Consider the following 288,358-nt stretch of genomic DNA (forward strand, 5'->3'; position numbering starts at 1 on the left):
TACTGCGGGAATCCAGGGTCCAGTTGGATAAACATAGCTACTATGTTAAGATTGAGTTTTAAAAATCTTCAATTCTTTAAGGAATAGAAAGTTCAAGTGAAGAGCATTGATTTGAAATATTAATATTTTACGACATTATAAATGTATTTACTGTCACTTTTGATCAATTAAATGCATCTTACTGAATTAAAGTTGTTTTTTTCCTTTAACAAAAAAAAAAAAAAAAAGAAAAAATCTACTGCCCACAAACTTTTGAACAGTAGTGAAGTATCAGACTTAACATAGGCATACATAATATTGAGAAAATGGCTTATCTGTTTTATAACAGTCAGGTTAAAACATTTAAATTACATGCAAACAGAATATCGTGCACATAAATGCAGTCAATGTCTTGCACACAAACTAATTTCTATGTCTTAAGTATTTAGCCATCCTGTTCCTCTGCTTCTTTCAGGTGGGATTTCACTGCATCAGAGGAAGCTATGATGGAAGTCATGAGTGATTTGAGCGGTGACCTTTGCATCCCTGAAAATTTCAGCCTGACTGTGCCAGCCTATGACCCCAGCCGCCCTAAACCAAATGCCCACCCGGCCTACTCCATCAACCCCCAAACCACAGAGTTGTGTGCCACCCTCAGCTTGACAGACATCTACATCCTGGCTGGGCAGAGTGGGCTGGCTTATGGAAAGGAGGGTGCCACAGGTGCGACTGAAGAAGAGGAGGATGAGGACAGCACAGGGAGTGTAGATGAACCCAGCGAGTACCCCACTGACACCTCCGGCCTCTCCAGCTCCTACAACCCTGATGAAATCACCATCGAGGATGAATGGGAGGAGGTAGAGGATGAGGATGAGGGAGTAGAATGTGCCGAGGGGAAAGAGACCGACGCAGTGGTTCCAGAAGGGCAGGTGGGGAGCCAGGACAGCGATAGAGACAGCAGTCCCCAGCGAGAACCGGCTAATAGACTGATCTTACCGCCCCCGTGTACCGCACCAGAATCAGATGCTCCACTACGCTCCTTGCGGCCTCTTTCTCTTCCCCCTCCTGCAGCATCCCTCTCCCAGGGCAGCTCAGAAGAGGAGGAGGGCTTCACATCAGCCAGGGTCCCCAAACGCACCAGTGGGGAGACGACACAGGGGTTAGCAAGTCACACGGGCGGCACACCTCAGATCAAAAGGAGAAACCAGAGTATCTACACAGCAGCAGAGGATGAGGAGAGTGAGGGCTAGATAAATGCAATTATGTTTTTTGATCAGCTAAGTACTACCAATTATGATCTGCAGGATAGTTTACAGTCTCTTTGCGAGTCTGAAGGGTTGAACGGGTTACTAGATCGATGTAATGTAAATCGTCATCTGCTTGGGAACTACTGTTTTAAAGAACAGGATTTTGTCCTTTATGAGTGTGAGGAGTTAAAAGAAAAACTATTTTCAGAAAAGTCAAGGTTTGGAAATTTCTTCTTTTTTTTTCTTTGTGTATAAAGTAACACCACAACTTTTTATCTTGTGTTTGTCATTTATTTTCCTTTTGTGATGAGTTTTAACGATCTGTTCCTTTCTATATTTTTAGTCAGATATATCACAATCAACAGGCTTGGCTGTTGTTTCATTAGCTTTGTGGCGATTGAATTGGCTTTACCATTTTATTGTAAATACATTAAAGTCTAAATAATTTATGATCTCTAATGGCTTTTTTGTTGTTGTTGTATATTCTATCTGTCTTTCATAAAAAGGGAATAACTTGCCTCATGCCTGCAGCAACTTTCCTTTTTGGCTAACGACCAGTTTCACTGAGCTGTTGGGATTGTCCTGGTTATATTTTTCTATTGCATTTTGAATAATTGCAGAAAATAAGCACTGTGACCAACAAAAGTTTGATCCACATTTATCATCTGTAGTCCCATAACCACTTTTAGTAGCACCCTCCCTTGTCAAAACATGAAGAAATCACAAGTAGGAGTATTAATTACACAACTTAATGACTTTTCAAGTTGGATGTTTGACCTGGAATGCCCTTCCAGTTAAATATATTAGTAGGTGGAGGGGAAATTCCAAAGTTCTGAGTGTGTAATGCAGCACTGTATACCTAGAGAGCTACATGTATCTATTAGCATCAAGCACTAGGAGTGTTAGCAAACATAATGACCAGACGGGTTTCCCTATGTCATTGGGTGCTGCTACTGGCAGGTAGTTTAGACACTTTAAGAGTAAATATTACAGTGACATGTCACATGGGAGCATGTGACATTGTTGAACGCTTGTTCCTCATAAATGAATGATAGCAGAAATTTAGTCAATTTAGTCAAAAAGCCATTGAAGCTAAAGCCACATTTCACTCATAGCAGAACAGCACAGCTTTATTTAACATTTCAGTTCACAAAGGTGTTAACAGGAGATCAGATCTATTCCACAAAAAAAGGTGGACCTGAAGACACATGACAAATGACTTCTAGCTGTGTGACACCATATTATGATACCTAATTCATTCCCTAAATGACCACATAAATGTATTGGTAACCCATTAAGTTACTGACTAAAATCAATTTTAAATAAAACTCATTTGTATACGCATCAACAAACACCATCTATAAAACAAAACTTCATAAATGACTGTTACTAACACGCTCCACTAATTATTCTTACAGGTTATTGCCTGTACACTTCGGGCCACCGTCTCGAAATGCTACTTTTCGGCGGTCTGACGACCTCAAAAAAAGCCCAAAACAAAGAACACGGAAAAAACGGAGTAGGCACTTCTGTTTTTTTTTCCACTTTTTCAGGGGCTCTGTGGACCAAAATGTCTCTTGCTGCTTTTTGCCGTCCTGGCATATCGCACAACAATGGTTGCTAAATCATTCATGTTGTTGATTTGTGGGTTCTTGAATATTCTTGTTGCTTTTTTTTTATATCACATACTGAGGCTGCATGAGTATTGCATGACTTCCTAGTCCAGAAGAATCAATGTGCGTTATTCTGCGATTACTCAAGAAGCGAAATGGTTTACGATCATCTACAGTCATCTGGTTTGTGCCAATATGTTGTCAATGATTTGTCGATTGTTTCTTAATAAACAGTAGTTTACACAAAGCGACGAGAACGTAGAGAAGGCATCGTAGAGCTTGCTGTTGGTTCGTGAACTTCAACACTGAACTTCAAGATCAATGTGGTCGGGAGTGGGAAATTGGAAAGGGAAGACAACATTGGTGTTCTTCAATACTTTTTGGGTCTAAATTGAATGACGAGCTACGTAAGGGAGACCAGCTCGAACAAAGGTAATAAATAAAGCTGGAGGCTGAAAAAAAAAAACAAGTTCAGGGTGAATGAATAACTTCTGCTTCAGTGTTCCTTTTGTAGTTAAAAAATTTAGTAGATGTGGCTCATGCTTGGAGAATTGCAAGGGGTAGCTTAGGTCAAGGTGCTGACTTCCTTCCAGTGTCAGAGTTGGGATCAGAATAGGAGAGCCCAGAGCATACGGATATTTGGTGTAGATTTAGCTTGAAGACTTACAGCTATTTTAAGGGGGCTTAATGGACCATCTCGGTTCATTCCACGACTGAAAATGGGATTTGTCGATTAAATAGTTATTCTATTCATCGTGATTCTTCTGTGTTCCTGTATCTCTTTGCCAATCTCTTTTCTCTTTGGGTGAAACCCTGGTGCTTGCATAATGAAAATCAACAGAGGCTGAAATTATTGTTGAAATAATGCAGAATCCGTATTTACTGCTATATATGACAGTGTCCATCGTCCGTTCGCTCTCTGCCCTGTCCATCAGAAGTATTCCTTGAAAAATCTCTTTAAGGCATCACTGAGGGATTTTCCCTCAATCTCTTTCTGTTATTCCTCTATCCTATCTATTTCTTTCTGTATCCGTCTTAGGAGGTGAAAGGGTAACGGGGTGGGATTTTGGGAAGGAGGTGGTGTCGGTGGTCTCCCGTGGTGGAGTGTTGACAAGCCTTTAGTTCCCACAGCAGCTTCGAGTGGACTGTGCATCTGGGTCCTGAAGGTTTACCCCCCTGTGTCGAGCAGCATGCGTAGGGTTTTGGGTGTCTGTTTTTGGCATCTTTTTTGCTATTGATAAATAAACAAAAGGAGTTGAATGAAAAATAAAGAGCCTGAATGCTGTTTATAATGTCAATATTCTGTTTAGAGGCTTAAATTATGTTATTGAATTTACTGCGGAAAGTTTCATCCATGCAGGTTTCTTTTTCTAACAATTTTCTAAAGGTTTACAACAACTAGGTGCAGAAGAGAATATACTAGTAAGAATACGGCTTTAATGCTCACCAATGGCCAGGAACAACTCGTTTACATTCATTGCAGTCTTGGCAGATGTTTCCATGAAAAGCAAGCCTGTGTCTTCTGCGTATGTCTGGGCTTCCTGTGCAGAAATGTTAAATTAATGTCTGGGTTATGGCTCACAAGACATTAGAGCAATAGTCAACAGTTTTAGTTGCAAAATTTGAATTTTTAAATATAAATTGTACCAACATTATGCTTTATATTCAGCAAAGATTCATTAAATTGATCGAACAGTAACAGTAAAGACATTTAAAGTGTTACAAAGGACTTGCATTTCACATAAATGCTCTCTGTTCTTCTGAACTGAACTTCCCTATTCATCAAAAATGCTAAAATCATGGTTTCCACAAAACAATGATAATAATAAGACATATTTCCTAACCACCAAATCAGCATACTAGAATGGTTTCGAAAGGATCATATGACACTGAAGACTGGAGTAACGGCTGCTGAAAACTCAGCTTTGACATCAACATTATAATATATATATATATATATATATATATATATATATATATATATATATATTAATTCTGTTCTGTCTTTTTTTTAAGTTTGAAATACAAACAGCACCACATTATACAAACAACAATCCCAGAGCTATTTATAAATCAAACCATGATGTGAGACTTTTTGTCATTTAATTGACAGAAGAAAAAAAAAAAAAACATATGAACTATGATTAAAGAAAGAAAGGTATGACCTCATACTCCACGAGTCTCTTTTCTGCTAGGTCAGCCTTGTTTCCTGCGAGAGCAATGACAATGTTGGGACTGGCCTGCCGCTGCAGCTCTTTCACCCAAGCCTTTGCTCGCTCGAATGTGTCCTACAAACACATGGCTAAAGACTAAGCAACAAACATACTATTTTACCAATTGAAAGTTTGTAGCCTTTATATAAAGTGTGTACTATTGTAAACTTACAGGCTTGGTGATGTCAAAAACTACAATAGCTGCCTGGGCTCCGCGGTAGTACATAGGGGCCAAGCTGTGGTAGCGCTCTTGTCCAGCCGTGTCCCAAATCTCAAACTTCACTGTAGTGTCATCCAGACAAACAGACTGTGCCAAGAACGCAGCTGATGGCGAGCAACAGATAAAAAAAAAGATGAGTAATCTAAGCTAGAGATTCAAAGATGAATAATACTGAGGATTGACATTTTTTGTGATTGGAATCAGAGTTATAAAAATGACAAAATCACATAAAATACTAAAACTTTCACTTTATTAGTTACTAAAAAAACTAACAAAAGTTAATTGGAAAAGTACTTATAATAGTATATAAATAATGCTAATAAAACAGTTTTGAATAGAATAAAATAGAATACTAAAACTTAGTTTTTAATGTACAATCAACATTATGGTCTAAACACAGCAGGAGTTAAGCAAGTGTAAACAACTTATATTAAAGCTAATAATCAATTTACTTAGCAGCAGAATAATTTATTACGATTACTATTATTAATGTTTTTTTATAATTTTAATTTATTTGAATTAATTATTCATTGAACATATGCATATTTTATCATACTGCTGTTACTGCAGTTCTATTAAAGCAAAAAGGCAACTCAAGATAGTGTTTTAATGTGACTTTATCTTCAGTTCATGCTTTTAAATACCCCTTAACCATGGTAAAATCACTGCAATCCATGCCCTCAAGTGCTTTATTTCTTTAGCAAGAACTCCAGTCTAATATCAGTGTTGCAATAAGTCCATTTATATGGTATATGTCTGATTCTAATTTATGGGAGCCAAAGTCTAAAACAATGTTTGCAAATACTAGTGTGACGATTAAACTCCGAGATAGTGAACCTGGTTTGTCATCATACACGTGACGGCATCTACTGCTATGACTAAGTACAAGATCAGCTCAGTTTAAAGTCAAGTTAACACAATGTTACAGATCAATATAAAGAATCTTTAAGTGTGTTGTCACTTCTCAGCACTGCGGACTATACTGCTCACACCCAATGAGGCTCTTGAAGTGTTTATTTGCAAAACGGGGTAATAGGCAAAAATCTGTGTGCAACTGTGTTTTTTTTTTTTTTTTTATTTTATAAAACTAGTGTTCTAGTAGCCCAACTGGTTGTATATGGTAAAAGGATCTACCAAATTATTTACAATACAACTCAAAATTTCAGGGTCAGCAATATTTGTAATGTTTTTGAAAGAACTGTCTTATACTTACTACTCGCTACTCACCAAGATTACATTTATTTGACAAAAAAAATAAAGAGTAAAAACAGTAGAATCGTGAAATATTAATATAATGTGTTCTATTTTAATATGTAATTAATTCATTACTCTGGTAGCAAAGCTGAATTTTAAGCAGCCACTACTCCAGTCATCAGTGTCACATGATCTTACAGAACCCATTTTAATATGCTGATTTGGTGCTTAAGAAATATTTATTATTAACAATGCAGGAGTGGAAATGGAGATACATCTTTTTAAGGATTCTTTGATGAATAGAAAGAAAAACAAAACAGCATTCAATGGAAGTTTTTTTTTTTTTGGAACAATGCAATAATCTTAACTGTCACTTTAAATCACTTTTAATGTGTCCTTGCTGAATAAAAGTATTCATTTATTTAAAAAACCACAAACTTACTGACCCCAAACTTTTGATCTGTACTGTATGTAGGAATATAAATGCAATAAACTATTCAAAACAACCAAAATCTACCTAAATATCAACACCCATATTTATGAACTCAATTTAAATTCATCACCTATGCCTCACCTCCAATGGTGGTCTCCTGAAACTCATCAAACTGGCCCTTAACAAAGCGCAGCACCAGGCTGGACTTGCCTACGGCCATGTCTCCCAGCAGCACCAATTTGAACTGGCAGATCTTGGTCTGCGGTAGGCTTCCATTGACCCTGCTGGTCCCGCGAGAGCTCATGATGTAGGAAGGGTGGCCGTCCTCCCCGACACCGTCTTTAAAAGCAGCAATTTAAAACAGTCCACAAGTTGTTGTTGGCTTTTTTTAAGTACTGGAGACTTCTTAAGTTGTGAGGACAGCTGTCAGACTACGATGCTAAAAAACAAACAACAATAAGAGTAGAATGTAAGTGAAACAGGCAGTGGAAGAGGAAGTAACTTACAACTAAAACAAAGGAGAGTTAACATACTGAAAACCTGTTTTTTTTTTTTTTTTTTTTTTTTTTCATTACACGCGATTAAAAACATACTGAGACTTTTTATATATATATATACATATATATTTTATTTTATGTTTCACATAAGACAGCTAGTCATACGTGTTTGCAAAAACACAAGGGTGAGTAAATGATGCCACTTCATTTCTGGGTAATCTATCCCTTCAACTTTGCTCTAGTAAAAACCACTATGGCTATTGCAAAACCAAACTAAAACTAATCAAATGACAGCCAAAAACAGTTCTCGTCTCCCTCTCTACACAGCGAAATTACAACTTTCAAGTCAGCAGTCATAACCACAGATGCTCTAATAAGTGAATCAGTTCTGATCAGAAATAGGGAAGATGATGAGTAAAGCAACAAATGAACATTTCTTAGGTAAGAGTTCATTGCTAAACATCCTCATGACAGTTTAAATATGTGTGTCAAACTTTCGCAAATAATATTTCTGATTCAACAGCTTAAAAATGTCTCAAAAAACAAGGTGGCAAGTATCTCAGCTCAAGTGAACTTTTGAGATTGATTTGATGGGCATAGCACGAGCATAGCACATAACACTTTACTCGGCATCTCAATGAAAATATCTGGATATTGAAAGTACAGCCTCCCTCACACATTCCAAATCCACAGTTCCTCCCCAGGAATTAATTTTATTGTTGAAAATTCCTCTTGTGATGGATGTCAACATAAACAATGATCAATATCCTAGTTATCGTGCACCAGGTTGTCCACCAGTTTTGCGAAACTGTCACCTCTTTGTGGTTTCTCGGTCGTGTGCTGTTCTGCTTTTTGAGTTTGCATCAATATCGTTTTGCAGTGCAAATATTTATAGCTTAACTGCTTAAGTACATAGGTCAAAATTGGCTGGCCAACTCATACAGCAACATGAAGGCATTAAATAAAGTGTTAGTAAAATAACAATATAATCAATGTGCACTTAATATGTAACACCTTTGTTGAGCTGATTGTAATTATACAGTTATATTGATATAATGTTGCTGTAATGAATTGTACTTACACATACTGCTTGACATTTCCATTGTAAAATTAAGACTTACCATGATTTGCACACATTTTCTCACATAGTGAAGCTATAGGTTGACCACTGCACAATACAGAATTTGAATGCTGTGTTTCACCCTGAATATTCATAACATTTAACTATCAATTACACCTTCCAGTTTTACATAAAATCTTTAATCCATATTTTTTACCCATATGTATGCATGCGAAATTATCACATAAATCCAATGAACAGATGCAAGTCTAATAATCGGGTGTATGACTATTGATCTGATTAATCAATCTAATAATCACGTGAAAGCCTATTGATGTGATTGATAACTCTAATAATCAGGCACATGTTTACTGAATCTGGTGTATGTATATTGATCTGATTAATAACCCTATTAATAAAGCATTTTTCTACTGATCCGATTAATTACTCTTATAATCAAGTGTATGTACATTGATCTGATTAATTACTCTAAATATAAGGTGTTTGTTTATTGATCTGATTCATCACTCTATCAATATGGCATATCTATTGATCTGAAAAAAAAAAAACCCTGCAATATTAAGGACATGTCTATTGATCAGAATAATAACTCTAAAAATCAGGTGTCATTTATCTGAATAATAATTCTAATAATCTGGTGTGTGTATACTGATGTGAATAATAACTCTATAAAAATCAGATGTATGTTTATTGGTCCTGATAAATAAATTCGATAATCAGGAGTATGTCGACTGATCTGATTAGTTACTTTAATAATCAAGGATATGTCTGCTGATCTAATGCATAACTGTAATAATCAGGTGTATGTGTACGTGATCTAGTCCATAACGCGGACAGTCAGGTGATTATGTCTTTTGGGATGCATTAGAGACGCAATACAGACTCTGACCATTAACGTGACTCGTCTCGATCCAGGCGAAGCGGGCCGAGCGGTACCATGAACATCAATTTCTAAAATAATAACACCTCTTTTACATACAAAGAGTCATATACAACTATCAGCATTATTGATATCTACCTGTTGTTGCCAGTCGCGGCTGTTTTGGTGGTGGCTGTTCGGCTGTAGATCTATCAGCTGGATATCGGTCTTGGGAGCACTTCCGCACATCCGCGCATGCGTACATTGCGCAGTGAGCAATACAAGTCAACGCATTTCGAAAGATTTCTTTGTTTTATTTACTAATTCGTGTATAAATAATAATTTATGGTCTTAAAATAAGGTTGATATCGTTTCCCTTTTGTAAGCACTAAGCTTAAAATTGTATACAATGCTGTCTTGTATAGTTTAATTTGAAATAATATTAAAATATTTAGAAAAATAACATAAAAATAGGCTATATTTATTAAAACTATTATAAAAATAATACAGTCAAATAGCTTTAAATCTCTTCTATTAGACTAAATTAACTAACTTTTATTTTGAAATGGAGAGAGGAGCTTTCTAAAAGAAGGATATCAGTTTATATTATCAACGAATACTTCGATATTTATAAATAACACCAAATATTTATTTTTATCATCGTCAATATATATATATATGTGTGTGTGTGTGTGTGTGTGTGTGTGTGTGTGTGTGTGTGTGTGTATGTATGTATTTATTTATTTTTGGATGACTTTTACGTTGAAGCCCTAAACTCTCAAGGATCAGGTAATGTAATAAAAACTAAGCCCATTAATTATCACTGTGTTATTGTAACGTTATTATTTCTAGAAAGTATGTTACTAAATTTGTCATAAAGTTGGCTGGCTGATCCAAATCTTCAATTGAATTGGCGTAAAGGAAGCCATTTATTTTCCATTCTATAAGTTACATACAAGAAGTTTCTGGATTGATGTCGAACATAAAAAAAGGTTATATATATATATATATATATATATATATATATATATATATATATATATATATATATATATATATATATATATATATATATATATATATATATATATATATATATATCTGAATGCACTGTAAGTCGCTTTGGACAAAAGCGTCTGCTAAATGCATAAATTCAATGCATTTAAGAAAACAAAGAATATAAGCCAGTGCCAAAGTAAAAATGTCTGGATTGATGTCGAACATAAAAAATGTTTTATATATATATATATATATATATATATATATATATATATATATATATATATATATATAACATTGAATTTATGCATTTAGCAGACGCTTTTGTCCAAAGCGACTTACAGTGCATTCAGATATATATATATATATATATATATATATATATATATATATATATATATATATATATATATATATATATATATATATATATATATATAACATTTTTTATGTTCGACATCAATCCAGACATTTTTACTTTGGCACTGGCTTATATTCTTTGTTTTCTTTTTTCACTTTTGAAAAATATTTCTAATTGTATTTCTTGTATATGTTATTAATTGAAAAATGCACCGATTAGCATCTAGATACTTTACTGCAGGGATAGGCAACTTTGGTCCTGGAGGGCCACTGTCCTGCAGAGTTTAGCTCCAACCCTAATTAAACACACCTGAACAAGGCAGTCAGTGTTTTCGGGATTACTAGACATCTACAGGCAGGTGAGTTTTTATGAGAGCTGAAGCTAAACTCTGCAGGATAGTGGCCCTCCAGGACCAAAGTTGCCTATCCCTGCTTTACTGGGATGATGTGGTTGTCATGGACACATTGAAAGTTTAATTTAACAAGGCTATCAAGTGGTTATTTGCTTGACTCATACATCTGGCTCAGATTGGTTTGATATGATTAATGTCTTACCTTGACTTTCCAGTTGTATTGTAAAATCTCTATCTAGCTTTTCTATTGTAACCATTACTTACCACTCATATTATTATTGTCTACAACATATTATGCATTTTGCCAGTGCATTATCACTTATGATCCTATACAGCCATCTTAATGGTGATTTTATACTATCTTCTAACTCCGCTCACTTGTTTGAAAAAAATCTTTTATCTTCAGTAGAAATGGACAAATACACAGCATGTGTATGGCCACGTCTGGAGCCCTTCCTGATCGGGGTGCTTCCCGCCACACCCCCAAGCAAATTCAGCATGCATTATCTGCGCAAGATGGCCTGTTATGTCCGGACCCGGGATGGTTGCTTCCCCAGGCTTGGCTGGCACATGTGGCGACACATCGCTTGTGGCAAACTGCAGCTGGCAGAGGAGCTTGCCTGGCTGTATTTTGAAACTTTTGATCTGTTGATGCCTCGTTCTGCAGAGCAGAGATTAGAGTGGGCAGAATCTCTATCTCAGTGCCACACTCCTAAGGAACTTGACAGGCAGCGCTGTAAGGTAAGAACAAAAATGGTGTAGTGCTTTTAGATAGTATTATTGCTGTTCTGCTGTGCTAATCTTTTTCCCTATGCCTTCTTTTAGCTGTCAGTGGACACTCTGCAGTTTCTACTCTTCTTGTATCTACAGCAACTAAACCGAATCTCTCTTCGCACTTCACTGATTGGGGAAGAGTGGCCAAGTCCCAGATCACGATCTCTCTCTTCTTCCTCTGAGAGAGACAACAAAATAAGCTCCCAAAATAAGGTGTGTGGGTGAATTTTATGAAAACATCAAACATGTTTCATTATTTGAAAAATGTAAAGACAATTTTATAACATACAATGATTTGTGGGGTAGGGTGGGGTTATACGCTACCATTCAAAAGTTTAAGGTCATTAAAGGAGTTATATGATGTTGCAAAAAAAAAAAAAACTGTGTTTTTGGTGTACTGAAATGTGTTTATGCAGTTTAAGGTTCAAAAAACACATTATTTTCCACATAATGTACATTATTGTTGCTCCTCAATGCCCCACCTTTCTGAAACGGGTTGATTTTTACAAAGCTCATCGGTCTGAAAATCAAGGTGTACACTGATTGGCCAGCTATTCAGTGCGTTGTGATTGGCCGAATACCTCAAGCGTGTGACAGAAATGTTATGGCCCTTAACATAGTGTGATGCCAAGTCACGGCACGATGAGAAAAAAACAATAAAACCCATTAAAAACGAGGTATTTTTTGCATCCAGTGGGGATATAATTTCTGATTATAATGAAACCATTGTAGGCTAATCTCAGCAAACAGTAAAATGCGTTGCACACATCTGAATAATTGGGTTGAACTGTTCTGGAGCAGTATTTGTAAATACAACTTAACCACTGATTTCTAGTTGTGTCCTCTTTTGGAAGGCCAAACAAAGTAGTTTTGCTTTCACAACAAAACACACAGCATCTCCACAACATGACAGCGGCGGCAACAGCAGCGAGAATCAAAGTTATACCTTCTTTCTTTGTGTGAACATTTGGGTGGCGTTATGCAAATCTTACCACACGGTGACATAGACATGAGGGGGCGTGTTTAAAGGAGGCATTTTGGGGGGCGTAGACGAGTCTTAACTTTTTTTTATAAAAAATATCTCTTTGGGTTTGAATGTCTCTTTACTGTCATAAATGTATTCAGTATATATTTGAAACATATTTCCAAAAGAAAACAAATGAGAGCTTTATCAAAAAGTTGTAACATAACATGTCTCTAGAACACAAGTTAAAATAATCATTAAGTAAAGATGCCAAACAACATGTCTAGACATATGGCAAATGCAGTCATGCGCTAGATATTCATTCCTTTTGCACCTTTCTATTTCTAACCTTTTCTGTTCACATCTTATACCATGGGCTCGAAAAAAATCTGCATCACAGACAGAGTGTGTGAACCTGGAGTTAGGCATATGCCGAGTCTGTTCTGTTCCTGCGCTCCACTTAGGCGCGCTGCATCCTGACTGGTTCAGATTGCATAATGCAGAAGGTCAGGCCATGGAAAACATTGCTATAAAGTGATTTAGAAAGCGCGTACACTCAAATCGGGATTTTATTACAATTTTGATTAATCGTCCAGCCCTAGTTTGAGGCTTTAGTCTTTGAAACTTTAGGGATCTTATCGATTTACTAACAGCTTGTTACACTTCAAAGAGAAAGGAAAACTTGAAATCGCATTATATGACCCCCTTTTTAAAATTTTTTATTAATTAATACCTTTACTCTGCAATGATGGATTACATTTTAAATATATGTTATTATTTTATTTTTATTTTATTTTTGCAATGTGTACGTACAAATAATTAACATTTATATTTAATAGAAATTTATGTTTTTTGTTTATTATATTTTAGACTTTATTTAATTAATGAAATGGAAAATTGGGGATGTGTTTCACTGTCATGAAAATAATAAAAAATAATTTAAATATTTAAAAAAAGTTAAATCTTTACAAATACTTTAAAATTTTCCTTATGCAAAATACAATCTCTTATTTTTTCTTATGGGGGTGAAATGTATCCTCAGACATCATCATATTCACTTTTGTATTTCCCCTGAATGTACTTCCATTTGTTACTCACACAGTCAGGTGTACATTACATTTGTGCCTGTATCCTGTTTATATCCTTTTTTTTGGTTTGTTTATAAAGACTGATGTATAAAGAGAATTTTTCATAATAATTTGTTTATTCCTTCTGTTTGACCAGAACTGGGACGACCAGGCTCATCTTACTTTCATCCAGACACACCTGGCTGAGCTTTTGGAGCTGCTAGTGGAGCCAGACCAGCTGAGCAATTCAGGGCAGCTTCTGCGTGACAGCCAGCTCACTTCAGAGGCTCTTGAAAGCCTCAGTTTGTTGCTGGAAGGATCTGTGAACCTTAGCCGTACCGTGTACCCAATCCACAAGCTCCTCAGCCACATGCCACTGCAGTCTCAGGCAGGATTCTCCAAACTCAGCCACTCCTGCTCTCTGCAGCAGTTCCAGGGGTTTCTGCATCAGGCCCTTTGCCTCAACCCCTTCGGCGTCTCTACCTGCTCACAATCTGGAAAGAAACTGGCATGGGCCCTGCAAGGTAAACCCTAATTTCTCGTCAAAGGAATGAAGTTGTGTGTTTAATGTTTTACAAGTCAAATGTCCTTTAGGAATATTTGAGGTATACTTTCATTTAAAGGGGTAATGAATTTAGAAATCAACTTTTACTTGAGCTTTTGATCATTGTACTAAAAGAATGTCCTGTGAGTTTTAATAACTGAAAACGTCCTTGTCTTAGTGAAATAAAAGCTTTAAGTGACACCAGGCCCAGCGAACACCAGATCCTGGAATGTGCCTACATATGAAATAATAGATAGGTTAAACACTGCCTCCACAGAAAAATATCAACACCCAATACTGTAGCCCCCTCACTGATTAGCACATGACATAGTATATACATGACACGGAAATAACACAAGTGGCGCTTAACCAGATTGAGCAACCAAGCATTAAACATGCCGTTAAAGATCGCAAAATATTGTGCAGTGCCTGGTTGTGAAAGAACACGTACGCTGCATAACCTTCCTTCAGATTCAAATGTTAGGAATAACCTTTATTTTTAATGAAGTTTCAGCCCACGCAAGTAAAACATAGAGGGTTTGTTCACTTCATTTCATGGTGGATTCCTTTGTAAACAAGACACAGGTCCACGCTTTTGATTTGATTTATATATATATATTGTATTATATTTTTAGAATAAAATCTGTTTTTATAAGTTTTTTTTGTTGTTGTTGATTTTAATGAATTCTAGGTCTGTCGTATTGCACAATCGCTTTTATTATTTTATGTATTATTTCATGTTTTTTTTTTTTTTTTTTGGTGCATTCCCTGACGAGATTAATTTGGTTTAATTTAACAAATAATACATTTATTATTAAGATTATTTTCAATTTTTTTTTAGAATGAAATAATTTTATTTTTTGTTGTTGGTTTGTATGTAAAATATGTATTCATTATATCAATATATATGTTTTGGGCTTTTGAATAACACATTCTCTGTTTTTCTTTCTTTTTTTTCCTTTTTTTTTAAACAGATTAAATCCAATTAAATCAATACATTTTTCTTTTAAGACATGATGCATTGTCGTTGTTGTTTTAAAGGGTTCAGAGACAGCAGTTTCAGGCCTTAGTGGAGCAGAAGTTTCATGAGTGGTTGCTTGAGACAGGACAAAGACAAGAGCTTGACAGTCTCCACCGTCCTGTCCTCACCTGCTCCACCTCTGTAGACCACTGGCCTGCCATCCACACCTCCAACTCTGGACCGAATGTACTCCAAGATCAACCACCAGAACCAGCAATGGGACGGGCACCAACTGTTTGCTAACAGAACAGCTAAACAACCAAAAGCTGCTTTTGCCCTCTTCCCACCCCAAAAAAAAACAAAACATTAGTGTTCCTCTGGTATGAAGACTGTCAGTGCTGTATCGGGTTTTGACAGGGAGTTTGTGTCCTGTCACATTATGGACATGTAGGGAAATCTATGCTGGATTAGTTTGTAGAGATGCAGGGTTATTGCTGCAGGTGTCTTGATAGTTTTAGCATTATGCTACTTTCTGTTATAAGACATCAGTGATTCCAGAGGTTGATGTGCAAGAGAATATCACCATTAGAGAGTCATTATTTAATTGCTGCCTTCACATGAATTTAGAGGAAACGAGGATGAGAAATGTGCAGGCGTGTACTGTAATTATTGACAAATATGTCTCAGGCTCAATTGGTACGTTGCATAACACATATGTTCACTAAAGAGTTTGCAGCTATTGCCTCCTTGCCTCTCATGGGCCAGTATAAATGTTTATATTTCTCCTTTGCTGTATGTTTGTTCACAATGCCTTGCACTGTATTTGCACTATTACTGTATCTGCACAATTCTGATTCCAACATCGCTGTCATTTAAAAAGTCTCTTAAATGTATTCATTCCTTAAGTGAACATTTAAAATATGTTTGAATCAGTATTTTATAGTTTAGTGTACATATTCTATAGGTAGCCCTGTTACTTGAATATTGACTAGTAATTTGGTTTCTTAAAAGTGAAATGGTTTGGGTGTTTAATAAACCATCACTATTTTCATATTCGGTGTATTCAATTTTAGCTATTCAGACTTTAGACTTCATTAAAAACTGAACACACCACTGAATCTTTCCCTTGAGCTTTAATGGCCATATTGAATAAATAGAACTTTGGCTTACTGAATGGAGTATATGTGTGTACTACATGTTAAATTAAACGTGACATTCAGTTGTCATTGCAAAAACTAAAATATTTATATTTTTTCCTCCAATTCTGGTAGTATAACTGAATTTGTTGAAGAGCTTCAATTGTTGATAAAGTACTGATAAACTAAAGTACCTGTTATTTTAGTATTTATATATATAGTTCAGTTGGTTTTTTTTTTTACAATTCTACATAGCTTTATTTTTTATTTCAGTTTTAGAAAATTAGTGGGTAATTTTAGTATTTAAACTTAATTGGAAAGATAAAAATTGTAATTTTCATTAAAGAGTTTGAGTTTAATTTCAATCACTGAAAAAAAAATACTTTTATATATATATTTTAGGTAAAAATAACAACACTTGTATGTAATAAATTAGTTTAAATGCACATTACTCCCACCTGTTCCATGGTCTATATGCAAACCACTCACATTTTCTCCAGATTTAGTTTAGTTAGCCAGTTCAATTGCCAGTGTCTATGCTGTTGAAAAGAGCTGAGCCAGGGTAATGGGTGCCATTCAGCATGTCATGACACAATCCAATGAGTCCGGGCTCTTTTTTTTTTTTTTGGCAGAGCTCTTGGCATCAGGTGCTGGCCGGTGTGCTGTTTGTTGTGGTTCAGATTGGTCCAGTTGTAGGGTGCAGTGGTGTTTCAGGATGAATGAATGCCCATGCCAGGCTAGTCATTATCCTTTAATCCCCATTTGCTTTTCTCGAAAAATAAACTGAATGGTGCTAGAATCACTGACTCGATTTTTGGATCTCATTTTCATGACAAAGTGAATATCTGGTCCTCCCCTCCTCGTCATTTTGACATTGGGAGCTGCATATTTAAACAGCCCCATAAACATTCACTCTAGACACTTAGACCTCCTCGCCAGTCAAGACCGAAAATAATATTCAAGATGGGCAGGGTGAGTAGGAAATCACTTTACAGAAAAAGAGAAAACTAAATTACAAAACAAAAAATATATATTTATAATAAAAGTTTCTTAACTTTAATGGCAGATTATTGTGTAGCATATTTGTGTGTAGTTCAGCAAATTAGTTTGCCAGTGCGCATGTATGGATGTGTTAGGGGGATTTGGGAAATGTGAAAAAGCTACCTAGCAAATAGTGCTGCTATATTTTTTGATACTTCATGATATTATCAAATATTCAAATGTGTAGATTTTTTTTTTGTATGCTTTCATGAAATGCCTAAATGAGGACACTGATTTTTAAAACTATTTTCTAAATGTCTTAGCCTGCATTCAGATCAGTACTGTAGGACTGAGTTGGATTAGACTATGTTTATGAAACTACGTTTTTTATCACAGATCAGACTGTTTCGGACCCAAGATGGTCATCTGTGAGTTTAGATGTGCAATATTGGTTGGTTGCTGGCATAACAAACTTGCTAATATCACTGGTAGATTGTTAAACTTATTAATGTTGCAGGTAGACCAGCTGATCAATATATCTTGAGAATTGTTCATAGCAAATCAGTGGATGCCAATTAATGTCAAACTCACATTGGTCAGACAAGATAAAATGTCCATTGCTTGCTGGCCAACCAGCCCAAATGAGCATGAACATGGCCAAAAATATTGTTTAAGGATTTTTAAAAGATGTTGTCATTCAAGTATACCAATGCTCTTCAACATTATCTTGATGTGTTTCAGATTGTGTTTTTTGAGGACAAAAACTTCCAGGGCCGCCGTTATGAATGTGACAGTGACTGCTCTGACTTCCATACCTACCTGAGCAGCTGCAATTCTATTCGTGTGGAAAGTGGTGCCTGGGTGGTTTACGAGCGGCCCAATTACACAGGTAACCGCTATCTGCTAACCAGGGGAGAGTATCCTGAATACCAGGGCTGGATGGGCCTCAATGACTGTCTCAGTTCCTGCAAGCTCATCCGCTTCGTAAGTTCAACATTGTGCATTAGTGAGCTTTTTTCTAAGACTTTAACAGGGTATACAGCAGAACAAATTTAATTTGCTATGTTTTTAGACCAGGCATAATGACCAAGCTGTTTCACAATGCTATGCCAAAACTGAATTCAATTTACTGGGTTAAAACTTAATAAAAGCCTAGGACAATATGAGTAGTGCAGACCTTTTCTAACCAGTTAACCTAAGTAGGCCACAAGGCCTTTGCCAATAAAACAGTGTCCATATGGTCTGCAGTATTTGATTCAGTCTTGTTTAAAGACCACACTTATGTGTAATGTAAGCAAACATTTAAAAATGTGTTAAATTCATAAAATATCAGACCATTTTCTGCCTTGAATACTATAATTTAAAGTATATATTTAAAATGGACCAAATATTTTAAGTTTAAAGTAGTCAAACAAGATAAAAATGTACATTAATTTACAAATTATCTTTATGAAGGTCTTCAAGTATTACAGCCTATTGTTAATTGACTTCCACCATAATAGTACCATCTTATTCCATGTCGTCTTTTTGTCATTTTGTCGCATTTATCCAAACTCCAACATTCATGCACAAATATTTCTTCCCCTTTTCCCTTCCCAAACCCAAATGGACCCAACCCATGCAGACAAGTGGAATGCAGTACAAGGTTCAGTTGTACGACAAGCCCGACTTCACAGGCCAGGCTATAGAGTCCATCGAAGACTGTCCATCTGTGCTGGAGAGGTTCCGTCTGAGAGAGGTCAATTCCTGCAAAGTTCTGGATGGCTACTGGATCTTCTACGAGCATCCCAACTACCGTGGCCACCAGTACTTCCTGGAGAAGGGCAACTACCGCAAACCAGTGGACTGGGGTGCGGTCTGTCCCACCGTGCAGTCTTTCAGGCGCTTCACTGAGTGATGTCCCTGTGTCACAATACTACTTGCCTGTGACTCACTGAAGTTCCGGCTGAAATAAAGTTCGGCTGGAGATCCACTCAACAGCACATTTGTTGCTTGTTTGTAGTTTGTACTTAGACTAATATCAATAGCAAAGCATAGGTCTTAGATCTACAGTTACAGGGTAGAGATTGAAGCGAGTTCCAATTTAGAAAAATAAATAGAGATAAATCAATTTAAAGTGTTACATTACTGGGCATTGCTGAAAATGTATTTGAAATTAATTAGTCAGCAGCAAAAATTACAACAATACACTATTTATTTAGGTAGATTATTGTTTTTATAAACTGTGGTCCCACATCTTTCAACCAGTGACTTTCCAGTCATTCAAGATTAACTTTATAAGAATTTTCAATATAATTTTTACATTCATAGCTGTTAGCGATTTCTTGCCAATAAAATATTTTCAAGCTGAGTGTTACTAAACAAATTAAATCAAAGATTAATTAACATTAATTCATTTTTATTATTTTCCCTGACTTTCCCAGTTCTGGAAATCACAAATGTAAAATTCCCCCTTATAATTTCAGGTTTTTCATGGCTAACAGCAATAATAAAAGAGACAGTTCTGTACTTCAAACAATTCATTCATCAAGTAAAAATGTGCATAAGTCTTTAGTTCTGTTCATACCAAGAATGATAACTATAACCATAATGTTTTAAAATAAATTCTCAAAGGGAATACACCCCAAATATAAAAAATAACAAAAAAGAGAGGACAACACTTCTGGGATCACTTTCAGAGCAGATTTTTTCCTGTCAATGAACGATAGAAATGGAGCCATCCAAATTTAGAATGATCCCTCTAAAATGTGATCCTGGACCACAAACCCAGTCTTAAGTCGCTGAGGTATATTTGTAGCAATAGCCCCAAAAAAAAAAAAAAAAAAGCATTGTATGGGTCAAAATTATTGATTTTTCTTTTATGCCAAAAAACTATAAGGATATTAAGTAAAGATCATGTTCCATGAAGATATTTTGTAAATGTATCAAAACTTAATTTTTGATTAGTAATTATGCATTGCTAAGGACTTCATTTGGACAACTTCAGATTCTAGGTTTTCAAATAGTTGTATTTCGGCCAAATATTGTCTTATCCTAACAAACCATACATCAATGGAACACTTATTTATTCACCTTTCAGATGATGGTTAAATCTCAATTTTGAAAAACTGAAAATTAAGACTGGTTTTGTGGTCCAGAATCGCATATAGTTAAATTAACTGTAGGCTGTTCATGGTCAACAAACAACATAACTTTCTGCATCATTACAAATGCATATTGTACAATGGCAGTGAACATCAGAATTTAGAGTCAGAAATATCTGTTTTATTATGCCTATCCAATGAGATTTTAGAGCCAACATTTTCCATTTTATGATAAACTATTAACTACTACTGGAGTCCATGAGCAGAGTAACTTAAGGCATCCAGCTGGATCTCCACACAGCTCCCAGTGTTCAGATTTATTACAGTAACTCCTGGTACTCCATCAGCCTGAAGCCAAACTCCACCGACCAACTAACTTCTCATTTATTGCATGGGCTGAGTGAGAATACCTGAAAATAGAAGCCAAGAATGTGATTTTGATAAATGAGAGGTGGCACATTTTCATAACACATTATTTTCACATACAAATAAGTGAGTGGATTTGAACCTGGGTACTGGGGGTGGATGTAAATTCTTTGTCTCCCAGCAGAAACCTGATGATGAGGGTCTCAAGTAGAAAGCATCACAGAGGTTTTGAACAATCGATGTTCAAGTTATATAGGTATATATAAACATATTCAGATTCATATCTGACCTGACTGGGTTACAGTGTCCGGTGTATTTTATGATAATAACTGGCTGTCTCTACATAATACTTATATACAGAATTCCACTGCAGTCCAGCTCTGCTCAGAGTTGCCTCCACCTCCTGCTCCTTCCTGACATCCACACCAATGAGATTATAATGACCACTTCTGATGAACACAGCATCTATAGATGGCCAAGAAACATATTGCAGATGTTCTGACATCACATTTTAGTGATGAAAGACAGGGCTGGACAAAGATTTGCTGGCAAGATTTGCATATATCTGTATGAATAATAAATTTTATATACAGTACTATACAAGGTTAAACACTGAAAGCAGTTTTTGACTTTTGAATGATTTTCTTAAAAAAAAAAATGTTATCCCTATCAAAGATAAAACATACGAATTAGTCGAAGTTGACATAACTGGGTTCTTACCTAAAAATTTACATTTATGAATAATAAAAAAGATATAATAAAAAGATTAACAATACATTGACTCCAAAGGTTAGAGTAATAATAAAAGAAAATAATATTAAAAGTGTTATTATTGTTCATAAAATGGTCTCTTCGATATCACAGAAAGTACCCTTTTTTCAATATTGTGCCTATACTTATTAAGTACACTATTACAAGGTAGCATCCATGTAATATTTTAAATGTGACTTATTTTATTTTGTTTGTTAATAAATATTTGTGTGGAAGAGACCAAGCGACACTCAATAATCATTGCACAATGCCACCCATTTAAGAGAAGATGCTGGAATAAATTTAATTTGTCCTCAACAATCAAAATCCCTTCTACTGAGATAGAATTGTTAGGCCTATAAACAGAAAAAAAAAAAAATTCCTATATAGCGTGATTTATCTGGGTTATTTACATAGACTGTATACAAAGGTTATTTCGTGAAGATTATGGTCCTAATCGATAGGTGGCGGTAATGCACCTAAAAGTATTCCATCCGTCATTAAACGCCACGAAGAAGATGAAGCCCTGCTTCTAATATGAAGATCAAAGAATATCCAGCAGGTGGCGGTAATGCACCTATTAACTGGTTTGCCAACCGTCAAAAACGTTTAAGGAGAAGAAGAACGTTAGCATGATGCTGAACGTGCTGAACTAGGAAACCTGTTCAGATCTAAACAGGAGGAGAATTAAAGGTTTGAGCCACTTTTTTTTCTATCATTCATGCTTTTGTGTTGTTTATTTTGATGAAGGTATTACTCTAACTGTATCTTTCAGTATACTTAATTTCGAGAGTAATATTAAACTCCCCAATGGGATTAATGAATCTTGATTGGGTAATCAGCTGTACTGTCACATTGTTTTGGTTCATGTTACGTTAACGTTAATCCATAAATTATGCGTTTGTAGCTGGAGTCAATGACAAATAAATGTTACTTAAATATATGAATAAATATGACTAATAAATAATACTAAGAAGTTTATCTTCTTTCTTCATTTACAGTGATTGATACTGGGTTAACACATGACTCCTAAAAAGACCCCCCTCACATTTGTTAAGCTGTCCGTTAATATGAATAACTGCTGGTGACGTTAAAATCACCTTATGATATTCTTTATGCTTTCTTATTGGTCATTTATGGTTCTTATCTTTCTTTATGGTTGGTCAGAGGATCATCATGGTCCAGTATGTTATGTTGGACCAGCAACAAACCTTCCAGACAGCCTTTCTGTAAAAAATTGAACGTTATTGTTGTGTTCATTTGAATTACTTTAAAGTAACATTATCTAGCTGGTTAACATAGATAAAACTCAATTACTGGAGCCCTGCAGAGCTTTGTATCCGCACACATACCTGGTAGTCTTCAAATAAGCCCGAAGGACTTTATTAGTTGAATCTAAACTCTGCACTGTGCTCCTGCCCTCCAGGAATTGAGTTTGACACCCCTGACATAGATCGATCATTTAATGCAGTTGTGAGAAGGACTTGATATAGTCTTGGGAATGTCATGTACAATGAGTTATTATTGAAAAATAAAAATAATAATGAATAAATCAGTAATATATTGCGCGCGCACACACAGACAAATTCAGCCTACAAAAATTTCTAGATGTCTTGAAGTTTTTATTTATTTAATTTTTTTTATTCTGTGTAAAAAAAAAAATTCTGACATATATTTAGCTACAAATAGCTATTTATTATGTTTATAGCAGGATAAGTTAAAATTTGTAAAGTGTTTTTTGCTACCATTTATTCAAAGAAAAAAAAAAATTAACTGGATGCACATATAGACAGTTATTGGATCATATGTGTAACCGATCTCTTTTTCTGTTCTTCCATGCTTCACAGACCTCTGTCCTACAGTCCCAAAGTCATCCTGATCATCCTCTTGAATACCAAGCGAGCTGATCCTTCTTACATTCCACTCCTGCTTATCCTAAAAACGTATCGTTCTTGCTTTTGAAAATACTTCCACCTCCTGCTTTTGCTCTCTTCCTCTGTTTAGTTCTACTCCTTCCCTCCCCTTCATCATGACTGAACCAGAGCTGCTCACAGAGGTCCCTGCCTCTCTGAAACGGCTGGCGAAGCAGGTTGTGCGAGGTTTCTATGGCATCGAGCATGCCCTCGCTCTAGATGTGCTGATCCGGAACCCCTGCGTACGTGAAGAGGACATGCTGGAGCTGCTCAAGTTCGACCGCAAGCAGCTACGTTCGGTTTTGAACACGCTCAAGGCTGACAAGTTTGTCAAATGCCGGATGCGTGTGGAGACTGCACCCGACGGCAAGACGACACGACACAATTACTATTTCATTAACTACCTGCTGCTGGTTAATGTGGTGAAGTACAAGCTGGACCACATGCGCAGACGCATTGAGACGGACGAACGGGACTCAACTAACAGAGCTTCCTTCCGCTGCCCCTGCTGCATGAACACGTTCACTGACCTTGAGGCCAACCAGCTGTTTGACCCCATGACTGGTGAGTATGAAATTGGGAGATGATTCTTTTAAACTGTTTGTCTGAATGTTATGAAAACATGATCAAGATGAAGTTCTCCTTCACAAATGTTATATTAAAATAAATCTAAGGGTTTCGTTATGATGGTAATTACATGCGGCATCAGCAATGAATCTGCTGTTAGAGTTTCTTCTGTACCGTATGAGTATTAGTGGGCAGAACTGTGTTATTTTGTGCATAATACAGCTACTAATGTTTAATGTTTGTTAGATTTCTTTCTTTATTTATTTTTTATAAATTAATGCTTTTATCCCACAAGGATGAATTAAATTAATCACAGATGCCAGTAAAGACATGTATCATGTTTAAAACAAATGCTGTTTAATGTTCTGTCTAAGTATACATTTTCAACCATTTTCAGCAAAGCTTTTGGTAGGTGTGTTGTAATCTCCCTAAGTGAGTGATTTATTTGGCAGAGCTGGATTCAGACACATGATGGCAGCAGATGACAAAAGTTGCAATGTTTTCAACACACTTGAATGAACCTCACTTGGAAACTGTTGCTGAATTGCGTCAGTTTGCAGACTGTAATCACAGAGAGTAGTGGAAAGGAATCTTTATTTGAAAAGGTTTAAAAATAAACAGGCTGTGATCTCGTAGAAGCGGCTGTAGGGATTAGCACACCACATTGACATCATCATCATCATCATCTTTGCTTCTGTGCCTACTGTGTTACACTTCTGACTTCAATAGCTGCTGATTTGTGTGCTTAAAGTACACAGACACACACACACACACACACACACACACAAGTGCAGTTCTTGACGTGACTTGTGTTATAATGGTTTCAGAGCTTTGCACACTACTGGACGTCCCTGTTTAAGCTTTTATTATGGACTGATCCCAGCTAAACCTAAAGTCTGCATAGTGTGTGTGTGTGTGTGTGTGTGTGTGTGTGTTTGAGCCCATTCCAGTACTCCTGAATCATGTATAATTGATCTAACCTGTGTCTGCGTTCAGAAGGAAAATATATGACAAGTCATATGAGAGTTTGAATGCTGAATAACACTAATGCATTGGGACTTGCCTTAATTCTCTTCAAACACATATTGAAGTGCATTCATAAGACCTTTTAAAAGCTATGAAAAGAGATTTGAACAGTGTTTGTAGGGAGCCGACGAAATATATAGGCCTGATGAAAGACATTAATGTAGTTTCATCAGTTAAAGGAATAATCTGGGTTATTTTCAAACCCCAGTTAAATGAACAGGAAATGATCGCAGTAATGGACTTACAATAAAAGCCTGGCAGATAAGAAAACAAAGGGCTTTAGCAGAAATGCACAGCTCATTTTTTTATTAAAGCAATTCTTCATTCATAAAATGTGTGTATTGAGTTGTAAAATGGTCAATTGTTTTTTAAAACCTCTAGTTATGCATTATCTCAGATTAGTCACTTCTTTCGAAAACTTAGCTTGCAACCGTTGTCTTCTTTATCATATAAATGTGTGTATTTGGAAAGTAACTAACTACTACATTCATTGTTGTCATATCCTCTCCCATGGCCTCATGGGATATTAAAATAATCCATTATCATTAGATGCACACTTCAGAATCTTGCCAGATGTAGTTGGTTACTTTTTACATGCTGTTTTATGAATATACGTTTAAGAGAGTGATGGACACATAAGAGGAACAGGAATAAGAGCGAGAGTGTTAGAGTTCTAAGAGCGGTGTCAGAGGTGTGTGATGAGTGTTTGAGGAAAATAAAGGCAGGTAAAGACCAGGTGGCACGTGTTCCCCCTCACCTCTGCTGAAAGCAAACTGGAAGACAGGGAGGTAAAGCTGTTGCTAGGATACACATCAGGAGGATTGGCAAGGATGGAGCAGAAGAACGGAACAGCCAACGATAAAGCACCTAACCCTGTGTAGACCCTGCCATTAAACACATACTTATTCCCCATGTTCTCTCCGGGACTATTATCCCAGAAAGGATTTTAGAAACATGAGTTTCCTTCGAGTGGGCTCAAATGTGGATGTTTTGCTATTGGCTGTTTTAACCCTGCGCTGCCTTTTGTGCTTAGGTGGCTTAGTTGTGTCTTAGAACAGGAGAGTGTATTGATCTGATTGGTCAAGCACATCCAGGTCCCCCTTCGTTGAGCAAAAGAAGGGAAAAAAAATAGATTTATGAAAATGTGTTTGATTGGTGAGGTGTTAGGGGAGATAAGGAGAACGGACCGTTCAGGCTTGCACAGTAATAAGTCACTTGCTGATCCTATCTTGGCATGCCTTCACGCTGCCTCATGTCACATCTGTTTCTAGTCTTCCTTCGTTCTGAGTCGCAAGTGTGCATATGTGACCCTGGCCTGGACCACAAAAGCAGTCGCTGAGGTATATTTGTAGAAATAGCCAAAAAAAACATTGAATGGGTCAAAATTATCATTTTTTCTTTTACGTCAAAAATCATTAGGATATTAAGTAACGATCATGTTCCATGAAGATATTTTGGAAATGTTCTACTGTAAATATCAAAACTTGTTTATTTTAAACTAATATGCATTGATGAGAACTTCATTTGGACCACTTTAAAGGCAGTTGTCTCAGTCTCCTTACAAGCCGTACATAAACAAAAAGCTTATTTATTGAGGTTGCAGATGATTTATAAATCTCAGTTTTGAAAAATTTAAGTCGCATATAGCAAAGTCTGTAACTAACCTATATATATATATATATATATATATATATATATATATATATATATATATATATATATATATATATATATATATATATATATATATTGCTAACAAACATGTTTGACATGTGAACCAGTTGTCTATGTTTTTGATTCAAGAGTGCAATATATAGGATTACTGGCTTGCTAATGTCACCAATTTTATTGTAGTTTTGATTGTACATCTGTTTTTGTACAAGAAATTGCTTCCTTCATGAAATTGATAAAGTGATATTTCTATTTCAAATAATTGCTTTTTTTAAGCTATCTATTCATCAAAAATCCTGAAAATGTATAATGAAATCCACAAGAATATTAAGCAACACAATTGCTTTCAACATTTGCTGCTCAAGAAATGTTTCTTGAACACCAAATCAGCATATTAAAATGATTTCTGAAGGATCAACAGACACTGAAGACTTGAGTAATGATGCTAAAAAATCTGCTTTGCCATCACAGAAACAAATTATGCTTTAAAATGTAATAATAATATAGAAAGCAGTTGTATTGTAATTATATTTAACAAATATTACAGTTTTTACTTTATTTATAATAAATTCCACCTCTGTGAGCATAAGTGACTTCTTTCAGAAAAAAAATCTTACTCAAGAAGTCTAAACTCTAAACTTTTGAACAGTAGTGCAATATAGACTGCACCATTCATACTAAACTTTTGTGATTGGTCAGTAATTTCCAGAGGCTTCCCATAAATTTACTAGATGTGGGTATTTACTACAGACTTTGCTAATCCAGTGCGAATTGTTCAATTTCAGATGTTCTGTCCTGGAAACCAATCCTTTTTGTATAGAGATTTAAATACTGTCTATAGCTTAACTTGTATTGAATCCAGAACAGTTATTTGAATTCATCTATATACAGTCGCTCAATGCAGAACAGTTAAACTTTTTAACTGCATTTGTATTGTAATTATTATTGCATTAGCTCTGCTCCAGTTGCAATCAGTGGTGCATTTGTCACAGTTGCTCAGACCCCCTCATGAAAAAACCTTCTCCTCTCTCAAATGCTGAAATGATGCTGGATTCATCTTTTAATGGCTGATCACAAAAGTCCTTTTGTTCTGTGGCGTAGACTACGGAACAAAGCACCATTCTGTTTTCAAAAGAGCTCTGAATCACTGTAGTGAGAGCTATGCAATTTAAACCTGGACCTATTCATATCTCATAGATAATACAAAAACTATAAACACAAAGGCCGTTCTTCTCCGACAGAAGCCTACACGCTAACAGCACCATGCCATGTTCCTTTAGATCATTGCAACAATGTGTACGCACCGACCCAATGCACATTTTGATTAAAAACACAATGACAACCAGAGTGTGTGCATGTGCCATATTGCTAATTGGTCAGGGCTTTGGAATTGATATATCTACAGAATTATTATTTGGTGTGTAAATAAATAATAATAATAAAATAAAATGGTAAAACATGTATTTGTTACCATAACGTCCTGTAGGTCAGTGCCTGCTTTTGTCTCCCTCAGTTTAGTGTAAGGTTACCTTTCTGTGCTAGTGAACTTTCTTTATTTTTTGTCACTTTAGAGTTGGTTCACATAGGTTTTTATTTTTTAATGTAAATATTTGATCACTGAGGTGCATCTTGTTACTTCTGTAACGCAAATGAGCATTTACTTTAGATCTGCATTTTTAGAGCTGTAGTTTGAGATGTGAGCAGAATGGTCAAATACATCAGTTTAGTGCATGTTTGCATTGAAAAACAATGAAAAGAGTGCAGTGTAATTTAACAGCTACTTAAAAGAATGTATCTGCTTTGAATCCCTTACTTCTACAATACATGATGTTTGCATGTGTTTGAAAATGTGTCTTTGGTTTTTCTTTGGTTTTCTTTCGTGTGTGTGTGTGAGCGAGAGAGAGAGAGAGGACAGGACAGGCAGGCAGACGGACGGACGGACTGACTGACTGACCAGGAGGGTTGCAGTAAAATTGCTCTCTGTGCTCCGGGCTTGTCGATATTTCCTCTGGAGCTGTGTCAAATGTGACGGAGAACTTTTTTTTTTTATCTTCCCTTTACCTGAATGTGTGTGTGTGTGTGTGTGTTTTTTTTTTTAAAGCCTCTCTCTCTGTATCTCTTTCTTTGTGCTTGTCAAATTGTTTTCTTTTATGCCCTCCACTCCTGTATTGGCAGAGAAGACATCTGTAGAAAAAGGGCCTAGCTGGAGGTGATTGTTTTTCAGGAGCGACTTCACATATTTTGTTGTCAACTTTCCAGCAAAGCTTTTAAAATGGAAATTGCGGTGAATCGTTTACTCGTTTGATTCCCCTCAAGGCCAGAAACTCGGAAGCTGTTTCACCATGCACTCAGCACAACTAGATGGGAGTATTTCCACATAAAAAAAAGATGGTGTGTGTTCATGATAACAAAATATGAACATGAATAGATTTATATTCTATATAAAAGACTCCTATTAAAGGAAGGCTAAAATATTAGCACCATCTGTTACTGACCATTAAATGCGAAGTACACACACCTATGCACAATATGTCAAGGCATGTATTTTTTTATTCAGCTAGTAGCTGGCGTGCATCACATACTCGTACAGAGGGCCCTGCTATGTGTGTTCTTGTCAGAAGGCTGTAAATAACTTCAGCAGCAGATGGCAAACCAGACCAGCTTTGCTTGAAATTGAACCGCCACTGAATTCTGGGTCTGAGTGTGTGTTTGTCCTTGTGTCTGTGACTGTTCTTCCTCTTTCCTGTTTCAATAACATTAAATGGTCAGCAGTGGTTTTGTCACTATCTTCTAGATCGGTGGTTCCCAGCACTGGCCCTGGAGGCACCTAACACTGCTCATTTTGCATCTCTCCTTTCTCTGACACCAATTTCAGGTCTTGGAGTCTCTACTAATGAGCTGATGACCTGAATCAGGTGCATTTGATGGAGACATGCAAAACGTGCAGTGTTGGGGTGCCTCCAGGACCAGGTTTGGGAACCATTTTATTTTAATAATAATAAAACCAAAACAAGTTTTTGATTTATAACAGCCTTAAGTGAAAATTTATTATTCTATTCAACTGGTCAAAAGTTACAGTAAAGACATTTATAATGTTACAATAAAAAATAAATAAATAATAATAATCAAGAATGTGCTTGTCTTTTGAACGTTCTGTTCATCAAAGAAACCCGAAAAAATATATCATGATTTCCACAAAAATATTAAGCAGCACAACATTTTATTGTGTTAGAAAAAGCAAAGGATGGCGTGCCAGATTGGGCACTGGCTCCAGCTCTGCAACGGACACCAAATCTGTGGGAAAAGGGAACATAAAATCCAAACATTTAGAGCCTCTGGCTAACATAGGACCAGAGATATTGAGCCCTCTGACAAAGTTTTTTAGGCTCTAACTTTCAAATCGAATGACTTCGAGGTGCCAGACAAGATGGATGGATGGGGTTGGTGGGTTGAAGTGGTTGAGAATGAGGGCTGATGAGCAGAATGTTACGGTTTCAACACTTGATATTTTGTGCTTAAGACCTTCTTTTCTCAAACGCAGGAACGTTCCGCTGTACCTTCTGTCAAACAGAAGTAGAGGAGGATGAATCGGCCGTGCCAAAGAAAGATGCCCGCACTCTGGTAGCTCGATTCAACGAGCAGATCGAGCCCATCTATGTATTGCTACGAGAGACAGAGGACATCAACTTGTCCCATGATCTCCTGGAGCCCGAACCCTCAGAAATCCCAGCCTTAAAACAGAGGTCCGCATCCCTCACCTGCTCAGTTAATGTTCAGTTCTGTTCAGTCAAAAACTAAAATTTAGGTAACACTTTAGAATGGGTAGCACTCGTTAACTATTAACTACGACATTTCTCTCAGTGAATTCTTAATTTGCTGCTTATTAATAGTCAGAAAGGTAGTTGTTAGGTTTTGGAATTGGATAAGATTAGGGATGTAGAATAAGGCATTAATATGTTCTTAATTAGCACTAATACATGGCTAATATTCTAGTAATATGCATGCTAATAAGCAACTAATAGATGTTACCTATTCTAAAGTGTTACCAACATTTATAATAAAATAGACAATTTAATTTGGAACCGATTAGCGAAACTTAACATTGTCATCTGTTTTAAATATTTTTCCCTCCCACTTTTAACAGCTAAAGGATGGCCAATTAAAGTCATGTATATGTTGTCAACAAATTAGTAATCTAACATTGCTGTTTCCCTCAGTCGGGAGCGGGCCGCCCAAGCCGCAGCAGGAGCTGGTGCAGGGGCACCTGGTCGGGAAGTATGGAAAAACAAAGGCTCATCGTATGACCTCTACTCGCAGGATGTGGTCATCAGCATGGAAGACCAGGAGCCTCAGCCTGGTCAGACTACTGAGGGAAAAGCCCCCAAAGAGAGGCCCGTGTGGCTGACGGAAAGCACAGTGCATGGGGCGTACAGTGAGACAGATGCTGTGAAGCCACGTGAGTCACATCGACTATTTTGAAAGTAGTTTTTGTGCTGATGGCTGCATATTAACGCTATGCTATTTTTTTTTTTTTTTTTGATATCATGATTTGCCTGCTGCTACTTATTCATGCACTTCATGGGTCTGAATGCACTAACTAGGTATAAGGGTGAAGGCACTGATTGGTAGAAAGACATATGTTACCCTATTGTCACTCCAATATTTAGTTTGAAACACAGAGATATTAAGCAGAATATCCAAGTTGCTATTGCTATTCATGCTTTTTTTTCTGCCTACAAAGACAAGAGTACAATAAAAGTAATATGAATAATTATTTTGCTATATTTCAGGTTTAGAGTCTTCAAAAGCCATAATATTGTTTTGCATGAGAAATAGACCAATTTACAGTCCTTATTCAATGAAAAACTTTGCTTTCACCTCTGATATATTAATTCTTTTGGGGGCATATTCAGCACTATTGAAGAAGGATAAGAAACCAAATGTACAGTTGATTTTTTAGTTTATGGATTTGAAAGTGTAGAAGTGTGGGTAAATTTAAGTACTTGAATGGACGGCAACTTAAATTATGCCCTTTGCCTATAAAGCGGTCATACGGCTTCAGAAAGGACTTGCATTTAGAAAGTGTAGCGCATTTATGGTTAAGAAATGTGCATCTAAATTCAGCGTTTTTTATTTTATTTCTTCTTCCAATTTTTACACACCAGCTGGCGAGGACGCTATAGTAACCCAGGAGGGGATGACTGGACAAGGAGCCGCACCGGATGAGAATGAGGAGGTGATGCTGGCTCTCCTCATTCATGAGAAGAGGAGTGGAGTTGGTCCAGGAGGTGCTGTCGTCTCCAGACCGACCGTTCCAGCAGCTAATGCCAGCGACTCTGACAGCGATACCAGTGAATCGGATGAGGAAATGCCACCCAAGGCTCCAGCCCACACTCTGCACAATGCTACAGCCCTGCGGCCAGGAAAACCACATGAGGAGGACGAAGATGATGATGATGACGAGTTTGAGGAGGTTGGGGATGACCCTGTGGTTATGGTAGGGGGAAGACCCTTCTCTTACAGGGAAGTGAGCCAGAGACCCGAGCTGGTGGAACAGATGAGCGCTCAGGAGAAAGAGGCGTACATTGAGATGGGCCAGAACCTCTTCGAGGACATGTACTTCTGAGTTCATCTTGTCTGCCTGCATCACATGCGGTTTGTCTTTCTCACTTTTGGCTGTCATTGTTTTTTTTTTTTTGTCTTTTGTCACAAAATAGTTTCAATCAGTCTTCTTTGCACACTCCTAAACAGTGTTGTGTGTCGTACCAGAGCTGAGAAATGTATTGTTACAGTATATCCATTAACCGTTCTCCTTTTTTCTCGCCCGTCTGCCATATTCACATATTTAACTACTCTGGTGCCAATGATATCAAAGTATCACAGTTGTAAACCGGAGTATCATACATTGGCAAACACGCATCGCTACTTTTCTGGTTTGTTTGCGGTCTTGCCACATTCAAAGACTTCCAAAAAAAATAACAGTGTTGCTGCAGTGACCTCTGGGATGGTTTTACTTGTAAGAAAACCCCTCAGACTTCAGTATTTAGCAGGACTTACAGTTTGAAAGGAAAGACAAACAAGTTTTATTTTGTTTAGTTTTTTCTCTCGGATGACTGCCTTGACATGATATTAAATGGAGTTTTGATGAGATGTTTGTTTCGAGTGAGGTTGCTTTCCTTTCACAGCAGAAATGAGCACTTTCTTCTCTGATCTCTGCCTCAATGGATTTTCTTTTTTTTTTTCAGTTTGTTAGATGTTTAACAGTAATAAAAAACTGAATGTAAAATCTTCAGCCTGAGTATTCATGAATCTGTGTGTACAGCAACCTCAATAAAATATGAATATGAATAGATGAGCTTCATAAACAAGAATCCTGCTGTTATTTCACATAATTGTGTTCACAGAATGGTCTTAGTGGCACTATAATTTTAGTTTTTTTTCTATAAAGTAAAATGGGTTGTATTTGCATTAGCTGTTGCCAATTTATTTTTATTTTTTTAACTGACCTCTTATGTGTGTTCATGTAATTGAATTGGGAACAGAGTCTCCGGGGATGTGCTTTGGGGCAGCTGCGATGTGGGAGATGAAATTTGTGGTGCCTTGATGCGCAGCTAGAGAGAAAACCGGCAGCGCTGCTGTCACGTCACATTACAGGTGAAGCACTGAGGAGTCAAGTATTGGTATCTGTGGCTCAGAGCAGAGGGTCTGTCTAAATGTAGGTGGTGTTTCTGAACCAGAAGTTAATGGGTTGTGTTATTTAATTTAATCCTTAAAATAGTTTTTGCATTTTAAAAAAGAAATACGTTTTTGTAAACAAAGGCAGGTTTTTTTTTTTTCATTTCTTTTCAAAGTCCCCCTTTTTTCCGGTGGGCAAATTGTGAAAAATACATTAAGAAATTGATTAAGCTTTGATCCATGTAACTTAAATTCTGTTAAATTCTGTGTAAAGAAAATATTTTCAATAAAATATTTCATCTGAATTCAGTTACCAAGTATTCAGTATTCAGATACTCAAACATCTCTACAAAGTCGCTGAGTTCCTGTGATGACTGTGGGCGATGGTTCCACTTGGGGTGTATGGGCAATCCATCCACAGAGGAATATTACAAGTGCTCTTCTTGTAATAAATCACACTATATTATATTATGAAGCTGTTGTTTCTGGAGTTTTCCCCCTTTAATTTTTACTGTGGGAAAATTATTACATTTTTTTTTATTTCTTTTTTAGAAAATCAAGCTTTGTCTTTCATAACATAAACATGTTTATTGTGTGCTTGCACACACAAAATGGTATTTTTAAGCTTCCAGTGTGCACATGTATAGTTGCTTCTCAGTTAATTAGAATGTTGTGGAAAATATAATTTATTTCAATAATTCAACTCAAATTGTGAAACTCGTGTATTAAATAAATTCAATGCACACAGACTGAAGTGGTATAAGTCTTTGGTACTTTAAATTGTGATGGTGCCAATAACATGCCAATCAGCTAACCAACTTAAAACACCTGCAAAGTTTTCCTGAGCCTTCAAAATGGTCTCTCAGGTTGTTTCTCTAGGCTAAACAATCATGGTGAAGACTGCTGATCTGACAATTGCCGACAAGACAATCATTGACACCCTTCACAAGGAGGGCAAGCCACAAACATTCATTGCTAAAGAAGCTGGCTGTTCACAGAATGCTGTATACAATCATGTTAACAGAAAGTTAATTGGAAGGAAAAAGTGTGGAAGAAACAGACACCACACACAGAAGTATCAAGGAATTTAACTACAGTTGTCTTATTCGTCTCATTAAGCCACTCCTGAACCACAGACAACGTCAGAGGAATCTTACCTGGGCTAAGGAGAAGAAGAACTGGAATGTTTCCCAGTGGTCCAAAGTCCTCTTTTCAGATGAGAGCAAGTTTTGTATTTCATTTGGAAACAAATGTCCTAGAGTTTGGATGAAGGGTGGAGAAGCTCATAGCCCAAGTTGCTTGAAGTCCAGTGTTAAGTGTCCACAGACTGTGATGATTTGGGTTGCAAGGTCATCTGCTGATATTGGTCAATTGTGTTTTTTGAAAACCAAAGTCACTGCACCCGTTTACCAAGAAATTTGGGAGCACTTCAGGCTTCCTGAAGATGCAGTTTTCATTTTCCAGCAGTATTTGGCACTTGCCCACATTGCCAAATGCACCAAAAGTTGGTTAGATGTCCATGGTGTTGGTGTGCTTGACTGACCAGCAAACTCACCTGAACCCCATAGAGAATCTATGAGCTATTGTCAAAATGAAAATGAGAAACAAGAGAGCAAAAAATGCAGGTGAGCTGAAGGCCACTGTCAAAGAATTTCACCTGAGGTTCCATACCACCTGAGCAGTGCCACAAACTGATCACCTCCATGCCACGCCGAATTAAGGCAGTAATTAAAGCAAAAGGAGATTCTACCAAGTATTGAGTACATGTACATGAGTTTTTTCATTTGGTCTTATGAATTATTGTATATTTGAGATTGAGTGAATTGGTAGGTTTTTGTTAAATGGGAGCCAAAATCATAAAAGTTAGTTTTTTTTTTTTTTTTAATCGCTAACAAGCGCTTAACCATACTTCAGATACTTTTTCTAAACTCTTAACACAGACTCACACCTACAAAACACAATTGGCCAAATGGATAATTTTCTTCTCAAAAACACATTTTGTTAAATATATACTAAATCTTCATTTCAAAATAAAACGCATCTTTCTCTGCACACAAAAACTTTACCAAAACACTGGAAATCTGACTCAAAATTAAATTATTCTGTCAAAGAATAACACTTGTTTTCACCTCACAAGTTACATGCAGTCAAAGTACACCAGGTTTCAAAATACTGGCTATTGTTGACATTACAAAAACTGCATAGACTTTTCAGTCTCAGTTTTACAGGTATTTGCATGCAAAACATGCAATTCACTGTTTTACACTAAACTTCTTGGTTAGGAACTGTATGTCAAAATGTACAGTAATGTTCACATTCAAAAGCATTCCAGTAAAAAGCTAATTTTTTCCTTTACGGTTTACTGCAGGAGATACAGAAGAAACACGGTATGATAGAACAGAAAAGGTTTGACAGTATTGCTTACAGTGAAGAAAATATCCAAGAAACACATGAGAGCATTCTGAAAAAAAAAAAAAAAAAAAAAAACACAACACACAACAACAACAACAGCAAAAAGCCCAAATAAAAAATAAATAAAAAAAAAAAAAAAACCCAGGCACAAAATTACTGTATCTAATCTCTGCGATCTTCAGGGTTAGGCCACATATTTTCATCAACATCACATCTGATATTATCCAAGGCGATGCACCTGGGATAAAACCGCTTGGTATGTCGGATCCACCCTTGGCAATCATGAATGGTGATGTCCCTGCAGCCAGCATCCATGGCTTCAAGGAGGGACATCTGGTCATGTGGCTGATGGTCATAAACCTTCCACCTCCATGCAGAAAATAACTCCTCTATGGGGTTGAGGAAAGGTGAATAGGGTGGAAGGAAGACACATATCAGTCTTGGGTGGACTTCAAACCATGTTGTTATTGCTTGCGAATGATGGAACGCCACATTGTCCCAGGTAATTACAAAGTTCCTCATGTTTTCACCCTCCTGATCCTGCTCTGAAACCAGGCGCTGGTGGAGATCATGGAGAAATGCAAGGAGGTGCTCTGAATTATAGGGTCCAACCTGACATCTGTGAAGGAGTAATCCTGCATTTGCAATTGCTGCACACATGGTAATGTTTACCCCTCTCTGTCCTGGCACATCAACTGTGGCCCTTTTCCCAATTACATTTCGTCCACGTCGACGCCTTTTGGCCAGACTGAATCCTGCCTCATCTATGTATATGAATTCATGAGGGGCCTGATTGGCCTCCAATTCCATAACTCTCTGAAACAAAGTTTATGTAAATCATGTCATTACGTAATATATACCATACTGTACTGTAACCTATTACTGTAAAGGTTACCTACTTGCAAAGTGCAAAGCTTATAGAACTGGACATCGAATTGAATATACACTATACCTGGACATATTGTTGTCATAGCTCCTTGACTCTCTCACTGTTCCTCTCAAAGGGAACAGTGTAAAGCTGCTTCATCCGCACTCGGTGTTTGGACAATGTCCGCGTAATCGTTGTGAGGCTGATGCTATCGATATTGTCAAATATCTCATGGTCCTCCACAATTCTAGTTTGAATTTCATGCAGTTTTATTGCATTATTTGCAACAACCATTTCTACAATGGCAAGCTCTTGATCATTATTTAGGAGCTTTCCTCTTCCCCCAGAGGGTGGAACATGTTGCATTCTTTAGAGAGAGAAAAAAAAAAGACATATGCATTACTGTATGACCTTATTGACAAGTCAAGTGAGAACAGAAACAATCCATGTAAAATGTAATACTTACCTGTTGGTTTGTTGAAAGATGCGTATAATGGAGGCAACCGTTGACCGCCTCAAATTGGGCTGCACTCTTTCACCAGCCTCTCTTAGTGAAAGACCATGGTTGATTACATGGTCAATGATAGTACCATGCATTCTTACACCTCTACCTTGCCCTCTCCTTGGCCCTGCTCCTCTCATTGCTCCTGCACCTCTCACTGCTCCTCTCACTGCTCCTGCTCCTCTCACTGCTCCTGCTCCTCTCACTGCATCTTTCACCGCTCCTGCTCCTCTCACTGCTCCTGCACCTCTCACTGCATCTCTCACTGCTCCTGCTCCTCTCACTGTTCCTGCTCCTCTCACTGCTCCTGCTCCTCTCACTGCTCCTGCTCCTCTCACTGCTCCTGCTCCTCTCACTGCTCCTGCTCCTCTCACTGCTCCTGCTCCTCTCACTGCTCCTGCTCCTCTCACTGCTCCTGCTCCTCTCACTGGGCCTGCGCTTCTCACTGCATCTCTCACTGCTCCTGCTCCTCTCACTGGGCCTCTCACTGCTCCTCTCACTGCTCCTGCTCCTCTCACTGCATCTCTCACTGCTCCTGCTCCTCTCACTGCTCCTGCTCCTCTCACTGCTCCACTCACTGCACCTCTCACTGCTCCTGCTCCTCTCACTGCATCTCTCACTGCTCCTGCTCCTCTCACTGGGCCTCTCACTGCTCCTCTCACTGCTCCTGCTCCTCTCACTGCTCCTGCTCCTCTCACTGCTCCTGCTCCTCTCACTGCTCCACTCACTGCACCTCTCACTGCTCCTGCTCCTCTCACTGCATCTCTCACTGCTCCTGCTCCTCTCACTGCTCCTGCTCCTCTCACTGCTCCTGCTCCTCTCACTGCTCCTGCTCCTCTCACTGCTCCTGCATCTCTCACTGCTCCTGCACCTCTCACTGCTCCTCTCACTGCTCCTCTCACTGCTCCTCTCACTGCTCCTCTCACTGCTCCTCTCACTGCTCCTCTCACTGCTCCTCTCACTGCTCCTGCTCCTCTCACTGCATCTCTCACTGCTCCTGCTCCTCTCACTGCTCCTGCTCCTCTCACTGGGCCTGCTCTTCTCACTGCATCTCTCACTGCTCCTGCTCCTCTCACTGGGCCTCTCACTGCTCCTCTCACTGCTCCTGCTCCTCTCACTGCATCTCTCACTGCTCCTGCTCCTCTCACTGCTCCTGCTCCTCTCACTGGGCCTGCTCCTCTCACTGCATCTCTCACTGCTCCTGCTCCTCTCACTGGGCCTCTCACTGCTCCTGCTCCTCTCACTGCTCCTGCTCCTCTCACTGCATCTCTCACTGCTCCTGCTCCTCTCACTGCTCTTGCTCCTCTCACTGCATCTCTCACTGCTCCTGCTCCTCTCACTGCTCCTGCATCTCTCACTGCTCCTCTCACTGCATCTCTCACTGCTCCTGCTCCTCTCACTGCATCTCTCACTGCTCCTGCTCCTCTCACTGCTCCTGCTCCTCTCACTGGGCCTGCACTTCTCACTGCATCTCTCACTGCTCCTGCTCCTCTCACTGGGCCTCTCACTGCTCCTCTCACTGCTCCTGCTCCTCTCACTGCATCTCTCACTGCTCCTGCTCCTCTCACTGGGCCTGCTCCTCTCACTGCATCTCTCACTGCTCCTGCTCCTCTCACTGGGCCTGCTCTTCTCCCTGGACCACTTGCTCTTACTCTTCCTCGTCCAGACATTACAGTGTCAAAGTGTCACTCCTCAAAGTCCTCCTTTTATTGTATAAGTGTCAATGTAGTAGAAAAAAACAGCCACTGAGTCTAAGCCAGACTGGAATCAGCTGTGGTTGGCCCAATTTACACAACATAAATCAGCTGTGTGTCAATTAATCATTTGTTTGTTTATTATCAGCTAAGATATATTGTTTTTGAACTGATATCATTGCAGAAGCAGAGGTTTTTATACTGTATCTAAGGTTTGGAATATTGTTTTTGCTATTGTGAGATGTTGTGTGTTAACATTTGTAAATATTACAAAAACGATCCATAATTTTGTTGGGAGGTATAGCTTGTCTGTTAAGAAAATGTAAGCATTGTGGTAATGTGTTCAATGACTCCATATTGTGTGAAAACGACATGAAATGTGTGAATGGTATGGCCACAATAGATAGATGCTGTGCTTATTGTGTTTAGAGTTTTGAAAATGTGACAACTGCTTGGACAAATGCTTGTTAGCGACTGAAAAAAACTGTAAAAGAACCAAAGACTTACTTCAGTCTGTGTGCACTGAATTCATTTAATACACATTAAGTTACATTAAGTTTCACAATTTGAGTTGAATTACTGATATAAATGAACTTTTCCATGACATTCTAATTCATTGACAAGCATCTGTAAATGCCCTTTATGCTTTGGGAAGCTGAACAAGGTTATCATTCTCTCACAACCAAAAACACACTTCTTTGGTGAAACACTGTTGATTTTGTGATCGTAAAACAAAATTACAAATTCTTGTTGAGCAAATCCTGTGCAGTGTGGAAGCACTTTAGCCTGCTCTTTTTCTCGCTCTGGTCAACAAAGTGCCCATACAGTACAAGGAATTCTGTTCTATGACTTCAAACAGGGCCATACTTGAAAAAAGCGTTCGAAACCATGAACCCCAATGGACTGTATTTGGGACAGAAATACTCCATCATATGTCCAGATAGTTTTGTGAAAGTTGCCAGTTTTAGCATGAGAATCCACCTCTTTAACAGTGTAAGTCAGAATGCATGAGAATGCATAAGACATCCCCTTTAAATTTTGCTGTCCCTTTAAAGGGGTGGTTAATTGCCATTTCACGTTTTAACGTTAGTGTGTAATGTTGCTGTTTGAGCATAAACAATATCTGCAAAGTTGCAGTTCTGAAAGTTAAATGCAAACAGAGATATCGTCTTTTAAAATTCTGGCAGTTTAATGCCAAAAAAAAAACAAAAAAACAAAAAACAGGTTCATCGATTGGCCCTTTGAGGCTGGCTGAAAACTGGAGACAATTCCGTAGACTCCATGTTAAAATGCCCAACTTTACAGCAGAAAAAACTTGTTTACAGCCTGGTGCAAAAAATTATTTTGGTCCATATAGCTAATTTTGCCCTTCATGACAACTGTGACGGTGAATTTTTTTTTTATAACTCATCCGTTTAAATTACATTAAGCCTTAAATTTTGCATAATTAAGGGCGTGGCCACTAGAGTGACAGGTGGATTGCCGCTGCTGTCACTGCCGTCGTGCTTTGCGGGCGTGGCTTCAGCAACCAGGTCCCGCCTTTTTGCCTTTTTTTGATTACCCCAGAGTGACCCTAAGATGGCGACAGCCCGCTCCAACCATAATAACAGGAAATAAATTTAGGCGTCTAGGGAAAAATCAGTGTGGAATAAAGGTAAATTATGTGATATATATATATATATATTTTTTTTTATGAAGCATGAACACATGTTAAACTGCACCCCATAAACACAATCAAGCCTAGAAAAAACCCAGTCAACCACCCCTTTAAGTAAGATTGCTCACTGTTGCTTTGTGTTCAGCAGAAATGGCACATTGAAAGTGGAAGTATATTTATATTTCTTTGTGAAAAAAATTTACACATTTGCATACTATATTTTGGTGTAGAGTCTTGGGGAATGCAGATCTAATAACCAACTTTTCATTATATCAATATTTATTACTGGTTGCTTCATACATTAATCCTATTCTTATTACTCTTTTGTCCTTTACATCTTTTTAATGAACAATGCATAAAGGAGAGATTAATTGATGAAGGTTATTTTTGGATCCAATGGCCTTCTCTATTAAATTAGGAAAACACACACACTGTCATCTGTCAGTCATTTAAAAGCCATTAGCTGTCTCCTACACTGCTTCTGCTGTGTCCAATCTGAACATGATGCTCTTTAACTCATGGCCACTCCATCATTAGTTATGGTGTATTGTTTACCTCTCTCTCTCTGTTTACTTCCAAACACACTAATTGATGTCTTTTTACATTGAAAGCTGTGGGTGAGCTGAAAATGGCGTTGTTAGTTCACCCAAAAATTTAAATGTGATGTTTATCTGCTTAACCCCAGGGCATCCAGGATGCATGTGACTTTGTTGCTTCAGTAGAACACAAACAAAGATTTTTAATACAAACCGTTGCAGTCTGTCAGTCTTGTAATGGAAGTGGACGGCTAAAATGACACTCTATCTACAATCTCAATTAGGAGTGTAAATGGTCCTTTTGAAAGATAGGTTGTGGCAATGCACTTTTACGTCTGCGATCTGTCATAAAGTAAGAAGAAGAAGACACTTTGCATCTTTTGTTGATCCTGGATCAACATTACTGTCTAGAAAAATAGACTTAACCCAGTACCTACCCCTAAACCTAACCCTACCCATAATTTATTCCTAAAATCAGAGGGAAATGATAAGTAAATAACAAGGGTGTAGAAGTATCTAACCCTGACTGTAAGCCTAAAATTGACATTTCTTGAAAACTTATCCCTTGATTCTGATTTGTTGATTGGTATGTTGTTCCAGGATCAACAAGGAATCCAGGAACATGTTGTACTTGGTGAAATCACATTCACCTTGCGTGAATCAAAAAAAAAAAAAAAAAAAAAAAAAAAAAAAAAAAATATATATATATATATATATATATATATATATATATATATATATATATATATATATATATATATATATATACATACTGTTACGGAAGTTCTAAGCGGCCATGCATTATAATATTTTAATATCTTCTTGTTTTCTCGTTATAACGACTTAATTTTCTCGTTATCTCGACATAACGAAGTTAATTTTCTCGTTATAACAAAGTTCATTTTCTCGTTATAACGACTTCATTTTCTCTTTTCTCGACATAACGAAGTTCGTTTTCTCACGCAAAACTGCGCCAGCAGGTGGCACTATAGACCTGAATATAACTGAAGGGGTGTTGTACACTATCCACTTTACTGTACGCGGACCTTCCTCGTGATCGCTATAATTTGTGCAGTCTTCATTACTGACATTTCATTAATTCATAAATGTTAAATGCTTGGATCAATATGAATATTTTGTGTATTAAGTTCCTGCTAGATGCATGAGTTTCACCAACGCGTTCTGTGTCATAATATAACTGCTTATCAAAACCAAGGTTGACATCACTGTATTCGCTTGTTAAGTCTGACGTCACGTAGCAGCGCTTCTGTGTCCAAACGCTCTATCAGTTACAATGAGAAAACAACAAAAGGTGCTAATATAAACTCACAATGTTATAGAATACTAGCGAAAAAAGTTATAATCGTAACTCCATACCGAAGTCCCAGAGAGCCAGACAATGAAAATATAAATATTAAAAAAATATATACAAATTATTTGTGTTTGGGATGCTGTGAGCACGGAGACTGTAGTGTATACCGTAAGTTTGAAAGCGTTTAGCTTAAATTATTAATATGAATAAATGCTCATAAACGGCTGCTGAGGTCGTATTCTCAAGTGAAGCGAGTTGATGCTTGAACCCGGAAACAGCGCTTCTTACGTCATCACTTAACAACCGAATTCTGTTTATCTACAGTAGGACGGGATTTAACAATGTAGGCTGATGTGCTTCTTTTCCTTATTACTAATCTTTATTGTTAACCATATTGATGAGAAATGTGATGTATATGTAAAATTCATAGGCTAATTTATTCAGTTTTGTTCTATAATGTTATAGTCGTTTTTTTCTACACACACACACACACACGCACACACACACACACACACACACACACACTACACATACTCTTTTCAAACAGAAGCTTGTAACACACATTCACTGTGAAACACACAGTGTCTATATGCAACGGTTTGTGTTAAAAATCATCGTTTGTGTTCTACTGAAGAAAAAAGTCACCTATATAACAAAATATTTATGTCCACTTATTTAAGTACAGTACAAACAAGGGCATAATTGTACAGATATGTATATATGTGTGTGTGTGTGTGTGTGTGTGTGTGTGTATATATATATATATATATATATATTTTAAGTTTAAATAATGTTAATTAAATTCATGCATAAATTGTAAAAACTCTCCATTGGTTTTTGCACTGCTTGCAATCACGTTCAATACATTAGGGGGCATTGCTATGTAATCTGCAGCATTTTGTTGCATTGATGATTTCTCTTATTAACTGAGTTTGGATTGTTTTCGAGCACAAAGCTTAACTTTTATGCTACATAAAACATTATTTTTATCTGTCAGCTCCTATTCATGCTGGTAGAGTCAAATATGTGTTATCATGACAATAAAACAAAGTGTGTGTATATTAGCCTGCTTGTAAATACTGAAACTCTGTTTGTTTCATTTAAAACTGTCATGCATCACCATTGAGGTGCAATTTAACCAACCTATGGTCCTGTTATGTCCAGGTATATGTTTTTTTCAGGCTTTTGTCATGTTCTTTGTGTAAATCATTAGCCGTTAGCATTAGCACACATGCTTTACATTTGCACGTGCCGAACTATGTGTTGCGTCATTTGATAGTTGCATTTCCCTGTTCTGTATTTCTTTTATACTAAAATATATAAAATTCTGGTCACTTGAGTTTACAGTTTCACTGCATTAAGTTGATTTAATGAGAATAAAGAAGAAAAGGTACAGTTTTATATTTTATTTATTTATCTCTGTTTTATTCAGATTAATGTCAAAAGTTCATGTTCATTCAGAGAAAATGTAATCAGCAGGAAATGATGCTAGGGGCTGCAGTCATTCTTTATAGTGCGTCCGCATCCCATGGGTTTGAGGGTCACTCAGATCAAGGACGAGGTGTGGCGTTGAGGACCTTGGAGAGAGGGGTTATATATATCTGATACGATTGATTTTTTGAAAGAAATCTCCTATTCTCATGCAGGCTGCATTTATTTGAAATATTATTTCACTTTAAAATAACTATTTCAAAATGTATTTCATTCCTCTGAAGTGAAAGCTGAATTTTCGGAACCCTTATCTTCAGTGTCACATGAACCTTCAGATATGCTGATTTGCTGCTCAAGAAACATTTATCAGTGTTGAAAATAGTTGTGCTGTCTAATATTTTTGTGAAAACCATAATACTTTTTTTCTTTGATGAGTTAAAAAGTTCAAAAGAACAGTATTTATTTGAAATAAAAACAATATAACATTATGATTTTTTTTTTTTAACTTTTGAATGGTACTTTGTTAGAGAACTTGCATGATATATGCAGGGTCTCCTTTAGAAATGTATGAAATTATTCAACCTCTTCAGTCAAACAGTATTTTAGATAATTTCATAAATACATTAGGTGTCTGTAAGGTTCTGACATTTGCACTTTTAGATTTGAAAACAAAGTTAAAGGCTTTCAGAAGCATTCAAAATGCAAATGTCATGACAATCATAATATTTGCATACTGAATTGAAACTGATCTTTCTTCTGACTTTTTTTCACAATTTTTTTACTTTTTCTTACATATCTTGAATATTATAATCCTTTTCTCACTTTGTCTCTCCATGTACATGTAGATTTATTTATTTTGCCTTGCAGGGACTGATCTTTTCTTTCATGAAATGCAAATCTAGTTTTAAATATGCAATCAACAATATTAAATATTCAATAATTACCTCCAGAAACTGGCTGCAAATAATGCCATTAAATCACATTCACACATGCACACACGCTTGAACTTATCGTTTGCAATCTCTCGATTTTTATGAAATGTTAAATACTGTATATTGTTCTTGTTGTGGTAGTATGTTGTAATAACTCTTTAGAATAAGGTATAGAAAAGACTGTAATGGAGTTTTTGAGACTCTATTTTATTTTTGTTTATTTAGGACAGGTGAATATGTTTAGGGCTGGCTGATTGCTCCGATTTTCCACTGTAGAATAAGATAAAATGCAAGAAGATGGGAGTTGAACTTCTTTTAACTTGAGCGCCGTTTTCTTAGAAAGCTGTTTCATGAATGAGACTCCAGTGCAACATGTCCATGTTACATAAAAAAAGTGGAAAAGCAGCGTAATCGAGTAAAAAACCTGTACAGAACTTCTACTGTATGTCTGAAATTTCATGTTTACATCATGGTGACATCAGGCTGAAAGCTGCTGTTAATTGTTTTTTACTGAACATTTATAGTAAATAATAGTCTACCTGTCATTTTGAATTTGAATTATCTTCATTATTGAGACTTTTTAAGGATTTTCCTTGTATTGGTTATGTATTCTTTTTTTTAAGACAAGTACAATATGTAGTTGTAGTTCATGCATCTTTTCTGCAAAGATATTTAGCAAGTGATTTGTTTAACATTTACATCATGTTGTTACATACATCAACTTAATTTGTGGTGCACTTGGAATAGAATTTTCATTAACTGGAGGGTTAATACAGAAAAAAGTTACTTGAATCATGATTTAGTTACATTTTCAAGTAAAAAAAAAAAAAAAAATCTCTCAAATGTTCTTTTTTCTTTTTGCCATATCACCCAGCCCTATTTAGAATTAAAGGCTCTCTAAACATAATATTTATTTGTGTCCCTTGACAGTCATTTAAACTGGGTTTGAGGCTGAGTGTGTGTTATTGCTTTCTCCCAGGAGTCTGTGTGCCTTTTAGAGTGTCACAACATGTCAGACTGTCCCTGGTAACACACCTGCCTGGCAGCAGCAGCGTGTGTGTGTGGTGTGTGATTTACACAGCCTGAGGGAAGAAGTTTCTGCAATATCCCATACATACACACAAAAAGACTCAGTTTCTCTCCTCTTTGAATCTGAACTCCCTCTTTAATGGATCAGGTCTGGTTTTGAGGCATGCAGTGGGCCCCAAAAATCCACACAGAAATGTCTGAATGTCACTGGATTAGATAACAAAATATCAACGCAAGTGACATTTGTTTTAAAGAAAGAGATAAAGTAAAATAATAATAGTAATAACGTTTTCTAAGTTTTAAATGATAACAAAATATTATATTTTATGGTTGTGAACATTAGAGATTAATTTTCCTAATGTGATGAACTACACTTGTGTGAGCTTGAAGAGATCGGATTTAAATACACTAAAAGTCACCAGCCTAAAAAGTAATTGCAAAATGAGGGACCCTAATTTGAATACTTATATGTAATTTTAGGACAAACTAAATCGCATGTGGCTATTTTGGAATTTGGCAGAACATCTAAAGCAACTTGCAAGGGACAGTCTTCCTGGAGGTTACAGGAAAGATATGTCATTGCTTGCATGTGAAAAATGCTTCCTCCTATCAATGCAAGAAACAGGTAACTTGGAACAAACTTCACTTGGAACAATCCTAAATTTGTGTGAGCTTTTTTGAATAGTGAAATTTTAAGGGTATGCTTGTAACCATGGCAAATTATGTCATTAACATAACCTGCTACAGGGCAGGTTTTACTTCAGGTTTCTGTGTTCACTGAGGACACATAAACTACACATCTAGGGTTGACTAAACTAAGTCCAAATTGGTTTTCTAGAACAATAACTCTGAGCGGTGAAGTCATTGTGTGGCCTCCTGGGAGCTGTATTCTGCTCTGGGGGAAGTGTTTTTCTATCATAAGTGTGCAGTTCCTGCTATTGGATCCTGATGAGGGAAGAAAACACCTTCTGCACAGGAAGCTGTATATCTAATAATGCTGGTTACCCATTCCTTCCATACAAAACACAACAACTGTTTGATCAATGAAGGCTTCAGAATGGAATACTGTGCGGTATAACACTGCATAGCTTCCTTCCTAGTAGTTTATATTACAATAAAATTTTACTAATGTATGGCATGTAGTAATGTGCTATAGTTGTCAAATATCCATATTATATTACATTCTGATTCAGAGAGGGTTTCCATCACATTTTCTATTTTCTAGTTCATTTTTCTAATTCTAACCTGTGGCAGACCAATCAAATAATCAAGAAAGAGTCAAGAAAAATATGTTATGGTTTGAAAATTGCAAATGATATTACAGGATTATAAGGCCATGTGGAGCACATCACATTTGTGACAAGTATACTCTGTTTAATTTTCATTGTATTTAGTTCCTGTTTTGTCTCCCTTAGCACCTAATCCAGGTATTCCATTCATACAAAAGATTTGCATAATGTCCATGTCCGCACTACAAATACGTAAGAAATAGTACAAAATAGTCAAAATTGCCTCTAATTTCCTAAAATGTAAATATTATGGCCACAAAACCCAGCCTGGGCTAGCTTCCAATTTCTACCAGTGTTATCAGTCCATGAAAGGTCATATTTCATATTTTCTCTGTTTGGATCTAATCTGGGTGCCCTCATTAAGGTCTAATTGATGTCAGTGTGCAATTATCTGTGGAACGGTGCTCATGTCAAGAGGAAGCAATAGACTCACGCTTTTGATGTCAAAGCCGATCTCGCCACCGAATCTCTCTTAAAGCAGCAGCTGAGCGATACAAATTGTACTGATACCTCCTGTCAGCTCGTACTTGCTGTGTCTCAAAGATAGAAAGAGTAAAAGAGAAGATGAAAAGGATATTTGGGATTTGTGTCCAATCTTTCACACGAGACTGTTAAAAATGCAATGGGTTTATGTATGTATGAGTTCTGCAGGTTGGATTGCAATATCTAAAAGGCCTACTTATATTTCATGTAAGCTGTTTTAAAATATTTTTTCTATAGGAGGTCACCAATGGGGAAAAAAAGAAAAGGAAAAGAATGAGAATGAATGAGATGAAATGGTTGAAAGTAATGAATTGTGTACACCCTTCCATCCTCCATGGGCTAGAAACTTAATAGCGAATAGTATAATTATTTTCAGTTATTTAGATATTTGAAAATAGAATAACTGATTGTCTTACACAAGATTTAATTTATAGACAAAGACTTTTAAAATCTGTACTTTGATTGAGGTATCATAAAATCATAAATTCAACTTGCTGTTCATATACATATATGGATGTTTGCATAATCTTTTCTGTCCAACACCCCTGCAAGGAAAATATATTTCCTTATATATTATCAATCAATATATTAAAATTATTTTGAAAATATCTGAATAATATATTGCATTAAAGGTGCCATATGCAGAAATTGAGGTAAAAATATCCATAACATGACCTACACGCATCAAAAGAATGAGAAGAAATAAGGGAGATGATGTCATTAAAAAAATGTCAAGTTATAGTGCTGCAGAGATATCAACCTTAATTAGCATTAGCATTACTAGCCCCGGCCCGACAGGTGTTGTAATACCAGTTTCGGCCGTGGGAGTCGGTATGCGGGCAACATATCCAACAGCCAACCTACAATACACGAATAACTCGCAGGGCTTGTGGGCGTGTACTTGAACCTGATGTCAATCGTGTGGTAAGTACAGCCCACTACTTTCAGTTCAGGGAAAAGAGCGGAAGGCACTGCTTTTAATCGCTGGAGAAAACTGATGGACCTGAAAGAAATGAGGTTCAACTCCGAACTTGCAAGTTAGATGCTGTTAGTATTTCGCTAGAAGTTTGTTTTATATGTTTGTGTATTTGTTTTCGGGAAGTTATAACATAGAAATGTATCGAAGGCTGTTCGATAAACGTGCTAATGTTAGCAATGGCTAACCGTAGCTGCGTTTGATAATTAGCTAGCTATAACCTAACGTTACCCATTTTATTATATAGGGCTGTGCATGTCTTTACTCAGACTAAGGCTCTGTGCAGTAACTGCCGCTCAACCTGAACCAGTGTTGCCAAGTCTGCGGTTGTTTTTCATGTCCGCGGTTTGAAGCAATCCCAATACCAATAACGTGATATTTAGCCCCTAAAATGCTAATTTTACCAGGGAAACCCTTCCCAAAAATTCATATTTTAACCCCGGGAAGCAATTTTTATCGGGGAACCTCCCGGAAACGCGATTGGGCTAGTTTTAAGAAGCAACTGGGCAGGATTTGTTGTGAAAATCTGGCAACCCTGATCTGAATGCTCGTGCTGGAGATATACTTCTAATTACAGGAGCGTCTTTACTGATGACAGGTGCATGAAAATCGCATTCGATTTTTTACACAGTCCTATATATCATAACTAACCTGCTCTTTCTAGTTTGTTGGTCTCCGTGTCCTCTTTGCTTAGTGGTTTTTCTGTGCGTGAAAAATTGATGTGTGGCATGAAAGCGTGTGAAAAGAGTCAATTGCGTGTGTCTCACGGTGAATGCTTGAGAGTTGGCACATTAGTTCTCAAGCAGAATAAAGGACAGGTTGATTATTGCTGTTTAGCGTTGTATTCATCTATGATGTGTCCCTGTTTGCCTACAGGGACATAAATAAATAAATTAAAAGTGATACGTGGACCAGTGTCTGAGATTGTTCATTTTAAGTAAAGGATCCTAATATTTCGTCCACAACAATATTTAATGAGGTTATAACGCTAGAGTTGGGGTACTCGAACTTGGACTCGGACTCGAGTCCGGACTCGAGTCCAATTTTGAATGAACTCGGACTTGTCACGCACTCGGGTGAATTTGTACTCGGACTTGACACGGACTTGAACATTTTGGACTCGGAAAATATTCAGAGTACAGTCGAGTCCGCGTCACGTGTAACAATAAAACCAGCATAAAATTGAAGTGATAAATTAATGAATGTCTCCCCTTCTGTCATTTTACTGCACCACACCGGCAGGCAGAAGTCTCATGCTTGCAGACGAAACACACGCACCACTCACTGGATATCAATGTGGATTAGTGATGGGAAGCTCGATTCTTTTCCGCGAACCGGTTCTTTCGGACGGTTTGATTCAATAAACCGGTTGAAAAAAAAAAACAGTTCACCTGATACATAATCCATTGCGATGTATTTGTTATTAAATGAACTAACGTTTCGTCAGATTGCCCTTCATTCAAGCCCTCGGTTTACCCGCACTCATTACATTAGCACAAAATCAGTTCAGAATCAATCACCAAAAGAATCAGTTCGGTTCAGACGCGCTGTGAGTCAGTCGGCTTCATGCTGAATCACGAATGCGCAGTATCATCAGCTCCTCGGTTCTCGAATCGGACGCGTCCGAAAGAAACGGTTTTCGGTTCAGTGTACTGATGATCTGAAAACTGATACAACCGGTTCTTGACTCGAGAACGAGAATCAATCAAAACCCGGGTAGGAAAATCTGACAGGGTAGGATAAAATGTCAGGACACCGGCACATGCTGCAGTTCAGTATCATCAGCTGCTCTACTCGTGTCCATGTTCTGTTTACTACAAACTCAGTTTGTGAATCTGTCATCATTAACTATAAATACAGTACAGATATTTCATAAACCATCCCTTATTCATATTAAACATGTCTTTAGAGTCTTAATTATTGTCTAACTTCCCTGAAAACCCCTTTGGCCCATACATAATCTACAATATACAGATTAGAAACATGTAGCCCCTATCTTAAAAAAAAAAAAAAAACGTATATATATATTTTTTTTTTTATTTTTTTTTTTTTTTTTTTTTTTTTATTATTATTATTTTTTTTATATATATAGTTTTATCACACTTTCCGATGTTTAACAAAATACTTGAAAACTTACACGCATGCGCAGTATCATCAGTTCATCGGTTCTCAAATCGGACGCCTCCGAAAGAAACGGTTTTCGGTTCAGTGTACTGGTGATCCGAAAACCGATGCAACCGACTACCAGAGACATCAGCAGCAACCAACAGATGCTGCAAAGCTCAGCATTGCAGGATTTGCAAGACCAGACCTGACCAAACAAGCAATGCAACTTTATGATGCAAGTTCTCCAAGACAACAAGAAATTCATAATGTCATCATTAAGGATCTCCTCATTGGCTGCACTTAATGTGGGGGAGAGGCATTAAATAACTGAAATGTCAACTTTAACTGGAGGACAATATAGTGTGATACAATAATAAAATAGGTTAATTTGTATTTTCATGCACTTGTAATACAATAAAACCTTTGAAAACTTTTTTGATAGGAAACTAGTTCTGTTGACATAAAATAAAAATGTTCAACGGCAATGACTAGATGTAACAGTGGTATTTTTTTTTTATTACATTTTTATATTGCCATTGGTTTAATGGGTTGAAAGGTTAAAATATTAATAGAATGTAAAAATGTACAATACCAATTTCTAATCTTTTTTAATTTAATTACTTTCTGGACTCGGGCGGACTCGACTCGGACTCGGCCTTTAAGAACTCGGACTTGAGTCCAACTCGGCCCCTTTTGGACTCGGACTCGGACTTGGACTCGATGTTTGTGGACTTGGTCTTGACTCGTACTCGACAAAGGTGGACTCGGACCCAACTCTATATAACGCCTTGTGGTTAGTCTGCACGAGATCAACAAGCTTGTTTGCTTTGCGGCCGCTTTAAATACAAAATAAGCATTCGATCTACGTTAGAGCGTCTGAGCGCTCACAAATCTTTCTGCAGAGTCGTGAGCAGAGCGGCAAGAACGATTTTTGACGCTCTAGACGCCTGCGGTGTGAACGCACAGTTAGGCTTCGGCTATGGCTGTAGTGTTGTTGTGAAAGTAGGGGCGGAACATTGAGACTATGCCGTTTCTCGTTTGAGGCTTTATTGAGGCATACTGCCCCCATCTGGTATGGAATGTGGAGTATGATTTGATTTTTTTTTGCCAAACATTACAGATGGCACCTTTAATATATTACAATATATCAATGTATTAGATGGTAGATCAGCACCAGACAGGACCTCTACAGCCCTGAATGTCAGCGGAGACCAGGACAACTAGATGAGCCCCAGAGACAGATCCACAGTCAAGACCTTGTCTCCTAGACAGGAAACAGATGATTCTTCTGCACAATCTGACTTTGCTTCAGCCTGGAATTGAACTGCTGGTTTCTTCTGTTCAGAGGAGAACTGGCCCCCCGACTGAGCCTGGTTTCTCCCAAGGTTTTTTCTCTATTCTGTCACCGATGGAGTTTTGGTTCCTTGCCGCTGACTTGATTGCAGATACTATTTAAACTGAACTGAGCGGGATGATGACACCATTGAATGCAATGTTGAACTGCCCTTTTGCTTTATTGACAAACTATTTTCCTATTTAATGCTGTTTAGTTGCTTTGTTACAATCTATATTGTCAAAAGTGCTATATAAATAAAGGTGACTTGACTTGACTACAAAATATTGAATAACATATAGGCTAAGGAATTGCAATGTTTTAAATATAAAAATGTATAACAACATATTTACTTATATTTTGTAATGTTTGTAATTTTAGATTCATTAAAACCTTTCATAATATATAGATGTAAAATGGCACTGTGTGCATAAGAACATATAGTACAAAGTTATAAATCTCATTTTCCACCCATCATGTTGCTATGACTTTAACAAGTCATCCAAAAGTAAAATCCAGTAAACTAATAAAGTCGATCAATTAATCAATTGATTCATTGTTCAAGCAATTGAATGTCCTGCCCATTGATCAATATAATAATCAGTCAGACCTTTGCACATCAGGGTAAAGAACCACTAAATAAGGAACTTCATTACGCATCAGTGGCAGACTGGCCATGTGGAGCAGCGGGAGTATTCCCGGTGGTCCGGTGTTCTGACGATTTGTGCTCCCCGCTCAGATTGTGTTACCTCCCATTAAAAAGATAGGTAGCACAAATCGATAGTGAAAAATGCAACCTATCGGATTGATGCAAATATATTTTTGGAAGCACAATGGGATAGGTACTGTAGTTTCATCAGTACACAGGTCCATTGAGTAAATATACATAAAGAATAAATTATAGTTAGCGCAAGTAGACTATATTCCTCCATCGGCCGAGACGAATGGCCCGATAGGCCCATTTATGTAAAAAAAAAAGAAATTATAATAATTACATGTAATGTATCACATTTTACATAAAAGTATGAAACATTGCTAAAAATCAGAAATATTTATTGAGCAGAAAATCAGCATATCAGAATGATTTCCAAAGGACCAATAGAAAGGCACCAGAAACAGTCTTTTAAGTAGAACAATGTATCACATGGACCGATATTTTGGTAGGTATTTAACCCTAGTGATATTAAACTGTCCCTCTAAAAGAGATGTATGAAAAATCTTCTAAATTATTTACTATTTGTCATATAAACCAGAAATGACTAATTATAATGTAAAAAAAATGCCAGTCATTCAATAATGTTAATTATAATAATTTCAATAATAATAATAACAAAATATTTAGCATTTTTATTTCTGAATGTGTTATATGTTAGCTGGTGGGTTTATGCTGTGGTGTGTTGTTACCCATCCACATCATCAATGAAATGAAAGAAGTTGATCTGTAGGGGAATGTGAAGACCCAAAGGCACATGTCCTTGTTTTACATTTTCATTTATGAACCTGCAGCATTGAATCACATATATAACATGTGCATGCAGACTTGCATGGCTGGTGGCACTTGCATACGTGACCCCCTGATTTATGGCTGGCCAGTTGAAGGTGGCACTGTGTTTAATGTGATTTATATGTTCCTCGAGCCATACCTCTTCTTGTTAGAGGTTAGCCGTGTGGAAAGGCTGTTCAGGATTATTGTCTGTTTAACCATGACCTCTAAAATGATGACGCAGGCACCAGGGTTACGGTGAAACCATGAGGAATGCAACGCTGCACATTTACTTGATCATTCATTCACATTTTTATTTTATTTATTTATTTTTAAATGATAAAATCTATAACTACACTATATATATATATATATATATATATATATATATATATATATATATATATATATATATATATATATTCTTCTTTGACTATAATCATTTCAATCTTTTTCAATTGAACTTAATTCCTTTTACGGTACTGGTCTGAATTTGAACCTTTTTGGTATGGGTCAAATTTGGGCCAACTTGGATAACAGGTTTTGTTTCTTAGGAAAAGAGTACAGTTAAAAGTGAAATTTGTCATTAAATTGATGGATTAGCTTTTAGATGATGTTAAACGATATACTTTTGGCTTCTCTTTTCACACTGAGCTGAAATATAGTTCAGTTTTGATTTAATTTGTGTCAGAGTAATGAGATTATCATGTTTTATATGTGAAAAAATCCAGTAAATGCACATCTACTCAGAGAGGGGAAATATATATATAAACTTCACATATGGGGAATGGATTTCAATGCATTCAACAGATACACCTAAAGAGATAAAAACTGACGAAGCAAAGCAAGTGTTACAGTTGCAGCATTAAATCACATATATAACATGTGCATGCAGACTTGCATGGCTGGTGGCACTATTTATATATGTACTCATACATATATAAATACATACATACATAAAGTGTCTACCTTTGCCAAAAGTATTGTTTAGTAGCATCAGGTTTAGTCTGTGTGATTCTGTGTCAGTACTACTGTCAACCTAATGTACACTGTGTAATGCACTTAATTCCTCTCTGTAGACTTGTAGACTTCCCTGTAGCAAGAAAAAAACTAAATTGAAAGAGGGAGGGCATGGGGGGTTCTGGTGTCACTCCGTTCCACTGTCATGTTGATTCCTCTTCAGTAATTCAATTCAGAAACCAAATGTACCAAAGGATATAATAATAACAGATGTCCTTATTTTCCTTCATATCCATATAATCTTCTCATAACATCTATCTCACTGCGACAGAAGCCATTTATAATTATCATGATTATGTTAATGATGATAATGTTAATAATGACATGGATGAAGATAATAATGTTGTGTTGGATGATGATATGAGCATTACGATCTGTACGCTGCCTATCATTTTCATATCATGTGAGTACAGACCTTGGAAAGGATAGTACCTTGCAAAGCTATGCTACTGGGATGATTTGCTATCGGTGTGTTTGAATGAATAAGCTGTGCATGCTTGTCTCCTCTCATTGCCTTCAGTGTGTCTAAGGAGATTTCACTCGTGAAGCTGGTGCACTCACTGAGGTGTTCAGACAGTTCATATGCTAATTATAGAGCAGGGATAGGCAACTCCGGTCCTGGAGGGCCACTATCCTGCAGAGTTTAGCTCCAACCCTAATTAAACACACCTGAACAAGGCAATCAGTGTTTTCGGGATTACTAGATAGATACAGGCAGGTGAGTTTTTATGAAGGCTGAAGTTAAACTCTGCAGGATAGTGGCCCTCCAGAACCAGAGTTGCCTATCCCTTTTATAGAGCATCTTCACTGATTCACCTATGCTGATTTGTGAGGGGAAGAATGAGGCATAGACAAAGTACACAGGGTATGTGGGACAGGCACGTGCACAGGTAGGGCTCAACCTGTGCAGAGCACATGCCCCTTTTGCCCTTACACTCCGAAGTGCCCTTTTTTTTTTCATCAATGCTATTGGTCACCCTTTACGTCTGTCTGTCTGTTTTACAAATATTTAGCAAATGAAAGTTCTTAAAACGAGCTTGTGTAAATCTTATTCGATCCTCAAGCTGTCAGTAAGCTGATAACTCCGCCCCCTCTATATTCATTGAATCAACTGAAGTTCCACAGCAGCCGCACAGTAGACAACAGCTGAGCTGAACAAAGTTTTGCGAAGGGTAAATAAATATCTTGTTGTTTGAATAAGTACTACTAAACACTATGTCTATAAAGGCTCATATTTTATTTATTTGATGTCCGACTGACTCACTGACTGAGACATGTGGGACGTCGCCTGAGAGAGAGGGCTAGCATTTGCCATCTAGTCATAGCCAATATATAGCCAACACAGCCTGTGCATACAGTTGCATTTCATCATTTATAAAATGCTATTTTGGCCTAATGCATTTTACCAGAGGAAAAACTGAGCGCTCCGTCTATATAGCTAAAAAAAACTAGTTTGTAACCTAGATGATAATGTAATGTGATCCCGGCAGCGGCAGGCGCCGTCGCCGTTTTAATGACGGACAGAAAAAAAAATCACATTTGCACACATTCGCTGGTCAAAAACGATAAATTGATAAGTAATACAACAACATATAATTTGTTTTTACCATCGGGAACAGGTGCGCCCCCGCGCTGTTTCGTACTGGAACTTACACAAAGCGACGAGTGATCCTCGTCACCTAGATAACATGTATTTCTAAGAAATTTCTTCTTTGATTTATGATCGCTGATACACTTAATTTATTAACATTTAGGCTAATCATGTTATGGTATACTCTCCGCTCGTCCTCGCATGTATAAAATGTAGTAAAACATGGTTTTACTACAGAATGAGCTTTATTCTTTATTCAGTAATGTAGTAGTAACAAAAAAAAATTTACAGAAGATCACTGAAATCTTTATATTTTATTATGCAGAAATGTAATTCATGATTCATTCCAAGGCTTCATTTATTTGATCCAAAATACAGCAATCAGTAATAATGAATCATATTAAAATGTTAACAGTGTATATCGAACACATTAGCTTTTAGCTAACTGACTTATAGTTACTGACTGTATAATTGATGTAGTTACTGGCTGGCTGTTTATATGACAGCATGTATTTGGATACAAATTATGGGTTTTTTTTGTTTTGTTTTTTCTGTGTTACCAAATTTTTCTCTTTCTTTGTTTAATATTGATGAATATTGTTTAAAATAGCCAAGGCCGATTACTGGATTACATTTATGCCACTTCTAAAAGTACAAAATACGAGACTTACTTTAAACATACCTTCCGCAATAATTGTTTTGAAATGATTTACTCAAGAGTCAGAATCAGAATTTTGATTTTATTTTTTTATTTTTTGCTCCACGATCACCATTCTATCACCAAAAAAGATATATATATATATATATATATATATATTGGTATTGTATAATATACAGCCTACTGTGTAGTATTTAGTGCACAATTGTCTATTCCAAACATAGTCAAGGAGAATTATCCTAGACATACATTAATTCAGAACAGTTAGGTTTGTATGCCATTTTACTGAAGGACAGTTAAAGCAAGGTGCTGGACATGAATGTAAGTAATCATGTGAGAGAGTTAGGGAGCATTCTAGTCACTTCCTACAAAAAATTGTCCTCAGTTAGCTATGATTATCTCAGCTCCGCTCACCGTGTCTGTTTGGTTGCGGTCGCACAGACTGACACTAACTTAAAAAGCCACTTTATTTTTATTTAGATGAGCTAATTCAGTTGCAGCAAACGTAGGTCTGTAGACTGAATAAATAAAATGCACTCACACACTGACCAAACAGACTGCCACGGGCCATCACATTCTGCATAAAGCAGAAGTAAATTTCATATACTAAGAGCTATGTAATGACTTCATAAGGCAATGACTCATAGGCACCAAATGACAGTAACATAAAGAGCAACCGCCTTGGAATAGCTTCTCTAAAATAAGCCATTTCCTCCCACTTGGCCCTCTAGCTTTTGGAATTACAGATCTGTGCATGATTTTCCAGTAAAAAAGCAGGTGCTTTTCTGAAATAAATGCCTGCTCCACCAGGCCGAGCTTTTCTGTTCAATGCATAAAGGCTTTAAGACTGATTAGCAGTCTTGGTTTCTCTGCATCTTCACAGGCAATTTGACATTACTCTTAATTTACAGACAATTACTCTTAGTTTTTGTGTCGTTGGTCTTTTGGGTGTGTTTTTTACTTGTTTATCATGTATTGCCTCTGAGTGAGAGAAATGTTTTCTTTTCCACCTGTTCTCATGTATGTCTTTGCACTGAAATGGAACGCTTGAAGTTATGCTAATTGAAAAGGGGCAGGCACTCATTACCCTCTCTCCTTTTAGCCAGTCAGGTGGGCTGATAATGGCAGGCATGCGTTTACACACCCATTTATATGCAAATCAAAGAAATCCCTGAAGGGATAAGTCTGTTCTTTCTCTCAAAGTCTCTGGCACCATTGTTACTCAATTATTGTTGCGACCTATGTAAATTCTGAGTCGATTACAAGTGCCCTGTACCTTTCTGTGGGCTGGACCTGGAGGATTTCTCTTTACTGGATAAATGGGAACTTCATCAGTTGTCATAAATTATGATTACGTCTTGGGGGCAATGTTGTTAATGGAACTTAGGTCAAAAACATTGGAGGGACGATTTACCAAATCAGTTATTGTCTGTGGACAACAGAAAGTTTGATCTAATTATTAAAAGGGATAATTCAGCCTCACAGTACTGTTTGTTATTCAAATGTGAAAAAGGACGGATTGCGTTAACTGGATCATTTCCTCCTAACCTCCAAATAAACTCAACAATGGCTCAGACTAACTCATTTCATAATGGTCTTAAAGTAGTTCAGTAGTCAGAGCACTTATCAGGGAGTCAGGGTTGTCTCAGTTGTCTTCCAGTGCACTGGAACATTCGCTCCCTGAAAAATCCCTCTGTGGTCCCTTACTGGAAACATTTCTGAAGCACAAAACATAAACCACATGAGCCCACTCAATAAATATAACACCTGATTGGAAAAGACAAACCATTTTTTTTCAGTGTATTTCAGCATAAATACACATCATTAGACAGGTAGTGAACACATCTAGTTAACATTTAAAATTAATATTCAGCTGACATGTTTTAGGGGCATGTAACAGCACAATGTGTTTAAAGAGAAAAAACCCCTCATTCGGACAGTTCAAGGTCCTACACCTTCCACCATTGCTATCAGGAAGACTTTCAACTAGCATAACAAAATGTTTTTTAATCAAATCACCTACCCAGTAAAGCAACATTTTATAGTAGACAGAGTACAAAAAGAGTACTAAATAAAGTGGATATGTACCTACAATCATCTGAAACAAACCTGCAAACGCATCCTATCTTTTTCCATCGATGTAGAGAATCTTAATTAGGGTCAACACCTACACGTGCAGTTTAAGACTACAGGTAAATATGTATTCCCAAATAAAAGAGTATCAAAATATTAACAGTGCAAGAAACACCAAACTGTGCACAAAATTATTTTTAAATGGTACTGCTGATACCCTATAGGCTACACCCTTATGAAAATTAACCATGGGTAATATGGACTTTATTTGATGTGTGTGTGTGTGTGTGTGTATTTATTTTTTGTCTAATATAAGTCTATTATAGGTTTTTCTGGATATATTTATGCATATATGTGTGTTTGTATAAAATGTATTTTTTATTCATTCATTTTACAGTGTTTTGTCATAACAGACTACTTTATTAATTGTTTTAACTTTTTGTTTTGTGTTGTTTAGTTCAGTTTAAAGGGATCAGCTCTCTGATGTGTTCTGCCCAAACTTTCCTTTTAAAAATGGAATGTATGAATGTAGAAAAAAAAATGCAAGGCAGATGTTTTGAGTCACTGATATATTCTGTGTGCACACAGGTATCTTAGGCTCTGGTGACTCACCCTTGTGACAGTGGGATAGTGACACATTTTGGTCTGGTACTTTTTTTCTTTTCACATTTTTGGAAGACCTGACACACATCTTTTTCAAAGACCTGAAGTGCAGGAGGGGTGGGTTGGGGTGGAGTAAGGGGACGGGGGGTTTACTGGAAGTGTTAATAGATCTGTGGAGAGAAGGTCAGAATGGGTGTGGGGTGTGAGACAGGGTTTTTCAAACATGCAATAAATCTCATTCAAATTGTCGCCAGTTGTTGATTCTCCACAGTGTTGGGGGATGGTGTCTTGTAGTTGGTAATGTCTTTCAGTCCTTTCCACATTGATGCAGCGTCATTGACCGAAAACTGTTTTTAATCTTTTCAGAGTATTTCCCCTTAGCCACTTTGATCACCTTTGTCAGTGTGTCTTTGGCCTGTTTACACAAGACTCTGTCCCCATTCCTGTAAGCATCTTCTTTGGTTGTCTGAGCTTTACAGTGATCTACGGTTTGTCTTTGACATAAGTTAGATGAGTCCTGGAAGGGATGCACATATCCTCACAGAAACCGATGTATGATGAATAGAATCTGTGAGCTCATCCAGATTGGTAGCAGCAACTTCAAAACACTTGAATCAGTGCAGTCGAAGCAGGCTTGTAAATCCTGCTCTCTTTCATTAGTGCATCGTTTTGCAGTTCTTATTACATATTTAGCTGATTTCAGTTTCTGCGTGTAGGTTGGTATGAGATGTACTAGACAGTGATCAGAGAGCCCCAAAGTAGCCTGTATTTTGGCAGTTCACGTGTGAGGTCTGCTTTATTAAAGTCCCCGAGAATTAAAGTATTTTGGACAGATGTAACACGTTTTCCGGAATGGCTTCATTCATTCAGGTTTCTGTGAAACACAGAGCAGCTGAGTTTGAAAAGTCCTTATTTATTTAGTAGAGCAGAAGAAGTTCATCCATTTTGTTGGGTAGAGAGGTGGAGGTTTGCCAGATGGATGCTAGGCAGTGCCGGTTTAAAGCCATGCTGTTGGAGCCTGACAATTGCGCTAAATCCCTTCCCAACTTTTAACTTCAAAGTGCAAGGTTTTGAATTTCATACAGTCAGTGTCTCTGTGTAAACTATCATTTTGACAACACTGAACAATTCAGTTTGTAACAAAGAGAGTGTGTATTGAACATCATCCTCACAGGGGAATATTCAAACCCTGTCACATGGTACATGGTCACATTAGCATCAAAGTGTGAGAGTAATTAAAAGTTTTAGTCAAGTCATATTTTTGCCTTAATTGAAAAACAGCAGCGTCATCTTGAGTGACTGGCCTTTGTAAATGCCTTGATCGTAAACGACGGGGCTGATGGTTATTGCGAGTGCCAAGCAGTAAAAGACAGTTACACAATGCATGCTGTCTAAGACCTGACAATTATATTTTAATATTCATATTCCTCACGGTAGGCTGTGAGTTGATTTATGACCCTGGATGGCACATGTGGATATGCTTGTGGAGCTCATTTATTCTAATTGTTGGGAACAGGAAACTGAGCAGTGTGGCATTTCTAACTGTGTGAAACATTGGTTACTGAATGCTAAATTATTCATTTGAATATCTACAATAGAATATGTTGGAACAAAGAAATATGCAAAACCACCTGCTTTACCTCAGGCTACATTTGTGTACAATCATAAGAACTCCATTTGTCAGAGTTGCTTTGGCATCTCTCTCTCTCTCAGATCCTAGTGGGGATGTACAATTAAGAGCACATTGATAAGCTGGATTAACAAGATTTTTACATCTTTTTATGAATACATCTGAACTACTGTCACTTAAATTAAAATGTAATTAAGATATTATAAGGCTGAGGGAAAAGACCACTGGCAGAAATTGTTATGCTCATTATGGCAGCTGCAAAAATAATGGTATCACATTTAACACGAAGAGCCAGTCTGTTTTTTAGAGATTGACTGATAATCAGTTTTACTACTGATCAATAACAGAGAACTGGATTGCTCATGACGTCATAAAAAGTGAAGCCGCTGTGTCACCGTACTGATTTTCCGTAGTATTCCCATACATCCTTTTGAATTAATAGGAAAGCAAATGATTTTATTGACAAAACATTACCTAGCAAATCACAGTTTTTTTTTTTTTTTTTATCTGAGGACTCCCTGCACATTCTTAGAATGCAAAAGTCAATATACAGCTCTCATGGTGATGATGGCCTGCAAGGTACTGTAACATTTAAGCTGGTGGAGGCTTCACAAAAGAAGGCAAAAACATACTATTTTCATCCAGAATGGGAAGAAGAATTTATTTTTAGCTTTGGTGAAAGATAAATGTGTATGTATGTTGTGCCACCTAAAACAAAAGTGTAAAAGATGAAAAATCTGGAGGGGCATCACAACACCAACCACCTGAAATTTGAAGACAGCTACCCACTAAAGAGTGCAGTATCTGCAAGGAAAGTTGATGAGCTGTAATCTGATCTGAAAGCCCAGCAATCACTTTTTACAAAATCTGCTGCTTAAAACAAGGCTGCTTCTGAAGCATCATTTCCATTGTTGTTTAAAAAACAAAAGTGTTTTATAGGTGGTGATTTATTTGTGCAATGACTATAACTGCAGAAACAATTTTAAAGGATTTCCAAAAAAACGTGAGATAAAAACCGCAATCCGTTAACCGCTCAGTCCTGCATCAGTGACACGGAGGGTCGAATCACTGTCAGAGGACATGGATCGACAAGTATTAAACGACTTGTCGCTCAGTGAATATTTTTCACTCTTTTACACTTAATGATGTTTCATAAACAAGGTTCGGGAGGAGCGCGTCAGATACTTAGGCTAATTAAACACCGGTGGAGCACAATTAAGTTATTCAACACAATAGTATAAATACAGCTGACTTACTTCTATCCATTGAATGTTTATCAGCATCCCTCCTCCACCCCATCTTCTCACTTCGAGTTCATTTTACATTTACACACGGGAGGGGGATACTCTAGTTTCGGGCCATTCAATGAAAATTATATTCCTATTCATAATTTGACAGCAATTAATATAGATGGAACGCCAGCAATGCACGATGTGTGCTTTGGTTTTATAAAACTGTGCAGTAACAGCCTTGATTTTACCGACTTCATGAATTATCACTGTGTGATCCACCATCAGCCTGTGGCTGGACTTTTCTTAAGAAAGACACTGGTGGTCAAACTTGATATGAGCAAAAGCACTTCAGCATCATTTATTCAAGGAATTACTCGATGAGCTTGATACTCCGTACAAAGATCTACTACTTCATGCTGATGTCTTTTGGTTGAGTCATGTGGGAAAGTGCTACACTACTTAATTGACTTGCTGAGATAAATACTTTTTTGTCTGCAAGGAACGAGGAACACAAGGAACTGCTGATGATGATGTGTGGCTGCTGGACATGGGATTTCTGACAGACTGAATACACTCAACAATGAGCTCCAGGGAAAAGACTGTCACCTGCCCCACAAGATGAGCACAGTGAATGCACTTAAGTTTAAGCTTGGTGTTTTGGATCACACATCTAATGAATGGGAGGCTAAAACGTTCCCAACCTGGAAAATAAGTCCCAGAGTATTAAAGACAAGGATGTTTTTCAAAGCGGTGACAGATTTCACTAGGTTTTTTTTGTTGAGTTTGGTGAGAACAGGTTGCAGCCAAATTCCAGCAAGTATTTGCTTCGTCAAGTTGAGCTGATATGCAGATAGTTGATTTGAAAAAAAAAAAAAAAAAATGACACCGAGCTGAAAGCCAAATCAAAGACAGTGATTTTTGAGGACCTGTCAACAGAGAGAATTTTCCTTTCCTCGCTGCATGTGAACTGAAAATGAGTGCCTACTTTTAAACCACTTACCTGTGTTTGAAAAGGCATTTTCACAGATGAAAATAATTAAATCAAATTACAGGAGCCACCTTAATAGACACCTCGCAGAATGCCTCAGACTCTGGTTATGAGCCAAACTACACAGCACTCACTTTATTCAACCACAGCTATCAGACTGGCTTGAGTGAGTAACATCACTGCAGCAGTTTAGCCTTCTGATGGCATTGTGAAAAGTGATGCTGCATAGAACTGCACTTAGCTTAATTGAGAATGTTGTTAGAATTTTGTTATTTCTGTGCATTTATAAAATGCTGATGGTAGTTCCAGAAGCTAGTTTTCAGAAGCTTCTGTGAATAAGCATTTTAGCAGTTCATATGATCTTCTCTTGGGGTTAAGAAGATTGTTGGTTTAGACTGTGTCAAGCACATACAGACTGTTAAGTTGTAAATTAGCTGTTAGACTGATTTTTGCTTGCTTGTAATTTTGTATAAATGTTTTATCTAGAACAGCTTGCAGTACAATAATTTTATGTACAATCTTCCCTAGAGACATACTGTATGGTGTAAAGTGCCTTTCTCAAGGGCACGGTCATGACAAGTATCCCGTATGACACTTCTAGCTGGGATCAAATCCTTAACATTTATTTTAACAAAGTGTAAACTGAATCCTTCACTTTTTTAGTTTTATTTCATACATACATTTTAATTATTTAATAAATTATCCACCGCCTGCATTGCTAATGGTTTTCCCACATCATATTTTAATCAGTGTAATGCCCAGTTAAAACTCTCCAACTGCATTGCACTATGGGATACCTTACGTGTTCATGTTCCCTAATCCATGTCTGCAGGTTCGAGCAGGAAGATTAATACAGCGGCCCCGTTGCGCAGCACGCCCCATGGCGTTGTCTTGGCAGCTGCGTTATCTTGGATGCTGTTTACCCTGAGGGAGCCATGAAGAGGATTATTTTGCTTTTTCTCACTCCCAAATCCTCTCAACAAAGGGATTTATTCTGTAATACATCCACCAAGCAGCAGAGGGAGAAGGCCCCTACTGAGTTCCTTTAGCAACACTGCCTTGCGTGCATCAGTGGTGATAGGCCAAATAATAACCCAGCTAAGATAAACAAGTCCATGGGATGTTTGTCAAGTGATGAGATACATAATTTTTAAATAAAAACCATACTGCATTTACAAAATCGTCGAATTGAAAAAACTTTTTGGTTACAAATGTTTTGTTTGTATCTCTCACTATTAAAGTTCAGATTCTGATTCTGTTCTATATACAGTCATAGAAAATGTTGTTTGAAGTATGTGCCAATAAAGAGGCCTTGACATTCATGATGAAAAGTATATTTAATGAAGAGATTTTAAAAAGCAATTACATGTGGCAGCCTACTGAGCTTAGTCAGTTAATTGGGGGAGCTGGAGTCTGATCTATAATTTTATAACCAATAAACAATCAAAGCAACTGATAACTGAAAATGTCAGGATAAAAATACTTGAAAGCATAATGTTTCTACTCTGTAATCATGGTAATTATGAACTCCCCTCTAGTCTTTTTAAAGAGGATGGCGTGAAAGAGAATGCAGTGTGTTTGATTCCAAAAGCACCTTTAAGCACCCAGATCTCTATGGAACTTACAAAATAATCTTCAAGATCTCTTAAGACTGTCAGCAGTTTTGAGGCACCTATAAATTGTTTAATAGTGTGTTAAAAAGTGTGTGTGTGGGTGTGTGTGTGTGTGTGTGTATGTGTGTGAATGTGTTTATACAGTAGATGCTTAGAATAGCCTTTCTGCATTATATATTATATTATATTATATTTTAAATATAATTAAGTAAATAAAATAATTAATTTAATATTTTAAATATAATTAACTAAATCAAATCAACTTTTAAAGGTAGTTTGCAGGTAAGTTGTTCCAAGCATCTTTTAGAAGTTGTAATTTTAGTTATAGTTAAAAGTTTAGTTGGAATGAAGTTTGAAATGCAAATGAAGAACAATTAATAGAACATATAAAAGACATAATATATGTTGTTTAAAACTGAAATGTGGTTATTAAGACCAAACAAATCCTTGCAGAGCTGGTGACTGCTTCTCTTAATCTTTATTGGATACTGTACTTTTGGATAAACTATAATATATGTATAGTCTTAAGAGATTTAAAAGTAGACTATAATACATTTGGCTAAATTAGAAGAAAAAACAATTAGAAGCTATTAGATTTATCATAGCTTTGTTTGTGTAAATGATGTTCCATCTAATCAGAAGATTCTGAATGAAATTCACAGAAGCATCATCAGCATCAACATCTCTGTAGCTGGTATCAACAACATGAGCCGATTTCAGCCGAAAAGACTCAATGGAATAAGACGTGCCAAGGGGAGAGATGATGTAAGCGCTTATGTAATCTGCATCTGCTAGATGCACATCACAGCGCCCCCTGGAGGCCACTGCTGCCTGTCAGAGGAGTCACATTACGGACTGGATGAGATGGAAAGAGAGTGACTATAACTAGGTTACCACAATTCAGCCACTGCCCCAACGTATCTCCTTAAGTTTGGTATAACATTTTATTTATTTGTGTAGTTATTAAGCAAATATGAATCTTTTTCAGTTGTTTTGAGAGAAGTCATTTAACAATGAAAGCATAAACTATACCTCTACGAGCCACAGCTAGCAGCTCTGCAGGACGTTATACCGATGTCAAACTGGATACCAACATAATGTAAGGAACGTTTGTGGTCCTCTGAGTTTTAAATATCTAAAATATTTGAATTTAAGTTGTTGGCATGAAAAAAAATACTGTATATTTGAGTTTGGTGCAATATAGATAACATTAAGTTTAAGAAAATATCTGCAAATAATTAAATCACTATTTCATTGTTTGTGGTTTCTGAAGCACATGGTCCAATCGCAGCAGCCGGAAGGCGGGGATTGCAGTAGGGCCGTAGCACATGGTCCAACCAGGACACAGATGGGTGTGGCTGTCTTTCACTCAATCTTTCAGCACCTTGGACAGCAGCTCGCACTCGACTGCGGGAGAGATTCTGGGTGCTGGTCAATTGTGCTCGCCTCCTCTTCTCCCAAATTATTCAGAAGAAAGAAATAGAGAAGGGGATTTCACAGACATCTTTCAGGTCGTGAAATATAATGTCCTTTCGCGGCGATTTCTGATCCATTTTTGACGTTGGCACGTCGCTATATGCTGCTTCTCTGCGGCGTGTGTCCTCTGCGTCCGGGATCCCAAACAACAAGCTTCAGCGTGAGTTTTGCCATGTACAGCGATTGAACCTCGATAAAATACGGCAAGTAACATTCATTTTACCAAAGTACACTGTACTACTTTACTATGTTTCTGACATGCCTCCTGAGAACGTTTACTAGTTGGATGCGATACCGTCCTGCGTAAGTGCCATGAAGTTTCTTGGTTCTTCTCCAGCCTGGTTCAGGCTTTAATGCGCACTGAACCTCAACTCGCCTTTTCCCCCAAATCCATCATCTTCTTTTTATGATCATCAGCCTTATTTTGGAAGATGAGCTTTTTTTGCGACTTTTCGTGAACATAAATTTTGAAAGGAAGAAGAAACGAAGAGTCTGAATTCGTGCTGTGAAGCCGCATCATATCTTATGCCGTATTAATCGTCTCGACGGCACGTTTTGAGATTGTTCAAGAGAAACGTTGAAATATAAACACAAGGATAAAGATGAAGAAGTTCCGGAAGGTTTTGGACGGGTTGACCACTTCTTCACCTGTCAATCCAGGTGGATCCCCCGCGTGCGGCAGTGCGGCTGGGACCCCCGGTACGGCACCGACACCGCGGGAGCTGGAAATACAGGAGACACTAATGTCTGAGCACTTCCAAATCTGCAAGGTGGGTGCCCCTTTCTAGCTTGTCGCAAAGGACTCGTCTGACATTGCAATAGAGATGAGCAGCTAGTTTTGGCCAAGAGGCCTGTGCTAATCAATGCAGCTGTTGGGGAACTGTTGTCGATAGAGCCACAATAGAAATTGCAATGCACAAGCAGCCGATACACTACACAGAGACACATACTGTAGTGCAAAGACATTGTGAACCACAAATAGGTAAGAAGATATTTTAAATAATTTTGGTAACAAAACAGTTTCGTTGACCATTGACGTCCTTTTTAGAGACAAAAACACAGACAGACATTTCTTAAATTATAATATTTTTTTCCACAGAAGACAGAAAGACATACAGTTTTGGAATTATATGAATCATGACAATTCTTTGTGTTAGCTATCCTTTAAAGTTCCCGGCAGTCAGTTCTGACTCTCTCTTTTAAAGGGCTCAGCCACTGACACTGTTTCTTAGTCAAGTGTTTAAGCATCAGTGTGACCATACTGAAGTGTTAAATGGATAGTTTACACACAAATTAAAATTCTTCAGTATTTCTCTGTCCCGCCTTTCACATAACCAAGATAATACTGAAATGTTAAATTGATAGTTCACACGAAAATAATAGTTCTGTCATAATGTACTGACCCTCATGTTGATTCAAACCTGCATTATGTTTTTTTCTTCAGTAGAACAAAAAAAGGAGTTGTTAAAGACTGACAACCTCCATTCACCAATTCATTTTTCATCTCCTTTAGTAGAAGAAAGTTATCTGTCTGTCTGTCGTTAAATCGTGATATCTTTATAGTTCTACAATAGGCTATTAAATGCATTGGGAGTGAGATGCTCAGGATTAGGCATTCTTGGGACACAATTCCCGCAGTTAAGTTAAGTTATAGGGAGTCGATGACATAACCGAGGCGTCTGTCGTAGTCTCCGGGTTTGTGTGAATTCTCTTGAAGCTATTTTTAGACCCTATTGGAGCCGGTCGTTCTGGCGGAAGCTGACTGCAGCGCTTCTGCCTCTCCTTGAATCGGTTCGGCTCGAGCTTGAAATTTGGAGTAAACAAGTCACTGTAGAGCGATCGAGGACGGACTCGTGTTGTTTTCCAGTTAATTAGCGGAAAAGCGGTAAGAGAGAACGAATGATACGTGCACAAATCATAGTTTATGAATCTGTTTGTGAATATTCCCAGCATGGCACATTCATTCACTACTGGCTTGCACACGCCTCGTTCTCACCATGTACAGTGTGTGCTTTCCCCGGTAATATAGGAGAAAGTCGCGCAGATACAGACCCAACAGCCCCGATTTACGTTTTGTTTTAATTGATATGACTTGCAAACGACTCACAATCATAACATGTAGAAGCTTACAGGATTGGTTAAAGAATTAATCGGCAGCTAAACAAATGGTAAAACACCACATGTTGTCAGAATACATTTCTATCTGAGGTAGTACCTATATGTGACTTTGTTATTCCTATATACAAGACCGTTTTTCTAACTTATGAATGTACCTGTATTCATTTAAAGGAACAGTTCACCCCAACATTTGCCCACATTAAATCAATCAAAAATGTAGATTAGTTTGTTTCTTCATCTGAAGAGAATTTGAGAAAGTTAACATTACATCACTTTACTTAAGTGGCTCCTCTGCAGTTGAATGGGTGCCGTTAGAATGCTGTCCAACCAGCTGATAAAAAGAAATGAACTCATCTACACTGCTCATTTTTTTGAGGTTTTTTTTTCTCTCTCTCTTTAAATGTCCATTCTTTTAAAATAGATTGCTATTTATTATATCAGTTTGATGATGTAAAACACTGATTTTAAAAGTAACTGAATTCAAAGTGGTTTGCTCACTAAGGTGGGTTTATTCTAGGCCACACAAGTTGAACATATACTAGAAGGAACCCTGTGGCTCATGAATATGAGATTGTAATGCTGTATTTATACATATCAGAAACGGGACTGTCTGAGATCCTCACTAAGAATTGAAAATTGTCTGAAATGTCTTACATTTTCATGATACAACACCTTTAATGTAAAGGAAACATGATCTATACAAGAAAACCACATAATCAGTGTTGAATTGTATGAGTTTTTATTCTAGAGAAAAGTATAAAGGATCTGCCTTGTGGTCTGTCGAGGGATGTGTTCTGTTGTTCTGTGCGATGTTGACAGAGAGAGTGCTCTGGAGACGCACATCTGAAACAGATTGCCGAATACCCTCTCATGTGCTCAAGAACACTCGGTGACACCCATTTCTGGTAATGATCACTCAACTGAATCATGAGCTTTGACAACAGCTCCAGTCATGGGCTGTCATGTTTCATGTGTGGTAGAATTTAGATTTCTCTCCCCCAGTCTCACTTCTGTTTATTCCCGGATGGATCTGTCATGCACACAGGAATAGTAGAGTCAAAGACATGGAGCAAAAATAGAAAAACATGTAAATGTGTATTTAACATCATAATGGAAGGTAAAAACAGCAGGGATCTTTTTTTTTTTTTTTAAGCCAATCAGCAAGATTTTGCTCTGGCAAATGACAACAAACAAGGTAGATACTGAGGTATAATTCTACTAGTCCTCTGTCAAAAATGTTGGCTTCCTCTCCAGTGCTCTGAGACCGCAGTGGTGGCACAGCCTGTGCTCTAGAGCAGCCCGCTCTGTCTGCATGTATCCTCATCTCTCAACAGGTAAGCTGTGCTCACTCAACCAAAGGGAAAAAAGGATGAATTGTACTGTATAGTCTCTATTGCTGATAGATAGATTTTATTTTCATCATCAACACTGTTTATAGGTTCAACCGAGTAGTATGACCAGATAGATGCAATGGGACTGATAGTAGCAAAGATCTAAAAATAAGCCATACAAATTATGAGTGAGCTTATTCTGAGTATCTCCACCACTATGAAAGATCTGTGTTAAAATCCTTCCCATTAATAGCTTTATTTATATTTTATGTAAAAATAAATAAACAAATAAATACAGAGAAAAGAATCACCCCTCTTTTAAAACAATCACACACACACAGTTGGCACAGTTTTTTTTATGCTTTATTCAGCTGTATTTACTCAGTGCTACCTGTAACATCATCTAAATGAAAGATATAACACCAACATCTCAAAAAAAAAAAAAAAAAAGAATCACAGAGTTGGAAAAAGGATCACCCTTGCCCTAAAAATGACTTGTAAACTCACCTTCTCAATGGTACACAATGCCATTTGACTTTCCATTGTGACCGTCTGTGGCCATTATGATTAGCTCAGCATGAGAAGAGCTTTCCTGGAGCATTTCAGTCCTTGGTAGTGCAATTGAAGCAAACAATCAACTAGTACCAAAAGATCTCAGTGATAAAGTTGTGGACAGGTACAAGTCAGGAGATGGATACAAAATAAATGCCTAGCAGCACAGTGAAGAATGTTATTAAGTGTATTATCTGTTATTATTTTAGTATGTGGTACAAAAACAGACCTTTCCTGAATCAGGACATCACTCCAAACTGGATGAAAGAGTCTAGAAGGTATAAGGTATAGAGGCTACCAAGAGGCCTACAGCGACTCTGAAGCAGTTGCAGGAATTTATGAAAAAGAGTGGTCTTTGTGTGCATGTAAAGACAATATCACAAATTCTCCACAAATGTGGCTTGTATGGGAGGGTTGCAAGAAAAAAGCCATTCATCTAGAAAGACCACATGCAGTCAAGACTGAGCTTTGCCAATATACACCTTAAAGATTCTGATGCAGATTTGGCCATGACATCAAACGATATGTCTGGCAGAAATCCAGTACAGCTCACTATCCAAAAAACAGCATTCCTCCATTAAAGCATGGGGGTGATAAGATCTTGTTATGGGGTGTTTCTCGGCAGCAGGGACTGGAGCACTTGTCGGGATAGAAGTGAAAATGTATGGGGCAAAGTACCAACAAATTCTTGAGGAAAATCTGCTGCCCTCTGCCAGAAAGATGCCAATGGGAAGAAGGTTTACCTTCCAACATAACAATGACCCAAAGCACACAACTAAACTGAGCACACAGTGGTTTTAGGAAAAGCTTTATTCTAAGAATACTATATATCAAATATATTGTAATCTTTTAGAAAAACTACAAATATTCAGCAATACACAATTATTATAATTTTTTAAAAATATTATTACTTTTTCAGAAAGAATGCATTAAAATGTATGAATTGTATTCAAATCAAATCAATTAAATTCTGGAAAAAATAAAATAAAATAAGTTTTATGAAACAACAACTGTTGCAAAGAAATATCTCTTTCTTAAGATTCATGTCACACTGAAATCTGGAGTAATGGCTGCAAAGCAAGCAAACAAAAAAAAAATGTTTGCAATAGTAATAAATTACATTTTACATTCTTTTTTTACAATAGAAAACTGCCATTAAACTGCATTTAAAATCGGAATAATATTTCACTATATTACTTCTTGTACACTATTTTTGATTAAATAAATGCAAAATTAGAGACTTCTTTCATTGTACAGTATTGTTCAAAATAATAGCAGTACAATGTGACTAACCAGAATAATCAAGGTTTTTAGTATATTTTTTATTGCTACGTGGCAAACAAGTTACCAGTAGGTTCAGTAGATTCTCAGAAAACAAATGAGACCCAGCATTCATGATATGCACGATCTTAAGGCTGTGCAATTGGGCAATTAGTTGAATTAGTTGAAAGGGGTGTGTTCAAAAAAATAGCAGTGTGGCATTCAATCACTGAGGTCATCAATTTTGTGAAGAAACAGGTGTGAATCAGGTGGCCCCTATTTAAGGATGAAGCCAACACTTGTTGAACATGCATTTGAAAGCTGAGGAAAATGGGTCGTTCAAGACATTGTTCAGAAGAACAGCGTACTTTGATTAAAAAAGTTGATTAGAGAGGGGAAAACCTATAAAGAGGTGCATAAAATGATCTCCAATGCCTTAAAATGGAGAGCAAAACCAGAGAGACGTGGAAGAAAACGGAAGACAACCATCAAAATGGATAGAAGAATAACCAGAATGGCAAAGGCTCAGCCAATGATCACCTCCAGGATGATCAAAGACAGTCTGGAGTTACCTGTAAGTACTGTGACAGTTAGAAGACGTCTGTGTGAAGCTAATCTATTTTCAAGAATCCCCCGCAAAGTCCCTCTGTTAAAAAAAAGGCATGTGCAGAAGAGGTTACAATTTGCCAAAGAACACATCAACTGGCCTAAAGAGAAATGGAGGAACATTTTGTGGGCTGATGAGAGTAAAATTGTTCTTTTTGGGTCCAAGGGCCACAGGCAGTTTGTGAGACAACCCCCAAACTCTGAATTCAAGCCACAGTACACAGTGAAGACCGTGAAGCATGGAGGTGCAAGCATCATGATATGGGCATGTTTCTCCTACTATGGTGTTGGGCCTATTTATCGCATACCAGGGATCATGGATCAGTTTGCATATGTTAAAATACTTGAAGAGGTCAAGTTGCCCTATGCTGAAGAGGACATGCCCTTGAAATGGTTGTTTCAACAAGACAATGACCCAAAACACACTAGTAAACGGGCAAAGTCTTGGTTCCAAACCAACAAAATTAATGTTATGGAGTGGCCAGCCCAATCTCCAGACCTTAATCCAATTGAGAACTTGTGGGGTGATATCAAAAATGCTGTTTCTGAAGCAAAACCAAGAAATGTGAATGAATTGTGGAATGTTGTTAAAGAATCATGGAGTGGAATAACAGCTGAGAGGTGCCACAAGTTGGTTGACTCCATGCCACACAGATGTCAAGCAGTTTTAAAAAACTTTGGTCATACAACTAAATATTAGTTTAGTGATTCACAGGATTGCTAAATCCCAGAAAAAAAAATGTTTGTACAAAATAGTTTTGAGTTTGTACAGTCAAAGGTAGACACTGCTATTTTTTTGAACACACCCCTTTCAACTAATTCAACTAATTGCCCAATTGCACAGTCTTAAGAGCGTGCATATCATGAATGCTGGGTCTTGTTTGTTTTCTGACAATCTACTGAACCTACTGGTAACTTGTTTGCCACGTAGCAATAAAAAATATACTAAAAACCTTGATTATTCTGGTTAGTCACATTGTACTGCTATTATTTTGAACAATACTGTATCTCGAAGATCCTCACAGTAGATTTTCCCACTGAAGGGTCTGAGCATCCAGAACAGTTTTATCGCTCTCTCTATTTCGAGAGAGGAATGACATCTAAAGATGTGTGTAGTAGTGACATGTAGCAGTGACTCATAAAGAGTTTCCTGTCAGTGCTGTTTGAAACCATATTTTTCTCTAACTCTCCCTCACATTTTTTCTTTATCTCCTTATTTTTACATCTGCTGAATTGAAAGATTTCAAATGGTGGCACTTGTTTGAACCTAATTGTTATTTCTTTCCATCATTCATACTCTGTGCTGTCTCTCCAGTGACAGAGCAGGGATAAGATAGTTAATACTCCAAACAGCGCCGTGCTTGTAATCACCCATAAATGAATAGCCCTATTCAGTCAATCTATATCCTTCATACCTTTTTCCACTCCACTTCTCTGATCCCCCTTCATTTTCTCTTGTTGTTTAGTGTCTCGCACAGAGGATTTTGTGTATTTTTGTGCTTGTTTTGAAGTTAAGTACAAAAAAAAAAAAAAAAAAACCTTGCTAGCTGCTGTTACATAAAATGATAGATTAATGTGGTGTATTTAACATTATGCATTTAAACTGCTACATTTTCAGATGTAAAAAAAATAAATAAAGTAAGCCTATTGCCACATCAAAGTAAAACCTAAAAAAGTTATTGTTTGAAATTTATCAAATATGGCAGTATTTAAAAGCTTATTAAAATCAATATTTTGTTATTTATAGTTGTTATTGTATTTTAACAACAACAACAATAATAGCAATAACTATACAGTGTATAGTAAAAAAAAAATAATAATAATATATATATTTTTATATAATAAATTATAAAAATTACAAGAAATACAATAAATTATGATATATAAAGTCACAAATGGGAGATAAAAAGTCACAAAACATAAAGTCAGATTGTGAGATGTAATGCTGCGATTATGATAAATAATGAAGCTAGTGGGAGATATAAAGTAGTACGAGCGTAAACAGATTTCCTAGATTTCTGACAGCCTTCTGCTAAGGAACTGTGCACTTTAAATTGTCACTCTCTTCAGGCTCGATAACCGTAACATGTATACTGACAGTGAAAGTGAAAGAGACAAATGTAACGTCTGGCTAGAATTGTGCAATTGCCTCAAACACCATCCAGTGCTCAATTAAGAAGTTGTTGCATCACCTCCATCTCAACCTCACTGCCAACATTCATCAATATTTGTTTCAAGTCAGTGATGATCTCACACCCAACAGATGCGTCCATTTGTGAGTGGCGTCCTTCCACAGCCTCCCTTTCTGATTCAGCATTGAACAGTCTGTTTCTCTCTGGATAGGTGAGGGATAGCTGATATGTCTGTAGAAGGAAATCCAGTTAGGCACATGCACATGCACGCTCAAGTACACAATGGCTTGTAAGCTCAGTAATTGCATTTTAACTCTCGCTCTTAGCGCAGCTTGATGCCCGCAGCATAAACAGCAGCAGGGCTCAAACAAACTGCGCCTACACATTCTGTTCAAGTGACATTTAGATATATATCATATGTATACAGCAGCTCTGACAAAGACTAGATGGATAGATGGACAAATTACCAGTCTTGTTGCCATTCAAAGAAAAAATACTCTCAATTAACCTTCATGTTGTGCTGTGTTTGTTTTTAATCTCTTGGTATTTTTGACTGGATTTTGTCTAATTGTTTTAGTTTCTGTCGTATTCTATTGTGTGTATGCAGGATGATGGTCTGTTCTTTAATTGATTGGTGACAGAACTGCTTTTAAAGTGGGCTGTTTGCCCTCATGTGGTTTCATGGGGGTGATGGCACACTTACTGATCCAATAAAAGAGCCTCATTTCTCTTATCTGGTATCAGCCCTCCTCCCCCCTATCCAGCCACCACTCAGTACTCTCTGTCTTCTTCTTGTTCACTCAATTGTTTTAACATTATTTGGTGGACTTGAGGCTTAATGTCATTTCAGGCTGACTGAACCAGATTCCTGATAGACAGTGGTTAGACAGTGAATCCTGCTCTGTTTATTTAATTCTTTCCTTATTTTGTAGACATCTTCCTTATTTCAAAGGAAATTTCTTTTCAAAATTATATAACCGTATGTCTTGGGGTTACAGCTTATAAATGTGAGTCAAATTTTCCCTACATTATGGAGATTAGATGAATAATTAAACAATTATGGGGATGGGCGGATGAGAAAAATTACATTGTAAACATGCTTAGTAATGTTTTCATGCAAATGTAAAAATAACAAAAAATTGTAAGCTGAACAAAATGTTACTTTGAAATTAATTTACTTTTCTCAGAAATTGCCAACAAATGTTTCAAATAATTACAAAGAAACAGCAAAAAACACTTTGAATTAAACATGGCATTTTCAAGAAATAAGCTTCAAAAATGTTTTACATATATTTAGTTTGATATAAATATATTTCCTTAAATAGATCATTTATTTAAGTATGTATTTATTTATTTGCTTGCTTGCTAGAAATATTTTCTCCCCCTCTTATCACTTTTCCTTGTCTGTTTCTAACCTTATGGATGCATTCTAAGTCAGATTGCATTTGTAGTTTCTACAGTCTAAAGAGATTTTGTTATTTATGATTTTTTTTTTTTCAAAGTAACTTACAGAAGACTTGTTACAGTCATGCTCCTGCTTGAGCAACCTGCTTGAGCAACCTGGGGTTAAGTGATTTGTTGAAGGCAATCCCCAGTACTGTACGTCTCTCAGTCACCAAATAACACATCTTTGAAAGAGCAACCTCTGAGCAATAAAACTATCCTCTGGATTGCAGGGATTATACCTTAGACCCTAAAATGAAACAACAAAGTGGCCTACACCCTGCCCTACTCTCATTCTCAGACAGACCAACCACAGATCGTTCATGTCTGTTTCACAAAAAGAGCTTGAATGAAAACAAAATTGGCAATCTGAATATGACTGTCACGCATCTATGTAATTTAGACTAAGGATTTGTTGAAGTTTGGGAGTTAATGTATGTCACTGAGTTCTTGAAAGATAAAGATTTTGTTTGAGGCAGTTAGTAGTGCATGTATCAAAATAGTTTCAGAGTTATTTACATTTACACTGATTAATTTAGCAGATGTTTTTAATCAAAGTGACTTGCAATTAAGAAGTGTAACATAAGAAATTAATTCAAAGGAGACAGTAAAATGAAGTAAAAATGTAATGCAATACCAAAGTGATTTGATATGATTTGATTTTTTTTAATTTGATTTTTTTACATTTTTTGATTTGTTACATTTAGTCTGTAACCGTGTTCCAGGAATAAAATGCTTTAGGAAAAAGTGCCTACTTCAGAAAGTGCTAATGTAACTTTATTTAACACTAGACCTGCCCCTTTTCCTATCAGACACATCAACACATCACAAGAGCTAGTATGGCATTTGTTGCTGATCATGAGTTTGAAACTGAGATTTAAAGATTGAATATGATCTTCAATTTGGGCAAAAAGGCATTAAAAGTTCAAAAGTTTCCTTTCTGGCTGAAGGATTGAGAGGATGTAGCTCTAGCTTCATGAACATGATTCATACACCACAAAGTGCCAATCTGGAAGCTTCTCTTCCTGAACCGTGTACGGATAAATTGTGGGATATTAGAGGCATAGAGCTTATTAGGGAACAGCAGTCCGAGTGTCTCCACTATATGTACCAGGCAGCTCTAAGAGATTTGATACACATGACCGAAGAAGTTTACTAGAGCAGTGGTTCTCAAACCTGCCCTGGAGTACCCTACCCTGCCCCTACCTAAATTGCACATTTTGTATGTCTTCCTAAATTATCACATATGATTCAACTCTGCAAGAGACTGCAAGACCTGAAGTGCATGTAAATATATATATATAGTTTTACATGCATATATATATATATATATATATATATATATATATATATATATATATATATATATATATATATATATATATATATATATATATACTCTGCTCTGATATAAACACATGATATTACAAAGTAACAGTTTTTGTGTGCAAAAGACATCTACTATGTGTGTGGCATTAATAGTTCCCTCAATACATTTTTAATACATGCTGCATTAGTAATGATTTCAACAGACATTTATACAGAGCATTTTTGCTTACACTATGTTAAATTGCATTGCAGCAATAGAACAATGCTGTGTCTTATAAAGTGCATGGGAGAGAAGCGATTATATGAATGGATCTGATGTCGACAGTCCATCCAAGAATATTTGGAAGAATGTATGGCAATACCTGTTGTATCGCTAAAACGATGATGATAATGTGTGAGCATGCTTGTGAGAGACACAGCACAAGAGTGAGAGCGAGATCTGCAGTCTTATGCACAGAGCGGTGCATGAGAGCGCTGGATGTGTGGTCTATTTTTAGATTGGGGTCTAGACTCGCCCACCCTTCCCTCTGAAAGAAGAAGCTGAGTGAATGAGCGAGAAAGAGAGTTCATTGTTGTGTGTTGGAATATTTGTAGCAATGGAGAAAGAGTGGTATAAAATTTAATTAGATAGAGATAGATAGAGCTTGAGGGAGCCAGAGAAACCCTTGCTCAGTGTTCTGGAGAGTTCTATGACATCAGTGCCAGCCGGGTCTCTTTACTGTATGCTGCTCTCATCCTTCCTGTTCCTTTCCAATGCAGAATTAAAAACATTCTCTACTATTAACCGGAAAACCAAAATTGAAGACGAAGGCCTGATATATAAAGGGTGAGAAAAAGAGCAAAACATGGATCTTCTGGCCATGGAATATGGATGAGGATTTAAAGATTGGGGCCGGTAGATGTATTTTTCATCCTCTCTCTGTAGTATGTATATTTAATGTTAAATGACTCTCTTGTATGGGGGCTGTTTGCATTAATAAGGGGAGGTTCCAGGGGTTTCGTGTCTCCTTCCTGCCACAGGTCGCATCACCCTGCTGGGACAGACAGGAGGTCAGTGCCCCCTTGTGTGTCAACCTCTTCCCCAGCCCATGATTAAAGGCTGCAGAGCTGCCAAACCCAGACCACCCACCCTGACTCCAGCTGCGGGAGACGGGTGTGTGTGTGAGTGTATGTGTGTGAGGAATATTCTGCACTGTTTTCAACATAATGTCTGCATATCATGCTGTCGATTACCACAGATAATGATTTTAAATATTTCAATTAGTATATACTGTAAAAGGCATATGATGAATTTTATTAAAGGTTCCATTGATATGCAATAAATTGATGTAACAATAAATTGATACCACATATGCTCCATATATCCATTTGTACAGACTAATTAATATTTATAATCATACTTTCATGAGGGTTTATTGTATAGTGAAAAAAAAAACTTTTTGGGTGAATAAATGAAGACAGAATTTTCATATTTTGGGTAAGCTGTCCCTTTATGGCATATATGGTCAAAACAGTGTGTTTCCTAAGTGTATTTCCTATAAATACACACCTTTCCTATTTGTTTTTATAGAGAGTGGAAGGGAATTGAAATTATTCTTCTGTGTGGTCATTGATAGTCTGCCACGGATTCAGTTCTTAATGATTACTCTGTCTTTCTTTACTAGCATGAGCTGATGCAGAAAACCCACAAAAACATTCAGCCACATAGCTCCTATTAAAACATTTACACAGAACAAAATGCCACAAAGCCACAGTTCAAAAACCATATGAGGCATTATTAATGTAGAGATTTATATTTCTATCATAGAATCACATCAGTTACTAACAGAAGTATGGGTTGAAATAAGACCAGCAGCATTACTGGAAATATTTAATTCCTTTCTGCATTATATTGCAAACTGAGAGATGCCCAGGCATGTAGAAGCTGAAATAGCCCGTATGAATGACTTGGAGAAATGGAGAGCAGGGGTGCGGAGGATCATTTTAGGTTTGCTCCTTGGTTGGCACGAAAGCATATGTGTACGTGGTTGTGGCCTGACTGCCCTTTTCAGGTTTGTAAATCTTAAACATGTGGTGTGAACACATCATTATATTCTGTGATAGGAAATGAACAAGAATGTGCTGTTTTAGTTGGATTTTTGTGGCTGAAAGATATTTAATCATGGGAAGAAAATTAGATAAAAACAATTCAAAAGTTAGGGTTTTAAATTGAGATTTTTATGTTTTTGAACTCTTGTGCTAAGCAGAGCTGAATTTATTTGATCAAAAATAGTAAAAACTATATTGTGAGAAAATATAACAATTTAAAATAATATATAGTTTATAGTATAGTATATAGTTTATATTTGAATATATTTTAAAATGTCATTTGTTTGCTGTGATGGCAAATCTGATTTTTTTTTTAGCAGTCATTACTCCAGTCTTCAGAAATCATTCCAACATGTTGATTTTGGTTCTCGATAAATATTTATTACTATCAATGTTAAAAACAGCTCATTATTTTTTTTTTTCTGACTGTATAATTAACCATTAGTCTTCCATATAGCATGCATTTAGATTATGATAAACACAGTCAAACATGTAGGCTAGCATTTTGTAACATTTATAAATGTATGTACTCTTACTTTTGATCAGTTTAATTCAACTTTGAGTAAAGGTTTAATAAAAAAAAAAAAAAAAATCTGACTGAACCCAAACTTTAAAAACAAACAAACAAACAAACAAACAAACAAACAAACAAACAAACAACCAACGTGTTTTGATTCATGCAAACACTTAGAGGTACAGTTTGACCAAAAATTAATATTCTGTCATCATTTACTCACCCTTCCAAACCTGTGTGACATTTTATTGTCTGTGCAATACAAGATAACATTTCTTTGTACAATGAAATTAATTGGTTTCCAGTGTTGTTCAGTATATCTTGTGTGTGTGTGTGTGTGTGTTCCATGTAAGAAAGATATTTATACAGGTTTGAATACATCTTGACATAATTTTCCATTTTGGTGAACTGTACCTTTAAGAGGAATAGAACAGCATGGAATAGTAGAAATATTGTGGAGAAATTGAATAGCTAAACAGCGGAAACAACAACCCATATCAGTATAAGAGAGAGCGAGAGACAGACAGAGGGAGAGGATAGGAGAGAAACTGAGAGATGAAGAGGGAATGGGAGGGGGATGCTTAAATAGTCTGCAATAAAGCAGAGCACTGAATGAAAATCTATATGCAGAGGCATTCATTAGCACTCATTTGATTAATAGAGATGATAAGACAACACGCACATACACACTGAAACATTGAACACAGCCACTCCCATGAAGACGTTTGTATAATGCAGACAATAAACCTGCAAACATAGTCGCAAGTCAAGTGAATTTGGACATGACAATGGTTTCATCACAGCTCTGTTCCTTCTTTATATCCACGGATGGAACATCGCACTCACTCCATCCAGTCTCTTTCTCTCTGAGTCTTTCACTTGCTTTGTGATCACTCTATCCTGCTCATTCATCCAGTACTTGCTTGCATCAGTCCAGAGCTATGCAGATTAATTATTGATGATCGTACCTTCATAAGGGAGCCAAACAATTGGGAAACTGTGTGAGAGAAAGTGCATGAAAGGTGATTTTTACAGTCAAATATAAAAAAAAATTGTCTAACTTGTCAAACAAAGTTGAATTATCTCATTGAATTTGTTACACTCTCTCATAGTTTTAACACCAATCTGCAGAATTGTTTCTAAAATATTTTTGGACAGTGTCATAATTTGCGTCACAGCTCTGGAGCTGCATGTGTGATGGATTTCAGCACCATCTGTGGTGGCCATCGCCAGGACCAGAGCACTAGCACAGGCCCGTAGGCTGTGGATGGTTCTTGTTGCATGGACACATTTCAGAGCACACATTCTGGACAGCTTCTGTACAGTTCTGTGCACCAAATAAAAGACACTCAGAGTGCTATGATTTGACCCTGGCCCCTGACCAGCTCAATTGATTACTGTAGTTGCAGGTAGTTTGCTGCAAGTGTAACAAGGTACATGTTTATTGTTTAAAATGGCACATGACTCGCGTGGGAACTTTCAAAAACTTTGATTGTTTTGTTGGCTATTTAGAGAGTGATGTGATGCCAGTTGCAACAAGTGGACAGGTGTTTGGAGCAGAAATGCAAATTAGCAGCTTATACGGGTATTAGGAAAGGTTTCAGGTTTCATGTGTTTCGATGTGTTTTTAATGGATGTATGTCAAAAAAAAAAAAGTATATGTATATCACTGTATGAATCGATTTGCTCTGGAACAAATAATAGATTAATAAGACCAAAGATTGCCTGTTTAATATAACCAAAATGAATAAAACTTTGTGTAATACCATCTACATAAGAGCCAGTGGGAAATTCCTGAAGCACTGCCCGAGATAAAGCTGTTGTCGGTGGGTACATGATTGCAGAACGGATGCTGTCGGCCTGGAGCTTAAAAAACATCTAAACATATGAAAGTGAAAAGAAGAAAGAAAGTGAAGTGACATTCAGCCAAGTATGGTATGGTCAGTGTTGGGAAGTAACTAGTTACATGTAACGGCGTAACATAATTTAATTACAAAATAAATGTAACAGTAATCAGTTACAGTTACTAAGAAAAAATGAGTAATTAAACAAAGACAAAACTACATTAGCATATTTACAGATGAAACTGACCTGCACCTGAAACCCTGAACAGAAGTGTCGCTTCTCTGCTCCAGCTGTGCGCTACACAGTTCACTCTGGTCTCTCTCTCTCGCATTGATTACTCCGGAGTCTGATCCAAACCGTTCAGCGGAGGCGCAGAGAGCGCGCGAGACCAACCATGGCCAGTCACAACTAACCGATTCATGATTTATTAGAGATTTAATTATCGAATGGCGGATTCGGAAATAATCGCTTTAGTATATTCGGCCTGCAATTATACAATAACAATATCAAAGTAGAGGGCCAAATCGTCTGCCAGGCCACCGGCAATAGTCCCGGTTCTCCCAAAGTCCAGTCAGCGCCTGATTTCCACAGAAACGCAGAACGTGCAGGATTCATATTCAGTCTTTTTGCGGCTTAATATTCACAGACACCAGTCCATATCGTGTTTTTATTCAAGTGTACTGACCTACTTTTGATTCATTCATCCAAAATGTGGCATATTTCGTCCGCGTTATAGGCTGAATTCCATTTTTATGACTGAATTCTACGGATTATGGGACACATGTCTTAGTGCAATTTGGGAAAGAAATAAACTGTATGTGGATGTGTGTAAATATTCAAATGTAATCCTCTTTGTAATCATTACAATTTTCATAAGTAACTGTAATTTAATTATGTTGCAAGTCCCCCAACCTAAGGATTCAAATTTTTCATGTCAGGTCCATAAAAAAAAAAAATAGGGTTGTCCATGTTTCAGAATGGGTTGTGGGTGTATGAGTGTGAGATTTCCCAGCCTATTTTTTTATTTTTATTTTGAGAAACTATCATCATATCATATACAAAGAGACAGCAGTGTTTCAAAAAGACACCAATGTTTCAGGAGTTTAGTACACAAAATAGGACACATGCTTATTAGATAACCGTATTTAAGTTGATGTATATGCTTTTATTTTTTTATTAACTATTTTTCCCCAAACCATTGTTAGATGCAGTTAGATGCCTGTAGTTATGCAAAGATTTGGTTTCAAAAACAGTATCTATAAACTATTTCTTTTGATTTTAAATCTGCATCGAACTTCAGATCAATCTCATTAAAGTAAAAGGCAGTACTAAAGTCTGATTGTGTGGTGGATGTGTTCAAATGGGATCATCTTAATTCAAGTGATGAAGGATGGTGAAAGTCTGACAGTGTTGAGCTCTACTTTAAGGTTAAACCTGCATGGTGTAAATGGTTGAAGATGATTAACAGTTGCAAATAAACATTAATTAGAAATTTATAAAAGTAATCAAAAAGTACTCAAAAGTATTTAGTTAAGTAAAGTAATTAGTAAGTAATAAGTAATTAGTTACATTACTTTTTTAAAGTAATTAAAAAAGTTACACTACTATTACATTTTAAACAGGGTAACTTGTAATCTGTAACCTATTACATTTCCAAAGTAACCTTCCCAACACTGGGTATGGTGACCCATACTCAGAATTTGTGCTCTGCATTTAACCCATCCGAAATGCGCACACACACAGAGCAGTGAACACACATACACACACACTGTGAGCACACACCCAGAGCAGTGGGCAGCCATTTATGCTGCGGCGTCCAGGGAGCAGTTGGGTGTTCGATGCCTTGCTCAAGGGCACCTAAGTCGTGGTATTGAAGGTGGAGAGAGAACTGTACATGCACTACCACCACCCACAATTCCGTCCGGCCCGAGACTAGATCTCACAACCCTTCGATTGGGAGTCCAACCCTCTAACCATTAGGCCACGACTTCCCCATATTGTCAGATAGGTCCTATCTTTATATTTGAATTGCATATTTGAGGTCTAATTAAGTACATTCTTGCCTAAAAATCTAATAAAACTAAATTCTGACACAATAACAGCAATAATATTTTAGAATTATAACTGGTTCAGGTTTCTGAGACTATACATGCCACAGTTGTAAGTCTGGATGTCCTTTACAGAGCACCTTCAGGGCTTTTCAGAGATACCTAATGATTGGATATTTCAGCATGGCCACTCCCTCTCCTTGGTCTTCAAAAATGTCTGATATTGATTTAGTGACAGTCTTAAAGAAATATGATAATATTTTGTAATTATCATTTAAATCTGAATATTTTTAAACTGTGTGTCATAAATAAAAATCTCAGGAAAATGTTATGGGGTTTCAAATCAAAATATGAATTTCTGTTATGAAACATTATGTTGATTTCATAAATGTCCACTGTAGATGACATCTGGACTATTTTTGGAGACACAACAAATAAATAGGGAAATACATTATATTTCAATATTCCTAGGAAATATTATTATTATTATTATGATATTATATTATTATGATAATATACAAATAATATTATTATTATGAAAATCTATTATGAAAATTTCTTTTTCCACTACAGGTTGCCCCAACAGATGCATTATATATAATGAGAAAACCTGTTTATGGCCATTTTACACACATTTTGCTTAAAGAAAAATGGTAAATCAAATCATTCTGTTATAACATAGTTTAGATAATTGAGTCCTGATCTCCTCTAACAAGGACTTAGCATAACTTTTGAATGAAATATATATAATAATTCGAAAAAAATAAAATAATAATAATAAAAAATAATAACAAATAAAAAAAAAATTCTAAAATGTTATTATTGCAGTTTATATTGCAATTATTTTACAATCTCCAAACTAATGTAAATAGAACATAAAGACAATATATTTTTAATATTTGCTTAATGGCATTTATTCATTTGTTTATTTTTTATGACTGAAGGCGAGTAAATAAACACAATTCTAAAAAAAGAGTCAGAAACAGCAGTTGTGGGGTGGCCAACCCTATCTCTGCCCCTGGTTTATTTGCGTTAAATATTTGATATGTGTTAAACTGAAAAAAAAAAAAAAAAAAAAATAATAATAATAATTGCATGCGTTTCCACATTAATTTTGACACTACTAATATATATATATATATATATATATATATATATATATATATATATATAGTGACGAGTCGGCTCCCTTGCTTCATTTTACCAGTGTTCAGTTACTTTCAAAAGTTGAAACAGGTAAATTCCTGATATTATTGACTGCATTATCTAAAACATTTATATTATTTGTGGATTTTTCTCTTCAAAAACATTGTTAGTGCAATATTTTGTGGTGTTATTTTTTTTTTGTCAAATTTTTGCATTTTTTAAATTGTCATCATGATGCACATTTTTGCCTTTGTTATTAATGATTAAACTCATCAGTGACAATCATTTTATAATTTGAAAAGTAACAGTAAAAAGTAATGGTACTGATAATGTAAGCATGGTTTCCAGTTACTACTGTTTAATGCAGTATTGATTGCCATTGGTTAATGTTTTCAATAAAAAGCAACCTATGAACCCACGACCTCGATGAAGCTCCCTGTAGCAAAAAACCTTAGCGCTGCAAGCAGCTGGACTTCAGGGCTTAAAGCAAAGCATACCTGCAAGCGCAGGTTTGAGAAGGTCCAGCAGCTCCATAATGAGCTGTCTTGGGAGGCAATTTTTTTTAATATAGCCATGTCAGGCAAAATGTCAAAAGGGCTTCAGTTTTGCCTGATAAAAAAATTGACATGGACTAAATGGCTCCACGGCCGGCGCCGGCTTTGATTCAATACAAGGACACGTTGGATCACTGCCATAGTTGGTCGCTTACTGGACACCACTATGCTTACCCATTTATAGATCTTAGTCAATTAGTGCCAAATTGTTTGCCAGATTTTCATTATCAAAAGTGATTGTATCCATTGCGAACATATTTTATTATTAGTCTTATAATGTCCATAACATAAAATGATTGTTAAGCCACATTGTCAACATACCATAGTTTGAATTGTACTGCGCAGCGCTGATTTCTAAAGACTGCTGTACAGTGGCGGCGACTTGCGTCTTGAGCTCAAACAACGCTTAAGAGAGAGCGTTACGAATGTTCCAGACCAACCTTACGAAAGTGTGACTTACAGAAGATATACTTAGTGTACGAACGTTTCGGGAATCGTGCCATAAGGTTAAGAGAGAGGTTAAGGAATAGGTTAAGAACTACTTAGCGATAAGAACGTTTTGGGGAACCAGGCCCTGTACATTTCTAGTGTATTACCACCCACTGCCAACTTATACCAATGACAGAAGAAGGCGCAGTTACAATAGCTAAATATTTGGGAGAGCGTTGCTATTGAGTGACTATATTGTATTACAATAGGATATTATTTCAAAGTTATTATTGAATCATATGGAGCCCCGCACATGACATGAAGGAAAAAATATTAGGCTAAATCGTGTGCATGATTTACTAATTTGTTCCCTTAATGTACTAAAACATGCACATGATTACTATTGCGTTCCCTCAATTTACTATTTTGTTCACTCGATTTATAAATTGTGCGCACAATTTAACAAATCAAGGGAACGCAATAGTAAATCGAGGGAACGCAATAGTAAATCGAGGGAACGCAAAAGTAATCGTGTGCACGTTTTAGTACATTGAGGGAACGAATTAGTAAATCGTGTGCACAATTTATTTATTTTTTCTTGCATGTCATGTGCGGGGCTCCATAGAATTAAGACTATTTAGAACATCATTTATAATCAAAGTGGTTTAATAACAGTATTTTGTTATGGTTACACTTGAATTGGTTACAAAAAAGATGAAGGATGGTAAAACATAGTTAATTCTACCCAACAAGTATGTGAAATATTACATGAGAGAGAAAGAGAGAGGGCAGAGCCCTGAGAAGAGAACTCCAGCAAAGAAAAGAGTCAGCAAAGAGAAAGAGACAGATTAACAGTTACAATCTTTTTTATCACTTCCTTGACCATTTGAATATAAACTGAATGCGAGACATTCAAACGGACCAATCAAACAAAGCAATGTTTTGAATATGTTTAAGGGATCATGTAGCAGATGCAGGAAAGGCCAATGAGAAGTGAGTAATGTTAAATAAGCAGATACTAAACAAAGAAGTGCAGAAAAAGATTTTGGATTTTGCCATAATGAAGTGGCTGGTTTAAAAAGAGACAGTGAAAGTGACCTGATATACAGCCAAGTATGGTGACCCATACTCAGAATTTGTGCTCTGCATTTAACACATCCAAAGTGCACACACACACAGCATTGAACACACACACACCGTGAACACACACCCGGAGCAGTGGCCAGCCATTTAGGCTGTGGCGCCCGCGGAGCAGTTGGGGGTTTGGTGCCTTGCTCAAGGGCAACTCAGTCGTGGTATTGCCGGCCCGAAACCCACAACCTTAGAGTTAGGAATCAAACTCTCTAACCACTAGGCCACGACTTTTAGGTGGTTGTTTCAATTTTGTACATGAATTTGATGGTTGGTCTTGAGAGGTACCATAGTTTTTGCACAGAAAACGTTGAAAGCTGTGTGACCTTCAGCTGAGATGATGATAGACTGAGTTAGGGGGTGTTGGCTGGGGGGTAGGGGAGCTTGGTTTTGATGAAGTTGATCTTGAGTGGTCAACGAGGTGCCAGAAAGGCATGCTGAGATCTTTGCTGAGACTGGAGACATGGAGACTTTGAAAAGGAAAGCGGAGTGTTGTCAGCATGGCGGCAGCATGAAGTGCCATATGATTTAGTATCTCAATCAAATGATCTGGAGTGATCATCTTTGATGGTTTATGATTGTGTAATTGAAAGTTACCCGGGTTTAAATCGCAAGTGATTTTATTTTTCAGTAAACTACGTAGCAGGCCATATAGGTTTTGTTCTTTTACTGACTTGGGTAATTTGACCTGTGCTGTGTTAACAACATAATGTCAAACATTACCAGGTGAAGATAAAAAAAAAATAATAATTCAGAAAGCAGCTGAAGTATGAAAGGCATAGCAAAGGCAGCTGATTGGAAAAGTGTAACTTCTAAGTCACAAATTGTTTTGAATGAGGGGGACCGTTGCAACAGAATGTGGAAATGCGTATGAGCTGTGGGAGGCTTTTAGTACTGTTGTTTATGTATCCTATGCCAGAATCCGTTAATGCAGCCAGACTGATAAAGTTTGAACTTTTGCACTTTAATTTGGTAAAGCAAATTTGGTAAACAGTTAGCTTTTGGTAAGAAATTTTGACATTTTTGAGGAGTAAAATGGGATGCATAAGGTTTCCCCTCTCACCTTACATGGTAACTTTCAGCTTGTATATTAGAATCTTGTATATTATGTAAGTTATTAAGCATTAGTTTTACATAAAAATCTGAAAGTATGTATTAGGTTTGAGAAGAATAAATTATGTATAGTTTTTTTGTCTAATATTATTCTGTACATCAATTATCCATTGTAGCTCTGTAATAAACAGGCTCTTTCTTGAGCAGAAAAGCAGCATAATAAAATGATTTCTGAAGGATCATGTGACACTAAAGACTGGAGTAATGGCTGCTGAAAATTCAGCTTTGTCATCACAGGAATAATTAACATTTTAAAATATACTAAAATAGACAACCATAATAAAAAAAAAAAAAAAGAATTTCACACTATTACTTATTCACTGTGTTTCAAATGCAGGCTTGGTGAGCATGAGAGGCTTTTTAAAAACTTTTAAATCTTACAGTCTTCAAACTTTTGAACAGTAGTATATGCCAAACCAGTAAAATATTGCAGAATATATCTTGAAACAGAGGGGAAGGAGCGGATGGCTGCACATTGAGCAGCAGTTGAAGTATTGTTTCATGAGCTGATCTCAGGAGAGTAGCAGGGGTTGCAGGCAGGCTGTAGGCCGTGTCACTATAATGTTGGAATGCCTGAAGTTGCCTACAGTACTTTGTTCTTAACGTAGCACACTCTTTTTCATGGTTTCTCTGTTTTAATTTCTCTGCAGACAGTGCGTCATGGAGTTCCCTATCAGCCCACAGCTCTGGCATTTGACCCGGTGCAGAAGATCCTTGCCATTGGCTCTCGTTCCGGAGGAGTACGGCTGTATCCTTTATTTTCCACCTCAGTGATGCAATGCTGTTTGCCCCACAGTGTAATTTCAAGACTTTAGAAGGACTTTGGGGCTTTGGGATAGTTACAGTCGAAAGGTAAGGTATGATGCTGTCATGTTTCCTCACTTTAAAAACCTCCCCATGGCATAGAGGGGTGTAAGACCATTTGACTGACTCCCAGAGGAATCACCCACAATGTTACTAATGCATTAATACTGAGAATGACTGACAGAAAAAAAGAGAGAGAAAGACAGAGAGAATGAGACACCCAGTTCCAACATAGCTGGATAAATAATGCATTAAAGTGAGTACTGGCCACTAATAGAAACCCATATTAGCATTACCATAGCATTTTTTTCTGTAATTTCTTTGGCAGCATTATTTAACAGGCCCACATGGAATCAGTGTCTGCAAAACTCCACAGCAAATCAATTGAGTCAAATCAGTATTCTTGCCCTACCAGTAAGCCTACAATAATGTTTTATTTTTAGAGATGTCTGATTTGATTTGCTGGGAAAGTTCCCAGCTTCAGTCATTCATGCAGATGTGTTTGCATCATGTTTGTTAACAATAAAAAAAGGTCCAGCTACTTTGCGAATAGCAGTACTAAAGCACATTTAAAGCTAAAAAGCTTTAAGCGGCTAATAAAACTCACTATTGTTAATGTTTTCCACATTTAAATCCATTCCACATTCCATTCCATTTTGCAGATTTCCCCCAAACATAGAAAATGCAAAGTCAGCAGATTCCATGTTGGTCTTAATAAAACTAATAATTCCATTACAGATGCAATGGAAATACATTAACTAGAGAGAGAATGATGAGAATTTAGAAGCAAATGTGTGATTTGATTTATTTCTTAGCCACATGAATAAATCAATCATGTTCCTTTAACTTGATGCCAGCACTTGTACCGCTTGAGTGTCTGGAGTCTTTTATGATTTGGAAACATTTCCTGCAAAAAAAAAAAAAAAAAAAATATATATATATATATATAATATAAATATATATATCACACAAAGCAGACAAAGCAGGAAGCAGAGGCAAGAAATGCCAAGGAATCATGTGGCAGATGAAATGATGAAAGGAGGGAGGAAAAGAGAGATAGTAGGCCATTTTTGCATCACAGTGACTTAGCTTTGTGCTAATTATGGACCTGTCATTACCGTAGATAACTATGGACTGTGTTACTTAACTATGAAAAGCATGACTCTCCCTGTCTCTCTCTTTCTTCAATATACTTTTTCCCCCTCTGCTGTTACTGTCTGTCTATCCTTCCTTCCATATGTATTACATGCTAATGAGGCATGAAAAGAAGGGGGTTTTGACTCTGTTGGGAGTCATTTTTGTGTCAACTGACAGTTTTGGCATGGACTATTGTGAAGAACTCACTGCGTGCAAAAAATTTTGATCATTATTGCGTTGCTTTACATACACTGCAAGGAGTACTGGGCCCAATAATGCCTATAGTTTTAAAATAAAAAAGGCTTAACAAGCACATATGGGTGCTTCATATATTGGTTATTCTTCAATATTAGAGATTTTTTTTTATATATAGTGTAATATACATGCTACCATTTAAATGTTTGGGGTCGGTAAGAAAAAAAATAAATATATATATGCACTATTGATTATCAAACTTTTTGTGCACTCACTTTTTACACTCTCTGCAAATCATTTTTATAGGAGAATACTCAGCATCTCTGTGTTTGTATGAGTTAACATTTGTGTTCATTTTAGAAAGATTTGTAAATATATCTTAAATGAGTGTCTCTCTTTATAGTCTAGGAAAAAAGACAGCTGACAGTTGTAAAAGATACGCTTGCATAATGTACTGTGTGTTAAAATAGGTACAATGCTGAAGTAAGCAAGGAATGCATCATACTAACCAGATTTGTTGATGTCATCTATGCATGTGTGTGTGTGTGTTGATGCAGATCTTGGCAGGGTGGCAGAATGCAGGGCTGAGATTGGTGTGGCATTCACTTCACTGCAGTCAGCTAACTGCACAAGCTCCATGAATGAAGAAAAATAATCAATCTCATACTAATCCTATAAAATCATTCTGAGCTTGTGGAAAGGAAGCAATGTTATAGAATCAAACATGGGCAAAAAACAGTCTTAAGATTTTGTTTCGAGACAATACATGAAAAATGTAGCTCAGTACATGTGTAAATGAATTTGATCCCTGACCTACATCAAGTAGGTCATGTTGATGTAACAAAGTCTTAAGTGATTATGCTGGCTGCTTGTGTGTGCGTTAGTGTATGCAGTTGTGTAAGTTTGGCTTGAACATTGATGGGACCCATGGGAGGTAAAAAACAAATGGATCTGTCTCAGCCTCACAATTGTGAGTTTTATTGTCAAACATTACCAGGTGAAGATAAAAAAAAAAAATCATTCAGAAAAAAAAGATATGAACTCACAATTCTGAGAAAAAAATTCAGAATTGCATGTTTATATTTCACAATTCTGACTTTATAACTAGCAATTTTGACTATATAACTCACAATTGTGAGATAAAAAGTTGCAATTACCTTATTTTATTTTTTATTCAGTTGCGGAAACGGGCTACCATAGAAAAGTGTACCAAGTCCTCAGAAAATAAATAAATAAATAATAATTCCACCTAGCATAGTTGATATGCTTGTAACATGACCTTTGATTTCCTGAGTAGTGGATTTGTATACTGTAATATTTAGTCATTAACATTTTGGCTCAGTTATTTATTTTATTGCACTTCTTCAGTATTAATCCTACGATAACACCACTAAGATCACATAGTTCAGCATCACCTGCATGACTCATGTGTTCTCTAATAGCAACCCTGTAGCGGTCAATTCACTGGCATTGCATGCCAAATTATTTTCAGTTGTGGATTGGTGCATGATTGGTGCATGACTGAGGGCGACAGCTGACTCCCTTCCAAACATGGGCCTCTCACCTTTGAGCATATGTGTCATTCATCTCCGGTGTTTTTGTAAGGGTCTTCTGTGTGACACGGGTCCACTATGGGCTGCTTTTTGTGTGAAGTAGTCCTTATCGTAGCAAGGAAGTGAAGAGAGGATTACTGTCCAATAGGGGGCTGGTAATAGAATTCTCTACCCATGTGTGTGTGTGCGCATGTATGTGTTCAAACACATAATTCAATTCAATGTGTTTCTCAGAGAGTTTGTAAGTTTGTATGTGTGCCAGTGATTGTAAGTGCGTACTGTAGATGCGAACAGGTAATAGAATTCGCCTCTGTGATAAGCTGTCGATTCTCATCAAAGTGGACTAGCGGAAAGTGGACTAGCGGAAAGAGAGAGAGTGGAATTGATATTGGAGTGATGAAGAATTTTGGTGAGATTGCAAAAGCAGAGGTAGGCGGAGTCATGCAACCTTCACACAACCCCCCCCCCCCCTTTCTGTTACATTTTTATTGGAGAGAGAGAGTGTCAAAGAGCAGGAACTGTTTTCATTATCAGGCAGGGCACGTTTAGAGTTCACTGCAGCCTCTGTCTAGTTAATGTTGGAATGATGGGCGCAACACACACACACACACACTCAGACGCTCATCCAAACAGATCTAACACAGCCACACCAGTAACATGCACAAACACCAATGCAATGACAGATGTCTTGTGCCTGTGGTCAGAGTGACAGTGAATAATGCTGAGATTTTTGCGCTAATGCTGATAGTTAGCACGCTGCTGTCATCTTTCCTGCTGACAATATGTCACCATTCTTTACAGCCTCACGCAATATTTACAAAATCTTTGCACCAAAATTTCCTTTCAAATATGATTGGTAAGACTTATATGGAAGTTTTTTGCGAAATAAATGTATACTTTTATTTAACATTCATTTAAAATGAAATTCATATTAAATCATTATTCATTTGATTTAAATGCTGTTCTTTTGAACTTTGTTCATCAAAAAATCTTAAAAAAAATATGTATCACAGTTTCCAGAAAAAATACTAAGGATCACAACATTGATAATAATAAGAAATGTTTCTTAAAAACCAAATCAGCATACTAGAATGATTTCTGAAGGATCATGTGACACTGAAGAATAAAGTTATTATTGTCATCACAGGAATGAATAACATTTTTAAATATTCAAGAGACATCGCAATACTATTTTACAATACTGTATTTTTAATCAGATACATGCAGCCTTGGTGAGCATGAGAGACTTGAATGGTACAGACTTTCTTGAATGGTAGTGTATTTGATTTTAGATTTACCTTGTTCTGAATGTCACAAAAACCAAACTGCTTGCTTGATTTACAGTATCTTTATTAATTCTAGTGAAAATAAGCTGTAATGTGTACTAGACTTGCTCTCATTCTTATGCATGAAACCCTTAAACACAATGGCCCTGTCCCAAATGGGGCACTTGATGTTGCAGTCATCCAGTGGCTTAAGGGTCTGATTCCCCATTATGGCTTCTATGTACCCTCAATACACACATTTGCTGAGCCTGCACTGATGCAGACTGCTACCCGACAGTCTGTGCAGCATTACTTCACCAAAGTGTGAACTCAAAGGAGAGATACAGGGGCAACATTGGACTGGTTATGGCTACAGCTTCAGTTATTGACATTTTGTCACCACTGACAGGGATCTATGATTGTCATGTAAAGCTGAGCCATTTGAAATGTCTCATTGTTCTTTTTGATATTTATACACTATTTCCTTTAGGAAATATCATTGCAGTATTAGAATAGTGTTAATGCTGTAGGTAAGTCTAGGTTTTAGGCTTTGGTTCTGCATATCAGACATTTAAAACACATCCTGCTGAGTCAACAAGTACGAGTCACTGTCTTTGTAGACAGACTATATTCTTTACAGTGGTACATTGCATATTGTATAAAGGCTTTATATCACGCACATTTCAAAACACACTTTCAAAATTGTTTTTGTCTACTAAAGATTTAATTAGGAAATATCTTTTGTTTGATGAACAACTGGCATATCGGCAATTGATCTGTTCCTCACAGCTTTATTGTCATTCCTTTCAAACATTAAAAATATGACTACACTGACTAATGGTCTATGGCTAAATAAATAGTAGAAGAGAACACTAGTCACAATTCGGTTTGCAAGTATTACAGTGATGTCACCAGAATAATTAATATTCATCCTGTTATCAAATCTTTGTGTTGTGGACTCAGAAAACATTGCCATGCCCATGATTAAGACAGACAGACACACACACACACACACACACAGACTGTAGCAAGGGACCTGTGCAGAGAAATAACATTTGATTTAAACTGATTTATAGTGAACACCGCTAATTAAATTAATGGACATTTTATGGCCACAACAAGATACAGGACATACACACAAATACACACACATATTTTGTTATATCTTAACATATGGACTTCACAAATCAACTTCTGTTGTTTTATACTGGCCTATATTCCTTCAGCTGACTTACATAGAAACCTTTCTGCATGTTTACATTTACATTTAAACATCAATTAGTATGTTTAATAAGTAATTTCCTCTTTGGCCCATTAGCTGCTCCACAAAATTTAGGTGATTTCTGGTTTTACTGTCTATCTGGGAATGGTTGGTCCCTAAAATTCAAACACTTGTTGAGTGTGATTTCACCAAGTACAACATGTTAGATCAACATCCTTGTTGATCATGGAACAACATTCCAGTCAACCAATCAGAAATGAGATTTCAGGAAACTTTTCAGGAAATATCTGTTTTAGGCTTCAAATCAGGGTAAGGGGCTTATCTACCCTTGTTAATAAGATATCATTTCTCTCTCATTTTAGGAATAAATTATGGTTAGGGTTAGGCTTAGTGGTAGGGATTGGTTTAATTCTGAATTTTTGGACAATAATGTTGATCCAGCATCATCAAAAGATGTTGATGCAGGAACATTTCCAACTTGGCAAAATCACAGTGACCTTATTAAACATTTACACTTACTTTACTACATAGTTGTGGATATTTTTCTTCTAGTTATGAAAATATTAGAAGGTCATACAGATATTCAAAGCAGCGGAGTAGAAAGGTCAATCATGTGATAATGTGTGTGTGTGTGTGTGTTTTTAAGGGCTTTCATTCTGTACCTAAGATAATATTTGGATTATGTTTGTGTGTCCTTGAGGCTTCTATCCTTTCAGGCTTCAGTTCTGTCATGACAACTCTCAGAGGGATTGGCGTGGTAATGTACATGACAATGTTAATGTATTTGGTCTTGGCGGAATAGATCTGCTATGCTGCTGCTGTGGCAGAGCCAATACATCCATAACTTGCTGCATAAATTGCCTACATAGCCTAATAAGTGCTCAAGCATATGCATAAACCTTGACACAGTGCACCGGCAGAAGTAATGGTTATGTATGTGTCAGGAAAAAAAAACAGTAAGGACTGCAATAACATTTTAATATTTTGAGAAACTAGTGCTTTCTTTGTTCTTGGTTTAAAAGATTAAGTCGGTGACACTGACTTGTCATCTCCACAGTAGTGATTCGCCTGTGTCCATGTTTCATACAGATTGAATTGGTACATTTGAAAGTAGATATTTCATTCTCCATAGACATAATTTTTGTGTCTGTAAGGTAAAAATATACACTGTGTTACGCGCTCAAGTTCACAGACCAATACGGCATAAGCGCATCTTGTTGCTTTCATTATTTTATTGTGAGTGGACACAAACAAACATCTTTACAGTCTTGACAGTCTTTACAGATTTGAAATATGTATTACTCTTATCTGTATGACCAAAAATAAATAGAATTTGAAATGCAAGTCAACGCACTGGCACCTCCATCTGTCCTGCAGTGAGCTACTTTCCACTCGCCGCATAGACACTTGAATAACTTACATTTCTCTTGGTTAACATTACATCGAGTAGACATGTAAAGTCACTAATACTTAAAAATTTCAGAGTCAAAGCCATATTTGAGGTCCGTTATTGATAGACAAGTGTTTGGAGGTCCTGCCCAGTGTACTGTATACTGATATTTTTTACATTTATTATTATTTTTTTTTTATTTGTATATATTTATTTGCGACAAAGCGACCAATACAATTTTGGTCGACCAAGCCTCTTCTGGTCGACTAATGATTAGTTGACTATTAGGGCACAGCCCTAGTGTGCACTGTGCTGTTTTGATGTGCGTGTAATGCATGTAAACGGCCTCCTTGACCTGATCTTGGTTTGATCGATGGTCAAGTTTTGGACTTGCAGATTATTAGAGGGATGGAGGGAATGTGGGGGATATGGCAAGGCAAGGATGGAAAAGAGAGATAAATGACATTATTTGTTCATTTTGCGGAAATGATTGCAATTAGAGCAACTGAAAGAAAGGCCTATGGGCTTTATGAGTGTGGAGGTGGAGAGGTTGAAGAGTAGATCAAAAGAATGATGCAGGGAAAAAAAAATTGATTGACTGACTTTTACACAAGCAACACACACACACACACACACACACACACACACACGCACACAAACAGTGTAATCACACTGAGTAGAAAATTCCTGCACTCTTACAATAGAATAAACGCTTTTTCAATGGTGAATGGTAGCATTTAGACCTTGTGATCAAAACATATTTTATACTGTATAATGTGCTAGTTTTTAACCTTAGCAAACTCTTATTAAAAAAAAAATAAAAATTAAGGATAACACAATAAAGTAACAATACTTATTTCCATTGTGGTCCTTAATAATAGTTGTAATATTTGTGATTACAGGCATTTTTTCGCATACACTTCATTACAATATATATATATATATATATATATATATATATATATATATATATATATATATATATATATATATATAACTTTCACACTCAAACACACACCACAGAGGCAAACTTCACAACTGTACAGTAATCCAAATATGTGACCTTGGACCACAAAACCAGTCTTAAGTGTCAAAAATTGATCTTAAAAAAAATTATCTTTTTAAATTGAGATTTATACATAATCTAAAAGCTGAATAAATCAACTTTCCATTGGTGTATGGTTTGGATAGGACAATATTTGGCCGAAATACAATCTGGAATCTGACAGTGCAAAAAATTACATATTACTAATCAAAAATAACATTATGATATATTTACGGTAGGAAATGTACAAAATATCTTCATGGAACATGATCTTTATTCAATATCCTAATGATTTTTGGCATAAAAGAAAAATCGATAATTTTGACCCGTTTTATTATTATTATTATTTATTTATTTTTTTTTTTTTGGCTATTGCTAAAAATATACCCCAGTGACTTAAGGTTTTATGCTCCAGAGTCACATATGTCCAATTTGACACAACCTATCTAAAAACATTTTCTACACTTTTTTTTTGTTAAAACCCTTATAATCGATCATAACCTAAATGTCCAAAGGCAACTTTTTACAAAGTCTTAAACCTACATAAATTAAGATTCATAATTCTCTGTCTAGTAAAATGACCATTTCTTAATTTAAACTGGGAAAAATAAGAATTATAATACACTGGAGCTCTATTATTAATAATTTGATGTACCACTTTTAGATTTAAACATGCCGATCTTTAATTAACCACCCAAGCTGCTGAAAGTGTCTATTTTCCACATGATTAAAACCTTGCAATTCTAAAACTAATTTTACCAATTTGTTTTGTCATTCTTGCAGTTTTGCCATCCACATACAAGATGAGTCAATCATCAAAGAGTTACATGCATACTCAAAACTACATTGAAAAAGTCCTATGGCAAGCACCCTTAAACTGTCACAAAAAAAAAAAAAAAAAAAAAAAAAAAATAAAAATAAAAAACCTTCTAATGTATTGGATTCTAGCATTAACTTTCTGCAACACTTTCCAAATCATATTTACTCCACTTAAATTATTATCCAAAACACAGCCAAGGTAATTAAACAATGTTCTATTTGCTAGGACATAACCATCAAGAGTCCTTGGCCTTATGCAATTTATAATTTGACCCAAAGATAATGGATGTTATAAAAGCTTATTTTCAGCCAGCCATTCCTTCACCTTAACAAGCTCCTTAGCTAATTTCTCCTGTATTCGTTCAGTCTCATATCTGTGACTAAAAGAGCAGCAGCATCAGCATATAAAAACATATTTCCCTCACATGCAGCCTGAATATCGTTAATATATAATACAAACAATAGTGGACCAATACTCTACACTGCAGAACCCCATTCACAATTGAACCTTGTACCTTCTTCACTCTCCCTGTTAGATAAGAAGCCAACCCAGATTTTACTGTACATGAAAATCCGAAAGCACTTACTTTTTCTAAAAATATTAAATGGTTAACAGTATCAAAAAGCTTTCTGCAGATCCAGCAGAACCATCCCATGTTTTCTCTACCAGTCTATTTTCTAATAAAATCTTAAATAATATGCACGTTGTAATAATAATAATAATAATATCAGTTGAATAAGACTTTCTAATACATAACTGACATTTTATTCTTAATTAAATACTTAGACATTTGCTGGAACACCACTTTTTCTATTATTTTAGAAACAACTATCAGTATATGAACTGGTGGATAATTTCCTGGATCCTGGTCTGCTTCCCTTCTTAAATAATGGAATCATTTTTACTATCTTCATAGCTGCTGGTTCTATACGTTTCTTCAATGAAAGATTGATCATATATATATGTGAGAGTAGGTGCAATAATACTTGCTCCATCCCATAAAAACCTTGCTGGAATTTCATTCAAACCCAGTCTCTTTAGACACATTTAATTGCTCTAAAATGGCCTTTATATCTTCCACTGAAACTTATCTGAAAGAAATAGCATTTGGCAACATACCTTTTCTTTGATAAACACCTCTAACAAATTCAATCCCTTAGACTGCGTTATTCAGTGGGAATTTTTGGACTTAACTTGTAGCAACAAATGTGAAAGAACTATTCAACTTATTTTCAACTTTATTTCTATCAAATTCTATCACACCTTCAACAACTAACCCTTAAATCTTGGGTGAGGTTAATTGGGTCAGACTTACCCATCGGTGCAATCTTATTTAATACCTTCCATATTGATTTAGAATCCCCAGACCTTCCTCTTTATTGACAATTAATACAATTAATCTTTGATACCTTCATCTTTTTCTGTACTAAATATTTCTAAATACTTTATACATTTTCAAAATTATCTATATCCTCCATCCTCCTATATTTAGACAATACTTTATTTCTATTCTATTTTATATTCATTTAATTATTGTTTGATTCATCCAAGGAGAGGGCGCTTCTCCATCTACAACTTATTATAACATCAATATTATAACCCCTCTCCCCACATTTATGTCAACATCATTCCAATTAAAATCATCACGAATATAAACACAAATCCCCCCACCTTTATATCAGAAGGAGTGGATGATGACCAAATTTTGATATAGTTGGGTGATCTATACCTTTAAGTATACACTAAACATTCTGTCTGCACAGATACAAATATGGTCCCATGAGAGTTATGGACACAGATCAAATCTCACGCAGACACATGTGGGCCTGTGCTCAATCAATATCCTCAGGAGTCAGGGCCTCTCTGATTGCCTTTCAAGTGTTCCAAATGAACACAGGAATGGATAGGGCAGGAGAAATGAAAAGATGTGTTATAAAATGAATGTTGTTCATCTTCCGCCACTAAACTTTTTGTCTTGTTCTCTCTCTCTCTCTCTTACATTCTTTTTACTTATTAATTTTCTATTTATTTCCTAATTTCTTTGTTCTTTTTTTTTTTTTTTGCTGTTGTGGGTATCCTGTGTGTATAGACAGACAGAGAGATTTATAGAAAAACAAACGGAAATAGAAACTAAAACTTACTCTATTATTGCCACATTTAGTTTAATATTTGTTATTCAAATTGTTAATAAAGTTACCTTTATTCCTTTAATTTAAATGTGTTAATTTTATTTTTCTATTTGCATTATACACTACTTTGTATATGTAGTCATTTGCAGTAGGGGTTTTACAAATTTAAAAGTTTTTTTTTTTTTTGGGTTGGCAGACAGCTTGTCCGCCTTTTTATTTGCTAGACAAATTCTACTTGCTGTTTTTAGCTCTGTCTGTGTGTGTGCACTCATGAACTCGACCTGTATGACAAGCAGATAGAAAAAGGCTAATGGGAATATTAGAGATACAGAAAAGGAGATGAGAGAGATAGAATAAAAAGACAGAGATGAATGAATGAATGAGCAGAACTGATTTGATGTCAAGCAAGAGGCATGTTGTGTGTGTGTGTGTGTGTGTGTGTTTCTGTGTGTAGTTGCAGTTTGGAGTAACAGATATACATGTAGTTTTTCTCTGTCCAGCATGTACAGTATACATGTTAATCCGTGTCCCGTATTCAGTTATGTATTTATAACTTTTTTTGTGCCCTGAATTTACAATACCACAATAAAAATATATTACTAAAATATTTTGATGTTTTTTTTACAGTGTTGCGGATTATAACCAATCACACACACAATTCTGTTGAGCTTATGAATGCAATGGCGAATCAGAATCATTCAGATTACTTATCACTGAAACTAGGGTGTCTGTGGTCTTTTAAAAGTCTTTAAATGTCTTAAATTCAGATTTGATGGGTCTTAAAGGGGTCATATGACGTTGCTAAAAGAACATTATGTTGTGTATTTGGTGTACTGCAATGTGTTTATACGGTTTAAGGTTAAAAAACACATTATTTTTAAATATTGTACAGTACATTATTGTTTCTCCTCTATGCCTATACCTTTCTAGATGCATACATTTTTACAAAGCTCATCGTTCTGAAAAGTGAGGTGTACACTGATTAGCCAGCTATCCAGTGCGTTGTGATTGGCTGAATTCCTCAAACGTGTGACAGAAATGTTAGGCGCCTTAACATACTGTGACTTTTCTTGAGACAAATGAGACAAAACCAATAAAACCCATTACAAACAGGCATTTGTTGCATCCAGTGGGGACATATTTACTAATCATAAATACTTATACTGTGTTTTTACGTGTTGAGTTGCGTATTGCACCACATAACCATAAAATCATGTCTGCATTTGTGATCGGAGAAACGACAAACAGCAAGCACTACTCTACACTGATCAAAACTCACGTTTGAATCATCAGTGGCAAATTCTTTAAATATAAAAAAGACAGGCTGTGAGTCAGAAGCGCCAGACTTTATAGAACAACCTTTGAGCACAGACCCATTGTAAGCTACTCTGCAGGGTCAGGAAACACCTTTCCATAAAATGCATCACACAGTTACACACACCACAGGCTTGCGTCAAACACATGTGACGACCCTGGGCTGGACTCCGCTTCATCCATGGTGAAAGCCGATCCAGCGATCCACAGTGCAAAGTTGATGTATTTCCTCAGCGACCAGCGTGGATCAGCTATAGGCATAACAAAGCAACATTGTAGCTGAACAACATGGTAGCAGTGGCAACAACGATTGAGAATAAAAGTTGCGCCTTCTTTCTTTTCGTGAACATTTGGGTGGTGTTATGCAAATCTTCCCACACAGTGACATAGACATGGTGGTGTGTTTAAACTAGGAATTTTAGGAAGGCGTGGACAATCAAGAATATATCAAGAATATCTCATTGGATTTGAGACTTTAGTCTGACAGACCTGATGACTGTTTACAGTCACTGGACAAACTGAATGGATTTTTTTCTCCCCCGCGGTAAGTTCTGCATCATCCGAGAGAATCACAGTAGCAGAATACAGGTCAAACTACCTTCTTAAAGTTTTCAATACTACTACTACTACTACTAATAATAATAATAATACAGCTGATCAACCATCTAGCTAATTTAAATTATTATTATTATTATTGTTTTGTTTTTCTTTCCTGGAAGAAACTACGTCATGCAGATTTGGAACTTGAGGGTGAGGAATTAACAAAATGTTAATGTTTGAGCTATTATTATAACAGTTGATTTTATTCATATTCGATAACCATACAGCGCACATATGCACAGTTGCATACACATTACCTGAAAGAAAATGCTAATTTCTGTCACATGCATTTTCCACTCCCTCAGCAACAGAGCAGCAGGTGGTTATTTTATCTAAATTGAAGGTTGCAGCAACTGAATAAGAAAAAAAAATCTCCAGCATTAGGCTATTATCCATTGTCCTATTCTCCAATTTTTTTTTTTTTTTTTTTTTGTGCACTCAGTTATCTGTTCATCTATTATTGTCATCATTATAATTAGTGATTGCCCTTGAACAAGGGACATGCCTGTCATTTAAATATACTTGACCTTTTAGATAATGTTAAATTTCCTGAGCTGATTAGATTGAAAATAGTGCTTGATGGATGTGTTCTGTTGGGAACTGTGGTTTGACTTTAATCCCACAAAGTCTCCCTAGCCACCAACAGACATAAAGAGTGAGAAAAAGAAACAGACAGAAAAAGAGGCTAAATCACTATTTTATAAATAACCTTTTTTTAAAGTATAAACTGTTACTATTCTGATATTTAAAGTGGCAGTGCAGAATTTCAGCAGCATTAGTGACATTTTAAAAGAAAAAAACAATGCCCCAAACTCATGCCATTGGTTAAGCCAGACATTGACATGTAAGAACTCTCAATCAATCTAAGAAATGCTTTCAAAAAGCCACAGAGCAACAGTGTTTACAGTCTTCTAAAAGTTAAAGTTCACAGGTCCTAGTTGTCTTTGCATAATAAATGTCTTTGCATGGGGGTAAAATAAATATTGTAATTTCAAATAAAATAACACACTTAAACTTTAAGTAATAGTACATGCCACCATCATATTCGGCATTAACACTTTTGTTCAATGTTGTGGTGTGTTTTTCTTACTGTATTTGAGTGTATTTAACCTCTTTCTGTTTGAACTGGAGTGAATGAAGCTAATATTTAAAGCTGCAGCCTTACAATCTCCTGATAGCTTTACATAAGACACATCTCTCACATTTAGAACACAGGTCAGCGTGTGTATACATGTGTGTGGGTGTATGAGTGTGTTTAAATCAAGATTATTCACCAGCCCACATTGTGACTCACCACTTGTCATCAGACAAGCTCATGTTCCACTGAGAGAGAGAGAGAGAGAGAGAGAGAGAGAGAGAGAGAGAGAGAGAGAGAGAGAGAGAGAGAGAGAGAGTAGATCCCAGATCATCTCTCAGTATGTGTGTGTGTGTTGTAACAGATATGCAGGTCAGCGATTCATGGGTTAAATTCTGTTTTATAAATTCAGACTGTTGGTACTAAATGCCAGCCTGGCTGGACTTAAACTATTTACGATGCCCATGCGAGCTTCAAAGAAGAAACGAAAACCCCCAACCCAAATTCTTCCAACACTGGAGACAAAGGAACTTTTCGTATAAGTTCCTTACTTTCATTTTATTATTAATATGTATTTTAATTATGTTTATGGATTGCATAAAATGGTTAATCCTTGTTATGTGAAGAGTATAAGTTGCAAGCTTATACTTTAGGAAATGTCTTTCCTCACTTTAACTTCCTCAAAGAGAGCCATGCTTCTGCAACCCCCACTTTTGCAGGTCGTAAAGTTTACGACCACACAGGACAGGAGAGAAGCCAAGTCACTGGCTTCTTTTGAACAATGCATTCTATGGAATGTATTCATTAACTTTCTGTTTTCATGTTTTATAAATGTATTACGTATTCCCTTTTGGTACATTTAGATGTTTCCCAACATCTGCAGTGTTATCATGTGTTAAACAAATCTTTTAATGTGTAATTCGATCTAAAAATTAGATCTTTGGTCATATATATATTATGTCTAGTCTTGTTCTAATCGTCATGCTTTGACAGACCCATTTATCTAGAGCAAAGTAATGAAAAATGTATTTAATCTGGAATAATGAACTTGCTTTAATATTCCTGATGAAATCGGACAGGCCCTAAATCATCAGGGGGTTGTCTCAACCGAGACAAAGGAACTTTCCCTCCGCTTCAGATCGCGGACATTCATTGGATGCTCCCTCGAAAATGGGCGTGAACTATTTCAAGCTATAAGAATTGACCAAACAAGGTCCACCTCCTCTTTTTGCTTCTTCCTCTTCCCCGTTCTCGGATACGCTGCTCTCCAACGTTGTTTCCGCGCGGCCATAGGCCGCGCTCACAGCGCGAACCCCCTCAGCACAGGGGCTGAGAGAAAAAGCCATTTTAATGGCTCCTTTGGAAGCTTTCGTTTCGTTCGTTTTCTTTTCTTTTCTTTACTAAGTTTATTAAACTATTCGCCTCTCCACGCAAGGAAGACGAATTCTGGAACAATGTTTGTTGAACCTTTCAAATACCGCGCGAAGATGAACGAACACCTCTTTGCAACAAAGGAACACGTGACTCCACGCTCACGCCAAGATCCAGCGCAGCTTGCGCGCGCGTCACACGGCCTCCGGCCCACGCGCGCAGTTTTCAAAGGACCACGTGACATCACACGTGCGTCGCCGGTACCACGCTCACCCACTGGGCCATGCAAGTATCGTTTTCTATGGAGATTTAAATGCTGCTTTAAAGTGTTGCTATTATTTGATTCGTTGTTGGTTCCACTAAGGTTTACTGACTGATTTTCATACCTGAGCTCATTCTGTGATCTCTCTCGCTTTCTACACTTCTCTCTCTCTCGCTCTCTCTCTCTCTCTCTCTTTTATTTGGATTCCGTTGTCTTGTAAATGTTTATTGTCTGTATTTTCGTACGCATATTTACTCTGTGTGATTTGTAGTTTGATGTATTACTAGTTTAATTATTAAAAACCCATATATAAAATGATTGACTTTGGACTCCACCCCACTCACATTACGAGTCACTGAAATGTTTTGGTCTTTAGCTACAAGCTCTAAATTTAGAAACTAAATTTATCATAAGGATAGGATAATATTTTCATGGCCAGAGAATACTTTTCCTTGAATTATAAAAAGTGATATCTCTATTGAAAACTGATAGGTCAATCTGGTTTGCTGGACAATCCACTGTTTGATCTACAGTAATTTACAGTAAGAGATCACAATAATTGATATGAAGAATGTAATATTGACATATTAATGAGTAAATTACAGTGCCCTGTGATTAGTATTGGTATTGGCAATTGAGCTATTTTTCATAATCAATAAAATTAAATGTAACTGTCATCTGAGATATATATTAATCAAATTCTTGATTAATTATTCAAATTCCCTATATATCATTTGAGTTAATTACTATGTAAAACTCAATGTTGTTACATTTTGGTGGAGGAACGCGGCTATTTCAAACTTCGTTTTGTGAGCAATCAATCTGTGTATATGGTTCTTAATAATTTCTGCACGTGCGCTATGAAATTATGTAACGTTACTGGTGAGATAAGTCGCAAGACGCGAACTCACTCAACTGACTGAGGCAAAAAGCTGGTCAGTAGCACCTAGGTATTCATAGAAACTTAACAGTATAGTCACTGTTATTTTTAATGAAAGTAAACTGCAGTATAATGTTAAAAGTATCCTGTTAAGAAAGACCAAAATCTTTTTACAGTGAGAACATTTTAATATGAATAATTAAAAGATGAAGAAATCTTTTATTAGTTGCAACATGTAAATCTGAACATGAGCGATGTTCCTCTGATTCAGTAAAAAGGCCTTGTTATTAAATATCGTTATTGAATTCATGGTAAACCACATGATATTCAAAAAAATAAACGATAAAAACTCCTGGTCTAGAATTGGCTTAGCTACCCGATTTTAAACCTAAAACATTTAAATCATAAGTGCTATTTTGATAAATGTCTATTGGAGTCAACAGTTGGAAAATTCCTGTTTTTGTTACATTTGTGTTTCGGAAGTGAACGGATCCTTCCTTCAACCTATGTTAATATAGCACCTCAGAGATTAAAACTTTCTGTTTGTTACTTGTGATTTTTGATGCAGAAAATCAGCCTGACAAATGATCAGATAAATTCTAAGTCCTATTGAAATTGTAATTCCTCTATCTAAACACTAGAGGGAACGTGTGGGTTAGAAATTTCAGGGTACACCCTGCTTTCTGATTCCAGCTTGCATGAGTGCAAAGCTGCCAACCTGTGGCCATTTCAGATAATGCGCTCTGATTGCTAATTTAGAATCCCCTGTGATGTATATTTGAATTGGATGTCTAAATTCTCGATAATTATTAGCATTTACAGCTTTGCTCGTGCGAATATTATTACAGGGAAACAAAAGAATGTTCCCTGCCTTTGACTGTTTACATTTACTTTGAGTTTAGTTCAAACATGATTTGAATTAAAATGTAATTGTTTAATAGTTGAAGTCTAGATGTTTCAGGTCAACCACTGATTGACCCACTTAGAAGGTAAGCCATCTAGTGGCAGTCTCCTGTTAAATCGACTAACATACCTCTGTCTTTTCCATTCTGTTTGAATTGCATGTCCAATTTTACCCTCTTTGATTAATCTCACACTGTTTGATTAATTTCATGATCATTAATGATAACTTACAAGCTATCAATGGTTATTATAGGATATTATTCAGATTTTCCTTTTTAATTCATACATGCTTATTTTAAATTTTGATTTAAACCAGTTTTGAATTTTTAATTTGAATTAAGTTTTCTGCTCAGCAGGTTAAAGACAGAGAAGCAGTACTTCCCCCCCTTGTGGTGAAAACCAGCTACTCCTTCTCCCTTGTTTCATTACTGTCTTTTAATTTGATGTTTATTATTTTTCTTCTCTCTTTTGACTTAGGTTATTTTGATAATTACCATTATTATCATAAATTCCTTTGTTTTGTTTTATCATGATTAGGTAAAGCTGTTACCTTTCCTCTCTACATATAGTTACTCAATTGATGTTAAACAAACCAAACCTTAATTAACTTTAAGTTTCCTTTGTTCATCCTTTGTGTATTTGATTGTAGAACTCCCTCGGTGATTGGACCGTCATCTCAGGTTTCCAGTGAGCAAGGCTGCCCGACCGGTGTTACCGATACTGGCTGCGAGTGAAACTCGGCCCCTCTTGTCTCAAGAGACATCAGCAATTTTGGCACTCCAAAGGTTGTGCTAAAAGTCACAAGCCGTGCTGTCCTGCGACACGCCAGAGTAACGGAGGACCAGGGACACTGCGGTTCAGTGTTTGGGGAGCACCGGGGAGGTTGACCAAGCCACTGGTTCCCACCTGAATGACTTCAATTCACCCAGGTGAACCAAAAGTGATAAAACCTATCCACTTATTATAAGCCACAGAATATTAGATATTCCCCCGGATATATTTTAAGTGTTCTGACCCTTTTGCTTCTTTAAGCCACACCATATTTCTAGGTTTCCTACCCAGATAGCCCACTCACCTGTTGGCCCTATCTTAAAACCTAGCAGTAGGCTCAGGCCTCCTTATTCCCACTAACACATTGTGTTTCTATTGTTTTCATCTCATTTCAAGTGTTGTGCTTCACTTTGATCTTTTTCTACCCTCTGTTCTGTTGTGATTTGTTTCTTTCATTTCACATAGAGACAGTAACCTGGGAGCCACCAACGAAGTTAAATAGTAGAGCGACCACCAGCAGCCGGTGTCATCACACGACCCGCTAGGCTACTGCCTGTCAAATCTCCATTTCAGGTCCTTCGTTGACCCAAGTTAATTGGCTACTTAACTGTCTGACTGTTTGCATCAGTCAGCCCCAAAATTCTCATAAACGGCACAGCCCGTATGAATATAGCTCGTTAAACGTAGAACGAACTTGCATTGGTCTTTTTGTGTGTGTGTGCTGTGCTTCTCTCACCGACAGAGAATCAGGATGTTCCAGGCATCCAGTCCAGCAGTCCACGGGGGCCACCTCTCGACATGGTTGAAAGCAGTGACGACCCCCTTCCTGCCCAAGGATGCCATTAACCTGCAGCACCCAGAGCAACTAGACACCGAGCTAGATGAACTGATGGCACGCGATCCAAACCAAAGCGACTACTACAGAGAACTCGCCAGGATCTTCGGAAGCCTAGTTCCCATTCTCGTCGCCCAGGCACCGCTCAGTGAACGGAGCAACATCGCGGAGGAGGCCTGGAAGGACCAGGCCCCAACCCAGAGTCATCTTGATCAGCTTCTCCTCGAGACCCAGAACCAGCGCGAGAAAGAGGACGACACAGATCCAGAGCTACAGAAAGGAGTTGAAAGACTTCACAATGCCCTGCAAGATCTTCGCCTCGACACAGATCAAAGAGAACATCTGGAGAGAGAAGCCAGAAAAGAACTCAACAAAAAACTCCAGCAAGGCGACGCTCTCCTAAAAAGAGCAGAGACTGAACTAAAAAAAAAAAAGACTATAAAACCTGGGCCTGCAAAACACACTTGCAAGCGGCCCAAGCTAAATTCAACAAGCTTACTCTGCAGAGAGACAAGCTCCAAGATGAACTTTACACTGTTCACACAGAACTGAGACAATTTCACCGATTACAGAGTGGCTGGATCGGAGAAACGCACACCACAAAATTTCTCCCGGGCCGCCACTCCAACCCTTTCAGCCAAGAACCCAGAGCTGGAAAAGGGGGTGTAATCTCCCTTCTAAGGAAATCACCAGCCAGCTTACAAGAACATCTGTCAATAACGGAGGGAAGAGAACCCTTCCAGAGAACGCATGTCACCAAACCCTGCACTGCTCACAGAGAACTTCACAAGCTAGCCAGAAGCATCTCTACATTCATTCCAGATCCTGCAGGAGGACATGATGTTCATGCTTCTTTACAAGCCATTGACTTTCATTTGCAAACTGTCGCCAACGTGACAGATGTGAACACATTGTACCTGTTAAAAATCACGGCCAGCCGTGATGTGCATTGCTTTCTGGATCGTCCACCAGAGACTGTCAAAGCGTACTACCAGCAACTGCTACAGACTTTGATTCTTGAATTCTCTGATCCAAACTCAGATCATGGGCTCCTTATTGCTATGGACCTCAAACAGGGCCGATTTGAAAACCCACAGACTTTCTGTAGTCAGCTACGAAACACCTACTTCGGAGCATGCAACGAACCAGGTATGGAACAGGATTTCAACTTAAAAACTCTGTTCCTCCCAAACCTACATGCCAGTTGGAGTTTTCATCTCAGAGTCCCAGCGTGTCCCCGTAACAGAACTACACAAGAGTTACGGAACTTAGCCCACAAAGCTTGCACCAAGCAAAAGACTATTTGTGAAAAGACTGTAAAAAACCCCAATGTCTCTGTCTCTGAGCACTGCTTGGAGTTAACCCTAGATGGCGCTCTACAACACCACAGTCACAGACATCTTTACAGAGAGTCAATACCATTCCAAGCCAGCAGAGGGCAACACAGAGCAGCCACGTCTGAGACAGCAGAGATCCTGAGGGTGCTGAAAGATCTTCTTCACATGAATACTCGCAAGGAAGATGAGCCAAGCACCCAGAACACTGCCCGAGCTCCACAGTCAACAGCTACAGCTAACTGAACGAGACAGCACAGGTCCTCACACCAGGTACCACAAACACAAGGTACCAGAAAATGCTGTTTTGACTACCTGCCTTCGCAGCGAGCTACACAAGACCGGTCCTCATCACCCACCGATCGTCCCACCTGCCCTAATGCCAACATTCCTGGGCAGCCCTGTCAAAAAGGGGGTGGGTCAAAAAGGAGTCAACAGGGAAGACCTGATCGACACAGGATTAAACCTGACGGTGATCTCATCTTACCTTTTCAAAAGACTCCAATTTGAAGCTAAGGGACAAGATCGAACTCTTACACCTCAAACTTATGAACTGAATGTACAGGTGTACAGACAGGATGACATCCAGTTTGAACAGGTTGTTTCCATTCACCTGACATTCGTTCCGATGAGTCTAATACATCCCATGTATGTCCCACCAATGAACACTCATACATTGCTCATTGACAAAGACCTGCTAGAACACTTTGACCCTTTTCTGAACTTCAAACAGCTAAAAGACTTTGCTCAAGTGCGAGAACCTCTTTCTCTCCAGCCACACAGGTTGCTAGAGCCAGACTGTCAGGTCGCAGAGGTCACGGGAACTCCCACAGAGCCAGACGGTCAGGTCACAGAGGTCACGGGAACCCCAGCAGCCAGCCATGAGTACAACGCCCTAACAACAGGCCCAAGTTCAAGCCTCTGTACCTTAGTCAACAAACAGGGTACGGTGGTACCAGCTTACACCAAAGGGGTCGCTGTTCGACTCAACCTGCAAGGTGGTCAAACCTTACACCACACGCTGGGTTTCTTCCAATCCTCACCTGAATGTGTGGAACTCGGACTCACACTTGCAAACAAGCATGTCAAACACCAACACCTGTTCCAGCAATGTGATAACATCACAAAAACACACAATGTGATCGTGTACTGGAAGAAGGAAAAAGGACACTCAAAGTTACCAAGTCTAGACGAGGACTTTAAAGATCACACTGACACCCTTGCCAAAACTGGCACACTAAACAACATTCTGTGGTCACTCCCAACCCACCCACCCACATTCAAGGTTGAAGTGATTACACACAGCACAAGAACTTTACTAGCTAAACTGCCTACCTCAGAATCGCTTACGCAGGCTCCGTTGTCTACACAGACCAACATAGCGGACATGCAGGCTTCTGAAACCTTGATAATGACTTTGTTTTACCACCTCTCAGACCCCTCCATCCACCCTGGCAACCAGTCAACAGTCACTGACAACCAAAGCCCCAGACCACTGCATGATACACAAACCATGCTGCGTGCACAGAACAATATTGTGGGTTGTGCACCGTCTGACATCACAATGCCAGGGCGTGTAATGCCACGGAGCAAAAGGGGGATAAGGCCAATATATTTCCATGACGCAGCATGTGCTGCACCACGCAGCACCAGAGCCACTGACACAACACTGAGGCAAGCGTCATGCCAGCAGCAAGATGTGGCAAAACATGGGCGAGGGCGAGCTAAACCCAGTCGCCGCCCACGAAGCAAAGAGACTGTCCTGTCCAACCAAAGACAGGCCTTGTTTGTTTCTTTCTCCCCTTTCTCTCTCTCTCTCCCTATTATCTGTACCAGGATGCTGCTGTGGTTTGCCGTGCCGTGCTGTCAGCCAAAGAGAGGACAGCTGCCACCGAGAAAACCGCTGAGACTCCTGACTACCGATGACAGGGCACACTACCCCAGCACTGTAACCAAATACAGCTGTACAAGGTTCCGATGGAGAGAGGACTCCCTCACTCACACGGAGGCCGATGTCAAACACCTGTTCAGCCAATATGAGAAAGTGACGGTTACACAAATGGAGTTAGGTGGACACCACCACCGCTCCAAACAGCTCCCGGGAGCTTTGCTTAGAGCCGCTGCTGCTGCCGCCAGAATGTTTAACATTGTTATGTCCAGTGTCAATGCAGCGAACCAGACTGTAAACTCCTTGAAACCACTGTTTACTGTCTTCCAGAAGGACTTTACCCAGACTCAGCTGTTTACAGCGTTAACAACAGACATGCTGTGGGAGGTTAGCTCCTCCAAAGACAGCCTAACCACGAGTAAAACCCCACCATACATGATACCCTTAAGCCTTGTGTTAACTGTGCTGTCTTACACCATCACCATGCCAGCTGACCTGCTACGAATGCACCTGGCCAACTCTCTGGATAGCGCCTTCCTACGGCACGCAAACCCCAAACAGAGAGAAGTGAACGTGCTCCTGAACCAACTCATCAGTGAGTCAAACCAAGTCTACAGACCTAAAGACATTGTCAGTGTCAGGATGTGGAAGAGCAACACCCACACCAAAACACACATTCCAAATGTGGTGGCCTACCACGACAGCAACACACAGCTGTACCTGGCCCCAAACATGCACATGTGTACTTTAACCAAAGACATTCATTATCTCTGCCTTAGCAAACCCTTCCTCAGACACAACTCTGAAGGAATCTGCGAGCTGCAACCCTGGGTCAGCGATACGCGCTGCCCTGCCGAAGCCAAGCCTCGTACACAAGTCACAGAAACGCAAGCAGAGATTGTGGGTAACAGATGGCTCGTCAACACTCCTGTGCGCTCAGCTATGCTGACCTACGACCAGCATGACACCGCCACCCGTGCCAACCTGCTGGACCAAGTACTGAAAGGTACCACCCAACACATTGACATTACTCCTGTCGATACAGCCCTCCAAGCACTGTCTCGACAGCCCATTCTGAACCAGTCATCTGCGGTCCTAGCCTGGACTGCTGCCGACACTGCACGGTGCATCTCCACCGTCATTGGTCCCGCCCTGACTCTTGGCGTGACCTTCATCCTATACAGGATACTCAACGAGATGCAAACCTCTACAGCCAAACTCACGACAACTGTGGCTGGAGGTCTCCGATGGAATCCCCGGAAAAGGGACGCAAAGTCAAAGACAATACCGAACCTCACCAAGCTGAATCCTCAGCTTCAGGAACCACCTGTCATCATGACCCACCTGCTGCATGACCATCACGATTCACCTGTCATCTGCCCATCCGGGATGATTGCCGTCCGATGATGTCCACACAGGGACTTCATCTGACGAAAGGGGGAGATGTAACAGATATGCAGGTCAGCGATTCATGGGTTAAATTCTGTTTTATAAATTCAGACTGTTGGTACTAAATGCCAGCCTGGCTGGACTTAAACTATTTACGATGCCCATGCGAGCTTCAAAGAAGAAACGAAAACCCCCAACCCAAATTCTTCCAACACTGGAGACAAAGGAACTTTTCGTATAAGTTCCTTACTTTCATTTTATTATTAATATGTATTTTAATTATGTTTATGGATTGCATAATATGGTTAATCCTTGTTATGTGAAGAGTATAAGTTGCAAGCTTATACTTTAGGAAATGTCTTTCCTCACTTTAACTTCCTCAAAGAGAGCCATGCTTCTGCAACCCCCACTTTTGCAGGTCGTAAAGTTTACGACCACACAGGACAGGAGAGAAGCCAAGTCACTGGCTTCTTTTGAACAATGCATTCTATGGAATGTATTCATTAACTTTCTGTTTTCATGTTTTATAAATGTATTACGTATTCCCTTTTGGTACATTTAGATGTTTCCCAACATCTGCAGTGTTATCATGTGTTAAACAAATCTTTTAATGTGTAATTCGATCTAAAAATTAGATCTTTGGTCATATATATATTATGTCTAGTCTTGTTCTAATCGTCATGCTTTGACAGACCTTTTATCTAGAGCAAAGTAATGAAAAATGTATTTAATCTGGAATAATGAACTTGCTTTAATATTCCTGATGAAATCGGACAGGCCCTAAATCATCAGGGGGTTGTCTCAACCGAGACAAAGGAACTTTCCCTCCGCTTCAGATCGCGGACATTCATTGGATGCTCCCTCGAAAATGGGCGTGAACTATTTCAAGCTATAAGAATTGACCAAACAAGGTCCACCTCCTCTTTTTGCTTCTTCCTCTTCCCCGTTCTCGGATACGCTGCTCTCCAACGTTGTTTCCGCGCGGCCATAGGCCGCGCTCACAGCGCGAACCCCCTCAGCACAGGGGCTGAGAGAAAAAGCCATTTTAATGGCTCCTTTGGAAGCTTTCGTTTCGTTCGTTTTCTTTTCTTTTCTTTACTAAGTTTATTAAACTATTCGCCTCTCCACGCAAGGAAGACGAATTCTGGAACAATGTTTGTTGAACCTTTCAAATACCGCGCGAAGATGAACGAACACCTCTTTGCAACAAAGGAACACGTGACTCCACGCTCACGCCAAGATCCAGCGCAGCTTGCGCGCGCGTCACACGGCCTCCGGCCCACGCGCGCAGTTTTCAAAGGACCACGTGACATCACACGTGCGTCGCCGGTACCACGCTCACCCACTGGGCCATGCAAGTATCGTTTTCTATGGAGATTTAAATGCTGCTTTAAAGTGTTGCTATTATTTGATTCGTTGTTGGTTCCACTAAGGTTTACTGACTGATTTTCATACCTGAGCTCATTCTGTGATCTCTCTCGCTTTCTACACTTCTCTCTCTCTCGCTCTCTCTCTCTCTCTCTCTTTTATTTGGATTCCGTTGTCTTGTAAATGTTTATTGTCTGTATTTTCGTACGCATATTTACTCTGTGTGATTTGTAGTTTGATGTATTACTAGTTTAATTATTAAAAACCCATATATAAAATGATTGACTTTGGACTCCACCCCACTCACATTACGAGTCACTGAAATGTTTTGGTCTTTAGCTACAAGCTCTAAATTTAGAAACTAAATTTATCATAAGGATAGGATAATATTTTCATGGCCAGAGAATACTTTTCCTTGAATTATAAAAAGTGATATCTCTATTGAAAACTGATAGGTCAATCTGGTTTGCTGGACAATCCACTGTTTGATCTACAGTAATTTACAGTAAGAGATCACAATAATTGATATGAAGAATGTAATATTGACATATTAATGAGTAAATTACAGTGCCCTGTGATTAGTATTGGTATTGGCAATTGAGCTATTTTTCATAATCAATAAAATTAAATGTAACTGTCATCTGAGATATATATTAATCAAATTCTTGATTAATTATTCAAATTCCCTATATATCATTTGAGTTAATTACTATGTAAAACTCAATGTTGTTACAGTGTGTTATAGTTTACTGGCTCTCAACTGGTTTTGCAGACTCTGATTTTATACTGGACATCATCATGTTTGTGCTTGTTGGGTTGTCATCCTGATTTGAATGTAGCTTCTTTTACCCTAGATATTTTCATTCATGGTTGTTAAGGATTAGGGTTAAGGATTAAGAATTCATCTGCCCAACTTCGCTATAGCTTCAGCAAAGTATGAATTTGTGCCAAAACACAGTTTAAAGATGCTTGGCCTTTAGCATTAGGGATGTTGATTAATCTCAGTGACTCATATCTTTTGAATCCATTCACTAAGAATTTACCTTTTCTGAATCGATGAGTGACTATTTCTGCAGGTTAGTGTTAGGCAAGTAGGTTATAACAGAGGTCCCCAACCCCCAGGTCTCGGCTCAGTACCGAGCCGTGGTTGAAATGATGCTATATGCTTTGATTTTTGACTTGTTGAGGTATATATAATAATTCAGAACATTCCTGCAGTGATGTCAGCTGCAGACAAAACCAATGATGATGATAATTTGGTTTGTTTTCAATGGCAACAACACGATGATCTCTTTTTGCTGTCAAAATCTGTGAGCATTTACAGAAGCATTTGTGCGTGTGAGTGTTTAGGACTGTGTATGTTTGTGTGAATTCCACATGAGTACTGCATATTTTTATGGGTTGATTTTTTGTGTGTTTATGTTTTAACTACATTATGAAACTGTGTATGCCAACCCTGTAAATGGATGGAAGTGATGAGTAAAAGCTTAGATATACAGTATGTGCCCTCTGAGAGCAGCTCAGAGAAAACAACCATATAGAGCCAATGGCCAAGACTTGTTTTCTGTCTGCTTGACAGATATTTGATTGTGTGCTTTTAATAAGTAATCGTCCCCTTGGAATTATAAGGTTCTATCTGACATTTTTGTCAAAATTGAGTTATTCACATATTCTTAATCTGTGACAATTTATTTACATTATGTGATGTTTTATTTTAAGTTTTGTACATTTTTGGATTTTTTATTGAAAAAACAAAAAGGTTCTATCTATCAAAACTACTCAGAACGCAGATAGAACCTTATAATTCCAAGGGGACGTAATGGCAATATTCTGGGCAGAATATCATCTCATGATTTTTTATCTTTTAATTTTGAAACATAATCAGGCGGTGAACACTATTAACATAAATTATTATATGATGCAGTCAAACTTATAGCAATTTTTTTTTGTTCTGTATGTTGTTTCAGGGTTGGCATCATCTGAGGTCCTCTGAGGGGTTGGCATCATCTCTTCTCAGGTGTTCTGGACCCAGACTGAGGCTTGTGTCAATCCTAGGTGGCAAAACAGAGAAACAAATACAAACATTTGTAGCATAGTTGATATTCCAACCAAGTAAAAAAGCTTGAGAATAATAATGATCATTTGATCAGATATAATTACAGTCCAAGATTATGAGATGCATTATTTTGAATGCTTGGCTAAAGAGATGTGCCTTTAGTCTAGATTTAAAGGGGGGTGAAATGCTCATTTTCACTCAATATCCTGTTAATCTTGAGTACCTATAGAGTAGTACTGCATCCTTCATAACCCCAAAAAGTCTTTAGTTTTATTATATTCATAAGAGAAAGAATGTCTGTACCGATTTTTCCCGGAAAAACACGACCGACTGGAAGCGTGACGTGTGGGCGGAGCTAAAGAATCACGAGCGCCAGTAGGCTTTTGCGTTGAGAGCATGTGGAAGCTGTGACATTACTGTGAGGAAAAAACCATCATCCAAAACAAACCATGGCTTACAGTCAGATTCAGCCGTTTATTTATGATCCAGAATCAGATCCCGAGGCTGAAACTGAACGAGAGCAGCAGCAGCAACGACTCGCTCCGAGCGGGGCTCGAACCCGGGTCTCGGCATGGGAGGCGGACGCACTAACAAGAAGGCAGAGATATTTGAAGCAGTTTTACTCACCGCCTGCGGTTCCAACACACGATCGTGACCCTTTTTTGTTGGGATTGCATCATCATTAAGAAATAAACGATACGCAAATTCGTCAAACTGGGCCTTGTTTGTAAAACAAGCATCTTCGAAATGCAGGGAACAAACAAAAACACTTGCACAACTCCTTTGATGCTCTGTAAAAATAAACTCCATCAACTGGTCCCTTAATGCTGTTTTTTTTTTTTTTTTGGTAATCTGTGCAGTCTTGCCCTGGCAACCAAAAATACACTTCTTTTGTGACATTTCGCGACGCTCTCGCTCTGCCTCTGATCAGTGATTGTCTGTGCTCAGCCTCTCAGTGCTCTGCTATACGGGAGCATGCGCTCTTCCGGGAGAAGTGCCCTTAAGACCCATATAAGGAAATTCCGCTCCATCTAACGTCACACAGAGCCATACTCGAAAAAAACTTTCCGAAACTTGTGACAAACCTGAAGGAGTATTTTTGGAACAGAAATACTCCTTCAAACGTACAACTTAATTTTTGAAACTTTGTCCATGTTTAGCATGGGAATCCAACTCTTTGACAGTGTAAAAAACTCAGTATGCATGAAATAGCATTTCACCCCCCCCCCCCCCCCTTTAAATAAAGAGAGTGTGTTTGAACCCCGGATGTTATCAGGAAGGCTATTCCAGAGTTTGGGAGCCAAATGTGAAAATTCTCTACCTCCTTTAGTGGACTTAGCTATCCTAGGAACTACCAAAAGTCCAGTGTTTTGTGACCATAAGGAGCGTGATGGATTGTAGCATGGTAGAAGACTAGTTAGGTATGCAGGAGCAAACCCATTAAGGGTCTTATAGGTAAGTAATAATAATTTGTAACTGATACTAAGACCGTAGAACTGGGGTAATATGTTCATATTTTCTTGACCTGGTAAGGAATCCAGCCAATGCATTTTGTAAATTCCTCAATGCATATGTGTGTGTGTATATATATATATATATATATATATATATATATATATATATATTGCTTAAAAGCTATATGTTGAGCTACTGAGACATGGCTTAAAAGCTACTGAAAAAAAATGCTATCACAAGAATAAATTTAAAATTACAATTTATTGCAAGGGAAAATAGTTGTTTTAAGTTATAATAATTCATAATATGACTTTTTAATACATTTTGATCAAATCAATTTAGCCTGGGTAAACATAAGATACTTTGTTCCAAAAACTTTTGAAAGGAAGTGTATACCAGACATTTTAATTTATAAAAAAATGCAATACAGAGACTACAGGGGGTGTAATTTCTTTCTTTTTTTAAATGAATCTTCAGTATTCAGGACTGAACATATTACACATTTATTTGTATACAATATGGATTGCTTTTATTTTTAACTGAGCTTATTGCAGCATATTTTAACATTGCCTTCTGTAATATTGAATATACTGAAATATGTATGCTATTCAGAGTTTGAGTGCGGTCACATTAGCAATATTTTGGCTAATGTGATACTTTGGTGCTGTTTCGCAGACCAATAACGTATAATCAAACAACCAATAGCAATAATCAATAATGTAGTGATGTATGTATGACTGTTTACACAGTCACTTTCAAATCAAGCAGCTGTGCAGCTTTATGTTGGTCAGTTATGTTGAACATGAACAAAATCTGCATAGGGAACATTTGTCGTCCTTTCGCGATTCCTATTCAAAGGAAATTTTTGACAGCAAAATTTCACACAGCAGTGGTAAATGTGACCACTTTTAACAGGGAGCATTTTACAAGCACAGGTTCTTAATATAAACCGCCTTACTGTGCACACACACACACATACACCATATTTGTGTAACCGTGCAGATTTGTGTGAAACATTCATGGGTGTGTGATTGCTTGTGCATTGATGATAAAGAACTCTTACGATGCCCCTGATGCTGTAAAAGCCTTTGGGCTACAAAATCAATATCTCCTGATAGTGGTGAGAGAGAGAGAGAGAGAGAGAGAGAGAGAGAATAAGAGGGCAGTGAAGGGGTAATACAGAGTGACCTGCCAACTAGCTGCAGCAATGTAAGTATGTTTGAAAGACAGAGAATCAAAGATGCACTTTATTCTTTGTAGCAGAACATGTAGGCAGGGGCCTGTTTGCCTCCTGCAGGGAATTATCCACATAAAATACAAGACCTTCAGCACTGTGTGTGAATGATCGACATTTATAGGCAAAAGGACAGCAGATCTCTGCATAACCTTATGTGCAGCTCTGTACAATAAATATTCATGAACAATTCATTGAAAAGCATGCTGTACTAGACTAATCCTGGCATTAGAGAAATAGAGGGACATTGTGGAGCCAGAGAGATTACAGGAGTACGGTAAACTAGGTGTGGGATTTAAGGCTATTAGAATGTATTTGAGCTCATTGCGACAGCATTCAGCCTTGAATTATTCGATCGTCTTGCGGCCCGTAACATCTCGGGCAGTAGCACAAAGCTGCTGACCGTGATGCTGAATCACCGTCAGTGCAGGAAGACACTGTATCAGCTGATTACGATGGTCTTGCTTTACTTCCTGCTGTTGGCATGTGAGGAGAACATAATTAGCACTGTTGGATACAATTTAAAGCAACACCACATCCACAGTAGATCACAAGTTATAAAGACTACTTGTGTGTACAGTAATTGTTCTTTTTACATTTTTCTAAGGAATAAATACGTTTTTTTTTTACACACACACACAGACACACACACACACACACACACACACATACATATACAAGATACTTATGAGTACATTTTCAACAAGGTACCCATACCCATACAATGTCTCTATAAATTGTTACACCCCTACTTTTATGAGGTGTTTTGTCTTTTTAGATAGACCTTTGTCACTATATATTTTCTTTATGCAATATGGAAATCAGCAGCCTGAACATTTTTCAAAATATCTATTTTTGTATTTATTGAAAGAAAGACTGTTGTATGGGTTTAGAAAGACATGAGTCAGTGTTGACAGAATGTACGTTTCTCAATTAAACTCTTCCTTTAACAATGATGAATGATTTTAAAGACCGCTATTATTGTGTATTTATGTCAAAACGTGACAGTCTGTCTGAACCTATGTCTGCAATTCAGTGCTGTTAAAGTCTATAGTTTCATTCAAACACATATTTCATGTTCCACACACCTTACAAAACATTAAAGAAGATACGATAGATTCACTGGAGAAAAATCATACAGGAAGAAGTAATTAATAAGTGATTTAACATAACAGAAACAATGCAATGACACAGATGATGGTCTGATACTGCCTCTGTGGGTTTAAAGCAATAAGATCTCATTTCATGTGAGACTAAGTTTTTCATTTTGCAGATGAATGCTCTGTTGTGTTATTATGTGTTGTCAAATGCCATTCATCATTATAAGGGAAATGAAGTGATTTATGAAAAAAAGGTTTGTTAGATATTGAATATTCATGTATTGTTTGGCTTTGTTATTAGCATGCATATCAGTTGGCCTCACATTAATATTTGCTGTGTCCTAATGCTTAGCTCAGCTGAGTACAAGCAACAAAACATCAGGTTAATGTCAGATGACAGTGTGTGTGTGTGTTTGTGTGTGTTTGAGAGAGAGAGAGAGAGAGAGAGAAAGAGAGAGAGAGATAGAGAGAGAAGAAAAGAGAGATAGAAAGATGCATATTCATATATTTCGGCGTGGTTTGGAAAACAATATAATGAAGTGCCCACTTTACTTACAGAAGAGTGGGCACACTGCACTCTTCATTTAAATGCAATTTTCTGTTCATCGTCTTTTGTCTTTTTTATTTTTCTATCTTATGGTCTCTTATTAATGATTAGAGCTGTCAATGTAAAGTTTTATGTTAAAGCATATACATTAAAATAAGTAAATTATTAAATATATAAATATGTATTTCATTTTTTCACGTTTTGAATCTCTTTTTTGTATGGTGATTTTTGTCTGTCTACATCACAGTCTTTTAAAAAAAAAATTATACTCATATTTTAATACATTTTTAAAGGGTCTTATAATATTTATTAAATAAAACAAAATAATAATAAAAAATATATATTAATAATATTGTATTTCAATATCATTGATTGTTGTTGTTGTAATTCTTCTACATTTTAGTATGATATATGTCGCCAGCCATATATTATTCTCATACATTTGTTAGTGTGTCTGTTACTTCCTTTCCATAGTCCTTTGGTTATTGGTTGTCATAGTGATTGAGTTTGCGGCATGTCTGTCTGTCTGCTCATATTACATCTCTCCATCTCCAGATGTACTCTGACCCCTTTGTGTGTGTGTTTGTGTTTATTAGCGTAAGTGATTCTTTATACAAACAGATGACAGTAGGAGCAGTATATGCACTTTATGCGCTCTTGTTTATGAGTGACTGAACTGGTGTATTTTGATCCAATTAGTGCGAGATTTGTTGAGTCAACCGTGTTTCAAAGCAAATATTGCAATATGCTACGTTGCTGTAAAATAGCAAGAACAACAAAGCAAATTATGTATTTATTCAACAGTTGTTATTTGAACTAGAAGTTAATGACGTTAAAGTAAGTCATACGCATTTTGACCTTTTGGCTGAACTGTTCCTTTAATGAAATGCTTTTTAACATCTTTCCTTTTCTCCACCTTTTTCTCCCTCCCTATTCTCATCCATTCTCTCTCTTTACGGTTTACACATGTTTCTCTCTGTTTTTTAGGCATTTCTTGCATATCCCAGAAACCGTTTTCTGCTGGCTTGCAGGGGAAGTAATTGATTTTAGAGCAGATGGAACAAATTGTTCATTTTGAGCAGGATTCTCACACTAGCCCCAAAGAGAGAGAGAGAGAGAGCAAGTGAGAGATAAGGAGTGAATTGAGAAGGAGGAGTGTGAAAAACTCAATTATGTTCACAGCTTCATCTCCGTTCTGCTGACCCTCATCTACACGCATCATACGAGGCTAGTGGCCTGTACTGTGGTCGTGCCAATAGGATCATTTTCAAATTGATGGCTTTCAATTTGGCAAAAGTTCCCTGTGGCTTCTCCCACTTGTCCTGTCATCCTTTCTGGTTCCCTTTCAGTCGGACACTTTCGACGTCACGTTGGTGACCGAAGAATGGGTATCCCGTTTAGAGAGACTAATCCACTTCAAGTGTAAACTTAATGAGCCAAGGGAGAGGTCTCTAGATAGGAAGATTCAGCTGTGTTGTCGCCCTCTGGGGTGGTGGCAAGGCCTGAATCAGATTCTGAGATGTCAGCTATGCTTTCCCGGGCTGCTGAGATTTTAGGGCTCGAGTGGAAATCTCCACCGTGTTCAGAACCATTGAGGTTGAACAATTGGTTTTTCAGGGTGGCTTGTGCTGGTTGTCAGTGCTCCGTCTCAGTGCATTTTTTCTCTGAGGTGCAAGAGAAGCTCACCAGGTCATGGATGGCACATTTAACTGCCAGAAACCGATCAGCTGGTTCATCCTCCCTCACCATCCTCGAATGTCCTATTACTGCCTCACCTGGCAGGGCATACCGTGCCTCCCCTCCTGGGTCTGTAGGTACTCGTCTGTCCTGTCCGGTGATGCTTATACAGCCTGTGGAGAAGCTTCCTCTGCCTTGTATCACAGTCTGGTACGGAAACTGCTCAGTTGCTGACCGCAAGGCACTTCAGAGGGTGGTGAAAAGTGCCCAATGCATCACAGGGACACCACTTCCTGCTACTGAGGAAATCCAGAGAAAACTATGTCTACATTGAGCTCGCAGCATCTTTAAGGACTCCTCTCACCCTGACCACAGACTGTTTAACCTCCTGCCCTCCGGAAGATGCATCAGAAGCCTCCAGACAAAGACCAGCAGACTCAGGAACAGCTTTTTCCATACAGCTGTGTCCTTACTGAATTCTGCCCACATATTGTAACCACCATACATCCTGTACTTACTGTTTTTTTTGTATATTACACTGTATATTGACACCACTGCTCCGGATGTGTGTTCATGGTGTGTGTGTGTTCACTGCTGTGTGTGAACTTCGGATGGGTTAAATGCAGAGCACAAATTCTGAGTATGGGTCAACATCAGGGCTTGACATTAACACCCGCCAACCCGCCAAATGCGGGTGGATTTTGCTCGTGGCGAGTAACACAGTGACTCCAAATAGCCACTTTGGTGGGTTGAATAATTGCCAGTGTGTGAGTTGGAGGCTAAGCATAAGTTTACCACATATATATGTTGACTCGCGAACACTCTCTGACTGAGGGCTTCAGAGTTTCACTCTGACCAGCGCACCTGTATTTGAGGTACCATAAACTCTAGTGTGAAGGTGCTCAAATTGCTGTTACTTTCTCTCAAACACATGCAGAGACAGAGAAAGAGAGAGAGAGAGAGAGAGAGAGAGAGAGAGATTAATGAGTGAACTGATTCGCTATATTTAAATAATATTCTTTGTTGTATTTTCCTGTCAAAATAATGGTGTTCCTATGGAAGTCTTCAGCTTTTAAAAACAGCCGGGTTTTCTGGTAGTGAGTGGTGTTAATGCGCAAACGGCAATCCCATTGGCTGGCGCTCACCAATTATCATCCCTATTTTTAAGCAAATCAGTTCAAGCGAACGCACAAAACCTGATTAATATTCATGAATCCAGCAGCTCATTAATCCTTGGTGTGTTTTATAGTTCCTATTATTAGAATTCGTATCATTATTATCCTATCAGAATTTTTGTTCGTTTTTCCCCAGTTATTTTTTTTTTTTTTACAGAAACACTGAATGACAGAAAAAACAACCTCCTCTCAAGTTAAAATGTTCAGTTAAAATGACATATGCATTCAAACATGGTTATCAAATTTAATTCTAATTTCTTAAGTTATATTAAATAAAAAAGCTTGACTGACTGATGTTAAAAGTGTATAAAAAAACTGTGCCATTTTACAAATATATATATATATATATATATATATATATATATATATATATATATATATATATATATATACAGGGCTTGGTATTAAGTTTTTTGGTCACTAGTGGGTTTTTTTCTTCACTTTTTTGCTTGTGGCTAGTGGTTTTCCAATAGATTGATAAAAAAGATCAGGGTGTTCTCATCCTCAACTATCTCAACGATTAGCTTATACTTGTAGAGTCTCGAACTCATGGACCTGCTGCTCCGGCACCTCAGCCAGTTGGGTCTTTGAATCAACTAGGAAAAGAGCAAACTCTCCCCGATGCAGAGGATCTCTTTTCTCGGTTTGGAGTTGGATTCAGAGGAACAGACACCACGCCTCACAGAGGAACATGCGTGGTCAGTGCTGATCTGCTTGAATTCATTCATGGGCAGGACAGCGGCCCCACAGAAACTGTTTCAGAGGCTCTTAGGAGGATATGGCAGTTGCAGCAGTTTTGCGCCTTGCCTTGAACTGTCTCAAAGGGCACTTATACAGACCACATGGCAACCATTGTGTATATCAGCCGACAAGGACAACGCTCCCGGTCTGCTCAACTATATGGCCGACAAGCTGTCATGAGCTACGCTCCCAGGAAAAGGATCTACCTACTCAAAGACGGGGAACCCTGTGGCAACCATGTCCAGTCCTCTGTAAACTTCATGTCTGGTCCTTGGATGAGACACGGAGGTTCTTGCTGACCTACCCCAAGAGGTAGTTGACACCATCACTTTGGTGAAAGCACTGTCTACGAGACATGCTTATTCTTTGAAGTTGAACCTGTTCATCGAGTGGTGTTCTTCTCGTTGAGAAGAACCCCCAAAGATGCCCGATCAGGGTTGTGATTTCCTTTTTGCAGCAAGTTTTGAAGGAAGCGAAGGCTGCCTTCCCCCACCCTTTAAGTCTATGTTGCTGCGATTGCTGCTTACCATGTCCCCATGGAAGGGAAGTCAGTAGAGAAACATGACCTGGTCTTCAGGTTCCTTAGGGGGACAAGAAGGTTAAATCATCCCTGGCACCTCTCCATGTCCTCTTGGGACCTGTTTGTGGTGCTTAAAACACCACAGCAGGACCCATTTGAGCATTTGCAGTCAGTTAAGCTAAAGTTTCTTTCAATGAAAACTCTGCTCCTAATTGCATTGGCCTCCATCAAGAGGGAAGGGGTTCTGCGTGCATTTCCATTGACGATTCATGCCTAGAGTTTGGGGCAGCTGACTCTGAGGTAATCCTGAGGCCCCGACCCGGCTATGTGCCCAAGGTTCCCACTACTCCCAGGGTGTGCCATGCCCACTCAGTTTGTGAGCTCACTCTACAAGAAGTATTGCATCCCCCTGGGTGCTGTCTCATGGCACTTCACTGACAGATATTTGTAGAGCTGGGTGCTGGATCCTTGAGAACCGGTAGAGGGTTGAGTTGCATATGTGAGACCTAAGTGGATCCCATGTGTGAAAAAGTTCATGGTATAGCCTCAGAGCCCGTGTTTCCCAGACAGACTTCTGTCATTTCCAAGAAGGTTACAATCCCCTCTAATTTTCCATATGCACCTAAATGGATGTTTATATGTGTAAGTGTTTCTTAGACCCCCTTTCGGAAGGATGGGACTTCTGCTGCGTTCCTGTTCCAAGTGGAACAGATACGTTCCCGGTGTTATGCAATCTCACTGAGTGGGTAGTGCTATGAAAATAGTGGCTGGTCTTCTTGTTGCGAAGCCCAGGCCTACACTGAAAAGGGGCACAGGTGGCTCACGTTCCCTTTTTATAGGATGATGTCACTCAACTCAGTCTAATTGCACCCTTTTTCTCTCTCTCCCAAAACTGAGTGACACAGTAAGCATGCCCTGAAACCATCACCTCCTGGGATGAACAGCTCTGTCTGAGAAAGACAGTGAGATAGTGGGATAGAGAAAATAGTTTTGACATTATATGCTAATGGCTGACAGTGGTCCGGAAGATCTGTGTCTGGGACACGCAGATGTGCTCACACCAAGATAAGTGGTAGAAAAAGAGGAGAAAATAAAGAGTGTTAAATAAGGATAGATGGAAATCGAAAGGAACTTCTAGGAAACATTTATATTTTTATTAATTTTTTATTAGTTCTCCATTTTCAAAAGGCACTGTCTGATGCTACATCCTTACTTGGAGCTATGTGATAAGCGACAAGGTATTTTTGGTTTCTACTTCTCTGTGCTTCTCTATCGTCGATTCAAAATCGAGCTTGACATGGTTATATTTCTGAGCACAACAACAGATCCATTCATTTTCTACAAAGAGCTTTTGTTATTTAGCTATGAAGTATAAACATTTCAAGATAGACATTAGGGCTGTGCAAAAAATCGAATGCGATTTTCATACACATCTCATCAGTAAAGACGCTCCTTTAATTAGAAGTATTATCTCCAGCACGTGTGTTCAGATCAGGGTTGCCAGGTTTTCACAACAAATCCTTCCCTGTTGCTTCTCAAAACTATTCCAAACTAATCGCAATTCCAGGAGGTTCCCAGATAAAAAAAAAAAAAATTTGCTTCCCGGGGTTAAAATATACGTTTTGTTTTTTGGCATGGTTGTCTTAGTAAAATTCGCATTTTAGGGGCTAAATATCACGTTATTGGTATTGGGGTTGCTTCAAACCGTGGACATGGAAATCAACCGCAGACTTGGCAACACTGGTTCAGGTGGAGCGGCAGTTACTACACAGAGCCGTAGTCTACCGACAACTAAAACAAAATCTCTTTCAAAATCGACAAAGAATCGGCTGCGATTTTAAAATAGATTTTGTGTAGATTGTCAGTGAATTACGGCTCTGTGTAGTAAATGCCAACCAATGTTGCCAAGTCTGTGGTTGTTTTTCATGTCCGCGGGTCGAAGTGACAATACCAATAAGGTGATATTTAGCCCCTAAAATGTGGATTTTACCAAGGCAACCATGCCATAAAACAAAACGTATATTTTAACCCCGGGAAGCAATTTTTTTTATCGGGGAACCTCCTGGAAACGTGATTTTGGCTAGTTTTGGACTAGTTTTGAGAAGCAACTGGGCAGGATTTGTTGTGAAAACCTGGCAACCATGATCTGAACACACGTGCTGGAGATAATACTTCTAATTACAGGAGCGTCTTTAGTGATGAGATGTGCATGAAAATCGAATTCGATTTTTTTGCACAGCCCTAAACATACCATCTGAAGTTGCTGATGAAGTGATAAACTAGATTTTCAATCTTAAAATAAGATGTTATCTGTCTTGTTGTCGTTGTTTCAGTGGTACTTGATTAGACTAATTTTTATTTTATTTTTAAATCATGTTCAGTTGCTCCGTTCTAGGTAAAGATGCTGTCACTCATGTTGTCAAGTTACTATTAACATAGAATTGAGAATCATGGCCAAAGGGCTTAACAGTGACTTCCAATTCCCATAAAGCATTGTAAATGAAAGTCTTCATAAACTCTCAAACAACTTTTTAATATGTCTGCATATATTTGAATAAATATAAATATTAAAATATACAATAAAAAGTATATTATTTATATTATTACACTTAATTCAAATGTGTTATAGTAACATCATAACATAATTTTATGCAATTGTTTTATATTGTGTGTGTGTGTGTGTGTGTGTGTGCGTGTGCGCGTATATACAGGTGAATGTTGAATGTCGTGGAAAAAGGTAATTTATTTAACTTAAATTATGAAACTCGCATATTAAATAAATTCAGTGCACACAGACTGAAGTAGATTAAATCTTTGGTTCTTTTAATTGTGATGACTTCGTCTCACATTTAACAAAAACCAACCAATTCACTTTCTCAACAAATTAGAATATGGTGACATGCCGATCAGCTAATCAACTCAAAACACCTGCAAAGGTTTCCTGAGCCTTCAAAATGGTCTCTCAGTTTGGTTCACTAGGCTAAACAATCATGGGGGAGACGCTGATCTGACAGTTGTCCAGAAGACAATAATTGACACCCTTCACAAGGAGGGTAAGCCACAAACATCCATTGCCAAAGAAGCTGGCTGTTCACAGAGTGCTGTATCCAATCATGTTAACAGAAAGTTAAGTGGAAAGAAAAAATTTGGAAAAAAAAGATTCACAACCACCACAGCCTTATGATGATTGTCAAGCAAAATTGATTCAATAATTTTAGTGAACTTCACAAGGAATGGGCTGGGGTCAAGGCTTCAAGAGCCCCCACACACAGAATGTGCAGGAATTTTCTGAACCACATACAACATCAGAGGCATCTTACCTGGGCTAAGGAGAAGAAGAACTGGACTGTTGCCCAGTGGTCCAAAGTCCTCTTTTCAGATGAGAGCAAGTTTTGTATTTCATTTGGAAACCAAGGTCCTAGAGTCTGGAGGAAGGGTAGAGAAGCTCATCGCCCAAGTTGCTTGAAGTCCAGTGTTAAAGGTCCCATGACATGGATTGTTTCCTTTTCTTTAAATGCTTTTTAATGTTTCCTTAGGTGTACTTATATTGTTAATATGATTTTTACATTTAAAATGTAGAAATCAAAATCTTATTTATATCCTAATATTAGCCCTCTGGCTTGAATGCTCTGTTTGAAGGGGCGTGTCTGCTGTGAGACTCCAAGTAAACGAAAACTGTTTTGATTGGCTGACATCTTTGCATTTGAAATGCGTATTACGTGTGGAACCCCTCTCAAATATATTTGTTTCATGCTACTAAGAGAAACAACGTGGAGTTGATCGTTTAGTCACTGGCTTGATTCACTGATGCATAAACAGTGTTAAACGATTTAGAAAGAAAGCATGTGTGAACTTGAATAATTAGCTACACATCAGAAATCACTGATCACATATCAGGTATTAATGAACACTGTTACTCACTGTTTGTGGCGGTGCTGTAGAATCCATATCATAAAAGTGAAAGTCTGTTTGTAACTGTGCTGACAATGCGACTGAATTATATGTAAATATTTGGGCGGGCAAAGCAGAGAAAGGGTAGGTAACATTTCTCCTTATAATGTCACAAGGAGGAGATTCAAGATCAGCCCGTTTGAGCTTCCATTTTCTCAAAGGCAGAGAAAGATAGCAAAATCTCGATTTACACTGATTAAAATTTCTAGAAACTTGGGGACCATATACAGGCTAAAGGAAACTCTTATTAAGACAGAGAAGAGAAGTGGTCCAAGAATTGAGCCCTGAGGCACCCCAGTAGTTAGATATATATGTATACACACACACACACACACACACATACAATCAAGCGATGTTCACTTGCAGAACGCAAGCTTCTAGAGGCCACATAAGTCTGAAATAACAAATTTAGGTTAACCCTTTGACACGTACGATCACACCGGTGTGATCAGTCTTGGCTGGTCCCTGGAGCGTACGATCACACCGGTGTGATTAGAACGTTCAGTAAATCACGTGATCAACTGCTAAATTCAAAATGTCAAACTTTAGCTTTCACTGCTTTCCCGCTTTGACTGGCACTGAGCCAGAGACAGACGTGCTCAGCTACAATTATTATCACAACTGTTCAATGTATTTTAATGTTTATTTTATGTTTCATTCACTTTAAAATACACTACACAATAACAGAAATATATGTTGTTATTGCACACTCATATATATATATATATATAACAGTAAAAGAACATTTTAAACATGTAATATTAATATTTATTCAAGTCAAACACATACCTTGTAGATAACAGCTGTTTCACAACGCAAGTGTCAGCGACGCGTGAACAGCGGGTATTTTTTCAGACGTGCGTGCATGTTAATCAATGAGTGCATTCACTCCAGAAGCAGCGTGTGAGCGTCAAGCAGGAGCGTCGCGTGAGATGCAGTGAAGCGGGGGTTACAGTCATATATTTCGGGAAACATGGATGATCTTGCATGTTGTAAATCCAGCAGGCTCTAAGTCCAACTCTCCATCAGTGTTGTAAACAAATAATGGCGGCGCCCATAGCCCGTCATGTGATAACTTACCGATCAACAAACATGTTTTTTTTTCTTAAATTAATACCACATTAGGAGTTAACTTACATATATTTAACGATGTTAATAACTACAAGTTTGTAAATATTTTGTATAAAAAAATAAAAATATTTTAACTGTCATGGATTGCGAGTCTTTTTTTTCCCGCTGACAACTGATGTAAAGCTGACGTCACCGTTACCTCACAATCGCCTTTGTTGTAATTTAAAGAGACAACTTTAATCCAGCTCACCAACATAAGAGAAAATGACAGATAATACATTCAAAAGAAGAAAACTGACAAATGAGGAAATTGAGGACATTTTTTTTAATTCTGATGAGGAGATTTTTGACAGCGAGGCAGAGAGTGACAGTGATGAGGATCTTCCCCCAAATCTTGAAGCTCTGGACAACTTTGAAGACGAAGAGATGACACCAGTTCCTAATGAGGCAGAAGAGGTAACATTAAACTCATTGTTGTGGAAGGCAACCAACCTTTTTTATCCTCCTGGCCCAGGCAATTTTAACAACCAGCACTGTGGTGTGCAAAATCCCCCAGAATCACCCAGTGAGGTAAATTGTTTTAAATTGTTTCTAACGGAAGATGTCATGGGAGAAATTGTGGAGGAAACAAACCGCTATGCCTCTGACTTGCAAGAGAAGGAAATGAAAGGGAAGCTGGTTAAATGGGTTCCAACAAATATCCCTGAAATGTACACATTTTTAGTGTCAGTTCTCTTAATGGGTGTGATCAAAAAACCATCACTTCGTGATTACTGGAGCACAGACCCCATGCTCTTGACCCCATTTTTTGGGTCTTTGTTCTCACAGGATCGCTTCCTTCTGCTCCTCCGCTGTCTTCACTTTGCAAACAATGCGACAGCAGTTTCCAATGACCCGCTGAAAAAAATCAGACACATATTCACTGCGCTCACCTCCTCTTTTCGTCGCATTTTTGTGCCATACAGGGATCTGTGTGTGGATGAGTCTCTGATGAAGTGGAAAGGCAGGCTGGCATTTCGTCAGTTCATTCCATCTAAACGGCACAGATTTGGGATCAAGTTTTTTGTTTTGTGTGATGTGCTAACTGGTTATGTGGAGGACATGATCATTTACACCGGATCCTCCACTGACATCCAACATTACCCAGGACTTGGGATTTCTGGGTCCGTTGTGATGACACTCTTAGCACCTTACTTAAGCAAATGTCATGTTCTATATGTTGACAACTGGTACAGTAGTCCCATACTTTTCCAGCACCTCTTGTCACTTGGCACTGGAGCTTGTGGGACCGTTCGCGGACACAGAAAAGGGATGCCAAAGTTCACCTGCAAGATGAAAAAAGGTGAGGTGGAATTCAAAGAGAATGGGTCACAGTTGGCAGTAAAATGGCATGACAAGAGGGATGTTCATGTCCTTACCACAGTCCATCCAACTGGTATGGCAGCCACAGGCAAGCTGGATCACCTCACTGGGCAACCAATGATGAAGCCAGCCTGTGTGCTGGAGTACAACAAAAAGATGGGTGCAGTTGACAAAGCTGATATGATGACTGGTTTTCATGAATGCACCAGAAAGTCTACCAAGTGGTACAAGAAAGTATTTTTTCATGTACTCGACATGGTTTTACTCAACAGCCACATCGTCTACCGGCAAATTACTGGTGAGAAATGGATACAAATAAATATAAACGAGATAAAAAGTGCTAACATTTTTAATTAATGTAATTTAAAGTGTTAAGAAATTCACAATAATAAACAGACCACACTGTCACATACTAATATTTTCTCCTCACTTCCTATTGATGTGCTCTACTATGAGTAGGAAAGGAAATCACCTCCCTACAATTCAGGACGAACCTGATGAGAGGGCTGCTGGAGGAGTACAGCACATTGCGAGGTCCAACCAAAGGCGGGCGTCCTGCCTTGGACACTCCTCTGCGCCTTACAGCCAGGCATTTCCCATCTGAAGTCCCTCAGACCACTTCCCAGGGCAGCAAGACCAGGCGGCACTGCAAGGTCTGCCTCTCCAGCACACGCAAGGGCAAGCAGAGGCGCCTCACCAAGCACATGTGTGTGCCATGCAACACTCCCTTGTGTGCTGTCCCGTGTTTTGAGGAGTACCACACACTGAAGCATTATTAAGCCTGTAAAAAGTCAAAGTATATTAATTCATGATGATACATTGTTAATTATTATTTATTGTAATCATATTAAGTGTGTATAATAGTTTGCTTTAAACAAAACCATTTATTAAAAGTCAGTATATTTATAGTTTTTTGTTTAATATTTATTGTACATATTTGTTTTTATATTTGTTTACAAAGCGGATATGATGACTGGTTTTCATGAAGCATTATTAAGCCTGTAAAAAGTCAGAGTAGCCTATATTAATGAATTTATGATGATACTTTATAATTTATTGTAATTATATTATTAAATATAAAAGGTACCAGTATGTATAATATAGTTTATTTTAAACAAAAACATTTACCAAAAGTCAGAGTATTTACAGATTTTGTGTTTGTTTATGATACTATTTTAATTGTTAGTCATTGTAAATATATTTGTTTTCTGTTTTGTAATAGTGATAATAAACGTTTTTGTTTAATACAAACTGGTATACATTTATATTTTTTCTATTTTTACATTAATAAAACATACATGAAGCCCAAAACATACATTCTTTTTGGGCTATATGCACAGCTGCACTACTTCTACAAAAAAAGTAAAATCTACATTGTATGACATCATCAAATTATATTTCCCTATACAAACATTTGAGCAAGCTGATAAGTGAGGTGTGACCATATATTAATATAATAATTGTATAGACTCACACTTCACTTATTAGCTTGCTCAAATGTTTTGTAGGCTAGGAAAATATCATTTAACAATATCATACCATGTAGCTTTACTCTGCTTAAACATGGCATATTTTGATTTGCTTTGCAATTGAGAGATATAAAACTCGGTGAGCAATATACTAAAACAAACAAGAAAATTGATTTAACGTCAAATATGTGCTTTGGTATATTCACGTTATGTATAACGTATCAATTCAACTGAACCCTGACTTTACCTCCTGAATGCACGGATTATGAAACATAAAATTAACAACTAAATACTAATACTTACCGATTGTCACGCGGCGTTTCTGGGGGAGATGCACTGATTGTCACGCGGCTGTTCTGGGGGAGATGCAAAGTACCATGTGCAAGCGAAGTTCACAGCAGTGGAGGGGAAGGGGTGGGGGCAGCAAACAGAACCATTTCAACCATAGTCGGTACACGCTAACAAATTATTTGAGAGGTTTTGAATAAAAAATAAATAAATAAAGCGAAATATTCAAGCTACTCACCTGCAGACGGTTATCCATCGTGTGCGCGCCATTTTGACTGAAATGTCACATGACAAGGTTCATGCGTCTCCATGGAAATTAGAACGCGACTGATTGCAAAATAACGGTCGCAGAAAAAAACTCACGCCAGACTGCTGGTCTGACTATTTTAGAACTTACGTGCGAAAAGGTTAATGGGTACAGAGCCAGTGGTAGTTTTGTAGGCAAACATCAATGCCATGAATTGTATGCGAGCAGCTATTAGTAGCTAGTGCAAATTGTGTGACCTGTATTCTTTTTGGCTCATTAAAAATTAATCTTGCTGCAGCATTCTGGATTAATTGTAAAGGTTTGATAGAACTGGCTGGAAGACCTGCCAAGAGGGCATTGCAATAGTCCAGCCTGGACAGAACAAGAGCTTGAATAAGGAGTTGTGCAGCTTGTTCCGAAAGAAAGGGCTTGATCTTCTTGATGTTGAATAAAGCAAAATCTGCAGGATCGGACAGTTTTAGCAATGTGGTCTGAGAAAGGAGTTATGGTTGATGTGCCTAACTTGATGGTGAAATTGTGATGAAACGATGGGTTTACTGGAATCACAAGCAGTTCTGTTTTGGCAGGGTTGAGCTGAAGGTGATGGTCCATCATCCAGCAAGAAATGTCTGTAAGACAAGCTGAGATGCGAATAGCTACCATCGCATCATCAGGAAGGAATGAGAGGTAGAGTTGAGTGTCATCAGCATAGCAGTGGTATTAAAATCCATGTTTCTAAATGAAAGAACCTAATGATGTCATATAGAAAGTGTGTGTGTGTGTGTGTGTGTGTGTGTGTAGGATATCTACTGTATATCTATATCTTCTAATTTTATAACAAGCCAATAATAATTTTCTCAAGAGTTATTGATCACTCTTGGACACCCATTCCCCTCATTACCTCCATCTCTCTGCATCGTGTGACTTTCATTGACTCGTCCCCTTAAGCGCTATCATCCTGCCTTCATTTGATCTCGTCCTCATTAAATGGAGCATAGTGAACAAACAATGCTATTTACCCATCAAGCACCTGTTCCCCAAAAATAGGCTTCCCAGAGCAGATGAGAGACAGATACAATGCAAGGAAGTAGTGGATAGGGAAGGAGTGAGAGACAGAGGTTTATATATCTACTGTAATCATGGTGATCGATTTGGTCTTTAATTTGTCACCCAAATGCAGCTGCCTGACTGTCCATTATCACAGGAACAAGCCATTCTGCCCCTGAGGGTAATTAAGATTCAGGATGGAACATGCCAGAAAACAGAAGATGGGCAAAACAAGAGAAGTATTTTGAGAAAATTTAACAAGATGAGCTAAAACACAGAACTGATGTACACAGATAGAACAAATTCAAAAAAAAAAAAAAAAAAAAAATGCTAAGGGAAATCACATGCTGTGAAATATCCAAAATGATCAGTTTTCTAAAATTATAATGATGTACATACTTTTTATATTTTCTGAAGAAAGATGTTCTGGGGTTTCTAGGGTGTTTCCCTGTGCTTTTTAGGATGTTCTGGGCTGGTTGCTAATTTTTGTTTGAATGTATTAGGGTAGTTGCTAGGTGGTTACTTAAAGGGATAATTCACCCAATGAGATGAAAATTATTAATATTTGTGGCTTGATTGAGTTTGAATTCTGTAAGATTTTTTAAAAAGGAAAATGTAAAAAAAAAAAAAAAGTATCTTCCAAGGTTGCATTTATTTGATCAAAAACACAGTAAAACAGTAATATTGTGAAATCTTTTTACATTTTAAGAAAATGTCAGTGTCATATGTCCCTTTAGAAATCATTCTAATGTTCTGATTTCATAATGTGTTTTTTTTCAAAATTTTTAATTAAAACAAAATGAAATATGACAAATATGTGAAATCCTTTTATTATTTCTCATACAAAATGCTGCAGGTTTTTTTATTGTGAAATTCTAATTGTATCATTTGAAATATGAATAAAAAACAGAATGATCTGACTTTTGCTTTGTGAAGCAATGCAACATAAAACATATCTGAATGAAACAAAGACAGATTCACACTCTGACAGCAGGTGGAGTTTATACAGCGTTTCCTTGGCTAACGCTGTAAGCATACTTATAAATACTACTTTAAAATGCATTATACTGACATAATATGAAAAGAAAACATCACCTTAACCTTTCTGAAAACAGTCAGACCCCCTCAGTGAGGCATTCATTTAAACCCCCACTCTCAACTGTATCGCGATATATTTCGAATTGACACATATTTTATTGATGTTCAACCAGCTCGACGGTGCATTGTTACTTCCCCAATTCTGATTCTTACTGACTCAAAATCTTTGGACAATAGTGTAGTGATAATTTGGCTGGAAACAAAATTATATTCTCATCCCTATGTGGCTTGGGTCCCTCCAATGTAACTCTGTGAGATTTTTCTTTTTACCAGGCAAAAGGTCTGATTGCTTAGAGGACGTACAGTACAAACCCATCTGTTGCACAACACATCAAGCTGCATTTTATTGAGGTATTATTCATGTCTATAACACAGGATGAGTTTCAATAAGCATGTTAAAATTGTAGTAACAATAACAGTGATACTTGCTGTAGCAAAAGTCGCAAATAACAACAAATCTAAAACATTCTGTATAATCAGCATAAACTATATGTCAATCATGTGCATTAGAGAATGTAGAACAAAAAGAACAATAGAGAAAGCAGGCCTATCTCAGATAAACTGGCAGTCATCATGGGCTGCTGTATGCAAATTGCCTCTCACCCTTTATTCTAATAGTCAGTGGTTAAGTGTGAAAGGGACCATAAAATGTCACCCTGCAAAAAAAAAAAAAAAAAAAAAAAAAAATCTGGGTCAGCAGTACTGTCTGGGCAAGAAAGAGGTTTTTTCCCCACTGATACTGGAACAGCTGGAGGAAATCCTGTCAGTAACTGGCTGCCGACTGTAATGAACACTTGTGTCCTCCTATTGCTTATATTATTAAATACCCTTAGAAGCTGTGCTCCGTTAGTGTCACATGTCTCCAATCGCACTCTCTTTGCAGCGTTCTTGCATTCTCGCCGTCTTGCAGATGTGTGTAGCACAGTCAGAAGGGCCTTAGCGGAGGATAAGGTCATTCGTCAGAGCAGGTTTGGGCATGAGTGTTAACACCTGGGTCCTCTGGCTCCACAGAATGTGCACAGCCTAATGAAGGGATCATAATTAAAAACGATAGACAGGACGCTGCTGTGCCCGGCTCAATGCTGCCAACTTGAATCGGGAAAAATGCACAGGAAATGACACAGTCCATAAAAATCATGTTACCTGATGACATTTCGTAAGCTGAATGCCTAAACTCTCTGAGATCATCATAACTCCTCATGTTATGAGCTTTAGCTTGGGAGCTGGCATGAAGAACATGCCCAGGGTACCAACATCCTTATCTGTACAATTATTCTTACCGGGTGAATTAAAATGAAAGTCTTATATTAAAAGGGAAACAAATTCAAAGAATCAGGCTGACAGCTTCCCGCACATGCTCATTTCCACTCTGCCTTTGAGCCTGTGAATCTGGATACCAGGGCCAAATGTCCTTGAGTTAAAAACATCACCTTCACTGAATAATTCACAGCATAGTGAGGAGAAGATTGCTTATTCACGATCAATTAATCAGAGTGGATTTACTGGAGGTCGGCTAGAAGCATCTGTAAGAGTAGTAATGTTTTACCTATGAGGTTGATAGACTCTGAAATTTTGATGTTAGACAGTTTCACACGCACAAAACCTGAATATTTATGGTTGTAGCTCTTTTTAAATGCTTGTTGCTGCAGTAACCTCTGACAGTCTCAGACTTGTGTATTTCACAGAATGCACTGAATGTGATCAATTCTTACAGTTACAGTTAATACACATCTGTTTAAAAGTTTGACATTGGTAAGAGTTAATGTTTTTAAAAAAAAAAAAAAGTTTCTTTACTCCAGTCTTCATGGTCACAAGATCCTTCAGAATTTTTTTATATGCTAATTTGGTGCTTTAGAAACATTTCTTGTCATTATCGATGATGAAAAGAGTTGCGCTGCTTTACATTTTCATGGAAACCATGGTTAATTTATTTATTTTTTTGCAGGATTTTTTAAAGAATAGAAACAGAAAAGTGACATTCAGCCAAGTATGGTAACCCATCCAAAGTGCAAGAGCAGTGAACACACACCCAGAGCAGTGGGCAGCCATTTATGCTGCGGCGCCCGGGGAGCAGTTGGGGGCTCGATGCCTTGCTCAAGGGCACCTAAGTTGTGGTATTGAAGGTGGAGAGAGAACTGTACATGCACTCCCACAATTCCTGCCAGCCCGAGACTCGAACTCACAACCCTTTGATTGAGAGTCCAACTCTCTAACCATTAGGCCATGACTTCCCATGACTTCCCGACTTCCCATTCCCATTCCCATTCCCATTCCTAGAACAGAATTTATTTAAGTTTCGGCTTGCTCATTTTAGAATTTCAGTAAATGATGTGTCATTTGGGTACTGTTCTGCTACTGTATCATGGATATTGAGTATGAAAGAATGTAGGCTTGCACAATCAGATACTGGGTCAGTCAGGAAAAAAATAATAATAATAATAATGTCACCAATAATCAGTACAAAGTAATAAACACTTAAATTGATTTATCTTCGAGTGCGGTTATCAGCTTGGACAAACAGACACTGCTGAGTGAGCCATAATCCAGTGGGTCCATTTTATTTGTGTGATCCTGAGGAAATCAATGGAGATTGTTTTTCATATTTTCCTTTTTGCCATTTTATATACAGGAACAATGAGACAAAAATGATATGGAAAGAGATGTATGCATGAATGCAATAATGTAAATGATTAACATATTCATGTGCCATGCTGTTTACTAAGGTCAGTTGTATTATACTACAATATTCCCATTGTAACACAAAAATATGATGATTAATTAAAGACAGAAGAGATACATGCATGTGCACATACATGCACAGCTTGGCGCTAAAATATCACGTCAACACCTACACACACACAAACCCTATGGCTTTTTTCTCTTTTGCACGTCTAATTGATCCCAAAATGTAACTGGGCTCATATCTGTTTACATAACAGAAAAAAAAAAAAAAACTCGAGTAAAAGAAGCTGAATATACTTTCTATTTTTAAAGCTCAAGCTTTTTCACATATATAAAAATGATTTTTGACATCATAATCCTGACCCTTTCACAGCTAGTCAAATAATCCAGAGGAAAGTTAAGTGACTCTTTCATTGCACATGAGTTCTCAATTAATATTCATTTAAATAACAATCACTTTTTTTCTCATATATTTCTGCTAGCATTCTCTAGAAGAGATACAAGTCACAGATGTTCACATGAAAGGAAATTTTGGGGTGTTCAATGAGTGTGAATAGCATAGCTTAGATCGGTTAGTTTTAGTCTTTAATCCTTCATATTGAGGTATCTGACTTTGATTGCAGACTTTATTATGGCAAATATGAACATGGGTTCTTGAGATGTCTTCTGAAACTCTGATGCCTGCGAGATTTCTGGACCCTTTTTCTAAAAAGAAACATCTAAGAGGCAGGATGCTTAAGCAAATGCCTTAAAATTCTTTCTGTTTTATTTAGATTTTTTTTTGATTTTTTTTCCATCTTGTATGGTATGCTTCACATTTCCTAAAGAAAATTATGAAGTGAATAACATGATTATGAATTCTCAGATTTAGCAGTGTTTTTGTTTGTGTTTTGATTGATTGTTTGAGCACTGACTGACTGCATCCTTCACACCAACACCAGTGAAATGTCACCAGACGCAATCAGACTGTTATAAAATATCTCTCTGACAGACTCACAGACATTCACACATTGACTGGGGGATTCCCACTGAAAACAGCTTGGACCATAATTTAGCATGGCTACAATAACGCCAGTGTTTTTAATGAGCAACATTGGACAGAAATGTTTGCAGAAGAGAAGGGATAACAATGAAATGCACTTTGCTTCTTTCTAGCTATAGATTTTCCCCTGGAAGTTTTCATGAGAGAATGGTTTAGACAAATTCTCTCCCTCTCTGCAAAGCCATCTTGCATGCAATTATTCCGTCAATAATTCTACCCCTTTTGACTGATCCATTTCTCAAGCTGTGAATGCTCAGTAAATTGTCATATTGTTCATAAACATAATTTTCTCTTTATATCAGTGGAGGCAGTCTGTAGCTCTGCAGGAAATCTAACAATGAGTTTTTATCACTGTGAATGGGTCCTCAGCGCAGTTGTGTGATACAGTAAAAACAGCAATATTGTTATATATATATATATATATATATATATAGTATTTTTAGAGATATTAAAATGTTATTTATTTCTGTGATTGCAAAGCTGAATTTTCTGCAGTTGTATATATATATATATACATGGTAATAGTTTGTAAAATATCATGGGCAGAATGGGATACATCATTACAGTCAAATAACAGATATATTAAGTATTTTAGTAGACATGATTTTGATAAATCTGACATGCTTTCATATTAGGGGTGTCCCCGTCTAAGGATTTTCATAGTCGAATTGGAATTTTCGAATCTTGCTGATATCATATGCTGATATTCGAATCATATGTTTGGGGGCGGGGCAAAATACATTAAGTCAGGTCAGACATTCGACAGCCTTAATTACTTATGTTAACACAAAGGGAAAATGTGTAACAAATGCCTCACAGATACGAATGGGGTAATATAAGTTTTTATGTTTTGATTAAAAGATAGTTAACACTAAATGTCAGCGAAACCCTAACAATTCACAATTTTTACAATAGTGCTCTCTCTGTCTGTGTCAGTTTGAGTCTTGGTGAAGTTTTAAATCCCTGCCGCCAAGATGCTCCTCTGTCGGTCACGGATTATGGAAAGTGAAACATAGGGGTGGTTGGATTTATTCACGCACTTTAAAATATTAATTTGAAGCTTCTTATTTTCTGATTCTTATTCACATCTTTATCATAATAGGCTGCATATTAACTTATTGGGAGAAAACCGCAAGTTCTATGTGAAATCAGACATTTGAGCTCCCCCATATAGTCAGAATGGCATAATCAATAACACCCGCAAATATTCGACTGTGAGATTGGTAGTTGAATCAGGCTCCTCGATTTGAAGCATCGAATCGTCGATTATTCAGGGTCACCCCTACTTCACATATATTACATATCCATACCTTCAGATGATGTGTAATCTTGGAGCATTACTAGGGTTTTGATTGAATAGTTCACCCACTTTCATCATTGACTTACCATAATTCCAAACTCATAGGACTTGGAAAAGAAAGAGTGAAAATGTTAAATATGTGTGCATACAGTTTGATAGCTAATTTATCAAAGCTACAGTAGGTGTAGTTGAACACAAAGTTAAAAGACATGGATTAAAAGCCACAAAACTTATTTAAAAATGGGCTCTTCAATGAAGCAGAGACTGACATTATTTTAACGTGTGCCGGTGAAGCTGAGAACAGTGTAAATAATGTAAGAACATATGACAGAGAAATTAATGTTGATAAATGAAGGGAAAATCTATAGATATAAGAGTATAAATTGCACAAATCCTGCATGAGTCATGAGACTTCACCTTGTTTGTTGCTTTTATGACATGGACATCATTAGATTTGAACTCTTCCGTTCAATCTTTGTCTCCTACCCAATCTGAGTCACCACTTCAATCCTGCTCAAGTCTCTCTCTCTTTCTCTGACTCATCTATCTCTTTCACCTGCTGTCTCACTGAAACTATAGGTTTCACCTCAGCTCCTACACCTTGGCTTTTAATGGTCTGAGTCACCAGTATTTCTATTCAACTTCTCCCAACTCAATCCATCTTTCCCCTCTTCCTCCATCGATCATATATCTTTCTCTTCAGCCTTGTTTCACAATGGAAACATCAATAGTGACCTATTCACCACCAAACATCTCTCATTGTTCGCATTAACCCTAGTAAACCCCTGGCTGTAGCTTTGAAGGAATAGATCATCCAAAAATGCAAGTTTGGTCAACATTTACCCTCATGAGGTTTCAAACTTGTATGGCTTTCTTCTTTAATACACAAAACAGTTTAGCAGTATGCTTTTTGTGTGTTTTCTAGTAGTTATAAAAATAGAAAGACAGTCATGATGATATTGTAAAAATAATGACTAATGGTTTATTTTTGGGTGAACTATCCCTATAAGCAGAAATAAGCAGCTCAATCATCTACATTAATATGGTCATATGGACTTTAATTGCAGTACTATATTAATTATTATTATTATTATTATTATTATTATTTTTTGAGTGCTGTTTGCTTGTCAAACTGGTATTTTAACCCTGTATACCCTGACATAATCAGAACCATTTATTAAAAGAAAAAAATAATAATAATAAAGGCATCATTTGATACATTGGGCATTATTTGATACATCACCCTAGTTTTATTGAAAGTCCAATAAATAAGTAATTTTGAGTAGTTGCTGTTTATATGGCCAAAAAGTCAGATTAAATTCTGATAGCTTGTAATGTAAATCAATGAAATCTTTATAACATTACAGCAGACTTCTTATATAAAATGCTTCCGTATATATAATGAAATATCAAATGGCCCTTTACTTGCTAAAAAGTATCAATACAGATGGCATGTTTTAGATTGTTTTTCAGAAAAGATCATGTTGATGTTTTAGAAGCCTAAGAAATGTGTGCATCGACTATTGGCACGGCTCAGTAAGGTACGGTATGCCATGGCTTGACTCAGGTCGGTTTGCGTTTCCACTGCAGTTTAGTACTGCTTTAGAGTGGGCAGGATTATTCACATGTAGTTATTGTTGCGTTGCCTCTATGGTAAATGGAAAATGAACTGCATTATATAGCACTTTCAACAGAACACATGGCCATCCAAACTGTGGTGTCTGCCATTCAAGGTGCCATCCAGCTCGTTGGGAGCAGCTGGGGTTAGGTGTCTTGCTCAAGGACACCTCGACACTTGGTCAGGTGGAGCCGGGGATTGAACCACCAACCTTCCGGTTTGTAGACAACCTACATGAACCACTGAGCCAGTCCCGTCCCCCAGCCTCTACTGCCACTACTCATGAAAAACGTTTTCATTCCGCGTCGCCACATCAAGCTCATGCTGGATCCGCTTCTCTGCTATCAATGAGAAGAATTTCTGTACTTCCTTAACAGCCAAAACAGCCTTTTTTTTTTTTTTGTTTTGGTGCACTCATTCAAAAAAGTTGCTTTCGATCCATGTCATAAAAAGCTAACAGACAGATACATAATGTTGAGCTTTAAAGAATCTTCAGAAACTAGGCAACCTGGTGGTGCACAGGAAATAAATCTGTACAATTATGTTTACAGAGGCTGTGTAACTGTGTTGTGCCTGTGGTTTATCTGCAAATGTATGTTCATCTTATTAGCGAGCCATTTGTGCAGTCGATATGCAGTGCACATGGTTTAATCTGGACAAGTTTGTGCACTGGTCTGTGTGTTTTCAGTGGTGATTTCCATCCCAGACACTACTAAACAATTTGATTCCTGAACATGTGGGTTAAATCTAAGCTCAGTTAAGATCCAATCAAGTATGCAGAACAATTATACCTATGACAGATCCCCCTCAAAACTCACTCACTCACTCACTCACTCACTCACTCACTCACTCACTCACTCACTCACTCACTCACTCACTCACTCACTCACACACTTGCTGTAATGGCAATCCTTTCCTGTGTGTCCATCATCAATAACCACTGTCTTTGTAAAATCACTAGATGTGTTTATTATTGATTGTAAGGGTCTCTTCTTGAACGTTTACAGTTTGAACTTTTGATTGTGTTTGATTGGGTGAGCATCAGCCGGGACAGACAGACAAATAAAAGTGCAGGTTTGCCCGTTTGATTGCTCTGTTGTGGTTAATGGTCTTTGAAATGGTCTATCATTGAAATATATTAGTGCTGCAAAATCACACCTGTCTCTGTGACAGCCCTAAAAAAACAAAAAACAAAAAAAAAAAAACAATTCTGAGGCCATGCATTACACCCTCCCCCAAAAAATAAAAAACCCTGAAGGTGCATCTGTGGCTGTCAATCATTTTGCATGTTCGGATACATTGACATGTCTCTGGACAGAAGTGTTTTGGAGAGAGTTTGCACAGTTTAAAGGAAGTTAGTATTGTAAATATTTTATACACTGCCAGGTTTTAGCCTCAGAGTGAAAACAAGGATCACAACAGATTTACATATTTGCATGTGGCAGGCATTTATTTTAATATAACTTTGCTTTTTTGTTGTCACCTAGACTACAGCTGTGCATTTATATCTGTAGTTTAGGTGTTTACCTGCAATAAACCTTGCGGGTTAAAATAGACATACATTGTTTTGGGGGCCTGTAAGATTTTTTTTTTTTTTTTTTTTTTTTTTTAAGAAGTCTCTCTTATGCTCATCAAGTCTGGATTTATTACAAAACTACAGTGAAAACAGTAAATGTTGATTTTAATTTTAAATGTACATTTTAGTCATTACTATAGGCTTTTAATTATATATATATATATATATATATATATATGCTCAAGAAGCATTTCTTATTACTTTCAGTTTTGAGAGCGGTTTATTATTGTGGAAACTTTCATGCATTTTTTTCAGGATTCTTTGATAAATAGAAAGTAAATACAGTACACTATATAGGTGGATATTTATATAAAACACTTTCTGGATGGAACTGGAGGGGTTTGACCTTGTTTCTGTCATGAAAGCATTTTCCTTTGTTATTACAGTATTTTACTGTCTTGTGTAGTGATCGGACACAGCTGTGTGTACACACATTTAGATAAGAGGAGAGAAAAATGGCATCATGCTCTTCCTTTTCCCACTGCATTGTGATCAATTGCTGTGTGTGAGTGTATCTGTGGACAGTTGAGATAAATCATTAAACACATTCCTACAGGAAGATCTGTTTAAAACAGTGTGAGCAGCTGCTTTTGGAGTCAGCACTGTTAATGTCATTTTATGAGTCCATGAACTTGTGGCATAGATTTGCGCTCTCCCTCTCTCTTTCTGTTACACACACCAAACTGAGTTTTTTTTTTTTTTTTCGAGATTTCAAACTTCATCAATAGTCCTTCAGACAGTTTTTACTTGAGTCACTATGCTGTCTGTCTGTTTAATACAGTTTTTAATGCTGTATGGAAAGTGTTGAAAGTACTACCTTGAAGCATTAAAGTTTCATTGTAAGCGACCTCTTTTCCTTAACGCTCTGATGTCATCAGTCTGGGACGGCCAGGAGTGGACTGTCATTGCCAGCATGAGAGTGGGGCGGCAGTCCTCCAACTGCAGTTTCTCATCAATGAGGTACCGGACACCCATACTTGCAGGCACACATATTTTAATGCACTTTTTTTTTTTTTTTTATGTACACAGTATGTGAAGAAAACATGTAGGAGTATATATAGCATATGTAGAAAGCACACAAAGTGCATATGTCTGTGCTCTAATTTGTACTTTAGGATAGACAGTTTGTGTTTGTGTAAATGCACGCTCAGATCTGCAGAGGAATACGTTTAGGTCAAGAGCCGCCCTTCCCTCTCAGCCCTGTGGTGTTAATGCAGTCAGTCATTACTTCCCATCAGACTTGTCAAGTGCTGAATGTTTCTCAGCCTCTCTGTCTCGCTCTTATGTACACTCGCCACATCATCTCATGAATAACGAGAAGTTAACAAAAGAGGGAAAGTGGGAGAGTTGCCATGGTGGCCATTTTGGAATACAGCAATTTAGGTATGCTCTCCACTCTCGCCATCCAATTCTGTATCCTTTCTGTCAGCCCATATAAACACATCTGAACTCAAAAGAAAATGGTATTTGCAAGCAATTTTACTTTTGTGACAGTTAAGGAGATTATTCAAAGAGAAAACAATTAGGGCAGATTTTACATCCATTGGAAATGCATCAGTCGGTGAAAAGTGGAGCCCGTCCTGAATCTGCAGTCAGTTGTGGAGCTGATGAAATCTTTGCCTCAGGAATAAGGCCAGATTTATTTGAGCTTCTTACCTACTGAGGCCTGAGATTACGATGAGGATGTACAGGTTAAAGGTCAAGTTCACCCTACAGCATCCTAAAGTGTTCCTTTTCCTTTATTTATTTATTTATTTTACTTGCTATTTTTTATTTAATTAATATTAACCAACATTGAATTACTGTGTACTGTTAACTAGTGATGAGATTTCCAAAAAGTTGTATTACTGTACCTAAAATAGTTGCCTATACTGATGTATAAATAGTTATTTGGCATTGCTTTGTTTAGATGATGATGGGAAGTTGTTTCAAATGAAGAGAACATTCACATGCATTTTGCATTTTGCAACACATGCATTTTGATTAAAAATGACAAAGACAAATATTTGTTTTTTTCCTCGGAATATCATGCTTTGATGAATTGTGTACAATAAGAAGCAGATGTTATACCAGACACTGAAAATCATCTCATTTAGTGAGATATGAGACTAGAAATTGATTGGACAAATAAAAGGGGTGTAATGATATACCAATTCCACGGTTTGGATCAAAATGACCCGAATGCACAAGTGAAAATGTCTGTGCTGCTCTGAATACGGAACTCCTGTTGTGGACACGTTCTTCATGCAACAACGTGCAAAGAAACGGCAACAAACTCAAAGAGTTTTATTATAATAATGTTCTCATTATAAAGTATATTACAGTCCCACTCATAGTTATTAATATTCTGCATAATGCAAATATTGCAACTTAAAGTTCCACAAAAGGCTGTGAGTGAACTTGACTGTTCTAGCCATGAAGATTTAATAACATGCTGCAACATGGCCTATACATTTACATTACTATACAATTTCATGTAGCCCATATGACAGATTTGTTCTGCACACATTTCTGCACATTTAAATATTGTTACACCCCTAACAAATATTGTGCACACACATTCTTGACATTTTATCCAGAGGTGCATCATTTAGACATTACACTTCAGGTATTCAGTTTTCATTCATACTGATTTTATTACCAACACTGAATTATTGCTTTAAATAACATTCTTCATTACAATGGATGGTACCTCACTAACCAGACGGTTACAATTATATAATATATCCCACACAGTGGATTACAACACTAATTTCATTAGTGTTCTACTGTAACTTCATTTTCACAACCTTCCTTCATCTTAAAGTGAATATGAAATCAAAATAACCCAAATTTCTTTATGCAAGTCCCTGGTCTAATTGTGAATGTGATCCATCATAGTGTGTTTATTCAAAGAAAAATATGTTTGTCTTGTAACTTTATCTTCTGAAACAAATTTACTTTCCTGCTGACATCACTTAGGCCATGTTTTTAGCAAACTGTATTATACGGTGTTATATATTAATATTAATTAATCTTCTATACATTTTAATCATTTACTGTAGTTATGTGCCTAAGTCTTTTTTTTTTTTTTTTTTTGCTATTTATATTTGGCTTTATTTTACTTCAGCTATAGTTTTAGATATTTTAGTACTTCTTCTTAGATTTGTTTTATTTAATCTTATATTTACATTTTATTTAAATTGATTTAATCTTGACGTGCAGCATTTTTATTGTCTAACCAGATACTGAAGTAAACAATCTAGTCAGACTCTACTTGTATTTTCCTGTCGAAAATCCCATTTCACTTGGAAAATATCATGTTACAGAATTAAAATGGGTCATGATAGGGAATTCACATTGACTTTGACACCGCACAACTAAAATTCCCACTTGACAACTCTTTTTCTCTGTTGATGTCCTTTGGGCTACTGGTGCAATCTGTGTTTACCTAAACACCATCTCCATGGAAACACAGTTGTCAGTCACCTGACTGATGGATCTGGATTCAGTGCACTGAGAGACAGACAAGGGAACAAAGATGGAGACAAAACCACAAGTTGTGAAGAAAATAAACTGTTTATGGACTTCTTGCTGGACCTAGATCTCCTTCAAATTCTGCAATGATTTGACGAAACAAGTTCAGATTAATACTAACATGTTTTCATCCACAACATGAAATTTCACTCATTTTTTCCAGGTTTGTGCTGTATTATTTGCTTCCTGAACATTGTGGCCAGCATTTGAAAAGAAAATTAGATACAGGCTTCAAAATTTAATAGGGATTCCAGATAATGGGTCAGAGAGACCTTTGTCATCCTGATGGTGTCAGGCATGGAGGAAAAGAGATTTTTAAGACACTTGCAGCACTGTTTTGCTCTCTCTCCCCTCGTTCTGTCCCCCATTAACAACAAACACCATCCTAAGTCCTGAAATGCATAGAGCACAGAGCTACTTTTGGCAGTTCTCTGTCTTTAGACTGTTTCAGTCTCTATCCAAGGAGGATTTTAATATCATGAAATATGCATGAAATGCATGGGAAAGCAGCAGAGTTATACAAACTGAAACATATTGATGTCACAGAATAAATTAAGGTTTATTATTTCCTAGCAACTATTTAAGTAAACTCATATTTAATTTGTGGCCTGGAAGATGCATTTTGTACACTTCATAATTTCCCCCATTATAGAAAGTGAATTTTAGGAAATTGAAGTGGAAAGGGAAACACATACTGTAGTAAACGTTAAGCATAAGCAATTCAATTCCAGTTGTGTTATAATGTACATAGTAAAATGCATGATTTTAGGTCACAAACAGAAAACTGACATGTTTAATATAGTTTTTGCACTTGAAGAAGCACAGTGGCTTATGCTACGAGTTGTGCTGCTGACAACTGAAAAAAAAAAAAAAAAAAAAAAAAGAAAACAGTCTAAGTGTCACAAATTTGTTTAACTGTCTTTGTTAATGAATGTTTATATTGGTGTGAACTTTGCAGTCTCATTGCATGGATTGAGTATTGTTGTGTCCATAGGGGGCGCTGGTCACAGCTTGTGCAGATGACACACTGCATCTCTGGAACTTGCGACAGCGACGTCCGGCTATCCTACACTCTCTCAAATTCAACAGAGAGAGGTGAGTATAGCTTATATACAGTACACAACTGTGCACAGAGCACACATAATGTATCAAGTCAAAAATGAACTTCCCAAGGATTTCATCATTTATATATATATATATATATATATATATATATATATATATATATATATATAATTTTACATTGAATGTGAGAATCCATCTTAATATTTCAACTTGAGGAGAAGTTGCTGACTGCCCAAGGCTGCAGAGCATTGGTCAGAGTGAATATGTGATAAAGTAAACACCGATAGCTCAAGGCTGCAGAGTGAAGCCAAGACTCAATATTTTAAAAAGTTGTAGCTCCTGTTTTCTCTCTTCTGGTTTGTTTCTGAGCAAGAAGTGAGGATTTTCTTCTCTTAAAATGCAATGGACACAATACAGTATTTATTAAATAAAAACATAAATACATCATAACAAATATAGTATTATCCTTACTATGTTACCCTGATTTAAGCATTAGCATTTTTGTTGTGCATGTATAATATTCATTTATACATAATAGACTGCATTTAAATGTATAATATTTTAAAATTAATGCATACTTATTTATATAATTATTTTATATATAAAATATGTACTTTTGTAAATATGTCAACACTGAAATAGAAATTTTATTTTGTTAAACATTTAATGGGATCTTTATCCGCTGATCATAACTTCTTATTTTAATCCCTCATTTAATTTTCTTATCACGACTCTTCCCCAGCTTGTCAAACTGTGCACTATTCATGCAATGGAAACTGACCCACTAAGTATGACTAATGTGGCTTTTGTTACTCTGTGTCCCTTGTTGAATGAGTCAGGGTCAGCTCTAATAAATATCGCTCTCATTCAGGACTGTGAATTTTGACAGTGGCATTATGGGTAATGATCTATTCGTGTTGTACTGTATAGAAATGTAGAAAACTTTTAGGAAGTTTTAACAGAGATACTGATGTGTTCTTTACAGACAGAGAGACCTTGAGTGAGTTGAAGAGAAAGCCAAGAACAGCCATTCTTTATTATTATTATTATTATTTTTGTTGTTGTTGTTGTTGATTCCTTCACTGCCTAATCATTTGATGTGTAAGAGGACCTTGTCCAAATGTGGCGTCTTATCACTACATTGATTGCAGTGGAAAAGGAAATAAAGTGTTTATTGAAATAGTGTGACATGAGTTACCCTTAAGTGAAATGCATTTGATAGCAGATACTGTACATTTATCAGACATTTTAATCTAAAGTGACTTACAGTATATTCAGGTTATACACTTTTTTTTATCAGAACATGTGTTCTCTGGAAATTTAACCCCCAACCTTTTGCACTGCTAACACAACGCTCTACAACTGAGCCACAGGAACATTACTGTTGAAGATGATTAATCAGGATGAACCTTTAGCCTTCTAGCAGTATGACCATTTTAGTCTGATTTTAAGAGTTTGTATGTCACATTTTTAGCACAAGTTGTTTTATGATAATTTTTTTAATATATATCTTTGTTTCGGTTTATCCTTTTGAATGATGAATATATACTATTGATAGCTGCTGATATAGACAGTCAGTTCCTCTCAAGCAAGCACAGAATGCACATATTAGTTTGCCGTTGGCTGTAGTCTGTACAGTATGAACGCAGCTTTTTGGTCCGACGCTGCCGACTTGAGGTGACATCACTAGTTCTTTGAAGTTCTTTCTCAGCTTGGTGTGTCCATAGACTGTATAAAAACATGGACATAGTGTCCATTACATCACCCGTCGTTTCTGAAGAGCGTTTTTGAAGCTCAAAGTGGGCGGAGTATGCTGTCGCCATCTTGGCAGTGAGCAACTGCATGTCACTCCCGGATAATCGAAAATGGGCAAAAGGTGGGAGGTGGTTGTTGAACCCATGCCCACTTGGCTCCACAGTTGTGACAGCAGCAGCAATCCACCTGTCACTCAAGTGGCCACGCCCTTAATTATGAAGATCTTTAAGGATTAATATAATTTAAAATGAACAGTTTAAAAAATTCACCCCCCTCATTTGAATGGCAAAATTTGCTATATAGACCAAATTTTTTTTTTTAACCAGGCTGTAAACACACACACACACACACACACACACACACACACACACACACACACACACACACACACACACACACATATATATATATATATATATATATATATATATATATATATATATATATATATATATATATTTTTTTTTTTTTTTTTTTTTTTTTTTTTTTTTTTTTTTTTTCTGCTGTAAATTTGAGTATTTTAACATGGAACGACTCCTATGGAATTGACTCCCTTCTGCAGCCAGGCTTTAGTGACCAGTTTACGAATTATGGTTAAGTCACTTCCATTTTGGCTTCATGAGAGAGAGCGGGAGGTTGCCGTTTGGTCCCAGCCTTTAAAGGCATGACAGCAAAAAAAAAAAAAAAAAAAAAATAATAATAATAATAATAATAATAATAATAATAATAATACAATTAATAACAGTTTAATTATTAGGGTCAGAGAAAGGGTGGGAAAATGTTCATGAGAAAAGAAAAAAATGACTACTATTTTGGCACAAGAATAATTGTGGCAAAACAGCTAAATGACAAAATGCTCCATGACATTTTGTAGCTCAACAGAAGATGCCAAACTAAGATTTATTATGTTGTCTGTGCACATTTGTGTAAAGTTGTGCACTCCCATATGAATTAGCATCTTCATAACATCCAGTGGATAATTATTTTCAGACTTAAAAATGTAAAAAAAAAAAAAAAATGCAATGTGAAAGAGAGAAGCTAAAAATTATGCTCACATGCAACCAAATGAATGTCTTAAAGCATATTGTGTAACAGAACTTAAAATATAACATTATTAAAACTTTGGCTTACACTCATCTGAAGCCTGCAAGCTTACGAATATCAGTATGAGGTGGCATGTGATAGAGATTTGTATATGCTCTGTGTGTTCTGGGTACGGCTAATAAGCTTTGTTCCCCTCTGTAATAACTGATGATTGTGCTCATCACCTCATCAGACCGTCTGGAACAAACAAATAAAGTCATGGTTTCTCCTACCGTGTCAATTTCACACACACATTGACAGGGATTTCTTCTGTCTTATGTGCATGCTTTGACCCTGAAGTATTTTATATTTGGCATTATTAAAATTATGCAAATTCAAATGTAATGAGAAATGTTTCTCAGATCAGTAGGTGCCTGTCTGAGTGTGTGTGTGAACACGGTTGGGTGCATACTTTCATGCGCGGCTGTTTCAGATGACAAGAGATTTTCAGCTCAGCAGGGTCAGGAGAGAGACTCAGGGGGGCTATAAGACTGATTCAAGACACTCAGCATGCTTGTCTGTAGCAAAAATACAAGACCCTTTCATCACACAACAGAATTCTGTAGTCCTATGATTTGTATCCAAGGCATGTTTGGCCCAAAATATACAGCACAAAAATATTTGCAAGCTTAGTTTCATTCAGGGGTGCTTTTTGAAATGGGTCTTCAATATTGACAAAATTATACGGATATACAGTATAGTACTATTCAAAATTTTGGGGTCTTTGAGAATGTATTATTTATTTCGTTAGTTTTTGAAAGACTATGCTAATTTAACAAGGCTGTATGTATTTGATATTAGTATTTTGATATATATTTACAATTTAAAATAACAGTTTTATATTTTAATATATTTAAATAAAATGTATTCCTCTAATGCAAAACCAAATAATTTTCAGCAGATATCTCCAATCTTTAGTGTCACATGATTTTTCAGAAATCATGCTCAAGAAGCATTTTTATTATTATCAGTGTTGAAAGCATTTGTTGGGCTGCTTATTATTTTTATGGAAACTGTACTGTTTTTTCAGGATTATTGTATTTTCACAAATGTAAAAAAAAGAGCCCCCCCCCCCCCCCATAAAAAAAGTTCCCTTTGCATCAAATTTTAAATGGTCGTTACATACTTAAAATCTTCACTTTCTCTCTCTCTCTCTCTCTCTTTAGCAAACAGTTCTGAAAAACAAAAAAGTATTGATCCTGCACTATGATTTTTATCCAATCAGACATATTCACGTCTTTTTTGGCCTGTGTGGTTTTGACCTTGGCTTCCACAGAAGCCTACAACAGGTTAAATTAGTTATCAACAGAAGCAACAAAAGAGCATTTTGGAACAGTTGCTCCCTAAATGCCATTATCACCATGATAATTATTTTCTAATCTGGGTTTTCCATGTGTTGCATTCAGAAACAGAAAATAGTGTGGCCAGGTGCTCCATTAGCATTCTTAGCCTGACAAGTTTAGTTTTCTGTCCAGCGACACACAACCTTCATTTCCAATCACCCCGACTGCCTGAGGACCCCAGGGGCGTGAGGGGAGGAAAACAGAGAGAGATGTAATGATTGTGGACAGCAGCGAATTACCGTGTGCTGGTCTTTATTTTCTAGTTAACTTGCTTATAAGGAAGATGGATGATGCCACTGGATGGATTTCAGCATGAACAGACCTCAAACAGAACCTTGATATGTGATAGTTTAATCGATCATTTTCCTAATTACTCACCAGATACTTCATATTATCAAGAATATGTATGTGTTACATCTGTCACAGAGCTGTGGCATTAAAGTGGATGTACACAGTCATATTTTTTCCAGTTATGCTCATTATTCGCAAAGCTTCAGTCTTGTCCCTCCCTCCATTTTTTTCTGCACTAATTGAGTCAGAAGTTCATATATCCGAGAGCCACAGTTAACAACATAATATTTAAAGAATGAAACATAAATATGTCATGTTCAGCATTAAGACTAAGTAGTGCTCACCTCAGTTTTAATGCTAAGTTCTGTTGACACGTGTAGAAATATGTGGCATGTTATTAGGCACATTCCCTGGAGATTTTCTGCTGTGACAGTACCAGAGATAAATCAGAGTGCTAATAGACAGCCTAATTTTGTAATTATTTAGCAATTAACGTAGTGTGCGTCAGGCAAATATAATCTTACTCTCTTCTTTTAACCTTTTGATGACAGTGTGGAGACAGCAGCATGCTATGAAAATAAACACACATAAACACACCACCATGGGGGAATCAATTTACATTATATTCATGGTTTTCTGGAATAGAGAACACTGGGTTGAATGGTCTGAATTGTATCGCTGGGAATTAGAAACATACTTAAAAACACATGCAAAAATATAAGTCAGTGTCTCCTCTCTTATCTCATTCATGTCTCATTAGCTCTATTTTGTCTTGGGGTTAATCGTGTTCCAATTAATTGCATCCCAAAATACACACAAGTGTACCCAAGAGGGGTTGACGTTTGACTGGCATGAGCCCTTGAGCAGAGATAGACCAGGCAACACCATGAACAAGTGTGATAAGTGATACTTCCAACTGCTAAAGAAACAGAAAACTACAGAATGACTGCAAGAAATTAGACTGTGAGGTTTGGGCTCTGGTAAAAAAAAAATAAAGTAATGAATCAAATTTATTTTCAAGATTAAATAATCATCTTCACAGAAATGAGCAATTTTGAAGTTTGCATGGTGTTTTGTTGGGAAGAGTTATTTTATAAACCTGGCAGAGAAAGAGACTCATCTCTGTCAGGTTTGTAAAGCAACACACATCAAAAGAAAACGTTTGGAATTACATGAATGTTTACCTGGACTATTTTTCACATGCACATTAAAAGCAAGCTACACAAAAGATTGAAAAGGAATTTAAAGAAACAAACTCAAACCCCGTTCAGTGATGGAATTTGTGCACAGAATTCATGTATTGAAAACACTCTATGAGACCATTGAAATAGGCAACGTATGAAAACATTCTATCATATGGCACATGTGTGCTTGTGTAATAGTCGAGAGACAAAACAGAGCGCCACTTCACTTTGAAGCCCACACTGCATCCAGAACATATATTTATTTCATTCAGTTGAAGCCTTTTTCCAGTTTAATAATCACACAAGGCCATATTGTGGTTCAGATTTTAATTAACAGTTCACCTTCAAAAGATGAACAAAGACATCATCGTTGATAAATGTTTGAGTTTGAGGAGGACTAAACTTACACACACATAATTTGTCTGGTTCACTATTTAACAACATTCTGGTAATGAATACATTCACAATAATTTAATTTCTTTTGGGATTTTGTAATTACATCTGCAGCTTCCTGAAGAACATGTTGACTGCAATTGGATAAAATATGCATATGAATAAAAACTTTGAAGTATATTAGAATGGCCATTATCGGCTTGCTGGTTCTATATAGTGAGATATTAATTACATAATTTAATATGATGCTGACATATCCTTTGTTAACTCTTCTCTCCTTCTCTCTTTCACATATATGATTCCTCTTCTTTTCTTCTCTCTTTTAGGATCACATTTTGTCATCTTCCATTTCAAAGTAAGTGGCTTTACGTGGGGACAGAGCGTGGAAATACGCACATAGTGAACATAGAATCCTTCGTTTTGTCTGGATATGTCATCATGTGGAACAAGGCCATAGAACTGTGAGTATTAGTGTAAATATGTAATATATAATATAAAATACATTTTATTTTAATATCAAAGTCAATGCAGCTAACATGACTAATAAATAGCTAATTAATAGAATGCCGCAGAAACCACGCAATCAAATGAAACATACATCTAATAATGATGATGTGGTAATAAGTCATCTGGAATATGGAACAATTATAAATGCAGTTATAAATGTAAGATTGCAATTACATGGAGGAATATTAGAAGTTTAGTACAATCATAGTCCTAAAGGACTAATTCACCCAAAATACGAATTCTGTCATAATTTACTGTCATCATTTATATATAAGATTTCTAGATATTTTGAACTTGTTAATTGAATTATGCCTTCCAAAGGTATTGAACCCAGTGTTGCTGATATCATGCTCTATTGTTTAAGTGCATATGTGTTTTTATTATTTTTTTATTTTTTTATTTTTTACATTTATGCATTTAGCATAAACCAAAGAGCCAAAAGTATGCAAAGTATGCAATTCCAGGTTTATTAGGCCCTTTTTTATTTTAAATTTGCAATTTTGTCAACTATTGCTTTAAAAATAACTTGAATCTTGAGATAGCAGTATGCCTCTTTAGAAATAATAATACAAAAAAAAAAATTCTCCATGTCACAGTACATCAGAAGTCTTTCAGATCATTGTATAGTTCTCATTGCTATGGAAAAGTGAAGTCTAGGTTCTTTGAAACACCAGTACATGTTTTCCAAAGAACCACAGAAGTGCATTAAGACACTTTTTTTTTTTTTTTTCATTTCTTATTTTAAGAGTCACGATATATCTAAAGACTTTGATCCGATGTGTGTAAATTAAACACGTCACAAAGTCCACAAAGACAACAAATGCAAACCACATCCTGGCTGAAGTATAAACTAGGTATCACATTTTAACATTTCAAAACCCAGAAGATCCATTTTATCTGTCTGTCTACAGTTACACATGTACACACACTGAAACACACACACAACCATTGGTTTGCACACATCTACAGTATGGCACTCTTCATGAATAAATGTGTAAGTCAACACCAACACCTCACTCCCATGACTGATAATCTGACGGAAAAAAAATAGCTTGTGCATGTCAATCAAGTCTCCTTCTACACAAGAGGATCTTGGTGGCATCCCAGCTGACAGACATTAACATTAGTAGTGAATAACCGTTGATGCATTTCTGAAGGACATGTAGATCCCCTTTCACCTACTTGCAAGCCACTACAAGTCCTTTACCCACAATCCCTTAACCTCCTCAATTAGCTCAGTGACACATTGAATGTGTGCTATATCTGTATTTTTCAAATGAGAGAACTTGATCCTATAGTGTTTGATTATTCTGAAGTGCTATTTAAAGGTGCTTGATGGTAAATGCACCATTTTCTGGCTTTTATTGAAGCTTTTATATACTTCTGCACAGAAGTGGTTTAATCATGTGAATTAGTACATGTTGCTGCGGTTAAAGGGACTATTCTGGGTTATTTAATCAATGAGGTATTGTGAATATGGTGAATATGATTAAAAGTCTTTGTTAGTATGGTAAAATTACCATATTCAAGTACTATATTCATTTTTTTTTTTTTTTTTTTTTTGTATTTCATATGAAATACAATTTCAGTTTTCATACTCTAATGCAAAGTATGTGAATGGAGCGGAGTGGGAGTGGAAGGGGACTGGGGAGCAGTGTTGCATGTTTTTGCCTGGAGAAATAAATGTGTGTGTGTGTGTGTGTGTGTGTGTGTGTGTGTGTGTGTGTGTGTGTGTGTGTGTGTGTGTGTGTGTGTGTGTGTGTGTATGTGTGTGTGCGCACGCGTGTGTTTATAAAGCATTGGTGTTTTCTCTCACTCCAAGATAACTATAATATCTAATATTCCACAATACATGTGTCAGACACAGCTTTAATAGACTATTAGCAGTCAGAATGAAAATTTAAGATGAGATTTAGAGATGTGATATGTACTATTGTATTTTATTACTTCTTGCAGTCAGAACTATATACAGATTTCTATCTATCTATCTATCTATCTATCTATCTATCTATCTATCTATCTATCTATCTATATATATATATATATATATATATATATATATATATATATATATATAAATATATATATATGCATTTTGATTGATTTGAGTAAAAATGTGTTCCCTTTCAGTCGGTCACTCTCGACGCCACGTCGGATGACCGACGAATATGGGATATCGCTTCGATAGACCAATCTACTTCGAGTGTAAACTAAACGAGCCAATGCACATTGGCATGCAATTATTGCATCCAGCTGCCGCTGATCACTGCGTGAGTATAAGAGGGCAGCAGGTGCAATGCATACCAGCTTTTCGCTTCGGAGCCGAGCGTTAGTATCGCTCTGCTCAACTGTGTCTGCTGTAAACTACGGGTTCAGCACGCTCTCGGAAGCTTCGTGTGTTGGCGAGACGGCGCTTCAGCGGCGGTCGTTCCTGTGTCGAGTGGATTTGCACACTTCAGGTTGCACTACCCCTGTCCCCAGATAGCAAACATATCCGGGCCTCATCTGGGCCAACTATGGCACATCTGGCTCAGTTCTGGCAGCGGCAGAGGTTATATGGGCCATCTCTGGCCCACACACATCAAGCTGGTTATAGTTTGAGTTGTGGCATGCTGTTTATGGGCCAGATCTGGCCCGTGTGCAACAAACCGGCTTTAGTTTGAGTCGTGGCTTGCTGTGTGTGGGCCAGATCTGGCCCGTGTGCGACAAACCGGCTTTATTTTGAGTTGTGGCTTGCTGTGTGTGGGCCAGATCTGGCCCGTGTGTGACAAACCGGTTTTAGGTTGAGTTCTGGCTTGTTGTATGTGGGCCAGATATGGCCTATACCAGGTGACCAGATGTGCCATTTTCTGAAGACACGTCCTGGCAGATCACCTTACTTTACCAGTCAGTGGTTCTAAAACTATTTTGAGAACTGGACGCCCATAATATTTCAGGACACATAATATAAATACATACACACATTTATTTGACCTACACGGACCTGTTATGAAGCTGCAATGTTATTTGATTTTTTTACATTTTTGTACCATGTCCTCTGGTGTGACACCATGTCCTTTGAACTTTTTTGGAACCACTACAAATGTTTTATGCTTTGTTGTGCATTAATATGACACCCCTAAATTATATATATTTTTTTTATTAAAAAGTGCATGTTAAGCTACATAATCCTAGAATATTTTGCAAATGTGTCTTGCTTCCCACTAATGACAGGTTAGCTTGGAATAGCAAGGTCATTAATTGACAGAAAAGGCTGAAACGTCCTTTGGTGTGATAAAAAAAAAAAAAAAAGTCCTCCATTGTGACACCTGTACTGTCACACCACAGGACAAAGTTTCTTTAAAAATAATTTTAAAGAATTAAATAATATTTGTTTAACTCCTTTTTTATATACTTTTAAATGCAATAATTACATTCATTAAATTAAGCTCTAATCATCATCATCAAAAAAAAAAAAAATGAATCTTTAGAATATATAAAAATTTCAATTTTTAATAAAAAAGTTACAAAAAATGAACTTTTTTCATGATATTCACATTTCTTCAAGATGCACCTTATACACACACACACGCACACACACACACACACACACACACACATATATATACATATATATATATATATATATATATATATATATATATATATACTCACACACTTACATACATATATGAGTGCTCGTAAAAACAACAATACAAAATCTTCAACTATAAAAGTGCCACTTTGTCCCACTATTATGTGCAGGCCTGGCATTTTGCACTGGGCTATAGAACTACAAAATGAATTTTAAATTAGCAATATCATAATTGAATGACATTTTGAATTATGTAGTGATCTAATTTTATCCACCAAGCAATTGTATGTGAATGTGTGAGACTTATGGTCATGGTTATAGGGAAATAACAAGAAGAACAAAGTGCAGTAAACGGTAAAACTGTTTGCACTACAAACCAGTACGTTCATAATTAAGGCAATACATTAAAAATAACATGGTAAGATACAGAAGTTTGCAACAGTACAGCTGTTTGTACAGCTAATATAGCTGGAATGACAACGAAAGCCAGACACATTAAATCTACAAATGGCCGCGCCCCCACTTACAGAAAAAAATTAAGGGGCATATGTTTATTCATATGTTTATTTATGTGACGTAAGCGTGTGACTTTTAATTCGTGACGTGCTTTCATGGGCGTGCGCGTGGACCGAATGGAGTTGCCATGGAAACGGAGCCCAACACTGCAAATATCACAAGGAAACACCCCGTTTCTCGCTGATTACACTGTTTTCAGGTGAGTTAAGTCCATAAAATCACACAAATATTACTTATAACTGTTGTTGACACTTCTCTTACTTGTATTTGACTCGCTTCTGTTGTTTATTTACTTTATAGGAATGGTTTAATGTCTTCGAAAAAGTCCGTTAGCATTTCTACCGTTTTCAGACGACGTATGGTCAGGTATGATAACTCTATTGTGGTCTTATTTATGAAAGTTTGGGCTTTTAATCAAATCTTCATCTGTAGATGATAGCTTTTGACTGTTTTGTTGGTAATCTTTCAATGGATGATTGGAAATTGCTTAACTTATTTAACCTTAACATTTACACTTTACTGTTTATCGATGACGTCACGTTATCAAGGAGCGCGAAAATTGGCAGAAAACTAAAGTTGTTTTAATCTTTTATGGTAAACATAAAACTGTTCTGCGATTTCAACAGTGACAAAATAATCCTTCTACAACAGAAGGGAGTGTCCAAGATTTTAATATTTCTGAAGGGAGCTGCTGACAGAGATCTAGGAAGCGCTGAAAAGGTTAAGTAACCTATACATTTTTTTCACAACATATATTGCAATGAATCTGTTATTTTATTTATTTATTTTTTGCATTTCACCTGCTCCAGCTTGTTTCCATCTAATAAACCTGGAACTGCAGACTAAATATTGTTGGCTGTGTGTCAAATTGCTTGTTTTGTTCCTAGATTCTCCAGTGCTGATGGCCTGCTGCATCCAGCAGAGTCGGAGTGAACCTACTGTAAGACAACATCTCCAAGATGCTATTGACCATAAGACTAGTACAGTAAGTCAAACCTCAAATATACAGTACACTAGTATTCAAAAGCTAGCTAACAATTTGTAATAATTATCTTCTGCTCACCTCTGTAGTAATTATTTGATTAAAATATGTAAAAAGAGTAATATTGTGAAATATTATTACAATTTAAAATAGCTGTTTTCTATGTGAATACATTATAAACTAATTTATTCCTATGATGCGCAGCTGTATTTTTAGCATCATTCCTACAGTCTTCAGTGTCACGTGGATCCCTCAGAAATGCTGATTTGCTGCTCAAGAAACTTATTATCAGCGTTGAAACAGTTGTGCTGCTTCATTTTTTTTTGTGGAAACCGTTAATTTTCAGGATTCACAGATGAATACAAAGTTCAAAAGACCTGCATTTATTTGAAACAGATGATTTTGAACAATTTGATGCATGTAACACTAACATTCAAATGTTTGGAGTCTATGTAACAACGAATTTCAGCACGTCTGTATTTTAACATTGATCATAATCAGAAATGTTTCTTGAGCAGTAAATCATCATATTAGAATGATTTCTGAAGATGTGTCACTGAAGACTGGAGTAATGATGCTGAAAATTCAGCTTTGATCAAAGGAATAAATGACATTTTAACATAATATTCACATAGAAAAGAGTTGTTTTGAATTGTAATAGTCACAGTGTTACTATTTTACTGTAATTCGATTCAATAAATGGAGCCGTGGTGAGCATAAGAGATTTTTTATAAAGGCATAAAATATCTTACAGTACCCAAACTCTTGAATGGTTGTGTAAATTACAGTTATGATGTTCCTCCCAGTTAAATTTTATTAAAAAGTATTAAATGTTACTCTGGCATATGCAGTCCATTCTATAGAGAATTTGTCTGTTCCCCAAAAACAGACAACAAATAATGTTTATTAAGGGATCTAGAAAAATTATTTCAGTTTAAACCTACTAGATTAAAAATAGTACTCAATGTACTCCATTGATGAAATAGTAAAAAGGGCACATTGCCTGAAATGATATGAACAGCAGCTATGCTAATCTTCCTGTTTCTGCAAATGTCCATCCCAGGGTTATTAGAAACTGCACAGCACAGGACTTGCAGGACTTGTGAGGACTTCAGATGATACCAGTACTCAAAAGACCTTAGATGATGGCAACTATAGATGGACATACAAACTACCGCCACTGCAAAAAAGGTAAGGTTAATTTGAAAGAGCTGTGTCACCGTATCAAGGGCTCCCTTATCAGTTCTGCTTTCAGTACTGGAGAGTAAAAGATACATTATTTTTTGTTTGATGCTTTTTGTTTGATGTTTTTATTAGTACATATACGTTATCTTGCACATTTTATCTCCCCAACAGATTCTAATTTGAAAGAAGTTTATAATGCATGTTCGCTACTCCCAATTCAGAAGACTGAATCAGCCTGTGTATCTGAATGTTTCTCATACTCACTCCTCTCTGCCGTGTCTGAATTTGGGATTTTCCTTAGCTGTCAGTTAAAAACGTAAAAATTAAAACAAAAATAAACATTTGAAATATATCAGTCTGTGTGTAATAAATAAATATAATATACAAGTTTCACTTTTTGAATGGAATTAGTGAAATAAATCTACTTTTTGATGATACTCTAATTATATGACCAGCACCTGTATCATTGCTCTTTTGTTGATTTTGATTGCTTCCATTGTCCTCATTTGTAAGTTGCTTTGGATAAAAGTGTCTGCTAAATGTAAATGTAATGTTAATGTGTATTTAACTATATTTATAAATATTTATCTGTATTTTTTTATTTTGTAACAATGTAAATGTATTTGTTTTATATCTATACATGCAGTTGTATTCATGTATGTATATTTATTTGTCTAATTTTTATATTTTAATAAAGCAGTTTAGACTACATGAGTGTTTTCTTTATTCTGGATGAATTACATATTCTTTTGTGTCTAGAAAGGGTAAATATGGGCCATATCTAACCCAGAAGTCAGCCACAACTGGGACGGATCTGGGCCACATCTCAGAAATGGCGTGGTTGACATCTGGGCCAGGTGTTGCCCATGCCATTTGTGAGATGCGGCATGGATCTGGTACAGTTGTGGCTGACTTCTGTCAGACAAAACTGGGCCAGATCTGGCCCAGATGTCACCCACACCATTTCTGAGATGTGGCCCAGATCTGGTTCAGTTGTGGCTGACATATGTCAGCCAGACTCAGGTTGAGTCATCGCCGTCATTCCGCGCGGTATGTGGGCCAGAAGAATATGGGAGATGTGGGCCAGAACTGGGCCACATGTCATTTGCTATCTGGGTCGTGTTGCAAGCGGCCATCCCCCCTGTGCGCCTCAGCACTGAAAGAGCATTTCCTAAAAGAGCAAATTCTCTCTAAAAGAGCTTCACGGGTGCGTCTTTGTAAAGACGACGGATCGTCCTTATAAGGATGCCGTTTCACCCGTGCGTTTCTGGGTGCGGTCGTTACCTGGCACCGGGTGATGGTCACGATCGCTGCCTCACGTGTCTGGGCGTCGAGCACGCTGAGGTGGCTTTCGTGGATGAGTCATGTTCTCACTGCGGGAATATGACCATCTCGGAGCTGCAAACCAGGCTCCGCTACCTTCAGGGGGGCGGAGTCCCGTTGCCGCGGCCGCGATCTGGGGCTCGTTCTGGCGGCCGACAGACGAGAACCACTTCCGGCAGTAGCGCGAGTGGTTTGAGGATCACAGTGGTGGCAAACCCCGCAGGGAACCAACCCTCTGGGGACCATCACTCCTCTAGCACCTCCGATCCAGTGGAGCAACCCACGGAACGCGCTGGGCCCTCTTCAAGGAGCGTACCAGCGGTATCCAGTGGGACTCCCCCCGACCAGATGTCGATCTCAGCATCGGAGGGAGAGCTGTCGGATCACGGTTCGGTTGCGCTACCGTCCTCTGGGATGGTGACAAAGCCTGATTCGGATCCCGAAGTGGCAGCTATGCTTTCCCGGGCCGCCGAGAGGGTAGGGCTCGAGTGGAATCCCCCACCGCGTCCCGAGCCCTCACGGCTGGATGATTGGTTTCTCGGGGTGGTGCGCGCTGGTTCTCAGCGCCCCACCCCAGTGCCTTTCTTTCCGGAAGTGCATGACGAGCTCACCAAGTCGTGGATGGCACCTTTTACTGCCAGAAACCAGCCGGTGGGCTCCTCCTCCCTCACCACCCTCGAGGGCGGTGCAGCGAAGGGGTATTCAGGAATCCCGTCGGTGGAGCGGGCGGTAGCGATGCAATTGTGTCCTAAGTCCGCCGCCTCCTGGCGTGGAGACCCGGTGCTCCCTTCCCGGGCCTGTAGGCACTCGTCTGGTCTGACCGGCAGTGCCTATGTGGCTTGCGGGGAAGCTGCTTCCGCCTTACACGCTATGGCGTTACTGCAGGTGCACAAGGCTAAGGCACTGAAAGACCTGCACGAGGGTGGTCACGATCCAGCGCTTCTGGAAGAGCTCCGAACCGCCACTGACCTTGCGCTTCGAGCGACGAAGGTCACCGCGAGTTCGCTGGGTCGTGCGATGTCCACATTAGTGGTCCAGGAGCGCCATCTGTGGCTGGGTCTGGCAGACATGAGGGACACCGACAAGGTCCGGTTTCTCAATGCCCCTGTGTCCCAGACCGGCCTCTTCGGCGACGCAGTCGAGATTTTGGCCCAGCAATTCTCGGCTGCCCAGAAGCAGACTGAGGCGATCCGACACATCCTGCCCCGGCGGGCAGCTGCTGCTATCTCCACCCACCCGCCGGCTGCAGTGCCCCAGCCTGCTCGTCGCCGAGGGCAGCCCCCTGCATCCGCCCCTGCTCACGCGTCGCATCTGCAGCAGCCTCCAAGTGGTGCCGTTGAGCTGGGCACAGGCAGGCTGCCCCTCCCGTCCTGGCCCCCGTCAAACCTGACGGTAAGCAGAAGAGCAAGAGGCCCTGGGACGGGTGACCCAGAGAGAGGTAGCTGCTTTCTGGGGGATGGTGTAGGCACCTCTCCCTCCCCTGGAGGAGGGCCAGGCGGAGAATTTGGAAATCTCGACAGGAGAGTAGTTTCCTCCCTCTCTGGGTCCCAGGAGGGCACGGAGAGTTGCGGACGGCCAAGCACCGGACCTCACTCATCCTCCTCCTTCGCCAGATGGCAGCTGCGGGCGGTTCGAGAGCGTCAACAAAGGCCCTACTCACGCACCCTCTGCCAACCCGTGGAACCAGGTGAGCCCTGCACCCCACACTCGCACCACACTCCGGCCTGCTCACAAGCCGCCCGAGTTGGGCCCCTGTGTTCCACCTCGCTGCCCCACTGCGGGTACGGCTGTGGTTCTGCTGGTCCCGCTTGTACGGTTCTTAGGCGCCTGGTCAGCGCTACCCAGCCCGTCTCGCTGGCTTCTGCGAACCATCAGCCTCGGCTATGCGATTCAGATCGCCCGGCTTCCCCCCAAGCTCTGCGGTGTCCGCTTCACTACAGTGGAAGCGTCCGATGCCCCTGTCTTGCGGAAAGAGATCGCAGTCCTACTGGCGAAGGCCGCGATAGAGCCGGTCCCTCCAGCCGATATGAGGAAGGGGCTTTACAGCCCGTACCTCATTGTACCCAAGAAAAGCGGTGGGTTACGACCGGTCTTGGATCTGCGAGTTTTGAATCGGGCCCTCTATCGGCTACAGTTCAAAATGTTGACACAGAAACGCATTTTCAGGTGCGTCCGTCCCCAAGATTGGTTTGCAGCGATCGACCTGAAGGACGTGTACTTTCATGTGTCCATATTTCCGCGCCACAGACCTTTTCTGCGGCTTGCGTTCGAAGGACTAGCATATCAGTACAAGGTCCTGCCCTTCCGGCTGTCCCAGTCTCCCTGTGTCTTCACGGAAGTCACGGAGGCAGCTCTCGTTCCTCTCAGAGAGCAGAGTGTTCGCATTCTCAATTGGCTGATACTAGCACAGTCTCGAGATCAGTTGTGCGAGCACAGGGATGTGGTGCTCCGGCACCTGAGCCTGTTGGGCCTTCAGGTCAGCTGGGAAAAGAGCAAACTCTCACCATTGCAGAGGATCTCTTTTCTCGGTATGGAGTTGGATTCGGTCGAACAGACAGCACGCCTCACAGAGGAACGTGCGCGGTCGGTGCCAGCCTGCTTGAATACGTCCAAGAGCAGGACGGCGGTCCCACTGAAACTCTTTCAGAGGCTCCTGGGGCATATGGTGGCCACAGCGGCACTTACACCGCTCGGCCTATCACATATGAGACCGCTCCGGCACTGGCTTTATGGCCGAGTCCCGAGGTGGGCGTGGAAGCGCGGCACTCACCGGGTCCAAGTTACACCGGCCTGTCGCCAAACCCTCACTCCGTGGTCAGATCTGGCATTCCTATGGGCAGGGGTGCCCCTAGAGCAGATCTCCAGGCATGCTGTGGTTTACACGCATGCCTCCACCACCGCCGGGGGGGCCACGTACAACGGGCATGCAGTCTCAGGGGTTTGGACGGGCCCGCAGCTGCAGTGGCACATCAATTGCCTAGAGTTGTTAGCAACGCACCTTGCCTTGAACCGTCTCAAAGGTCTCTTACGAGGCAAGCCTGTGCTGGTCCGATTGGACAACACTGCGACTGTTGCGTACATCAACCACCAAGGTGGTCTGCGCTCTCGTCGCATCTTGCAACTCGCCCGCCACCTCCTCCTTTGGAGTCAGAAGGTTCTGAGGTCACTTCGTGCTGTTCACATTCCAGGCCTGCTCAGTCGTACAGCCGACGAGCTGTCTTGAGCAATGCTCCCGGGAGAATGGCGACTCCATCCCCTGACGGTCCAGCTGATTTGGAGGCGGTTCAGAGCCGCTCAGGTAGACCTGTTTGCTGCTCCAGAGACCTCTCACTGCCAGGCTTTCTACTCCCTGACCGAGGGAACTCTCGGCACGGACGCACTGGCACACAGCTGGCCGCGGGACCTACGCAAGTATGCGTTTCCCCCAGTGAGCCTTCTCGCACAGACGTTGTGCAAAGTCCAGGAGGACGAGGAGCAAGTCTTACTAGTAGCGCCATATTGGCCTACTCGGACCTGGTTCCCCGAACTAGTGCTCCTCTCGACAGCTCCTCCTTGGCTGGTTCCTCTGAGGAGGGATTTACTGACTCAGAGACGGGGCACCATTTGGCACCCGCGTCCAGACCTTTGGAAACTCCATGTTTGGTCCCTGGACGGGACGCGGAGGTTCTAGGTGACCTACCCCAAGAGGTAGTTAACACCATCACTTCGGCAAGAGCACCGTCTACGAGACACGCCTATGCCTTGAAGTGGAACCTGTTCGTTGAGTGGTGTTCTTCTCGCCGAGAAGACCCCCGAAGATGCCCGATTGCGGCCGTGCTATCCTTTTTGCAGCAAGGGTTGGAGCGAAGGCTGTCTCCCTCCACCCTCAAAGTCCAGGTTGCCGCTATTGCTGCGTACCATGACCCTGTGAATGGGAAGTCTTTGGGTAAGCATGACCTCATCATCAGGTTCCTTAGAGGGGCCAGGAGGTTAAATCCATCCCGGCCCCCCTGTATACCCTCTTGGGACCTGTCTCTAGTGCTTAAATCACTACAGCAGGCCCCATTCGAGCCTTTGCATTCAGTTGAGCTAAAGTTTCTTTCATTGAAAACTGTGCTCCTGCTTGCACTGGCCTCCATCAAGAGGGTAGGGGACCTGCATGCATTTTCGGTCAACGATTCGTGCCTAGAGTTCGGGCCGGCTGACTCCCAGGTAATCCTGAGGCCCCGGCCTGGCTACGTGCCCAAGGTTCCCACTACACCCTTCAAAGACCAAGTGGTGAACCTGCAAGCGCTGCCCCTGGAGGAGGCAGACCCAGCCCTGGCTTTGCTTTGTCCTGTTCGAGCATTAAGGTGCTACGTGGACCGGACGCAAAGCTTCAGGACCTCAGACCAGCTCTTTGTCTGTTACGGAGGCCGGCAGAAGGGGAATGCCGTCTCTAAGCAGAGGATGGCCCACTGGATTGTGGATGCCATAACCCTGGCTTATCAGGCTCAGGATGTGCCCTGCCCGTTCAGGCTTCGAGCTCACTCAACTAGAAGTGTTGCATCCTCCTGGGCGCTGGCTCATGGCGCCTCGCTGACAGATATTTGTAGAGCTGCGGGCTGGGCGACCCCTAACACGTTCGCTAGGTTCTATAGCCTTCGTGTAGAGCCGGTATCCTCCTGTGTTCTCACCTCAAACGGGTAGTGGCACTGAGAGGCCCCGGTTAGTGTCGGCTTGCTAAAACTGCTCCAGAGTGTCCGAACTGTAGACCCTGTTGAGTTCCTCCATCACCCTAGGCAGCTGGACGCGGCGGAACGTCCGGCGCCAGGCCTTCATGATGAATCCGTGAGAACCATGGAAGGCTGGGCTCCATATTGAGACCTAAGCGGTACTCGTATGTGTATAGTCCACGGTATAGCCTTAGAGCCCGTGTTTCCCCGGCAGACTTCTGCCTTCCCAAGAGGGTTTTAATCACCTCAAATTTCTCCGTATACTCCTAAACGGATGCTATATGTGTATTTGCCTCCGAGACCTCCTTCGGGAAGGATGGGGCTTCCGCAGCGTCCCGGCTCCAAGCGGACCGGGTACGTTTTCCCAGTGTTATCCAATCTCACCCAGTGAGGTAGTGCTCTGACAATGGTGAGTGGAGCTACTTGTTCTGAGCCCCGGCCTACACCTAATAGGGGCGCAGGCGGCTCGCACAGGGCACTGGAAGGGGCAGCACCCATGGCGCTTTGATAGGGATCCCATATTCGTCGGTCATCCGACGTGGCGTCGAGAGTGACCGACTGAAAGGGAACGTCTCGGTTACGTATGGTAACCCTCGTTCCCTGAAGGAGGGAACGGAGACGCCACGTCCCGTCGCCATGGTTGCTGTACCGCCGCTGAGCTGCCGGGTTCCCGGCTCGGCTCCTCAGCGAAAAACTGGTATGCATTGCACCTGCTGCCCTCTTATACTCACGCAGTGATCAGCGGCAGCTGGATGCAATAATTGCATGCCAATGTGCATTGGCTCGTTTAGTTTACACTCGAAGTAGATTGGTCTATCGAAGCGATATCCCATATTCGTCGGTCATCCGACGTGGCGTCTCCGTTCCCTCCTTCAGGGAACGAGGGTTACCATACGTAACCGAGACGTTTTCTTTAACAAAAATAGGGCAAGATTAAGACCACTATTTTCTGCAGTAATGTATATATATATATATATATATATATATATATATATATATATATATATATATATATATATAATCAAAGTTTTGATTTTCAAAGATTTATTATAAAATGGTATTTTTTCCTCCGAAATGCAATAAATTCATGATACTTTTTTTTCCTCAAAATGCAGTAAATCCATTAAATCAATATTAAAGTTATTTTTCATATTGAAACTGATGAAAATACTCAACATAGTAAGTTGATCCACATATGACAGCCTCTAAACTTGGTACTAATACTAATCTTATCACTTCCAAAATGAATTCAAAGGGGCATCTTGTTAATGCTATAAATGAATTTCAGCAATGAAATAAAATTTCATCATGAACACTAACATGAACAACAATTTCACATTAGACCACAGAAATTCCAAAATTATATTTCTCTTACATTCAACTTCCAAAAGCGCATTCATCTTTGCCATGTTACATTCATTTAGTTGACTAGTGATATGAGCTGTATAAACCAAAATGGCATTAATAAAAACACTAACACTGACAAGCTACGCAATATCGCGTTCAAAATCGAATGTGATTCATCAAATGAACACGATATAGCATAGCTTGTCAGTGATCAGTGGCTCTGTGTATTAAATGCATCTGAATATGAAAATGCATCACTGCTTTACTGACGAGATGCGTATGACAATCACATGTGATTTATCGTGCAGCCCTTGTTTGTTAATCACAAAGTACAAAGTAGATGAAGAAAACTAGGATGTTGAGTGTATTCAGAGCGCCACCATTACTGTCCAGAGTACATGGAATGGTGTGCCGGATTGGTTGTTGCCGTTTACAGTAAGTGGAATGGAGTGCTGTGATTGGTTGAGCGGATATATCACATTCTGCAAAAAAGGGAGACTGTCGATTGTCGCGGTTTGGAAAAAAAGGGAGAAAACATCACCTAATAACTCGGCGAATATCACATTTTGTTTAAAATTAAAAATTGACTTTTCAATACCAGATACAATACTGATTTTGGTGGAAACTCTGTTTTATTTTATTTATTTTTTAAATGGTGTTTATCGCGTTTTGGAACCAAACTCTTCATATTCATAAATAATTTATCTTATCGAAATAATGGAATTTGATCAATATTATTTTAATTATAGTATTGTTAGCTTTTTGTATTATTATTTCCTTTTCCTTTCATGTGTAGTCTACTCCAAATTTCCAGTTGCTTTAGACATTTTAACATCATACCAGTGCACTATGCACAACCTAGAGGAGTAGGAAACTGAAAACAGAGAGTTGAAGTGAACTGATTACAGAATATTTTGAGCTGCTCTACTGCACCACATATTCTTCATAGTGTACTGTGATGCTACCATGTTACTGTACATGACAGAAAAAAAAAAAAAACAACAACAACAACATGGTATTACTATGGTACATTTTGGTATTTGGTACTTTACTCAGTGATTTTGTATTGTTATTATTGTTTAGTTTCTTAATATATCTCAACACATAAGAGGAATTACAGTAATTCTTATATCATATGACACATCATAATTATTGGATTGGATTGTGAAATGCATGTTGATTACCCTTCTATTTATACATGGCACTTTCTGCCATTGCTTTCATGGCAATGTTTATGTGTTCTAATGTGGTTTTATTAACAAAGTTCAATCTGGCACAGGTGCATCTCGTTTAGCTAATCATCCTAAATAGCACACAAGCGTATATATATATCCAGTCTTCCTATCTCCTGTCCCACGACAGTTTTTTCGGCATCCCTCCTCTACCCCAACTCCTCACTTCTAATCTATTTATCCCAAATTGGGGATAGGGGGAGTTATTTGGGTTCGGGCTGTGCTCCGGGCCCGGACCCCTCCCCCAGGACAGCACGCCAAAATATGCCAACTATTCGCCTTCAGATTAGATGTAAGGGTGAACTCGTGAATCTGTCAGTTTTTAAACAAGAAAGCAGCTTTTTTTTTTCAGCAGTATTTGAGAATAGGTAAAGATGAATGCATGCACACACTTGTGCTATTGAGAGAATTCTCCTTTGCAGAGAAAGCTCATTGCAGCTCATTTCAATAAATAAATAAGAATAAATATAAATATGGCCCCTGTACGCCAGCAGTAGGCATTATCTGATGGAAATCAAGTACAGGTATAGAAGAGAAGCCAGAGATTTGTTTTTCTTTCTCTTGATGAAAACCAGAGAGGGATTCAACAGGGTGTGAGGGATTAACTGAGATCCTTTAACCTTACAACAATTCCACACTGTACTACACTGAAATCAGCTGCCTTCAGCCAGCAAATCTCACTCCATCAGATCTGTTTTTTTTTTCTTTTCACCAGAACCTTTCAGAGTCATATGGAGCAAGATACCTAACAAGTCCTTTATTTTTGTGGGACAACCTTCAAATGTGCAGCTTCATGCACTTGTCTCGATTCTGCACACAGTTTATCTTAAACCTCTGTGCCTGTTTTGAAGATATCTGAAGAGCTTGTTGAGCACGCTGGGAACCCTGATCCTATACATAATCAGTACTCCACGGATCTGCCTTGCAGCAGTACGTCACACCTACAGTTCCAAGTAATCTGTTTTAGACTTTCAACATCTTTGGAAATGCCATGGAAGAATTTCATGTTTTAGGTCATGCTGCACGTTTTAAAATGTGGATTGTCTGTTATGATGTTCAAATCTTTTTCTACAAGGCAGATGTTTTTTACATAACTTCACTTCTAATGGTTCTCGGGATATTACAGGAGCATGGCAGTGCCCCTCAAGCCTATTAAGGATTTTTAATGGTTTTTATTTCACAGAATTTCCTTGCATTCTAATGATAACTAGGTTTGTCAACCCTAATGAAGCTACACTGATTTAAAAAAAAAAAAAATGTGATACTGAATAGATAGATAGATAGATCTTGTTTGTATAGCAAAAAAGGCTGTACAAACACCACTCTCCAGCAGAAAATACCCTGTGGTACTCTTAAGCTTTTCAAATCGCACTGACCAATTTGCAGCCAACCAATTTCCGGTTCTTCACAGTAATATTCAAGGCTGTTATCCTGAATGAGATGGACTCAAACAGAAAGTGTGTACTCTCAGCTAGCGAGTTAGCGTTAGCATGCGCCTCATGTTTACTTTCAAATGACGAGTTAACAATAAATTAGTGTTTTTGGATTTGATGACCAAATAGGATGCAAACAGCAGTCCTGCTCTGCAGCTCTGATCTGCGCCGTAAGCCGCTGCATATGTGTCTCTGTGTGTTTTTGCTTGAGGCTTATGCAATCACACAGGTAGCGAGGGAAGATAAGGGCGAGGGAGAAGAGGCCTTGTCTTGCTTTTTTCAGCTGATAAGCAAGGACCTCCTCTTCTCAATTTACTTTTCTGTCATTGTCCTGTGTAAACACACACACACACACACACACACACTCTCTCTCTCATACTTATCCTGGGTTCTTTTACTGTCAGGCTTTGGCTTAGTTCACACAGACACACACACACACAGAGCAAGACAGTGTCTTATAGACTGTTTGTCTGCTTGCTCAGAAAGCTAGACAGGTAAAGAAAAATGTTGTTACTGATTTTGAAAAGGATGGAATGAAATAGTCAGTGGAAAGAAAGAAAAGAAGAATAAATTATCCTATTATTCAAAGATATAGTTGATTGGGGAGGAAAGTTAATACATTTATAGTTCATTTACTAACAGTTTTGAATAGTCTGTTGGTCTGAGATAGAAAATGTTAACATTTTCAATTTAAAACATCCCATAATCATTTAAAGAACAAATTCAATAGCATTTTGAAAAGGATGTGGAAGAAGTAGTAAATAATTTACTACTTAGTAGGAAATTTAAAACAAAATGCCTATTATACAAAGATAAAATTGATTGGAGAGAAAAAGTTAATAAATTCTTAGTTGATGCAGTAAATTAATAGTCCGCGTTTGAGGTAGACCATTTGCACATTTTAAAGTCAAAACTGTCCCAAATTCATAATAATTTTAATAGCATTTTCAGAAGGAAGTGGAAGAAATAATCAGTAGAAAGAAGGGAAGTCGAAAGAAAACTCATTATACAAATATATAATTGATTGGAAAGTTTAATGGCCTGCTGTGTGTTCTTAGACAGAAATGAAGAGAGGAAGAGGAGTATATTATGGCACTCTCACAATGACTTTCAGTGTGTTAGATCACACCAACAGGCCTCATAGAGTGAGCTGAGAAAAAGTACAACTGAGAAGAGAATCAACACTGTGCTGGACGTTCCATCAGACTGAAATTAGATTTGAAGCCCAGCAAGACAGAGACTCATTTAGGGATGACATATCTGTCCTATATCTGCCTTTGTCTTTCAATAATATAATCACTCTTTTACATAATTTCCTGAACCTGTAAGCGGTCAAAAGACTCTCCAAAAGGTTGCCCTTTTCTCTCACTGGATGACTCAAAACTGCTTGATTTTGGTGAAGGAGTCACATCTTCACAATGAGTCGGAAAGGCTCTTTAGGCCCTGCTGATACTGTAGATGCGGTAACCTCACTTCCAAAGGCAGATTTTTTTCAGAACCGATCCAATCCGATACCCAACATTCTGAGTATCTACTGATACCGATCCAATCCGATACTATTTTTTTTTTTTTACCAATGTAGAATTTATGTGCATCTGATCATCACTCATTTGTGTGTTAAACTATAAACAACTTCATTTTAATGAAAATTAACAAATGAAAAAATATATCATAATCTATGACAAAAATACTTTTATAAACTAGGTTAGTAGATAATTCAGCAGCAAAAGATACTCTAGATTCTAGAAAAATCACGGATGCACAATAATTTAATAAAATCTAGTTAAATATGTTATTTAAAATTAAAGTGAATAAGTCTAAAATCTGGTAAAATGTACACATTGCTCATTATAAAATACATCAATGTAAAAACAAGTTTAAACATTAATATACAAATAAAAAATAAGTTTCTTTTAAATGTATAGCACAGTAATAAAGACAGCAACATATCATAGATGGGACAGAATAAGAAAGACTATTAATAATCTTTGATTGCGCAAAAAAAATATTATAATACTAAAGGCACCAGAGCGGCACAGAGCGCGTATGCGCATCTTTGTGCATGTGTGCAGACTGATGAGCTTGAAACAACACGGAGTCACAGTGTGCAGGCTGCGCAGCACTCCGAATCTCCATAGAAAAGTTAGTTAGTACAGCACACACACTGCTCGACTCATGCTCATCTTCAGTTCTCTCTTTACAGCAGTTCAGTCAGTGTACTGCTAGGGTAAATGAATTACTCTGGTATATTGGTTAATTTTGACTCAGAGAGAGTGTCAGCCAGGTTAAAAAAGTGAATAATTTAAGTAATTTGTGGATTAATGCTTTTCTGGAGACGCGAACCGTCAAACGATTAAGTCAGATTTGGTGAACTGGTTCAAATCTGTGCATTAAATCTGTGCGTTAGTTTAATGAGCCTTTTCTTTGAACAGTTTTAAACTTCAATTACTGTGTGCTCTTGAAGAGAGTTTCATAGTTTTGACTCTAGTAACCGAACGCGACACACAGTTTGATTGCTGAATGGAAGATGATAGACAGCTGCAGCGGAAAGAAGAGTTTATGTAAACTTGAATTTAAATACATCAATATTAATATGTGCCTCACACTGAACTATGTAACAGTGTCAGATCACTTGTAATATGTGCACAAAAACATTTTGTTGCTTTATAATGTTTTCGTGCCTGTCATGGAGCTCAGAATTGTATACGCACTATATCGAATTTGGATCGGTCTCGTCTGACCGATAACCGATGCGCAAGAAATGCCAGTGATGTCACACAAATGAAGCTTAATTTCTAATCCCTTTTTTTTTTTTTGAGAAATGATACAAAAAAAAAAAAAAAATATATATATATATATATATATATATATATATATATATATATATATATATATATATATATATATATATATATAATGAATGCAATAATAGTCATTTTTACAGAGCTCTAAATCATATAAAATGAAGAATTAGGAAGATGCTTTACAATAAATAAATAAATAAATAATTATTTAAACAAATAAATAAAAACCACTGCTTAATCCCAGAGTCGAGAAAAGAGCCATTTAAGAAATGGAGTTATTATGATGGACATGCCGTGGTCTGGTGGAGTTGAAGGTCAGTCGATTATGAGAACTGGTGTGGATCGAAGCTGCCTGTGTGAGAAACAAGCAGTAGACAAAGGGACTTCAGCTGAAGGACTACTGAAGTGAATGAGGTGTTTGAGAAGGTTTTTGTTCCGTGGCTGTGAGCTGATATGATAAAACAGAACAGAAAAACTGCCTGGTAGAATAGATGTGCTATATGCACCTTATATATACCTCATTTGACATCTACGGAGCCCCGCACATGACATGCAAGAAAAAAATAAATAAATCGTGCTCACAATTTAGGAAATTGAGGGAACAAATTAGTAAATCGTATGCACAATTTATAAATCGAGTGAACGAAATAGTAAATAGAGGGAATGCAATAGTACATTGGGGGAACGAATTAGTAAATCGTGCACACGATTTAGCCTAATATTTTTCCTGCATGTCATGTGTGAGGCTCCGCTAGATATCTGCACTGACACCATGATTTTATTTGCTGAATAGCCTACCTTTTCGTTGCTTAATTTTAATATGAAGAATCATGGTTGAATCTTTTTTGATTTTGATTCTTGTGTATGAGCAAAGAGTTCATAGTTTGGCTGGTTAGTGTGGTGTGTGTGTGTTTGTGGGTTGGGGGGGGGCTTCTTTCTCCTTTGATGGCCATTTAGAACTAGCTGTCTATTCTGATATCCTTTCTTTTTGAGCAGCTAATAATAATCGGAACTGCCATGGGAATGGGTATGCAAAGTTTTATAGACCTCTTTGGTATGAGTTTACATTATAGTGGTCCTACAATTTAGGTCACATACTAGCTTGTGCACTTGTCCTATTGTTACCTTATTTTGCTCAAGGCAACTGAATCTTTTGCAGCCTCAGCAGCATTGATACAAGTGTGATGAGTTGACAAAAGTATCCTATGCTTTCTGCAAGGGTCATGTGATGACTGTGTCTCATGGGGAAGCCAGCCATATAATATATGCTGTGGTGCTAGAATTATATATATATATACGTTTAATAATAGCTCAATGGAATCCATGGGATCTTTCAATTTTTTTAAAGTGACAGAGAGGTTGAGTAGACAATGACAATGAATTTCTAGTAGGCCTGTAAAGCAAATGATGTGTGGAAGGTGAAAATAGATGAGCAACTTTTGTTCTACACGTATAGTTTTAAGTTTAATTCGTATTTAGGAAAATTTCACATCTTACATAAAAATGAAAGTAAGAAAAAAAATACAGTGTTATTTTTGTCTCTTGGACAAGACGACCCCAAGTGTGTTTTTTAAGAACAATGATTCTCAATTCCAGTCCTCGCGACCCCCCCACTCTGCATATTTTGTATGTATCTCTTATCACTTTAGATGTTTGTTCAATTCGACCATAAGTGTTCCGTGAAGTGGACTTCACAGGATATTCCTCCATGATTCCAGTTTGAATGGAGCGTACATGTTCCATTCAGAGAACATTAAAGTATGCAAGGCGTGAATTTAAATTGTATTTCTTTACAGAGGTACATTATGTCACAGTTTACTAGTGAGTTATGTCTGTGTGAAGATGCTGCAGACCATGGTGTAGCGTAAATCCATGAATTAATATTCTGAAGTAAAATAAACTTGCTCAGGGAATAGAGAGCAAAGAACACTTTGTAGGGACCATTTCAAACGGAGCACAGTTCATGCATGGAAACACCAGGGCTTATAAATTGCAACTGTTTCATTTTGATTATATCCTTGTCAGGTCTAAAAGAAGCAGCTATATATAATTCAACTAAAAAAAATTTTTTTTTATTAAATTCTATTCTATTCTATTGCTATGTACACCAGGAAAGAATAGACAAATGATAGTGTAAAGAAGTACTGTATGACAACATGTTATTGATAAGCCCAAAAAACCTACTGTTTTAATTAAATAATTTATTTAATAATATACATATACATAAAGTGCATCATTGTTATTTGTGTGTGGAGTGTGTTATGGTGTTATGGAGTGTTGAAGACTAGCTGTGATGGGCCGTTGTGTGCCAGAAAGTCCGGGGCCACTTTTTAGTCCCACTGGGAATTGGTTTGAAATCGGAATGACTTGTGTATGTGTGTGTGTGTGTGTGTGTGAGTGACTGTATAAAACTCTTTTGTATCCTCCTCACTCTGACCATCACTTTACTGTTTTTCTATCTCTCTTGTACTTGGCACATCCTCACACAATACCAGGGAAGTCATTTCACTGGAGGCTGTCAGAGCACATTTTCCGACCTGTCGCTCTTTGCTTTTGAAATGCTGCTGAAAAGAAAACCTTGATGTGTCCAGTTTCACTGAAAACACTTTCAGACCTTTCTAGCATTTACCATTAACCTGTTGTCTGATAAAAGTCTTCATCTTCTTCATTTAATCTAGTAATCAATTAAATTTTTCGTTCAGTTTAAAGTTGCTATACACCAGTTTTCTGCTATGGCTAAAATAAATAGATACTGCAAAACCAGAGACATGATCATCCGTGCATTGACTTCAGTATTTTTATTCCCCCATAAAATGATGTGACGGACATAATGTTTCAGCCTTAATGTATTTCCTGTTGAAACAGGAAGTCTTTGTTCAGCAAATCCAAAGGATCTCATAAATTTTAGAATCAGCCAATAGAAGTTAGCTTAAGACACATTGCTGAACCACAAAGAGATGGACCTTTTATATGTGTGTATTTGTTGAAAGATTATTTTGTCAGCTTTTATTAATATGTTAGATGAGCTCAAAGCTAATAGACATGAACTACAGAATAACGTGCAAGCAAAGAGAATGTGTAATTTCCATCATCCTGTTTCTTTTTATCTCATCCCCAGATCAACAAAGACACATCCAGGTCCCGTTGTTCATCTTAGTGACAGTCCAAAAGATGAGGGAAAGGTGAGGAATGCATTTCTCCTTTTTCCGATTTTTCACTAAGATCAAGAGCTCAAAACATTTTAGTAAACTAAAAACTATAGTGAGCACAAAGACTTTACCGCTATGAATAATATAAATAAATAAATAGTCTCTAGTGTGACTGCTGGAGTTCATTATAAAAGGTACTTTGCATGCATTGGCACAGTTCTGATTCATTAACACTCATCAGGATACACACACACACACACACGCACACATACACTTGTTATGTGACCTGATGTTCACCCCGACTACTGGTGTTAGCATCTTGACATTTTGTAGTGTACCGTGAGGTAGTCTTCCAAGAAAAGAATCAGGCGGGATTGCTGTGGTTACATGCTGTTATAGTCACAGCAGGTTAGATGCATTATGAGAACTTATACGGACATGTTTAAAGGGATCAATAATGGTTTGGAAAAGAAGACTGTGACATCTGTGACAGAGAGAAGATTCCCAGGATGAAGCATGGGTCTGTTTTGATCAGAGCTTGCTCCATCATGTACAGTTAAATTATAAATGTGACCAATCACCGGTGTGTATGTTTTATTCTTAACCAAAACAGCCAAAAGGCTCTTGACTTTTTGTAACACACACTCTTACCCCTGTTTCCACTATTTATTGTCATTCTGTTGCGATTTATAGACTCCCGTATCTCTCTCTCTCTCTCTCTCTCTCTCTCTCTCTCTCTCTCTTCTGTGTGTGTGTGTGTTCCTCAGTTGCTGATAGGTTTTGAGAGTGGCACAATAGTAATGTGGGATCTGAGGGCCAAAAGAGCTGACTTCAGGATATACTATGACGAGGTGAGTCTTGAGTGTTTGTCTTTTACACTTCCTTACAAAGGTGAAATATATATTTTGCAAAAAGGGGCACTATATATTTGTTTCCTTATTATTATTATTATCAATGTTGAAAACAGATGTGGTGATTAATATTTTTGTGGAAACTGATAAATGTTGTTTTAGGATTCTTTGATGAATAGATGCTTATACTATGGTTACCACACCTCAAGACATCGATCAGATGATATATTTAATGTTTTTATACTTAAATCGTTATTGTGAGTAGGATTATTTCTTCCACATTTCATCCAACGACACTTTTACTAGTTTTGCTAGTTCCAAAACGTCATTTAAAACTTGTAATGGAGGCTTGAGCTGTTGATAAAATTATAATGCAGTTATTAATGAAGTTATTAGAAAGAGAGCGATAGAGACAGAGACACACAGAGAAAGAGAAAGAAAGAGCTTATGTGAATTAAGCTACCACTGTGTGTTCCTCAACGGTGTTCTGCAGCAGCGTCTCCAAACAGTGCTGTTATTGACTCATTAGTGAGAAATGTCATGTGTATTTACTTTTGGAAAATTGTCTGTCATGTTGTTGTTTTTGTTAGTCCTGTCTGCTGTATAGATACTGTATACTAATTTCCATTATTACAGTTAACTAAGCGAAGTTATATGGAACTGTAATCCGGTCAAGAGAGCTGCCTGGAACAACATTCGCCATGCGTTTACCTGAAAATAACTGCACACCTCAGAACGTTCGTCAGCCAATCCAGCCTGATCTCACAATCAAAACGTACATATTTAGACGTAAATTAAAACTGTCCAATATGTATGTGCCTTTATGTATTAACAGTGTCGTTTACATATTATCTGGAGGTAATTACAGGTTCGATACGTATCTAAATTTACGTAAAAACTAACTCAAATACTTACAGATAGAACATGTTCTCTGACCAGTCAGTTATCCATAGAATTTGCTCATGAAGCTGCTTTTCAATTCATATCTGATTAATTTGTTTAATACTAATGTATATTTTCCCTTTTTATAATTGTTTTGATAAATGTAAGATACCTAAACCCCTCCCTAACCAAAACCTACCCATTTTATACAGAATGTTAAAATAATAAAACATAATGGACAGAAATTTGTAGGAAAATGACAATTTTAGTAAAAATATAACACTAAAACGTTATTTTGAGCCACTAACGCTAATCCTATACCTACCCCTAAACCTACCCATAACCATTTCTTAAAACTACATAACGTTACTGTTATAAATAAACGTAACTTTAATCATTTATTTTTTGAGAAAATATCAAATGTGGTACTAAAAGTAGTTCAAATGATAATGAGTTCCAGTCGCAGTCCTCTATAGGGAGGTCATAGTTTTTATAGGGTACAGACCAGAATTTAATTTATTAATCCGTGAAATTATGAATCTGTCTTCTCTCTGTGAAGGCACGCTGGTGCAGTACTGATTTCAAATGTCTATCAACTGAAACACGTCATGTCGCAATCTGTGATGAATTAGGTGTTAACCAATGAGCGTTCGATATCAGTGCAGAAAACCATGTCGTAACGTTTCTCGAGGGTGGCGCACTGACGCTATTTTCAAATTTGAATCAAAACGAGCGAGGGCTTTGACTGTGACTGTCGCTGTCGCTGTTGCTGAGAATGAAGATGAAGATTGATTGATAAAGGGCTGAATTTGGATACGTTCCTTGCAAAAATCTGGATTCTAAAGATATGGAGTACAGCAAACAAATAAAATGGATGTGATTTGTAATTTTAAGCTGTGCTTTTGTCTATCTATGGTTGTAATGTCAGTAATTGGATAGGAGAAAATCGCACAGCAAACAAATATGATAAATTGGTTAAACAATTACATAAATTGTATTCATTTTAAGGTTTCAAAGTGTAGTCTCATTTAACATTATGTAATCCCCCGAAACGAGTTTGCAGCATGCACAGAAATGTTATTTCCTATTAAGTAGATGAGTAAACTGCTTTCAATAAATTCAATAAAAACATGTATAGATATGACAATTAAATACAAAAGATTTAAATCATTAAAGCCATGATTTTAATGTTAATATATGGGAATTCATTTTCAGTCACACTTTACGTTAGATTATTTATGTTTTTTTAGCTGCTAACATGTAAGTTTTTTTTACGTTTTACTGCTATAAATACGTCAAACTTGTACATTTTTATGTGCATGAAAACGTAAGTAAATGTACGTGTGGTAGAACCACATTTAACATAAAAAAACACATGTATTCTCATTAGATCACGTTGGCCAATCAGATACAAGCATTCAACGGACCCGTAGTATACATATATTTGTCTCTATGTGAGTGCACAGTCTCTATGTGTGTGTGCGCATTGCTGACCCGAAAGTTCTGGTTTTATCATCTTGTTATAATCCAGCCCTCAGCTAAAAACAAGACAAACAAATATAAATTGGAGAAAGAACAAAAAAAAAGTTATATAAATAAAAAAATGACGTCTTTCTTACACTCCATTGTCTTTTGGTACGAAACACTTGGCTCGTCTGCTATTTTTTTTCCCCACACTGTTGCTGATTTACAACAACACTGAGCACAAGTCACTTTTCTGATTTAATTTCCCTCCTTGTGCCATGTGGATGTGTTTAGCATAATCACTGCTTGGCACACAACTTTATCTTTCTTCTGAAACGGGAACTGCCTCCTGCAGCCAGCTGCTTGCATTCATTCTTTCAAAACACGTTTCAATCACAGCACAACCCTTCGCTCACAGCAGCACACAAAACCTTCCAAAAACTTGCCATTTTCTCCTTCCAACCCTTTACTGTGGGTTTCAGTTTGTGACTGTGCCCTCTGATCATCTGTCAGCGCTGCCACAGTTCCTTGGCAAGCGTTTTATCAGACTGGTTAAATGGAAATGTCTAGGGGTATGTTAATTGCTACTTTAGATGCCCGTCCGGTATGCACAAGTTTATGGAGGAAAAAAAAAAAGAATACAGAAAAAAAATATATACTTTTAATAGAAAGAACTTTGAGTGAGAGAGAGAAGAAAGAGGAGAGGAACTGGGAGCAAAAAGACAGGATGGAATTAGAAGCACAAAACAAATGGATGTGTTTGTTAATGTTGAAGGAAATAGGAATAGATTTGGAAAGGTAAAAAACCCTTTCCCACACATTAATTTCTACAAATAGACTGAACACAGAACAACCACTATCATGTTTGACTAACCACTTTTAGATTCAATTCAAATTTCATGGTGTTCTGTTCTGAATAATATATAACATCAGCATCAAACACTTTAAACCACTTTCATACACGCTACTAACAAATATCAAATAAATCTGATGCTGATATCATTTCACTTATTATTTACTGTGACATTAGTGAGTAACTGAGTGGAAAGAAGGCTGCTTTGATGGTGGAGTAATTACTGATATCGGATTATTGACTCTTAGATGGATGAAGGTCTGAGAGAGAAAGAGAGAGAGAGAGAGAGAGAGAGAGAGAGAGAGAGAGAGAGAGAGAGAGAAAGAGAGAGAGTTCCTCTTTCACAAGCAGGAACTATTAGTCATGTCTTCAGTTCTCTGATTTCTCTCATTTCCGGAGCCAAATTGATGATGCACACATGTGACAGCATCTCTGAATTTATTTTTCTCTATCTTCTTTCCCCTTGCTTATTTATTTATTTATTGTTCTTATAGATTTACCAAAGTTGCATTTATCAAAACTACTGTAATACAGCAACAGTGTGATAATTGATTTAAATTTACATTAATTGTAAATAACTTGTTTAATATGTTTTAAAATGTTATTTATTCCTTTGATGGTAAAGCAGATTTTTCAGCAGCCATTACCATTACCACTACCACTACCAATGCCATTTGGTGTTCCAGAAACATTTTTTTGTATTATTAATACCAATTTTGAAATGTATTGAACACAGCAATATTTAATCTTTAACCTAATCAAAGCTGTCTGACACATTGAGCTATGATGCCCGTGCCAGTTCAAATCTAGCTTGCAATAGCTGGGTCCCGTGTGTTCTCTTGTCTTCCTTCTTTCCTATATCCTAATTTTTAGGCTTTAAAAATGGCAGAATGAATTAACATTATTAAACAAATGAACTGTTTTATGATCTGGCCATCCTTTAAAATGTTTACTGATGCAGTCCTGATCGTTTCTCTTCTGGCGTCTCTCTGTCAGGCTATACACTCAGCAAGTTGGCATCATGAGGGACGGCAGTTCATGTGCAGTCATTCTGATGGCAGTCTGAGCTTGTGGAACCTGAGAAACACAGCCAAACCTTTTCAAGTCACCTTCCCTCATGGTGGGTACACCCATAAAGTATATCATTTTTTTCACATTAATAATAATCACAGCACAATATATTTATATTTCCTTGATTTATGAATAATTTAATCAAATACATCTTCAAATGTCCCAAAAGGGAGGTTTTGTCAGTCTTAACTAATGTCTGAAGCTAAATTTGACCCCAAAGTATAGCTAAGTAAACCCACACACACAGTTAAAGACCCCTTCAGCCATGACTCACCATCTATTAGTGAAATCTGACTCTGACGTAGTCGGCAAACACACCCCCTCACCAGGTGTGTTCATTATGGAAGATGATTCAGTGTGTGGGTTCACAGTGTGTTTGTGTGTGTGTGTGTGTGTGTGTGTGTGTGTGTTTGTGTGTGTGTGTGTGTGTCTGTGCAAGTTTGATTTGACAGGAATATGTGATTCACTCTTAATCTTTGCCGCTATGTTTGGGGTCCTAGTCTCAGTGGTTATATAAAGATGAACACACTCACACTGGGAAAAGTGGTTTCTTAATCAGAAAGTTCTGGACATTTATGTAAGAAAGGTTCAAGTGAAAAAGTGAGAACTCGCCATTTTATCTTTGTTTTTTTTTTGTTTTTTTCAGGAAAAACTCAGAGAGATGGAAGAAAAGAGTCATGTAAACCCATTCTCAAGGTCGAATACAAGACCTCCAGAAACAGGTAAGGGAACCCACAAAAATCCCAAACACAGCTATAAACAGCTGTTTTGGGAAATGCAGTCTTGAGTGTTGTGGATTAATTTAATCCTCCTATTTGCTTGTGAGAGATGTGTCCAAGTTCCACTCGAGAACCATAACTGCTGTTTTATCTGGTCACAAAACAATTAAAGTTTACTGTCTGTTTTTATGAAGCCTATTTTCATTGGGAGATGAGCAGCAAAACATAATTTGAAGAAACCTCCATCTTTGATTGCTTTATCCTTTTTTCCCCATGCTGTGTTCAAATAAGTGGTCACGTGTTTTAATGATATTTTAGATTAGGTTTGCTGTAATATTGTTTTCCCCTTTTGTTTTGTCCTGTTTGCATAGTGAGTATTTCAGGGTTGTGAGGAAGACTTTAAAGTGTCCCTATTATACAATTTTTAAGATTCCTAACTTTTTTTTTCTTCTTATTTTTTTTTTCCGCTTATAAATATAATATCATCCTATTTTCCAGTGATTCTCAAAAAATTCATTCGAAGCAGTTCTAAGATCTTGTCTCTCTAAACCTTCCTTACCATAAGCATACTCTGCTCTGATTGGTCAGATTACCCAGTCTTTTGTGATTGGTTTACCAGATACAGTGAGTGTTGGAAATGATACCCCATAGATCCATATTTTGAATGCTCAATAGAAAATATAAACATCTATTATTTATCATGCTTTCAGGTTATAATTCAGTGGAACCAGTCGGTCCAAATAAACAGGGTACTGAGCCATTTTTCAAGAGCAATCATTTTGTGTTTCCTGCATTGAACAACCCTAAAATTGGAGAAGCAGTCATCAGTAAAAAAATAAATAAAAAAAAATAAAAAGATTGGAGTTGTACTGCTGTGGTACAGTGGGATAAAAATAATTTTAGCCACTGATTCTTTACAGCATCATCTTTTGGATGCGAAAATAAAACAAATTTACTTTCACAGCATAGGACACAACATGATGTTAACCACACAAACAACACAGTGAGTCAAGTTATTTACGTCCGGCCAAAATAGAAAATAGACAGGTATTATGCAAATATGTTACCCCATGATGAGTAGCTGTCACGGAAGTGGGATTTGTATTACCAACAACTCATTTCGGCTGTTCAGAGACGATTTTATTCCTTTGGGTGACAATATCTTTATTTATTGTGAACCTTCAGTATTACAACTTTGCAGATAATTTACATTAACAGCTACATTACACTTTGCATGAAAGGCAATATTCAAAATGGCATAATAGGGGCATTTTTAATTGAAACTGTGCATTCCTATAGTATCAGTGTATGGAGGGGACATTTAACATCAAAGAGATGATGTTTTTTGTGGCATAAAACTCACTTTCAAATAAGACCAAAGCTTTTGCTTCTTGACATGATAAAGAAAAAATATCAGACAGACAACTATGGTTTTCCATTAACACTCTTTTTTAATTTTCCGTCTTCAAGTAGTGAAGCATTTGTTGTCTTCTCCGGGGGTCTTTCGTACGATAAGGCAGGACGTAGACCCACCCTAACCATCATGCATGGCAAAGCCATCACAGTGTTAGAGATGGACTATCCAATAGTGGACTTCCTAGTGCTCTGTGAGACGCCCTATCTCAACGGTGAGTGTATTAAACAGGTCTTGTCTTCTGCTCTTTTCCATATCATTAGTGTTGTTTTTGGTTGGACATTTAATTTTATTGAGTAAAATCCAGTTATTTGTTCATTTTCTCATTGTAGACCCAGTCATTAACAGAGAGATGAGAGGAGATTCATTTAAGTGAATTAGTTCATTCGTTCAGGCAGTTTTTAATGGTTCAGGTCAAAACAACTGATTCATTTGAATCATCATTGAAGGAGAGTTCCAAGAAGTGCATGTTCCATATCTGAAGTCTTTCTTATTTTGAAATTAAATGTTTATTTAGTTAAATCATCACACAATTTTCGGTAGCACTTTATTTTACAGTCCTGTTCCTCATGTACATACTATGTACGTATTATAGTAATTACAATTACTATATAATAACCCTGAACCTACCCCTAAATCTAACCCTACCCCATGTAGTTACCTTGTATTACCAGAACTTTCTTAGATAAATACACTGTAAGTAAACTATAAGTACATGATAGTACACGTACTGTAAAATAAAGTGCAACCCAATTTTCTGTATTATTAAGTTTAAAAAAAACTGAATGTCATCACTTTAAATAAGATCCTGGTTGTATTTATTTAAAAAAAAAAAATGAATGAATGAATGAACAATACATTTATTACAGTATTTATTTTTCCTTTTGGTAATGTTAGTTAACCCTTTGGAGTCGATCCCCACGTATACGGGTTATGAGGCATCTTCTCCTGCTATCCCCGAAAAGTAACTTAAATTACACTTTCAGTTTCGATCGTACAGAGCAATACATCAATCGAATCTGAAAAGGGTCTACCTTTACTTGTATCCACACATAATAACAAAAAACCTTTGTGCATTTATAAAATAAAGAAAACATACAAAGTGTGCTGTCTGCAGCCTTGTTCTGCGGTGATCTTCATTCAGAAACGTGTCATTAAAATGAACTGTAACTCAGTGATTACTCAACGAAGAGACATGAGAGAGATATCTTTTTTGAGAGATATAAATTAACCTTATTGTAAAGTGTTACCTTTTTTTAAGTCAGAGGGGCTGCAATGTTGTAGTTTCATATGTATCCTTAAATATGAATTAATATCCATAAATCTAGATTCATAAATCGATGTTCACCTTGTATTGAGTTCATAGATGGTTATTGGTTGAGATGTAGTGTTTTTGTTAACAGAGGTCCAAGAGCCGTATGCAGTGGTGGTTCTGCTGGAGAAAGATTTTGTTGTGGTCGATCTAACCCAGAGCAAGTGAGCAATCTCTTCTTCAGTATTTATTTCTCTTTTCATTGTCATACTCACACACTTTATGCCATGGGTGTGTGGCTGAATGATGTCGCTCAATCTGATGTACTCCAACAACACCTCACACTAGTACTTCCACCAGAGGCAACATCGCTCAACACCCAATACATTTTGTGTATGTGTGTTTGTTTTTTACTTTTGTAGATGCTTTGAGGGTTTAAATCTGAGAGAAAGAGAGAGACAGAGGGAGAGAGAGAGAGTCTTTATTTGTTAAGAGTACATTTTCCTTGGGGTTGTCACTCATAAACATCCATCAAATGATTCATTATTAAGAACTAGAGCCAATGTCAGCCTGACACACACACACACACACACACACACACACACACACACACTCTCTCTCTCTTTTAAGTATTATTCCTGCCATAGAGACTTTGTCAGTTTGACATCAGATGTTTTCTTTGCTTTAAGGCCATTTCCTCACAAGGGCCTCACAAATGTATATAGTTAAATAAGGTTATATTATATAGTAAAAGCAATAAGCCACTCAGGGCTGCAATGTACTGTATGTGACAATGATTTTACTACAGGCACTCTTGAAAACATGGTAAAATCACACACAACCATGAGCGTATTACTGTTTAATCAACAATTGCAGTATGATAAAAACGCTAACACTTACATTTATTAAGAATAAAAATAACACTAGCACTTACAATTTATTATTAGTATCATCATTATTACATTCTTAATTATTATAATTTTTCTGATGGATAATATAATTCAGTTGAATAAATGTAGGCCAGTGGCTTCAATACAGAACCCATGGGTATCAGTACCTGGTAGCCCACTTAGAGTAGCCCACAGAGCACATTCTATAAATAGCCTTGGCTTTTTGATCATAATAATGTTCAGTCTTAAGTGTTTCAAATATGTAGTCTTCTAGCCCTTTTTATCCATTAGGTTGCTCACACTTAGCCTACAGTAAGAATGGAGACCCCCTGTTTGTGGTCGCCTGTAGCAACATAATGCACTTAAATACAGATTTCAGTTGATGTACTGTCACAGATGTGCATGTGTGTGTGTGTGTGTGTGTGTGTGTGTGTGTGTGTATAGGCTATTTTATGAATTTCTGAACGTGACTCTTGCAGTCGGAGTTGAGGCCAAAATCCTCTGTGTTTTATAAATGCCTGTTATTTATTTAGAAGTCTTTCTCCTGTAGTTTTCCTATCTTTGAGAACCCCTACCCCATGGACATCCATGAGTCTCCAGTCACGTGCACGGCTTACTTTGCCGACTGTCCTCCTGACATCATACCCGTGCTTTACTCCATAGGAGCTAAACACAAAAAGACCGGCTACAGCCACAAGGTTTGTCAAAGTTCTTAGCTAATCTAAAGACATTCTGGATTGCAGCCTTTCATTTGAAATGCTTAGTCAGTGTAACTTATCCTCTTTTTTTCATGGCTGTCGAGTGTTTTAGAAACAGTTTTTATCTGTTTGTGTGTTTGTGTTCAGGAGTGGCCGGTCAGTGGTGGCACATGGACAGTCGGTTCACAGACATATCCAGAGATTATCATCACAGGGTAAGTGAATTTGTGTGTGCTTTATGTTATCAACCTTCAACTGTTGCTAAAAGCTTTATAATACTGTAAAACAAGCTTTACGGTATTATATGCTCGAAGCTTCATGCAAGTTCATGTTCAAGTTTGGGGTTGGTAAAATGTTTACATGCTTTGAATGAAGTTCAAAAACTTACCAAGATCAAAAATACAGTTACATTTTTTTATTTGCTTGAAAACTCTGGATTGATTTAGTTTTTGTTCCGAAGCATGCTTTGATTCTGTTTGTTTTCACTTGAAGTCAGTGATGTCTAAACTGTGCCTTTCTGCTTGGCTCTCATTGGTAAATGTATTGCACATCTCTGCTTCAATTCAAAAGCGCTATTGACCCTATGTGTTTTTCTCAATGCCTCTTTTTACTGCCTGTTTCCATAGCTGTCATTGCTTGATATCTCTTAAGCAGTGTAACACGCACATTCAGTCACTCATACGATTATTTGTCCTTCCTTTTTGTTGTCCCCCTCAGACATGCAGACGGATCAATAAAGTTTTGGGATGCCACAGCGAGTAAGTGTCTACGCTTTGACAAGCTTGTTCCCCCTTTCAGCCTCATGCTGTTTCCATCTCACTCTTTCTTACCACTGCTTCATTTTGGATGCTGTGCCATATGATTCCTCATTTCATTCTTTACTACTCAGATCAAACAATGTATGACCAAAAATGGACATTTAAATATATAATATGCGCTGGTTTCACAACCATGGACATTACTATTAATATTATTAATTTACTTAATATTATACTGTAGGTTCAGTGCAAGTTAAACTCACCCAACAGCATTTGTGGCATAATGTTTATTACCACTAAAATAACTGATTTATTCCTTGTTACCTATTTAAAATGGTGAGGAACTTACAAATAAATGTAAGAATTTAAAATGTAGAAATTTTAAGTTTACATGAATTCTTATCTTAAAACGTCTTGTTATTTCAGCTATAAATCTATTTGAAATCAGCATGAAATCAATATTGACACTCTTTACTTCGTTTTAATAGTTTGTAGGTGAAAATTTATCAGTGTCAGTTGTTTTTTTTAGGAAAAAAAGTTTTTCTTGGTCATATATAATTTATTTTCTTAATGTAGACATCATTGTGTACCAAAAACAGAATATTTCCCTTTAAGGACTGTTTCTGTTCCTTGTTCATCACATTCACTATGTAATAAGATGTGATGTGGTGATAACCTCCATCTCTGTCAGTCACACTGCAGATGTTGTATAAGCTCAAGACGTCAAAGGTGTTTGAGAAGCCTAAGGGTGGAGATGTGGGACGCAACGCTGAGCTTGCGGAGGAAGACCCCTACGCTGTTCAGATGATCAGCTGGTGCCCGCAGAGCCGTATCTTTTGTGTAGTTGGCATCAGTGCCCACGTCATCCTGTACCGCTTTAGCAAACATGACGCCAACACCACCATCACGGTGAGTTGAGAAAACAAGTGTGCCCTTAGAGTGATAGTTCACCCAAGAATTCTATCAACATTTACTCACTCGCACTTCCAATCCTGTATGGCCTTTCTGTCTTCTGTGGAAAACAAAAGTAGATATTTTTAAGAATATTGTGTCCATACAATCTAGGTCAATGGGTACCAGAACAACAGTGGACATCACTGACTTTTATTGAATTTTCACTGACTTTTACTTACATCATGTGCAATCAAACCTCTAAAAAGTGATTCAGATTAAAGCAGCATGACTGGTCTTCAACGAGCCCAAAATATCCCACGTCACACCTCTCTTTATCTCCTTGCACTCGCTACTAGTTGCTGCTCGCATCAAGTTCAAGACATTGATGCTTGCAAATAGAACAGTCACAGGCTCAGCACCCTCTTACTTCCACTCACTCTTATGAATCTACTGAGATCTACAAGTGAGTGACGTCTCTTGGAAACATCACAGAGAGGCACAAAATCCCTTTCCAGAACATTTTCGTTCAGTGTTCCTGGCTGGTGGAATGATCTTCCCACCCCCATCCGGAATGATGAATCCCTGACAATTTTCAAGCGTAAGCTTTGTCAACATTTAACTGCATCCTAAAATAAATTAAAAATTAAAAAATAAACTTTGCTTTCTCTCCCCCCCCCCCCCCCCCAAAGCCCCCACACCCCCAGCTTGAACTCGTCTAAACAAAGTCTGAAACTTTGTATTATGAGCACTTCCTGTCTTTGTTTAACTCATGATGAATCACTTGTTGTATTCCTTAATTGTAAGTCACTTTGTATTAGGATTAACTTAGTGTTGTATGTGTGTGTATAGTCCCTAGAGGTGCGGTTGCAGTGTGAGATAGAGGATGTCATCTCTCCGTCGGATGCAGAGAACACTCCATGTTTTTCGGACCCCAGCGGTCACTCGCCCCAACCTCAGCCTCCCAGTCCCCGCAGCAATACACCGGACAGCATGCGGGACAGCATCCCTTGCCTCAAGTGAGACTATACAGAAATGTTTCAATATTTATTTTCTTACGTAGGACAAGGCATTGTTAGCTTGCTTACTAGATAATGCTATATAGAAAGTATCAGGTTAAATAAAAGTGTAACAAGCAAGTTAGTTTCCACAATAAACTGAATTTGAATACTTACCTCAGGGTTAAAGATCGTATGATCCGAATGCCTCCTGGATACCAGGCGGAGCTGGTGGTTCAGTTATTATGGATCGATGGAGAGCCACCACAACAAATCACCAGCTTGGATTTAAACTCCGCCTACGGACTGTGAGTGGTCTCCTTTTTTATGTCATCCATTTTTTTCAGCTAATAGAATCTCTCAAATAGAATAGAAAAGTTTCACTTGCACATGAATACTATATTATTACATTAATCAATACTATAGAATTACATTCAAATATATCATGGTAATACCAAGGATTTATGGTTTTGTTTGAACTTATTTACCATGGTGTATAAGTATGGTAATGGAACATTGATCCTCCCATATTTAATGTAACTGATTTGTCATCATCAGAACTCAAAACTCATGTGTCCAGCTGTGTTAATATTACAGCACGCAGGGTGTTTGATTTTTGATTAAAGGGGTGAAACCTAATTATAATTTGGCCTTCTTTTGAATCTCTTGCTTGTTGTCATCCTGTTTTGATTCAGTCGCGACCACGTGCAACCTTACTAAAGTGTTATTACGGGCAAAGGTTGTCATGGGGATGTCTGGCTACAGTGGTCAGAAATACTTTGAACTCTTTTGAATTCAGTCCAGCAGATTAAAAGTCACTGCACATTCAGTGTCATTCAGGCTGCATGTGTGTGTGCGTCTTGTGATTTGTTTGTTCATAACTGGACCCAGGGGTGTGGGATTTACCAGTAATTAATGAAACATTTTAAAATTGGTCAACTTAAATCATAAGTTTGCATACCCCTTGTAGAACCTGTTGGATGTTTAGCATTCTAGACAACATCAAATATATTTATGTGTTTATTTGGTCAAAAATACTGTAAAACATTGAACTGTTAAATATTATTACAATTTATATATGTATATATATATATATATATATATATATATATATATATGTGTGTGTGTGTGTTTTCAAGAAACATTGTCAATATTGAAAACAGTTATGCTGGTTAATATTTTTGTGGCAACCATAATACATTATTTGATGCATATAAAGTTCAAAAGAAAAGCGTTCATTTCATTAAATATATTTATTGATTGATTTATTGTACTGAAACAATTTATTTATTTTAAAAAATGTACCCCCCCCCCCCAAAAAAAACGTATATATACATATTTTGCTTTAAATTTATCTTATTTAATAATAATATATATTTTTTTATGATCCCATTTAAAAAAAAGTATAATAATTATAAACATCTTACAGAGTCTGCAAAGGTTATATAAACTGAGCAAAGCTGTATGATACATTCAGTAATCATAATATATTTAGTCATAACGGCTATTAATAGAAATATTATTAGTCATAACTGGACTTTATGATGGGTTTTTGTATAACAATTTCAATATGAAATGTAATGTATGGACAGTAAGTGTGTTTGTGTATGTGCAGGTTGGCTCTAGGTAACTGCAATGGTTTGGCAGTTGTGGACTACCTGCAGAAGACCATTTTGCTGTGTATGAGCACCTTGGAGCTTTATGGATCTGCAGACCCTTTCCAGCGATTAACACGCTCTCCTCGCAAAAACCGGCAGTCCACATCAGGTACACATGCACCATGTGTCTCAGAATCCCACGAATGTTCAAATGCAGTGTGTTTCTTTTGAACAAAACTATCAAATAAATATCAGCTGTGAACACACACACATCAGGGGCATGCATCTGCAAACATGCTTAGCATTTCAGCTATCAAAAACAAACTTTGCAGATTTCAAACTGTCTGTCTTCTGTCCTTGCCTGCAAATATTCTGTATCTCTTATTTAACACACACACACACACACAGTCCCTCTCTTTAACTGCATGGGACAGACTGCAATTATGGTTGCCTTCTCTGCATGCTGTCTGTTGTATCTCTGTTGCTGTTGGTCTTTGCCTGAGCACGACACCTAACAGAGAACACAGCGTAACCTGCCATACAGACTCGCTGTTACTAATCCAGCACAGATCTCACTCCCACTGCCCTCCTCAGTTCTCCTACCCTGACTGCTTACGCACATAAACACTCACACGGACCATCCAGAGAAAGGAGATGTCATAAGTGTAAGCTAAAGATGTTTTCATAGAGCTCCATCAAAAGGAAGCTGCAGGGAGGCGGCCATGCTGGCTCCTCACTTCAAAGTGGTCACTCTCCCTCTTCTTATTCATCCAGCTGTATCTTTAGAAACCTAGAAGCTTTGAGACGACATGGAGATGCAGAGGTGGGCAGAAAGGTTGTTTGGTGCGGTCAAAGAGTGATTTTGATCTGTAGCTTATGTAAGCTCTTAAAAAGAGAGTGAACGTCTTAACGCTAACCCACACACTCAGGCAAGTGTGTATAAAGAGACTTTTTTGTACTCTCTCTCTCTCTTTTTCAAAATGATGGCCTGAAATGGGCAGCAGTCCCACTCAGTTTTTATTCTATCATTGTTTAGTCTTTCTCTTTGTATATGGTGGGATCCATAAGTCTGAGACCACTGGTCAACATATTTATATTTGTAAATCTTGAATGTAGTTTTGCATAATTTAAATTTAAATCAAAATTCACATCCAGGTCCCCATACAGTGGAAACAGAAATATTGTGAATGATTATTACAGTTTAAAAATAGCTTATATATTATATATATATATATATATATATATATATATATATATATATATATATATATATATATATATATATATATATACACACACACAATTAATTATTAAGATGTCAAAGCTGGATTATAGTCATTACTCCAGTCTTCAGTGTCACATGATCCTTCAGAAATCATTCTAATAGGGTGATTTGTTGCTCAACAAACATTTCTTAATATAATCAATGCTGAAAACAATTAATTATCTGTGGAAAAGGTATATATTTTTTATAATTCTTTGATGCATAGGACTTTTTTTTTAAAGCATTTATTTGAAATTGATTTCTTTGTTCTGTGTTGAACAATTTAATTCACCCTTGCTAAATAAATATATTTACAAAATTTCACTTACCTCAAACTTTTGAATGATATATGTTTAAAATCATATACACCCACATGAGCTAAAGACCTATTAGTTAAAAGTAATAATAAGAAGAATAATTTCACTACTTAAGACCCATTAGTTTTATTATAAAAAGTATTTTTTAAATCCAACTTTCTGTTTATCACTAGGTGTATAATCAATTTTGAATCCCAGTCTGGTCTCAGACTTTTGGACCCCACTGTATCAGCAGTGCTGCAGTAAGTGCTGTGTGTACAGCGACACAATAAGACTAAAATGTTTACCTCACAGTCAACTAATGCAACATTGTGATTCGATAACTTCCAGTGGGTATGAGACCTCATGTGATCTGTCTGCTATCAGATAGTCAGACTCGGGTTAGACAGGGAATCCATCAGCAAAACTCATGCATAGACATGCAATACATCTTCACATATACACTTTTAGATAGACACGGAAGAGAGAAGGCATTTCTATTTATGTTAATATTTGTGTTTGTTTTGTTGGTTTGTACAATTTCACTGCCTTCTTCTGCAGTGGCTGTTAATCCCAAAAAGTTTTTCTTTCTGTTTACTTTTGTTATTTTCGAAAGATATAAAAAAATACAAAAGGCTAGGCTCAATTTTCCTATTTTCATTCCTTCATTTTCTTCCTCAGTACACTGGAACTTGCTCGGATTGCGGTCAAACGCGTTTTGTCACTCTGAGCCTGTTTTGTTCTTCTCCTCTTTTCCTCCCTCACTCCATGTCTTCTCTTGTGGGTGGCGGTGCTGGGGCATGGGGGCGCTGTTGCAGACTTTTGCATGCGGGGCCTGTCTAACTTTCATTCCGATTCAAAGAAACGGATCCGTACTTCCTACCAGAGTAAGTCATGTCTTCAGTGAAACCCCGATGGGGCAGCACAACAGCAAGGAGGCAAAGCACAGACAATAGGATGTCATTTATCAATTTTTTTTTTTTTTTTGATTAAGTTTACCAAAGGTAAAGTTACCATACCATACTACACACAATACAATATATAATTATTTGTAGTAATACAATTAATTGTTACAGAATATTCACATGTTCTGAATTTGCATACACTGAAACATCCAATTACAATCTTTGATTGTCTCCTTGCTAAGAGTTTTATTGATTTGTGCCAAAGGTCATCAAGCATGACCACATTCTCACAATGTATGAAAAAGAATATTAACAAATAAAATCATGCAAAATGACATGACTTTTCCCCAAATATTTGGGGTGGGGGTGTGGGTAATTTTCACACTAGCAAAGGTCAATTTAAGTCAACATTGCTAAAAAAAAAAAGAGAGGATTTTCAAAAAAAAAAAAAAAAAAAAAAAAAAAAAATATATATATATATATATATATATATATATATATATATATATATATATATATATATATATATATATATATATATATATATATATATATATATATATATATATATATATATATATTGTAGGTGACTTTTTTAATCTGACATGTATTTGATAATCATAATGGCTCAAAAATTAAATTTTTTTATATAAAATTATACTCTGCCAATTAATATATCTCATTTGTGAAAATGAGGCTTATTATCCTCTGTATAATAACGTTATTGCTATTATTATTATTTATTTATTTTTATCTTCAAGATGTTATAAGCTTGTACTCTGCAGAAGAACTTTAGTTTGCACACACACTTGTAAAATGATTGATATTATTGCAGTGCAGGCCTTATTATGTTTTTACTGTCGTGCCTTGAGTAACATTGGTGCAATTTTTCTCTCTCCTGCATACACACACACACGTGCATGGAATTGTTTTCGGCGCTTGATCCTGGAGCTAATATAAGCAGTGCAGACAGGAGTAGAACAATATATATATATATATATATATGCACTTTTAAAGGTTTAAAATCTGTACGTTATGAAGATGTTTATACATCTTCCTTGCATTGCTCCAGGATCATGATATTGTCTCAGACCACATTGCTTGTCCTGGTGTTTTGATGCATGCCAATGTGTTTGGTGGTAATGGATCCCGGTGATTATTGTCATCTGCTTCCTCTTACTGTGCCTTCTATGTTCCTCCATGGCAGGTCTTACAGAGCTTTCTGATAATCAGGTGTCTTTGGACCTAGAGAGGAGCAAGTCACCCACCTCAGGTAACCATACCCACTCAAGACCGCACACATCTCTATAGCTTCTCTATAGCATCTCTATAGCTCTATAGCTCGATAGCTTCACAACCTCTGATAATCACGTGTACTTCTGTACTTCTATTTTTGATAGACATAAAAAGTGTATGTCATTTGGGAAAAAACCCTATTTAATTTTTAAAACTCCTACCATATAAACTCACACCCATGTATGACTACACCCACCTCTCATTGCCACCTCAGACTGATAATCACAACTATTCCTAGTTCTGGTAACCATATCCATGATTGGTTGCACCTACTTAATATAGCCACACCCTCTCATGATCACGCCCACCTCAAATAGCCATATCACCTTTGATAATCACACCTATTCCTAGTTCTGGTAACCATACCCATTGTTTTTCCACAACTACCCAATACATCCACACCCATCTCTAATAGCCACACCCCACAGGAAACATTGACGGGGGAGTGTTTGGGAAACCTGTTTGATACCAGTCATTATTTTTTTTAATTCCACTACTATCTGTGCAAATATCACACATTACAGCTTTAATGACAAAAACATAAAAATAATAACACACTTTAAAATAATAAAAATCATTCACACCTTCATCCTGCAGTTTTTCTCTTTTTGTTTTCTGTTCTCTTTTTTTCAGTTTCCCCACAGCACAGTTCTTCAGTCCCTGGAGGCTCTTTTTTTTTCTGCTCTCATACCTCCAATGTCTTTGCTTCTTCTTTGTCTTTAAAGCCATCATAACCTGTGTAGAATTTTTATGAGGATATGATAATGTTTACAGAGTTTTACTCAATGTTTGCATCGCCTCAGTGGGAACATGATGACAACAACAGTGCTTGTCCTTGAGAATCTAAATAGAGCTCTCAATTTAGAAGAAGAATTTCAGTAAAGCTTTAATTTCTCGGGGGAATAAATTTTACATTGTGTCTTTTAAAGTTATTGTTGTTTAAAATATCAGAGGCACATTTAGTGTGGTGTCTCAAGAATACAAAATTTGCTTTCTGTTTTTCTCTCTCTCACTTCACTCTCATGTCTCAGTGCAGTTGAAGCTTCTGCTTGTTTTCCCAGTTCCCAGCTCAGCGGGCAGCCTGAAAGATGGAAGTCGCTTGGGAAGGCAAGCTGAGGGCTGTAGCCTGACATTAGTAGTTTGAGAGATAGAAAGGAGACACAAGGTTTACTTTAAAAATGTGACTGTGTATGAAGCGTTTAAAGGAAAAATTCACCTTAAAATGAAAATGAGCATTTTCTTTCTTCTGTGAAAGACAGAAAAGAAGACATTTTGAAGAATGCCCATTTCTCACAGCAATGTCAAAAGTGTACATTTTGGGTGAACTGTTCTTTTAAGATCTCCAGCCTGTAGTGAAGCAAAGGATTCACATGCGTGTGATTTTCTCTAGAATATTCTGTGGTAAAGAACTGGCTTTCAGAACAGTATTCTTTGTCTGTTTTTTTTTTTTTTTTTTGTGGGATTTGTTGCGCTGGCTTCAGGCTGCTGAGTAATTCAGATGTGTTTTTGTGGAAACAGCTATTATGAGTCAGGAAATGGTCTTCAATGATTGGCTGGGCAATTTAGTCAAAAATTGGATTGAGCTTCTGGGTTACAACCACTGAAGCATAAAAAGAGTTTGAAGGACTAGTAGAGAAAATATAAATACTGATGAGGAAGGAGAGTATGATTAAGAAAGCATTATTTGTGTGTGTATCTATCATAGTTTGTAAAATATAATAATTCATATTTTATAGAAAATACCAATAAATTAATGATTTATTTCGTAGTTGAAGAAGCATGATTCTAAAACTTATGTTTGAAAGTGAAAAGGAAAGTCAAGGAAACCAGAAAGAGTTCAGGAATCTAAGTCTCGACCCTGTTGTGCTATGTGATTATGATTGGCTGCGTCAAATAAATGTTTGACGACACTGTTGTTATTTGACCTTTTGTTATTATTTATATCTCAGCTTTTTAGATGTGTGCTTTCGAAAGTAGCATTAAGCCAGAATAGATGAATAATGAATGTACGTCCACAAGGTTATGCGGAGGTTTCTGGTGCTGTTTTCATGCGTTTGCTCAGGGGCACAAACCACTTCCTGTGCTAGCATCACCTCAGTTGACATACAATAACACTGCTTTAGCTGCTCATGTATTTACTTTATCTGAAAAGGGTAGATTTTTTTTTCTTCTGAACTATATCTCATCTTTCTCTAATCTCATTTCTTGGTATTTATTCATATTATCGCTGACCTCACTCTCCCCTGCTCTCCATCAAGTCCAGTAATTGGGCTGCACTCCACATTGAAGTTCTCATAAGAGTTATCCCTCTCTGTCTAGTCCAATAGTTGTTGTTGTTGTTTGTTATTTGTGCGGTTGTTTTTTTTTGTCGCCAGGGTTGAGGTGGGATGCTGAGACCCTGTTGATTGTGGCACATTGCCAGGTGGTTAATAAGCTGAAATGTCAGCCATCGACTGTGACCAGTAAAGATATGTAAAAAAAAATTAAAAAAAATAATAATAATAATAATAAATATATATATATATATATATATATATATATATATATATATATATATATATATATATATATATATATATATATATATATATATATATATATACAGGCATATATATATACAGGCATATATAGAGGATCATTGATGGATAGGATTCATTGATTGATAGAAAATTTGAAGAACACTGTTGATTTGAGATCATTAGTAATTAGAACACTACTGATTTGAAATCTTTTAACATTATAAATGTTTAATCAATTTAATGCACTATTGTTGAATAATAATAATATTAATAACATACTGTGGCATATCAATTTGCCTTTTTGTTTGACCTGAGGTGTGGGGCACTTTTTAATAAAAATGAATAATAACCCTGTGTTTAGATACCAGCTGTGCCGTCAGCTTTTACTTTTATCTGTTATCATGGAAAGTCAAAGCACAAGCCAATGCAATGTAAGCTGATGCTGCAGCACAGACGGGTGAAACAATGTGGACAGTCCTGAGTTTATATTGACATCAAATAGCAAGAAACAGTAAATGCAAGCAAAATGAAGTTTTTGGACAGATAGGGCAGAGATGGTTCCAGAAAAGACTGAGGAAGGCCATAATTGTTAAAGCAGATTAACCAGGAGTCCTGTGATACACTTGCCAGTCTCCCACAACACTGTTCTCTCATCTTTACTCTAAGCAGTCTGGCCTCAGTTCACACAGTAATCATGATTTATTGTCAGGTCGACACCTGCAGTGATTTGTGAGTCTTATGAATTCATCTTGTGTGATGAGGTTAAATGCAGGGAGAATCTCCACTGTTACTACTTGTGTGTGCTGCAATGCCCTCAGTAATTGTAGAGAGAGAAAAAAAAAAAAAAAAAAACTTTTCAGTTGCGGTTAAAAAAAATTCTACCAGATATTTTCCAAGCTCAAGACTAGCTTTTCCAAGAAATTCAAATTGAACAAAAGTCAATACAATGGCGTGTCTAAGATTGCTCAAATGCTCTTTAATTGACACTTAACACAGATTAAAAATCGTTCTCAAAATCACAACTAAATGCTACTTTAATTAAAACCGCTTGTGTTCAAACCTATAAAGAAGCATGTAAGCTGGACCAAACTAAAATATATATAATTTCTTTTAAATGTTTATTTTATATATATATATTGTTTATTGTATTTTATATTTATTTTATATTAGCATTATATGTAAATAAATTACAAATTAAGGAAGAGTAAAACAATTTTACAACTGACAAGCCATTTCAGACATTTGCCCCTATTAAGTAAATAGGATCTGTGCTTTCTGCCTGACCAAGATGAGTGCATAATGAATTCATTTCAAATATTTGTTCATGTCCAAAACACCACGACGCCAACTGAAGCTACAGAATTGCAGAGGTGTTTAATTTGTGGTGGAATCCATTCATACAGAAATATAGATTAAGGACCCACAAGCCTTTTCTTGCAACTGTAATTTTTGTTTGATTGTTGTTTTTTGGGAGCTGCAGAAATTGTGTTGGTGCAGAACTCTAATCCAGCTTTTGACAAAATACTGTCTGAGATATCAAATGCTTTTGGCATATTGGTAGAAGAAAGAGGAATTGTTGAAAAAAATGAAAATTCCCATAAGATTTTGCCTTGTGAGGAACCTTGACATTTTTGAGTTAGGCAAAGCAGATTATTTTAATATTTCTTTTGTGTGATTTTCTCCTCTTTTACCATTCTGATATGAATCCCGATGACCTAAAACAAGCTGTTTGGCTGTATGTGATTGAGCCTGGTATGTGACAATGACTGTGTGATCTCTGATTTCCAGCACCCTACGCCCCTTCCCTCCATAATGACCCTCGAGGTACAGGGGAACCTGTGTCCAACCTTCGGTCCTGCCACTACAGTCCTGTGTTTTATCTGTTGGACAATGGTAAGAATGTGTCTGGACCCTTAAAAACACCCACACACACTAAGCCCATGGCTCATGTGCTTCTCCGTGTAAATCTGTGTGTGTGTGGGTGTTTGTTTGGGGGTTGCATGCTGCAGTAGAAGTAGCATCACGCTCATAGTGCCAAGCTCCATGCTGCTGAGGTGTAAGTGTAGGTGTGTGTGAGTGCGTATATGAGTATGTGTAAGTGTGCTTTACCTGTGGCTATTGTAGGCATGTGTGTGATTGAGGCATGGTAGTAGGTTGTATGTATTGTGTTGGTTGATGAAAGGATATTGGGAGTATAGCCCAGACAGAACATTGATCGTCCAATATGGTGAAATTACCAAATATTTTAACAATTAAATTAAGTCTGCATTCAATTTTTACCATATGTAGTTTCCATTGGCTGACTTAACAGGATTATTTTTGGGCTAACCGAATATCAAAATAAAATTCACTTCAGTGTGTATTGACATGATCATCACTCTTTTGTGTATTACACACAATTTACTAAATATAGACTTAAGAACTTCATTTTTATTAAGAAATTAAGAAAAAAACAACAAATGAAAAATATAAATAATAATAATATATGAGAAAAATAATATAATTATCTAGGTAAGTGGATAATTCAGCAGCAAAAGTAACTCAACAAAAATGATTAGTTCACAATAACTATGTATAAAATCTGAACATTTAGAAAAAAAGAAAAACATTACTGGAGGTAAATATTTGTTTTTCATTAATGTATATTACAAGTAAATATAATTATATATAAATATATGCAATACATTAAATTAATTTATTTTACATTTATAGCACAGTAATGAGCCAGCGACATATGATAGATAAGACAGAATAAGAAAGTCTATTAACAGTCTTTCATTGTTTCATTGTGACCACTTGAATTATAGTGCACCTAAACTTTACGGTGCTTTATAATGTTTTTGTGCCTTTCGTGGGGATTAACTATAGCACAGAATAGTATTTGCACTATTGATATTCGTCTGACCAATACCTGATCCAGCAGAAAGTATGATGAAGATAGAAAGTCTGTAATAACTCCACAGAAGGTAAATCCAAACAGAGGGAAGGCTTGCAATACACATAACACTGACGAGCAATTTATATACACAAGCAGACTAGTCTAATTAATGACACACACAGAATGACACAATTAACTCAATGTATGGAAATGGTGCAAAAGGAAAACAGAGTCCAAACCTAATGATCCTGTGACAGATCGTCTCCCCCTGGAAAGTGCAACCTTGCACTGTAGAGAGAAGTTTGAGGTGGCGAGGAGGATGAGGAGATGGCAGAGGGTGGATGAATGGATGGCAAAGGGCATTGTTACGGTCCCTACAAAGGTCTAGGAGTTTAAAGGGACGCATAACATAATAGATGGACACGGCTGGAGTATCCCAAAATAATCATTTATTTTAACACAAAATACTCACAAAAGTAACCAAAATCATGAGATAGGGAGCCCAGCCACATAATAAAGAAATAACTAAACTAAAAGAAACAGGCTGGGGCTCCCTACTCCAAAATAACAACAAAATAGGAGCAGGAGACGATGTGGTATGGTGAAGTCTGTGGCTGGCAGCGAGTCTTTTGAAAGGGTCCGCCTCCATCCATTTTATAGCCTTGTTTCCCCAGCTCGACCAATCAGAATCTGGAGACAAAAGAATTAAGAAATGAGCACTACTAATTAGTTGAGGACTCTGGGCCGGGGCGTACGTGAGACGCACGTAACACCCCCACCCCCAGATGGTGAATGGGGAGCCAAAAATAAAGAAGTCCCCCAATCACCATGTAACAACGCGCGACAACGCATCTGCCAGGACATTATTTTTGCCAGCTACATGTTTTATCTCCAGATTAAAATCTTGAACAAACAGAGCCCATCTCATTAAGCGCTGATTGGAATTACGCATTTGATTAATAAAAATCAGAGGATTGTGGTCTGTATAAACTGTAACTGGACGCGAAGAGGAGCCAATATAAACCTCAAAATTATTAAGGGCCAAAATTAGAGCGAGAGCCTCTTTTTCAATTGTCGAGTAAGACTTTTGATGTTTTTGAAATTTTTTTGAAAAGTAGCACACAGGGTGTTCAATACCATCAGACCCATCCTGCAACAAAACAGCACCTGCTCCCGCATCACTAGCATCAATAGCTAGTTTAAAATCACGATCGTACACTGGAGCAGCAAGAACCGGTGCGTGCATCAGAAGGGCTTTAAGAGACTCAAAAGCATGCTGGCATTCTGGTGACCACTTAAAGGTAGTTTTTGGACTCAACAAGTCAGTGAGTGGGACAGCCACTGAAGAAAAGTTTTTACAAAAACTTCGGTAATACCCCGTCATTCCCAAGAACCGCTGTAATTCACGACGAGTTGAAGGGACTGGGAATGATGTGATAGCCTCAATCTTTGCTTCTACCGGCTTCACCATGCCCCCACCAACTATTTTACCCAAATAAACTACGGTCGCTTGAGCAAAATCACATTTGGCCAAATTAACGGTTAAGTTTGCATCAACCAGCCTCTGAAAAACCTGGTTTAACTGATCGATGTGCTCATCCCATGTTGCAGAGTGCACCACTATGTCATCCAAATACGCCTCACACCCTGACACCCCCCACAAAATGCGGTTAACCAACCGCTGAAAAGTAGCAGGCGCATTGCGTACCCCAAAAGGCATTACAGTATACTGTAAAAATGCATCAGGGGTAACAAATGCACTAATTTCTCTGGCACGCTGAGTTAAAGGCACCTGCCAATAGCCTTTAAGTAGATCTAACTTTGTCACAAAAGCTGCGGACCCCACACGGTCAACACAATCCTCCATACGAGGAAGAGGATGACAGTCAGGCTTAGTGACATTGTTAACCTTCCTAAAGTCTGTGCAAAAACGGTCAGACCCATCAGACTTGATAGCAAGAAGACAGGGCGAACTCCATGAGCTAATACTAGGTTCCGCAATGCCATGTGACAACATATAGTTAACTTGGTTTTGGAGGCGTTGACGTTTTTCAGGGTTGACACGATACGGATGCTGTTTAATTGGCGTGTTGTCACCAACGTCAATATCATGCTGTAATACATGTGTTTGGGATGGCACATCTGAAAACAGTGAAACATGACCTTTGATTAATCTTAATATGTCTATACGCTGTGAACAAGGGAGATGCAAAAAACAAGAATCAAGGTTAGCAAGCATCTCAGAATTTTTTAAACGACCTTGAATTGTAGCAACAGAAGGGCTCTCCATGTCACAATCGACATCAGAAAAATCTAGCAACTCACAGGCCTCAAGAACGGTTTCAGCACCGAATGGCAACACCGAAGGATCATTTACCTTCAAAGCACTAGGCCGAGGCGAACAGACAGTTGAACATTCAGCATTGGACAAGGCCATGACTGCATTAACATCACCAAGACTGAACTTGTTTAACTGCTCACGATCATAATAAGGTTTGATCATATTAATATGACAAAGTCTGCTACGACGAGCACGGTCAGGAGTAGCTATGATATAATCCCGGTCACTGACTTTCTTTTCTATTACATAGGGGCCACTGTAACGTGCTTGAAGGCTGGACCCAGTAATGGGTAAAAACACCAAAACTTTATCCCCAGGCTTAAACTGTCTGGCCACTGCCTTTTTATCAAACCAGCCTTTCATCTTCGACTGAGCAGCAGACAAGTGTTGTGTAGCCAATTCACAAGCACGATGTAACTTGTAGCGAAAGGAACTGACATAATCAAGCAGATTTTTCGGTTGAGACTCATTCAACCAATTCTCCCGAAGCAGTTTTAAAGGACCACGTACATTATGAGCGAACACTAAATCTGCTGGACTAAAACCAGTAGATTCCTGCACAGCTTCCCGAGCTGCAAATAGCAGAAGATGTACACCATCATCCCATTCTTTTTCATTTTCAAGGCAATAAGCACGAAGCATAGATTTAAGGGTTTGATGAAACCTTTCAAGTGTACCTTGGCTTTCCGGATGGTAAGCGCTTGAAAAACAATGGGTGATGTTCAGCTGACCGACCACTTGTGCAAACACACGAGACATAAAGTTTGTGCCCTGGTCTGTTTGAATTACCCTAGGGAGTCCAAACAATGAGAAAAACTTAACCAGTGCCTTTACAACTGCAGGTGCAGTGATTTTTCGCATAGGTATAGCTTCAGGAAAGCGTGTTGAAGCACACATAATGGTCAATAAAAACTGGTTACCAGATTTGGTACGGGTCAACGGACCCACACAATCAACAATAACGTGATCAAATGGTGAATCAACAGCTGGAATGGGGAATAAAGGGAATGGTGGAATGGGTGGATTCGACTTTCCAGAAACTTGACACGTATGACATGTTCTACAGTGTAACTTTACATCCCGTTTTAACCCTGGCCAAAAAAATTGGCGCAAAATACGACTGTAGGTTTTGGTAACACCTAGATGACCGGATAACGGATTGTCATGTGCCAGACTCAGTATCTCATTGCGAAAATAGTTTGGAACAACAACCTGTGTGACAACACTCCAATCATCCTTTGTGGAAGCGTAAGATGGTGTCCACTTACGCAGCAGTACATCGTTTTTAAGAAAATAACCAGAAGCCATATCTGCAAGCTGATCCTCAGAAACAACTAATTCAAACAAAGAGGAGAGCGACGGATCACGCTTCTGCTCTAAAATCAAATGTTTCCGAGACATCTGCGAGCCACCAAAGCTCTCCAATTGTTCCTTTGGCTCTTGCACAGTATTTAGCAACCGGTGCACGCTACCTTCACATGACACCATGGTATCAGAGGTTGTAGGAGGAAGACACGTGTTGGAACTAATAGATAACTTTGACTCCATTTCAGGATGCATCATAAAGCTACCCTCTAAACAATCATGCTCCAAAACATTAGCTTTAGCCATAGAACGCGTGACAGCACATACAGGAAACACTGTGGGATATTTCATCTGCAATTCATCAGGGCCTTCAGAGACAAGGGGCACAGTAGTAACTTCAGGATTTACTAGAATTTTACCCCCAGCCAAATCATTTCCCAAAAGAAAATCCACTCCTTTAATAGGAAAAACAGTGCATGCAGCCACTGCAACTGGACCAGACACCAGGTCAGACTCGAGCTGAATAGAGTGCATGGGCAAATTTACAAACTTCATTCCAAAACCCTGCACCAGCTCATCGCAGCTTAAGGAAGTTTTATCTGAAAGAGGCAACACACTTTGAAGAATAATAGATCTAGAAGCAGCAGTATCACGCAAAATTGTTACTGGGACCTTTACACAGCTGTCAGGCAATGAGACTTCACCCTTCATAATAAAAGGAGAATAAATGTCCAAATCCATGTGTTCAGTTTGAGGGGGCTGTGGTACTATTGATGTTTTGACTAGCACAACTGCCTTAGGTTTCTTTTTATTCAACAGAAAACAGCTGTTTATTAGATGGCCACGCTTTTTACAGTAAGCACACACAGGCCTCGCCTTAGTTATACTGTCTTTAGGACTGACATGCTCATTAAAGTGAGGGTGCGTAATAGGACCACGCTGCGACAAAGGAAAAGGCGGCTTTTCAAAGCTCTCTTTGTGGATCAGAACATATTCATCAGCTAATATAGCAGCAGCCGACACAGTAGTGACTTTTTGTTCATTCAAGTATGTTGCAATTTTGTCTGGCAAACAATTTTTAAATTCCTCCATGAGGATTAAATCACGAAGCTGCTCAAAGTTCTTCACCTCTTGTGCAGAACACCAACGATCAAACAATACAATTTTCTCACGACCAAATTCAGCATAACTTTGGCCCTCGGCCTTCTTATAACGGCGAAACTTCTGCCTATAAGCCTCAGGAACCAACTCATAAGACCTTAGAACTGCAGATTTCACCTGGTAATAATCTAAACTTGCATCAGGCGAAAGAGAAGCATACGCCTCCTGGGCTTTACCCGTAAATACACATTGCAGAAGAAGAGGCCAAACCTCCGTAGGCCACTTTAAGGTCGTTGCTACTCGTTCAAACAGCACAAAATATTTGTCAACATCTTTGTCAGAAAAAGGCGGGATTAAACGAATGCATTTATTAACATCAAAATCGATGTCCATAGCAGAATCCCTGCTCAACTGTCTAGCTTTAACGCGTACTGATTCACGTCTTCCTGTCTCCTCGATTTCAAATTTGCGCAGCTCAAACTCATGCTGGAGCTCTTTTTCCTTAAGATCTAAGCGTTTCATTTCCACCTGTAACTCAAGTTTACGCAGCTCCGGATCGGGATGCGTGACAAAATGTAAAGGGACAGCGCTGATAGGAGGGAGAAACTTTCTTTCAGCTAAGGCAGTGTGCAATTGATATTTAATATCTTGTTTTTTATCTTGTTTTGAGATGGGCACTTTAAAATGAGCAGCAATCGAGATCAGATTATTTTTAGTGCATTGTTCAAATTCTTCTAAATTTGGGTGAGCTACAAAGTCCTCTAGACTAAACTCCATAATGAGACCGAAAAAACACGCAGTCAAAATATAGAAAACACTTAAAGAGGACAAAAAGACCGCGTCAAGCCTCATCCAGCCAACAGCAAAATGCAAAACAACAGAAGCCAAAATACATAATAGCTACTGTTATTTGGGAAATGCACTGTGAAGTGAAGTGGTGATTCAGAACAGCGCACAGCAAAAACACGAAGCAAACCAATGCACCCCTCTATCTGTACCTGCCTTACACAATCTCACCTGTCTCACTAAAACCCTAGTCTTCACGCAGGTTCTGCGGCGGGTTTTTATGCACTGAAAACCAGTAGGTTTGAGAGGCCAAATAGACAACCACCCAATAGCCTACGGACGTGCTCCCGAGATAACTGCTTTCGCAGCTAACACTAACCGCTCCCCCGCGACACTATCAACACAAGAAGAAAATAGGTGAAGCCCAAAGGACAACACCTCTTCAGCCTAACAGGGGAGAAAAGGCCGCTATCAATCAAAAAACAGTGCACGAGAGAAAAAACACTTCACTCACCTGCATTTCCCGCGACAATACCAAGTAAAGGGTCTCAAAAATGAAGAATACTCCTAAACACAACAAATAAACTTGTCCATCAAAACACGCACGCTTCTGCTTATAATGCGCCGCACGGAATTCCCAATGACTGGAAAACCCCTCGAGCAATGACGTCATTACGGTTACTCATTCATAAATAGTTCAAAAAGCTTGGCGCGAACTGGGAACAAAGAAAGTGACGAAAAGGTACACCAAAAATCCCTTTAAGCGCAATAAAAAAACGTTTTGACTATATTCAATGTAAAGAATGACTTGAACTAGCCTACAGCTTTTTGGTACAATATAGCATGAAGTGAAGCGGCTTGCAATTAAATTGTAGCAAATCGAATTAAACCACATCCAAAACAATTTTCCGACCATATAATTTTGTTGGAAAAAAAACGTTAACTCCGTTAATTAAAAATAGTTGTGACGAGCCCCCAATTATGTTACGGTCCCTACAAAGGTCTAGGAGTTTAAAGGGACGCATAACATAATAGATGGACACGGCTGGAGTATCCCAAAATAATCATTTATTTTAACACAAAATACTCACAAAAGTAACCAAAATCATGAGATAGGGAGCCCAGCCACATAATAAAGAAATAACTAAACTAAAAGAAACAGGCTGGGGCTCCCTACTCCAAAATAACAACAAAATAGGAGCAGGAGACGATGTGGTATGGTGAAGTCTGTGGCTGGCAGCGAGTCTTTTGAAAGGGTCCGCCTCCATCCATTTTATAGCCTTGTTTCCCCAGCTCGACCAATCAGAATCTGGAGACAAAAGAATTAAGAAATGAGCACTACTAATTAGTTGAGGACTCTGGGCCGGGGCGTACGTGAGACGCACGTAACAGGCATGCATGCCAGAGAGATGCAGGAGGAGGTTCGGGAGGAAGACAACAAACACAATCCTGGCAATGACCGCCTGAGATGTAGGTAGGGATCCAGGGGCCAGAGGACGGGCTTTCTTGCAATGGCTCTTTCATCATGGTGGGCTCTGGCTCTCCATCTGTGGTGGGCTCAGGCAGACACTTTGTGCAGAAGGGTAGTGACTGGCTGGGTCCTGGGTCTGAAGTGGTCCTGGAGACGTCTTCAACATTGGAGGAAACCACTACTCACTCCACATAGTCGACAAAACTCCCTCGAGAACCCTTTCTGGACAACTCTGCTCAAGTGGTGGTGTTCAGTCTGGCATGCAGGAACGTGCACAGGCAGTCATCCAGGAAGGTGGTCTGATTGGCGAGACTGAGGAATTCTTTAACATGCTCCTCAAGAGAGTGGTTTGCCTACTCAAGGTAGAGCAGGTGGATAGCAGCAAAGTGATCCATAGACTAAAAACAAACAACAAACACTGACAAAATGAAAAATAAACTGGGTAAATCACACCACTTAATTCACTTTATAGGTCAGGTCTTCTGTCACACTACTGAGTTGATAAACACACACAAACATCACAATGAAGATAGAGGTAGTGTTCAATAAATCCACAGAAGGTGAATCCAAACACACACTTATTGAAAAACCAGGAGAACATTAACAAGACCTTTGTCGCAAAATATATTTGGTGATTTTATTGATTCCCTTTCTACTACAAAAAAAAAAAATGATGTAATAGTAGTAAATAGTAATGGTAATAGTAATATTAGGTTAACTTTGCACAGAATCGTATTGCTGCACTAATCAGCAAAATTTACACATTCATAGTGAAATATGGATGTTTAAGAAAATAAAATTAAATGCACCTTCAGCCCTATTGTATCCTACCATTTCATTTTTGCTTGTCAATGAGTATGATTAACAATATCAGTTATACGATGTAGCTTTTTTGCAAGATCTCACTGGCCTCATATTGTACATTATGACAAACAAAATCTGCAAAAGAAAAAAAACTGACCCCAAAGGCTCTCAAGGGTTTTCCTTTGGACTTCGTAGCTCCACCATCCATGCTTGTACAGTTTGTGTGTAAATATATATTTTGAAGACATTTACAATATCTTGAAATTAATTCATTGCTTAACTTATTTTACCAATGACTAGTGCTCTAGTTATTCTGTACATTTATAAAGTTTTAAGTTTTGTTAAAACTAGTAATGGAAGGCATAGCAAATACCTGATCACCTTTATTTATTTAGTGCTAAAACCTTTACAATTTTACAAACTTATGTTTTTTTGCGTGGGTGCAACTAATGTAAATGGATTTATATAATGTGAACTCTACACAAATGTGCCAAAGTGCAAAGCTTTGTCTCAAAAAGCATGGCAGAGAGACTGGCTACAAGCATGATAATTATATGCTAATACTGCTTTTGTTTCTCTTTTGAAAATGAGCATTGTATGGCCTTAAGTTTCGACTCACTTAAAACAAAAACAAAAAAACAACTAGGTCACAAAGGTCATTAAATTTGTGTTGCTAAGTAGTGAAATATTCTTTTGCCAGACAGAAATAAATGAATGTATTTTACAAGAGAGAAACATGCTAAATATTTAACATTTTATTTCAGCAAAAACAACCCTGTGGCTGAAAATTCGAATGCATGCTTCTAAGAATGAAATTCCTCTGAATTCATTGTGGAGCCTGGCGTTGGCATCTTTACTCCTGAAGTATATCCGCCTCTATGAATGAGCGGAAGATGACGTGAGCTGAAAGCAAAGGAGTCAGTAATTCATGCAAATTGCAGTGCAGGATAGCAGAAGACATTTTTCGAGATGATTCCAAAAACAATCCCAAATTACCCTTCATCCGAGTCAGGCTCACAGAGGAGTCAATGGGATGGAAGCTCAGAACGCTCTAATGAGCAGCTAAAAGACTCCTGAAATTGTCCCCATGGAACAAAACAATAATACAGGGTGGCCACTTGAGGTCTGATGTTGAAATCAGTGGATGCCAGCTGTTATATTTGCCGTTGTAGCTGTGCCACTGGATAACATTAACAAAAGATGTCCAACATGGGTTTATTCAGACAGAGATGGCTCTATAAACACAACATAAACACAGAATATAATTTGCAAAATGGCTTTAACATGCTGCTCTCATATCAACATATAGCCCACAATTCCTGTGGATCTTTCTTTCATGTTGCCTCACCCGGACATGTGTGGTCCACATCTAGGGCACAGGTTACTGATCCAGGAATTTGAATTACTGCCATTTCCAGGAGCTTTGTCTTACACTTAAATCTCCACATACCTGGAAGAGAAGACGGAAATAGAATACATATATAGATAGATAGATTATCCGTAGACCTTAAGTAGAGCTCATTATATTTAACTATATATTTAATTATTTTATTTATATCTGAGGTTTAAAAAAATACTGTGATTTAAATAAATGTATTTCTTTTTTCTTTCAGGAAACACACACACACACACATATACAGTGTATATGAAAATTGTTCCATACTGTGGAATTTTTTTGAAGTGATGATAAAAGTAGACATAAATTAAAAGCAATCAGATATGACCCATTCCATATTCCTGTTTCATTGGGAAATGGCAATACCAATGGGTCAATGTTTGGTTGGTTAGTATGATCCAGTTAGCAAGGGTTAGTTGGTGCCAACAGTACACCATTTGGTCATAGACAAGTCATCTTCCATTAAAAATGTTTTTTTTTTTTTTTTTTTTTTTTTGCAAATAATATAAAGTACTCATAAACGTGTAAAACGGTGGCCTTGCTCCAGCCAAGATAAATGGGAGTGCAAATGGATAGTTTTCTCCAGATAGACCTCCTTGATAAACATAGGAAAGCAAGTTGCATTCATCAGATTATTTTTAGTGGAGACAGCTTTAGCACCATGTTGAAAAGGGAATAATCCCTGCCTACTTTAAAAATATTTATGTGGTGCTTAGGAGGAGAGTATTCTGCTCTGTGTGTTTTAGTGTTCAGGAGTACATCATATAAATAGAGGCTTTGAGAGACATTCTTTAGTATAACAAGCCTGGTTATCAAATTTATATGCTACATACCATTGGAAACTAATGATGAATTTGTATTTTGGATCCACTCATAAACACACACATATATATAATTATTATTGTTATTATTTATTTTTTATTTTTTTGTTAAATAAAATTTCAGCAGAAATCCAACCATATATTACACAGCTCAGTGTAGTACACGTAACCTTTGCGGTGCAAAATGCTTGCAAAATGCTTGCAAAATGTTGGCCTTACTTTGTTTATCTTTTTACACTTTCATTTGAACCTCTTTGTTCATGTTTTACTTGTGTATGCATGCATACACGTGATTGGTTTTTGTGTGATCTCTGTACAATACAGTACAATAGATCCAACCTGTTAAATTCTATTATTTAATATTACACTGTTTGATTAATTTATGTATTTTTCCCTGTCAACATGGAAGGAAATGGACATTTAAAAAATGGATTATGAGTTATACATTTGTACTTAGATGCATTCTGCATGCGTGCATTTGCTCTTCTAAAAACAGACAAATCTGTTTAGCTGGTGGCAGGATGCAATTAGGCATGACTGTCGAATGAAACATCAAATATCAATGCGTACACCTGCATGTGTTACACTAAATTATTTCCTTTCTTTCTTTATTCAATTTTAATTTGAGTTGATCTCTTTATTTTGCCCTTTGATTTGTTTTCATAAATGCATTAATTGCACCTTTCTGTCCTATTCTTGTTTCAGTCAAAGGACCAGGCAGAAAGTTAAGTCTACCCACAGATCTTAAGACTGATCTTGGTACGGTAGGCCGAAAGAGAGCAGATCTTTTTCTTTATTCTTGCCTTCGATGCATCAGCTCTCTCTGTTTCCATCCTGTTGAGAATGACATGATGAAGCCCCTTGTCTTCGCATTTTAAAGTTCATATTTAATGCATTTTTATTCTTTCACTTTCTTCTCATCTGAATTCATGACGTGGCACAAAATTTTTCTCTTCACATCTCTGCGTGTGGCCTTTATTATAATTATTATTATGCTTCTCAATGTACATTTTGCAAGTGTTTACAAAGGTGGTTTGTTCAACACTCATTTTTAAGTTGAGAAACGGTATCATTCTGAAATCTTGCTCTTTCGCAACTGGTTCATTCTTCACGGCTTAAAGGTCTTGCTCCATCGTAATTGGGTCATTCTATACCTCAGAACATGCTCTAACACTTTTGGACCATTCGCTAACTCTGTGAAAGCCTGCTCATTTGTGATTGGACCATCTACCTCTGAACAAAATGCACTAATGTAATGAGACCATTCTCTGCAAATGAGCTTGCCTCATCGTGACTTGGTTTCATTCTTCAACCTTTAACGGAAATACTCAAAATTGTCTCACTCTGTCTCTTTTGCTGAGATTCTTTCCTTGTTCTCTTTTTTCTTTTTCTTCCCTCTGGCTTTTTTTTTTCATGCTAGGCTGTAACTAACACACCTCTCGCTGAGGGCGGAACAATTTCCTCTCCAATTTCCTTTGCCAAACTTGACCTAATGTGTAATAATGAAAGTGTTCCTTCAACAGGTCAAGCTGTGCAGCATTACAAAGGAAAACAGACCATCTGGGCCATGAGTGATTACACTTTTTTCTAATCCTCGAAGGTTTTGATTTGTGCTTGAAAAATATTAAAAAGTGCAGTAGCCTCGGGTCATTTAGTAATATGAAAAGGTATTGAAGGTTTATGCCATAAAAAATCAGTAGTTATTAAAAGCCGATTTTTGATTTTTGTGTGAGTGTAATGTATGTGTGTGTGACTGAGATAGAGATCTAGTGCGTATCTACAGTAGTTACTATTGAAAGCAATATTTTCTAGTCAACTACCCTCAGTTTGGATCTTTTCATGGACTTAGAAACACATTTAGAAACCATGGGCGTAGGTTTGGTCTCAGCTTTGGTGGGGACACCCCGGGTGACTCTCTTGTAAGATACAAGTGATTTAATGGTGATTTCCATTCCATTTTCCATTTCAGACTGTTGGCAATACAGAATATCACAATACAGAAGTTAATCTACTTCATCTCATTATATTGTATCCAGACCCCGATATACCATCCATCCTGTATACTGTCCCTAAACAGTTAGTATAACTGTATAATCTCAAAAATGCACTCTCAAAAAATAAAAATAAAAACCTGAGACTGTGTAATGCTAAACAAACAAACGTTTTATTAACATAAATTATTATATACATTAGTATTTACACTAACAAAAAATACTCTGCCACAAGGAAACAAATCTAAATAAATAAATATAATAACCTTTTTCTATTATAACCACTATTTACCCTCCAGTACACTCACGTTTATGTTGACTGCAAGATTCTAAGTGAAGGTACAGGCTTATTGATATTCAGTTACTTGCTAACGTAGTATTCTATCATCCTGGGTAACACATACTATCACCAGTCAATACTATTTTCCACAGTAGAATCTACATTTGAAAGCCTGGTCAGTCACTACTGCTAGTTTACTTGTGTGGCTAGCTAGTTATTTTGACTACTTAACGTTACACTCTGACTCTGCTTTATGAAAAAGCTTCTTACTGTACGTCCCCTTTTTTCTTCTTGGGTGGCATCTACAAAGTACAAAAAGGGGCAAAAAACTGAATATTAAAATGTTTTTACTGGCCTTTGTATGTGGCACAGAGACAGCCCTGGTAACTTACCGTCGGCCGTCGTCAACATGCGCGCGCGCACGCACACACACACCACCCGCTCGCTGCTAGTGCAAGCACAAAAGTAGTCCCGGCCCGCGCGTGTAGCCTGTCAGATACCCCGCCGCCAATCAAATTACGGCATTTCTTGTACTGTCGTCGTGGCCATTAGAATCGATCCAAATAGAGGGGCAAAAATACAAATAGCAGGAGCGTGCTAAATATTGGTGGGGACAAATTTGTCATCTCAAAATATTGATAGGGACTAGTACCTAGCATCCCCCCATAAACCTACGCCCATGTTAGAAACACTTACTCTGGTGCAGGCCAGGGAAAACAAATGTAAAGACGTCTGCGGACTGGGCTCTGATTTTGGAGCTTTCTCATCCTGACTCTCTAAGATGATGTTCTCCGACTATCATCAACAGAATATGAGTCGTGCAGGAAAATCACCTGAAGATACTGTGTTCCATCCAAAGCTACCATATTAAATTGGATTTTAGTTAGTGTCATGAGAGTTATTGAAAAATGTTCTACAATAATTGTCTACAATATTTTTACTGTATCATTCATAACGTTCTGGTTGGTAAGATTTATTTAATGACTAAGAAGAAGTCTCTTGCGCTCACCAAAGGTGCATTTATTTGATTACAAGTACAGTATGAAAAAGGAAAATTGTTGAAATGTTATTACAATTGAAATGAAATGTTTTCAATTGTAATATATTTCCTGTGATAGCACAGCTGAATTTCCAGCAGCCTGCATTATTCCAGTCTTCATTGACCCATGATCCTTCAGATATCATTCTAACATGCAGACTTTAGTCCATGATACATTGTATATATAAAATATTACTGACAGCAAACTTTTAAATGTTAGTGTATAACTTATACACTATAACATTTTGCTTATATAAGAAAATATGAACTAACAAATGTAGTCTTTAAAATAATGATTTAAGTTTCTCAAAAGTACTACAGATGGTGTTCATAATAATGCTTTGTTTCACCATGAGTCAGTCTCAAAGTTTTGGTTGCCAAGTCTACAGTGCTATATAAAAATGAAATCCCACTGATATGAAATGACAGCAGACAGTAGTGGATTTGGGTGGCTGTGTTGGCATGACAATGATTGATAGATATAAAATGGAGGGAGGGAACTATACAGCTAGAATGTCAAAACAGTCAGGAGTCAATCAAAACCAAGAGGATACTGTGGTAGATATAAACAAGTTGACTGAAACTGAGAAGTTCTGGCTTCAGGATGCCTCTCTCAGGCAGACGATTTGATCCATGTAGTGTTGTTTTTGGCGGCCTGTTTTAATTTTAGTTTTAGTCTAGTCTTTGTGTGAAGCTGTCATTTTAGTTTTTATTAGTTTTTGTCATGTTTATACTGTTTTTAGTCTAGCCAGGTTTCAGTCAACTAAAATCTGAGCATTTAAGTCTTATTTTAGTCAGAAATATCCATGACTATTTTCGTCTAGTTTTAGTCAATGAAACTTGTAGTGAGACACAGGAAACAGATATACTGCAGAACAATAATAATAACACGACTAAATGAGACAAAATAATGTTATAACATTTTGTTTAGTCATTTTAACATTTTAACATAGTTTTTATTTTGTAAAACACATTTAGGGCCCTATTTAAACGATCTGAAACGCAAGTGTCAAAGCGCGAAGCGCAAGTAACTTTGTGGGCGGGTCTCGGCGCTGTTGCTATTTTCCCGGCGGGATAAATGGCTCTTGCGCCCGGCGCAAATCTAAAATGGGTGGGTCTGAAGTAGCTTCATTATTCATAGGTGTGGTTTGGGCGTAACGTGAAATAAACCAATCAGAGCGTCATCCAACATTCCCTTTAAAAGCAGGTGCGCAAGTTCCATTATGGATTGCTATTATTATGGCGTATTTACCAGGCGCACGCCAGGAGCGGTTCACAGCCGAGGAGACTGATGTTCTTGTAAGAGCAGTGAAAGACAGATAAATTGTGTTGTATGGGGATGGGAGAAACCCACCCAAAATAGCGTCGGTTAAACAGGCGTGGGAGGAAATAGCCACAACTGTTTCATCGATTTTTTTTCCTGGTTCTTGACGGACAAACCAATTTGTCAGATGTCCTTATATACATATATGTATTGCCACTATTGGGCAAACAGGTCTGATCCTTAATTACTACAATTAGCCTGAATAATTTGTAAGCAAGATTTATGCCTATTTTTTCACATCTTCGTGACACACCACAATGATTTCCGTCATCTCATGTGTTAATATTTTTTTAGTGTAACAATTTATGAATCTTAATAAAAATCTGTGTAGATTATATGAGCAAAGTGTATGCGCGTTGTGCACGCTATATACATTAAGGTCAAACATGCGCCCTTAAAATAGCATAATGAACAGCGCGCAACGCGCCACTGACTTTAGACTAGGTTTTTTCTGGTCAGTGGCGCAATTGCTTAATGGAACAGCAAAATAGCACCAGGGATTGTTTGCGCCGGAACACGCCTCTTTTTTTGCGCTGATCCGCCCAGGGAGCGCAAGTTCATTCACTAGTTTAGCGACGTGCTTCTGTGGAGGGAAAAGCGCGCTTTGCGCGGGTGCAAAATAGGAATGACACATGCGTCGGTGTACAAAGTCAATTGCGCTGGGTGCAAGATAGGGCCCTTAGTCTTGTTTTTATTCATCGACAATATTGCATTATAATCACAGACCAGCATTTACGTTGCGCCTCGTCCCGTTTTCATCGTTTTGATAAAGGTTCGTTGACCACGATATTTAGTCATAATTTTTGTGGACGAAAGCAACACTTGATCTAGGTGTGTTGGAGGTATTACTGAAAAATGTGCTGTTTTAGATGCAGGGAATTTGAATCTGGGTCTTTTCCTGAATAAGCAACCAGACCTCCCTCAACTTCTTGCATAAACAGACTGCAGATGGAAGCTTCTGTTTTTCTGTAAAATCAAGTCCTCCACCTTCGTTCTTAAGTGTCTGAGTTGAGAAAGAATGAGAAAGCCTCTCTGAATCCTTAATTTTTTGAACAGCTGCCATTATATGCAACCTTACTTTCCTTTTCCATGTTCTTTCTCTTGTCCCTTTTCATTTTTCCTTTTTTATTTTTACTCTTTTTCCAGTTTGTTTTATTTGTTTCTTTTTCTTTTCCATTTGTATTTCCTTTTTTCTTTACACTTCCCTTTTCCACATCTCCTTTCCCTGTCCTCCATTTTTTTCCTCCCCCATTTCTTCCCTTTTTTCATTCCATTTTCATTTTCCATTCCATTTTCCTTTTCATTTTTCCTTAAAAAATTCCTTTAATTCTGGCTGATTAGAACTGCTATTATATGACTGCTTCCTCTTACTGTTAACGCTTCTCTCTCCTCTCTAACGCTTCTCTCTCATTGTTTTCATCCCACTGCCCTCTTCAACACTTTTTCTCTCACACACAATCTTATTTTTCTAATTCCATTTGGCTTTCTTGCTAATGCTATGCACGTTGTTACAGATCATGTGAATGGACATTGCACTAGCCCCACCTCCCAGCCCTGTCTGACTGGGAGAGCCAGAGTCCCAGGGGGCCCTGAAGGGCCACGCCTCGCCCGCAGGGGGCCCGGCCGACCGCCCTTCCGCAAGGCCCAGTCTGCCGCATGCATGGAGGTCTCTTTGCCTGTGTCCTCCCTCACCGAAGGTGTGTGCTTGTTCTCCAGCTCCTATATCCCTTTAATCCATTTACCCTTTTTTTCTTGTATTCCACCACTGCTTTATCCCACTTATGCATGATTAACACTCATCAAGGGATACAAGGAGAAGGGTATGAGTTTTTATTGCTGTGTTTTCTGATGCTCTGATTTCACTACCTTTTCTTTGGTTTTATAGTTTTTTCCCCCACTTTTTTGGAAGAATTGATGATTTCTTAAGCCCTATCATGCCACACAGGAAGCATATCCCTTTTCCACTTAGCCCGTGCTCGACCAGGGGACCTGTGAATCTCTTCCAGCACCAGAGCTACATTTAAGAGCTGAACAATGCTATAACTACCCACAAACAAATATAGAGCATCATTGTCTCTTTTTTTTTTTTTTTAGTCTTAAACAGATAATGCCCTTAAAAAGAAAAATCCTTTGATCATTGACTCACCCTCATGTTGTTCAAAACCCATCCAAACTTCCCTCTGAGAAGCAATGCAAAATGGTCGATACTGACAAATCAGTCACCAATCAGTGTCAATGCAACCTTTTTTATTTATTTTTTTGCCATGCAAGAAAAGTCACTAGTATGGCAGCATAAACTCAAGATGTGACAGAATTCACATACTGTGCTTGTTCCCTTTAAGAATGTTACAGAAAGTTGTGTGTTGAGGGGGGTTCCCCTCTAAGAGATCAACGCTTGTGTTGCATCTAAATGGTTCAGCTGGTCCACGACTTTGTGGATCCAATTTCAATGTTTCCTGTGTTCATTTAAACACACTAACTCCTACATATGGTCACCCTGATGCTCCTGAATGTCAGAGTTTCTTGTTGTTGTGATTTGACTAGATGATGGCCAATGCAGTCACTCTCAAGGTACCAGATTTTTAGGAACACTAAGCTGCAAGTGTGGTTTGCCCAAGCAGAGACACAGTTTGCGTGTCTGGGTCACTACATGATTGCTTGAATATATACACAGTCACTGTAGAAATTGTATAAAAAAGCTGTGAACTGGCTGAATCACCTTAATGCACTCCAACCAAAATGCAAGCATAGATTTCCCACCTGAACACTCAACATTTTTGAAAGGGAAACTTGCCTCAAAAGCACTTCTTTAGGTATATGCTGCCACACTGGTGACTGCAGCAGTAAATCTTCTTAAATTATCTTTTTTTGTGTTTCAAGGGGGGAAAAGTCATATAGCTTTGGAACTACAATTGGCTCTGGCACTGGCAGCATGTTGGTGGAAAAGGGTTAACCGGGTATCTTATGAACCAATTACCATATTTGCTGACATTTTGGTGGAAAGTTTTTGTGATCTCATAAAAGGTTTGTGTTATAAACTTTAATTATACTTCCATTTATCCATTTAAAGAATTTATTTACTAAAAATCCCATTTATCCTGATTAAAATCAATTATGATGATATTATTTTATTAACCAGTCTTTCAAAAGGCATCAAAAGTAAAAGAAAGAAAGAAAGAAAGAAACCTTTCAAAGTGTGACTCACAAAAACTACTCTGCTTTTCAAGCTTTGGGGATCTTCAGTCCCTTTTATGTTTGAGACTGTATTTGTGCTTCAAACATGGAGGCTGAGGCAGACACTGCTGTGAGCCTAATTATACTTTCTGCTTTTAATGCTTTTAATTAATACCTCTACACATAGTAGTTTGACAGGTGGGTTGATGATGTGAATTAAAAAAAAATAATGTAGGCAGTCTCTTAGCAAGCTTAGGTTGGAGTTTACAGAACGATTATGGGTGTGGACTTATTTCTCTTCATGCATCTTTCTTAATGTGAATTGATTGCAGCTGTTTCCTTCGGATCATTAGAAGGGAATTTACCAAATTAAATACATGGACAATCCAATTAACATGACATGTTTCTAGAAAACACATCATCAGAATGTGTGTGTATGTTCAAATGTTTGTTCTCATCACCTCCATGTTTAAATGTTGGAGTGTGTGATAAAAGAGCCATGCTTTGAAGGGGTCATATCACACTCTCAGAAAAAAAGGTACAAAAGCTGTCACTGTTGCGGTACCTTTTCAAAAGGCACACCTTTATACCTAAACAGTCCATATTGGTACCTTAAAGGTACATATTATTACCTAAAGTGTACATATTACATATTACATTTACATTTAGTCATTTAGCAGACGCTTTTATGCAAGGTGACTTACAAATGAGGACAATGGAAACAATAAAATACAACAAAAGAGCAAGTTAGCAAAGTCCAAGTTAGCTTAAACGCAGTACATGTAGCAAGGGCTTTTAAATAATATAATAAATAAAAAGAAAACAGATAGATATATAGAACAGATATTAGTACCTAAAAGGTACTTTTTTTTATTTTCTTTTTTTTGAGAGTGCATGAAAAAAACAATGGATCTCTTTCCCATCTTTCTCTTCCTGCTGCTCTCCATATCCTTGAATGTCAGGATAAAACATATTATTATCATATTTAAGTCCATTACATATATATTTGTGTGTGTGTGTGTGTGTGCGATATGACTCCTTTAACTGTTATCATGCGCTTGCACACAGGCAAATGTGACTTCTGTATGCCTTTATCTCATGTCAATTCTTTGTCCTTGTCAGTCATATATGTCCCTATAGCAGATGTCTTGTTCATATTAGCGTGGTCTGTAGAGCGGTAACACGTCACTTAGATCATATCCTTGCATGGGCAGCGACTTCCTGTCATTCACTAATCCAATCGCAGCGATAGGCAGTGTCTCCTCTTGTGCCATCATCTGTGTCCATAATCCTGTTTACGTGAAGGACGCCAACCAGGACAACCAGCCCAAGTCGAAAAGCAGAGTACACATAGTGTCACAGAGTTCATAAGGGTTTCACAGTGGCTGGATGGTTCCCAGAATGACAATGATATTGCCTTTTTAACCTAATATTCTATATGTGATTTCATTTTTGAGAAAAAATGCTGTGATTGCTCACAAGCTAGTAAAAATACCTTCCGGTCACCCCCTTTTCTTTCTTTTTATTTCCACCTGGACATTTTAACAGTACTGAAATCTCAATATTCATCTTTGAAACTCTTCTGCACAAACTCGGCTTGAATTTTTTTAATTGAATAATGTTGCGAAATTCATATCTTTCTAGATATAGACATGGCTTTTTTTTTTTTTTTCTACCCACTTGGGGAGACACTTGTCCGTTAGAGGACTGCCTACTGCTTCTTTGGTCTCAACGCATGGCGTGCGTCCCTATCGCTACGATAACAGGCATGTGGTGTCGCAGTGGGGTCGCTGGGATAATTAAAGGTCAATTAGCAGCAAGGAGAGCCAGGCCGTCACTAATGAGACACACTACAGGAAGAGAGAGCTGCGGGAATTTGGGAAACACAGTCTCATGTAAACAGCATTAAGGGTGTAAAGACACACACAGACACATACCTGATGTAAGCAAAATGTTAGAAAATAAGCACAGTTACAGATATTTAAGTCAGTGGATAAAAGGTAGTAGATGGGACTTTAAATCATCCCAATGTCTTCTTGAAATCCCATTATCCCATTAAAATGTACTGAGTCACATCCCATTTATCAAAAAGATTCATTCAAGAGTTTTTTTTTTTTTCTGCAACTTATATCATAAAGGACATTGTGACGATTAGTGGGCATCTTTTTGTCAGTTTAATCATTCAATCACACACTCAGTTGATTTGTTTAACATGAATAATTTGTTGAAATACATAATTTGTAAAAAAAAGAAAAAAAAAAAGTTATACACCATATTCAATCGTACACGGGAAAAAACAAGGTAGTGTGAGATAGACTACAGTGTTTACGATGGCATGCGCTGCATATTACATGCAATTTCCATAACTCAAAACTTTCAAATACTTTCATGGCTTTTTTTGTCTACTGGAAGACTTTTAGAAAGATGTTTCTTCTTTTTGTAGAAGTTGTTAGCTGAACAATTTGTAAGCTGGTAAACAACAGTACAATCCATTGAAAACACTGTACTCTTGTTTTCATTGCTGTCAGAAATTAAATATGGCGCTGACTTAGGTCTAGTCTATGCAACATTTATGTGTATATATAGACACTATAAACACAGAGGAATCCATCAGACAGAAAAAAAAAGAAAAAAAAAAACTTATTTCCACAGAATCGTTTGACTGTCCCACAGAGAGAGGGTGTTGTTGGTGTTTCTAATAACAGGTGTGTCATTTGGCTCCCCTGCAGTGATTGACAGTCAGTAACTTCAGCAAAAGAGTCCCAGAGAGAGCGAGAACGAGCGAGCAGATCAGTTCTGTCACCCAACTATGTCATGAAATATTCACACTAATAGGCTAACAGGATGGAAACAACTAATTATATTCACAGTCCCCGCAGATTCATGAGCCGTCAGTAGAATAGGTCAATTTGTGTGTCTTCCCACAAAGTTATATGTGATTTTGTGTAAACATTTTGCACTGTGTGAGATTGAAATTTGTGGGTTTGTGTTCTGTTTGCTTTGTGTTATGTTGTTTGGGAAATGAATGCTGTGAGACATCAGTGTCCAATTTTGGTCAGTTTTAATGGGGTGGAGACTCCCCAGAAATGAAAATTCTGTCATCATTTATTCACCTTCATGTCATTTCAAACCTTTTAGACTTGGTATCTTCTGTTGAAAATAAAATAAGATGTTTTGAAGAATATTAATGCTGCTGTAAACTTTGTGAAGGCACACAGTGAAATGTTCCAGAAATGTTAACAAATCTCTATACTGTAGAAGTATACATACATATCATATTGTGTGCAAAAGTGACGCAATGTGACGCAAGGCGCAGCGCAAGTGTGTTTGCTAGTTTCAGTCCTGCGCCATTTGCATTTTCCCATCCAGCGCCAACGTCGTTTAATTAGCCAATGCATTTGCGCTCATTTTTGCGCCCATGAGCATGCTGGTCTAAAAAAAGAAGTGTGTTCAGGCACATTGCTCAAAGCTGGTCTTAAGTCTGCTACAATGTTTTTTCTTTTTTATTTAAAGAGCGTACACGCTGCTTATTAAACACAGGGACGAACAGCAGCACACAAACATGCCAAATATAAAAAATTCAAGGATTGCAATGCTTGAGATTTTTTTGTAGGCAAAAAAATAAAATAATATATATATGCCTATTCATAATGGATAGTCATCGCATGTATCAGAATTAGGCTATCTTTTTGCTCGCACACGAGCAGCTACATTTCATCTGGCAGACGCGCTTGCCAAATTCCGCCTTGTAAGTAGCAAATCCGTCATGGCACGAGCGCAACTGGCTCTTAAAGGGAATGGAAGATGAGACTCTGATTGGTTTAGTGCACGTTATGCCCAAAAAACACCCATTACTCATTAAGAGAATAGGGACAACCCATTTAGACTATGCGCCTGGGAACGCCAACCATTTTTCCGTCGTTAAAATAGCAAAAGTGGATTTGGACACGCCCTGAGTGCACCTGCGCCTTGAGCTTTACACTTTACATTTAGATTGATAAAATAGGGCCGTTTTACTCTAAATTACATTGGATTTACAAGTTGTGTCAAAGAGTGATTTGTTTAGTGTTTTTGTGACCACGCATGTGCAACATCCTGTCTTTCAGGATTTAGAAGGTGAACTAATCATTTCTGTTTCCTGTATTGGGAACAGAAATGATTGGTAAACCTCTCAAGTCTTCTGGTCCTAGTCCTTCATTTTTTATCACATGAAAGCTGCATAGGCAATGCAAAGGAAACAGAAATGGTTCAATGGGTGACTACAATATTTTACTGTGACTATGATATTTTAGGTTCTGCTTAGAAGAAACAAGCTCCCAGAATATAAACAACTCAGACAAAAAGACACAGTTGAGTAGCAATTTAATCCTTTCTCATAATTTGTCTTTGGCTGGTATTATGTGTTTCTCATTTGGAATGGTCACAGTTGACATAAGTAAATGTGTTGGAGAAATTTGGCTACTGGAAATGTAACATTTTTGTTATTTTTAATAACTCTCCTCATATGAATGAAATGACTTAAATAAAGATTTGTTCATTTTGCTGAATGAGATTCAAAGATCTCAGTCAGGAAAAAGATCAGATCTTCCCATAACTAATACACTATATTACAAGTTTTAAAAAAATATTTTGAAGCCAGTTTTACAGGTTTGGACTCACATGAGGGTAAGTAAATGATGACAGAAATTTCATTTTTGAGTGAATTGTCCCATTAATTATTGTGATCACAAACACGCCTATCCTAAAAAATAAAAAATAAAAAAAAAACTATCACAGCCAAGAAAGGATTTAATTCTGTCTCAGTTCTCAGTTTTTTCTTCCGAATCTACTGACAAGTTGTGGACAGGTAGTAGACAAAAAAAGTATTGACCTGTCAGGACCCTTTCTTTCTTACTTTCTTGCATATTGGTTTATCAGTTTTCTCTTTCTCTTTTTCTGTCACTCTCTGTATGCCGTGATGTCCTGGTCATGTCTTTTTTTGTGTTTTGGTATACGTCTGATATTGGTGTCCATGTTTGTGTCATTTTTTATGTCGTGGGCGTGGATCTTTATATTTATGTGTGTGATTGTGGCCGTTCGGGTGTCGTGTGTGTGTGTGTGTGTGTGTGTGTGTGCATTCGTTCAATGGATAGGGTATCCGTCCCGACGAGCCATGCTGCAGCAGTTACATGGAGTCAGTATGTACTCCCATGATGAGCAACACATCACCACCTACTCCTGGAGCGAGAGAGGTAAGGAGGGTCTTTTTGAGGGTCACAAGGACCACTCACCCTGTAGCGTCACGTCTCACTCTGTCCTGTCGTGTCGCTTAGTTGCTTGGTCAGAACCCCTCTCTCGTCACGTTTAATGATGTTCAGAGCCTTCACCTTGCTCTTCATCTTCAGGTTGGGATTTACACCGTAGTTGCTTGCAGCTGAACATTACAATGATGTCTGCCTTGTGTTTCACACCAGCCTCTGTCAATCTTCAGTGCTGTTGGCTTGTAGTCGTCTGTCCGTCCCACACACTGTGACATCTCCGAGACACAGTTTAAATCTAGTCCTGGACTTTATATGATTAAAAAAAAAGTGATCTGTCCAAGGCGAGGCTTAACCTGTATCAGGAAAACACTTTCTGAATGTCAATGTCTAAGGGAGAGCTAATGATTCTGTCAGTATTACCAATCATTAATGTTGTCATCAATGTAGGTGAATGTTGTGAGGTCATTCTTAAATCAAATTTCTTTCTGTAATGGTAAGGGTTCAAACTCGGGGATAGTGTACATAGAACAGTAAGGTGTGCTGTCATGACCGTGATGCTGGTTTTGTTTCATGCACATGTGTAATAAGGAGAAAGAAGACCTTTACCAGGCCATGGGAATTATTCTCGAGAAACAATGTTTGTGCCAGAAGATAAGTTAATTTCTTTGCTTGTGCATTTATTCATTCAAAGCTTATATAATTAACCGAAATCCTAACATTCTTACAGATTCAAAGTTTGGGGTCGGTAAGAGCATCTTATGTCATGGCTGCATTTATTTAATAAAAAAAGAAAATACGATAATATCTGTAATATTGTGTAAAATACTACAGCTTAAAATAACCATTTTCCATTGTGAAATATTTGAAAATGTTATTTGTTCCTGTGATGGCAAAACAGACCCTGGTCTTCAGTGTCACATAATCTTCTGAAATCACTCTAATATGCTGATTTATTTGAAATACACATTCATTTTTTATCAGTTTAATAATCTGTTATTAATAAAAGTATTAATTTCTTTAAAAAAAAATACTGACTCCAAATATTTGTACAGAAGTGTAAATAATTTATGTTTTCTTACAATCTGAAAAACTGTTATTTTATGATGTTTTATCATCATTTATCATGTTTTTTTTTTTCTTATAACAGAATTGAACTTTTGAGGCATGCACAACAAAGGTGAACATAATGAAAGTCCAATAGAAAACATTTATTTATTTATATATACATATTCAACACAATAAAGAGACCCATCTATTATTTAATGTTAGTGCAGTACCATGTTAATTTACTATTTTAGTTGAAAATCATAAGAACACATGAAGCACATAAACGACACTGTTTCCTGAGAATGACCCAGAAGCAGAGGTTTAGTATTTAAGCAATGATACATGATAAAGCATTCTGCATTGTAGCTCATACCTTAAAAACACAGTCTTGATGTTTTTGATATACCTACAAACATTTTGTATTCTCTTCACATATGACTTTCCTTCCATCACTACATACACAAACCCAGGTTCTGACATTATGACAAATGTCTGTTTCCTTATAATGGGTTTATTTTATGAGAATGCAGTATACCTTTGTTCTGCAGGACGAACACGGTTCTCAATGGATAACACTATTCAAAATCTAAAATTGATTTGTTGTTTTCTTGTAATGCATGACATATTACATCAAGATACTGAATGTCAAATCATATATAACACTAACAAATAACCATATATTACCATCATTTGTATTTTAGTTATTTTAGTTATTTTTTTTTGCCTTTTTTGTCTGGGATTTTCAGTGACGATTCAGATTAAGGGAGGGAGGGAAAGAGAGAGTTTAATTAATTGAATGAAGTGTAAATCAGTCCAGAAACATTTTTGTGTATGGGCCTGGCTATATAGTACATACAGTATTCATGCAATGGATATCAACCTGGAACCAATTTAAGGTCAAAAGGATGGTAAAGACGCCAAATTAGTTTCAAGTTATAAGAGTGAGTTCTGTGTGTCCTCTGTGTATGTAAAGGAAATTTGTGCCATGTCTGATCATGTTTACAAGAGTTTTTCAATGTTTGAACTGTATAGATATGTGAATCCTGTCCTGCATGTACATTATTTATTGTTTAACTTATTCAAAAAGAAAAAAAAAAAAAAAAACAATAGAGAGTTGTGTTTGCAACTGCACACCTGTATCACTTCAGAACTTGGATTCTGGTTGATGTGGTTTAAATGTAATTGTGAACGCACATATGGATTGACTCCACTTTCAGTCATTCCACTTTTTAATAGCATTAGGATTTTTCTCCCATCTTTTTCTTTTATCTTTTCATTCTTTGATATTCCTTATCTTTTACTACTCATCCATCTGTCTTTCCTGACTTTTCTCTTTTCCCCCACCCTCTCTTTCTCTCTCCCCTTCTCCATTCTTAGAGAGTCGCGAAAATTCATTCAGCCGTTCCCGGAGTTCTAGCGTTTCCAGCATAGACAGGGAAACTAAAGAGGCCGTTACCACCCTGCAGTTTGCAGAGTCATACGTGCGTAAGTCAGACACCCTGCCTACACCATGCTTGTGGGTGGGCACAAGTCTGGGCCTGGTGCTCATCATACCAATGTCCATTCCTACTGACGAGCAGGAACGCCTAGAAGACCCTGTTACTGTGGCCCCCACCGGTATCTCTTGATTTCCTCCATTTCTATTTCTTGAATGTCTATAAATGCAATGTTTCTATCCTCATGCTTTTGTTCTTTCTCTGGTTTTCCCTCTCAGGCACAGTGTTAATGCTGAAGGGCTCCGTTCTGCGGATTGGTTTCCTGGACTGTGGGGGCGTGCTTATTAACAGTCCCTATGAGGTGTGGCGGGACCAACATGCCCCAGATGACCCAGATCGACCCCGGAAGCGGAAACTGGTCAACTTCTCACCCTCGTCTTCTCAGGAGGCCAGTGGAGATGGTCACTTAGCTGTAGTGTGTTCGGAGAGGCAGGCCAAGGTCTTCTTCATGCCCTCCCAGGCCTGTCTATATGTGCATAACATCACTGAGTCGTCCTTCGTGCTGCGGGCTGATGTGGTGTCGGTTTATAACAGTGTTTGTCTGGCCTGCTTCTGCGCCAATGGACACATTATGACTTTGAGGTTTGCCTTCACATTTTCTTGTTGTTGTTTTAATTGGGAAACTGTGGTGCAGTGACTAGAGATCAGGGCTGGTAACCAGAAGGTTGTTAGTTCTAGGCCCTCATGGAAAAACGACAATTTCTAATATCTACACTAGAGATCATTTATTGACATTAAAACAGAAATTATAATAATTATTATGAATGGAATTAAACTTAATGTCATGAAAAATAATATAGGAATATAAATAAAATAAAAACTATATTGCTATTAGTGGTAGTAGTATTAGTAGTATTGATTTAAAGGGTAACTAAACCCCTGGTCAAAGCCTGACTCCAACTACTGGCAATATTTAAAAATGCTGGAAAGTGGGCAGAGCACAGCGGAGATAGAGGGGACGAACTGAGGGTGGTGCGGAGCGGGTGGGGCGTGAACCTGAGACCCGCAGTGATGGATTAATTGACAGCTGCTGTCAGAGTCGCTAAAATGGAGAGTGACTGTAGTGACGCAAGTAGCTTTGCAACAGAGCGTTCATTTGAAGTAGACCTGAAGTGGAGGATGTCGAGGTGTCTATGGACACAGGGCCTGGGCCTGAGCCATATCAATTCGAGCCGCTGGCTCAAACTGTGGTCTTAACTCCCTCATCGCGATCCCCATCCGATGATGCTAGCGAAGAAGCCGTGCAAGAGAGAATGAGGCCAGTCTCTGAGTAAGGCACTGCGTCACTTTTCAGCGCGAGCTGTGTGGAGAAGCCCATTTCCACCTCCATTGCATTAGAGAAGTTACCCCATGTTAAATACAGTTTTCACACTCCAGCTCTAGGCAGGAACTCGCGACCTTCCAGGCCAAGTGCATGCAACCACAGGCGCCCAAATTTCAAGTCTGCTGGAAAACTATGCAGTCCAGCAGTGCTGTTGCAACCAGCAACACTACACCTACGTACCATCCTGACCACTGTAAATAAATCTACGCCAACTTGAAACTATCCTAACTGATGCAATACTATGCTACTAACAACTATGCTAATTAACTTCATAGGCTACACAAAATAATCTAAATAACTATATAAATGCTATGCTAAATAGATGTTAAAAAATACTCTATCCTGATCGTTTTCAATACTCGCAATTCCAACTCCTGACTCACTACAGTGATTTTGATGGAACAAGATGGTTTTGTAATGCCAAGGGTGTGGTAGCTCGTACCAAGGTGCGTGGTGATTAGGAAACTGCCTACGTCACCTGCCACTGCAAACATCCAATAGGAAAAATCAACTGCAGTAGCCACAGTTCAACCTGAAGAGGGCAGTACTCAGACGTTTTTACACCATATATTGTAGAACACTTTAATTAAAACACTTTACACTCAAATGTCAAAAAAGTTACTTGAATCAATGAACAGCACTAATAAATCCCCATTTCTTACAGATCATTAAATAAAAAAAAAAAAAAAAAAAAAAAAGTTACTCTTTAACAAACTGAGGGACAGGTAAAAATGTCTGTCGGTGGTAATTAACAGAATTACTAACTGAACAAAAGGTCTATTAATCATCTTTGTGGCATGAAAGGGGGAATATATATATATATATATATATATATATATATATATATATATATATATATATATATATATATATATATATATATAACAAGTAAACCTTGGAACAGGGTCTGTTTCTAAAATCCGTTTACAGCGATCATACAGACTGTTCTAATTCATTCACACATTTCTGTACAGAATAACATAAGTGCATTAGCATGACAAATGATCTTATAAATCCTCCAGAACACCTTTGATGAGTAAACTGTGGTATCTGTGATAATCGACAGAATTTGACAGGTTCTGTCAATAGAGATGAACTTATACTGAGCCTAGAACATTCCTTTAATACCAGCTCAAAATCTTTTTGGTATCTTTGTTTGTTTGTTTGTTTGTTTGTTTAATCCAGATTACAGACACCAGTTCAATCCTTCAATGAAAACTAAACCCCTATTCAGAAAAGCTGCAATGTGGATTTGTTGGTTTCATAAGAAATCCTGCCGTCAGCGCTATATCATATTTTCACTGGCATATATGATGCAAAGGATGTTGGAAAGCAGTTGCTAAGCCTGTTATCTTATATGTGTATATGTTTTACAGTCTTCCCAGTTTACGGCCTCTGCTAGATGTCAGCTACCTGCCGCTAACAGACATGCGCATTGCTAGAACATTCTGCTTCACCAACGGAGGGCAGGCGCTGTATCTGTGCTCCCCCACAGAGATACAGAGAATCACTTACAGCCAGGAGATGTGTGACAACCTACAGGTGGCTCTGCCTTTGTGTGTGTGTGTGTGCATACATGCTTATGGTGGTTATTGAAGTGAAATGTCATGCTTGTCAAGGATGCTTTGAGCTCTGCTGAGCTGAGCCCTGCTGCATCTCGGCTGTAATTTCTGCCACAGGTCGTTATTCTGTCCTTTTCCTCTCTCTGTCGTTCCCTCTCTGTCTGGTTAGGATGGAAATAGCATAATGCCATTTTATTCATTCTATTTCCGCAGTATGTACCATGTGCACAGTATGGATTTTTTTTATGCATCTGAACTGAAACATACATCACAGTTCAAAAGTTTGGGGTTGGTAGGATTTTATTATTTGCTTTTAATGTTTTTGAAAGAAATCTCTTGTGCTCACCTAGGGTGCATTTATTACATTAATTGCAGTAAAATCTATATAATTCTGATGTTTCGTTAAAATTTCAAATACCTGTTTACTATTTTCATTTATTTTAGAATATAACTTATTTCTGTGATGGCAAAACGGACTTTTCAGCAGCCATTACTCCAGTCTTCAGTCTCATGCGATCCTTTTGTAAATCATTCTAATACGTTGATTTGCTGCTCAAAAATATTTTGTAGAAACTGTGATAAATCTTTTTCAGGATACTTTGATGAAAAAAATTCAAAAGAGCAGCATTTATTCGAAATTATAAATGTTTTACTGATCATTTTAATATGTGGATAAATACAATTATTTAAACATGTTTCTTTAAAATATAAATAATAATAATAATAATAATAATAATAATAATAATAATAATAATCTGACTGTCCCCTAATGTTTGAACAGTAGTGTATGTGTTCCACAATCCAATGTCACTGAGTTAAAAATGTATTTCCAGTTAAACACATTGTTGTCACATCATTTTATTAAAATAATCTAAATTAAGTTCAAATTAAAATTAATTATAATAATAATTATAAAACTTTTGAAGGTTACTTGCTATCTTCTACACAGCAATGTGGCATACTAACATTTTAATTGTTATTGCATAGTGCATACTGTTTCACATACCATTTTAAATGTAGACCATATTTAATGCATACTGTATAGTATTTCATTCCAAACATAGCCTCTTTATAACTGTGTCTTTCAAACACAAAAGCAAGAAAGAGGTTTCCTCTTGTCAAAACTTTGTACATTACTTTGTGGAATGTGGAACTATACTGGCATCTGCTGGTGGAGTTTTGAATTGACTGTCCTGCTGTCTCTTTCATTCCAACATTTGATCAGATTTTTATTCTTGGTTAATTGCAGGAGATGTTAGGGGAGCTCTTTACACCCATCGAGACCCCTGAGGCTCAGAACCGTGGCTTTCTCAAGGGCTTTTTTGGCGGCAATGCCCAAACCTTCGACCGAGAGGAGTTGTGTGAGTATATTTATTTATCACTCCTCTGTTTGTGTGTGTGTGTGTGTGTGTGTGTACAAGCATATTCTCACAGATCTAGCACTTTTACTATCATCTGAAGTCTGGTTCAACATCTAAGTTCAGAGCTGCTCGCTAAGACAGGAGGATGACATATAAATAAACGTTTTAATTGGAAAATATTTCTTTCTTTTATTCTCGTTTCCTGTTTTTCCATGTTTTAGTATTATGTAAGTGTAATTTCTATAATATTATAAAATGTTTTAATATTTTAATTAGCTCTTATTATTATATTTTCAGATTCCCTTTTATTTAATTAGATTAATTAGTTTTGAATTACTTTATTTTTAGTTAACAATAACAACCTCGTCTTGTTTCTCCTGCTCTGAAGTTGGTGAGGCAGCAGCGGGTAAGGCGTCCCGCAGCCTGGCACAGCACATCCCAGGACAGGGCGGAATGGAGGGCATGAAGGCGGCAGCAGGCGGGGTGGTGGGAGAGCTGGCCCGAGCTCGCATTGCTCTGGACGAGAGAGGACAGAGGCTGGGGGAGCTGGAGGAGAGGACCGCCCTGATGATGACCAGTGCCGAAACCTTCTCTAAACACGCTCACGAGGTATGTAGGAGAGCGAGAGAATGAGAAAACAGAAATATAGATACAAGTAAATCTTAATGTGCTTATGCAATCTCTTTGTTTTCACTTTCGCCCTCCACAGCTGATGCTGAAATGCAAAGACAAGAAGTGGTATCAGTTTTAGAAGATCCTCGCGGAGGGTGCGTTTCATACTCGTGGCACAAGAGGGTGACACTGTGGAACTTGGACTTTCACTCTTAAAAAAAAGAGAGAGAGCAAGCCAGACAGATGGACCAAGAGGGACTTGAGGGCTGTTCAGCTTCTATTCTGTCTGTGTATAGGACTGTTTTACTCTTATTGGTTGAAAAGGCTAAGACATGATTACGATTCAGTGGACATGTACCATTAGCATTTGAGAGTAAGAGCGGTTCCATACCTATGTTGTAAATCAGACAACATTTTAATTTATGTACAGTGGTTGATGGGGGGGGGGGTCTCTTCGCAAGAATCGAATTGGCTCACGCCGTGTAGATACTTGGGTTGGGAAGTAACAAAATCAACAAGAGTGCATGAAACAAAATGGATGACCTATAAAAATGTAAAAAACTGCCATATTAAAAAGCAGCATGTTACTTTAAAACAAAAGGGAAATTAAATATTAATAAACTTTTATTGAATAACCTAAGCCAATAATAGAAACTATGACAAAAAACTTTATATTTTTTGAAATAGCAAACATATATATATATATATATATATATATATATATATATATATACATATATACATATGAAAAAAAAATTGTATACCTGCATTGCTATAAGGCCAAAATACATATATATACTTTTTTTTTTTTTTTGACAACGCCATACTGTTCCTTTCAGCGATGTATATTTTCAGAATATTTGCCACTCTGTCTTGTCATATTTGACAGCAATTTATCCACCCTCGTACTGCAAATCAGGCCAAGCAGGGACTAGCTCACAGTCAGCACCAATAACTTTCGAATCTGTCTTCAAAAGGTACTTCGCCCTCTCCTAGAGACGTATGACGTGACATAGTTTTAGAAGTGTGAGTATTCAAATGTATTTGGCACCCCGTTACGAGTGCGTGTCTGTGAGGTCCTTTTCGAGCGTGTTTCTCATATGTAATACTTAACGTGCCATAGTCTAGATGGGTGAAGTACCTTCAACTGTAAACTAGCGATGAACTAACTCTGTGGTTGATATTCTGGGCTATTATGTGTAGATAAGACAAGCCAGCCAAACTCAGACAGAAAGGATGGCTCTTCAACGCGTGTCTGTGGAAGTACAAATACAGTTTGATTGTTTTCTAATCCATCATGATGTTCGTATTACTTTAAAAGGTCAGTTTCAGCTGGCCAGTTGTTTCGTTTCTAATCTCTTCGGTTGCCTTGAGGCACGTGTATCAAAGATTGTGCGTTGTTTTGTACCTCGCTGAGGACAACGAGTGAGTGACCTTTGCTTTCTTTGCCAAAGTTTGAATGCATCTAGGATAGATTTCCCTCACATTTCAGTACAAGGGACGACTTGTGTTTGTTTCTTCTTATTTATTTTTTTTCTTTTCCTTTAATATAAAGTAAAAACAATGTTTTCTACCTTACTACTGTAGTGTCAGACGATTGTTTGGTTGTGTCTTCTGGTTGTCAGTTGACTGTGGATATGGTGTTTAGACTGATCAGTGGGTGCTACTGATAAATATTCATGTTTTTTGAATTTGTGTCTGGAAAGATCGAATCAAGCGAGTCGTCCCACGGTTCGCACGTGAATTAGTGTTACGTGTAAACTAAATCTTCCAGAATCGTATTTGAGACTCACGTTGTGTGTTGATGATTTGTCCTCTGATGACCTCTGACCTTCTAGTGCTTTACTGTAACAATCTCAGCATTTCTTCCATAGTCCATGCCTCTGCCCATTTGGCTTTGTAGATACAAGCTGCTAGTCAGTAACGTAAATGTTGTGCATTGAAATACGAACTCAAGGCTCTCAAGAATACACATCATCAACCATTAGTCAAACTTGGGCTCTTACGCAATATTACTTTTTCACCTTATGGTTTTAGGTTGAAATAATAGCTCATGATTAAGGAAGGAAGACATTGCATGTGTGGTGATTTAGACTCAAGAGGACACTCAAGACTCTTAAGATGCCAAAACCATTTAAAGATGGCCTCTGCTGAAGAAACCCGTGGGTTTTAGTTCATGTTCACCATTATATTTATTTCAAATGATTCTCCAGTAATTCCTCTTAAATGTCAAACAAAGTAAAAACTGACTCTCACAGACAGGGTGTTTTGTTTGAATGTTCTCAGTTTTTATATGAAAATGTACAGTTCAACCTGGAGAGCGACATGGTCATTGAACTAAATTTTGTGATTTGGATATTCCTCTGTGAATGTCATACCTGTTAAAAGATGGTACTTTGTCTGATATTCTGACTGAAGTTCTTGTAGGTCTAACTGTAGTTTCCTCTTCCCCAACACCTGGTCCTCTGATACCTTCAGAGAAGGCAGTAACGTCGGTCTTGTTTAAGTGGATAATGCCACCTTTCGTTATTATCGATATTCTAGTAGTGTTATAGAGGTTCTTCTTCTTCTTCAAAAAAGGAAAAATATGTTGATGCAAATCAAATTGAAATAAACATTTATTGATGTACACAACATTATGAGACTGGTTTGTTTCTGTAATACGATGGGATAGTGAGATGTGAGCCAAGAGCATACCTACAGTGCCATGTACATAAAATAACTTTATGTGGTAACCTAAGGTGTTTTTTTTTTTTTTTTTTTTGTCTCCTTAATCAATTTATATATATATGTATTTATCTGTTGGTAATATGGAATATCTTCAATATTTTATTTATTTTTCTTATAAAATATATTTTTTCTTAAAAAATATAAAAAAATATAAGGGGGTGAAATGCTCATTTTCAGTCAATATCCTGTTAATCTTGAGTACCTATAGAGTAGTACTGCATCCTTCATAACTCGAAAAAGTCTTTAGTTTTATTATATTTATAAGAGAAAGATAGTCTGTACCGATTTTTCCCGGAAAAACATGAACGCCTGGAGGCGTGACGTGTGGGCGGAGCTAAAGAATCACGAGCGCCAGTAGGCTTTTGCATTGAGAGCATGTGGAAGCTGTGACATTACCGTGAGGAAAAAACCATCTTCCAAAACAAACCATGGCTTACAGTCAGATTCAGCCATATATTTATGATCCAGAATCAGATCCAGAGGCTGAAATTTAACAAGAGCAGCATCAGCAAACGACGTCTCTATGTGGTATGTACTGAAACTGTATATATTTGCTTAGCGGTTTTGGAAAATGGCTAAGTTCCACTTTATGTCGTCTTTTTTTTTTTTTTTTTAAGCTGTACATGTGGAAAGAGCAGTTTGATGACAACATCGAATGTTGTTTACTTGATGTGTTTACGCGCCGATAGCTAAGTTAACAACACAGAGATATTTGAAGCAGTTTTACTCACCGCATGCGTTTCCAACACACAATCGTGACCCTTTTGGCTTGGGACTGCATTATCCTTAAAAAATAAACGATGTGCAAATCCGGCGTCAAACTGGGCCTTGTTTGTAAAACAAGCATCTTCGAAATGCAGGGAACAAACAAAAACACTTGCACAACTCCATTGATGCTCTGTAAAAATAAACTCCATCCACTGGTCCCTTAATGCTGTTTTTTTTTTGGTAATCTGTGCAGGGTTGTCTTGCCCTGGCACCCAAAAACACACTTCTTTTGTGACAATTCGGTCTATTGCTCTGATCAGTGAAGTCTGTTGTGCTCTCAGTGCTGTGCTATACGGAGCGTGCGCTCTTCCTGCAGACGTGCCCTCAGGACCCATATAAGGAAATTCCGCTCCATCTAACATCACACAGAGCCATACTCGAAAAAAAACTTTCCAAAACTTGTGACAAACCGGAAGAGGTATTTTTGGAACAAAAATACTCCTTCAAACGTACAACTTAATTTTTTAAACTTTGTCCATGTTTAGCATGGGAATCCAACTCTTTAACAGTGTAAAAAACTCAGTGAATGCACTGAAGCAGGTCTTTCCTCTTCCTATTAGACAACCAATCAGCCTCCAGTACTCTGCGTCATTGACATACAGAAGGTGAGAACCATAGACATATAAACAACATGGCAACTGAACTATTTTGCTCAATATTCTCACAACGCAAACAAACATTCAAACAACCTACAGAGTGCACACATACGTGAAGTCTAGTGAGCGTGCACATTTGCGCTTTTTCGCTGCATTATTCAGTCTATTAAAATACATTCAGAATGAGCACACATTCAAGACATGGGAGAGAAAATGTGAATATTTATACCACTTCATATAGTTCATCAATTTTACACAAAATAAATAAATAAATAAATATATATATATGTATATATAAATGTGATATTGATTTTTTACAACAGTTCAATAAACTAGAAGTTTTATGAGACTAATTAGACACATGTCCTGTTTATGCACTATTTCACCAACAAAAAAATAATTGCAAACAAAACCACATCGCTTTTTTGCGTCTTTGAGCAACATGACAGCTTTTGTTTCCTAATGAATCAGCTGTTTAAATTATTAGGTTTAATCTCAAAGACTCATTAACTCACTTATTAACAGTGACTTGCTGTCACCTTCTGGCGGTTTTAATTTCACATTTAAAGTGTCTTTTAATTTTATTCATCATTTCAAATATCAGTATTCAACGTTTTATGTTTAATATATCAAAACATTAGCATTTGTAACTGCAGGTTAAATACTTTAAATAGTGTGTAAATACTTCTAAATGCCACTTCAGGAGCAGCTTATGTCTGGATTGCTAAAATGAATTTTGTTGATATACTTTTATTTTGGTTGGTAACAGCCCAAATGTCTTCTTATTCTAATTCACTGATCAAATGTAACAATTTGACTCAAAGGATAATGCTCACTTACAGAAAACAATGCTTTATATGCTTTAAAAATATTTTTTCATCTTATTGGAAAGTATTAATTTCTATTTGACCACCATACAGAATTTGAAGAATATCAGAAACTTTAGGAGCCAGCTGTTCACGAAAGTCCTCAAAATACAAGCATGATAACACACTCAGTCAGTTTAATGAATGACTCAACGACTCCCTCATTAAGTGACTTACCACCACTTACTGGTAGTATAGTTGAGAAGTATGCTGAAAAGTATGCATTTTTCCCCTCAACATTTCTTATATATATTCATAAATGTATTTGAAACATTAAATTCATAAAATTATTTCTTGCAGTAGTAATTATTTAATCTGACTGGTAGCAACCATATAGTATAGATTATTATTATTTTTAATTAATAATTTGACGTACTATGAAGCAAAAAATTGCCTTTGTAAAGGTAAATAAAAATATGTGATTTTAATTATGTAAAAGCTGATGAAAATATTGCTTCAGAACAAATTACACCAAAAATCTATCGGGATATATTGTCTGCTGTTATGAAAAGTTCACTGTATATCATAGTAATAAATATAATTTATTACAACAATTATATTTTGTTTTCTTTTTCATTTATACACATTCAATTTTATGCAATAAAATGTGTATTTCCATCACAGGTTTAGCTCTTATTAATAATTTATGTGTAAATTATGTGTAAATAATATGTGTGATATAGAGTGGGTATAGAAAATAATCACCCCTCACACACACACACACACAAATCACATTTTGTTGTTTTGTAGCCTAAATGAAGAAACAGTGAAATATATAACACCATGTCAAAAAAAAAAAAAAAAAAAAAAAAAAGATTCATTGAGTTGGAAAAATGATCACCCCCTTGTGTCAGTATTTTGTTGAACCACCTTTTGCTTTAATTACAGCCTTATCTGTTGAAATATGCCTCTGTCTCTGTGTTATATCTTTCATTTGGATGTTATAAGTTTCACCGAGTAAATACAGCTGGATAAATCAAAAAGTTTTTTTTCTAACAAATAACCATTAAAAAAATATGATATGTATGATATAAAATAATTAATATAATCAATAATATAATTAATGTGTAGAATCACAATTGCAATCACAAATCATATGGGAATTGGTTACATTTAAACACAGAGTCCTGGGAGAATTGAATGGTGTAATTTATATTCATTTTAATCTAATAACAAACTGCAAAAATCGAAAATGCTCAGTTATTGTTTAGATGCAGTTGTTTTGCCGATTGAACTGTTTCAAAAATGACTGAAGCAGTCAATCCTGCCACCTTTCTGTTTTTCTCTTCCGTTTAAAGGCAGAAAGGATCGCCCTGGCAGGTCAGCAGTTTGCACAAACTCATCTCTTTCAGGTTTTTTTTTTTTTTCCTTTTCTTCGGGACAGGTTCTCTTGTGTGTCTATTGTGGCTTCACCGTCAGTCACTGTTTTGTTGACACTTTGTTTTTAACACAGTTTTATTTATCTTTTTTCTCTTTATCATTTTCTCCATTCAGATTTTTTTATATTTTTTTTTATGAATTTATCAGTGTGTATATCTTATCTTGTCTTGATCTTCCATCTTTATTCGAGTTTTATATGGTGTTCTCAAGGACTCAAATCACAATGATTAGATAGCGCACATCTTGCCATCTGCACGGCACACACATTCAGTGGTTATTTTACTGTCTGTGTCGATAAAATGGTAGTTATGACTAAGCACTTCCCTTTATCATGTAATAAAGACTTGTTTCTGCGTGTTCCTGTAAGACTCATTCTAGGTGTGCTCTGGGTATTTACATACCATTTTACATTTTTATTTTTAGGGTTAGGTACAAAAAAATAAGTAAAGTGTATATACACACATACTCTTCTTTTTCATATTTTTTATTCTTTTTTTAACATCGTGTTAACTCAGTATCATAGAGGCACTGACCCTACTAAATATATATATTATATACAATATATTATTTTCAGATGGTCCCAAGTTTCTTGTGTTCTCACAATAGACACTGAGCACAAGTGCCCCTGAGTTCATGGACCCCAGCACTTTATGGTTTTCCATAACCATCGACTGGAAACATTAATCTTTACACACATGTTCTGGCATCAAAGCACTTTTTAGCAATAAACCTGAGTGCGTTTGAGGTGTGGAAGTGTTGGGAGTCAAGACCACAGCGACTACTTGAATTTGATGTGATTTGCACTGCTGATAAAAATGCTCGTTTAGTGTGATGATGTCGCAGCAAATAAACAAAAAAAATCTACTGAAAAAGTGCTTCACATGGACAAGGAAAGTAAGAGGGTGTGTGATTGGATTAAAAGATTACAAAAGGTAAAATTATTTATCTGAACTTGCACATAGTGAAATAAAGGTAATATATCATCTTTCTGTTCAGTTTTGACAGTAAAATTAAAATTTCAACACTCATCCAGCTCTGTGTTTTTTTTGTTTTTGTTTTTAGAAGTATAGGAGCTGAACTGCAGGTCACTAGGGCACAGGTTCGAGATGGCATGGAACTGGTATAACAGCCAAAGGATGAACTTTCCCCTTGTTATTGTGCAAGAAAAACGATCTGAGTTCTTGCTATCAAACAAAAAAAAAAAAAAAAAAAAAAATGAGTGTATTCATTTGTAATAATTTAACAAAGATTTCCATTTATTCATTTTATACTATAGATATTGTTAAAATTACAGTTCAGCTTTTATTTTTCAGCATAATAAAACATTTATTGTCAAGAAACGACAGTGAACAATAACTGTACCAACACTTATAATTAAGTATCCAATGGATTTATTATCATTTCATAAAGCATACAAACTGGGTTTACGAGGGCAATGCACTTTTTAATGGCATGGATTGATCAACAGATTACTCCAATAAAATTTTTATAGGAATTTTTTTAGAATCTGATTTTTTTTTTTTTTTTCTGAATAATTCCTGGTTGTTTTGTTTTTGTGTAGGTCAGTTTCAGAGATGAGTTGTAAGTAAGAGACCACCTATTTCATTATGTAACAGCAGCATTACATTTAGATGGATTTTCAGAAAAAATATGTTTCTGAGACCATATACTTTGTGAAGTGTATTGTGACTGCAATGTATTAAACAAAATATTTCTGTTTTTGTATTAAAACCATAGGACCATATTTGTTTAGAAAGTTTTATAGATGGGCTTGCTCATAAACTTTAATGCAGAATTACTATACCTTACACATGTTTCACCAAGTTTGGACCAGAATAATTAACAGAATTATTCAGTTAATGCATAATAATTATGACAGGATATTTAGAATAATTAAGAGTGGAAATGTCCGATTGCCCTTTATAAAATCTATTTATGCTTAGACCTTAATAAGATTTAAGAAGTTCTATGGCCATATTGACATTGACTGCCTTGAGAAAATAGAATAGAAAATAGCATGCCCTAGTTTTTCCCAACCTCTGCTCTGCTCTTTCCTTTCCTGGTCTTTGTTTTATCTATTGTTTCATTTCAAACCAAATTTTCAAACCAAAATATTTATTTAAAATAATTATTTTGATAAATTTTCTCTAAATTTTTTGTGTGATATTACTAGTGTGTTAAGTGTCCGAATAGTTCACCACGAGAGTATACTTTTAACACTTTCATGGAGCGATCTTACCTGAGTGCATGCTCACTCCTTCACATTAGATGGAGCTGTAAACAACGCGATTCATATGAACATCGATACATGTCCCGGGTATTTCAATAAAACTAAGTATAAAATAAAAAAATAAAAAATTATGAACATTATTAATATCTCTCTCTCCCTCTCTCTCTCTCTCACACACACACACACACACACACACACACACAATGTCTTATTTGAATGTGCAAAAGAAGTCTATTTTTAAAGGAGGAACCGGAAAACTTTTTTTGCAGAAGCAACTCTTTATAAAATAAACATATGTTGGGCGGAGCCATGGCCAGTTTGCACTGTCCCAAATGTCTGTGCTGTTTGTTTCTGGTACTGCAGGTAACATGTGAACAGGTGAACACCTACGACAAGTTTTTAATGGCATAGCATAGAGTGACCTCTGTCAGAGCCGTAGCCTTGTGGGCAGCACATTGATGTGAAATACAAATGCACCTCAAACAACCTGGGTTAAAATCCCAACTAAAGTTACTTTTCTGCTCCTGTTCATTTCTCAACTGTTTCCTGTCTCTATTCCTACTGCCCTGACCATTAAAGGTGGAAAAACCTCATTGCAATAAAAAAGCAACAGCAACCTCGGAGCAGTTAAACATTTTTATAATGGAGTCTTGCAAGATATTACAGCAAGACAATAAAGAGATCTCCCATGTTTCTCACACGTTTCTCTCCCACTGTCATTTTGGATTCCTTTTTGTATGAACACATCGCAGAGCAGTGCAAGGCGAGCATTTCTGGTTATAAAGCATGTACGTTTTTTTTTATTTATTATTATTTTGCTATATAAGACCATTATTCATTGTCTGGTATAGAACCATTTGAAGCTGCACTGGAACTGTAATATTGACCTTCAACCGTATGGTAGATGGAGAATAATCCTATAATGTTTTCATTAAAAACCTCAATTTATTGACTGAAGAAAGGCAGATGTTAACATCTTTGATGACATAGGGGTGAATAAATTCTCAGGACATTTTCATTTGAAAATTAACTAATCCTTTAAGAACCACTGACTTAGTAATTACTGCTTTCAGTAAAAAATGACTTTTCATTTCATAATTATGACTTACCAAAGCATGATTTTGTTTTTTACTCAGGGGAAATGTCTTTCAAAAGAGGATGGTCTTGAAGCCACTGGTTAAGGAGTCTTCTTTCAGAAATATGGCTGCACATCTAATGGAAATGATGCACTGGTGCTGAAGCTGTAAGTTTAATCAAGAATGTAAGCTTCTGGCCTTCTTACACCTGAAGTGTCTAGCAGCTGAAGGTACACAAAAAAAATAAAAAATAAAATAAAATACTCTAACAGAAATTTGTGTTTTATTCATGAGACATTCTTAAAACATAAATTGTTATTTAACCAGGTGTGTATTTCCTACCTAATCATATTATACATATATTTGTCAGGGTGAAGAAGAGATTAAATAATTTTAATTTAAAGGTTCAAAAGGCATTGATGTTTCAAAAGACATTGCAAAAAAAAAAAAAAAAAACATTCCAATTATATCACTGCACTTTGGAAAGAAAGTGAAAGTGACGTGACACACAGCCAAGTATGGTGACCCATACTCAGAATTCGTGCTCTGCATTTAACCCATCCAAAGTGCACACACACAGCAGTGAGCACACAAACACACCGTGAGCACACACCCGGAGCAGTGGGCAGCCATTTATGCTGCGATGCCCTGGGAGCAGTAGGAGGTTCAATGCCTTGCTCAGGGGCACCTCAGATGTGGTATTGTCGGCCCGAGACTCAAACCCACAGAGTCAAACTCTCTAACCACTAGGCCACGACTTCCTACAAGAGAAGGGAGAACTCTATGTCACCACGGATTTTTAATGACATGATACGGAACTGCCAGGTACAGAACTACATGTTCTAGGATGTGTTCTAGACCTTCTAGACCATTTAAGGACTTTGTTTAATTGAAACACAGTACCTGCAGGCCACAGCAACAATCCTCAAAAGTAGAGGTGTAAGGAAACAAAAAGGTACCTGGAGCTGGGGAAAAAAGGTTTCACCGGCTCACAAACCAAATGTGCATGTGACATTTTATGCACACTTTTAATTTTGTACAGAAATAATGTTTAATTTTGGATCAAAAAATGAAGTTGTTTCCCAATGACCTTTGCTGAATGGGATGTGACAATCAAGTAAAATAAATGAAGTGAATAAACCTGTAGTCAAAAGGAAATGTGTGAACTCTGAGCAGGGTTTTTTTTTTTTTTTTTGCTGTTGTTGTTGTTGTTCTTGGTCCTTGAGGGCATGCAGAGTTTAGCTCCAGCTTGCCTCAACACACCTGCCTGGAATTTTCATGTATACCTAGTAAGACCTTAATTAGCTGGTTCAGGTTTGCTTGATTAGTGTTGGAGCTAAACTCTGCAGGACTCCAGGACTGAGTTTTGTGATCCCTGCCCTAAATGGTTCTTATAATATAATTGGATTCATGATGGAATTCAACAATTCCTAAGGAGATAAAAACCATACTTTTTTCAAATGTATTCTATATAAATGATACATTCGCACCACATTAACGAAGGTGTTCTAGGAAACACATCTGAAAACATGAACTGAAACTTATTTGCATAAACACATGATCAAAAATACCTAATGTACATATCTGTTCAGCACATGCATAAATAGTCTGTGGTGGAGATTATTTAGAAAAGGGAATTTTCAGTAGTCAATCCAAACATCAGTTTGTGTCTGCTTAAAGTGCACTAAATGTTTTAAGATGTGAAATGACTGCAAAAGGCAAATAGTACCATGTTTGCACAGTGAATCATATTTGATGTTATACCAGGTTTATTAAAGCATATTATAAAAAGCAAATGCATTACAAAATAGTTGTAACATGTGTATACAGTATATTCATTTAAAATTATTAAAAAAAGAAACTAGAAACAAAAAAATAGAAACAAAAAAATTGCCGATTGATTTTGGTTTAGTTTTTTTCTTTTTCTTTTGGAACTATACAGTATAGAAATGAAGTTTAGTTTGTTTTATCGGAGCTCAGTTTACACCACAACCTGTCCCAGAATGCCTCATGCATCTCAGGCTCCCGTGGCCAGTCTAGATAGGTTCTAGTTTTTACCAGCCGGGCCAATCTATGATGGGAGGATAGCAAGCGAGACGGAATCATTTCTAGGAACACCAGGATAAGAATGTCCCTGTGTTCAACTTGGAGCCGGTAGGTGGCCAGCTGCATCTCTAATGAACACCAGTTGCTACGGATGTAGTTGCGACTGATGAGACAAAGAGTCCGGCGACTTGCATAGATGCTGTCTGTGATGTTTTCCACAATGTCTTGTCCCAGTTGAAAGTCCCGACTATGAAGGCAGAGACGCAAAAATGGAGGTCCCCGCTGCTCTAAATTTGGAAGAAGTTCCTCCATGACCCAATTCTCGTCCTTACTGCTGTAGGACACAAAAACATCGTAGCGGTACTGGTGTTTACTGTTCACATGCAAAGCCTCTCGTAACCATCCACTGGCGATGTGATAGAATGGCGCAATATATTGGCCTGCAAACTTATATGACAGTACCACAATAATAAAAATACACAAAAAGCCAGAGGTGGAGGTGAAGAACACAAATTCGATATCAAATAAACAGGTTTTGGAATAATCAACAAAGTTAAGGTGGTCGATTCCATTGTCAGTCAAGCACTGCAGTTCTTTCATGGTGGGCTTGAACATGGCAACCTGCACCTTCCTGTTGTCCTTCGCCCATGAGACCAGCCACGCATTATCACAGTTGCAGTACAGACCCAAGCCCAGAAGATGGAGGTACTTCAAACTAGTGAGATGTTCCACCAAGTTTTGAAGAACATTGATTTTATCTTTGGGTATAAGTACTAGACCTGTCAATGCTTTTAAGTCTTTGGTCAGACTTCCATCCAGAAAGAACATTCTGCAGTTTGTCAGGATCAGCGTCTGGAGTTTTGTCAGATTGTGAAACATTGTGGCCAGGTTCGGCTGCTTCGTCAAGTCAATGTTTTCCAGTTTTAGGGTTTTTAAATGAACAAGTTGATTGATTACAGCCAAGTCTCCAATACCGTCTGAGAACACTGACCGAAATTCCAGATTGACGACCGATCTTACATATTTCCCAATGAATTCATTTCCACAGTTCATATATGCTGCATTTATCTTAAGGGTGTCTACATATGTCAAGAGTGAACTGTTGCAGCCCTCAACGGTCACATATTCACTTTTAATGTGGAAGGTTAGACCCTGACCCAGTGTAGCATTGCTCCTGACCACAAGCTGCATTGGTCTCAAGCCTGAACTAATTAAAACGTAACTTAAATTATATGGAATGATTCCAAATATATCAGAAAAATGGAGTGTGATCAGTGTCACAGCAGGTGGGAAGTTCAGATCTCCCAGCAGAAGTGCACTAAGGTTAATCAGATCTCCAAATGATGCTGGTTCAATATGAATTAAAGGATTTTCTTGGAGATCTAAGACCATAAGTCCATATAAACCACTGAATGCATGTCGATAAATGTAAGATAACTTATTGCTACAGAGTTTTAGCTCTTTTAACTTGGGTAATCCAATGAATGCAAAATCTTCTATGTTAGAAATGTTACTGACGGATAGGTCCAGCATTTCAAGAACTGCAAAACAATAAAACTGGTTGGAAATGATCTTATCTATGTTATTTGTGCTTAGTATCATAACAGAAAGACTTTTGACCGTCTGTGGAAATGAAGCACAAAGAGAAAAGAAATCATTTGGTCTGAGCACATGCTTAATTATGTTAACAAGAGTGAGATTTCTGAAAATCTGAAAGACTGAATATACATCCAAGAGATCTACAATCTTATACACATATATGTTACCTTTGAGCACAATTCCCTTAATATCATCACAGCCATGTGAGATATTAGCAGGGGTTAGTGGCATGTTAATAGTCTCATAACGAACTTCTAAAGACTCAACTGAATATGACTTTGCTGCAGTACACAAGTCATCAACATTAAGTACATCCACTCTTACACTCAAATCATGAATTTTATGTACTCCAAATAAAGAAAGATCTCTGAGGAAATCAGTGTTTGAAACAAAGCACAATCTATAGATATTTCCCAATGCTTTTAAAGCTCCCTGGTCTACATGCTCTACTATTCCTAAATAAAAATGTACCTCTTCAATATCGAACTCAGTTGATATGTAACTGTCAGAGATGTTGAACACCGAGCAGTTAGGGTAATGAAGTCTATTTAGCTCATATTCCTCTAACTTAAACAGCTTCAGTGATTTTGCTTTTGCAAGTCGACAAACAACCTCAGATATATTCTTCAAGCACACATTGAGTATCTTTAATTTTTGCAGCAGAGGAATCGTCTCAAAAACATTTGGTGCCAGTGGTGATAAACTGTACTGTGAAAGAGACAAATGGTTAAGTGAGGAAAGGCGACTGAAATCAAGAGCTACCTCACAGCAGATTTCTGTAGACAAGAAAGACAGTGTTAATGAAGATACGTTGGTCAGTTCATTAAAAGCCTCTGGGGGGATCTCTGAGAAACATCCAACAATTTCCAGGTATTCCAAAGAAGCAAAGCGTGAGAATGAGTCTGGAGCCAAGGCACCATGGAAGTCTGGTTCCATTTGAATGCAGAGGTTAAGTAAGTTTGATGGAAGTCCACGCAGGTCTTCTTTAATGTTAGTTACATGATGGCACTCAGCAATGTTTGTTTTTCCAGCACAGGTTGTTTCAACAGGAAACTCTTTCACATCACTGTAGAAAAGGCATTTATCAGCAAGCCAAGAACATATGCATGAAGTCTTCAGAAGCAGTATGTAGAGTGAGAACAGAGATACCATCTTCAGTTCCTCTGTGATCTTTACAGCTTATGATTCTTCTTGTCTTGGTTTAATCGTTCTTTCACTGGAGGTTATAAACCATGTCAGAACATTTGAATAAGAAACTAAACTTCCCTTTTCAGTCTCCAAATTCTACAAATGTGTGGCTCTTAGTCTGCTGCCTTATTTCTCTGTGGTATTAACACATACACATGAGGGTTTAAAAGAGAAGTTTTGTCAACCTTTTCTTTTTTTTTTTTAAGTCTTGCGTTTCTCATGTTGATCATAAATATCACAATGGAAGTCAATGCGCACTAAAACTGTTTGGTTATCAACATTCTTCATCAAAATGCATCAATGTTCCACATAAGAACAAAAGTCATATAGGTTTAGAACAACATGGGGGTGAGTGAATGAAGATAGAAGATTTACATTTTTGGGTGAACTATCTCTTTTAGGATCAAGTTCTGAAAGCTCATTTAGCCATTCTGAGCTGATTATTGTTTAGCTGAATTTGATCAAATTTCAGTAATTTCTGAGAAACTGCAGTGTGACAAGTGTGATATTTTTTATATAAGCCAATTTAGGGGCACTCTCATAACAATTACTCTCACGTAGGGTATAATACATCGCCAATATAATTAGCTTCTGGTGAAGTGCAATAATTAAATTTTACAGTTTAAAGTCTGCTAGGATCGAGAGCTGACATCACACTTTTGAATATAATTTTTTTTTAATGGTATTTTGCATATAAATATCACCAACAAAATAAAACGTAAGCAATGTTTCTGTTAGTGTTTAGATGTTAAGTAATTTAAGGCAGTTAAATGCTTTATATATAAAAAAAGAAAAAAAATCCTCTGTACATGGAATAGTCCCATTGTTCAAACATGGTTAAAAAAAAAAAAAAAAAAAAAAAAAAAGTATACATTTTTCTGTATCATACATAATTTAAAAAGCAAAACATTAAAGGTTCATTTCAATTATGTGTATACTAACATTTAAATAAATTAGCCTACATTCAACCTACTTGGGATATGTACTTTATGTTTTCTTAAATTAACTGAAAGTTGCAAACCAAAGACAAAACGTAACTCACAATTCACAGTCAAAATACAGCTTTATATCAGTAAACCTGTTGGCAGACTCATCGTAAAAACATATTTTAATGCTTTCTTGGTTTGTTTTTATAATATAGGAAAGTGCATCCACTTTGGGGTTGAGTGTAACGACACACTCTCTGGTTGAACTGGAACAGCTTGTTTAAAGTTCATGCCTCCAGAAGGTCAATGTGGACCGCTCCGGTCACACAGGTTAGCAGAATGACGTTTAGCTCACAACTTTGTACCATTGTCCTTATTCTCAGTGTTGCTATTCTCATCACAGTGAAAGCCACCATTCTCCAAAGTGTAATTCTGCATATCCTGATCCTCAACCGTGCTCTGTGTGCCTTCCCCATTCTCCTCTGCCGATGTCCCCCGCCTACAGCGCTTCATCATGTAATAAACTACAAATACATCAAAAATCATCATAATATGAGTTATCAACTTTTCAAAGTAAAGTGAATGTTATGATTCCCCAAACAAAATATCATATTTTTCAATGTGTAAATGCAGAGTGAACGAGTGAACTTACATCCTATTACAATCGCAGCCACAACCAGTTGGAAGATACTGTAGATTAAGGGGAAAGCGAACATGAGCTCAAGCTCAGAAGGACTGAAGGACAGCTGGGTAATAGTACTGGCCAGCTGGGAGTTCTGCATGCCTGTTTCTAAAGCAATGGTGCGGCACCTGCATTCATGAAAAAATAAACCATCATATTTTTCTTCAGACTTTTTGCCACATTTATTGACCCTTCAGAGTATGTGTTCTAACTGTCCCAGTAAATCATCTAATGCCTCATGGGAAGACAGATTTTTACCTGTACCAAGGTTGTCCCACAAAACGTGCCAGGAGAAAGCCCAGACCAAAGCCAATAAATGGATAAATGGTACCGATGATCCAAAGCGAAGGAGAAATGGTCCATGATGACTGATAAAGCACACCCCCTATGACTGCAATGATGATGATGAGGAAGATTCCTACCACAGATCCCACCTATACATAGAAAAACAAAAGACGTGTGAAGCTGCATGGCATGCATGAGCGTTTATTAAACACAGAAGCAAAAACTAACCTTGAGGATCTTTTTGGCTGCTTTGGGCCACCTGTGTTTCGTGTAAATCCCGAGACCAACAGGGACAAGTAAACTCACTAGTGTGATTCCTGAAATGATCGTCGGCAACATTTAAGACAGAAGTCAAACGGATACATAAAATGGAAAGTCTTGTATTTAGGTCATTTGAGGCCGGTTTACCGATGCTGTCATAAGGGATCTGGATAGCATCGCCTGAAGTCCAGACTGAGGTATAGATGAGCAGACAAAGAGGCATCATTCCCAGAGCCAGAATTGAAGAACATGCCGTCATGCTGATGCTATGGGCAGCAGAAAACAGTGTGAAAAATTGTCGTTCTGTCCCATCATTGGATTATGATAAATCTAGTAAATTTACAAATTCCCTTCAAATAATTTGGGTCTAGTTATGCTAAAAAAAAGAAAGAAAGAAAAAGAAAGAAAAAAACATTTTCTGTATGTAAAACGATATAAATATTCTATAATCACAATAATTGTATTATCATTATACTAAAATAATAAACAATAAAAAAAAAAAACTGTATAATTCTACATAATTTCAGAAACATTAGTTCCATCTATAAATATAATTTATCAAGCAGATAAAAAAAAAAAGAAAAAAAAAAATTCTAGTTCACCCTAGTAGACATTTAATGAAAACGGTGAAAGTAAACCTACATATGACACTACTGCATTTAAAAAAGACAGTCTTCATGTTTAAAAGAGCTGACCGTTGCATAATTTATTTCTAGGAACTAGAAAGTGTTACAAGCTATATAATGACAACGGAAAGTGAACAGATGGATAATCTCACCTGAGGTCCATGTCTCCATCTAGCCAGTAGCAGAAAATATTGGAGCTGGAACCTCCAGGGCAACATCCCATGATGATGATGACTATAGCCTGGACTGGAAGCACGTTGAAAATCAATGAAAGTGCAAAGGCTGTGAAAGGCATGATGCCAAACTGGCATAGGAAGCCGATGAAAATGCCCCAGGGCCTGCGGATGTGCACCCAGAGCTTCCTTGCTTCGACGGTGCAACCCATTGAAAACATGACCAAGGCCAGCATGACGGTAAGCGTGGTGCTCATCGCCACGTTCAGGATGTCATTGAATGGATCACGGGGCACCAGGCAGGACGTGCCCGTGCAGATGGTGGCGTTTATGGGGCAGGTGGGCTCTGGTGCACACATGTTGACAAAAGGGAGTTTGAATGAAGTGGTAAAGAAAGAAAATCAGATCCTATGGGGCAGATGGTGTAGATTCCAATGCTTATTTGAGAAAGTGAGCTAAGATTCCAGACATTTTCCGAAACACCTTCTTTCCCACCCTCAGTTCTCTCTTTCCTGCATCCCAGGTGACAAAAAGTGAACTTTTACCTGTCTCTTATAGCTTTAATATCAGCCTATGGTCTATAAAATTCGGAGGAAAATTGTTGAAAAATAATTAACTTACTGCAAATGTTTTATGGGGTCAGCGTCCAAATGCCAACACATAAAAGAAAGAGAGTGAGTGAAAAAACAACAACAATGTAATTGCCGAAGTAACATTTAGACAAAATAAATGCAATTGCACCCTCCTGCAATTTTATAACACTGTGGCACTTAAATTTTATTGTTTTTCTCCAGATATGGGCCTATACCATCACCACCCCTGCTGTTGCTGAGTGGGGAAGACATGATGCCTATATGACCCAAAACAGTACGTGCGTCACACAGATGAAAAGAAAAAAAAAAAATGTCATAAACTGTATGATTCTTTTGAAAAGACTTTAGAGATATGACTGTAGGAGTGTATGGTACCTCACTCACTTTTTTCCAAATACAAATACACACACATATACCTTTTCACAAAGTTAAATAAATAAAAAAGTGAACAGTTTGAGGTGCTTATATAACCGTGTAACATCTGTAAGGACTCTTAGGTGCAAAGTACATTGATGAAATTGGTACATACTGCTCTCACAGGGTAAAAGGAAACAAAAAAAGCTTGTTTAAGGCTTTTAACTCTCAGTCACAATATATATTAAAAAAAAAGATGTTATGAAGCTCTTTTCCAGTCTTAGCATGGACATTGTGGGGTTAAATACCAAGCACTCATTACACTAAAATTTATATCAACATGACTGTCTTCTTCAATGAGGGTTTTCAGAGTATGTTTGAAATATTAAGGTTAAAAAATGAATTAAAAATGAACTAAATGTAGTTTTGGTATTGGTTTAGAAAATTTGGCAAATTGAATAGTGTGTCTATGCAACTGCAACTGAAAAACAAGCTGTGCTGTACTTGTCAAATCAATGACAATAACCTTGTAATACGCAATAAGATTATTAACACTGGGGTAGAATCACAAAACCCAGCTTTACCACAATTAATTAGCAAGAGTAATGTCTGAAAAGTGTGTGACATTGACCACAGCACACTAGGTTTACAACAAACCAGGGAGAAGAAATTACCCTGAGAGAGTCAATTCAAGAGTAAGAAGTCATTCTGTTATTCATTCACTGGGTTTAACCCATTTACTTGGATACAGGTTCAGTAATTAACTCTTTCTACAAATAGGCCACAGTTTCCAGTAATTGTGCTAACAGAAAAACTGATCTGGAACATGATCTGATCATATCATGATGACACATTTTCGTTTAATCTCCAAAGGCATGAGCAAGATTTAAAGTTGAAAGGTCACTCACAAACATTCAGAGCTACACCTTCTGCCATTTTATTTCGAAGAACAAATAACAGTAACAGACAGGAATGTGCGTTTGGGGTATGCCCTACGATCTCACTAAAATATAAATGTTTTTATCATACATTTGATTCCTGGATCATTCAGGGAGTTTATACACAGCTGCATGAATCCTGAAACTAGTAATACACTTATTCTAGCATCTGCATGTGAAAAGAATACATAGATTCAGCAATTCAATGGTTTAAATCAGTCGTCTTCAAATTGTTTTTATAACATTGAGTCCAGTCCTCAGACATGTGGAAAGGCAGTGCGGTACACTCACGATTGTTTAGCGTTAAGCTGTAGATTTCCTGTAACATGTGCTATGAAACACCTGAGCAGATAAATCCCAGAGAACTGGACTGAACTGCAGGTCAAAGGAAGAGAGGGGAGAGAGAAAAAAAAAAAGTTAATTGTATGTGCGTTACTTATCACTTTATCTGTGAAGAGTGACTTCCAGTATTGACACACAAATACAAATGAAGAACCCCTAGCCTTATCTTATCAGCAAGCTGATAACCATCTGACCACATTAACATTTTTAATCTAGCAGAGAGAACCTTCCTCATTTTTATAAAAGCACTATAGTCAGAAGCACTAATATATCCGTATAACAGCTTCGATCTAATTGCTGGTGATCGAGAGTACCTCAGACGCACATTCACATGAAACAAAAAGAAGTGATGAAGGATGAGTGTGCTTCACAAGCTCATCACTGCTCATACGCACATCATCACAATGACATGTGAAACACCTTACAATGCAGCCGTAATGTTGTAAAAATCCTTGATGTGGCCAATATAGCCAAAAAGCAGACTATAATACACACACAAACACACACACACTGTAGTGTCATTTTCAGCAGCCATTGCTCAATAAACATTTATTTGTAAGTTATTAGATTAATATTCTCTTTAAAAGGGTTAGTTCATCCAAAATTGAAAATTATGTACGATGCTGCTGACGTGTTTTCTGGTGCGCCCAATAACAAAGAAAACACGTCAGCCGTGTTGTGAACGTGCTCACAACAGACCCGGAAGAGAAGACAATGCTGAATAAAGCTGTAATTTTTAGATCAAAATGTATTTTCGATGCTTCAAATATTCTAATGGACCCTCTGATGTCACATGGACTACTTTGATGATGTTTTTCTTACCTTTCTGGACATGGACAGTATACCGTACATACATTTTCAATGGATGGACTGAGAGCTCTCGGACTAAATATAAAATATCTTAAACTGTGTTCTGAAGATGAACGAAGGTCTTGCGGGTTTGGAACGACATGAAGGTGAGTTATTAATGACATAATTTTCATTTTTGGATGAAATAACCCTTTAAATTGTGCTGCTTTTTTTGGAAATCATGATACATTTGTTTCTGGATTCAATGATGAATATAAAGCTTAAAAGAACATGCATTTATCTGAAATAGAAAACTTTTGTAAGTGTTTGATTTTCCAACATTGTTAGTTTATTTTTATTTTTTTACAAAATCTTCTCATTTGACACCTAGATAATGTTATTTAGCTGGCTAACATAAATGAGTTTTTTTTGCATAATTGACATAATAGTGCTTCAGCAAATGTGATTATTGGAGTCACATTATATCTCTATACTTTCCAGCTTGTTGTAAAGTTCCTTTTTTAAATAAAATACATATTTATTGAACACTGACTGGATTGACAGATAAGAAAGCCACATAGTTAAACCCTGTTTATGTGTAAACTTTACGGGATGCAAAATCATTATCATTACATAAAAAGAAATTACAAAAGAGAATGTGTGTCTACATATCTCACCTCACAAGAAATGGCTGTGGGAAACACAGGCTGGTTTGATTTTTGATAAAGTCCCGAAGTTGTAGGGTAAGAGCCAGCAAAGCGCCCTGACGGGTTCTGTCTATTTTAGTTACCACCAGCTAAAACATGACAGAGAGGTAAAACATGTTATTTTCTGCCATCTTACACACACACACACACACATACAAATATATATATATATATATATATATATATATATATATATATATATGTAGAATACATAATGTATTCTTTCAAATGAAGAGACAATAATATTGTGCATTTGAAAAAGTCAAAGAGGCGTTAACATTTAAAATGAAAAAGTACTTTTTGCTTAGTTCACACTATAATTATTTCATAATTGATTCAGATTTTATTTTACTCAATCTTTAGGACTGACTCTCCACATGGGTATTTTACAAGATATGGAAACAGATCAGTTTTTCTCCCCTCCAGACTGTGTAGTCAGTGACTGTTGTCTCTACATCTGCTGCCACAGTAAAGACAGACGCCTCAGCACAATGACAAGGTACTTTCTCTCACTGTAAAAAGTACACTAGTATATTTTAGTAAAAGGTGTAGAAATCACACTTTTAAGATCAGGCTACCTCATATATTAAAATTTTTCTACAGAGTGGTAACTCTGGTTCTTCAATAAAACAAGAATTGTTGACGAGGTAAAAAAAAAAAGTTTTTGTATATATATATATATATATATATATATACATACATACATACACACATAGTTTTAGTTTATATTAAATGCTTTATTTTGTCTTGTTTTAAGTCATCATGCCGAGGGCCTCTGGTTGAGAACCACTGTTCTAGACTGAGATGTTGAAAACAGCATTTAATACTCTGATGCCCCCTGCTGGACAATCCCAATAAGAGCATGAGACAAACACTCACCACGTAAGGCAAATTGAACTCCTCACACATCTCCACAGCAACCAAATCCACCTTCTGCAGACCTGCACCTCCATCCACCAGCAAGAACGTCCTCGCCAGACTAGAGACACATAGATGAGAGAATCGAAGAGAAAGAAAAACTATGAATTCTGTCACTCACATATATATACATATATATATATATATATATATATATATATATATATATATATATATATATATATATAAACTGACACAAACTTTATCATCTACTACTTTCTAAACTCAAAAACAAGCATGCAAAAAGAAATATTGTGAGCTAAAACAAAACAGTATCAACTTCAACCTACTTGTGACGCCCTTGAAGGTACGGTTCAACCATCTCTACAAAGTCCTTTGGGGCCTTGTGTCCATACCCTGGCATGTCGACAAGGGTAAACGCCTTTCCCACAGTGAAGAAATTTAGTTTTTTGGTGTGGCCCTGTATGAAAATAAAGTATTTATCTCTGACCATGCAGGACAGAACGGCAGAGAACATCCATGACATACAGACTCACTGGAGTTTTAGAGACTCGCACATCTACCTCCGGCACAAGAGAGAACAAGGCACGTATGAGAGAAGACTTCCCCACGTTACTTCTGCCCATAAAACACACCTGCAATGCACAGAAGCAAACCTGAGACACAGTGTGAAATGTCTAGTGCAGTAGTTTTCACCACTTCAAATGATTTAAAATTAATATTATAAATGTAATAGTCATATATATAAAGCAATCTAAATGAATTAAAATGCTAAAATAAACAACCCAGATGTAAACTGAAATCATATTTCAAATGATGATTAAAGACAATCTTATCATACCTCAGGCTGTTTAAGAAGAGGTACATGGTCTATCCGGACTGCAGAGGTAGAGTAGTCGATACTGTGTTTAGAGGAGGGAGTGAACAGTGTCTCTGCCTGACGGAGTTCCTCCAAGCTGGGATGAAATATCTTGAATTCTTCCTGACTGACCTGTGAGGACAGGTGCTCCTCCAGACTGCTAAAGGGGTACAGTAGACCCTGACGCCTCCTCTCAGGGAGCACACACACATGTTTGATGGAGGCCAGTTGATGAACTCTCCGAACTACTAAAGGACAATGTGATATATGTGTCTGAAGCAGAGCCAATGTCTTTATCCTCAGCATCCTGTTAAATCAGTTCAATCAGGATGAAAATGTTTTGATTTTTGAAGTCAGTTCGTGTGTCATATCAATTCATTGGAATTTTTAGTCCGAGAAAATCGTTCTTGATGGTTTCTTAAGTTTAAATCTTTCAACTAAGATTCACTAAATACTATGGTTCATTTCTATCCACTTGTATCCAAATTGAAATTTTATGACTTTTAATCAGATAAATCAGCATTTATTTCACAAATAGATAATAGACATATCACATGTCATCCAAGCGCTCCCTTTTGACAAGTTTTAAGAACTTGTAATCAAAATACACAAGAGTGAAACACACAACCTTCTGCAAGCCTGATATCATCTCAAGGTCTTTCCGCTAGACTGAAAAACTTGTCCAGAAATGCACCGCTTCACGCAAAATAATATTTGTTAAAATATTATTACAATAACTAATTAATATCTCTATATCAACTGTTATTAACGGGGCGTGCTATAGGCTATTTATTTCTGTTCAATCTTATCGCGCTGTAGATGCGCGTGTTACATCAGAATCGTTCAGAAGGAAACAAACACAAGAACAAAGGTTCCGCATTCTTGTATGGGAAAACCTAACTTAATTTCGATGCTATTTTAATTCATGCTGCTGAATTACCACAACTGAGGGTTTTAAATGGTATTTCAAATCAAACGTTGGTTACTGTGTTGTGAAAATTGAAAACCCCCACAAAAAACAAAAAGAAAATAAATAGAAAGCGACTTTTCTGAATGTTATTTACTATCTCTCAATGTAGTCTTTCAATTTATGTGCTTTATAAGCATGACAAAAACTGCAACAGCAGAAAAGATATGATGTCTGCAAAATAAGATACATTGACATTATGCTGAAAAAAAAAAACAATATAAAATATTACAAAATGGTTTTACTGGTTATAATTGAATTTATTTATTAATTATTATTATTATTATTTTATTTTTATGGAAACTGGTCCCTGTGGGGCTCTACTGGTAATTTTGTCTTGATAAAACCACTAAATTCTAATGGCATATGTCCCAAAATACACTACAGGAAACAATAGTTGATGGTTTGTAGTTTTTTTAGTGGAAACCATTAGAATTTATGTAATGTCCTACTGTTTTTTATTTTTTATTTTTTTCAGCAGTGTAGTACAAATACTTATGTTTACAAAATAGAAAATAGAGTACAATTACAAAGTGAATTAAAAAAAGTAACAATATTAATACAAAATGCAGTGTATTTGCAAATTTAAATAGGCTAACAGAATACACATGTAATATAAGTGCAATTTTTGCTACGAGAAAAACATCGTCAGGACGGATCATTCCTAACCTTTTCTTTGAGTAGCACTACTAATAAATGCAGTGATAATTAGATATTTTAACAACACCCATTTATAGGATAAAAATTGTATTTTCATCAATTTTCACAAAAACCACAACAAAAGCTTTGGAGAAAGAATTATAGCTCTAACAAATGACACATCTTCAAACTGTGTGTGATAAGAATGTTTCAGTAGTAAATTTGCTCCTTACATAGATATAACCATCAGAGGGCAGCAATGTCTTACCATTTTAAAATGCATTTCTCTTCTCAGCACTTTTTAAGATTCAGTACTTCTCGTTGTATTCAGAAGCATATATAAAACAAATGCTTATTAATAATAAAGATACTGACTCTTGAAAAAGTAAAATTGTGTCTATAGAATTAAATTGTTTACTCAGTTAGTTTTATTGCTTGACTGAGTTTAGAAAGGTGTCATCCTGACAGTCACCCTGCATGACCTTTCACTGCCAGAAAATAATAAAAAAAGGTATACAGTTGTGAATTTTCCCCTGGTAAGAATGTGAGCTGTATGGCCTTTAAAGCAGTATAGAGCTGGAGTAAGTAATACAGATAGTTGAAGGGAGCATTTATGGGGACGGTTATTGCCCATCACCATCTAAAATATTTATAGAGCTTTAGGAAGAGGAAGTTAAAGCTGATCCTTAATACTACCATCGGCCATACTGGATAAACCACCATACTGATCGGCAAGAGCAGCATAATCCGGAAGCAATTATAGATTTCTTACAAAAATCCAGAGTGAAATAGCAACATAAATCAAAGAAAACTTTAATCTTATATCTGAAAACGTATATCTGTAAACTGTATTGAAGAAAGAATGATGACCTAAACTCAACCATTTCTTATGAAGGCACAAACTGAATTGAACTCTCATTGACTTTAACACTAAACCCAACGGGCAGACACAGATCACAGTGATGAAGAGAGAGAGATAAAAAAAGATGGAAAATCTAGTAAGAAGGAGAAGAAATGACAAATAGTCAAATGAGTTTAAATTCAAGCATAGGAGTTAATAATGAAAGAATCATAATACTAAATGGAAACCTGGAAAGAACTGGATGGATGCAGATATTAAAATGGAGATCCAGAGAATTAAAAACAGATTGTCAGACAGCCGGTATTTGAAATGGAACACTAGAATACTGAATACAATGCAGTATAACTACTGCATATTATTGTTTTATTTATGTGCAATAGTGCTGTAAGCAATCATAAATGTTTCAAACAGCTATGATGTTTTTCACATCACTTCACTATGTTACAATTCGTGAGTGGAGTCTGGATATCCTTTTCGACATACAGACTGTTATTTTGGAAATGTAATACAACTGTGCGTAAAAGAATCTGGCAGTTTAAATATATAATGGCTGAATTTGGAAGAGCACACTAGCATACTACACTAACTGTTTCGGCCAGGACAAATGAACTGACATAAATATCAGCTGCCATATAGAAGTAAATAGGAGTATAGGCTAATCATAATTCAGACAACAATTCAAGAAACAAATGTTTAAAACTGCAACTGATATTACTTCTGGAAATTAATAACTTCTTTTAATTTGTTATTATTTATACTATACAGTTCTTAATCAATAAAGCATTCATGACATTTTACATTTATATATATATATATATATATATATATATATATATATATATATATATATATATATATATATATATATATATATATATATATAATATTTTCTTTTTAGTAATTTGTTATGTACTTTGTAATTTTTATATGTATTTTTTTTACATTACTACTAAGGTTTCGTTTATTGTTATTAGTAATTTTAATGCTTCAACTCTAAATATTTATTTTATATTTTTATTTTATTATATTTCAATAATTGCAGTACAGTATGCAATTCTACAAAATCGACTGGTGAGTCAGTGAAGTAATTTCTGCCACTGCTTTTAATTCATTTACATGCACAAGGTCAAACAGTTAATGGATGATCAGATGGCATGTGTCAATGGGATAAACTAATCAATCAGTGATATATATATTAGAATAAGCAGCATGTCTCTCTCTCTCTTTTTTATCATCTGAACTGATCTCTTTGGGATCATTCTGGATTGGCAGAGGCATATTTGCTTGTAAATGCTACAGAAGGAGATGCAGCTGCCGTACTCTCACACTCAGCATTTAATAACCCATCATGGAACGAGCACTTGTTAATGTGACATTGAGTGATTTCCCTGACCTCTCCTTCTCTCTCGTCTCATTTGCATGTTAAGCATCCTGTCTCCTTTCACTTCAGCACATTGTGACCGACACACAAAGGGGCGTCTGCCACCCTTAATAGCCCCACTTCACCCCCTTTCTTCCGTCTCCTAAGAATGAAGCCATATGCAATTCATCTCAGATGACTTCACACAAATCAGAAGGGTCAGTCGTTCAAAAAGCTTAATAGACTGACAGAATGTAACTTATATCTGACACACAGGCTTTAATAACACACTCCGAGGCAATAAAAATGACATAGTGACACACAAGATAAAGACTCGGTCAATGCGATGAACACACCTATGACACAGCCTCACAAAGGAGCTTCTGCTCCAGCCGCACACCCCAGGCGGTGTCTGAGTTCTCTTTTTTGTGTTTTATAAGAGGGGAGGTCACATGGAGAAATACATTGGGGAAAGCATCGTACTCGTATATCTACAATGTGTTCAAAACTTGACCACGGTCTGGGTATATTCAGAATGGAATACTAGTACTGTAAATACAGACACATCAGATACTACCTATAATGTGCAAAACAGAACACATTCATACGCATTTATAAACATTTTAAACAGCAATGCAAAATGGTAGATATGTTAAATGCAAGACATTCTGTCGACCATAAATATTGTATTCTTAAATTTAGTTTTAATAATTACAGCTGAGAAGCATATGTTGCAAATTCCGACCTCAAATGATTTGCAATCAAAATGATTTTGTGTTCCCAATCTAACCCTCAGGAAAGCACTCGATTATACCTAAAGACCAAGATGGAAGATCAACTAGATAATTTTCAATCAGCATTTACTGTATTTTCAGGTTTCATTTTAAATTTTAGTCTATCTTATGTCCTTTTGTGATTTTCGTAATATTTCTAAATAGTTTTAATTTAGTTTTATTTTAGTTTTAATTATACTTTCAGAAAGTATCTTAATACTTCAACTCTCACCTTTAATACTTCAACAAAGTTAACATTTCAACATTTCTTTTAGTTTCTTTTCATCTAATATATATATATATATATATATATATATATATATATATATATATATATATATATATATATATATATATATATATATATATATATATATATATATTTCAGCCTTATTAGGTAATAATTACAATAATAGTTAATATTTAATAACAACAACACTGGATACACTGTTAGAAAAAGAGGTACAATACAGGTCCATTTTTGTTCCCTAAGGTACAAACTTTGCATATGTACCTTTAAAAGTACAAAAATGTATCTTTTAGGTACAATTGTGCACCTTTAAGGTACAATTATGCACCTTCCATTGTACATTGTGAGCTTTTGGAGGTGTAAGGTACATATTTGTCCCTTACATATTTGTACCTTAATGTTTAAATATATGGCAGGAATTAGTGGATGCTGAAAATGTCATCTCTCAATATAGAAACTCAAGTTAACCTATACTATCAAACTCAATAATTGTCAAACTAAATTAACTGTGAAGTTTTGAGATATGGGCAAAATAAATCAGAATGTTTTTTTTTTTTTTTTTTTGTGAAGTGTCCCTTTGAAGAAGTATTGAGGAATTTGATTTTCAAACCATTTACCCTATTTATATTAGAATAAAACAGACAAATAATTGTTAACGCTTTAAGTTGTGTTCTATTGAAAGGATCTAGCTACAGGCTAACCAGAGTTTGACTCGGCGGAAGCATAAATATTGCAGCGCGGAAGGATACATGAGTGAATCGATCCAACTGTCAGTCTCTGTCAGGGTCGATCAAAGGTGGGAGGATGGCCCTTCGACATTTATCCACGGAGGATTTAATCACGGAGTTATTTAATTTGGGGCTAGAGGTCACTGAAGAGGAGAAAAGTAAATTCAAAGGTAAAGTATTTGAATTTTTAATCAGTGTTTGTGGTGTTAATTCAAAGTTGGAAGTTAACTTTTACTGTTAATGTTAGTGGTAGCCAAGTTCATACTCTGTCAACATTAGCTAGCTAGACTCACGTTGACGATTGCCATTATAGTTAAAATATTATTATATAATAATTGCATAAAAAAATATTTTTATTATAAGTAGCAGTACGTTACTATCTTGGCTACAGTTCACCATCGAGCTAACGTTAACTTCTCGGCAGCAAAAACGCTTCTCATCCAACTCTGCAGCCGAAAAGTTAACGTTAACGTGAAATATTAATGAAATATTAAAATATTTCAGAACAAAAGACTAATGGGCAGCAAAAACGTTTTTTTTTTCTCATCATTTTAGCTTAGCTGTAAAACTACGTTACTGCGTCAGAGTTGGATGAGAAGCGTTTTTGCCACCTAAAAATATTTTGTTCTGACTTATGTGAGCTAGCTGGACTGTGTCAGAGGAGAACGATAAAAAATAAAAAAAAATAGCTTTTTGCCGCCCTACAGTCTCTTGTTCTGGAATATTTTAAGGCTAAAGCAAAGCCATTTGGCCGGAATGTGACTATCGATTTTGGTTTGAAAGTATGATTTAGTCTTTAAATATGCGGTTTATTTATAAAGACAGCGTCTATTTAAAAAATGTGTTTCGCCGATCTCTGAGACATGAGCTCAGCGGGAGCTCCGTCATCATGTATCCGCCGAGAGCAGCCTCAGCTCGGATAGACCTTCTGACATTTACCGTTGGCTCTGATGTCTCTAGTGGTTCAAGATAAAATGTAATTCGTTTGGGGTAAAACGAAACGTTTCTTATCTTTGGCCTTTATTCAATTAATCTATTAATATGTTTTATATATATATATATATATATATATATATATATATATATATATATATATATATATATATATATATATATATAACGTTAGGTCCTTTTTATTCCTGAAATATGAACTTTTGTCATTAAAGCTCTGGTTGACTGCTCACTGACAGCATCAGTTGTTCCTCCATGTTGAATGAGTGACTCCTAGCAGGCTCCTGATTGGTTAACGCGGCGCGAATTGACGCCCAAGTTAAAATTTTTCAACTTGGGCGGCAGACGCGAATTCGCGTCAAACGCTTAAATGCACAAAAAGCACCATTTGCGCTTAACGCAAGTATCGCGCGGAACGCTCAATTCGCGTCATTCACTAGACTCGAACTTTTTCCCCATTGACTTACACTAACGTTACAGTCTGCCTTTTTAAATTGTTGTATCTTGTTACCAACATTGCTGTTTTTCTTTTCTCTATTGTCTAGATAATGATGTTGACGGAGAGGCAGTGGACTATGGATTGACTGAGAGGATGATTTCATGCCTCTTTGAAGGATCGTTTAAGAATCAAGCAAAATTCAACCGATTTGTTCAGCAGTGGAAAGAAACCGTAACACTAACCATTGAGCCTGTCCCGGTACATTCAGAGAAGGCTACAGCAGATACATACTGTGTCGATGATAAACTGTTTGTTAGTATGGGGCATTTATGTTAAGCTGTGTTGGGAGGGCTGTAGAGCGTTGTGGATGAGCTCAAAGCTTGTTTTTTTTAATCCAGAACACATCAAGTGTCATTTAGTTTATCTGTTAAGTGACTCTCTTTACTTGGTGTGGTGTGCTAAAGTGTTTTGCTTGGTCTTTGATAATAAACTCATGTTTTTCTGCACTATATTGCTGTTCTTATTAGTGATGTTCATGAAATTGAAAGAAGGAAAATATAAATGGTTCCATTGTATTTATTCCCTGCTATGCATCTATTCTCTGACATCGCTGTTCATTTTGTTTTGGAGTGGCAGTAAGTTGTCAGTTTTTCAGTGAAATGCTTCTTAAAAAAATGTATAATTATTTTTAATGTTTTTTATATCAGACATGACATCCTAAACATTGTTACATTTTATTTTGGGTTGTTACATTGTATGGTTGTGAGATGTATTATTATTGAATTTGTGAATTAAACTGTTTTCCATTTAAGGACTAAAATAAATGTCTAAAATCCAGTTAGTTGTTGTTTGCCTTTATTTTCTTTCACTCCTTAAGGAATAAAAAGGAACTTTTTTGCCACCTAAAGGTACAAAATGGCTTTGTCACTGGGGTGGTACCTTAATGGGACAAAATTGTACCTTTTTCCATAGGTACTTTATTGTACCTTTGTCCAAGGTACATTATTGATCCTCAAAGGTACAGTATTGGCCCTTAGAAGGTACAAAAAAGTAAGGTACAAATTTGCTCCTCTGACTCAAGGTACAATAATGTACCTTTGAGGGTACCACCCCAGTGACAAGCTTTTGTTCCTTAAAGGTACCGTTTTGTACTTTTTTTTCTGAGAGTGTATAGAAGGTAAAGTTGAGCATGTTGCATGTTTGATGCAGTATTTTGTGTTGTGCGTATCGTTGTACTGCAAATGTGTTCCATGCATACAGAAAATTCTCAAACTGTGCATAATAGGCCTCTATGATACTACAGAAAGAGTGAGAGCAGAATGCTGGAATGCTGGACATATTCTTTGTGTTATGTATATAAATTAAGAGAGAAACAAACGGTGGAGAAAGGGTTGAAATGTCAGCAAAATAGGTTCACAATCATCACTCTCTCCCTCCATGTTTTAAAGACATGGTAGCATAAATATTTTGGCAGGTGGTGTTTAGAGGGTATTAGAGCTCAGTGTTTGGGATATCGATCGGGATCTCTGTGCCAGGATCCGCAGAGAGAAAGGAAAGAGGAGAAAGAGAGAAAGAATGACCTTGAAGCAGGAGGTTTGACTTGATAAACAAACTGCAGGAAGGAAATGCATGAGAAAACAGATTAGATGCCACCCAGGAACACTGTCCCACAAATACTTATTAGAGTTCTAACATTTGCATATTATCGACTTAGCTAGGATGTTACCTGTGCAGGGGTAACTTTTTGAAAGTAACATTGGTATTTGCAATGGTTTATAATTAGATATTTTCAATGTGGGAAATGCTGCAGACTACCATGATCTAGAACTGTACGGCATCACTGTGATCAAGACGCATGAATTGGCTTTTTAAAATGCTGAAAGTACACTTGACTACACTGTGTGCCTGGATATGTGTTATGCCTGGTTATAATACTCCATCATTTGCCATTATCACTAGAAAATGTATACAAACATCCCTATTCAATATAATGTTAACTCATAGCTTTGTGTGGGTGGTAACAGCAAAGCTTTAATTGCATCAGGCAAATAACACTGACAGCTGAATTCAGAGCATTTTATAATGGTTCTTATTTGCATAGAAAAAGCCATGTTTGGACAGAAAAAGTGGCTTATTTTAAATACACATGATGCAGTGCTTCATTTGGACAAGGGGTGGTTTGTGAATTGGTTTTGCATTTAAGTACCACATGTTGATATGCATATTGCCCCTAAATGTTTTTAGTATCTCTAGAAATGAAGTTTAAGCCCGTCCAGGTTATATGATCATTGTGGTGAGATTTTCAATCCTCTTCCAGGTCAGGGTCGAAATAGATTCCTTTGAAGTTACGATATTGTGCACTGCAGAGACTTTGTGGAGTGCTGTAAGTTTCCTCAAAGTCGCTCAGGGACTGGTAACAAAGAATGTTTATCCCTGTCTGAAACTCTAGTAGTCCTCAGAGAAGTGCAAAAACATCAAAAATAAACCGTCTCTGTCATTTATAGCTGGACCAAAGGACACTGCGGGAGATCTCTGGTACATACACAGGGGAGTCTGGGGGGTAAAACCAGCACTGATTACCAGGGCCCCAAAGGAAGAGAGGGCCCTTGTAAAGTCTGAATCTGAAATATATTTAATTTTACCTGAATATCTTCATGGGGGAGGGCTATTCAGAACTTCATCAGAAAATCTTTAATCTAAATGTGTTTATTATTGCTCTGGAGTTATGTATGTGAGAAGACGTGCTTTAAAGATGAATAATGCAGCTCACTTTGTTTAGAAAGGAAAGATTTGGACTGGAAGGAGCCCAAGTTAACTTAAGCTCAGTCTGATCGAGAAACTGTAATTACTGCTGTTAGAGAACAGCCTACAGTCACAAATGACTGTACCAAAGCCAAAGTCACCCTCCTTTAATAACACACACTGACACACAATAGGGAGTGATAGAGCTTCAGAGATAGAGAATGAGCTGGTGTGTGTCCTTTGTTTTAGTCACAAGACTTGTACTGAATGTGAGGGAGTAACTAGGCCTACCTTGTTTTCCATACAAACATACAAGGCAAGGGCACCCAGAAGGACAAAATCCCTGCCACACAAACACCCATCTCCATTTCTAATGCTTTGAGTCCTGTTGGCCTCCCCACTTTCAGAAATTTTGGAGGTGACAATAAATGAGGCGATGTGAACCCACACTGCTGTCCATTGTGCCGCCCTGGGCTCTGACAACACACAGAATACTAACAATGTATTTAATGGACATAGGAACATGTGGTGCCTAACCCCTGCTGTAGGTGTCAGCGTGGGGCTTTTGTGTGGGGGACGGGGTATTAGGGCATGTGTGTGGGCTCAAGTCATCTGGACTCCAAAAAAAGAGTGTTTTGTGTGTCTTGAAGTGAGAGTAAAGTGTAATAATACAAGGCAAAAGTGTGAGACTGAAGGTAAGACTGTGAGAAGACTTTTAAGGCAAAGAGATGAAGATCATCTTTTGAAATTCATATCGAACTTATAAAACATTGTTCTGTGTATTAGTGGTTTGACATGTTAATGGCTCAGTTTGGGCCAAGACTACCTGTTTGTCAAAACAGTGATAGATGGGGACAACAATTGGAAGGAATGTTTGGTAATTAAGTTTGAAATTATTTGTCATCACTAGTGAAATAATTTTTTTTTGTATTTATTGGTCATAATATGAAAATATGATGTTGTTAATAACAATTACCCAATTGTTTTTGTCATTGTAAACCTTCACTTAAATGCTTTTCCGTGGATTTCTCACTTAGCTTTATAAAGCATCCAAAACTGTGCATGAATACACCCAGGGTGTTCATTCTGCCCCCCTTATCTTGACATCTGCCCTAGACATGATGGGACGTTCTCTGCGGCCCCTGTCTTGTTAAGAACTTTGATTGATAAAGGCGGTCTGGCAGTGCAGTACAAGCTACCCCCACTCCATCTCCTTTCCTCACACAATTTGACTTCCCGACCCATCTGCCCACAACCGTCTTCTCTTCTCACACCATTTCTCTTCTTTTTTTTTTTTTTGCTCCATGTGTAGGAGGGTCATTCATCTCTTGAGTTATGATAGGGCTGTTTTTGTTCATAATACCCCCTGCACAAGAAGTCAAGGTCTCATGATTTGTGAGGATCCTCCATCTGCAACTTTTGGCATTTATGTCTCAAATTGTGTGAATCGGTTATTTCTTAAGCGTTTATAAAAGAGCGAAAAATGTTTCCACAAAAAGAAAAAGAAAAAAAAAAAGCCAAATAAATATATAAAATGAAAAACACAAATAAATTGCTTGTGTGCCACACATTAAATTTACATTTATTAATTTATTTTAAAAAATCATAACTGCAATAAAAACTACTAAATTACTAAAATTAAAATAAAATTAGATTAAATGGAAACTGAAAAAGCTGCTTCAAAATATTTCTGACTTGCTCTTATAATTGAAAATGCAAGTCTAATTAATTTCCCCATCAGATATTAGTTGCACTAATTTATGATACTGACAAACAATACGGCATGTGATTAGCGAAACAACAGTGCTTTAAATATATAATGAAGATAACAATTGACAATTCCCATTGCCTTTTATTTTCTTATCCATCAGGAGGCAGTAGAGCTCTTCATAAGCACGACAAATCTCCACACCCCCCACGTCTATGAGGATACTCCCAGCAGGGGACAGTAGAGTTCCACCAATCTCCTGGGATGCAGTTTCCACAGTCAACCCGAGTTGAGTTTTGGCCACGCTGCATGAGGTCCTCGGAGACTTGAGCCTCTAAAGCCTCTGTCTAAATCATGTCTCTGTATCCCTCCTTAACCCCAGCATGCTCCCAGAGCAAGGCCTTGCTTTTCCAATTTGAGAGAATGCCATACAGTGAACGTGTGGGAGAGTGGAACTAAACTAACCTTTCACTGTAAAGTAGGGCGCTGTCTGAATGTCAGAGGGCCAACGTGGGGACAGACAAGAACATATTTCCCTAAAACAGTGAATGGAAAGGATTTCATGAAATGGTTGCTGTCCAGGAAAGACACCGTGGGCGGCACTGGATGAGAGAAACATGGGAATGAAATGTTATTCAAGGAGAATCTGATATTTGTGTAGTGTAGATCCAGTAAAGTCAGAGTCTTGTATAATAGTAACGGATGAGTGAATGCCAAACATCTGGAGCAGAAGGCGGCTGGCGAGAAATGGTTTTTGCATTCACTTACAATCTAAACACAGATCTGTGTTTCACTTATTATGGGTTGATCATAAAAATAAAAAAAAATCATAAAAAAAGTGCTAAATAAGGAAATGTACAATAATCTAGATTAATAAAGACTGTACACATTCAAAAAACAAATTTGTGTTAATAATAAGTTAACAAACTGAACATTAATGTCAAGTGCTGTAACTACTGACTGATCCACTGACCTAAGTTTGCCCCCACCCCCCCACTCAAACCTATGGTTTTTGTCCCTTTTTTTCTTGACAATACATGCATTTATTAAGGCGCAGAGCCACCGTATATCTTTATGACCACATCAAAAGAGAAACCTTTCAGATGCGTACTTCAAGTTCGCTTCACAACAAGGGGCTAGTCAAACGTGCGCGGAAAGGAACATGTGCTCCATAAGCTTCAGTAGAACAACAGTGAACTGCCGTCTGGTGAGATGTACATACTTTCCTGTCATGACAGCTGTTTTACCATGCTCATGGTGCACACTCTTCAACTTTAGGCGAATATAAGAGACACACACACTATATCACTTTATTATAAATAAAGCTAACAGGAAACTTTGAACATACAATGTAGTTCGGTCGTCAAGTTAAAGGGATACTCCACCCAAAATGAAAATTTTGTAATTTATCACTTAGCCCCTTGACGTTCCAAACCTGTAAAAGCTTAGTTCGTCTTTGTGACACAATTTAAGATATTCTGGATGAAAACCGGGAGGCTTGTGACTGTCTCATAGACTGCCAAGTAAATTACACTGTCAAGGTCCAAAAAAAAAGCATCGTTAAAATAGTCCATCAGAATAGATATTTATATATATATATATATATATATATATATATATATATATATATATATATATATATATATATATATTTTATAAAATGGCGCTATGATGATGTGGGGAGAGACAGAGGAGAAAACTTGTTGAATAAAGTCATTATTTTTGTTTTATTTAAATTAATATATTTCTCCATAATTTGAATTTGATGATGTAGTTTCACAACATATCATGGAATTGTAGTTATTACCCTCATTAAAGCGGTCAAGTACACTGCCTTGTACCTTTGTCTTTAACTTGCAAAGGCAAGTGTGGCTGCAGCTTTAATTTCAATAAATAAAAAATGATTATAGATGTTTTCCAGAAACTGTTAAATGCTGGTTCTGCAGAAACTGTGTATACTATGAAAGTGTCTCAAGAGAAGGGAAAATGTGAGGCAGCGTTTTGATTAATGAGATCATGGTGAGAGCAGTGAAATACTGATGGGAATGGATGAGAGGGCTATTAAACACTGCCTCTCTAGAGTTGAGAGTCATAGCTCCACAGAGTGCCTATGGAAGGAGATCAGGTCAGGGGAGATGCATGTGAGGGAGTTCCACACCATGTCCCAGGGGAGGCGACGTGGATCTTAAGTGGGCTAGCCTGTGCTGTAGATCTAGGTGGATCTGGTTTGTCCGCCTCCTCACTCATGCTCTCTGGGGTTGAGGAGGGTGGGGGGGTGTGGGGGGATCAGAATTCCAACCCATGTGAGGCTAAGCCATGCCGGAGTAAATCTGCCCTGATCAGATGGCTGTGTGTACCTACGGCCTTTATGTCTTGAGTTAAGTCCAGATGCCATGAAAGAATGAAGATGTTAAATTAAATTAAAGAAAAAAGAAGAGAGGAGAGGGTGGTGGAGCGCTTATGAGAGAGCAAGAGAGAGCAGGAGACATGTAGAGGGTGAGACAGAATAGTTGGTACTTTGCTCGGAATTCGAATCAGTCTGGCGTGAGGGAGACCCAGCCGATGTGAACATACAATATCTTACTGAGCACAATCCAGCACACACACACGCACACACGCACACACAATCACACACAGCACACAATCTAGAATTTATCACAGTTTAGCTAATGAGAGCTAATGAGATGTCAGTCTACTTAGTAGTCAAACGTTTTAGTCTATACATGAGTCATGATCTAAAATGCCTTTTAAATTTAAGCTTGAACTAAAATGCTTGGAATTAGTTTATGTAGTCAAATAGAATATGTTGCATTTATGTTATGTTATATTGCATAATATCTGTTAAAATAATTTCAAGAAATGCATGATTGTATGCATTTTAATTTACATGAAATAGTGATCTGTCAGTCGTTAGGTAATGTTTAATAAGTTTATTAGTAAACATTAAACATTAACAAGCACATTATCTTGTGTTTCTAGGTTTTTGTATATATATATATATATATATATATATATATATATATATATATATATATATATATATATATATATATATATATACTCACCTAAAGGATTATTAGGAACACCTGTTCAATTTCTCATTAATGCAATTATCTAATCATCCAATCACATGGCAGTTGCTTCAATGCATTTAGGGGTGTGGTCCTGGTCAAGACAATCTCTTGAACTCTAAACTGAATGTCAGAATGGGAAAGAAAGGCGATTTAAGCAATTTTGAGGGTGGCATGGTTGTTGGTGCCAGACGGGCCGGTCTGAGTATTTATTTCACAATATTTCACAATCTGCTCAATTACTGGGATTTTCACTCAACAACCATTTTCAAGGGTTTACAAAGAATGGTGCGGAAATGCATTGTTCATGCTAGAGGTAAGAGGAGAGCAGCTTTGAATGAAATAACCACTGGTTACAACCGAGGTATGCAGCAAAGCATTTGTGAAGCCACAACATGCACAAGCTTGAGGCGGATGGGCTACAACAGCAGATGACCCCACTGGGTACCACTCATCTCCACAAAATTGGACAGTTGAACACTGGAAAAATGTTGCCTGGTCTGATGAGTCTCCATTTCTTTTGAGACATTCAGAGTCAGAATTTGGCATAAACAGAATGAGAACATGGATCCATCATGCCTTGTTACCACTGTACAGCCTGCTTGTGGTGGTGTAATGGTGTGGGGGATTTTTCCTTGGCACACTTTAGGCTCCTTAGTGCCAGTTGGGCATTGTTTAAATGCCACGGCTGCCTGAGCATTGTTTCCAACCATGTCCATCCCTTATGACCACCATGTACCCATCCTCTGATTGCTACTTCCAGCAGGATAATGCACTATGTCACAAAGCTTGAATTATTTCAAATTGGTTTCTTGAACATGACAATGAGTTCACTGTACTAAAATGACCCCAGTCACCAGAGCATATTTGGGATGTGGTGGAATGGGAGCTTCATGCCCTGGATGTGCATTCCACAAATCTCTATCAACTGCAAGATGCTATCCGATCAATATGGGCCATCAATTCTAAAGAATGCTTTCAGTACCTTTTTGAATCAATGCCACGTAGAATTAAGGCGAAAGGTGGTCAAACAAAGTATTAGTATGGTGTTCCTAATAATCCTTTAGGTGAGTGTGTGTGTGTATATATATATTAGGGCTGTCGCGATATACTTTGATACGCAAATTAATTGACGATAACTGTGATATTGAAATAAACAATTATCGATATTGTGTTAATTTAGTGTATTAGGATATACAGGTATTAGTGATAACCGCAATATTTAAAATTAACAGTTCTCTTATGATGACACCACATGTAAATACTTGGTAACAGTACCTGGTTGAGTACCCAGGTGGCAGTATTGTGCCTTAACTCTGACACATGTCACACAAGAAGAAGACGGAGCACTCACTGCTACTCTGAGGAGAGATGTGTTCATCAGAGTAAGTTGTTATTATTTAACTAGTCATAGACTGGGAAATATTATATAAACTATTAACAGCAGTTTTCTGTGTTCATATACTTAAGTAAAGGGTGATTATTTTAATAAGTACCGCGTTTTCTTTACTTGTCTTATTTTTGTATTTGCAATCAATACGGCCTGTGCGTAGTAAAACTTCATTTCTTTCTTTGTTCAAATCTATGAACAGTTACATGATTAAAACGGATCTTGAAAAACTGAGCCATGCACTTAATGCCTCATCTGTGGTCATTCTTCAATAAAGGTTCATTAGTTAACACTAGTTAATTACAATAGTTAACATATATAAATAACAAATAATAATGAACAGTATTTATTAATCTTAGTTCATTTTAATTTCAGCATTTACTAATGCATTGTTAAAATCACAAGTTGTGTTTGTAAACATTAATGTACTATGAACATGAACATTGAATAACTCGATTTTTATTAACATTAATAAAGATTAATAAATTGTGTAATAAATGTATTGTTCATTGTTCATTCATGTTCGTTAATACATTCATGTTAACAAATGGCGTCTTATTGTAAAGCGTTACCATTAATATTTATTCATCACTGTTAAACTTGACAGTATTTTCTCTCTTTTTATTTCATAAGAGCTTCAAAGAAGATGGAGAAAGCCAGAGTCTTGTGCCCTGTGTTTATCAGTATCAATATTATGCTCGTTGGGTGAAAAAGAAAAACTCAATAAACAAAGTAAAAAATAATTTGACTGATATCTTCCCCACCCCAAGGTTTCTATAGATATCACGATATATCGACATTGTGAATTCTTATGGCCACAATAAGTGTGATATGAAAAATCTAATATCGTGACAGTCCTAATATATATATATATATATATATATATATGTGTGTGTGTGTGTGTGTGTGTGTGTGTGTGTGTGTGTGTGTGCGTGTGTGTGTGGTGTAAATGTGTACATGCAGTAAATGTGTCCAAAACGTGACTGTATACTACACTTTGAAGCAGTATCCTGAGAAAAAAAACGCCAAATTAATGTATTTTTACATAATATGTTTAATGAATTAGTAACACTTTTGTGGAGTTCTTTGATTGAAGTGACTGCTGGGAATTACAGGAAGAGAAGATGCAGGGTTCTGCGTGTGGGATTGAAGCAGGAAGTTCTAAACCAACAACTCGGGTAAGTTGTTAAACTAGCTTTTAAATGCTAAATTGTAATTTTTGAATGCTAAATCATAAAATTGAGTCTGTCCTCCATCCTAACCAAAATCCCTAGTCATAAAATCCAACATTAACTAAGGCAATATTGCAATATGACTGCCAAAAACGTCAATGCAGGTTTCCCCGAGTGTGGCTGCTGTGGTCTTTGAACCATGGCCCAGGATAAACACTCTTCAGTATTACTTTTGGATTTTGGACCCATGCTTTTAGGACTTGGAAGCGAGGGTGCTAGGTTCCCTGGCAGCTTTAGCGGCGAGTTGACTCACATGGCTGGCAAAGTCCTGGGGTTTCTCAAGCAGGCTTTCAGAATTCAAGCCAGTGGAAAGAGCTAAACCCTCTTCAAGGCTCCTATGCTTTCAAGAGGGAAAGAACCCCTTGAAAACACAGCCAACTCAATTTGTAGTTTTTTTTTTTTTTTTTTTTGGTCAAATAGCCCTAGCCAAGACAATGACATGACAGACTTGTTCTCTTCAGAGAGTAACATTTATAAGCGGAAAAATTAAGTGGTGGGTTTGTGGCCACACGAGACCCACAATCTGAAATGATTATCTGGAAGTAACACTAAGGAATACTGCTTGGTGCTGTTTTTAAAATCATTACTCATTAGAACTTAAAATGATGAAATAACACATCATGTGTCGTCTACATAAGTTCATTACCAGCGTATTCTCCTCCTTGAATTTTAAGCCTCCAGCTCTGTTTCTCACTTTTTCACAGAAGGATCCTCAAATAACACATTTCCATAATCAGATCTAGGGGTGCTCCGATCACGATCGGCCGATCGTTAATGCGCATCTCGTCAGTAAAGCCGGTTCTCTAATCAGCGGTTAATTCCATCAGGTGCGTGATTTCACATAGAGCAGCTGTTACTACACAGAGCCGTTGTTAACTGAGAAGATGCGCCAATAAACGCTGAAAATGAAGTGGATTTGCGCATCTTCTCTATTAACAATGGCTCTGTGTAGTGTGACGGTTGGGTTTGGGAAAACACAAGGAGAGGGTAGGATCCAATTGCAAGTATGGGTTTTATTTACAGAAGGGTAAAAATACAAAATAAACAGTCATGAGAGACAAACCAAACAAAAGAGGGAACCGGATGAAACGGATAGGAAACTCGGAGGAACAAGAAGGTAAAGGGAAAACTCGGGAGACGAGCACAACTCACACATAGGGTAAGGACTCCATACAGATGACAGAGAAAGACAGCTATACATAGGGAGACTAATGACAGAGGATTGTCAGCACCTGTGCGATTCTAATTGGAGTGCAATTACTGTGAAGACAGAACCAGACTAGAAGAATTAAAGTGCCTATGGTGAAGTGCCTAAGGAGAAGTGAGCTCACTAGGGAACACCCAGGAAAACAGAGACTGACAGCGTGACATTACCCCCTCCCCTACGGAGCAGCTCCCAGATGCTCCACCTGAAACCCCGGAAAACCCAACAGAAAAAGAGTTAGGAGGGAGGTGAAGCGGCGGCGGACTAGGGGGAGGGACGGAGGGTCAGAAAACAGGGACAGGAGAACCAGATAGAATGGACAGAGACAAACAACCAGGTGGAATGGAGAGACAAAGACAGGACAACCAGGTAAAATGGAAAAAACAGAGACGGAACAACCAGATGGGATGGAAGGGCAGAGACAGGAAAGTGTAACACAAAACAAGGAGTCCAGGAGGGTGGTGGACCGGCGGAGGGAAAAAGGGGAGGGACGGAGGGCCAGGTCCAAAGGAGGAAAATAGACAAACAAATGCAAACAAAAACATGGGTAGTTGAGGACATTAGGTGATGCCCACCCGGGCGGAACAGAGGGCCATCACACCCATGTGGTCAAGGCAGAAGCCCCCCCAGGGCGGAGCGGAAGACCACCACGTCCTCGCAGTCAAGGCCAGAGTCCCCCAGGGCGGAGCGGAAGACCACCACGTCCTCGCAGTCAAGGCCAGAGTCCCCCAGGGCGGAGCGGAAGACCACCACATTCTTGTGGCCGACCCCATGGGAGGACGAAGATCACCGGTGACTTGACTCAGTCCTCGAAGATCACCGGTGACTAGCCTGGTCTCTGGAGAGTTCATGGGAACCTGACTCGACTCTGAAAGGTCAATAGTGACTAGCCCTGACTCTGGAAGGCCATCTGTGACTAGCCCTGACTCTGGAAGGCCATCTGTGACTAGCCCTGACTCTGGAGGGTCCACGAACACCTGACTCGACTCCGGAGGATCAACCGGGAACTCAACTCAACTCAACGGCCTCATTCACCGCCTCGGCCTCCGGAAAAACAGCGGGCACCGCCTCGGCCTCTGGAACAACAGCGGGTGCCGCCTCGGCCTCTGGAACAACAGCGGGCGCCGCCTCGGGAACTGCATCGGGCGCCGCCTCGGCCTCTCGAACAGCATCGAGCGCCTCCTCGGGAATGACCTCGGGCACCGCCTCGGGAACTGCATCGGGCACCGCCTCAGGAACTGCATCGGGCACCGCATCGGGCACCGCCTCGGCCTCGGGAACTGCATCGGGCTCCGCCTCGGCCTCGGGAACTGCATCGGGCTCCGCCTCGGGAACTGCATCGGGCTCCGCCTCGGGAACTGCAAAGGCTCCGCCTCGGGAACTGCATCGGGCTCGGCCTCGGGAACTGCATCGGGCGCCGCCTCCGGAACTGCATCGGGCGCCGCCTCCGGAACTGCATCGGGCGCCGCCTCGGCCTCTCGAACAGCATCGAGCGCCTCCCCGGGAATGACCTCGGGCACCGCCTCGGCCTCGGGAACAGCATCGGGCACCACCTCGGGAACAGCATCGGGCACCGCCTCGGGAACTGAAATAAACAGTCATGAGAGACAAACCAAACAAAAGAGGGAACCGGATGAAACGGATAGGAAACTCGGAGGAACAAGAAGGTAAAGGGAAAACTCAGGAGACGAGCACAACTCACACATAGGGTAAGGACTCCATACAGATGACAGAGAAAGACAGCTATACATAGGGAGACTAATGACAGAGGATTGTCAGCACCTGTGCGATTCTAATTGGAGTGCAATTACTGTGAAGACAGAACCAGACTAGAAGAATTAAAGTGCCTATGGTGAAGTGCCTAAGGAGAAGTGAGCTCACTAGGGAACACCCAGGAAAACAGAGACTGACAGCGTGACAAGAACCCCTAATCAGATCAGTTTATCAATTTGGGTAACTGTGCAGACACTTTATGATGACATTACAATTATATGTGAATCCAGAGAAGACAATTTCCAAATTTGCTATACATGGTTATCTATAGAGTGAAAAAAAAAAGAACAAAAGAAAAACAAATCCAAGCTGACAAGACGTGTGGCCAAGTATGGTTACGCATACTCGGAATCTTATATATATAGATTACTTTATATTAGCACTGGGCAACTATTAACATTTTTAATCATGATTAATCTCATGTTTGTCTTCGATTAATCACGATTAATCAAATTGTTATGCACACAATTCAGTAATGCATTCAAAAGTAGTGTATTGGGCACGTTTTTTCATTTAAAAAGTACTGCTATATGAACAAAAGTGCAATAACATTTGGTTTTCTAATACTTTAAAAAAATAAGATGCTTTTTTTACAGCAGTATTCCTTTAATGTAGTAGCAGTTAAAATATTTATTGTAATTCTCAACTTATAACATTAATTTAATCAAATTAAATACGAAACCAAAGCTATTTGTCACTGCAAAAGCATTAACGTTTTTATAGAAAATATTTTATAGTTTTTTTTTTTTATTGAAAAACAAGTTATGCTCAGAGTCTATGTGTCAAGATGCAGGAGAATAATCAAGGTGTACTCACACTAGTTAATCTTAACCATGACCGAGTACGTTTGTCTAGTGTGATCGCTCCATTTGTTCGTTTAGCTATCCCTGGCTCAATTGGAAGAGGTAGGGCAGGGTGCGGTTCAGTTGGGCTTGGGCGTGATGCACATGTAATGTGAGCAGAGCATTAACCTCTTCTCTGATACGTGCAGCATGATTGCGTGAACATTTCTGAGCAGCAAAAGTGATAGATCTGTAAAGCAATATATTTTTAGAGGGCCATATGTCACCGTGTCCCAAACGACTCAAAAAATAATAAACCACAAAGTTAACAAAACGATGCACTCCTCTGTGCTGAGCTTGAGCGCTTCTCTGTCTTTAATGTGCTATCGGAAACTTCTTGTTTCCAACTTAGGAAGCCATGATTACAAACTTGTTGCATTCTTTTCTGTTAAAAATAAGAGTGAACAGTGGTTTTTGAATGTTGAGGCTTAACCTAAATAATTTTATTGGGTGGGCTCACACATGGACACTGCTGCAGTCTTAGGCCAACACAACATGCTCTCTTAAGTTGAGAAGTGTGATGACACCCATCCCAAGCCAGTACTGATCAATATCCCACTCCTCCTGTGACCCATGGTTTGTCTGTATGTGTATTCAGAACCAGTGAGCAACAGACTTTCATTATAATAAAATTGTGTTTGTGTGTGACAAGATAATTGTCGGGGTTAATCAATTAATGTGTTGACCTGAATGCTGACCATTCAGTGGACCTGAATGCTGACCACAACGTGCTCTAAAACACACTAGACGTCACACTATATATCCCAACACAGCACTCATAGAGGCCAAATAACCTTATTAACATGTCATGGACTATCTAAAGGAAGGGGGGCACTTAAAAAATGTGCTTAATAAATTAAGGCACTTTATAAAAATGGTAATGAATCATAAAAACGTTTAGGCAAAGTTCTTTCAAGCATTAATCATATGGATTAAGTAGGATTTGAGAAGGGTACATGGTGCAATCACACAAAGGGTGTTTAGTTCACTGCTATATCCCTTGATGGTGAAAAGGTTTTTGATCGGTTGGACTTTTTAACTGCATTATTGACTTAATCTGGTTTTGGGCCCATTATAACCTATAGTTATAAGGTAATCTAAAAGCAGCAGTAATAACCACTGGTTTTATATCACCACATACTTCACTGACATATGGATCTAAGTAGGGCTAGCCATTTTCTCTAGGTGTATTTTTAATTTTGTTATTGCCATTGCTCTTGAGTCTACTGTTCCTTTAGAATTTACCTTAAAGGTGCCATCTGTAATGTTTGGCAAAAAAAATCAAGTCATACTCCACATTCCATAACAGATGGAATAAATTAAATCGCTCAATAAAGTGAATTGGTCTACTCAAGAGTAACAAACGAGAAACGGCATAGTCTCTATGCTCCACTGTGCGTTCACACCGCCGGCGTCTAGAGCGTCAAAAATCGCTCTTGCCACTCTGCTCACGACGCTGCAGAATGATTCGTGAGCGCTCAGACGCTGTAACGTAGATCGAATGCTTATTTTGTATTTAAAGCGGCAGCAAAGCAAACAAGCTTGTTGATCTTGTGCAGACTATAACCACAAGGAGTTATAAGTTAACCTCATTAAATATTGTTGTGGACGAAATATGATGATCCTTTTCTTAAAATCTCAGGCACCTTGGTCCACGTATCACTTTTAATTAATTTTTTATGTCCCTGTACGCAAACAGGGACACATCATAGATTAATACAAACGCTAAACAGCAATAATCAACCTGTCCTTTATTCTGCTTGGGAAATAATGTGCCAACTCTCAAGCATTCAGCGTGAGACACACGCAATTGACCCTTTTCACACGCTTTCACGCCACACATCAATTTTTTCACGCACAGAAAAACCACGAAGCAAAGAGGACACGGAGACCAACATACTAGACAGAGCAGGTTAGTTATGATATAATAAAATGGGTAACGTTAAGTTATAGCTAGCTAATTATCAAATGCAGCTACGGTTAGCCATCGCTAACATTAGCACGTTTATCGAACAGCCTTCAATACATTGCTATGTTATAACTTCCCGAAAACAAATACACAAACATATAAAACAAACTTCTAGCGAAATACTAACAGCATCTAACTTACTCACGGACGACTGGTGCGCATAAATTAAAAGCAAAACATAAAATATGGCCCAGGCCTGGTCCTCTCTCGTCCTTCACTATAGTCGCTCCAGTTTTATATCCTTCCATCTCCTACGTGGGACTCGATACCGGCGGTGGGGCGCAGGTGTAGCTCATCTCCAATCACTACACCTGGCCTCACTCCTCGTTCCCACACCTCTCGGCCCCGCCTGGCGAACGGCGCTGACTCCTCCGGTCCCTCACAGACGGCAGTCGCCTCCATATCGTGGGCGGCCGGCAGCGAGCTCGCCCGTCCCCGGCAACTCGCTCCAGCCCACCGTCTTAAGCATTCATGGTGGCACACTCCTCGCCAGCTCGATGGCACTGCGGATTCACCACAGCGAAGAGGGATCTTCAGCAGCGTGTCCATCCTTCTCCCGGGCCACAACGTACTTGATCCGGGTGACTTCAGTGACCTTCTGATGTGGATACAGACTGGATCTGGTGGCTACGGTGACCTCGGAATAAGAGACAGACAGACAATTATTAGCGTAGATGCCATTCTTCTAATGATGTAGCAAGTACATAGGGTGTTATGGGAAGAGTTCCCGGTTCCGGTTTACCTAATTAATGCAGTCTAAAAATCCTTTAACGAATTTGGAAATTCAAAGCATATTAGTATGTTATGTGTAAGCCAGGTTAAAGAGATGGGTCTTTAATCTAGATTTAAACTGCAAGAGTGAGTCTGCCTCCCGATCAATGTAAGAGTTTAGGCGCCAAATAGGAAAAGCATCTGCCGCCCGCAGTTGATTTTGATATTCTAGGTATTATCAAATATTATTACCATCTCTCAGGACCTGAAGTAGGACAATTACATTGACTCCACTGTTAAAAAGCCCAACAAAGGTTGTATTTCCTTCACCAGCTGAGTACATTTAATCTGCCACAAGAGCTGCTGAAACAGTTCTACGCAGCCGTAATTGAGTCTGTCCTGTGCACTTCAATAATTGTCTGACACGAGAAGACTACAGAGTAGTCTGTGTGTTGGTGTTGTTTCTGTGTACTGCAAGCTTATGTCACTAAAACAAATTCCTTGTATTCACAAGCATACTTGACAATAAAGCGATTTCTGATTCATGGCAGAAGAGTTGGTTCAGAGCAATCAAAAATATTCCAGAAATTGTGTTTGAGACCATCTACATTGAATACTAATTCAGAATATTCATACTGGAGTATAACTTTGGCCAGGGTTCAAGAACTGCATTACCATTCCATTCTTTCATTTGACTGATGTCTGTGACATCATCAGTAGAACTGGGAGAGTTAGATCCACCCCTTGTCATTGTGATGATAATGAAGGCGGAGCGTGTCATCACTCCCTCCATTGTTAATATTATTCATGACATCTTCTGAGAGTTACACATTTATCCGTCTATAAATGATTTCCCACATTCCCTCCAGATCTGTCTCTGTTAACTTTTATGACAAAATATACTATCAGTATTGAAAGCCATATGTGAAAATCAGTTAATGCACCATTCAGAATTGAGGTTGGGGGAAAATAGTTATTTAAAAGTTTACCCAAATACACCCCCCCCCCCAGGCTAGAGTTGTGAGTAGTTTGCTCTGGAGGAAGCTCAGTCATGAGTGAATGACAAGCCCTGGACAGCTCCATTAGGAAAACAGATGGTGGGGGAGTGGAAAAAAAGCTATGTAACAAATGTAATATTGTCTGAACGCAGGAGGCTGCAGGACATGTTCACAGCTTGAGTGCTTGGCTAGAACTCAAACCATCCGTTTTGGCCAGCGAGCAGCCGGTGGATGGTTGGTAACCAGCCAAGGCATAGGTTGACTTGCACGGTTAGTAGTGGACTTCTCCACGTCACACATCAGGTAGTTATCTCCACAGCGCTCGTGAAGCAAGACAGTGCCTGGCCAGCTGTCTTTAAGGCCATACAAAACAGAAAGAACACCGGTGAGAGGAGAGAGGTTCTTTCTGGTACTGACTTCATTTAAATCAGCTTGTCAGAGGTGACATCTGATGGAGGTTAGTGCTAATTTCCCTTTCCCTTGTGTCCTTTTTCATCTCTTTGGCTGGAGAAATACAGTCTCGTACATCCATCTATTCCTGAGGCTATTTACCTCAAGCACTGTCCTATCAATTCCCTAGCATGTCAAACAAAAATTGTGTCATCATTTACTCATTCTCATGTTTTTCAAATCTGTATGACTTTATTTCTTGTGCAAAACACATAAGTAGATGTTCTAAAAAATGAAAATTGTTTTGGACCACGTTGACTTTCTTTTATGGTCAGATACAGTTGAAATGCTCTTCAGAATAGCTTATATTGCATTCCACAAAAGACAGAAAATAAATGACATAAGTTAGGAATGGCATGATAGTGTGTAAATCATGGCAGAATTTCTGTATGTGGATGATGTCTCTGTTTGAGAGACAAAATAAAGGAGAAGAGAACGTTAACTAGAACTTTAAGGCTTTATGTCATTCATCTCCTTATTTCATTAGTGTTTTAACCCCAGCTTTAACCCCCACCATTTCAAAAGCACAGAGCCAAATGATTCCGAAGTGTTTCCCCCTCCTCATGGGATGATGTATTTCAGTGGGTCATGCTGTTATTGCAAATGTCACCCAACTTCACCGAATGGGCTCACATCTGTGACTCATTAGTCAAAACGAAGCGCAAGATCACTCTACATAAACATACCCCCTGATTAATATCGAGAGTGTTGGCGTGTGACAGGAAAAGACAGGGTACGGAGAGAGAGACAATTACACGCTCTTACAGTCTAGACATTTCAAGAGAGAAACAATGGCAGCATACCTCAAAATACTAATAAGGTTATATTTGTGCTTTAAAAACAAGACTGAGGCCAAGTCCTGGCTCTCATTAGATACTCTGACTGTGTGAAGGAGAATAAGGACAGCGCTGCAGAAAACAGCGCCAGGAGAAATCCAGCCAAGTCCTTCAAAACTGGCTCAGTGAGCACGAGACACCTCGATGGCTCACAACATCCCAAAATATGCCCATGTATTTGTGTTTAATCATTTTTTACACGGATCCCAAAGGAAACATCGAGTGACATTTAACGCATCATCAGAAACAATCAAAATGCAGTATGTTCATTAGATTGAAGAGCAATAACTCTGAAATAAAGGAAAGTCACTGCAGAATGAAATTGCCACCCCAAAATATGATCAGAAGTGCTTCTGCAATTTTTAGCCTTCTAGAGTTCTTGGAAAAAGTGGTCACTCAAGTAAATTCTGCAGTGTCCAACACCAAACTCAAAATGGCCAAGCAAAACCGCTCTGAGATCTGTGGAGGTTTTTTTGATGGCCAAACGTGGTTTGACTCAAACCAACCCCATTAGTGGTCTCAACTGAGCTGTGTCGACTTCCTATGCCACGTTACATTGGATCTCACTGGGGACTGTAGGGGGAAAATCATGAGACATACCCATTAGGAAATCGATGAAATATAATGGAGCGATGAAAAATTGGCACCTCATCTCAAGTGAAATGAAACGGATACAGAACAAAACCAGTTTACCGATCCATCTCTGCCTTCCTTTCACTTCTTTCCTCATCAGTCAGACTGTGAATGTATTGATCTGTGCCCTCTGAAAAGCCAGGCTTGTATTCTAGGTGGTATCTTGTACCAATACATCTTGGCACCCCGTGTGGAGGAAACAAGGGCGATTGGAGCTGACCCTGCCACTGTCCGCTATCAGGTTTAATGACAGCCTCACTGCGAGAGAAGGAAACTATGTATAAATGTATATAAATACACAGACAGACAGGGAAAAAAAGAGCATTATGGTGAGGAAAATTTGTGCAGGTTATTTTTCTCAAATTACCTCTCAGTCCGTCAGATCAATGGATGCCAACGCGATCCTTGGAAACGTTTGTGGTATCGTATTATTATTTACTTTATCTAGGACACTCTTCTTGTTCATTCTCTGCAGATGTGTTCTGCTTGTTTTGAGCACAAATCTAACAAAACATTAAAAAGATTTGAATGCTTAATAAATAATAATACATTTATTTATTTATGTATGTATTCAACTTGTTTTAAATCACTTGACACTGCTGCTTTATTTTCTGTCTGAAAATATATTATCCAATTCTACATACAGTAAATGGCCTGCATCAGTAAGCGCTTCTGCGTGGTATAATTTTTTAAGTCTTGCTTATAGCCTAGGATTACCCTAGTAGTATCTCACCTTGTTTTATTTGCCTCTAGCAACATTTCACATTGGAAAGAGACTCTTGTTCACAAACACACCAGAGTGTTAATGAGTTCCTGAAATCACTACCTAAGACCCGAGGCTGGGCTTAAAGAGGCTGACAGGTACACTGTAAAAAATTGCTGTAGTTTCTACAGCAAAATTTTACAGAATTTTACTGTATTAACATTTTACAAGATGCAGCTGTAATTCGCAATGCATTATGGGTCAAATAAGGTTTTACAGTTGTTAACAGTATATTTCCACGTCAACTGTAATTCATTCACAAGAAGGATGTGTTTCCTACACTAACTTACTGTAGTGTGGCATTATGGTATTGCGCGGATCATTCAAATTCAGAAACCCAGCCGACTGGAGCAGCCCGAGAACGATTGAAGATTTCATAATTCCTGGTAAGTTCACTTAATTATACCTAAGAAATATAACCTTTTATATTTATTTAAGTTAATCTATAAGCAATTTCATGTCACAATAGCCTCCTATCCTGACATTTAGTGGCCTTGGTAACTTCTGTGCAGTAAACTGGCAATTGCTATCATAGCATAGTAACGCCAAATGTTCGATTTTTGGAAGTAAAATGTTCTTATTGAGAGCATTTAAAAGTAGTGTTTACTTAATGCAAACGATTGTCATAGTAACTAATGTTAATATCTATCTAAATAACTGACGAACAGCAACATTTGAAATTTAATTTGTTTATATGTGTTCAACTATCCCATTTTGACTTGACGCCTTACTATAATAAGTGAAAGACATCTTTATATGCCCGACTGGACAAGTTAGCCTGATTAAAAAGAAAAGAAAAAAAGACTGAGGAAGCATCGAAACGCGAGACTGATTCTGATTATATTAACGTTTCATTCAACATCAAAACAAGCTTAACCGCACACATAAACTCACGGAAAATACATGAGGTAAATGTCCAACTGTTGAGTTTATTTATAACATATGATATAAGAAGCATCACAAGTGAGCTGTTTTGCTGAGTATAACGATTGCAAATACATAGTTCAATAAACAATTAGTTAACAAGTTACTTACTTTTTTAGACACAATATTAACTGTTGTTGTATTTAACCAACCAATATATAGTTCCAAACAAAGACCAAAGCAAAACTATTTTGCTCATTCTCAAATCAAAACTCTCCAAACTTGAGCTAAATGATTCATCTTTTTGAACGGATCGGTTCAATGAATTACTCAGTTGATTCCCTCATTAAGTTATTTACTGCCACCTAATGGCGGATTAGTTTCAGGTTTAATAAGTATAATTGCATTTTTCCAACATTTATTAATTGTATTTTCAAATTTCATATAATTTTGCACTGTTAATTATTTAATTTGATTGGTGGTACAGTTCTACAATGTAATATTACAATTTATAATTATAAATTATATAATTTATAATAGTTTGTTTATTCTAAAATATATGCCTTTTTGGGTGTTAATTTTGGTCTCATTTGCAGTACATAATGCTTTAAAGAAATCACAAGATTATTTTCTTTATGTCTTGTAGGTGCAAAGAATAGCAGCTGATGAGGAGAAATGTTCGATGCTTCAAGACTCTGAAGCTGATTTTATTAGGTAATATATTAATTATTTAAATAATTTGATAAACTTGTAATTTAGATTACATTTTATATTGAAATACTACATTGTAGGTTACATTATTGCTTATATTTATTCATTTCAGGTCCACCCAGTGGCTTTTGCCTATTTGAGGGTCAGATGGTTGTGAATTCATACCTCAACATTGTGCATCCCGGGAGCAGGCATCTTTTGCACACATTAATTTTTTCAAAGGTAACAAGTTTTAAGTAATTTCATTCGCGAAAAAGGTTACTTATTCAAAATGAAATGTAGTCATTCATCACTGTTAACTGTTAATGTCGTTCCAAACCCGTAAAAGCTATGTTCATCTTCGGAACACAATTTTAGATATTTCAGATGAGAAGCCTGAAGTATGAAAAGGATTGTCAGAATAGTCCATCTGCCATCAGTGGTTCAACTGTAATTTTACGAAGCTACAAGAATATTTTTTTTTTATGCAAAGAAAACAAAAAGAATAACTTTATTCAACAAAGTCGTTATTTTTTATAATGTCAGCCGCACCACACGGATACGCTGTTTTTGTTCAAATCAAAGCGTAAATAAACATAGAAAGCGTGTCCATGTGACCCAGCTGACACAGAACGGTGTATGTAGTGTGTGTCCAACAGATCCTCTCCAAAAATGGCACTACACTGTCACAGAGAGTAATTGTTGAATAAATCCTTATTTTAGTTTTCTTTGCATACAAAAAGTATTGTCGTCGCTTCATAATGTTACTGTTGAACCACTGATGGACTGTTCTGATGATGTCCTTCATACTTTTCTGGGCCTTGACAGTGGTATTTACTGGAGAGTCTATGGGACAGTCACAATCTTCCCGGTTGCATTCAGAATATCTTAAATTGTGTTCCGAAGACGAACAAAGGTTTTACGGGTTTGGAACGACATGGAGGTAAGTGATTAATGGCAAGATATTCATTTTGGGGTGGAGTAACCTTTTAAGTACTGGTAAATGCTGATTGTATTGTATAAGTGGCATTTTGACATTTATTTTATTGAGCTAGTTTAATTTGATACATAACTTTATCCTGATGCTTCTGCTTGTTTTTATGTGCAGATGTTTTCTTGGAATCACAACACTCACTGGATACAAGACGGACACATGGAGGCAAAACAAGTGGAAAAGTCTCAGAAGAGGGACAACCCTCATGTGTGTGCTCATCTCAGAAAGTTGATGGACTTTCAGTATGTATTTATTAAATTGTCTTTTGCAGGAATATTCTTAATTTAATAGAACATAAGCTCAAATAACAGAATTTGTGATTTAATGTTGATTCCAGCATTTTATTTGAATCCTTTTCTTTAAAACATATTTTTTTTTAAATGTTAACATTTTTTTTAAAAATTCTACAAATTCTGTTGATTGACCTTCATTTTTATAGAAAGTTAATGTTCTACTCTGAATATGGCTTTTTTTAAACAGTTATTTGTGATGCTATGCTTTTTTTATGATAAGATTTAACTGTTGAAAGACTGAAAATTTTATTTTACCAGTAAAAGCCTTGCAATGTCTTTCTGCCAGTTTTAATAAATACTTATTTGCATCATCAGTGACTTGGTTTTCATTCATTTGTACATGTATTAAGATAGAGCTCATGGTAATGCATTTATATCAGTATTTTATAGTTTACTGTTAAAATTATTCTTTAAAGCAGTTTCATTGTAAAATTATTACAACATCATATTGTATTTAGGGGTATTTACATGATTTTATTGGCAACTTTTGTTGCCAGTTAAATACTGTAATTTAACGAAATTACAAAAAAATGCTGTAAAATATATTTACAGGACTTTATTGGCAACTTTTTTTGCCAGGTAAATACTGTACTTTAGTGAATTTACAAAATATTGCTGTAAAATAAACTACTTGTAAAATGGAATGTTACTGTAAAAATACTACACACTACTGTATTTCACATACAGCAATTAACTGTTATTTGCTTTGAAAGTAATGTCCTGTAATCCATTTTACAGCAATTAACATCATTTTTACAGGATTTTATTGGCAACTTTTTTGCCAGTAAAATCCTGTAAATTTTACAGTACATTTTTTACAGTGTACAATGAGGGAAACCAGGTGTGTGTATATGTTTAAAAAACTCATTGGCTACCCAGAAAACTAAAGTTTCTTTACAGTCTGTTACATTATGTATTTGTATTGTTAAACACTGAATATTCAGATAATGATAAAGATTACAGGATTCTTATTAGACTGAGTGGGCAGAAGCCTTTGGCTGTATAAGTTTCTGGTGAAGGTCATATCAATTAGTTTGACCTTTGACCTGCATTGCCCTAAAGTGCTACAGCATGATTATTCTCTGACTGGGCTGGAGGGTATTCAGTCAACTTTCTCCATCTGGACAAAGAAACAAAAGAGCCTGCTAATTTTTTGGGTGGAAAGATTATACAAGCACATTAACACACAGGGTTATGTTTTTATGTTATACATGTGTACATGTTTGTTTAAAAGTAGCTGGAAAAGAGAGAAATAGAGAGAGAAAGAGAGAGAGCAAAATAGATCAAAAGGTCAGTGCCTCAGCCTTTCTATTTACAGTGCAAATGATTCCTTTTACATTTCTGTAATCAGTCCTGCATTAATTCTGAGATGCCTGAGTTGCCACTACTGCAAGCTACAAGACCTGTAAACTCTGGTACTGTCTTCCTGTTTACTGTTGACCAATTAAGAATGTATTCCAATCAATAAAGTGCAAAAAAGTGCCCAAAAGACAAACTGATAAGAAACAATTCCTACTGTATATTATCAGAGTGAGCTCCTGACACAAACCTCAAGATGGTAGGGATAGACATACAATCATATATGTATTTGTATACAACATAGTTATCAATTAAAATGTGAAATGTAATTTTTTTTTACAATATTTATTTAATCCTGAACAAAATGAAACAGATTCAGCTCCATGATAGATTTTTCAGGCACAATATTTGGCTCAAACTAAGTAGACCTATTACGTAATAAGCTTAGCAAAATGCTAGCATCAAACCAGAAACCCTTCCCCTTCCTCAAGATGTCTGGTATAATAAAATAATTTGCGAGAGAGGTAAATTTGAAGTTTGCTACAAACAGGTTTCATTCACCACTGGCAATTTAATTTGATTTCATTAAAGGGACTGTAAGTAGGAATTACTCCCATCTAGTGGTGAAGTTGTATTTTGCATTCAAACTAATTTTGCTCTCCAGCGCCTCGCTTTTTCAAATGCGCGTTGCATCTACGGTAGGCGATATGTACCAAAAAGCTTTGAAAGGATGTCTTCCAATAGCACTTCGTCGAGTTTTCCTTCAGGTGAACAGGTGTGTTATTTCAAACAAACTGCAACATGACAACTAACAAACGAATGTTACAGTATGAATTACTGACTGTGGAAAACATGAAATATTGTAATTAGTAGTTATGTCTTCTTTATTCGTTATATTTTCTGAATTATGTGCATTGTTAGATATCATCATCAAACACTGACTTACCTTTCGAGAAGAAAACAGGCCACTTCAGCGTCTCTTTTGAAATCTTTATCCAGCATTAGCTCTTTCCACCTAGAAAAAGCTTCCCCGACATTAACTCTTGTTTTCTGTAATCTACGGTCACATTTCCTTTTACGTTCTATTTTTGACTGTTTTGGCGACAATGTTTTCTTCTCCTGTGGCGCGGCATATGTATGGTCCATAATAAGAATGCAATCCAGACTTTTCAAGCGCCTCTCACTGCTCTGCACCTGCGTTTCTGGCTCTGACCGAAAACGCGTTGACTTAGTACTTTTTGTCCCTCTCTGCTATTATAGTTTTGCAAGATGGCGGAACTACATGGAAGCCTCCGTCGACGTACCCGTCCCATGTATATAAAGATAATAAATTCTTAATTCACGAGGATTAGTTTAAACATTGGCATAGGTATTTGTACACCATTGAGGGCATATTTATGAATAAAAATATTGATTTTAGATAATAAAATACCTAAAAAGTTCCTTATTGTCCCTTTAAAAGTTTTTATTATTGTTCTTTTTATTCTTATTATTATTATCATTAATGACAGAAATGTAGAAATCGCCTCAAGGTTACGTATGTAAGTATGTAAGCTTCGAGTAGGGAAGCAAGCGCCGGCAGGGGTGCCGGGAGTATGGCTCTGCGACGCAGCGTCTCGTTCCTTCAAGGAACTAGGGTTACATATGTAACCTGGAGGCATTCCTTTTCAGGAACTCGAGCTACGTCGAGCGCTTTGGGGAACGATGTGCCCACGCTGCCAGACTTCCAAATCCCTGCCTAGTGTGTATCCGAAGAGCACAGCTAAGGTGAGAGAACAGAAGAGCCCGAAGTGGCTCGTATATCAAGATTGTAGAATCTGACAAATGTAGAGGGCGTGGACCACCCCGCAGCGTTGCAGATGTAGAGTAGAGTGAGCCTTGGCCCTCAAAGGAGGGGGAAGACCAGAGGACTCATAGGAGACGTTGATAGCCTCGACTATCCAACGACTTAGGGTCTGCTTGGTGGCAGGAGAACCCTTTTCAGTAGGACCGTGGCAAACAAGCAATTGGTCGGATTTTCTCCACAGGGCAGCTCTCTGGATACAATTTAGCTTTTCCTGGTCTGGCTCCTGAAAGGGAGGAGGACAAAAGGCCTGCAGTACGACAGGTTGTGGTGTAACAGAGGGAACCTTCTGAACATAACCCGCTCAAGGGTATAAGAATGCTTTGGCTATACCAGGGGCAAAGTCTAGATAAGTAGGGGCCACCGAAAGGGCCTGAAGATCTCCAACTCTCTTTAGTGAGGTGATTGCCAGTAACAGGGCAGTTTTAAGTGTCAGATGTCTATCTGAGATTTCTCGTATTGGCTCGAATGGAGCTTTACAAAGAGCCTCTAAAACCACAACCAAATCCTTAGGGGGAACACGGGATCGTACTGGAGGTCTCAGCCTCAGCGCACCGTGGAGGAAACGTGTAACTAGGGGGTGTCTACCCACTGACTGATCATTGAAAGGGACATGGTAAGCAGCTATGGCCGTCACGTAGGCCTTTAAGGTGGAGTGTGTTAACCCCGCAGAGAGCCTAGCATGTAAAAAATCCAGAACTGTACCAGCTGGGCAGTTAACAGGGTCAAGGTGGTGGTCTCTGCACCATGAAGTGAAGAGTTTCCACTTCAGGGCGTACAGTTTCCTCGTAGAGGGAGCTCTGGATTGGAGGAGGGTCTCAACACCCTCAGTTGAGAAACCACTGATGTGTTGTCGGTGCGCACCAACACATGGTGACCTCTCAGGTCTGGGAGGAAATATGTCAATGCTCGATAGACTGCTAGCATCTCTAGGCAATTGATGTGCCATGTCAGATGGCGACCACTCCACAGACCGCGGGCAGGGTGGTCACTCATGACCGCACCCCAACCGGTGAGGGACGCGTCTGTCGCTAGCGTTACATGGCGACAAGGAGCCCTGATTCAAGAACCAAGGTTTCTTCCACATGTCTAAGGCACAAAGGCATTGCCGCGTGACCTTGATAACACGAAGTGGATTTCCCCTCTGGGAAAAACCTTTGGACTTGAGCCACCACTGTAGGGGTCTCATGTGCAGCAGGCCAAAAGGTATCACGTTGGACGCAGCTGCCATCAGCCCTAACAATCTCTGGAATTGTTTGACAGTGACTGACTGGCCTTCTTTGAATCTCTCGACTGATGTGTGGATCGACTCGATCCGAGCAGGAGACAGATGCGCCTGCATACGGAGGGATACCAGAGTCGCATCTACACATTTCGTGAACGTGCGGGGTGAGAGTGCGAGGCCAAAGGGAAGTACTCGATATTGATAAGCTTTGCCCCCGAAAGCGAACCTCAGAAACTTCCTGTGTTGTTGAAGGATGGATATGTGGAAGTATGCATCTTTGAGATCTATTGAGACAAACCAGTCCTCGGATCTGATTTGAGCTACAACCTGCTTGACAGTGAGCATTTTGAACTTCAGTGGCATAACTGAGCGGTTCAGGTGACGTAAGTCTAAGATCGGACGCAACCCCCCATCCTTCTTTGGAACTATGAAATACCGGCTGTAAAACCCGGATTCCCTGTCTAGATGGCCTCCTTCCTTAATAGGGTATTCACTTCTTGTTCCATAACCAGAGTCTGCCGGGGGCCGACTACTGTCGGTGTAACCCCGTTGAGCTTCGGTGGTGGATGACCGAACTGAATGCAGTAGCCTTTTTCTATTGTACGCAAGACACAATGAGATACATTTGGCAGTAGTTTCCACGCAGCTAAATAATCAACTAAGGGAATCAGTCTCTCGAGACTGACCTCTGGTGTAAGAGGCCCCTGAAGGGGCGGCGAG

The 288,358-nt window shown here is 37.6% G+C and overlaps 9 protein-coding genes and 2 long non-coding RNA genes across 25 annotated transcripts in view; 5 read left to right on the forward strand and 6 right to left on the reverse strand.

Moving 5' to 3' along the window:
* LOC113053235 (lariat debranching enzyme-like) overlaps positions 1-1,744 on the forward strand; it is a 4,639-nt gene extending 2,895 nt beyond the window's left edge. The window contains exon 8 of the mRNA XM_026218095.1: positions 455-1,744. Within this exon, the coding sequence (XP_026073880.1) occupies positions 455-1,229 (775 nt within the window). The 3' untranslated portion in view covers positions 1,230-1,744. The remainder of the gene's footprint in view (positions 1-454) is intronic.
* Positions 1,745-2,324: 580 nt separating this feature from the next.
* Positions 2,325-9,600, reverse strand: LOC113053236 (ras-related protein Rab-5B-like). Its single transcript, XM_026218096.1, has 6 exons — positions 9,496-9,600; positions 7,041-7,338; positions 5,225-5,376; positions 5,005-5,127; positions 4,287-4,380; positions 2,325-4,070 (listed from the first exon to the last, which is right to left on the reverse strand). The coding sequence occupies exons 2-6, from the start codon at positions 7,201-7,203 to the stop codon at positions 3,958-3,960; spliced, it is 645 nt and encodes a 214-aa protein (XP_026073881.1). The 5' UTR covers positions 7,204-7,338; positions 9,496-9,600; the 3' UTR covers positions 2,325-3,957.
* A 1,772-nt stretch (positions 9,601-11,372) lies between these two features.
* On the forward strand, positions 11,373-16,326 carry LOC113053754 (TBCC domain-containing protein 1-like). The gene is made up of 4 exons (XM_026219026.1): positions 11,373-11,789; positions 11,874-12,035; positions 14,011-14,377; positions 15,439-16,326. Exons 1-4 carry the CDS (start codon positions 11,460-11,462, stop codon positions 15,465-15,467), a joined length of 888 nt encoding a protein of 295 aa, XP_026074811.1. The 5' UTR covers positions 11,373-11,459; the 3' UTR covers positions 15,468-16,326.
* A 1,034-nt stretch (positions 16,327-17,360) lies between these two features.
* Positions 17,361-19,457, forward strand: LOC113053755 (gamma-crystallin S-like). The gene is made up of 3 exons (XM_026219027.1): positions 17,361-17,466; positions 18,217-18,459; positions 19,100-19,457. The coding sequence occupies exons 1-3, from the start codon at positions 17,458-17,460 to the stop codon at positions 19,370-19,372; spliced, it is 525 nt and encodes a 174-aa protein (XP_026074812.1). The 5' UTR covers positions 17,361-17,457; the 3' UTR covers positions 19,373-19,457.
* A 2,802-nt stretch (positions 19,458-22,259) lies between these two features.
* Positions 22,260-33,831, forward strand: LOC113053237 (general transcription factor IIE subunit 1-like). Its single transcript, XM_026218097.1, has 5 exons — positions 22,260-22,367; positions 23,522-24,151; positions 30,393-30,594; positions 31,069-31,307; positions 32,017-33,831. The coding sequence occupies exons 2-5, from the start codon at positions 23,704-23,706 to the stop codon at positions 32,475-32,477; spliced, it is 1,350 nt and encodes a 449-aa protein (XP_026073882.1). The 5' UTR covers positions 22,260-22,367; positions 23,522-23,703; the 3' UTR covers positions 32,478-33,831.
* A 32,497-nt stretch (positions 33,832-66,328) lies between these two features.
* Positions 66,329-230,921, forward strand: stxbp5l (syntaxin binding protein 5L). Of its 11 annotated transcripts, none has more exons than XM_026218099.1 (30): positions 66,329-67,223; positions 88,743-88,840; positions 143,777-143,858; positions 147,409-147,509; positions 153,855-153,989; positions 176,244-176,307; positions 177,042-177,125; positions 181,321-181,444; positions 182,042-182,117; positions 183,588-183,742; positions 184,932-185,004; positions 186,221-186,368; positions 186,516-186,583; positions 187,086-187,126; positions 187,818-188,035; positions 188,870-189,036; positions 189,198-189,323; positions 190,631-190,782; positions 192,992-193,060; positions 194,286-194,351; positions 198,682-198,786; positions 210,502-210,555; positions 215,945-216,127; positions 222,737-222,835; positions 225,269-225,508; positions 225,606-225,969; positions 228,088-228,253; positions 229,523-229,634; positions 230,023-230,243; positions 230,344-230,921. In XM_026218099.1, the coding sequence occupies exons 1-30, from the start codon at positions 67,056-67,058 to the stop codon at positions 230,383-230,385; spliced, it is 3,801 nt and encodes a 1,266-aa protein (XP_026073884.1). In that variant the 5' UTR covers positions 66,329-67,055; the 3' UTR covers positions 230,386-230,921. The 11 variants fall into 11 exon arrangements, with proteins under 11 accessions (XP_026073884.1, XP_026073883.1, XP_026073887.1 ...); XM_026218098.1 differs by having other exon boundaries at positions 66,330-67,223; positions 183,585-183,742; XM_026218102.1 differs by lacking the exon at positions 192,992-193,060 and having other exon boundaries at positions 66,330-67,223.
* On the reverse strand, positions 115,406-132,785 carry LOC113053240 (uncharacterized). Of its 5 annotated transcripts, none has more exons than XR_003277195.1 (5): positions 132,304-132,784; positions 131,026-131,312; positions 130,588-130,669; positions 128,888-130,494; positions 115,406-115,693 (listed from the first exon to the last, which is right to left on the reverse strand). It is a non-coding gene; the product is annotated as an uncharacterized LOC113053240 (long non-coding RNA). The 5 variants fall into 5 exon arrangements; XR_003277198.1 differs by lacking the exon at positions 115,406-115,693 and having other exon boundaries at positions 129,476-130,494; positions 132,304-132,351; positions 132,527-132,778; XR_003277196.1 differs by lacking the exon at positions 115,406-115,693 and having other exon boundaries at positions 129,476-130,494; positions 132,304-132,356; positions 132,527-132,778.
* Positions 200,204-209,035, reverse strand: LOC113053241 (uncharacterized). Its single transcript, XR_003277200.1, has 2 exons — positions 205,819-209,035; positions 200,204-200,461 (listed from the first exon to the last, which is right to left on the reverse strand). It is a non-coding gene; the product is annotated as an uncharacterized LOC113053241 (long non-coding RNA).
* A 10,734-nt stretch (positions 230,922-241,655) lies between the features above and the next one.
* Positions 241,656-245,584, reverse strand: LOC113053242 (toll-like receptor 13). The gene has a single exon (XM_026218110.1). The coding sequence runs from the start codon at positions 244,687-244,689 to the stop codon at positions 241,849-241,851; it is 2,841 nt and encodes a 946-aa protein (XP_026073895.1). The 5' UTR covers positions 244,690-245,584; the 3' UTR covers positions 241,656-241,848.
* Positions 245,585-249,394, reverse strand: LOC113053244 (ileal sodium/bile acid cotransporter-like). Its single transcript, XM_026218111.1, has 6 exons — positions 247,658-249,394; positions 247,027-247,145; positions 246,847-246,935; positions 246,592-246,767; positions 246,304-246,461; positions 245,585-246,175 (listed from the first exon to the last, which is right to left on the reverse strand). The coding sequence occupies exons 1-6, from the start codon at positions 248,035-248,037 to the stop codon at positions 246,003-246,005; spliced, it is 1,095 nt and encodes a 364-aa protein (XP_026073896.1). The 5' UTR covers positions 248,038-249,394; the 3' UTR covers positions 245,585-246,002.
* Positions 249,395-249,546: 152 nt separating this feature from the next.
* On the reverse strand, positions 249,547-253,978 carry gtpbp8 (GTP binding protein 8). The gene is made up of 6 exons (XM_026218112.1): positions 253,122-253,978; positions 252,817-252,915; positions 252,610-252,740; positions 252,281-252,380; positions 251,372-251,490; positions 249,547-249,938 (listed from the first exon to the last, which is right to left on the reverse strand). The coding sequence occupies exons 1-6, from the start codon at positions 253,443-253,445 to the stop codon at positions 249,851-249,853; spliced, it is 861 nt and encodes a 286-aa protein (XP_026073897.1). The 5' UTR covers positions 253,446-253,978; the 3' UTR covers positions 249,547-249,850.
* Positions 253,979-288,358: the final 34,380 nt, after the last annotated feature.

This window comes from Carassius auratus, chromosome 34, assembly GCF_003368295.1.
Source record: "Carassius auratus strain Wakin chromosome 34, ASM336829v1, whole genome shotgun sequence".
NCBI classification, from domain to species: Eukaryota; Metazoa; Chordata; class Actinopteri; order Cypriniformes; family Cyprinidae; genus Carassius; species Carassius auratus.

Coding starts and splice junctions, on each gene's coding strand:
- LOC113053242 (XM_026218110.1), bottom strand. CDS start 244,689: ATGGTATCTCTGTTCTCACTCTACATACTGCTTCTGAAGACTTCATGC.
- stxbp5l (XM_026218098.1), top strand. CDS start 67,056: ATGAAGAAGTTCCGGAAGGTTTTGGACGGGTTGACCACTTCTTCACCT. Junction 189,037..189,197: donor GACAGCATCCCTTGCCTCAA/GTGAGACTATAC, acceptor TACTTACCTCAG/GGTTAAAGATCGTATGATCC. Junction 229,635..230,022: donor CTTCGACCGAGAGGAGTTGT/GTGAGTATATTT, acceptor CCTGCTCTGAAG/TTGGTGAGGCAGCAGCGGGT.
- LOC113053754 (XM_026219026.1), top strand. CDS start 11,460: ATGGACAAATACACAGCATGTGTATGGCCACGTCTGGAGCCCTTCCTG. Junction 12,036..14,010: donor AAATAAGCTCCCAAAATAAG/GTGTGTGGGTGA, acceptor CTGTTTGACCAG/AACTGGGACGACCAGGCTCA. Junction 14,378..15,438: donor ACTGGCATGGGCCCTGCAAG/GTAAACCCTAAT, acceptor GTTGTTTTAAAG/GGTTCAGAGACAGCAGTTTC.
- gtpbp8 (XM_026218112.1), bottom strand. CDS start 253,445: ATGCTGAGGATAAAGACATTGGCTCTGCTTCAGACACATATATCACAT. Junction 252,916..253,121: donor CTCTTCTTAAACAGCCTGAG/GTATGATAAGAT, acceptor TGTGCATTGCAG/GTGTGTTTTATGGGCAGAAG. Junction 252,381..252,609: donor TACCTTCAAGGGCGTCACAA/GTAGGTTGAAGT, acceptor ATGTGTCTCTAG/TCTGGCGAGGACGTTCTTGC.
- LOC113053236 (XM_026218096.1), bottom strand. CDS start 7,203: ATGAGCTCTCGCGGGACCAGCAGGGTCAATGGAAGCCTACCGCAGACC. Junction 4,381..5,004: donor AGAGACTCGTGGAGTATGAG/GTCATACCTTTC, acceptor ATTTCTGCACAG/GAAGCCCAGACATACGCAGA. Junction 4,071..4,286: donor CGAGTTGTTCCTGGCCATTG/GTGAGCATTAAA, acceptor ATTTATCAATAG/CAAAAAAGATGCCAAAAACA.
- LOC113053755 (XM_026219027.1), top strand. Junction 18,460..19,099: donor CCTGCAAGCTCATCCGCTTC/GTAAGTTCAACA, acceptor CAACCCATGCAG/ACAAGTGGAATGCAGTACAA.
- LOC113053237 (XM_026218097.1), top strand. CDS start 23,704: ATGACTGAACCAGAGCTGCTCACAGAGGTCCCTGCCTCTCTGAAACGG. Junction 30,595..31,068: donor ATCCCAGCCTTAAAACAGAG/GTCCGCATCCCT, acceptor TGTTTCCCTCAG/TCGGGAGCGGGCCGCCCAAG. Junction 31,308..32,016: donor GACAGATGCTGTGAAGCCAC/GTGAGTCACATC, acceptor TTTACACACCAG/CTGGCGAGGACGCTATAGTA.
- LOC113053244 (XM_026218111.1), bottom strand. CDS start 248,037: ATGTGTGCACCAGAGCCCACCTGCCCCATAAACGCCACCATCTGCACG. Junction 246,936..247,026: donor GATCCCTTATGACAGCATCG/GTAAACCGGCCT, acceptor CGATCATTTCAG/GAATCACACTAGTGAGTTTA. Junction 246,462..246,591: donor GTGGGACAACCTTGGTACAG/GTAAAAATCTGT, acceptor TCATGAATGCAG/GTGCCGCACCATTGCTTTAG.